At 37.5% G+C, this 250,615-nt stretch overlaps 1 protein-coding gene across 4 annotated transcripts; it reads left to right on the forward strand.

Moving 5' to 3' along the window:
- Positions 1 to 29,108: 29,108 nt before the first annotated feature.
- On the forward strand, positions 29,109 to 243,425 carry DLC1 (DLC1 Rho GTPase activating protein). Of its 4 annotated transcripts, XM_058804396.1 has the most exons (18): positions 29,109 to 29,278; positions 44,621 to 45,770; positions 81,799 to 81,948; positions 84,365 to 84,505; positions 115,742 to 115,775; positions 218,099 to 218,170; positions 221,207 to 221,288; positions 228,162 to 228,225; positions 230,967 to 232,393; positions 233,465 to 233,641; positions 235,547 to 235,706; positions 235,948 to 236,146; positions 238,050 to 238,263; positions 238,665 to 238,779; positions 239,684 to 239,905; positions 240,341 to 240,558; positions 240,763 to 240,936; positions 241,459 to 243,425. In XM_058804396.1, the coding sequence occupies exons 2-18, from the start codon at positions 44,733 to 44,735 to the stop codon at positions 241,577 to 241,579; spliced, it is 4,608 nt and encodes a 1,535-aa protein (XP_058660379.1). In that variant the 5' UTR covers positions 29,109 to 29,278; positions 44,621 to 44,732; the 3' UTR covers positions 241,580 to 243,425. The 4 variants fall into 4 exon arrangements, with proteins under 4 accessions (XP_058660379.1, XP_058660381.1, XP_058660382.1 ...); XM_058804398.1 differs by lacking the exons at positions 29,109 to 29,278; positions 44,621 to 45,770 and adding an exon at positions 79,092 to 79,134; XM_058804399.1 differs by lacking the exons at positions 29,109 to 29,278; positions 44,621 to 45,770; positions 81,799 to 81,948; positions 84,365 to 84,505; positions 115,742 to 115,775 and adding an exon at positions 144,978 to 145,189.
- Positions 243,426 to 250,615: the final 7,190 nt, after the last annotated feature.

The following is a 250,615-nucleotide window of genomic DNA, read 5'->3' on the forward strand; positions in this document are numbered from 1 at the left end:
TCTTCTCACATTAGAATGTCATCCATATTTAATATGTGAAAATTTTCTACACTGCTTGCTTTATTTGGTTTTTTGGGTGTTGTTTTTTTTTTTTTTTTTTGTTCCTCACTTTCTCTCTCTGAAACAAAACTTAAAACATCCAGGTGCATGATTTGGACCTGGGATGGGCTTTCAGAACAAGGAATAGAAAGAGAAAGAAAATGGAGGAGGAGAACAAATTGTCTAAAACTTGTATCCACAAAGAGTTATTACATATAATTCATGGTTTTGTAGTTAGAAAAATACAAAGAAAAGTAACTAACTCTGAAAAAAGTGCAATCTTATTGTGTGGTGAGAATATAAATTCCACATCTTAGAAATTTAGAAGAGATAAAAAACACAAACATATTGTGTGGGGAGAGAGGGAAGGACAAATCCTTCATTGCCTGGCAAAGAAAGAACCTGCATTACTGCTTTTCTTCACTACAGAATGAGCTGCTATCCTGTCCCTACTACACAAGTCTTACAGTAGGATAAAGTAACTTGGCCAAAAGGTACATCACTATGAAATTGCCTTCTGCAATCTCTTTTCTTGCACTTTTAATGCTGTGTAATAACAATTAAAAACTTGAGAGCACTGTGAAGTGCAGTTTGGAAAGGAGAGAAGAGAGGGATTTTTGGGACAGCGTTTTTTTGTTTTGGTTTGGGGTTTTGTTTGGGTTTTTGCTTTGTAATGTGTAAGACTTTTTGCTTCTTGGCTTTTTGTTTTTTGTTTAAAACCACAGTCCAGGAAAAAGCTGCTTCAGTCATGTTGTTAGAAGGTAAGAGGAAAATTAATAGCAGAAACTTTAACGCACTGCTGCTAATATGTTCCTAAGCACCTCAACCACTTTTTCATTAGAGAAGCAGGTTTGAGCTCTTAAAATTCCTTCTTTCTGGGTTTCTGAAATAAGTCCTTGCTGACTGTGATAACATTGCCACAGAGGCAAGGCTTGGAGCATGATGGGGTGATAATTTTTTTTCTCCACTTCTTTCTCTATTGGGAGCTGGTGAAAAGAGGGAAACATATACAGGAATAGAGATTTTACTGATAATGTTGTGCAGACCCTTGAGGATAAACAGTAATCATAGAATAAATTGATAACATCTTCTAAATAACTCCCCTATATCTGCTCATACTGACCTGGCTATTAGCTGGTAGCTAATAAAGCTGCTAATTTGCTGGATCTGATAAATGCACCTCCGAATGACAGGGGGAGTTCTCATGCTAATAATTGGCTTTATAAATGCTTATTGCAGACCACTGGAAAAAAAAATCTCTTTGTTTTGCTGACTATTCTGATTTCAGTATATATTTACAAAATTACAGTATCATTCTTTCCCTTTGCCTTTTACTTTCCTAGGAATGAATCATACAAAAATTAAGATACCTAGTACAAAGAAACCTCTTTGGAACATCTCTTTGCTCCATCTTGTTTTTCCCATATTATTTCTCTTCTTCTCTTGATTTACCTTTAGGGAGAAAATAATGCAATGGCAAATGCCAAAGACAAAATCCCTTGTTAATGTAGCAATCGGTCTGGAAATATGTAGCAATTCAGTAGCGTGTGGCAAGTGGATGTGCACAAGCTACACCTAGTGTGATTTGACTAGTCTGGGTGGTTTTTCCCATGCCTAGTTGCCTCCTAAGCATTTGAAAGAGTCAATCTTTGAAAGGCAATGGCTGTTCCCACACTGGAAACCACCCTATAACCCCAAAAGGCTAGTTGCTGTGTAGAAGAGCATGGAAGAATAGCATATAGCTAAAGAATACTTTGAGGAATCCTCTTTTGGATTAGAAATTTGCAATAAAATGGAAGCGAGATGTTCATGTGGTTGAACACTGCACATAGAGCTATTACAAGGAAGAAGGCAGCAGGAGAAAGACAACAATTGGCACTTGACCAAGATTCCTCCTTCAGTAACTACTGTCTATACAGTGGGGACCTCTCCCCCCTCTATTAATCTTTGTTCTGACATAAGGTAACTTCATAGTGATTATTTAGAACTCACCACAATGAAGTATTTATATTTTAAGTAAATTTCTTTTATGATATAGCCATTGATGTAATAAAAATACAGAACTATGAATTAAGAGTTTGTATGTGCTACTTGAGGTCTTGTAATTACAACCAAAAAAAAGTTGTTCTTGGCTTCATATGGAAATGTTTTGTTTTCTATTGTGTATGGATTTATATCACCAAAAAATGAAATGAATGGGCAAGCTTACAAGATTTCAATCTTGTTTTCTTAACAAAAATCTTTAAGGTAGTGCAGTACTTGCAACCAAAATTTTTCATATGATTGTATATTATATAGATGTACAATGCAGGTGTCAAATGTAGGAAAAAATGTGTGCTACTTAAAACATATATAAAGATTTCTACTTTGTTTTTACAATATAAACATGAGCATAGAAAATCATAAAGCTTTAAATTCAGATATGGATACATTTATGCAGTGTGTATGTATAAATATAAGGATAGATACATAAACCTCCATGGAAATTTCTGGAATTAACTTCTGTTTTATATATATATATATATATATATATATATATATATATATATGTATGTATGTATATGACAATTCTGATGTGTATTTACACAAAAGTGAGACTCATTTTTGAGTCTTTTGAAATGCAAAAATATCTTTGAAATGCAGTACTGTTCATGAACCACTTAAGAAAGATGTACTTTTGAAAAGATGGCTTGAGAGTGTATAACAATATATATTGATACATAAGGAGCAACAATGTAGGTATTAATTGTCTAAGTAATAATTCTTTTAACGTATTTGTAGTTTTGCCATGGTTTTATTTACTGGACTTCACTGTAGTAAAGTCCTCTCAAAAGGTTTCTAAGTGGTTTAGCAATCAGTTTTACAACTGGTCTGGATAATTCACCTAGAGTGTTAATTCTGTTTAGATTCCTCTAATGCTACTGAAAGTTATCTAGCTTTATTTGACCTTATGTTCACTTAATTGAAAATGCTATTGACACAGCAAAAATCACACAAGTGTAATTCTGTATATCTTTCTCAAAATTGGTGTTATGTAGGGTAATATTTTTTCAGCCAGCTCTCGGATACTCAGAATTTGTGCCTTGGCTTTATATCAGTAAAGTACCAAGAGTATCCAGCCTGATCAGAAAGAACAAAATTAATTTTCTAGAGAATTTCAGAGACCATTTGGCATCTAATAGATTAATAGAAGCCTAGGTATAGGCCAGACAGGAATCTAGAATTTTATTATCCAGAGTTTTCCCATAAATTAACACACTTGCCAGCACAGATTCTTTGCTCATAAATTTAAATTGAGGTGAATTTGTGCATGAACCTCACTTTCCTATTTTAATTTGAGCTTTTAAAAGGAAAGCCTTCACAAATACCAGTAATGGAAACATGGCATACACACTCTCCATTCTCTCTGTAAGAGCTGTTTACAAGAGAAGAGCCTTGAATGTTATAGAGAATATAGCTATATATAAGATTAAAATTTGGCTGTTTTATCCTGCAATATTCTGGATTTCATGTTGGATTTCATATAGTTGCCAGCCATGTTGAGTTCTATCAAACACAGTTAATGGATTCTGTTTGATAGAGCTACAGCACAGTATGGGCTTACTCCTGGCAGTTCTTTACATTGACATGTCATTTTTCAAGTTTTCCCTCAAAGTTATTCTACTGGCTCCCCTTGGCTCTGGACTTTGATCAAGCTGAGCAGGTGAGCCTTTGGACAGGTTGCTGTCGAAATAGTGAAGTCATTTTCCACCTTTACCTAGGAAATGCTCTAAGTAGATTGTCAGCTCTTGCTGCTCCAATTTTCCCCCTCTGTCTCTCACTTGCTCAGTGGGATTTGGTCACTCTACCCAGGTTACCAGTCACAGGCCACAGACGCACAAACTGTGATATGTAGTTGTAAACTGGGCTAGTGACTAGCACTGATCTATGCCTCTGCAGTTCATGGGGCTGAGGAAAGCATATGGCTATCAATTTTTGAAAAATAAAGTCATAAAACCACAAGAATCCACAAATCATAGCTTGATTCCAGAGTTTGTGAGTAGAAGGACAACTGTATTATTTTAAACTAGGTCATCTAGACCATGTGCAAACACTGATCAAGATACTCTACTGCTAAATAGTTATTTTCTGAAATGCTATCTTATTCTAACAATCTGAGTCTTTGTCAAGAGTGGGAGAAGAATTGTGAGAAGAGTAAAAAGAATTATTTTAATTCTTGAAATAAATGAGGAAGAAAATAATATGCCATTAAGATACTGGGTGCATCTCTTCTTTTTTTATTGTTTGTTTGGTTGTTTTTTTCCTTGATGTCAAGACACAGATCTGTTATTTTGACATAAAAGAGAAGCATTTTCTTCCTTTCTTATCCAAGAGTTGTCAAATAAATCTCTGTCAGGTGAATCTAATGTTTGCAGAAAAGCAGTTCCTGTAAGAAGCATCCAATTAGCCTACTTATGTCACTTAGCACTCTGTGCTTTAGTGTTCTCTGACTATAGATTAGTTTCTGTGCTCTAATTCCTGCCATTAATATTCACCCACCATAATCTTGCTTTGCTATGCATTATTTATCAAGTTTAAAAAGTGTTATAGCAAGTTTAACTAGGTAGCAGGCAAAAACTGTTGTCCAAAAAGTGTTTTTAACCTGAACAGTTCACACACTGAAGAAGATATGAAAAATGTTATTTAAAATGAGGCAACTTTACAGATAGTGGAGACGTGTTCTTTATTCAGGTTTTTTTCCTGTCTGTACAACCATCTGTTTCTTCAAATGCTAAGAATGAGACTAAATTTCCATACAATTTATTTTTAAAAATATTTAAAATTTGGAAATTTGAAAAAAAAACCCTGTAAGTACACCAAAGGGAATCTTTCCTAACAGAGGAGGACTCAAGCTACAAACTAGAAAAGGGGCTTCTACAGATACTTCCATAGTCTGTTGGGGAGAAGTGCTCTTGCAGATGCTTCTTTAAGAACTATTGTTTGCAGGGTAGAAAACTGGCTGGATGGCCATGCCCAGAGAGGGTGGTGAAGGGTCCAGCTGGCAGCCAGTCACCAGTGGGGCTCCGGCAGGCTCGGTGTTGGGCCCAGCCCTGTTTAACAGCTTTGACAGGATTCTGGGTGAGATGGTCAAGGGCACACCCAGTCAGTTTGCAGATGACACCAAGCTGGGTGATGGAATTGATCTGCTGGAGGGCAGGAAGGCTCTGCAGAGGGATCTGGACAGGCTGGATCCATGGGCCAAGGCCAATTTTATGAGGTTCAACAAAGCCAAGTGCTGGGTCCTGCACTTTGGTCACAACAAACCCAGGCAGCGCTACAGGCTGGAAGAAGAGTGTCTGCAAAGCTGCCCAGCAATGAAGGACCTGGGGGTGCTGGTGACAGGGGCTGAACATGAGCCAGATGTGCCCAGGTGGCCAAGCAGGCCAATGGCACCCTGGCCTGTGTCAGCAATAGTGTGGCCAGCAGGAGCAGGGCAGGGATTGTCCCCCTGTGCTCAGCACTGGTGAGGCCACACCTCAAATCCTGTGTCCAGTTCTGAACCCCCTCACTTCAAGAAATACATTGAGGTGCTGCAGCATGTCCAGAGAAGCTGGGGCAGGCTTTGGAACAGAAGTCCTGTGAGGATTGGCTAGGAAGCCATTTACACTGGAGAAAAGGAGGCTCAGTAGTGATTTTATCTCTCTCTAAAATTACTTGAATGGAGGTGTGGGTCAGTCCCTTTTCCCAGTTAACAAGCAATAGGACAAGAGGAAATGACCTCATGTGGTACTACGGAAGGTTTAGATTGATTGCTGGGAAAAAAATCTTAATGGAAAAGGCTGTCAAGTACTGAAACAGGCTACCCAAGGAAGCGGTGGAGTCAGCAGCCCAGAATTTATTTAAAAACCAGGTAGACATGATTTGGTGGTGGATTTGGCAGGGTTGATGGTTTAACTCGATGACCTTAAGGAACTTTTACAAATCTATTCGTTAGTCTATGACATTTGCTAAATAGTTTTGATAAATGAAATTATTTTCATAACAAAAAGAAATCTTAGAAGTTTGATTTTCAAGAAGGATATTTGGATTGGGTAAAAGACCAGAGTATGCAAAATGCCAATGGGGATTACCAGCTTTTAAAAGGGCATTGGATTAGGGAGACACCCCCTGAAAAATATGTTGAGAGTGTTTTGTTGCACATTTAATCTGAGACCTCAAATAATGATACTCATGAAAGACAGTGAAAGAAGGACTTGCACTCCTACGAATATAATGCAACTCTCCTGTGGAAAGGGGGACAGTTGCCTTCTGAGAACAGGCTAGAAAGCTGGGCCAGTCAGTTAAGTGACAGTTTAAGATAAATACATTGCTATTTTAAGGAATGTAAAATTTTTCAGGAGTTCCTTCATGAATTTTTAAATTTTAAAAGTTACATATTTGAATATTCAACTAAAAGTAATCACGATTGCCACTGCTGCATCAGGTAACCATTACATATCAAGTGAAGAGCAAGCTCGCTTTGTAGACATGTCAAAATTATTATGTGGAAGAATAATTTGACTAAATACTTATTCATATTTAAGTGAGTGACATGGTCCTACATATAAATAAGTAGAGAAAAAATATGTAGACTGCATGTGTTATATACATATATATATATATATATAGAGAGAGAGAGAGAGAGAGAGAGAGAGAAGAACTGTATAGTTTTCTTTTTTAAAGAATAAGCGAATCATTAGAGCAGTAAAGTGGATACCTTTTCTGTTCTTTGTCTTATTTCAGGCAGAAGAATATTAAATTTTTACAGTAGTTACAGCTGTAGTACCCATCAGTACCAGTATTTTTTCATAAGTTACATGGCTGGTGATTCTATTGATCAGGGGCACTACTGAAGGTTTAACTTCATCACATATAATCTAAAAGTTCACATTTCTATCAAAAATGAAGGGATCTGAGCTAAAGGTACTGTGGGAAGCTGGACCCACAGTAGCACTCCTTTTATTGTATTTGCTTTGACTGGAGAAAAAAATTCTAGTTCAGAAAATCTGACACTCGAGGAAAAATATATGATTTGGAGAAAGTGAATAAAGTTTTCTGGTCATTAGTTAAACTTTAAACTCATATAGAAATATCTTGGAGCTGATGTAATGCCTGAGTTGAGGGAAATTCTAAATTGCTGGAGGATATTGTCATAGACTTATTCACATTTGTGGTTAGGAATACATCTAATGTTGACTTTGTAAAGCCAGTTGGTTTCTCTGAGTCACTTTTAACACACTTAGTATTCATATGACAGTGAATTTGATTTTTACCGATTCCTCTATTTTCTTCAGCAAATAAGCTATTTATTACAGATTATGTAATATATTGCCCTAAAACATCAGTTTAAAATTATAAAATTAGAAACATTGAATTTCTATATATGTGGCAGTCAAGTACTCTCCAAATGAAATAAAACATAAACTTGTTATGCAGTCACACCATTTAACCAGTCAAGGAATTAAAAGATTTGTGTTACTTCATTTATGAAGATGCAAACATGTTTTGTGGAGAAACATTCCTTATTCTTTATCCTACTTCTCCTGTGAAACATCTGCTCTAATGTCATATTTATGCTTCAGTTGATCGAATTCAAAGTTTTTAAAGATTTAGGTATCTAATAATGGAGTACAAATTAAAGCAAATCAGTGATGCCTGGACATGAAAGGCTTTATGCTTCCCCTGTGACCTGCAGTGCATCCTGTGAATCATTCATTTTCTTAGTATTAACCTAAAATTTTTTTTATAAAATATATCCTCTTAGTTCCTTTTTATCTGTTTTGAACTAAAACATCAAAAAACACACTTTGTTTTCTCTGCAACGCACCCATAACTAATGCTAATACTAGAACTAAAATGGGAGGAGATTATCTGTGCCTGGACTGAATATATTTTATTTTTGAGGTATATGTATAACTCTTACCATAAATCCCAAGTCTGTATTAGTAGGTGACTGTGATGCACATGTGGGATTATAAGGGACCAAACTTCGCTTTTTTTTGTCAGCTCCATGAGACTCATACAGCAGATGCTTCTGTCTCTGTTCATAACTGGCAGCCTTGTGACCCTGAAATTCTAAGCTTGTTTTCATAGGACATCTAGATCACCCTGCAGTCCCAGTGATGAGGATGTCTTATCTGGTTCAGCAATGAAGCGAATCCTTTGCTTCTCAAAGGATTACATTTTCTTGTGCAATGCTCAGCAATGCTCTGGATCCAGAGGGGTTAAGCAGCACAGGGAGATGGTAAGTGTTGGTTTCAATGCTGTTTCCAATTAGGTTTGATAAAGAATTGTACACAAAGGCAACAGTCAAAGGCAATAGAGAGCTGCCTTAGAAGAGAAGAACAGATGCTGACGTCAGGTTTATGTTCCAGGTGATTGGTACAATAAGCTTCAGGAAATAATGCAAGAGACAGCAGAGCATTCTAAACAATGTTCTCTGCATAATTTTTCTGTGCTTTTGATGCACGGGCTTCATCATTCTGTGGAACATCTGGCATGCTGCAGTTCTGAATGTACCAGTACCCATCCTGGGAGAGAAGCTGTGGAACTGAGACACTTATCATTAGCATTTGATGTATACTGAAATAAGGTATGCACTTCTTACCCTATTAGTGCTTTTCTATTTTGATGGAACTTGGAAATTACTTGAAAATCCAAGGAAATATTTTTAAAGATATTTTTCATCTTGTATTTTTAACTTCTCTCCTTCTAAATTCCCCAAAAAAAGCCTGAAGCAAATTAAACCAGAGTGATTTTATATGTGTTTCCCAAAACTTACTGGTTGAGGGCTTATGTCCTCCTGCCCTTGGCTTTGAGGATCTCTATTGCCTACTCCTGGTGTGCTGAAAGGTCTTCGTGCCACGTGCCTTTGCTGTGCTAAAAACCATCAAATAGGGCAGGACTGGACAGATACAACAGGACAATGGGGGTGATTTAATTAGCAATGAGCTACATGCTTTTTATTGGACAGTTATGTCTTTTTGCTGTGTTTTTTGATTGAGTCTTCATGACATGTCCTCCAAATGAAATGTTCAGCATCTTCTGAGCAATCTGGTGGGTTTTTTTGCTGTTGCAGGACTAGGTCTCTGGTATTGCTGCACTTTGGGATACATCATAAGAGAACATGACTGCAGCCTACAGCCTCTGCAGTCACTCTGAAAATTCCAAGGTTCCTCTCACCATCCCATTAGTCATTTTTTCCATGAAAGCCCTATCACCATTTCCAATGGGGTAAAGAAATAATTTGAATTTAGAGACTGCAAATACACTGCTTGAGAAGATGTATTTGACAGCATACTACACTCTGGCCTTAGCCCTCTGTACTAAAGCCCTGCTGGGGAATTTCACATCAGTTCTGTCAGTATTTTGGGCAATTTATCTACCATTGGAGAAAAGACTGATGATATAAACTATTTCCTTTGGGAACACGTTTTTTTTATGCTTTAGAGTCCTTTTTTTCTGAGCCCATGAGATAAACAGATGGGTAGTCAGCTGCTGTGCTGCATTGCTGAGGTGATCAGCAGCAAAAATTCAGGATAACAAAATGTTCTCTGGTGAAGGTCTGCACAGAGCTCACCTCAGAACTGCAAAGCAATGTGAAATCTTCCCAAGCAGTTCAGAAGCACACATCTCTCAGTGTATGAAAGATCACTCAATTTGATAGCAAAATGCCAAAACATTTGCTGCAGACTGTGCAGTAGATATGTGGTTAATTTAAAGATAGTAGCGCTGTCATACTACTTAGCAATACCTAGTCCAGTTCTAGAAACCTGGGCTACTTTTAACAGAGGAAAAAGAAGATATTAAAACTTCTGCAACATAAATAGTACTGTGAGTCCTCCTTGTTTAGTATGGCAGCAGGCAGTCTTCCAGGACAACAGACTAAAGAAAAATAAGGAATTTATTCATTACTTCCCATCAGCAAGCAGAGGTTTTGCCATTTCCTGTAAAGCAGGGCTTCAAAAAAAGTTAACAGCTACTTTGGAAGACACATACCATAACCATGTCCCCCCTTCCCCCTTCTTTTCCTGAGTTTTTGCCTTATGATGTCATATGGTATGGAATATCCCTTTGGCCAGTATGAGTCAGCTGTCTCCTCCCAGCTTCTTGCAAGCCTCAGCTCTGCTTTTTGAGGGAGACAGACTCAGGGGGGAGAAAAACCTCAGTGCTGTGTAAGCACTGTCCATCCACTGCCAAAACATTGGTGTATTGGTATGTTGTCCACATGCTTGTGGGGGGTTTTTTCCCACTTTAGGAATACAAGAAGTTGTGGCAGCATGAAGTAATGCTGTTGATACAGCTTGGTGTCATGCTCAGGCTTGCTGAAGGTGAGCTCAATTCCGTTGTCCATGTCACCAACAAAGACATTAAATGGTGCCAGCTCCAACACCTACCCTGAGGAACAACACTTGCCACTGCTCCCCCTTGGGCATCGTGCTGCCAAACTCCACTCTTAATGCAACCATCCAGACAGTCCTCTTTCCACAGCATGGTCTGTCCATCAAATCTGTAACTTTCTAGTTTAGAGACAAGGATGCCATGTTGGACAGTCTAAAATGCTTTGCACAAATAAAGGTAGATATCAATCACTCTTCCCCCATCCACTACCTCTATATCCATCATAGAAGGCCACCAAATTTTTCAGGTACAATTTGCCTTTGGAGAAGCCATGTTTGCCATCATCCATCACATCTTTATTTTCTGTGTGCCTTTACAATAGTTACCCGGAGGATCTGATCCATGATCTTGGCAGGCATAGACATGAGACTGACTTGTAGTTCTCTGCTTGTGGATATCTTGCTGCTGAAATGTTGCAATTAAAAGTATCAAAAGATAACAGCTACCAGCTGACACATCTGGGGAAGTGGGTAGGTATGTCCACTTTGAGCTCTATGGTACAACTTCAAGCATAGCAGGGAAGTCTGGGCTCTTAGTCAGTATTTCTTTTTCAGAGTCAGCAGAAGCCGTCTTCATCTTTTCTTCCTTTTCCTAAATTGGTCATATCTGCTTAAACCTCAACCTGCAGTATGTCTCACAGCAAAACCTTCCTAATGTGGGTGGATTGTGGGAATATTTTTATGTCTAGATTCTCATTCTTGTTGAAATCAATGCTTTTGATTTGACAATAAATTATATCCTGGTTATGACCCCATCCTTTTAGCAGCTCTCTCAAGTCTATTTTGGTTCTGTTTCATTTCAGGAGCTTACTGAATATGAATGTTCTTAGACTCTGTGGAAATTTATCTGCAGTAAAAGTTGAAAACTCCAGTGTCAACATAATCCAAAGCATAATATTTGCTTTTAGAGCAGGTACCCCTCATAGTCTAGTCTTGGCTATAAATTAACATGTAAAGAGGCAGGTGGCCCCCAGTTCTGACTTCCAAAGAGGAGAGATTATTTTTGTACATAGATCAATCCACTCTACAGCGATTGAATAACTATTGGATGACAGCTGGAGGCTGCACAAACATAATAACCTACCAATTTCATCTGCTGTGTTCTTCCTGCACTTTCAAACACAGAATAAGCCTGTAAATTTATAATAGTTTGTGTGATATCTGAACTGAGAGTAATCTGGGTTGCACATATCTGACGATTCATGTTCTCATGTAAATTTCAAACAAATGAAATAAATTCACACTGGTTTTCCTTTGGGATGTAGTGGCAGAGCAGCACATGGAGAATCAGTTTAAAGTTACCATGGATCTCAAGATAGCTTCAAATGCCAACTGCATCATTACAACACTCTTGAGTGGGACACATGATACAGGTGGGCAGGACCAGGTTCAGCACGATTCTTTAGTATTTGGTTCTTTTGAAGTTTTTATTATATATTTTAGGTATCTTTCTTTATATTCCTGGATTCTGTCTTTATTGAAATCCTCATCCTCCTTAATAAATTAGTGATGGCTTATTAATAATGGAATGGTTTGGGTTCAAGGGACCTTAAAGACAATCTTGTTCCAAAGTTCTTGCCATGGTCCTCCACTAGACCAGGTTGCTCAATGCCCCATCCAGCCTGGTTTTGAACTCTGTCAGGGATGGCATATCCACAACACATCTGGACAACCTGTTCCATTGCTTCAGCACCCTTAAAGGTAACACCTTCCCTCATTTTGCTGTTTGACTTTACTACATCTCTGGGTTCTTTGCAGGCAGCAGAAAAAAAAGATTCACACATGCAACAGTTTTACAAAACACTTTGCAAGAGATTGGAACCGAAGATTATTTTACCCTACAGTTTGATGGAAATAGAGATTTATTGTTTTTTCCCTAAATGCCCTTTTATTGAGGCTGCATTATAATTAAATCATTTTGCAATTGTCTCCTCATCTTATGCTTTCTTAATTTTTGTAGATAATATTTTTAGAACTCTACATTACTCATATATTTCTCAGATGGCAAAAATACATACTTATCTCAATCCTTCTCTTGACATTTCCAGTCTCCTTTTTCTCTGAATTTTCTTGAATTTGCTAACAATCTTGTGACAACAATGCACCAAAGTAGTTTCTGACTCCACTATTTTGGCTGTATGACTTTGAGGGGAAGGGTTATCAAGAATAAACTATGCAGGAACACGCTTCAAATCCAATTGGATGGGAGGCTTTGTTACTGGTTTCCACTTTTTCCATACTGACCACATGGGACTCTGACCAGTCAGACTGAAGTCTGTTTGAAGCAGTTAGAAAATGCCTGTATCTTAGTCATACTGGCTGGCCACCCACAAATCCTCAAAAAAAATTCTTTAAACTTCATCCACCGTTTTTATTGTCTTGAGTCCAACAAATGGAATGATCTGGCTATTAGTCACAGATTTCTGTGCTACTTCATACTGAGTGTGGGCATTGCCCAGATGTTGTGTGTACATGAGCTTTTTGGACTTGCACAGTTCAAAGGGGGAGGGGGAGAAGACACACCAACACACATATATATATAAAAGTTCACTTGTGAGTGAGCTCATCCTCCAGTATTTTTTGATGATGGGCTTTGGAATGATTTAGTGAGGCAGTTATATTTAGGTATATTTAACTTTTTGTGGGCATGCAGACAAATATTTGCTATAGCTCTATTTCACCTTTCACATACTATAGTATATTAAACCACAAAACCACTCTGGCATAGTTAAAGGGTGGATATTTAACATTATGCTCTTCTTGGAATAGAAGTGTTTGAGAAGGGATGGGGGGGGTGGTTTTGTGTGTGTTTTTGGTTTGTATGTTTTGGGTTATTTCCTTGCGACTGTGCATGCCTCCTAGAAACTTTGTTTCAACATTAAAATCTTATCATTGGTGATACTCAAGAGTTCACTTACACTGGACAAAATTACAAAATATCATCCTAATTTTATGGTGACTCTGAAGATGGCAATGCATCAAGACATTTTCTCATTCAGCGTAGGAACTTAATGCAGAAAATATTAAAACATGCCATTCTGTGTTTATTTGCAAAAAGGTTTGATGTAATATTGTTCATATTGAATTTTTATGAACACTTGGGAAAAAAAAATGAAATTCAATACCAGTAACCTACATTACAGCTACAACTAATTAGTTAGTACTAATTGATACCAAACTTAATATGTATCTGTTGCCTCAGAGGTTGCTTCATTGAAGAAACAACATGGAATAAAGTATTTCTTCATTAGGTTGTTATTGCCTTAAAATCTGTGTCTTTAGCTCCTGTTACTTGAGTTAAGTGTCATTGCCTAATAGGGAAATCCAAGAGAGAGAAAATGCTTACATTTAGTAAAAGAGACCTTATTAGCCTGCAATGTTTTCTGTGAAACTCTTGCATTCACCTCAGGAACAAACACTGCTAGCAACAGCTCACTTTTACTTTTGCATCATTTACAGCTTTCATTCTTGTGACAGCTTCTTATGTCATTTTTGCTGCTTCTTCTGGCACCCTCGTTCTCCTCAAATAATTTCCTTGTCAGACTCTCAAGACCCTTAAAATACAGCAGTATCTATTGATACCAACCAAGTGTCCTCTTAGAATCAGTCACAGACTCCTGCTGATCTCATCAAAACTTATTTTCTTTGCCAGGAAATTCATCAATCAATAAACTCAAATTCAGGAGGCAGAGATAGGGAAATTTATTCCATACATTATGCTTATTTGCTATATACATATTGGTTTTGTGTAATAAAAAACCTAGGCCATGAAAGCAACTTTCTACTTACCTGGACGTACCTTAAATCTGGAATTAATTTGGCAGTGCATGTACTTTTATATTTCCACTAATAACTATTCTAAAATCCTGAATGGTTCAGGAACACAGTTCCTGCTCAAATTTTCAGTTAAATCATAAAAATATATTAAACTTCTCTTAAATATCTTCAGTGTTGTAAAACTTAATGGGGAAAAGTTTCCTTTGAAATTACTTTTTTAGAACTGAATCATTGCTAATAGCATAGGAAGCGAAAGGCTTATTGTTCCTACCTCTCTAAAAGCTCCAGTAATACAACAAACTATGAAGCTAGACATGACGCTGAATATTGTGCTGTCACAGAGCTATCTCCATCTTCCAAACTGCTAATAGTACCTTACTCCCTAAACTGAATTGCATTCCTAACCTTGTATTTTGAACAATACTAAAGGCTTTGTGCAAATGTCTTGAAAGTATGTTTTAAGAGATGACATAGACAAACTGTGTTAAAGTGCATAATATGTATTACATTTCCATTATTAATTTGTATTTTTTTGACTAAACACCTTTTAAAAAATCTGTAGCTTCATTCTACCGAATGGTAACCAGTCACATCAACTGCATCATGTGACAAACTGGCATATCATTACCAGAAAAATTCATAACTTCATTGCCAATCTATGATTTATGTCACAGAATCATTCTACATCAGACATTATTTTTCCATGCACAAGAAATCTTATGAGAACAATATTTATGAATTAAGAGTATTAAAGAATGGCTTTTTCTTCCAATAATAGCAGGTAGTAGGGGCTATGTGTTAGTGCATGGTGTTTATGCCTCTATTTGGAAACCTCATATTCCTCTGTACAGTCCCTATTTCTATACTTTCTTCTGCATTAACAGTAATTTCTTCAGTTCAACAAAGCTTGCTGTGCTACACCAAAGTAGGCCTTGACTCATAGCATGAATCATAGCAGGGGAATCTAAGTGTCCTATTCAGTATGATCCAACGCAGCTCAGCATGCTCTATGGCATCTGTGGAGTTTGCTGGTTATTTACATGACCCAGTCTTCAGGATGTGAGTGATGCACACTGTGTACCCATATGCATTTTGGAGCTTAAAATAAATCCATAATTGAAAAGCATGGCTGGACTGGAGGGTGAAAATTACGGTGAGGTGAAGTATGTTTGGTATCTCTTGCTGCTGATTATGATCTGACATGTTTAGACTTTGCTTGTCCTCTCTTTCTCCCATCCAAGTTTGAAGAATAAAGTAACCGGTAGAAAACAGTGATTAGAAGAAACTATAATCTCAAATTCATCTGATAGAGGATTGACCCTGTGCCCTATGCTCTACAAAGTACTTCATAAATCTTTGGAGAGCCTACAAAAGGCAAATCTTTTCTCCCTACTGCCTCATCATTAATTAATCCTGAAAATTTGAGAAGCTTCTTTATTGTTCCCATAGTGTTCCCTTGTTCTGTTTAGTCTTTGCACTGACTCAACTTCTGGCTTTTAGTCAGGTGGCAAAAGTCAAGTCACTGATGGAGAATGAAGACCTCTGTCTGTTCTTGATTCACATGGCCTGGGTATGCATGTTGGACAGCAAGTAGGTAACCCCCTCAGGATCCTTTAACAGCCTTTCAGACAAGTAGCAGACCTTGGGGGTTTCTTTGAACTGGGTAAAAGAAGCAAGTTGTAAAGTATTTAATTAATAAACTTATTCTATGACAAAGTAGAGACTAAACCTGAATTACAAATACTGGTACCTGGAGGAAAAAAAAAGGGGGGGTGGGGGGAAAAAAAAAAAAGGGTGTTGGGGTGAAAGAAAGCTCAAGGTGGGAAAGAAGCCTTTCAGGATTGAAGATCTGCCCCCAACAATTATCACATTTCAAAGGATGGTATTGGGAGAGCATTTAGATATATACATCAGGATTAATCTCCAAATCTTCCTGAAGTTTCCTATTATGAATAGGCTATAAATGTGCTGATTGAAGTTTGAACTATGCTGAAATGGGAAAATTTTATTGCAATGTGAGCAAAATCTCACGAACTGAGAAACTGGACCTGAACACAGAGCTTGTAACTCAGTTGTTCTCAAGATTTTTCATCTTGCAGACCAGCTCATTTTTCTAGTTCTCTCAAACCCCATGCGATATATGATTGCTTCCATCTGTTTATGAGGTTAAATTTCTGAACTACAAGTGTGGAAGGAGAAATTCCAAGTTATGCATGCTGCTAGCTGGATAGATCTTCTTAAAAGAGAAAAATTTTTTGGTAAAACTTATATTTTTTGAGTTGTATTCACTGTAAATCACTTACTATATTAATTTATAACTGTGACACAAATAAATTACAATATAAAGCTATATTCCTTTTTCTATGTTTTAATAATATCTGTCATGTCCTCAGAAATGCCAATGGAATTACACCTCCTGAGCAGAGTTATCTAGGCATCACAGTCCTTTGTGACAAATCCTCTGACTCATGGAGGTTTCTGTCTTATTGAGGAATGTAACTTAAAGTCCTGAGATTCACAAGTCTTAAGATTTGTGTTACTTGGGATGCTTACTTCTCAAAAATATTGGTGTTACATGTTTGTCAATTTTCTCTGAATTACCTAATCTAAAAATATAAACCCCCCATTTTTTACTATTATAGAAGGAGTTGAGATTTTGATTATAAAATTTGAGTTAGTCACAAAAATAAATGTAAAACATTATATATATATGGTGTTTAGCTATAAGGCTGTTAATGAGGTGCTGAAATATTTCAAGTTGTACTTTGATTGTAGAGGAACTTGTTTTGCATCACCACAGTTCCTTTTCAGAAGAATCTTGTCTTCCTATGCATTCTTAAGTACTATTTCTAGTTGATCTCCATTAGGAACTCTGCTTCAGTAACAGAACTTTGTGTCAGACATAGCCATAACAATTTGCAGATCTTCCTTTTAGTCCTTTGGTATTAGGGATTTCTTTCCTTGTTTCCTGAAGTTCATCCAGGACACGTGTATGTGGGAAGTATACCCAAGAAAGTAGGACTGCTGACTAAAGTGAACAGGTATTTATCTTCACCTTTTAAGATGGATAAAATGCACAGTTTACTCAACTGTTATAAATCATAAGGACCACTATGTACCAGGAACACCTTCTCTCCAAAAGGAGTTTTGTGAGAAGGCTAGTTCTTTCTAACTGAAAAATGGGGAAAAAAATTAAATCGCTTTGATCTTTAGAAATTATACATAATGGGTTTTGTGGGTTACCCAGATATGCAGGGCAGCATATTTCAGTGTTTCCATTTGTGCTCTGCTTTGAATCCTTAGATCAGTATATTAACTTTCTGCTAGCATCTGTTTTTAGGTGTCTTCTTGGTAATTATGACAGTCAGCATGGAGTCAATACTTACTATCTCGAATTGTATGGAAGGAAAATAAATATCATGTCTCCTTAACACACAGAGGAAACCAAGTAACTGAGCATTTATCACAATATCTTCTTTAAATCTAAGCTGGCACATAATAGAAAGGGTGAGTTCACTGAAAATAGGATGCCTGTGAGCCTAGCCAAGACAATTAAAGCATTGATCTTGGTTAGACAGACAAGTGTTCATGTCTACTATAAAAATACTGTCTGTTTCTAATGAAAACTTTGATATATTAAAGACAAGAGAAATAACCAAAAAAGCATTATAGAAATTAGTGGATATGAAAGTGTTGGATATGCCTTATCTTGTTATACATTTGTATGTTTATATTACTAAACATACAAACAGAGGAAACAATTTGAAATAGAAACTCCATGGAAACTAGTTCAATACACATCATTGACATATTTATCATTTTGAACACCTAGAAGTTTTGTTTGAAAATTTTCTGTGATGTCTGGGAAGCATCCAGCCTGCCTCTCTCTCAGAAAAGCTGGTTTAAATCATTCCTTTTCCCAGTCTGTAAACTAATCTTACAAATCTAGTATGGCATAAAGGACATGGAAGTTGGACTCTTATTAAACACTGATGATTTTGTATTTTTCTTCTTTGACTTATCAGATGACAAAATAAGGTTATCCAAAATTCTTCTTTTGGTTGTGTATATCCCTTTTATCTTATTTTAGCTTTAAATATCAGTTTGTCATGGGAGGTAGAATAAAACAGTTCCTGTTTTTTACTTTGAATATGTCATCTGCTGAATCTCTTCTGGTCTGATTCCGACCAGTTTTAGGTGAGCAAAACTGCTGAAGTCCTCAGATCTTAACAGAGCATATACTCCTTTTTTAACTTCCTTTCATTTTTACCTCACTTCTTTTTGAAGATAAATAGCTGGTATCTTTTTTCCCTTATATGTTACTACTCTTTGATCTTCCCCACAAACATTTGCTGTGTATAGTTTGCCACTCTTTGTCAGGTATCTTCTCATTACTATCTTCTCTCAAGTGACTTGAAAAATATACTTTTTTCATTTTTACCCAGTTTTATAACAGGATGCAGTTTCCCTGTTCCTTGGACATTTATTAAAATTTAATTAGTAAATCAGGTAATAATTTTTTAAAAGGGGTTTTACAATCAATGCTGAGCTGCACTGTATGTTGATGTTAATTTTGGATTGTTTTATCAGCATAAACTTTTGCTCCAAAACCAAATTCCAGAGTTATCTAATTATTTCACTGGGGAGGTTCCTTGCAACTTTAAAATTTGTTCATACATAAACTCTAATTGGAGTTACTTTTATAAATGATGGAGTATTTCTTTTAAGTTTCCTTTGCTATCACTCTTATAATGAGAAAAAACTACATATAACGCTATTGTTTACTTTGGTATGTTTTGTTTCTTTTTGTCCCTTGTAATTTGAGATTGCTTCTCTCTGAGGAAAAAATTATTGTTACTCAATTATTGCACACACTCAAAGCCTACTGTTGTGCTTATCATGGTTTTGCTCAAGTTAAACATGTGGTCTTGAAAAAAGATGTGAAAACAGTCTTTATCATTGTCAGTTTTGCTACTTCTAGAAGGACTAGCAGCTGGGAAGCTTTGAACAATCATGGTAGTCAGACTAAGAAAGCAGGGAATGTGAGAGAGAGGGGAAAAAATGTCTTACTAAGCTAAATTTGGAGAAATGTTCTCTATTTTAGAATACCATGCAAGAATCAAATACTGCCAATGAAAATATCAAAAATGGAAAGAGGAAGAAAGCATAATCAAGGGATGAATAGAATATTTATTCTGCAAAAAAGGGAAGTGGAAACCCTTCAAGATGAAAGCTGCATGTGATCTTGTTTTCTACTCGGAATCAGCAATGCAGTTTTAGTGAAAAAATATCATAGTGGTAATTATAATGAATTCAATACAATCTTTAATACTAATCTTAAAAGAAATATTAGCAAACCACTCTAATGTCTAATCAAGATCTCAAAGGCTAAGCTCCCACCTGCCCGTGACAAAACCAATAAAACCAACCAAAAGTTCCCTTGAGAAGGATTGTTACATAATTCCCTTACTGAGGTTTACTGTTTTTCCAGATTCCTAATATATCTACATTAACAGGTTAGTACAAATCCAAAGCATTTTTGAGGCAGATCTCCTTATCATTCCTATTTACTATGTTTTAATAGCAGGCTCTAGGAGCATGTGGATGAAAGTAAACTGCATCACATGGAGCACATCTAATATATCCAGCCCAAGGCACCCCCACTAGTTAAAGAAACACAGCCTCTGAAATGCATATAATGTGGATCTCACTTCTTCAGCTGTTTCCCTCTACAGGTTTACTTTCACTGTACACTACTCACCAATGCAGACATTAGCCCAAGACCAGACTAAATGAACCACAAGATCATGTAGACACTAGTACAGCAAGTGTTGCATGAAAGGCTCCATGAATAACTGATAGTCTTGGCTTACAGGCAATTTTGAAAACAAAATGGAGGAAGTCCTGCCAGGATATAAAATTTTAAAGGAACAGAATCAAAGCATGTCTCTCTCTAGTTTTTTCGTGGTATTAGATGTTAAAAACAACTAATAAGGCAGCTTTAAAAAATAAAACTATTGGAGTGAAACAAATTTCCATTCTAGAAAAGTGTGGATGAAAATTATCTTTGAGTTCTTTGAGTTCTTTGAGTTCTTTTTTCCTTTTTTTTTTCCCTATTAGTCTTAATTCATTTTGGTTGCTTAGTCTTCTCTTTTTTTCAAAACCAAGTTGTTTAGGCCCAGCACTTTCTTCAAACTCCTTTCTCTTTGAGTTCAGTTTCTCAGATTAGTGAGATATATTCAGAGTTACATACATCTGTCTTGTCTTTCAATTTTGGCTGGTTGCTGCCAGTTTAGGAATTCTTGTCTTGGAGAATAGAAGGAGAGTGAAAGCTACTGAGCATTCTGTGTGAGCTCAAAGCCTTTTAGGCATTAAGAAACTAAGTGTAAGTGACAATACCATAAGAAATCTTCCTTAATTATTGCTGTTCATGGAGAGTGAAATACTGAACTAACTAAATGGTGTGCAGTAATGTTAGATTTAACTTAGTCATCAGCAGTTGCACATCAGATATTTCATTTCATCTCATGGAGATGTTACTTGCATTTTATTTTCCTTATATGTTCTGTGGTCAGATTAATGTAGAAACCACCAAATCCTCTGGTTTTAATTTAAACGTTGAAGGGTTTTAAGTTTTGTTGGGTTTTGTTGAGCTAAAAAGGAAAAAGCAAGAAATATATAGCTCAGCATAAGCGGAGATGTATAGAATGTGGTTGCACTGGTACATAACGTATGGTTGTTATCTCCCAGCCCAATTGGTGTTTGTGTTGCAGATATGTCTTTGTTCATATTTATAAAGCACATGCCCTTATCCCCTAACAAAATTAAGTTACTGCACTCGCCCAATACTATCCTAGCCCATTCCTGGATGAAAACCAGCTTTGAAAACCTTGCTGCCTCTTTGATGCTCTCCTTATTCTCATCACTGCATCCCTCTAACTACCATTGCAATTTTAACACTTGCTGGAAATAGGGAAAAGAGGAGAAGGAAGAAAAGCCAGGTGGTTTTCTCCCAGCATTTATCTAGCTCTCTGCTCTGTGGATCAGGTCTCTCCCATCATACAGGAGAAGAGATTGCAGGAAGTCTTCCCCTGGAAAGCGTAATGAATTCCCTGGGGGGGATGAACAATTTTACTTCCCCCACAGAAAGTAGCATGAGGAGTTACCTTCACTATGCATCTGCACAGAGTCAGGCCATCTCCCCTGGGAGAGAGCAACAGCCAGACTTCTCAGCACCAGCCCAGATGTTGGAGTGACCAAACACATTCATGCCACTGCAACCTCATCCACAGTTCATTATACATTGTGCGTGTTTGCCTAATGAAATAAGGAAGTTCATCTCTTCTCTGAGTTCCAGCAGACCCAAGCTTCACTGTATTCTACTTTCAGAAAGATCAATTAGGAAAGAAAACTTTGCTCATAAAAAAGTTAACTGTTCTTGATTTTTAATAAGTTAGGAAGCAGACAAAATGGACACTCCACTGAAGCGCTAACAAATGTTGTAAATTTCAGCTTTTGTTTCTGTCTCTCCAAGAGGGAAATAGAAACAGGCATAAGATTGTTAGAAATGTTGGGTTTTCTTCAATTTGGATATTCTGTACAAAGACAGTCGTAAGAAAACATGACGTAAGAGTGATGGTCAGGCCCAATATTCTCCATCTTAGAGCAGCAAAGAGCAGATTCTAGTAGTGGCGAGTCATGAAAGATTATAAGAAGAAAACAACCTCACCTGGAGGATTTCTCTGCTAATTCTTGTCTTCAGTACCACAGTTTCTTTAAAAGTTTAGATGAGAAACTCAAGCCAGTGTTTGTATCTTTGTTTAATAGCCCTTGATATGTCTATGTACAGATGGAGGAAAGGTTGTTCTCACTGTGCTGCTTTAGCTAAAATGAACCACAAGTTGGGACCTTCCCTAACTTCTCAGAATCCTAGATAAAATACTGTAAGATTAAAGACCAACATGCAAACTCATATATACTTTTTGTACAAACATTTAAGTTTAAATTAATATCTTTGCACTCTGGAGGCATTTACCATCTGTGATATTATTAAAGTATTGATAATATTTTAGGATATCAGTAAAATATACTAGTAGAATGTTAGTTACATATTAAGTACTTAGCATAATAAGTATTAAATTTTTACTAATTTTACATCTGTAACATTAGTAAAGTGTTATTTTATGGAGTCTTCTCCCACAAAGTCTCATTTATCTTTATGGTTACTATCTGCACCATTGGAATGTCTAAAGACAAACTTTCTTCTAATAATCATGCAAACTGCTTCAAGTCAGCATACCTCAGGTTAATGATACTAAATAAAATGATACCAGGAAGGAATATGTCTGAAGCAAGCCAGTAATTCTCTATTGTTTGGCAAGTCTGAATTTATTTTGAGTAACTGGTGGTTTCTTCAAGAAAACAGTAATAATTATGTTTTTCTCTCAAGTATTTTCTCAGGAAACAGACAAACAGCCTTTTTTGGTTTGTTTTAAGAGCAAACATATTACCATTATAAGTATTTTCTTATTGACTACAAAGCTGAAACAGGTTAGTCATGGAATGAAAAGTGATACAGAAAGGGTAAATTTTTAGGGTATTTTGCAAAAGAGAGAATGACGGCAGAGTTTGCACAAACTTTACAGATTCGGTAGAAATGTTAATCAGAGTGTGAATATCCAAACATAAAAAACAGAGCCCTGTGTTTCTCCAGCACTGTGTTTCACCAACTACAAATTTACATTATTACAATGAGAAATAATGATAAACTTCTGGGGGTTATCGAATGCTCTTATGCATCCAGCCGCACAAAGAAAGTTAGGAAATGGATCAGCAGCTTGTATATTCTTAAATATTCTTTATTCTTTATATTATTTTATATTCTTATATTTTACATAGGCAGACAAATATAAAATAATTTATAGTAAATATAAATACAGAGATACCACAAAACCAATATCAGTAGAAGGAGAAAGGAAACAGTCTCAAGTTCCTCCAGGGAAGGTTTAGATTAAATATTAGGGAAAATTTCTTATCTGAAAGGTCTGTCAACCATTGGAATTGGCTACTCAGGGAAGTGGTGGAGTCAACGTTCCTGGAACAGTTCAAAAGCTACGTGGGTGTGGCACTTGGGGGTATGGTTTAGTGAGGAAACACAATTGTGATGGATTAATGGTAGAAATTGATGATATTAAAGGACTTTCCCAGTCTTAGAGATTCGAAGGCTCTATGTCTGAAAATTCTCATGCAAGCGATGCTGAGCATAACACGGCCATTGAGAGACTGGCATTCCACAGGTCTGAAAGCAATTAGGAATGATGAATCCAAACAGCTCACTCAAGTCTGAAACAGCAGGACTGGATCCTCAATGACCTTAAATTGAAGTATCTCCCCTGAGTTTAGTGGAATTATTTTGATCCTATCACAAGAACATTAACAGCAATAAAATGTGACTTTTCATGTAAATGTACTTCAACATCCTTCCAAGAATATTCATATGCATGAGATTTAAGGAAAGAATTGTCTTCACTAAGAGATGAAGAATGTTGAAGAATCTGGCTGCATATTGTCTACTCATACCCAATACTTAATGGCACCATCCTTAATATTTACCATATGCAAGCATGTATTCTGCTTTATCAGTGCTTGTCAATTCTACAGAAATAAAATGTACCACCTGCATCCATGAAACCATTTTAATTCATCTTGTAACCACAATGCTTTTGTACAGGACTTGAAAACGGAGGGCAGTTTATTTATCTTCATACTTTTGCTTGAAATTTGTGCTTTTTTAAAGAAAACCTATCTTCATAGGGGCTTGATTTAAAAACTAATAATTGCTTGAAAGATATCCCCAAAATAGAAGATACAGTCTTCACAACAGGAAATGTAAAATATAGTTAAGGAATACACAGCTTTCTGAGTTTGTTGCCAAGTTGTGACAGATATACTGATTGATTACTGAGAGGTAGAAGCAATGCCAAAATCTGCATAGCATATACCAGAGAGACTAGAACTACTTATTCTTTGATGAGCTCTTGAAACTGTGCTTTATCTTCAGCTTATATCATTGTGTAACACTATCAACCAAATAGTTTTACAATGTCTTGCTGAACTTTATTTGTCTAGAAACATGAAGCTGTAGGGTGTGAGAGGTTTTATTTCCTGGGGCCTTCAGTAATTGCAATTTTTGTCATCAATTTTCCAGCATAAGAAAAGATGTGTACATCAACCAGCATGTCCACTAAAAGGTACACTTGAGACCTAGTTTGAGAAAAGTTTGAACATTTGATTGCTTCTATCTTAGGCATTTCTAAAATGTTCTTCTCTACTAAAACAGAATAGCCTGAAAGGATTTCATATGAATATTAGTGAAGAAAAGATTTTTTAAATACTGACTCAGAAATTTCTACCAATATTTGAAACTTGAAAACAAATTATATTTGTTTGTAGCAATGGCTAACAATCCATGTTAGGGAAAATGTAACCAACCCTGACAGACCCACTTCAAATAGACTACTATGCTATAAACAAAATCCTTTTTTTGATTATTCCAACCTGAATGTTAATGATCAAAAATCCCAAAACAGGAAATGGAACAAACACTTCTAAAAATAGGTAATCTGCCTGAGTGTTATCATCTACTCATTTGGGAAGTCACTGCATTCTTTTAATCCATGTTAATCTTCATTTGGCATATTACTTTGGTGCTTTGGTGCTAGGGCCTGACTCAGCAGCAGCCTCAGATTTGAGAGTTTATCTTCTGTGGAAAAGTTAGAATCTTTGAATAAAAACCAAAAGGACCTTAACTTTCTTTTTACCTTTTAATGGCTTAGTAATTATTTTCATTAATGCATCACTGAGAACAAAAATGTCTATAAATATATGCAAGACAAAGGGTTCTTTAAAAAATTATTTGACTATTTCTGTGTAAATTATTAAGTCCTTGAAAATTAGAATTCAATATTCCAAATTGCAGAAATGTAATTAGCAAATTCCAAATAAATTTTGTATTTAGAAAGGATGTTTATTTTATTTGGAATGGTTTTTATAAAAAAATCCCAACATTACTTCTCATAGTGACACACACAAATATTATTCCTTCTCCTAGTGATTTGGATAAGGATTTTTTCAAGCAGTTCCAGTTGTATCCTCTTCATAAAGTCTTAGCAGTGAAGAATTGTGCGTATAGATATAGTTTTATTTTTTCAAATTTATTTCATTTTGCTGAAATGGTCACTTGTAATTATATTTCGACTGGAAAATCGTAAAGAGCTTTTTTCGGACTTCCTCGTGCAGCACATTTATACTGCAATTCAATGCACTGGGATCTGTCAAGGATACAGGAAACCTGGTCATGTCCCTGAACAGGACTAGTACATGAAATCCATGTTTCTCCTATGCCCAATCCCAGCCATTCTGTTATACCAGTCTCTGTATGCCTGATGGATGTTTCTCTTTCCCTCCACTTGCTCCCTCTTGTGTTTTATAATGATTTCATCAAATCAAAAACATCTTCATAAAATGTCTTGGCAAGAACAAAATCATATACTTGATACCTATGAAATGTGAAAGTACGGAATGCCTCATGAAATCAGCTAATTCCACTGTGAAACAAAAGCAAACAAGGCAGTTTTGGAAATAGTTTTTAAAATAGAGCTGTTTGTCTCTGTCTTGCAGTACTTTTGGCAGTTCCAGGTGTATTTGAACAAAATAGGGGGGTTTTTTTCCCTATCCTTCAGTTTTTAGGGGAAATATATCAGGCTAAATGTGCTCTTTAAGAAAAAAGAATGATGTTAGTGAAAGCTTTCGTGTTTTTCCGTAAGGGATATGGCAACTTCTATTTCTTAAGACAAGTAAGAGTAAGACCTCAGGTGTTCTTCTTCTTTTTCTTATTTAGCACATGACTTTCTCAGCAGGATTGCTTTTTAAGTATAAAAACAGATTAGGTCTGTCCACAAACCCTGAGGATACTGTTTCACATAAGTTACTTGAATTTTGCATTCAGTAAACTATAGCTATAATACATTAATAATTTCCTATAAACCAACTGCGAGATTTGGATAAATTCTCATTGCTTTATGTAGGGATTTGACTGGGCAACAACTAAATTATGGAAAATCCTACCACCATGTGTAGTTTGAGGTCTAGAAAAGACCATCAGATCTTCAGACAAATAAAGAGCCTCTGAAAATATCCACATCTGCATTATATTAATGTCTGTGTACTGCTACAACAGAAATTGCTTGACTACCTTGAATTCTTCTTAGTTTTTTAATTGTTTTGGTAGTTCACTTTATATAGGATCATGGAAATAACATATTATTAGTTTCTCTTTCCACAATATGTCATGGAGTGTGCTCAGCTTACACTAGGATGACAAAAATGTTTAATGTTTGTGGATAAATAATATTATATATGCGTGATTTTTTTCTACATTTTTCTCATTCAGAAATAAAATTTAGTCATAATAAGAATAGATTACAACTCTTCAGCTAACATTACCTAAGTGAACATTTGATTTCTTTGAATACTTGATTTATATAGCCTAACTTTGAGACATATGGTTTTCTGAGTTACAGATGTGCTAAGAAAAAAGACCACCTTTGTGTTTGACTTAAACTTAGAAATAGCAAAGAGATAAATTCTATCAATTTAGTATAGTCAATCTGACCACAATGGAAGCGCTATTAACTGGTCTTATTAGTGACTTTCCTTGTTTCTCATTAGTACTCCATTCCTCTACTAATTTTTTCCATTCTGTTTATTGTTCAAGATCAAACAGAATTATCAAGATTTCAGACTTAAATGTTCTGATTTCACATGTTCTTTCTATTCTACCACTGTAAAGTTTCATTAAAGCAGCTTTTGAATAAGTATTCAAACTGTAGTTATTCCCCTCCTTTCTGCAGATGTGATAGCAGGAAAAGATATTTTGGAGACAGTCTGCCCTCAGTTTTCTTAGACAGGAAATGCACAGACAATGTCTATAATGGTCTTTTTCCCAGCTCTTTGTCAAGCCCTAGAATAACTGAAATAAGTTTTCTTTTTGAAACTGTTTCACATAGCATATCATGTTCTAATAATCTCATACCTTTTAAATATGTCCCCACTTATAAGTTTTTCAATGTCTTATTCCTTATGACTGGCTTCTGCAATAAAAGAGAGAACACCTTATTTAATTAAAACCAAAGGTTTATGATGGAATATTAAGTGAAGTTTAGCTAAAGAAAAATAATTCTTAAAAAAATAATTAAAATTCTGTCTTGAAATATTTGTTTACTTTTTTGGAACAGTGTGTTTCAAATTTTCATCACTTTTTTTTTTTGATATTATAAAGCCAAGCAGTTTTAGTAAATTTTAACTGCAAGGAAACTAAAGGCTTTTTGTTTTTTGTTTTATTTTTTTCCCATAAACATAAATTTTAAAATTGTGCAATTTGTGCAATTGCATAATTGCAAATAAAATGTGCCCCTTCACAGCTTGTAATTTATTCACTAAATTCCAAACTGAAATCTTGCAGGGAAATAGTATAAATCACACTTCACAGTGGAGTAAAAGTTATGGATTCAGAACTGAGAGTAGCCAAATGTAGTTAAAAATAATCCTGAAAAGTTATTTACCTCTGGGGCTGTGCTTCTGGCTGTTCTGAGTTTACCAGCACATGTGCTGTTTCCTTTTATGGGCTTCAAAGACCTCCGCCTTTGAAGATGCAGAGGTTAGGCTGGGAAGTCATTCCACTTAAGGCTGTCTACCTCCACTATCCATGTACATGAAAGCTACTGGGAAAAATTTCAAACCCACTTCCATTTGGGCCTGCATAACTTTGCAACTAAATTTTAAAGCTAATACTGTATTTTTAAGGCTGAAAACTGTATGTATAAAATTACATGTGTGACAATGAAGACCACATTCGGCAAATTTAGCAGATTTCAGCACAAAGTTCCACATGCTCAGGAACTAAAGCTTGACAAATTAGCTCCAGATATGGCCATATTAGTGGGAGCTGGAGACAGCCCTACAGGGCTGGCTTTTCTTTGACTGAAGAAATGCCCTTGAAAAGATTTAATTGAGCTAATGAAGGCATTATATAAACAGTTAAAAGCAGTTGTTGGAGGCTGGTAGGAACTCATGTATCAGCAGTTAGTAATTAAGAAGATCTTCTATCTCCTTTCAGAATAAATATCCTGCCCCAGTTGTGGCAGGCCTGCTGAATGCAGACTTTATGGTCAGTAAATGTCCAGACATTACTTTTTGTGCAAAAACATCTGCAATGTGTTACCTCTGTAGCTCCCTCTCAAAGCCAGACAAAGGCCAAAGTTCCCAATGAATAACCTGATAAATAACCATAAAATCATTTACTCAGACCTATTTTTTAATAATAAATAAAGAAAGTTTACACCAGCTGAAGGTGTCATCAGAGAGTGTGATGTATGACTGACCCACTTGGTAAGATGAACAAACTTAGCAACAGCACTACTTTCTGTCTTAAAAATGTAAAAAAATGTAAAATTGTGCATGTTGATTACTATTATGAGTCACACTGACTTAAATAAAATAAATACCAAGTAAGTTATTTCACCTAAATATGAAACCAGTGGCCAAAGGTGGGGGTTTGCATGTGTTTATTAGTAGAATTTGTTATGTGAATAGCTAATATTTATTACTAATAAATACACTAATTAAAGCCATACTAGTAATTTCCATTAGCTTACCCTCAAACTTCCACGGAGCTGTCCGTCTGGTTTTAATCAAAACCAAATGGTAATCCAAGTTCTCAGGCTGGAACAGCTAAGAGGAAGTCGTTCAGAGAAGGCAGAAGAAAGCAGAAAAGATAAACAGACGATATTCACTAAATTTGTGTACAGCTAAGGATGTAGATGCTGTGGGTTACTCTGAAGACATGATTCAGGCAGCCTGTCAAACTGGAACGAAGTAGTTACAAGTGTTTTATGTCAGCAAAATACTAATATGATCAAGATGGAGTCTGTCCTTTTGCTTTTGCAATGCTGGATTTGTGTGACTCTGGAGGATTCTCACTAGAGGTAAAGCAACATATTCCACTGCCTTCAACATGACTGTGTTTAAACTGCAGCATTTGTTTTCTAATATCCAGTTTATTCTCTTGAGTAGGAATGCAATTTTAGCATTTTTCTTTAAATGGAATCTGCCTAACTGTGGATATTTGTTCGACAGAGTAGTACTAGACCTTTTGTCACTGTGATGTGTTAAGTTTAGACCATGTTTCTCACTACCTGACGTCTAAGACCAGGTGTTTCAGAAACGTTCTCGTGTTGTTCTTGATAACTGCTACCTTTGCATGAGCATTAGAGAAGCATAAAGTATTTTTTTAAAAGAAAAATCCAGGAGGGAGAGGTTTAAATACATTTTTACATTATGCAGCTGTAGTAGAGATTTTTTTAGCAGAAATAGCCCAGCAGTGTATAAAGCTGACTGCCTTGAAACACTCGGTCTTGACGTTTTCTTTTCCCTCCATTTCTGCGCTCTCTCCCTGGCGCGGGCAGGCAGGCTCGCTGTCTCTCTCCCTCTCTCTCTCAAAGGCAGGAAATACTTTTCAGGCAATCTGGGCCTGGTTGTTGAGGCCCCCTTTCACAAAACATCAGTCTGAATTTAGTAGACAGAAGTCACTGGGAAAAGCTTGACAGGCTCGTGCTTAGCTAAGGCTCCCTCCAGCTGCAGAGGGTGTTTTTGTTAGAATCACACATTGAGCAAAACTGCTGAGAATAGAGCAATGATCTCAGTAGCGAAATCTGAACTTTTATGCTAGCAGGAGCTAGCTGGGACTGGGCTCTTTTGTTTGTTTGTTTGCTTCTTCACTTTGTTTTTTGGGCTTTTTTCTTCTAATGGCCAAAGATTTTAGGGAGGTCATGTCTGAATTCCTGATTCTCTTCATCTAGGTAAGGCTGTCTTGGAATCTTTCTGTACTTTTAACTATCAAAAAAATTTTTTTAAAAGAAAAAAAAGAAAAAAAAATAAAAGAAGGTAAGAAAAACCTCAGGAAAGAAACAAGCAGTATCCAGCACTGGAGTGTTCTGCGCTCAGGATCTCAGCACTAGAAAGAGAGGTAAAAAAATTTATAATCTTTAAAAATATACATTTAGTTGTAAACTGTGACAACTCTATTTATCAAATATGCCAGACCCATAAAAAAATTTCTGTGTGTTTTTCTTCGTCTTTTAAAAATATGCTTGAAATGCTGAACTTTATTTGCATTCTTCTATAAATAGAGCTGTATGGTATTGCTTGCATATTTTTTAATGTACATTAAATAGGAAAGTTAGGTGTGAGTGATTTGGGTTTTTTCACCTCATTTAAAAACAGGGAGGGCATTTAGGGCTATGGTTTTTTTCTCTCTCCCCACCTTCCCCTCTCTCCACTTCAGCAGTAATGATAATGAGGAGTGTTTTATGTAGATATATCAGTTATACCTCACTGGGCTAGGTCTATAGCCTTTTCTCAGTCCTAGATGAAATTTGTAATAGAAGTGGCAATACAGTCTTAAAGGTGTATACTCTAAATATGAAATTTCAAGGTTTATTTGTTGGCTTTACCTAAATTAGAGTTTTAGTAATGCATTATTAGATACAGAAGTTGCTGTATGCTGTACTAGCATTTAGAAGAGGTAAAGTACAATTCAGTAAATGTCAGCTGAGTATAATTTTTGGGAGGATGCACGGATTTACTCTTTTTATCTTCCTAGACTAGGAAACATGTAACTAATAAAAATAACAAGAATCTGCTGTTAAAGAGTTTAGGGAGAAAAACAGGATAGTATCTTCCACGGATATGTGAATGCATTTATATTTTATGTAAAGATGTGATTTAATTATTAATTTGTTCTGGATATGAGAAGCATTTTTTTATGTCAATGTATATAGTATTCTTTGTCTTCCTGAAAATTGTTGCTTTCTCTCTCTCCTTCTCTCTTTCTCTCTCTGTTTCTCGCATTAGGACTCCATGTAGTTGTTGGACAGATTGGTAACTAAAGAGAAGTCATCTGTTCATCTATTTCAATAATATTTTAACTTTGCTTTTAGTATTCTTCCAAATGATTGTTGTGAAAGGAAATGACTTTGTGGTGTGAAAAGACATAAGGATATTCCAGAATGGGGTAAAATATCTCCTCTGTTATAAACTGAGAATTGTACACTTTACTGCCATTTGGAGGAAGAAAATTGTTCAGGGTGGTCAGAATTGGCTCTGAGTTGTAAAGAGAATGCATCTTAACTGGACGGGAAACAACCAATAGGCAGTAAAGAGTTCCTGAGTATATTCTGGGGTGAATTTTAACATCACAGTCTCATATTTCCTTATGGACAAGTCTTCTCCAGTGCTCTGGTTTGGGAGAGCTGTGAGCTGAAAGTGGTGGGACTGGGAAGTTGAGAGGAATTTGACTGAGTCTTTTTGTCATCCTTGTGAAATTTCTGCTGGAACGCTGATGTCTCAAAGGATTTGGCTTTAGTGGCTTTTACTGCACTGTGTTCCCATGCTTGCTGCTGCAAGTATAAGTGCACGTATTTAGTATTAGTGAGTGCTCCAGTTAAACAGGAGAAAACTTTCCCTCTGAAGCAGTTATCTTCTGCAGCACCACTTCTGGGGTTTAAAGCATATAATGACCTCATCTGACCTCACTTGCAGATGCAAATACTTGACACCTGAGGCAGTTGAACTACAGGGTGGACAGCAGAAGAGAACCCAGAAAGTATTTTCTCCTTAAACTCTGAAGTTTCTTGTACATGATAAGAAAATCTTTCATTGATAAATGCCTCCATTTTTGATTTAGAAGGTTTAAATGAAAGTCCTGGAGACAAATCACTATTCAGCTTCTGGTTCTACTTAGTCTGATTTCTCTGTTATGCTTACCTTGTTTGGATTTTTAAGATATGTTTGTTCAAGGAGAAGGATTCACAGAAAAGTTATGGTCTAAAAAAACCTCTGAAAATTATTTTATAGATATATAGCAACAATGAACATGGAAAATGAGCATCTAGAGTTTTTTGACCTTGCTGTATTCCTTCAGGAACCCTAAAGTTCTTTATGTGAAACAAGAAAATAGCCCAAATAGTTGGATCAAATTACTCCCTTGAAGGAAGTAATGAATTTATGTCTGCTGCCTTGAGAAAAATCAATGCAAATGGTTACATCCATGTAATGGGAATTATTCAAATAGCTTTTCTTCACATAAATTTATGTGCCTGAAAACTAATTTTCTTTTTAACTTGTACCTGTTGACCTTCATGTCAAATGCCATACTCAGAACAAAATTTTTATATTTAGGCCTAATTCACAAACACCTCTGTGACACAAAGCAATCCCTCCTAAAAGAAAATTAAAAGTAAAGACAACAGCCTGTCTATGCAGTTTTTAAATAGGCAAAGCTTAGAGTAGTTCTTTTAAAGTGCTGGGCTAAAAATCAATTCAAAAATTGTTCCTTAGGTGATGGAGCAATCTAAGGATTCCCCTTTTGGCTTTTTCGTTAAGTCTCAAAAGTTACTTAATTTTATTTTTCTTGATTGTCACAAGTATTAAGCCACATTTTATATAATAGTTTTCTGTTGTTCTTAACATGAATGTTGTTGCTGGAATGTATCTTCTTTATTATAAAGCTTCCCTGAGGACAGCAGTAGCAGAAGGAGGAAGAGAATTTACAAATGTTTTCCTCTTTTCTCAAAAATAAGCTATATTTTACAGCATTCTCCTTTTTTCTTTTATTCATGTGGTTCCATTTTCCTTTTTTTTTTTTTTTTTTGTCTGGAGAAAAAAACAAAGCAGGGTGGGTTGTTGGTCTTCTGTTCTTTTTACAAAATAAAAAGCAAAAAGACAAAACCAGAGTAACATAAGGGCCAGAGGAATTGAAATAGCATATCCAGAAGTGTCAGATCTTGATTTCCTTCCTATTTGGAGAGAGCCTCTGGAGGTCTCTGATCCAACATGTTATTCAAAGTGGGCTCAACTAGAGCCGGTTGCTCAGGTTCTTGTCTACCAGGGCTTTAAATATGTCATCCAAAGGAGATGATCACTGTGAATTCTTAGTAAGGACTTTAAGACTGGCTGGATACACAGGTGTACTTTTAATATATGCGTGTTTTCCTATGTATATATACATGTATACAGATGCATACATGTATATATGCATAAATTATACCTCAAACAAAAATTATCTAGAATTTTTACATGTAAATCCTATGCATGTCATATGTGATTATTTCATTTTAATAACTACTGATATTGAATTTCACTATGTTTAATATTTCACCATTGATATTTGTTGACACTTTCAGGTATTATTTATTTAAGAACAGTTTGTTGGTAGATAATTTCAAATCCACTATTTCTATAGTTGCTTGTTTCCCTTTAATGAGAAAAATCACTTATGTTGAGATTAGTAATGCTCCGAGTTTTATCGTTGGTGTATTTTACATCAGTCACATCCCAAATACAGAGTTTGCTTAGGCTGTGTGTATCATTAAAACCAATTTCACTCATACTGTGTGCTCTTTACTTCTAGCCTTCACTTTCATCTATGCTCTTCTTTTTCTTACAGTGATATGTGATACTTCCTGGTGGTTATTCCATTGTACCCTGTGTCAAAATCTATTAGCTTTCAATGAAATGCCCCTGAACTTTGGGAAATTTTATAATCAATTTTCTTACCTCTGAATTTCCATTGGTTCTCCCACCCTCTTGCTCACTCTTTATCAGCTGTAGAGTTTCTGCTTAGATTGGTGAGAGTTTCACAATAGCATTAAACCACTAGAAATAGTCTTTAATGCTAGAACAAATAAATGTTCCAAGTTGAACATCGTGGTACTTGTGGAAAGTTCACCTAGTGATAAAAAATTTTGGGATAAAAGGGAGTCGGTGGTGAGTTTGAAATAAACATCATTAGACTAAGAAGTGAGGAAAATCTGGAGTAGAATGGAGGAGGATTGTTGCAATGTGTTTTTCTGCTAAAGGAGCTAAGAGAAGATGGAAGGAGCAAGAGGAACCCGTGACAAATATGCCAGGCCAAAACAATTGGGGTTACATTATTAAAGCTGCGCCTTATTAACGGGCTTTCATAACCTTAGTATTGTATTACTAGCATCTTTGCTAAGACTATCACAAAATATGAAGATTTTTTGACCTGCTCATGAATTTTCTCTTAAATGCCACACACATGTAAAGGGCGCGGAGAACTTACTTTGGATTCACTTTTTCAGTCTGGAGCACTTAACAATCCAATTCTTAGCAGTCCTGAGAGGCTCAACACACTAGAAGTTGTACTGTTAAATTCATTACACATTTTTTTTGTCTGCAGCTAAATTGAGATATTCCTTTTTGTTTTGCTTGAATTGGTTATCTTCAGTTAAGGCTGTTTTATCAGAGAAAGTTGGTAGCTTTCAATAATTACTACACTGAGAATTTTTTTCTGAAAGGACAGTTTCTAAGAGTTGTATCCTCCACAGCAAAATCTGGGTTTTGAGGATTCCATATACAGAAACAATTTTACACTCTAGTACCATCAAATACCTATGTGCAGATGTCACTGACAACTTCCACACATTGAGTCACTGTCAGCTTAATTGGGTATACCTTACGGGATATACAGGTTTTTTAAAAGCTTTTGCATGTTTTGAGAGAATTGGTAGGCGGTAAAGGAAATAGATCTGAATTAGTTTTAAAATCAAGGGAAAATCTCCATGTGAGCTCACAAGTCATCTGCTTTATTTTTCCTGTAGTTATGTACTCAGAAACAGCAATTTCCAGGGCTGAGCATATCTTTCCAGGCAGGCTACAGATGCTAAGTAGAAGAATATCATTATAAAATCAGGAGACCAGCTGATGAGTTTGGAATTGAGGCACTCTGGAAAATACTGTGGAGAATGTCTTTCGACTGCAGCAGATGTATTCACACTATGCCTATGAAAGTCAGAGAGAAAGAGGATATAGAGGTGAGAAACACATACTCTGTAAAAGTCCTTTGACAGACAGGTTTCCTGAATTCAAAAATAGGAATAATATAATGAAATATAATCGATTTCAGGGTTAGATTTGGATGCTGACTTTTTCCTCCCAGTTTCACCAACCTGGAGGATAAATTAAATTTTTACTTTCCCTTCCTTGGATTTAATTAGGCCCTCAAGTGCATTTACAAAGCACTCTGTATACATTATATGTTATTTCTCTCTCTAATTTCAAATAAATAGTGGTACAGCTGCCATTTGGAATAATTTTTGCTTTTCACATCTTCAGCTACATTCCATACATACTTGCTCAATTTGCTCTCAGTACTTTTTCACAGGTGCAAAAAAATGGGATTCTGAATGATTCTGCTAAGGGTTCATTCCCACCAAAAAGCACAGTCTCTTCAGTAGTCATTCTCTCTAGACTCTCCGTGATAAAATATTTGTCTTTCTCAATGGGAGAAAATAATTTTCAGCTCTTTAAGTACAAATACAGGCAAAATAATGCCAAAAATGTTTTTAGTGTTTACACAAGGAATGAAAACAGGACCCCTACGATTCAGTAAGGAGGCTGGTTGCCAAAAGTCATTGTCCGTAGTGCCTCATGCTATAGAGGTTTCATAGCTCATGGCTGTAATGAACACCAGCAACTTTTTTTTAAATGAACACAGCATATCAGAACCTTAAATCTAAAAGGCAACAGGAATACAATCTGATTAACTTATATTGTTTTCAAAAAGACCTCCAGTAGCTAAATTATTCGTTTTTCACTTGAGCAGGCAAGAAAATGAAATTTCTTCAGTTTGGGGAAGGGGGAACATATTTGTGGAAAAACATTTCCTTAACTCAGGACCAAAAATAATAGCCACAGTTTTCTGGGTTGCCATGTCCCATGGGATGACCTTTTCTCATTTAATGGCTTTTCAGGATGCTTCCAATTCAACCAGGGAGTGAGAGGACGTGTAAGAAATCTATAAATTATGTTATCTTTTCTATTTTCTGGGCATAGAGAGCAAAAATTATTTGGGGGGAGGATTAGCAGAGAGATGAATTTTCCACATAAACCTCCTATGGAAAAAGAAGACTTTAAACCTTTACACCTTAGATTACTTTTATTACAAAGAAACAAGAAATTTAAATTATGGAATCAGGATAGTATCTATAATAACCTTCACACTACTAAATTTTGAAGACCAGTAGACTCACAGATCCAAATGGCTAGATGGGTCTAATTTTCTTCTTAAAAAGTCTATGCTAAAAACAATTTTTTGCTTAAGACCTTTTTACTTTTGAGTGTAAATTTGATGGCTGTTTTCACTTTGCAATGATACTGTGGTAAAGGGGATGTTCATAACTGCTAAAAAGACTTTAATGCTGATTATTAGTAACCTGCAACTAACAAAAATACAGTAAAATGGTACCACTGTGCTATAAATACTTGAGAAAATAATATTTCACTGTTGGCTATTCAAAATAGGACAGAAACATAAAGCTGGATATTTTAAATGTAGTGTTTAATTGGTTTTGATTTGATAATTAAATTGGGTGCAAACTACATAGATTTTTAGTAAGCCTGGATAACTGTGGATCAGTTTGGATCCAGTCATTTCCCCTTTCTCATCCTTGAGGAAGAGCTTTGGCTAATCTGAGGCTCAGCACTGGAAATGAACCAAATACAAACGCAACCAAGCTAAAACCCACTGTAATCACATGTTGGCTACAAGTAAAAGCTCTTCATTGTATGATGATGAGCACTGGTAATGCAGCTGCTTTTTGAGGAAGAGAAAATAAAAGGACTCCATGATGTTTTATGTTTTAAAGCCATACATTAAGGCCTATTGACAAAGTTTGGGCTCATATCTTAGGAGCCAATAATATTTTCACAAAACAAGCAAGACTTTTGAAGTCTCTGAATGAATAACTTGCCAACTTGACCTTACATTTTGTGGTGTCTAATGTATTGAGGTCTTATAATGCCACTGGACAATATCAGTTTTTATAACATGTTAAATATCTTCCAAAGGAAGGATGTTTATAAACTTAAGTGTGTTAGACATTTTCCAGTGACAGTAAACTGTAATAAGCATATATGGCATATGTCAGAATCTGTGAAGAAGAAAAGAAAATAGTTTGTTAAAGGTATAATGAAATTAATACCTGAAGGAATGGTGAAATCCTTATCAAGTCAGAAAAACAATTTCAGGTACGGGGCTTGATTAATTTCCTGTGTCGTATTTCTTATATCAGAAATAACAAACAAAAAACAAACAGAAAAAAAATTAAATGTTTTGCAGTTTGATGGATATTTATTATATATTATATCTTCTATTTACTTACATGGACAAGCAAAGAAAATATTCTTTTGTGTATTTTAATGTTTCTGCTTCCTATTTCTACTTTGCACTTCTGCAAATTCCTGCTGTATGAGGCACAATGAATAAATGTTCTGCTTCTTCATGATACCGTTGATTTTTATATGGTTCTAAATTCTCTCTTTCCCAGATAGGAAACCCTCATGTATTTCATGGCCCTTCAGACAGAAGCTATATCATACTTTTTTATCCTTTCTGTTGTTTTTGCTGTCTGTGTTCCTATTCTGTTTCTGGTTTTGAGATGGAATTCCACCATTATATGCAGTTTTCCGTTCATTGCATAACAAGAATTTAGAAAATATTTTTTATGATGCCACTGTATGCCCAGCCTCTCCTTTGCCTATTGTGCTACATATCCTTTAATTATCACTGAGCTTGAAATTCAATAGCAGATTAATGGCCGTAGTGACTCACTTTTGGGTTTGTTTTCTGGATTGGTAGATGATATAACAGAGACTTTTAATATTAATTTATAATTGGAAGTATTTTTTAATCACTGGATGCCATTTAATATAGTACAGAGAGTTTCATATGCAATTTAATCTCCTAGTTCTCCATTTCAATTTGGTGACAGAAAATGTTATCATTTTACTTCTTTTCTTGTTCTGAATAATCTAAAAAACAAAGTTTTTAATACCTGCCTTCACAAAACTATTAATAATCTCTCTCTTTATATTAAAATAATCAGTCACATATTATCACTTCTGGTTTCATATTTAGTTTCTGGTTTTTGTTAATTTATATTTTTGTTATTAATTAGATTTTTTAGCCAATTAACTGCATATGGAAGTCAGGTTTGCATGTATGTAGTTCACAACCAAGTTGTCTTTTTTTTATTTGACTTTAAACCAGCTTTTGTTTTATCCAGTCATTGCTCACAGCAACCCAAGGCTGTGTGTGCAGAGAGCTTCGCCATCTCTGCCACCTTCTCACTCGGTGGAGACACTGCTCATGAGACCTGGTAGGGAGATGGGGGTTTGAGGGCAAGAAATCCCTCTGCTTTGTCTTCCTTTTAATGATCAAAGAGAGGGAGATTGGAAAAACTCTCTTATCCTAGAGAGGCAGTACTTCCCCTGTACCCCTGCTCCAGTCCCTGCTCAGGATCCCTTTTGGCTCTGTGGCTCTCTCAAGTAAAGCTCATCTCTGACCCCAAAGGCATTTGCCATTAGCTTGGAAGAATGTCCCTTTTGCAGTTCCCCAGATTTGCCCTCTCTACATGTGAAACCCCTTTCGTTCCTTAGAGAAAAGAGGGTTACTTGGACACCTTTTAGAGTTACAGGTTCAGTAATATTTCATTTGAGTATTGTTATGCAATTCTAATATTTGGTTCCCAATCAATTCATGTTCTTGGAATCTCTCCTAACAGATGCTTCAATGGGAGTCAGTTCCTCAGACTTATCAGGGAGGTGCTAGCAGTTGTGTGCTCTTTGATCTATAGCTGGGCAGCAATTTTAAAATCCTGTATGGTAGGGTGTGCTGGAAGGAATGTTTGTATGTTGGACTTAGTACTGCTTGTGTCTATTTCTGTCCACTGATTCATGGCTGGAAACCAACAGTAAGATCTCATCAAAGAAAAGGACAAGTATCCTGTGAAAGGACAATATTGGGATGTATTTGTGTTTATCTGTACAAAAATCAGCAACACCTATATTTAATAGTCTGTGTTCACATTTATAAGTACAAAAAAATGCATATACATGCAAACCTGACCATTAAAGTTATATAAAACATTTAAATTGTTTTATTATTTCATTTTGAAGAAGTACTTGTCGTATGAGTACTATGCTATTTCTAATTTTTAGCATAAAGTTGTAAATATTTTTAGATAATTATAAATTCAAACTGGTTTTAGCATTTGCTTTTAAATATTAAAGAAATCAAAAAACCTGCATCTGGTATTGACTAGATTAATATCCCACAAAAAACAATCCTTGTATTTCTACTCTATGACAGCAGGGCTTAGCATGGTCTAAAACCCTTCACTGCAAATGTTGCTTACATAGAAACCGCAGACAAGGTAAGCCTCCACTTCAGTGAAATCCAACGGTGGTCTATGTCAAGGAAAAAAGAAATGAATGATTGCATTTTAAAAGCAGGAGATCTTTTAAAATAAATAGCTGAGTGAAGACCTAGAGGCTTATGTTTTATCTCAAATTATTTGTAAACAACATTCTGTGTCAGAGATTGGTATGGAGTTACGGAAAGAGCTGTATGCAAGCCAGACCAGGAGATGTGAGATGAGTTTATAGGAAACAGACCCTGTTCACTTAGACTTCCTTAAACAAAGTTTGCTGACTGGGGTCACAGACCAATGAAGATAAAATAATGATAGCAAAATAAATATTTCTGCTTGATCTCCATTGCTCACATACTCCTGCTATGTAAAAAATGTAATGAAACAGTCTTTCATCTTTGTTTTTGTTCATAAGTTAATGCTTTGCCTTTTACTTTTTTTTTTAAAGAAAAATTTGCATCCCATGTAAAACATTAGCAAAAATTAAATTCCACTGGCATGATGGTGGGACTGTACTGCCTGGGTTGCCCTCTCAAAAACTTTCCTGCCACAGACTTTGTGAGCTGTCCTGTGTTCTCTGCAACTTCCTTCCTTCCAAAGCTTTTCCATTTATTGCAAGGTGGCAGTCGAATATGGTGCAATGAATGGTCAGAATGGAGGAATTGGTGCAGGCAGCAGAGATGTCACACCTGGGTCAGTGGCAGTGCTTGCTTTGGCCATACAGAGATGCCACCAAGTGTCCTGTACAGCAGTGCCTTACTTAGGCCTGCTTTTGCCATAGTCCTTTGCTCCTAATGGCTTGGGGTTCACTGCCTGGGCTTGTGTGGTGGCTGCTATTGCTGCGTGGCCCTGTGTTTCTCTCCTTATCTCTTTCTTCCACTCTGGGTAAAACAGGGATCCACTCCCATGTCCTGGAAGTCTGAGGGGCAAGATGTAGGACCAGAGAGCCCCGGTAGTGTGCTTCTGCGCTTGTATTCTTGTATCTGGGATGTTTATATGGTCTGTCCTAAGCCCCAGAAGGGAAGCTGCCCTGACAGGTCTGCACAGCCACAGTTCCACATCCAAGTGTCCTTCCTTCCCTTTCCATTCTCCCCCTAGCTCCAAGGCTCATTTCTTCCCGATGCAGCTTTCACAGGTGTCAGTCCTAGTATTGGGTTCGTGCAAGGATAGTTCTTGTAAAGGGTCATTTTTCCTTGAGGAGGGAAGCAAGAGAAGGTAAAACATATCTTGAAAAATCTGTAGCACAGCCAAATCTGAGTGGACTTTCATGAGAAAAAAGAAATTCTCTCTCTGTGTTTTGAAAGCCTGCTGCATGCAGTTTAATATGAGTTTGTCTGAAAAAAAATCACAGGAATTCTGATTGAATGAAAATTTTAGACAGTCTAATTGTAAGACAGCCTACCAGCTCGTCATCATTTTCTACTTTATCAGTGGTAAAGTCACCAAGTTCTATGAGACTAGACACAAAGTTTCCAAAAATAAACTAACCTAAATGTTTGCCCTACTTTTCATTTATATATTTTACAGTGAGATAGGCAGTAAATTATTACAAAATTCATCTAAATTAACATCTAGTTTTGTAAACAATGTGAAGCATCATAGAAGGTTCTTGAATTGGCTTCTGCTGCAGTTTGATGACCCACTGCTCAGTTTCAGTTTCTATAGGTCAAGAATTACCTATTGGCTCAATGTTGGCAATATTCCTTAATTCAAACCTAGGATCAAGAAATTTTTCCCAGAAGTTTTATTCTTTGTATTTTTGTTTCAAACTTTTGTTCTTCAGAAAGTTAATAGTACTAAGCAACACCAAACAGCACTGTTGAAAAGTAAAGCAAAATATAAGTCTGAAATATAGCAACAGCTGAGTGGACTGTATCATATTGATAGATGTTTTGATCAGAAGAAAAGGTGTTTTCACTCTGCAAAACATTTCAACAGACTGGTAATGGTTCATCTGACAGTCTTAAATTCTGCAGAAATCACATGTAATGGTTTCTAGTTGTGGCATGGCAAGAATAGAAAGTAAGAAAGGGGGATGCTTCCTCCCTTGGGCAAAAGTATAAATGGATTTGAGAGGGGCATTTCTCAGATGGTGAAAGATGCTGCATGTCAAGAAAAATGAAAATGAGTAGCAACAGCAGAAAAGCAGTGATTGAGACAGGAATGCTTTCTTCTGCACAGTGGCAGTGCACTTGGTTCTCTGTCAGAGAATCTCTTCCAGAGGTCCAGAGGAGCAGTGAACCCTCCAAGGCACAGCTTATGTGCTTGCATGTGAGTGAAGGGAAATAAGTTGTCCTGAACAAATAGGTAGAAATAAAAGAAATTTTCTTGTCAGCCCTTAAGTGTCAAGCAATTAGAGCAGGAAAATAACTTCTGAATTGTTTAACATGGTCTTTGAGGAGTGGAGAGGGAGCAGAAGAAAAGTAAGCTGTCACCAAGCTCTGAGCTCCTTCATGCACCATGGGAATGAGGCGATTTCAGGAGCTGCTGGTGAAGCTGCCTGGGGAGGTGACATATGTACCATAGATTTTCATATTAAGTGCTAACACACACTCATTTGTTAGAGAACAATAATTATTTGTCTTGCATTTCAAGCAAAGTATTTTATATTTCTCTGTTTAATAATTTTTCTGCAGTCTATGAGGCAGCCAAAAATAGTGATCATGCAAGTAAAACAGAAAGATTCCCAAAGTAAAATTTGGTTTTCATCCCCCATGAAATATAACTCACAGCATCCAAAAAATGAAAAAAACAGCAACAGACTTCTGTAAGTCCATACAGCAGCAGCAAGATTAACACACTCCCATTAAGTCTCTGAGAGCCTGCTTTCTGTGCATTAATTAGGTAGGTGGATGCATGTATGTCATTAGGAAGTTGCATTTTTTAGTTTTTTTTAGTACCCTGAACTTCTACTGTCTTTATCAATTGTTGTCAGAAATGTCCCTATATGGCTGCAGCAACCATGTTTAATTTTCTCTAAAGTAGATGAGGGTAGTGTTCTAGTAGGGGAGGAAAGGGAATCTGCAAATGAGTTGTATCCATGTGCAACTCCAAACATTGCTCATTGAGTAGAAATCATTGAGCCCTTTCTAGTAAACATGCATCTTTTCAAAGATCAAAACAAAACACTGTGGTGACTGTAAAATTGTTTTAATTGAAGAGCTTTAGTGTCCATCAGGAAAAGGTGCAGCAGAAGCTGAAAGTATTTTCACTATTGATTTATCATTCCGGTAAGTTTGAACCACACTCACTTAGAAATAAAGATGAAATCGGAATAAGAATGTGCAGCAAATTGATACAATAATTCCATTTTATATTTTAGTATTTAGGGTTAATTTCATATTTGATCAGGAAAGAAGAGAGAATTATAAAATTTTATTAACTTTTTACTACTAAAATTTGCCTCTGAAAGCAGATAGATTTTTTGGCCTGGTTCTGTGTGTTATTTTCCATTTTGCTCAGCCTCCCACACACTAATGACTTGTGCATGGAATTTCATATACTCTATGAATATATGTTCTTTTAAGCAGAGTCTCCACAGAGGTGGAAAATGTGAATGTGAAATGAAGCTTGCCATTCCTAAAAGAAGGTTAAAGATCTAGGACTGTGTACAAGCCTATCCTGAAAGTCAGTTGTCAAGGCATAATTTATGGAGGTTCAGTTGCCCAGGCATAATTCTGCATTTCTTTCAAGATAAATACTTTTATACTTTCAGGCATGTGATTTGTCAAGGCAGCTTTGTGGCCTGGTGGGCAATCAGAATTTGCCTTAGTAGACTGAAATGACCCAGAACAAACTCACTACTTAATCTTCTTTATTGCTGAAATCAATAACCAGATCCATGCTAAGTGCTGACAGTTCTTGTGTAGGGAGTGAAAAGGAGAAGTGTCTGCTCCTTGAACTTCTAACATCTTACGAGACAGAAGTTTTGTTTTCTTCTTTGACAGTAAACTTCTTAATTTTATTTTATGATTCATAAATTAATATATTTTCTTTGTGCTAACATACACATGCAATGACACAAGATTAATGTACTATCTCAAATGCCATCACACAGAATGCCTAATGCAGCAGTCAGTGAAAATTCCCACATAGAAAGCCAAGCAGGGACAGTGGCCTCTGGCAGAGCCAGGCAGTCCAGGTGAGTAGCAAAGCTACAGCCAACCACGCTGGCTCACAGTCCTCCCTTCTGGAGAGCCCTGTTCCAAATAACAGCTTTCTCCATGCCTTATGCTAGAAGATCATAAATAAATTCAGCAAGGGGGGGTGTACAGGGTTCAGGTTTTATAGTGCTTTTGAATGAGAAAATACACCAAAAACTAAAAGTGGTTTTCCAAGTGTTGTATAGGACTACATGACCTTTAAAGGCCCCTTCAAACCCAAGCTTATCTATAATTCAATGATTTATTTTTTTATTACTACACAAGAACTGATTTACTCAATTTCATGTAACACTTGTAATTACAACTTGGCCTGAAGAGAATGAATAGTAACAATAAAAATAAGAGCTACTGAATGGGCCAAAGATATTCAGAAGATAAATAGTTTATACATTTGGTAAATTTGGAAAAACCCTCAGCTGTTCTCTACCTCTTTGGTAAACTGCCAGAATTCTGCACTCCACAGGTATCCATGGATGAGGAAGAAATAAAGTTACAAAGCAACTATAAGCTACAATGTCATTTATACCCATTGAAATTATTATCTTATGAGAGACACAGTTAAGAGGAGCTTGTTGTAAAAATTTTGGCTCTGGAGCTACTTTCTTGTCCATGTGCCTGTTTATACCATTTTTGTTTACTTGATATTGGAAAGCAATCAGAAAAAAATGTTAAACTGAATTATGAGTGCCGGCAAGTTTTGTATGAAAAGTATTAAAACTTTAAACAAAACAGTCTTTTAAATTCCTGTCCTTCTGGTCCCACAGTCTTATCTTGTTTTACACTTTTGTTTAAACTGTTCCTTCCCTTTCTTTTTTTTTTTTTTTTTATTTGGAGTTGATTCAATAACACTGTCTTTTTTTATTTCTTGCAGATGTTAAAATGATGAAACCTTCTCTCCCTCAGGAGCAGTGCACAGCAGCCATGACATCTCCTCTGGTCCTCTGTGGAAGGTACATTGCAGTCTGCTTCTGAACTGTTATGACATGTCTCTAGCAATCAGAAAGAAAAGCTGGGAAGAGCATGTGACCCAGTGGATGGGATTGGCTTTGGAGCCTGTGGAGTATAATACAGCATGTCGTCACGGACTTGTAGCTGATAACTTGCAGACAAGTATGGAAAAAGATGAGGTTTTGAGCATGGACCGGAAAGAAAAATGTGCTTCGTTTCCAGAGTGCTGCTATAGTGGAGAGGTGACTGGCTTCCCTGAAAAGCAGCTGGGAAATGTTTCAAAGGAGGTGGATGAAAATGACAACCATGAGGACAAGGAACATTTTCTGGAGGCAAGCACAGAAACTCTAGTCCATGTGTCTGATGACAATGATGACTATTCTGCACTCAGCCTGGATAGTGTTAATTACCACATCACTGCTGTAGGAAGTGAACCCAAAGATGAAGGGCACAGCTTAAATGGAGCGGGCTCCTTAACACAGATGCTACCAATAACAGAGGGTAACAAGGCAGCTGACTCATCTGGAATCAGTGGAGATATAAGTGAGGAACCTAAAGAGGAGAGGAAAGAAGATGATGTTTGTGGCAGTATTGGCCAAAGCCTGGAGCTTTGTAATTATGAAGTCTTAAATGATGTAGTAGATGTAGAGAAGGAAAATTGTATCAATTCTTCAAATGTGAAAGAAGTTATTATGTCTGGGAAGCAGCTGCTTCATACTGCTGTAATTGCACAACAGCGCCGGAAATCTGATGCTTTCAAAGACGGGCCTGGAAAGTCTGAGTGCAATGTGGTGGAGAGTGGGATTTCTTCTGAATCATACACCAGTAGTGACGGACAGCTCTGCTCAGCAGTGCAGCCCAGCAACGGCCTTATGCAATCTCCTCCTTGCTCTTGCATCCCAGCAGTGGAAAATGGTCTGGATAAAAGTGGTTTCACAGAACCTCAAGTGGCCCCTGAAAACAAATGCCTTTCAAATGTCAGTTCAGCAGAAGACCTTCAGTGTTTACATGTAAGGAATCACTTGACCACACATGAGCATTCAGACAATCAAGTGAAACTGCGCAAAAGAAAGGTAGGATGCTTCTAGACTGCAGAGTGTTTCTCAAATATCTTCCCCCAGTTTATGATGATGGTGATACTGCGCCTAATTAACTGGACATAAAAAGTAATTGTTTAATTAATTTATCAGGTTCAAAGAGTTTCAGGACAAATATATCTATACAACAACTAAATTTTAGGAGCTTTTTTTAAGGTCTGAAAATGGCTGACCTATGAATTTTGATGGTACTTTATATTGACTTTATATATATTATTTTATATATTTAATATATGCTGTTCAAGGATAAATGAGTATATGTCTTCTTTTCTTTTTTCTGCTTCTATCATTATTTGATTCATCTTAGGAAAACTTATTGTGTCCAGGGGTTTAGAAGCCTTATTGAAAAAGACGGTACAAGGGAAAAGTGCAACAAGATTTTAAAAGAGAAAAAAAAGGAGTGGAAATATTTTACAGTAGTTCTTTGGTCTTTAGCTCAGACCCATGAGCATGTGTTCTTGCAAAAACAAGTATTGCTGACTCTGAAACAATATTTTGTAATTTTAAAGCAACCAGAGGATTTCACTGTCTTCACCGAGTAAGGAAGGGTATCATTACAAAATTTTAATGGAGAGATTCCTTGGCAATAAAACTCCCATTGCTTTAAATGGAAGGAGATGTGGTGATTGTAGCACTATGGAATTTATCTTAAAGTCTGGCTTTCCCAGTTATGCTGCTTATTCAAGCTAATAACCAATTTGTAATTGTTTACTTCTCTCTGCCTTTTTTATTTGACATCATCCAGCTTCTTTTGTCTGGGTTTTTTTTCTACATCTGGTTTCTTTTAATTGTGTGGGTTTCATCTGTCAGCTGCAGTGCCTCAGTAGCTGTTTCACTGAAGCACAAATTCACATATCTGAAGTACTCTGTGCCCACACATCATCCTGAGCTGCTGGCTGTTGCTTCCTTATCTAGATCCTTTGGTACAGCAATATTAGGTTAACATGGTGAGAAGATGTAAACAAGTTTTGCCAAAGGTTTCAGAAGCCCTCCAAGCCACTCTTCTTTCGGTATGCAATCACAGTTAATGCAGTAACTGTTCAAATATCTCACAGTAAGAATATCGCAAAGTTACAAACAAGAAACAAAAATATGACTACCAGTACCAGAAATGCTAGTGAAAATGGTTCAAGTTTAAAAAAAAGAAAATTAACCAAATTGACATTGTAGTTGAGAACTAATTGACTGTGATAATAATTTCTCAGCTGCTTTACTTTGGCATCAAATTTTCTTTTAAAGTATATCTGTTGATATTGATGTGTACATTTCATATCATCAGGAAGATGAAGCATGATATAGTTTTTAATAGCTCTGATTTGATGCTAGTTTCCATGGATCTTGTTTTGAGGTCACATACTCATCTTCTAAATGTACAGTCATGAGAATAATATTTAAGAATGTGTGTATGATTTGTGTTTGTGCCATTAAATAGTTTAAAGGACAAATTATAAAAATTCCACAGAGACAATAGTGAGAAAAACTAAGGAAGGAGATGAGCATAAAAAGGAGCAAAACAAAGAGTTTCTTCAAGGAAGTTTGAGCTGCAACAACTGCAAAATTGTGTGTAATGTAAAAGGGGATGGAGTCTGTAAATCTCAAGGAGTCCTCATTCTATTTTGGTTAAAGAAATCTTTGCCAACCACAGTAACATGAATGGCAAAAGCAAAGAGATATTATCTGCTATTGTTTGTGGTATTATTTATCTCTAAGTTCACAGAACACTTCTTCAAGCAACATTCCTTCATAAGGGATTTTCTCACTTATATCTAAGCATGTACTATTTTACAAAAGCCTGTCTGTGTTGGTAATAGTGTGCAATAAAGAATGTGCCTATGTTTACAAACTTCCCCTGAAAGCCGCTTTTGTAATTTTAAGAAAACATTAGAAAAACTGCAGACTTGAAACTGAATCCATCCATAAAAGCCAAGTATTTGCTTTGCAGTGACAGGAAGACCTAAAGGATTGGGAATGGCATATAAAACCTTTTCTCTCAAGGTCAGCAGTTCAAGCAGTGCAGTTAAGGCCTAAAACACACCACTGTCTGATTAATGCTCAGTGTCAATTACAGTTGCGCACAATCATAAAGGTCAGAATACGAGAAAAGGCACATGGAAATTAATTGCTAAAGATATTTGGGCACCCAAATCTTCAGGTAGGACCTTGGGTGATTATAGAAAGGTGCTGATCTTTAAACATTTTCATGACAGTTAAAACTTAGGACCTTGCTGGTACTAAATTCTTTTTCAAATCTGTTCCTCGTTAACATATTTTAAACTGTTTTTAATTGTGGCAATAGAGCATGACCTTCCCTCTTATCTTTAGATCAGCTGTCTTCAAACTAGAGCTGAGGTGAGAGACAGTGTGGATCTGATATGCTTGCTCTGCAGACGGATGCAGGTTTGAGGGCTTAAGGGCTTAAAGTTTAGCATCTTTGACCAGCACTAACTCCATTGCAGTAAATTGCTTTAGTCATGATGGATGTACTGACACTGAAGATGCTTTTTGCAAACACATCCAGCTGTTGCAGCATTCTTTGCTCCCTCAAGTCAACAGGGTTCAAATGTTCAAAGCACAGCACCCTCTTTGCCTTCGCTTTCTCAGGAAGGCTTCCTAAGGCTCGGAAATAGGAAAGACCTGAATTTAATTGTGAGAAGTTAATGATATTAGGTCTAATTGAAAGAAACAAAATAATCAAGCTTTCCTGTTGTTCCTGATTTGATAATCAATTCAGTTCCTCCACAACATGAAATTTATCGTTATTAATGGTTCCAAGTAGCGGAAACATAAACAGATTATCTGCATGTGGATAAACCAGCTGGACCGTTCTGTATGCTTTCCTAGGTTAAATAAATTTAGATTTTAAAATAGTTACTTTACAGAATTGTACATGAAATAACATTTGGAACTAAAGAGCAAACCATAGTGCTTTGGGTAACAAAACAGTTCACATGTATTTTCATATGTAAAAAGCAACAGAGGTTTTAGCAAACAGTTTGATATAAAACTAGAAGAGCACCAACTATTAAGAGAATTCCCACAAAAGGAGACTATTTAAATATTATGCACTGATTTGTAAATGTAAGAAAATGGCCATTATCTCATACAGAATCTGTCAAATTTTTGTGTGTGCTCCATTTTATCTTTTCTCCAAGCTGCTCATCTCATCAAACTTAGACAAAGACAGGAAAATCCCTGCTGGGGCATATTGAGAAGATTCACAAATGTAGCAGAACTCTAAAAAATTAGTTTAAGTTCTTTTTTAACACAAAAAAAGAACTACTTTATTCAGCACCAGCATAAAAAGGTATGTTGAGGCATATAGTCGCCCATTAAGTTCTCCCAAGTCGCTTCCCAAGCACACTTACAGCTGTGCTGTTGCAGCCAGTGATAATCAGGATTTTGTAAATTCAATTTTTAAAATAAGGCTCAGACAGCTCTTTTAAATGATGGATCAGTAAAGGAGTAGAAAATCAACATTGTAAAGTCTGGTTCTAAGTAGTTTGAATAAAAATCCATGAAGTTTAAAAAATGTGAAATGTTAACAAACTCCACTTACAAAACAAATCTTGGCTTGTTCTGTATATTTTATTGTTCTTCCACCATCCCCTCCTCTAAAATTTTATTCCTAAAGTTCATTTGACATAAATAGGAAGAAAACAGCTACATAAACAACTGTGCCTGTTCATTTCTCTCCTGTAGGACAATGTAGTTCCTCACAGTGGTCTGCTTAGAAGGTTTGCAGTTTCAAATAGAAAATGTAATCTCAAAGTAATTTTTGCAAGGCCAGAGAATATAAGAGTCAGGGCTATTCCTAATGCTCAATATAATTGCTGCTACTTTAATCCAGTTTTCTAGATCAAATACTGTGTGATTTGCAAGGTGTGCTTAAGGACATAACCAATGTCAGCATAATGACAGCTGCCAGTGTCAATAAGAGCAAAATTAATTAAAGAGTAAGATTAACAGGAGACTGGCAGAAATGTCAGAAGAGACCTGGGTAGAAGGTTACCTGAAATGATGCATGTCTTTGGAACAGTGCCTTTTCCCCATAGGAAAGCTGTGAGCTTTTAAAACATGGTTTTACATTTCCTGTTCTGTTGCAATAAATTTCATTTCTTTATTTCAAAAATTATACTAATGTGAGAAAGCAGAGAAAATTACTTACTTGGATTCAGACTTTTCCATCCATATTTGCCTCTTGATTATTATGTATATCCATGAGATGTGAAGGCTGACTCTTCCATTAGGATCAGAATTACATTTTGTTTCACAATGCTAGGACTGTGATTTTTGGAGCAAGTTAGGAAGTTAGGCTCTTCCAGGAGCTTCTACTTGTATCACCATAAACTAATTTCACTGGAAACTTAGGGAGCTTTGCTTGCTGGCTCATACTAAGGTACATGGGAGAGGCAGTAGGAGAACTTCACCAAAAAACCGTAAGAGGTACTTGTTTTACTAAAATTGTTTCTTTGCAACTCCTTCTGTGCCATCTGTTCTCATTGCATGATCCTTCTCATCTGAGCAATTAAAAGTAATATGATCTTCTTGTAAGCAATAATATCAAACATTGTAGGTATTTTTCTTATTTTATTGCTGTTTGTATACCAGAGTTTCCAGCCCTATCACCAGTATGTCTCTCCAAAGTCTTAATCTCCCCTTACCTCAATTCTGTCTCTTCTGAATTGTGATAATTTCATGATTTTTTTTTTCATTTTTTAAATTTACTTTTAAAGATTCTTACACTGGTTTTGTTATTTCTATTTTATAGGAGGTGGTTTCATAGGGATCCAGCCTGTACTATTGCTACATAAGTAGTAGGATGCAGGCTTGTTAGGGTTGCACAGCAACTCAGACAGATCAACATAGAAAAAAAAAGCATAGAAGATAAAAGTAAGAAAAAACAATAGAAATGTGCAGGTAATTTTAATTAAAAATGGAAATATGCATTTTATTGTATTCTGATTTTGCAACTGGGAATTAAATTTACCTTTTTCTGAGATGCAGTCTGCAAATGTGTCAGTCAGAGTAAGATGACAGTTTTAAATTTGATGATTTTCTGAGTCAATTATCTTTAATTATTCCCTTGCAAAATATGATAAATAAATACAGCCACTTCTCACAGTTTGTTCTCCCATTGAGTATTTTTAAAGATAGTCGTCTTGCAAATATTCTAGTGGAGGAATCCAATAACCAGGGAAGAAAACTGTCCTCTAAAACCATAATGATCATTAGAAATTTTGAAAGTGTGGACAGTCATGAATGTTATTTGGATGGTTGTTAGAAGATCAAAGTTTCTGTGCTTCATTATGGTCATGGAAGACCAACCCCCAGCTGCTTAGATGTGGACATTGAAGAAGAATTATGAATTCCACTGAATGGATGTCAGTGGAACTACTCTGTTCTTAGAGTGTGCTTAAGCACCTTGCTGACCTTGGGTGTTATAATGCTTTGTAACTTTAGAGACAACAGAAGCTAGTTACTATAGAGGTAATATCATAATAAAATTCTCCTCAAATCATATGGTTCTCTAACAATATTTCCTGTACAATTCAGACCATCAGTTATGCCAGAGTAGCTTCATTTTCATATACAGAGATAGATAATATAATCTTGGCATCTAGGACATTATTTTTCTTAGTTTTGTAAAGGACAATGGCAAGTGCAAATATTGGAAATGTGATTATCTCTTTTACAAGATGATCTTTCAAACAGTGGAGATCTATTTTATCCAGTGTGGAATGTGGATTTGGTTTTGTTCCATTTCTGCATCTCTTATAATTTTCAAACTTTATATAGGTTTTTTTAAAGATTCTCAAACTTTCTAAAGGTTTTAGAGAAGAGCATGGGTCTGTTTATCCAAATTGATAATGTGAATGTGAGCACCATCAAAAATTGGTGAGTGATCTTAAGCCACAACAGTTTTTTGAAAGGTTAACTCCTACCCGCAACTCAGAGCCACAGTCGGTAGTATTAGTACAGTGGGCAATTATTACTGAAATCCACAGTTGCTTCACCACAAGGAATTTGCTGCATTTGCACATTGCTATTAAATGGTCATGGTTTTGAAGGCATTGGGAAGAATCTGGCAAGAGATGCAAGTGAAGCAAAACAAATAGTAGAATTTCTTTGAAAAAAAATTAAACCTTCTTGGCTGTCATGAATATTTGTTTATCTTTTCTGCAGTGAAAACTTTCTTTCTAAATTTACTATTTAATAATGAAAATGTGGTTCAAAAATATAGACGACTGAGACAGTTGGACTTACATTTTTAAAATTATATGTATTTTCTATGATAATTAGTAGAAAGTGGTCATAAAGCACTCCTATTATTGTGGTAACATGACCACAAATTTTCTCTATTACTTTCACAAAAATATGTATCATAAATATTATCTCCATCTGGGAAGCTAAAGAATGCTTTCTGACAGACTTCCTTTATGTTTGGACTGAAGTATGATGTATTTCAAACAATGTGAAAAGTATTTAAAACAAGCTCAGAACAGGATGGGATGATTGCCAGGCCAATACAGTATAACCTTTATGCAAATTTTACTTTGGCACATTTTTGTGACAGTGTTCAGCAATAAATTTTCAAGGCAGTGTTGTCTAGACTGCAAACCAAGAGACTGCTGCACATCAAATTATGCTTGGAGCTGAGCTACCTAAAATGGTCATGAAAGTATTTGTATTTATAAGCAGTTTGTAGTCACACGCTACTGCTTCACCAAAATCATCTACATGCTTCTAAGGACCAGTCTAGGGAGCTTTAGTTTCATGCAGTGTGTACTCAGAGATTTCTATTTATGACAAGTTCTGCAGTACTGATTGGAAGAAAACTTATAAAATATTTTTGCTTTATTTTTAAAATTAATCTCTAAAAACTCCTTACTGGCCAATTATTTACCATGCACTCTATAAACAGTCAGTGGTAGATCATGGTAAATGGGCCAATGATCACTTGTTAAAATGAAACCAGATTTTTAATTAACATCAAACTTTTTAGGGAACCAAATGAATAGTACATAAAGACTTTAACAAATAAGAAGTGGAGTTAAGACACTTGGACAAAACACCCTGGATTACATGACATCGCGGTCCACAACACACTTTTCTGTTGGTTAAATAAAAAAAAATTTAGAGCAGGAATTTGCTTCCTAGAGCTGTTCCTCTCACACTTTCACAAAAATAATGCTCACTTTGAATTAGCCTTCAAGTGAAAACAGAGAGATCTAAGAGGCACACTGAGATACAGCTTCCATCCAAAACCAGTACTTATAGCAGAAATCAGAAAAGACAGTACTAGAGCACTGCTGCCTATATTAAAGAGCCTTTGATGCCATAGCAGTGGCAGAACAGCTTTTTTAAGCACAGCTGTTTACTATAGACATGACCTGTGCTAAAAGTAAAAGGTTTTTTGTGTTGCTGTGTCAAAGAAGGAGATAGAGAAGAACATCCTACCCTGGCCAGCTCTGGGAGCTGAGACTTTACAGCAACGTAGTCTTTGCCACTGCTAGTGGAGTACTTGACCATGGAAATTTGGTGGTGGGTTGGTCCACAGGCATCCAACCAATTCCTGAGAACCTCTCTTGTGAGCTGAACTGCAGCAAGATTGAAGCCATTTGCAAAGCTTATCGGGGATTTTTTTCTTGGTGTTTTATTTTGGTTGGGTTTTTTTGTTGTTTTTTTTTGGTTGGTGTTTTTTTTTTTTTGCTTCCCACCATAATGGTACCTACAATTAAAACACCTAAAATGTGTGGCTCATTCTTATTCCCTTTTACTGCTCTCTCTCAAAGGTGACATAAGAGGCTTGTAAAGGCAAGGAGGTTTGTGCCACAGAAAATACGCATGGTGTATTGAATATAGCCATACAAAATGAAACAATACTGCTTCTGCTGCCAAAAGCTATTCCAAGCTCCAGTGGATATGGCCAAAAATGGTTATGAATTCAAATTTAGAGGGATATTCTTCCTCCTTTGAAAAAAATCTAGGCAGCAATACATATGTGAGCATCTGTGTATGCTTAGGTAAATGTATGGCAAATATAGACCAGATCCTCGCTGCTTTTCATAACTGTCACAGCTGATGTATAAAGCTTTTACAACAATGGGCATAAGAACTTGGTTTATGCACACAATGCTAATGAGAAATTGACTCACTGCAACATGAAGATGTCCTTCAATACTCCAGCAAAAACTGTCACATCTGAAGTTTCACACTGTCTTTGAGAGGCTTTTCTGCACTCTCACCTTATGTAAGGCTTAGAAGAGCAAACACAATATGTATTTATGTTAAATAGAAGTTTTCTGTAAGTTGCCTCCTTCTTATTTTTTTTCACACAGCACGTCCAATTAAACAAAGGCTTCTATTTAAATATCCTGAACATTTTGAAAATGTATTATCTCATCTACCCAACAGAAAAGATCCTTAAGGAGCTGATTATATTCTTGCACTGTGTTTTAATCTCTTGGATATTATCCTCAACCTTCTTAAAAAAGATGGTTTGCATGCACTAATAATCAGTGATATGTGATTCATGGCTGTTTGATACGAAGGCATAAAAAAAATCAACAGTGCTAAAGCTCATGGCTTGTGTTGCATGTAATTTTAGCTTCAAAATATTTTAACAACTGACACATTTATTGCACTGAAAATGAAAAAGCACAGCCAGAAGCCAAACTTTGGTAATCTAAATCAAACTACTTTCCTACACCCAGATTGCCTGAAAAACATTTTTCTTCTGATAGATGCCAAATTTTATTTATCTCACATAGATTTACTAGTGATTCTATGTGCATATTACACCTCAATACATCTACTGAATTTGTTCCAGCATCTTAAACTGACCTCTTTACAAATGCTCTACTGCTTGGTAGATGATGACAAGGTGATCAAGTGGTAAATGAACACTATACTCTTTTGGCTTTTTTAGGAAGCAAAATAGCCAGAGAGTAAATAAGAAAAGAGATAGTCTAAAAAGACAGGTCTTGAGAGATTATCTTAGAGGTGGGATAAGACTAGAAAATAAAGATGTGAAAAACAATTGATTTTCTATGTAAAGTGAGAGTTCAACTCTTAATTACACGAAGATTTCTCAGCTCATGAAAACAACTCCCAGTGGACCACTCTGTTCCCAGGTCTTTTTCAATATTACTAGCATTGAAGATAATTTGGGAAGTTCTTCTATATTAATACCTTGTAGTACCTTGATTAATATTCTTGTGAATGTCTTATTCAGGACCAGTGATTTATCACATTTCACAAACATTTTATTAAGCTTTTAGAAATGTTGTGTTTTAAATTTTACTTCAGCTTCTTTTGCAAGATAAGTTTTAAATTGATGGATTGCGCTTTTGCAGACGGAAACCCAGTTATGACAATAGAGAAACCAGCTTTAATCAGATTCAGAAGAAATATCTATATTTGTGAATTTTGCTCTCCTGAGAATAGTAAAAGTAACCTTAGATTACAATGTCCATAATTTTTTTTCTCTAGTTCATCCATGCTCTCTAGCAGACACACAAAAAATCCTTTTTCATCCAGAGTCTTCTAATCAGGGTGTTAAGAACATTAATTCTTCCCTCTATTCTTGCCTTTTCACAAATGCGTTGCTGTTTGGGGTTTTTTTTCCCTACTTTATGTACAAACCTGAGTGAAATATTGAGAATTTTAGCCATTTGGAGCTTATGTGCATGTAAGGGAAAGATTACTTGGTGACATGGAAGCAATGTGTATTTTATTCCTTGCAAGTGTCATCATTTCACAGGGTTTGATTTCAAGGCAGCAGCCAAGCAGAGCTCAGTAGTCACATGCAGAGATTAGGAAGGGAGTATGAAGCTGTTGGTGAAACGGGTGAGTGGCTTCCATGACTCTGCTCCACTTTGGTATGAGGGGAAAGTGGTCCCAAGCATTCAAATGCTAGTTCTGTAGTAATAGGAGTGGTTCCTAGACCTCTTGTCTAGCATTCATTCAGTTGCCAAACATTTGTGCTCCTAAATATTATGTGTTTTTTCACTGCTTCTTTAGTGGGTGGAGTCAGCAGTGACTTTGTCCCTGTTTCTGGTCTCTCTCTCAGTCCTTTCCGTTACGCCTAGCTCACGGAGGACAAACTCTCCTGTGTCAACAGCATTGCCTCATGAAGCATAATAATGACAGCCTAAATGTCAGCACTGTTAGTCACCGATGATTGTCTTAGGGTTTAAATGCAAATTTCTTACTTTTTAGCCACTCTGTTCAGAGGGAATATTTACCAGCAGCAGCATATAATTGTGGAGCTTTGATCTTTGCTTTGAAATGTCTTTTTGAGTGTAAAGAAAATTAATCTACGCTGAGAACAACATTAGAAGCTATTTCTGGACTTAGACCAGGATTCTGAAGGTGAAAGGACACTTCTCCAGCTCTCTCAACAAGTCCTTGGGAAAGTTAAAAATAAGTCTTGCTGAAAAAAAATTGGCACTTGTTATTTGAGAAAATTTCTTTATTCCAGGAACTGCCTCATGTAGCAGAAATTTATTTACCATCTGTGTAGACTTGAAAAATTTTCCATCTACCAGATACACAACTGAAATAGCAACAGATTTTCCGTCCCAATGGTTTCCACCAGCCTCCATTTTAAGGGAGTGTTGTAAAAACTTATGAAAATTTTGTGCTCTTGGAAGAGGGGTAGCTCTAGCTCACTTAATAGACCATCTGTGAAACACTGAGCTCTGATTGTGACCTCTAATAATGTCACTTTGCTGTTACTAAAGCATGCCACTTGGGGAACATGACCTCATAGACCTTATGGCTGAACATTTATTAGGTTTTTAAATTATAGTTCCATTATTAATTAATATTACAGTACTGGCTTTTAAAAAAATAGTCACTTGAGAAATTTATTTACTTTGAGTACAGATGTACTTCCTTAATTTCATAGCTCTGCAACTGCAGCAGGAGAAAAAAGTTAGAAAAGATTAAAAGGTGCCACCACCAAAAATATCCCCACTCATTCTTGAAGTAATTCTAGTCCTTTAAAATAGGAAGCAACCTGTCTGTAAATCTGAATATTGCTTCTGAGTGTTCATATCAATACACAGGCTGGAAACCAATGCAAACAATTAGTGGGAGACAGAAAAAGAGAAAAGAGTTCAAGAACCGATACCAGAGTACACAAGCTTAACTTCTGTTGGTTGCTTCTGCATTGGTTTCTTTCTTTCTTTCTTTCATGTATTTGGTGGATACATTTTGCTTTTGTTTTTAATGCACATCAAGAATCTTCAAGAACTATGGGGGCTGATTCTTAGTTGATGCTTAGATGGATTTTTTTATCCCATCTACCAAAATAATATTTATGTGATTAGAAAGCTTGGTGTTCAAGGCAGTTGTCAAAAGTTCCCTCTCAATTCAGAGGCCTGATTTGGTGAAAAAATCAAAAATCCCTATCTATCATTCTTATTATAATTGAGGGGCTTTTCTGCCTTATCTATTTTTACCTTTTTTACCTGCCACTCTGTTCAGGGTGTTTGACTGAAGGTGCTTAATCCTAAACAGGCCTATCAAAGATGCTTTTGCTTTCATTATTCTGAGTCTCTGAACTAGCTAGATGTTATGATATGCGATTTATTTTTTTAACTAACATTTGTACCAAATCCTTTAATCTGGTAATTCAAATCTGTATTTTAAATTTATTCTGTCTAATTCTATCTATTTGGGATATCTGTATAACTTTTCTATTTGACTGCTTGTGGTGAGCGACGATACTGTTATTCCAGCAAAATCATATAATTGTGAAAATGAACGGGTCTAAGTTTTAAGTCATTCTATATTCCTTTCTGCATCTTCTAAACCACCTACAATCCCAAAAAGAGGAAATTACAACTTATATTATCAGCATTCAACTGAATGTTATTCAACAACCTGAACTTTAAAATGTGAGCTGCAGTTCTCAGGGAAACAGGTTTTAGTTAGGTTTGTGCTAGTGGGTTAAGGTACATATACACTGTCGTGCTTTAGTTTGGGCCAGGAGCATTCTTTTGAGGGGACTTTGCTGAGTGACATGATATAAATCATGAGAGATGAGTGATATCAGATGGTGAGATTAGTGCACGCTCTCTGATTTGATAGCTGCAGGGCAGATTTTATAGTTCTAATGCATTGACTCACAAAGAAAAAATGTATTTTGGAATTATCAATAGTCAGTGAAAATTTTTCAGATATTAGGAAAAAAATGTACTCTGGAGTATAGCAGATTCATATTTGCAGAATGCAAGTACAAAATAAAAGACACAGTCATAGCATTTTACATTCCCATCACTTAAAATGTGAAAATGTCTAACTCTGTCCTCTACACCAAACAAACTGGTTGCAAGATACACAATTGTTATGATTTTGAGAACAATGACTACAGAAAAAATCTTCTGAAGACAGATTTTTAAAATAGATCAGTACATCACAGTTTCCTTTTAGATGAATTTGATAAATATTCCTTGCTAGAAGAATATAGATTTCTAGCTATAAAGATTTAGCCTCTAAATAAACTAGGCAGTCTCCTGAGGTTTTTATAGGTTTTGCTTTATCCATCTGAAATATAGCAGATGCAAAGTAAAACTAGTAAAAAATATTTTCCTCCTGTACTTGTGCTTTCTAGTTCTCTCACTAATTCCCAGTAGTCTTGTGGTAATGTGTTCATTCTGTTGGCCAGCTGTTCAGCTCTCCATGAATGCATCCTCCTGATGTGCATTTCCCAGCATTTTACAAGTCAATGTCCTTTTCCACTTCAGTACAAAACTTTTTTGAAAGCAAAACTGTGTACAATTGGGAATGTAGACAGGGAATCTAATGTAAACATAAACTCAGTGAGGAGTGAAGAAATATATATTACACAGTTTAAGCACAGCTTTTAATGTGTGTTTGAAATAGGAGTAGCAAGAAGACTGTCTTTTGTACTAGGGTTTATGTTGTTTGGCTTTTGTTGGGTTTTTTTAGGTGGGGTTTTTTGTTGTGTTTTTGGTGGGGTTTTTTTGTCTCTGACAAACTTACCTTTATTTTGTTCTTATCGCCTGTAGTAGAAATGAACTCTTTGGTTCCTTTCTCTAGGCCCTTGGTAGTAGGACCCAACAGTAAAGCAAATAATATCCCCCACCAATGCATATTAACTTTAGCCTTTAGTAAGGACACAGTTATGAGCATCAAAGGTAAAGTTTGTCTCTACAGGGGGAATAGAAAGTGTACAAGCAGACTAAAACAGAATGAACGTATTTCTTCCCTATTGTAACATGTTCTTCACCAAAAAGGGTTTGTGGGATTATTAGAGACCAAGTTTTAAGACAGCTGAAAATAGGGATGCTTTTCTCCCTGGTACTGTCGCTAATGCTTCAAGACAAAAGAGAAATTTAGCAGCTAGAAATCTCTGTACTCTCTGATCAGCCCAAGGCAGTTGAGGGTGGGTTGTGTGGGGCTGTGCTAATCAAAAATGCAAAGGAAATGTTTGTGCACAATGTATTTGATGAATATTTATTTGTTTACTGTGGGGAAGCCTAACATTTCATTCATTGGTATACAGCTCTTGGATTCAATTTGAAATTTAATTCAGTACAGAAAGGGAAAAACTGTTGTGTGTAGGACTCTGTAATAGTACAGTGTAGTTTTTAGTGGGTATTTTGAATTTGGGCCATTTGTCTAATTTGAATTGCTCCTTCTCATTTGACATCAATTGGGATTTACAACCAGGCCACAGTTTCAGCAGGCAGAGAAAGTGTGGAGTGTGACTTAACTCAGTAATGCATGAGGAGATGCTGTGTCAAGAGGAATCTATGGCATCTACTTCATAACATTGTTGTTCATTCTCTGCTTGAGTGATTCCCATTACTCCATGACAAATAGTAAGATTTGTCTTTCCTACCATGACCAAAGCATAATACTTTGCCTTTCTCTGTGAGTCCCCATGTTGTACGCACACATATTATGTGGTAGTGGTTTTTTGATCATTTTTGGCATTATGTGCAACAGTTGTTGCACACATGCAACAGTTGTGATTTTATCGCTTCACGTGTTCTGTAGGGAACTAAGATAAGTAGTCATTTGTTCTATTTTTTTCTGTTCTGTATAAATGATATCCATCTGGATATTATTTGTGTTTTAAAAGGCAGCATAAGAATTGCAAGAAATATTCTTTTTAGAAGCATTTTGTTAAAAACACAGTATGATATTTTTCACATAATCTTCACATAAACACCCTGAATTTTTTGATTTGTTGCTTAGGGAATATAAGGAAAATTTAGCAGTCTAGGAGAAGAGTTCCTGATAACAATATCAGTACAAGCATGAATAAATAGAACCAGAGAAATTACATATTCTCAGTCAAAAGCAGAGCTGGTATTAGGAACTGACAGTTCCTCGAATTCCAATATTCAATAGCTTTAAGAACATAACATTCAGGCAAAATAATTATTTTATTGTCATGCGTATTTTAGATAGTCAGTAGAATAATATTAAATATGTAACTTATAAAAGGAGTATGTCAGTTGAAATAATACAATGTACATATACTATGACAAAGACAGTAGAAAGATAGTTTGGACATGTTCTGGAGATTTTTTTTCCAAGTTTCAGCCTATTGACTGGCCTTTTGTAGCCAGAAACTCAGGTCCTGAACCTGGGTCAGGGTAATCACAAGCTCAAATTTAGAGGATGGATCTAGCCCAGCCCTGAGGAGGACTTAGGAGCACTGGTGGGTAAGAAGCTCAACATGAGCCAGCAATGAGCACTTGCAGGCTAGAAATCAAACTGTGACCTGGGCTGCATCAAAAGAAGTGTGATCAGCAGGTCAAGGGAGGAGATTGTCCCCCTCTACTTCACTCCCATGAGATATCCACCTGGAGTACTACATCCAGTTCCGGACGCAACATAAATACTCCCAAAATAAGAAGGACATGGACCCACTGGAGCATGTCCAGAGGAAGAAAATTCTCAGAGGTGTGAAACACCTGCTATGAAGACAGGCTGAGGGCTGGGACTGTTCAGCCTGGAGAAGAGAAGGCACCGTGGAGACCCTGTAGCACCCTTCCAGTTCTAGAAGGGGATGTGCAGGGAAGATGGAGGCAGATATTTAAGAAGAACATGTAGCAATAGTACAAGAGGAGTGGATTTAAATTTAAAGAGTGTAGGTTTAGATTGGGCATTAGAAAGAAATTCTTTAATATAAGGTTGATGAGGTACTGGAAGAGGTTGCCTAGAGAGGCTGTGGACACCTCCTCATCCCTGGAGGTGTTCAAGGTTGGGTTGGAAGTGGCTTTGAGCATCCTGTTCTAGTGGAAGGTGTCTCTGCCCATGGCAAGGGAGTTGGAATTAGATGATCCTTAAGGTCCCTTCCAGCCCAAACCATTTGATGATTCTATGATATGATCTTTTAGGAGTGCTTTGATTACCTCTGCCAGACATTTTAAGAGAGTTGTCTTGGCAGTTGCTGGAGCCTTCCACATTTCCTTTAAGAGAGAGTCAGAAAATATGCCTTCTAGGCAGTGATGGAGATATTTTAGATGGGTTGTATATCTAATGTCAAATAAACCACCTCACCTGGACAGAATATGGCTACTTGCCACAGCAGCACAAAAACTGTGTGTATTGGTGAGGAGGATATGGAGAAAAAATTAAAAATCTGAAATGGTGCCCAATTATTGTCTACTACCATGCCTTGACCATTCCCATCAACATAAGTCATACAGAAGAATCCTATTCCTTGTCACTTGCTGGATTCATTGGATATGACAATTGGTCTACAATCTGTTTATGAACAGTGAAAGGGTTTTGTGACTATGACAACAATATACTGATGGAAGGACAGAGAAAAATTTATTAAGAAGGGATGGATCTCCAGTTTCAACAAGTAAAAGTTTCATGGTTATGACAATGTATATTGATAAAAGGACATAGAATAAATTATTGAGACTGATCTTAGCATTTTACTTAAATAAGCTGTCTCATGTAAACCAGAGGTCCTACAATTAGGCAGTCTTTGCTAAAGTACACTGCAATGGAATTTACTAACCAGAAAGATAACGCTTGTTCCTTAAAAGAAAAACTCAAAAGATTTGATAATTAGCTCTCAGAGGACTCTACTGGTTATTTTACAGCTGTGGAAAAAACAGTAGAGACCTATTTATTGACCTAGCTATCTGATAAATGAGAAAGAGATCAGTGTCATGGAATCTTTTTGAACAGGCCACCTCCTGACACTGGGAAAGATGCAGATGAGGTCAAAACCCTCAGCTTCCTGTCTCAGAGAGGAAAAGGAGAAAAAAAATCTGATAAACATAGAGCTAAACAGAGTTGCTTTGGAAATCTCTAGAGATAAAGGGAGCAGGGGGAAACATGAAAAAAACAAACTTCTCTTGTTAAATGTAGCAAGACAATACATGTATTCAATAAATACAAAAAAGACCCTTCTGATTTTTATTTTTTTCCAATTCGATTGCACTGTCAGAACTGAGCCTGACACATAAAAAGCAGTAATGAAACATCCCCAGCAGTCAAAATCATAGTGGACACAGTCAATACCTCAATGACCAGAGCATTAAATATGCTTTCAAATATTACAACTCATGGGTGATCAGAGAAACAGGGTTCAAAACAGAGGGTACTCAGCACTGTTACTTAGGTCAAGTTTTTCTTTAGCCTTGGGAAAATACTTCTCTTGCCTGTCATTTTCACATCTTTAAAATGGAGTTAATAATTTCCCTTGACATGTGTAATGGGAGTTTAGCTGTATTAAAGATGAAAAGAAATGTTGTAATAAGAACTTTGCAATTATCTGAGATACATATCTGAAAGTTCCCCAGCAGCCTTACCATATTTTAGAGCTGCAATATAACTCCTGCTTGTTGCACTTCCTTCTATTCTGTATTAAACCTCATGGTTTGTTCCCTTTGAGGACATGTCTCCTGTTTTTACAGTGCCTATGCTTTAAAATCAGATTAAATTTAGCAGTTCCATGTAAAATATCTTACAAGTGTGCCCTTACTTATTTGCATGTGCTTTCTGTCTCTCTGAGGTCTTCATACAGTAGCTTGAGGAAACTGCATTTTCCAATGCCTTTTTCTGTCATTCCCTGCATGAGCAGTTCCTTTCAGCTCTCTATATGCCTTTCTTCTTTTCAGGAATAATACATAAATACTCAGCCTCTTTTGAGGTTGTATCAATATAAAAATTCAACTGAATTGCACATTTAGAGATATTTATTTTCTTAGGCATAAACATCTGCAGAGCAACTGTGCCCTAGACATGTGAAAAATAAAATTGTAGAATGAGAAGACTTCTCCTGTTTGCCCTGGGTAATAAACATAGCAGAAGGATGCAAATCAGATTGGTAACATCCTAATTTTATTGCTAGCAAAATGTGGGTTATTTCACAGGGCTATTTCATAATCTATTTCTAAAAAATAGATTTTTTCAATAGTCCTCAAGTTGCCTAAGCCTGATAATAAAATCTATTATCTCATATTTTAAATAAAGAAGAGCCAAATGGTATTTTGCTCCTGTTAAAAAACTCACTGACTTAGTGAAACCCCAATATTGTCATTTATGTCTCATATTGTCATTTATGTCTCATATTGTCATGAGTCAGAGGAAGCAGGATTGAACTAAAACAGTGATGGAACTGCAGTTCCAATTTTACTGTAAATTCTGTAACAATTACACTTTTTCCTTTCTCCCTATGCAGAAGGATGTGTTGGATAGTAGTGACATTCATTTCAACATTAGCTTTCTGCACAGGAAGAAATAATTTTAGATTACAAATGTCCTACTCTTCAAATTGAGCAATCACTAGTCCAGCACCACTCACCATCAGATGCTTTGAATGCACTTGAAGTCCAGAGTGCTCTCAGTGCAGCTCTTCCCTGGGGAGGCCAGCTGGTGGTGGCCTAGAAATTCACTACAGCTGGTCTCAGGGCTGGCTGTGGCCTGTCAGGTCCTTTCTCCAGACATGTGTTTCTGCTGTGTGTTTCTGAGACTCTAGTTTCACTCTTCTGGCCCCACTAGTGAATCAGTAGCCAGAGTTTTCATGTGTTTCCTTCTTCCCCTGAGCTGATTTTGTCATGGTGTGTTAAGTCAGTAAAAGTTGGCTTATACCAAGATAAATATCAAGCCAAATAACCTGATATTAAATATATATATATATATATATATATAATAGTGTAGGGTTGGTAATTCTTTAATTCCTCTGGGATAATGCAGTCATACCTCATGAGATAATGCTTGATTAAATTCAGAGAAAAAAAAATACTGGAGAGTACTTAAACACTCTCAAGCTGGTTATCTCAAGTTCTCTAATAGAAACATTTTGATTGTATGAGGACATATGCTAATCTGTGCCAGCTGTTCTGCAGTTAACTATTCCAAAAGTCTCATTCTCCCTTCTCAAGCATTTTTTTTTCTCTGCAGACATATTTCATGCAAAAGCTATGCTGACCTTTAAAGATATTTTATGGTTTTGTCACAAAATATGGTGACAGTACTTATTTCTTTTAATCTTAAGAAACCTCACATCTACAATGGTTCTTTAAAAGTGTAGCAAATGTTTAGTTATATCTAGCTTTGTGAAGGGTAAATAACCATAACAGCTCTGTGGTTATTTTATATAGGGGAATATAAGGGAAATATTAAGATAGTAGTGTTCCATCAAATATAAAAGAAGTATTATTTTTAAAGTTAGTAAAGCTTCAGTCAAGAATGTATCCATTTCTTTAATTCCTCACCACATTTACTGGAGATGATGGCTATTTTTTACCTTATGGATATATGTAGAAATAATAGGTATAGAAAAAGTATTGCTCTGCTGACTTAGGAAATTTTCAAAGATCTGACCAGTAGATATTCTTTTCACAAAAATGTACAGTGTTACTTTTGCACTTTTAAGTACAGAGTATGAGATATGTGTACATATATGTTTGAAAAAAAAAATCTGTCCAAGAAATATCTTATTACCAATTGTCACTATGTTGCACTGGGAGTCTTCAAATATTAATTTCTCTGAGGTATATATCATAGTAAGATCAGTCAGTTTTTAACCCAAAAAAGTAAGGTATTGATTCTAAAATTAAGAGGGGCATTTCAGCTTATTATCAACAAAACATTATTTGATGGTAAAGGAAAAAAAAAAAAGGCTAAAAACATATATAACTGCTTCCATTTAGGGCATATTTTTAAACAAAAGTGTGTACTCCATTCTATGGTGGCTTTATACCTTTTGGTGACACATGCTATTGTTACTGCATCCTGTCTTCTTTTCTGCACATGGAATCAGACAGTGATATACCCTAGGCTGTCTATTACGTAGCTTCAAAAGGCTATGAGTCACCTGGAAAAATCCAGCTGAAATAAAAGTGTGCAAACGTCATCTTTGTCTTGCTTTAAAAAAAGCTTAATAATTAAAATGGCATGTGCTTGTGAATGTTAAGATACTGAAAAACAGAATGATCAAACATTTCCATGCAAATATAATTATAAATGCAAAATGTTATCCATACTTTGACATTTAAGGATATGTGAACATAAAATTTTGCTTAAAATCTTTAATATTTTAAGTGCATTTTACTTTACTGCAATCTACCTAAGCTGGCATATGCAGATGGGAAACTCTAATGTATACAGGCTGCTTCCTACTCCATGGTAATTCTTCATTATTCTTTGGTAATTCAGTTTACCAACACTCACTGAATTAGTTCTACAAAAAGCTGTTGTGTGTCTAATCATGATAATATCTCCATTGTCAGTACCTAGATTCCACAAACCTGAATTTAATTCACCAGATCATATTCAGTGACTAGTCTCACTAATTTCAGTAGCACTAATGGGGGGGAAATGGCAAGCAAATTATTTTTCTCTTGACTTGAAGGCTGAACTACTGAAAATGTAATTCAAAAAAAAGCTGAGGATTTGTGAAAATCAGACCAGGTTAACTGCTTGACTTTTAAATCTCACTTCACAGTTAAAGAAAAAAAAATCCTTCTTATCATCTTACATTTAATATTATAAGATAATTAGGGTATCATACTCTTGACTTAAATAGTTAAGGGCCAGTTCTTAATATTACTGCTAAGCCCAGAATTACAATAGTGTCACCACTTTTACATAGCACCGGTCTCTAAATGCATTAAATTTCTATAGTGCCATAATTTTTATTTAATGGTAACCCCATATAAGCCCATTAAAGATCCGAAACTATAATATTATGAATCCTTGGAAGCTATGTATTTGCGTTTCAAAGACCTAGTAAGGGCCTTCCCATTATGCTCATAAACCGTAGAGAAAATATTTTTACATACTTTACTTCCATCAGTTCTAAGATCTCCTACAATCTGTCCTATCCTTTTGTAGTTACAGCAACTTTCTGCAGTGTTTGTAACATAAGTAATTCTGCAGAAGCCTAAATGTTTCATTAAATACCCTGGTCACTGATCACATGCCTTTCTACTGCTTTACTCACTGATTTTCCACTCAGTTTTTAATCAGCTGAGGTTTAAATCAGACACTAATTTCAGAACACATCTTGCATGTTGGACCTGGGAAGAGTTTTCCAGCTGTGGCCACAGTGCCCATTTTTATACCCAACCCAGCATTGTCAATCTGTGGACAATGCTGACCAACCTGTCCTTCTCAGTCTCCATGTTTCCCTGAGTCCTGTAAATGCCTTTGAAAACTGGCAGCTCTTCTCAGAACACAATTTTTCTGCTTAAATCTTTCTGCAATTAAATAATGAAATTACTAATAAACCACAAATGACAGTAATACTCTCAATGACACAATACAGACTTTTCCTAGCACATATAACTCAAAGATACAAGGAAGCAAAGTAAACATAGGAAAAAGATTTTCCTTCAGCATGTTGAAAACCATGCTCTTGAAATTTTGAGATTTTGATAGTGATCTGCTTCATGAGAAGCATTTATTTTGCAGAAACTCTTTTATATTTCAAACTGAGGAACTGAAAGGGAAGTTCATTGTGCAATTCTCCTTACATTTGGGATCTCTTCCTTCAAAAGAAGAACATTGTTGTGGAATTCACTTGAGGGTAGGAAGGTTGAATTAGAAAGCCACAATTTGTGATTCACTGCCTATTAGTCTTGGAGCTTTTGCAATCAATGTTACTCCTAGCCCAACTGGCCCTTCAGCCGGACCATGTGGATCATTAATGATTTTCTTACTCAGGTGGGCTCATTTCAGTAGGAGCAGTTACAGATTTTTTTCTACTGGCCTGAAGCATGGGTGAATTACACTTTGAGCCATCTGGAATTTCTGAAAATGCTTGAAAAAATATGCATTTTTATTTATTTATTTCTCTTGAGTTGAACTGCTGATATGGCTTTCATACCATCAAGATATGGCAATCACACCATACTGAGTTTTATAAACAGATACAACTAAATCCAGAAGAATAAACTTCCCCTGCAACATATTCAAGCTAACGGTCTTATTGGATACCTACTCAAACCAGAAATGTTCACTATTTTTAAAATATTCCTCACTCTTTGATGTTCATATCTGAACATTTTAACACTTCATTGATCACAGAAAATGTCAGGCAACTTGTGAAGAATAACAGAAAACCCAAAATTATGTATTTGATATTGTTTTTTATCTTCCTGTCTTGAATGTTACTTTCTATTAGGCCTCACAAAATTGTGTTTATCCCAATAACTGTTTTGGAGAAGAGTTTGGAATTGAATCCAAGTTTGTTGAACATTACTTAAAATATGTGATTTAATCCTGGCCCAGATACGTTTATCTTTTTTATTCTATCGCCTCTTTGTGATAACTCTTGAACTCAAACCCCCTATTTGACTTGGTAAAGTCACACTCGGAAATAACATTGACATCTGAATCTATTTTCCCATCTCTTATATGCCAGTATAAGGTATGTGTGTGTGTGTGTGTGTGTGTGTGTGTGTGTGTGTGTGTGTGATTATCTCCTGCAGTGCTGTGGGCATATTTACAATATAAATATGTTGGGTGTTAGTCACAACTAGAGCTTGTAACCAACCTCACCTCCCATTCAAATTGCTCAGCTCCTAATCACCATCTGCTGCTTCCTCTGTGGACAGACACACCGACACTGATCGACTGAACCCAGTTTGAGCAGCATGGCCTTCCTGAGCTGCAGGCACTTCTGCTGCTCTATTCCTGGGAGACAGCAGCTGTGAAAGGAAGCTGTCAGTCATCAGCTCACCAAAACAACAGAGAGAAGTGCAGGCATGTAGAGGTGCTGTAGGCTGAGCTGGGAGGCAAGAACTCATCTCCCAGCTGGGTCCAGAGCAGGGCACAAAGCTTTTCCTTCCTCCAGGCTGTCAGAGCTCAGCACTAATGCCATTACCTGCTGCAGCCTGGATAAAAATGTCAGAGACAAGAAGAAAAAGGAAAAGGCTGTGGCCACAGCCAGGTCTCAGCTGGACTCAAGCCCAGGTAGGGCATCTCTAGTTAACCCCTGGGGGTAGGGGCTCAGGTTTCAGCTCAGGCTGTCGTTTACTGCAGTTACTCCTCATTACTCCCTTGATTGACAGTGTTAACACAGCCTATGCTTTTCAGATAAAGGTTAAGAGCTTAGGTATGATACACAATAATTTGTCACATCAATATTACTTACATGGTTATTTTCCTTTAATATCTTTTCCTCAACTCAATACATCCATGTGAGATATTTTCAGATTTTATAGTAAGAAAATGTGAGTTTTCCTTCTAATACTGGTGCATACAATTTGGAGTCATATGTTTTGGTTACTGGTGATAGAGAAAGTGAAAATCATCAAACAGTCCTAGTATATGTCACATAATAATGATTATATCTGACCTATGTTGGGAAAGAAAATAATAAGGTGATAACCCCAAGGTGCTGAATTTTCACTTTAGTTGCAATAAATTATGGGTGCTTTTAAAAAAACTATACCATTCTATTTGGTTTTGAAGGTATTTTTCTTATCTTCCAAATAAGATTATTTGTCATATAATGTAGTATAATTCATTTGCTGGAAGGAATGGCTCCAGGGTATGACTGGCAAGTATACCCTGTGCATAAAGGCCATAAGCAAAAGCAGCAATACCTATCGAACAGCAGTATAAACACTAAGTGTAATACACTAAAGAGGTAAATCACTGAGCAAAATGCTTAGCTGCATTCAGTTACAATACTTTCTACCCAACTTGATTTCACCAGTAATTTCTGTAGATAATAATTAATTTCCATCCACCAATGAAAAAATTCAAGACAACCCTAGTATCTGGTTGGAAGGGTCCTCAGGAGGAGTCTACTGAAGCAGGAATAAATTTGAGATCAGACCAGGTTTCTCTGAACTTTATCCAGTTGGATCTTGAAAGCCTCCATGGATGCAGCCTGTAGAACTTCTCTCCAAAGAAAGTTTGGCTATCCCAGAGTAATTCCTGGCAATCAATCATTCATCTCACCTGCTTGTTGCTACATGCATGTCTCAGTCAGCTGCCAGCAGTTTTGACCTCACTAATGCTGTGAGGTGAAATGGCTTCAACTGACATTTATTTGCTGTCACAAGAGAAGAATGCCCTGACAATAGTGTGCTTTTCTATTCCTAGAGATGTGCTTTTTACATCAGCTTCACCTGCAATGAAGGCAGAGGGTTTTGCAAGTTGCTCTTCAGGAGGAGAGTCCAAGAGGGACTAAAGAATTGATGTGAGAATAGCCAGAGATGGAAGAATGCCCCTGCACTTGCATTGTGGAGGGAAAGGAATGCACCTGAATATGGGAATGGAGGGAACACAATATCATTTCCAAGGAGAATAATTTTTTTAGGTTCTGCATTTCCATGCAGAACAAAAATTGATCAAAATAGGAATTAATAAGTTCAAGCTAGAGAAAGATTTGTGATTCCATGTTAGAATTAAGCTTTTAGTACCAAGGAAGGTAACCCTGGAATAAGACCTTTTTTCTTGGTGCAGTTTTGGTGGTTTGTAAGTAGAGCTGGAGAGCTATACATCAATTATGATAGCCTTGTCATTGAGAGAAAAATGACATGACAATTCAAGATCACTTCCAGTTGTATATTTTATGATTCTGTGACTTTCTGTTGTTAGCTCATGAACAGGGTATGTGTAATGTGTAATATTTATTATTGTGTAATATTTCAAGCCGTTAGTGTTGATGATTTCAGATTAAAATAGTCTCTAGTCTTGAGAAGCTGAATTTACTGCTGAAAAAAACAGTGAATGTTAAAAATTATAGTACAAAATGTAGTCATTTAAAGATCTATGGAAAAAATTGCTGAAGTAGCAATTATGTGGTGCAACTTTGGGCCTCCTGAGGATTTAGGATAGAAATGAAAAAGGAAAATGAGTACTTAAAGTGAATGACAGAAACATATAAGCCTCACACTTTTAGGGGAGAACAAATTCAAGGATTCAAAAAGGTGGTGGCAGAAGAATGAGGCTCTCAGACTAGCTTTGTCTTTTGGTTCTGCGTTACATGGGTTCTCTCCTTTGATGTGAATGGAGAGTGAACCCTAAAGGCTCCTCAAGGCTGTAGTATATACAGGCCAGTGTGTCTGTCTGAGCAAGCTCTCAATGCTGGGCACTGTGCACAGATCGGTCTCCTTAAGTAACATTTAATAGCTAGAATAATTCCAGTGTGCATAAACATCTTTCAAAGGCATACATGAAATAGCTGAATATATTATAAAGAAAAGCGGAATTCCTTGTCTGAACCACAGACTTCTCCAAAATTCCAGTCAACCACTTACCACATGGTCAGACACTTAGCTTTGATGAATTTCAGACAACAATATACAGAAGACAGATGCTATTAAGGGGTCTCTGAGGTAAACAAGGGAGTTTTGGTAGTTTTTAACTAAATTTGGGCCATTATCTGCTCTTCAGAATCATCTCTGCAGACATGATGCAGTAATTGTTGCAGAATTTTAAAAAAGCTTGCGTGACCACAGCATCTTGTTTATTTATTTCAGGAAACATCTTAATTGTAAGATATGGTGTGTGACTTACAAAGAGTGATTCAGCTTCCTTTGATTCTGTATTTTTCTCAAAACCTCTAATTACCATTCATTACTGTTTGCTAAGAATTCAAAGTGTGAGAGCAAACGTGCTTTTCAATGATTTTTTTTTTTTTGAGCTATCTAGATTCTTTCTAAATGTGGCTGAAAAGCAATAACAATTTCCTTGATCAACATTTCCACTCCCAACATGTTTGATCCCAATCCCAGTTTTGGGGGGCTTTGTTTGTGACTAACCTTTCATGTAGTTAAATTAAGTCTGATATGAACATCTAATTTTTTAATCCTTTTGTTGAAACCCTTTTATTGAGGCAAGTTCTGAGCATTCAAGTTTATTGGGCATTAACCCAAACCTGGACGTCTTATTCACAAACTAAAATGTTATCCCCATTCAAGATCAAGAGTTTTGCTACCACTTCCTCAGTAGCCAATTACAGCTCTCATAAATATCAGTGAGCAGTGAATTGTGATACAAAAGTAACCTTAGTTTAAATCTCACTGGGCAGAAGTAATTTAGTAAGAAGGTAATTGTCACTGAGACAATCCAATTTTCACATGGGAAAACCCGAGCTCTTTCCCAAGAAAACAAAGCACTGAAACTTCTTCCTCTGAATATACAAGATTAGCAAGGGTTTTTCTCATGCTATCATGTTCTCTTACAAACTACTGACATAAAAAAATATTTCTGGAATTTCTTCAGCTTCATAGGCAGGCAAAGCTAAAGAATAAATGGGTGAATTAAGAGACAGAGAACAGCAGTTTGCTGCTGCTTTTTGACAATACACCCCTCTTTCAGACCCTCAGCAGGTCGCTAATGTACACACTCCCCAAGTTCTTTGTTTTGGTATACTGAAGAAAAGTATTTGAGAAGATGTCAAGACCCAAAATATCTGTAAAATCAGCTTAACCGCACCAGCAAAAAACAAGGTTACAGTTAAGTGATCACTTTGCACTTCACCATTTAATTACAAGCTTTTTGCAAGAAAAAATAAAATTCAATACAGCTTTTTGTCCTGCCTTTTTTAGTCTTCCTTGTCCAGTACTGACATTTTGGGGTTGCACAGAAGACCCTGATAGGCACTACACCTTTCCCAGGGACTGTGTTCAGCTGTACCCCCAGTCGCTTTCTGGAACTTTCTGGAAACCACTACTGACACAAGGAAAGCTGAGTGATAGATTGGGCAAATAGATGAGAGAACAGGAGTTTTTTAGAGCCAGGAATTTGGGGAAAATTAAAGTAACCATGTAACCATGACTTGTATCAGATAATGATTTAGATATCTATTTTTTTAAAACTGAGTTTGGAGTACAGCTATAAACAGAACAAAGTACAAAGTTGCTAAGGATTTTTTTTCTGATCACCTCTCATTTTTGAAATATTAAATTGTTATTAATATCATGTAAGGGGAAAGTATATTTTTAGTCTTTGTCTACTATAAGATTTTATAGAGGATTTACTATACAGTAGCAAACATCCACTAGAGTTTGTCTGGCAATAAGAGAGGGGATTGATTTTCAATGCCTCATAGCAATAATTTACAGCTCTGCAATCTCATACACCCAGGGTACTTATAACCTAAGAGTATGAAACTCTGAATATTCTGATAAAATTGCAGAATAATATCTTGCTTGTGTGAATGTTGCCTTTGCCTGATATTTGGTATCTCAGAGAATCAGCTGAGCCGCCTGAAGTAGCTTAGGGGATCCAAGAGACCTCACTCACTCCTCTATGTTTGGGATTCATTTTTCCTGTTGTTTTCTCATCCCTGTTAGTTCTAGTGACACATGTACTTTATGGATAAAGAATGTATTTTTCTCAGATTCTTGTCTTTCCCTTCAATATGCTGTATGCTTACTCAGGTGTTTGCGTCACCATCCCTGGAGATATATAAAGGATGTGTAGATGTGGCGCTTAGGGACATGGTTTAGTGGTGGACTTGAAGAGGTTGGGTTGATAGCTGGACTTAATGATCTTATTAGTCTTTTCCAACCAAAATTATTCTCTGATTCTAACTAAACCAATTGTGTCATTCTGAGAATCTGTTACGGTGGTTTGGTGGCAGAAAACATTCTGCCTCTGAAAGAAACAGTGATATTTTGAAGTTCACTGTTTCTAAACAAATTCAGTTATTAGAGAAAAGTTTAAATTCTCAGCTACTCTGTTATGAAATGTCTGCACAAGGAAAACACAACTGTGCTATAACTTCTGCAAGTTTGCAACAACCTTTATCGTAAATTGCTACATTTGCCACAGTAAGAAATTCTTTAAACAATTCTCCTAAGTCTCCTGCATGAATTTATAAAAATCTTCAGTTAGTGCATTGTTTTTGGATTAAATTAACCAGATGTAGCACCAAAATATATAGAAAGATTTCCAAACAGCTCTGCATGGAAACAACTGTCTGTCTACGCAGGAGTGCGGGGAAGTTTTGCAGCACAACAAAGAACTAAACAAAACAACAACCCCAAATTATGTCTTACATTTTTCCCACCTTGACAACAGGATCATAATCTCATATTGCCACATATAGAACACCCCCCTATTTCATCACATAGACTCACCTTTTTAGGCTCCATTTTTAATTTAACTCTTAATTTAATACATTTAGGCCTTTTAACTATCTAAGACAATAATTTCTGCTTCTCATCTGGAAGAAGAGAGAGTGCTGAGTGTTATGGGTTTTGATTTTATGTCACGCTTTGATACTTTTCCCACTGAACAAAGTAGGTCCATTCTGCAGTAGAGCAGATTAACTGGTGGCACATTTAAAGTAGGCCTTATGCACCTGGTTTGATACTTTTTCTTCCTTGATCTTGTATGTCCTTTCAGACACACGATTGCTTCCGCTCCATGAGATTCAATATGGCTGGTATATACCTGTCTATATCTTCTAGATTTCCATACAAGAACTTGTCCCCTCCTTATTATTTTTTACCACCAACTGTGCAGTTCCATTTTTTTTTTTTTTTTGCCTCTTTACATAGGTGTTCATAATCTAGTCATGCTTCAGGGTACAGGGAGGAAAAGATTCCTTGTTGAATGCACCATATCTCAGCTTTCCTTGATTCCTTTTTTCTTCTCATGGCCTCCTCCAGATATGAGATGTATTGGAAAATGCTTGTGTCTGGCACAGAAACCTAGTGAATCTCTCATGTAAAATGCTAACCTGAGCAAGATTACTAAAACCAGAAGGATAAATGCAGACTTTTCTGTTTCTACTTAGATAGCTAATTAACTTACATAAGCACTGGCCTGATTTCAATATTTTGCAGGCTATGACAAAATCTTCCTGCATTTTGTCATTCAAGGTATAAAAATTCTCAGTCAGCTCCTAATAACGAGCCAGCCGATCTCTCTGGTTAAGTAACCAGTTAAACCTCTTCCTCATGTATGAAGAATCTTTTGTGAAATTTTTATAGGACAAAGAAAAGTGAATAAAGGAAATTTTCTGTAATGTGTTAACTAGACTTGAAACACTCAGTGGTGAATCTTCCCCTTTGCCTCACCCCCACACACTCCCACACATGAATAACATTGGACCCTATTGTTAAGGTATGAGTATTTTTAATAATCAGATTGTTAAGGTATGGTTAGCAGGGCATTGTGTTATGTATTTTAATGGGTTGCTTTTTCATTTATTGATGTCACAATCATACGAATGAAAAGATATCCTATCTAAAAAGACAGAGTTGACAGTGCAACCTGTATTCTCAAAACTCTTCATTTACTAGGGTAGCATGAAAACCATTTAGGACAAGAACTACTATTTCTCACCTATTTCGAATGTGCAGAGATTTGTTTTAATTCTCATGTCTGTATTAGGCCTGATTCAAAGTCATTGCAATTGTGGAAAGAGCTGGAATTGTTTTAAGAGGCTGCTCAGTACTAGTCTTGCTCTGTCTGCAGGTATTTCAGGGTAGAGTATCAGTAATAGAGTTTACATAGATACCAAGCCTTTCCTAGATTCTATGTTTTCACTGGTAAACTGGAGGACAAACTAGGCTTTGTATTTGTTCTTCTTCCTCTGCTCCTTTTGTGCTGTGTTCAGTGCAGTGCAAAACAGAAACTATTTGGTTTGCTGTCCATTTGAAAACAATTCCTCACTTTCATGTTTGAAATGCACTAAATTATAAAGACACATAAACTGTAAGTACCATTCACTTATTGGTGTATGTGTAACACATGCCAACTAACATATCAAAGCTAAGTTTCATGTCACTGATGCTGATTTAATTGCTGATTAATAGAATGGTCTCTATTTTTCCTTGTTTCAGTCTTTGATTTATAGTATAATAGAAAAGAAACAAGATCACTGAAGTATTTTCTTGCTGATTTTTTTGCAAAATTTCTAGATCTGAGGTACTTTTTCAATAATAAAAAAATGTACCGTACCATCAGTTATCTATCACTCACATTCACATCACATTTCTATTTAATTACAGTATTTCTCCAGTCGAATAATTAGTGTTCAGATTACTTTTAAAATATTCTCCACAAAGGAGTCTTTCCACTCCCAGCAAACAGAAATAGGGTTCAATAAAGGTAAAGATATGATTTTTTGCTTAGTTTGTAAGTCATAATCATTAAATTATAGTCATAAAAGGTGATTTTAGAATAATTACAATGCTAATTTAGAAAATATCAAGATGAACAAAACTCAAAAGTAACTGATTTTGTTTATGCTGGAAAGAGCATGATTAATTACATTATGTTTACTGATACTTCTTTCCACTCAGTGAACAGAAATTACATTCATATTGTGCTCTGTGTCTCTATGGAGTTTGATTTTTGCAAATTTTTGTAGTCATAGTCCTGGTATGATGCTAAGTCAGGGTTGCCTGCTGGGAGCTGGATGTCATCAGACTGGCTACTGTAATCAAGTGTAACTCCAAAGACAGCAGGATTTCATACATCATTTATACTTTATGAAATTATAGTGAAAGTATAAGATAATTGTCTTCTACATTGGACAAGATTTACCATTTTGAGCTGGTTAATTTTGCATTTGTTTTTGCTTCTCTTAGTTCCTGGAACTAGTGCCACCACTTATTTACATTAATATTACAGGGAAATTGGTATAATTCCAGTGCAGGAATGGCAGTCTGAGAAGTGCATGTTTCCCATTAATAGCTACCTGTGCTAGCAGAGCATTAGCTGGAAAGTGATCCTGATGGGCTTAGTTTAATACAGAGCTGCTCTGTTTCAAGGACAGCCGCTTCAGGAGTGACTGCTGCGCCATCCCTGCTGAGTTAACACAGCTGTGCAACAATGATTCCTCAGACTGTTTTGCACCAAGGTTTGTGAGTGATTTTCCGTTTCATCAATAGCAAGTTGCTAAATTTCATTATTAAAACAACATCTCTGCTAGACAGTTTACTCAGCTGACATGAAACATGGAAAACTAAGATGCTAAAAACCCTCTAAAATTAAATAGTAAATAGTAAATAGTCTATGGGTAAATAGTAAATAGTCTATGGGTTGAGTATGTGTCTAGCAAAAAAACCAGCTGTAGGAAGGAAATTACTACAAAGAAAAGCTTTTGTTTGGACTAAATTGGCTTTGTATGTGAAAGATGTCAAGTTTTTGCAATGCAAATCAGGTTAAGCTCCGGAGACGGTATCTGTGAAGAGCACAGGAGTTTGAAAGACCTTAGAAAAAGACAAACTGAGATGCTGCACTTCACTTCTAGTGCTGAAATTTCCTTGTTCCTATAACTTACCAGTTGAGTATATTTGGATTTTTTGATCTCTGTCATTTTTCAACACATTTTATTCTCTTTCCAAGAGTGCAGCACTACCCCTGCAAGCACTGTGCTCTACAGAAGGAGACATATTTTTTACCTAGAAGTAGAAAAGGCATTGGTTTTGTTGAGACAACATATTATTCAGAGATTGGTTTTCTAATGTGGTTGTGTTTTTTACTTTTTTCTGAGGATACAGTAGTGAAAATAAAAATTAGGACCTTACATAGAAATCAAGTTCCTCTAAAGACTTCACTTTTACAAACACTTATTTTTGTGTTTAGCAGAAGTGAAAAAGCACATGTATACTAGTGCTGTTGAACACTTTATATTTGGAAAAACTGACCAGTGATCTAAAGTTCCTGTAAGGAAAATGAGAATATAAGCTTTTAAAGAAGAAAAGCTATTCTCTCAATAGCAAGTGTGAATGTGTAGATGAAGAGCTGCAGGAATATGTGAGCATGTCTCCTCACCTGTGGTGTGTACACAGGTGCAGGCCTATGCTGTTAGTTCCATTTTCAGCCTGTTCTAAAATATTATTTATAATAGTAATCTTACTGTGGTTTTTCTGGTGTCTAGGCTTGTATCTCATGTTAAAAAGGAACAGAATGCTTTACCGTGGGTTTTAATGTTCTCTGCCTGCAATCCCTCTGTAATGAATAGGCTCTAATCACAGAATCATAGAGTGGCTTGTGTTGGAAGGGATCTTTAAGATCCTCTAGTTCCAAATCCCCTGTCATGGGCAGATATATGATACAGTACAGCATAAAATTTAGAGAAAGATAAAATTCTTCGGTATTGTTCAACGTTTGTGAACTCTACAGTTCACAATGTAGAAGGATGAAAATGACAACTTATTTGCATATCTGCTAGTAAAAAATCAGACTAAATTCAAAACTGCTAATTTTGCATTCTTCAATTGTTTCTTCCCATGAAAACCTTTATATTAAATTAATGATATATCATAAAATTCTCTTTTTTCAAAAAGGATTTTTCTAGCAAGAAAAGACAAGAATGAGTAATTTAATGCCATCTGAAATATATAGCATTAATATGAGATTTTAACTCAGTCCAGCTGGCTGCAGATCAAGAATACCAGGCAAAACTCAGGCAGTTCTTTCCATAAATGATCTCTTTCTATTGTGGGTACTCTAGATCGCCTTGTCAATTGTGTAAAAATCTTTCCTCTAAAATCCAAGTTTTCCTTTTCAAAGCAATTATGAACATCTTGACACAAGAGTGTCAGGAAGGAGGTGGTGCCCTGATGGCCCTAGAAGGGGAATGTTTAGAGTGGGATATTCTCTCCCCTCCTTAACCACAGAGGACTGTGCTGGCACGGGGAGGGTCCTCCCAGTCTGGAAATCAGCAGATGCTTTCAAAGGGAGAACCTCCAGGGAAGGAGGGAGTGACTCAATCCCCCTGAAGGTGATATGAGAGAACACAAACTTAGTTTTTGAGTACCAATTTTTTTCTGTACATAATTTTTGCTATGAAAATTAAAATAGGTTTTGCACCTATTTTAACAGTCTACACCCTTTTCAAAAGGTGTCCTTTGCTTCAGCTCTAGTCAACCAAAAGAGGTATGTGGGAAAAGGGACTGCAGTGGGGACTGTGTGTGTGTATGATGTAAAACAGTGGCCAGAGGGGAAAGGCAACACACTTGGAGAAATACAGGGTTTAAGACAGCAAGGAAGTGAAATACATCCAACTCCATTTTCCCATGCCTGGATAAAACAGAATGGGTATATTAAATCCAAATTTAGGGTCATACCCTTTAATTGGTTTCTTCTGTTTGAGTTGGTTAAAGTAATTGTAATGTATTGCTAGTATGGGTATGAAATTCTTGAAACCATAAATAAAAAGGAGGGGGTAACTTCTTTCCAGAAATACTCTGATTAATGCTGGCTTCATACAGGGGTTTTTATTCATCAAGTGTTCAAAATAACAATTATAACATGTGTAGAGAATAAATTCCCAGGTCTTCTCACACGTTGCAACTTGGTAGTAAAAGGACACACAAGCACTTGAAGACATAGGAGTACATAGTGGGAAAATGTAGTGTTATTCTTGTCAATAATGATATGAGATCCAAACTCACAAAAGCTAAAAAAAACTGGCTAAATCTCATTTGCAGGCATGTTCTCAAAAATATTTTCGTTCTATCAACATTGTTTACTGATGATAGCAACAGGACTTGTAGACTGTTTTCTTCCTTGTAAAAATATTTGGGGTTTATAATTCAGGCAATAATTCAAATAATTCAAGCATCCTTAATTCTAGGAAGAGTTACAATGTTTTCTGTTCTAAACATATGGATATATTCAAATTTAATTAGCTTCTTTATCACACCAGTGAGGATACAGATTGAAAGAAATATTGTTTTTTCCAGTTCATGACCTAAACCATTTCCTTCTTGTGTGGAGGCATGTTAAAAATAAAATCTCCAAACAAATAACATATCGAGTTTGACCTACTGTTTATATTTTTCCTGCATGCCTGAATTGCCCTATGCAAATGTCTTAAGGCAGAAATTAAGGTTGTAAGGGCTTTCTTTGATCAGACATCTTCTAATGGCCAAGTTTTGAGTTCATAATGGTTAAGGTAGGATTTTTGTATAATTCTATAAATGTAATTTATATTTTTTGCATTCTAATTTGGAAGATACATAGCTACCAGTGGGAAATAATGTGAAAAAACTGGAAGCAAAGGAAATACTGTGTTTTCAAAAGAAAACAAATTAATTGCTAATACCTTGCTGGCAATTGATCATATCATACATCAGTAATAAAATCCCAGAATATGCACAAAAGGGAGATACAAAAAAGATAGGAAGGTTATAAAGCTCTTGGAAATTCATTGGAGACTACCAAGGCTAAAACTGTCTAAACATAAATTAATCTTATAATAATATTTGTTCTATGTGTTGTGATGAATTTCTAACTCAGGATTAGCCTTTTTTATTTCATGTGTTAATTGTTTTGTGTGATGCTTAGATTTGCATATAAACAAATTGATAGTGCCCCAGCAAAAGAGGTGTTTAGTAAGTTGTAAAACAGAAAATATAGTAAAAATGTTAAATTTCTTATGTTGATGTGAACATCAGCCAGAACCACGAAGTTAGGACTTCTAAACAGAATAGCTAAATTCCACAATGATAATATTATTGTTTTCTGAAAGCAGTGTTTCCCTGCAAGGCCAGTACGTTATGTGAAGCCTGGGTATCAGGCTTTGAGCAATATTTTGCCACCGCTTCATTTCAGCAGATTCTTCTCCAGCACTCTCAATTTGCTGCAGGCAAAGGAGTTTATACTCTTTTGGTAGGATGAATCAAACAATTTGCTAGGGGGAAATGCCAGATTTTTTTTTTTTTTTTCTTTGAGTGAAATACCTCATATCTCTCTAGCCTGAGAAAAAAACAAAACCAAAACCAACCACAAAACCAACAAACTTAAAACCCCCACCCAGCCACCGCCACTTCCTTTGTTGTGGCGTGGCAGTGAATTTCTGTTTTTTAAGTCCAGTGTCAATATGAGGTTGATTAGCCTTTACAGTGGTGTATTTCTCAGCAAAACCAATAGAAATAAAGACACAGTGAGGGGACTGTGCAGGAGGCTAGTTTAGTAACAGCACTGGCATCCTCTGCATGCGTGAACTGGCGACAGTCATGCTCACCATGGAGAACATGGCCCCTGTCACAAAGGAGATCATGTCTACTCTGTTAGCAGACACTCAACTGCTCCACTGGGCTTTCTGTACGCGTGCAGATTAGATGAAATAGCTGTTCTGACATTTGTAGACCTCAGGTATCAATTTAACATCAGTTGAAATGAAGATCCATGCAGTAGGAATGAATGATTTGGGACATTGCATTTTAAGTTTGGAAGAAAGTGAAAGTTAGCCCATTTTGGTGATTTCTGAGGTATTTTGACGTGATATTCTCTCACCATCACTCTAAACTCAGTTCAAATTTATCAGGGGATCCTGTAAACTCAGCAGCTTTTTTAGAAACCCTTTGCATTGTACATTGTTTATAACTCTGCTATCAACTGACAGATTTGTATTTCTACTTCTCTGACATTGGGTTAAGTAACCATCACATCTATCTCCACCTAAAGACCGAGTAGACTGTGGTTTATATGACTATTTTATATATACATATCCTTTAATTCTAGCAGGAGTCATCTAATTCATTTTTTGCAATGCCTTTGAAGCAATCTATGAAAATCCTGCTAATGGAATTCTGCAAAGAGAGGTCTCTGTATAGCCTGAAAAAGAGTTTAGTGACTATAAAATAAAAGGCTAATTTGGACACATATTGCCTACTTCTTGGGCACAGTGGTACAATTGTAACATCTTTGCATCCATTTCTTGAGAAGGATTTAAAAATATTATCTCAAGTTAATGAAACTTCGTATTTTCTAAACTCAAATTATGAAAATCCATACTAGAAGAAACTAGTAAGGGTTTTAACATTCCTGAATTCTGAGGCAGGCCAGTTATCTAACTTTTGTGTTAAGTCTTTATATAAAAGGGAAAGGGAGGAACTCCTCCAGAGCATTATTTAGTCCGTCTAGTTGAAGATCTTGCTTTGAGTTTCACTTTTGAGGATCTGCTCTGCCTCTTTTTCTACAGAGTATAGGGAAGTTAGCTACATAAACTAGGTGTTTATGTCATCCAGTTCTCTTTCGAGTCAGACGATGTCTGATGCTGTGTTCACTATTACCCTGATGTGCCTCGTGTGTATCAAGAATTTCCAACCAAGACAGAAATCTCTACAACAAATCAAAAGAACATAGTTACACCAGTGAGTGCCACACAGAAAAGAAGTTGGGGTTATCCTCAGCTGGAAAATGGCCTCTTGGAACTTGTCCCCTGTTTCCATCACAGATGAATCATCATTTGTGCTTGTACAATCAAGTTAATTAATTTGGGGTAAGTATTTTAAGAAGTGTTTAGAATCCATAGCTGTTTTGAAAGTATGTGTATCCAGGTAATGATGCATTTATTCCAAACAATTGTGCTGTTAAAAAATTTAATTGCTATAATGGATGTATATTAAATACTAATGAAAAATATTTTTTCAGCAGTACATTCCATCAATACCCAGTAAGATGGTTACAAAAAGCAGTATTTAAAAAAAAAAAATTCTGCTCATTATTTAGTGTGCTTTCCTGGTAAATAAAGAAACAGAGCTTTCATAACTTAAGGTTGTTCTTTCCAACTAGTACCATTTCAGATTTAACAGTTGCATTTTCTGTTCCACAGGAAATAACAGAAGATCGGGATCGTTCACGACTGGATTCAATGGTGCTGTTAATTATGAAACTGGACCAGCTTGACCAGGATATTGAAAATGCTCTCAGTGCAGGCTCTTCACCATCCAGCACCCCGACATACAAACGGAGGCATATACCTGTAATCAAGTTTTTTTACTATTATTCTAAAATAGAATCTTTTTTTGCTTCACCTTTTTCTTTCAGTCCACATTTTTCAGCTCCTTCATTTAGAACTAAAGCTCTTTTTGTGAAGAATTTGACTTTGTTTTTTTGTGTGTGTGTATGTACATGTTTTGAAGGCAATAATATTGCCATCCATTATTTCCTTTTGGCATCCTCTCATAAATTAGAGGTTCAGAACTCCCAGATAAAACAAAAGGAGATCAACAAGAGTCAGAAAATGTCTGGCTCTCTAATTATCACCTACTGTAAATGGAGAGTCAGCACAGGCTCAGGGTCACACCAGTCTTGGAACATGAGTATTTCTGTTGGGGAAGGAAAAAAGCCCTTAGTCATTCAAAGTAATATTCTGGGCAGAACTTGAATTATTTCCTGTAGGGGATTTTTTATTCACTTAAAAGGATCATTCTTTGCTGAGAATAATTCAAGAGGGGATGGGACAGCTCACAAACATGACTGATGCACTCTCTTTTTTTCTGTAAAATGTTTACGCATGTAACTCTGAAGAACATGAAATGACTGATCCAAGGTACTCTTGTGCAGGCTTCTTGTTAATTTCACCCACATGTGCTGCAGCTGTTTTTCAGTTCAAGAAACCTGAGAAATACTGCCCCAAGATCTCTAGACTAGCATTTGTATCATTTTTTTTTGGTTAGTGATATTTTCTTTTAAATAGCAAGTTTTACCTTGGAAAGCAAGGCTTCATTATTGCTAAGTGGTCTGTAGGTGAGAAAACCCAGTATATCACCGGGTTGGATCAGCTGAAAATTATATAATGTGTCATTTTTAGAAGAAATAACATAATTTCACTTTCCATGGTTAAACATTTTCCCACTGAATATCAATGTTCTCACAGTATCTCCTTAAACACACTGATGACACAGGAAACCTGAAATACAGTGTTGGCATCTGTTCTCTATATCTCACCAATCCATGCCAGCACTTTTAACTAATTTCTTACAGCAATCAAGGGAGCAGAGGCAATGTGTATGAGTAACCCTGCCTGATAATCAGAAGGTGGTGCCTGTTCCCATGCTGCAAAGCAACTCTGCAGAAAGACAGCTTGCATCAAACATGGAATATATGCTATCTATGGACAGTGATTTCCTAGGAATTTTTGAACCTTTGATTGTTGTGGACCAGAAGATCAAAAGATCTGTTTTTCAAGATATATTGGTATTGAGCTCAGGCTCATATTTATTTTATAGTAAGAAATCATTTGAATATGACGTAAAAAACTGGGTGATGCAGCAGAGATCACGGTTGTGCACTGTGGCAGCATAGCTCTGCTAACTAGAAACTTTTGAGAGCAGCTGTAGCCAAACTGACTCCTCCAGAGGCTGCTCCATGGCTCTGCTGGATTTCCCAGTGCTTCACATTGCATGACTCACTGACAGGAAATATCTGACTCAAATACACGGTCCTACCAAGAGTCCAGCTTTGTCCCTAATTTCTAATGCTTTTCGGAACACCATACACTCATGTACATGGCATATAGGCATCTGTCTAAATGGCAGCTTTGGCTTGGCAGACCAGAGACTTATCTGGAACTAACAAATCAAAGGATGCTGTATCTTTTCAGATGAGGAGCAGAACTCCTGAGATGACTGCCCCATATTTCACCTATTCTAGGAACCTGGCATAAGGAAACTGAGGCTTTGTCTGCAAGGAGTTTTCTGGGATTAAGGGTTCAGGAGATTTTTTTGCATCCTGTGTAGCAGTATTCATACAGGCTGCACCTCATCTAATAATCCTGACAGTATATGGCTGGTTCTACATGAAGCCAGTGCCACAATTTATCTGCAAACAGTATAATCCCTTGCCCTCAACCTATGCAGTAAATCAAGCATGTGCTAAATTTTTACTTCCTCAACAATAAAATATACTGTATATCTTCTTTTTATTCTCAGAAAGAGGAATGTAATCAGTGTCATTAAAAGTAAGGGCATTTTAACCAGAAATGGTATTTGGCTGATAAGTGTCTGGTGATTCAGGAAAACTGAGGAGCTGTACCTCTGAATTGTATAAACTGCTGGAGGGTGAAGTCATTTCATCTGCCTAATGGCTTACAGATGTTCACTAGCCTGCAGTGCTGCAGAGACAGAAGGTGGGAGCACACAGGAAATACTAAATATCAGAGAAAAATGCCAAACTTCCGCATCCCTTAACTGATTTTTCTTACCTTGCATTCTACCATTTAGCTTTGATGTTAGTAGTGATTTATAATTTCAGAGCAGCAACTAATGCAAATCACCACATTGAAAAATACAGCAAGCATATGTATTTAAGGGAGCTTGCCTAAATATTTTCATTATTTAGCAGAAATATGATTTTATTTCACATTTACTAAAGAGACTTGCAAAATTTTTTTACAGGACGTTGAATCTGGTTCTGAAAGTGGAGCGGATGTTGCTTCAGTAAATCAGTCACAGACTAACTTGTCTTCTAATATCCATGCTCCTGACCTAGCATCTTTCTCTTCAGTAGCCGGCTCTGGAGCTAAACCAAAGGCTGGGGTGAGTACAAAGGTTATATTTTTTTTTTAAACTTCTCTCATTATTCCAGATTGGAAGTGAAGTTAAAAAATATTATATTGTTCATTACTTGGATTGTACAACAGAATGTGTGTGACACTTAGGAAAAAAATGAAAGTGGTCTCAAAGGGACATTTTAGTGGCAAACAATACTAGAAGTTTCACATTTAAAAATACACTATTAACAGCTGATGATTACAATAAGCCGTGTTTTTACATGAGAAAATAATTTAAGGCCGCAATGCTGTTTAGGAAGGTAAGCTTTTCTTGAAGTGGTATCACTCAGAACATTTCCTAAATCTCGTGAAAGGTTCTGCCAGAGAAAAATTGTGGCTGATTTAGTTGTCCAAGCCCAGTCATCCTGGTCCTCTGGAAGGTATCTACTACCCTACTGATCTGAGAGTGCCATTCTAAGGCAAAATTTGGTGAGTGGTTCCGGGTGCTTCCTTAGGACAAAGGGGAACCTCTGAACCAGCAGACGCTTTTCTGCTAGTCCCAGTGCATTCTAGGTGGTGAGGAAAGGCTGGCCTGAGAGTTCAGATATGGCAAGGAACCTCCTTCTATATTCCTTCATAGATACACAAAACTATTAGAAGCATGGTTCTTTCTTTTGCTGTTTTCTATCTTTTGAAGAATTCTTCTTCATAATGTTTCAGCCATCAACGTGTGCAGAAATGCTCGGATGTCCTAGGAACTCCTGGTACACTGTCTGTTCCCTCTTGAACTTGCTGTTTCCATGCCTCAAGAAGCACAGAAATCTAGACTTCTAAGTTTTGCGTATGCTGGAAAGTCTTAGCATAACTCCCACTCCATCTGTTCACTTATTGAAATGTTTCCAGTTACCAGACCAGCAGAAAATCTAGGATAAAATATTAAAATGAAAATGTAGCTAGCATAAATATATGTTTAGAGCAAGTCTATAAAAAGTAAAATAGAAGCCACCTGCCACTTGTGCTACAATAATAGCAAGTTAACTAATGTTTTAGATTGTGGCTAACAGAAGTTCTAATAAACATTTACATTTGGGATTGTTCACTTGTACAAAAATAAATTCACTTGTAATTTATCATCAGTGCATAATTATAGCAAATAGAGAGCTCTGCACTCTGTCACTGAATACATAGCAGCAAATTCTCAAATAAGTACATATGTTATTCTGGAAGGTGATATTCCATTTTACCAGACCCTGAGAAGCACCCAGAAACTTTTTAACTTTTTAAGGTATTAAACGTCCCTTTTGAATTTCTGTGTTTCTGCTAGTATTTGGAGAACTCTTGACACCTGGCCTTACAGAAGTGTGGATCACTTCCTGAGAGTTAGATATTATGTGTTAATTCAGCTTCAGCAAGTATTTTTGTGACTTTTTCTCTGATTAATATATCATGCTGAGCATATATGCTATTGTTATTTTATTATATAATTTTATAAATTTTTATGAGTGAAGTTAATTTTTTTCCAAACACATCTGTCTTCTAAAGTTTTGCAGTCTGCAACTCCTCCTACCTTGTAGTAATCCATGTAGTGATCTCCTCTGAAAACCCACAATGTGGTGTTCTGTCTATAAAGGGAACTTTTGGGGTTTGGGGAATTTTTTGTTTTGATTTTGTTTTTCTAGTTTTGATTTGGATTTTATTTGGGGATTATTTTGTCAGACTAGCTATAGGAATAAAATTATTCTGCACTTGAAACTCAGTGAGCTACTTTTTAATAGGAATGGGCTGTTTCAAAGACTTTGCTCGCTTTTTGGAGTTTGTAACTGCCGATCTCCGAGGGTCCCAGATGCTTAGACTCCAAGGACAACTTCTTTTGTGGTGTTTATTAATAGTATGTAAACAAGAGTGCAAGGGTGATCAGTTATATTATGGAATGATTTGTGGTATTTTTAAACAAACTATAACAAACAGTTGACTGCATCAAAGTCAGACTGTAAAGTTAAACACCACATCATATGCAGACCTGAGTAGTGGGAATACCAAGGCAGGGCAGGGGGACATGAATCTGGATCTAGTTCCTGATAAAGAACTTGTAAAAGATATTAACTACATAGGATACAGTAATTTTGTGTACAGACAAACCATGTCCATTCATGTTCGTTCAGCTTTATATGGATTTAAACCAAACTATTTCAAACAGTGTGAAAATGTGTTGGGATATCCATAAGCATAATTTGGTTTGATAGTCCGAGTGGAAATTATTCACTTCTTGGTTTATGGAAAGCAGAATATTTTAAATTTTCACGAGAAGATTTTATAAAATGTTAAACAAGAATTGCATTTAAAATACAGTGTCAATTAGAATATTCTATGCCAATTAGTAATAAATATTATTTTAAATAAAACTGAGGTTATGTGTATATATTTTCATGCACAAGTTGTTTAACATTTTGTGAAGGTTCACTTGGGATAGTCAAACCCATTCTTGTCAGTGTAAATGCCTGTGTACAGTACATATCCATATGTGTAAGCACCCACTGCATGCTCACACACACAGATAAATCCTTACTGAGCACAGGCAACACAAGGAAAAACAGGATTCTCCACAGAGCATTGTGGAAAGGCTTCTCTAGGAGTCTGCAGGGTGCAGCATGAAGGCCTTTGATATGCAGATGTACTTGGTATTTTGGGCTCATGAGAAGCACACAGCTGAATAACCTCCATCCTAAATTTAGGATGCCACTGTTATATCTCATGGTCAGGGTGAAATAGCAGCAAGTGACCAACAGGGCCTTTTAACCACAAATTGTACATGTTTGGAAAGGTGCTTATATGGACAATCCTTGCAAAAATAAGGATTCATGTGACTGAATAGATACAGTTCCTACATAATTTACGATGGGAAACTAAGAAATGGTTTTGGCATCTTTATTTTACTTACATTTACAGAGTGAAAAAAATTCATGCTGCTATAATTAGCACATTTTTATGTTCTGGGGGTTTATTAATCAGTCTCCAAAATGAACAAAGATTTTTGTATATTAACATTGAGGATATACACTTGGCTAGCACTAATCACATGAGAGTTGAAATCAGGCTAAAAAAATCAACAGTCTTTTGCCCCAGTGGCCATGAGAAACACTGGAAAAGGAGTGTCCTTAGAAAGAAAGGAATGTAAATATTCTACATGCCATTGCCTTCCACAAACCGATGCTATACATTAGGACAATAAAATATTCTTAACAATAAAGACCAGAAATTATTTATTTTTAAATGTGGTTTTATTATTATAGAAACAACATGGGACTACAGTACTTAGAATGTGTTTTAATGACTAATAGCAAGTTACCATATCCTTCTCCAATGCCCAGTTAAAAGCTAATCAGTTAAAGAAAACTTGAATCAATAATCATTGTCCTTTTTTTTTACTTCCTCTGTACAAAAAATTGGCTAAAGGGCAGCAGCAACTAAGGCCTAAAAGTTGTGGCCAAAATCTTGTCCTTGAACATCTGCTCTGCAAAGCATGTTTATTTTCTGTTCAGGTGGAAAAAAACCCAGCCATGATTATTTTCTACTCCTTGTCTTGGCAGTTTTATCCCTCCTGCTTCAACAGTGTCCAAGTTAACCTTAATCACACTGTACAAAGGTAATCAGGCATCTATTATCACCAGAATAGCGGGTACCTAGGAACAGATTGTTCTTCAGATTAGCTATAATGACTCATTTAAGATGCATTCAATTCTCAAAGTGATTTAAGACATCAGTTATGCCTGCAAGTATAAAATTACCTAGTCTGGCTGAGCACTGGAATGGGCTGCAGGCATAGCTGCTGGTATCCCTGAAGCCTTGGCTGAGCTCAGGAGTCCACTTTCACAAATCTTGTTACTGGACTGGGACAAAACATGTATTATCTAGATGACAGATTTGCAAATTTTTAATTTTATATACATTAAAATAATTTACCATAATCATGTTTTTTAAAATTTGAGCCTTTTAAAGAAAGCAAACTCATTTTGTGAAAAATAATTTTGAGATTTGTAGATTAAGAAAAAGTCCGAGTTTCTTGCTACTTAACTACACTTATTTTTAATTATGAAAGAAGATAAAATTTATTGTAAGTACAAGGAAACCTTGATTTAAAATTAAATATTAATGACAGAGAATTATCAAATTATTCCAAGGATTTGAAATGTTTACATTTCCTACTGCATTAGGCTGTATTGTAAATTCAGTGAACTATGAGGTATGCAAACATACAGAATATGTCAGTGCATTTGTGCTGACAAACCTTTAGCAATGGGTTATGCAATTTGAAAAGTGGTAGATTTTGGTCTCTGAATGATACTTTTATGCTATATTTGCTTATTTATCAAAGTCCTCTTATAACTTTTCTAAATTTTCTGCCATTATAGCATTCCTTGCATTCTTATTTTACTCATTCGGGCAAATGGAATTAACTGAAAGTTAATCTGGTAAGCATCAGGGAGAAAGATCCTTACTGTGCAACATTAATTCAAATACTCTTTCTTTAAAACTTGAATATTTTATGAATACAAGATGAGAAAATTCTTCTCAATGCCTGATCAAATTGATTAATTTAGTATTGTCTTTCATATCTATGTTTAAAAGAAAGTGTTTTAGACAACCAAGGTAAGGGAATTATGGAATTAAGTTTTCACACAATCACAATTTCATTTGAATGCTAACAACTTGTTATTTTAGCATACAAAAGGTAAAAATCCATGAAGTTACATTTGCCAATCACATATAAGAAAACAGCAGGATTATACTGTATTTGTTGTATGAAACTCAAAAATTGTCTTTGACTTGGTATTGTTCCCCAAAGGAATCTCTATTCTAAGTATCTCTTCCTATGATAATCCTAAGTGTACTTATTTTATCTCAAATGAGATGACAGAGTTTTTTGTTCTGTGGAGTCTTTTAAGCACTATAAATCTTAAAGGTGAGCTTATTTTGGGGGGGGGGGGGGGGTTGGTTGGGGGTTATCCTACAATTTGAAGCAACATCACTGAATCCAGTTATGACATCTTTGACAGGTGTCACCTTTGCTTTGTTCAGGGACAGTCTCTCTCTCTCTCTCTCTCTCTCTCTCTCCCCCTTTTTCTCTCACTGATCACTCAGGATTCAACACTGAGGTTTCTCTCAACCTCAGTATTGAATCCTGAGTGATCAGTGTAAATTCACAATGCAATGAAAGGTTTGCAATTTTATACAGGTACAGCATAGCCCAGGAAATACACATATTAGGCTATCTGCTCTCGGTTACAAGTTCAACCCCAACAAAATATTGGTAATCTAAATAAACACCCAGCTTCTGAAGTGCTAAGCACGAGGACTTCTGAGACTTGCCAAGATGTCAAGTTGTACATTAACATTTCTGTCTCGTCTTGCAACTTGTTTATAGCAGCTATGCTTATATACTGGGGGTTTTTTTTCATGTTTTCTGGCTTTTGTAGGGTTGCTGACACTGTCTTCAACACTGTCTCCATCTGGTTGGTTTTGATAATAATTTTTTATAAACTGAAGAAAAAGTTTATGACTTCTTCAGCTGTAACATCACTAATTGTGCTGCTAGAAATGTAAAGTACATTTTTTTCACTGTCTGCTGCCACCTGGTGTTTTGCTCTTTTAGATGAGGGGCATTGCACAGGGGACATCAAGCACTTGGGCATAGGCAGATATGTTTTTGCAGAATTAGGGCATTATGCCGCAGTTAAAAGATTTAATGATCAAAATTAATTACCATAGTCTATTTTTAGTTTATATTTAGAAATTACATATTGCAACTTTGATAACAAAATGCTTTCACTGAAGAAAAAACTGTAAGTGAAAATTTCTAAGTCACTTATTGACTTAGAAGTTGTTCACAATGCAATGTTTATATTGGAAAACTAAAGAAATATGCAGACATCAGTTGCCAAGTGGGTAAAAAGGGTTTTTTTAATCTACTACACATGGATAAAATAACCTGTTTAGTTATTTGCACCTCTTTCCAGCCAATAGATGCTTCTCATGATGACACATAGATAAGTCTCCTGGCAGTCTTGTCTCCTTCCAGTGGTTTGTGGATATGTCTAAACTGTCTCATTTAATGGAACATTACAGATGAAAATTATGAGCAAATTACTTCTTCCAAAAGCTATTTAGAACCATTAGGGTTAACTTAATGTTACGGTGATGGTAACAGTGGGTGGACGTTGATGTTCCCTTGGTTTAAGACAAAGAGCCTGAAGAACTTTCAAAGCACAGTGAATAGCAAATTTTAGATGGTCCTGCCTTAACATTATGTTGAGTACTGTTTTATCACACACATTCTGATTTTGCAGACCACCATTGTTGAGGACAGGGATTTAGCCTCCTACATAAGACATACACCTGAGAAGAATGAAAACAAAACATTTGCACTTGAAAATTCATCATAAACCTTCTCCTCTTGTGCAAGACAGAATGTCAGGATATCAGCATTTTTTTGTGTTAAACAACTCTCATATGAAGCTGGTCAAGCCTAAATTTTTTCAGTTTGCTGGGCTTTACTTTCCATGACTATACATTCTGAATGCCACTGCATGAAATGTTCCCATTTGTTGTCCAATTTTAATGCCTGATAAGTTTAGTTCAAGTCTGTCTTCTGTACTCCTCCATATGGATTGAGTTGAATCCCTACCAAGTTTCCCTTTTTTCCCTGAAGTTGCTTAAATGTTTTTAACTGCATGTCAGTATGAAATTTTAACTCTTTTTCAGCACCTGCCAAGAAAAGCATACATGACATTTATATCATTATTTAAAAAAAAAAAACTTTGTAAAATTTCCCTGTCAGTATGTAATCTATATAGTGCATTTCTGCATTGAAGACTTTCAATTCTGAGATGGAGTATGGCATTCTTGTTGCATGCATGGGGAAAGATGGGCAAAATTCTTAAATCATTTTCAATTAGAAGGCTGTGAGTGCAAAATTGCTGCAACTTATATAAATTGCTTCTTAATGTCAGTGGCATTCAGAATTTATTTGTCTGAGAAAAACCAAAATCCACTAAGCACAGAAGAGTTTTATTAATAATTTGTTGTTGTTGTTTAAATTGCTACAATGCAGAGGTGTATACACCTGTATGGAATTGCATTATTTTTAGTATCAGCCAACACTAATAAAAATGATCACCTCAGGAAATGGTGATTGGAAAGGTGAGGTACACAGCAAGTAATCACTATTTCTTAAAAACAAGGGACAATCTTCAAGGATTAATTCTGTGAACATCACTGATATTTTGGAATTTAAAAGTAAACTGATCTCAAAACGTGCTTGGGAATTTTTCTGGGAAAAAGTTTATAACTCATCAAAACAACTGATGGTGCATATTATCATCAGTTATCAGTTTGTCATTGGGATTTCCATGGTTTTTTTCACATCCTCTAGTCTACTGGAGGTCTAATGAGTGGAAAGTAGCCTACATGGATCCAACACAGCCACAGACATGCTCTGAACCACACTGACAGCTGTACCTGGAAGCTCTTACTGGGCTATTTCTTTTACATGGAAGCTGTTCTCTTGCACTGAGTTTTATCTCAACATAAGTTCTCCTAGTGACACATGCCTTCTCTCTTTCATGCCTGATAGAGCCTTTCACAGCAAGTAATAAATGCCAAACATTTCTAGGAAACTGTTGAAAAGAAGGAATCTGAAATTTCCTGTTAAAATTGTACTGAGATATATTGCATCAGTTATTACATCTCTACATCTCGCTTTTTTTAGAATTCTACCTCTTTGAAAGGAAACAATTGGAGGATGTGATGGGGGATTAAGCATACCACATGCAGACTAGCATAAGGATTTTAATGATGTAATTCCTTGAAACACCATTGAAGATCCATGCTGAAATGAGAAAAAAAAAAACTGTTCTGTGTGAAAGCCTTTCATAAACACCATAGAAAAGGAAGTATGTATACATTTGTGACTATTTCCATCCTATTCAGTGATAACTCAAGATACCTTCAAAATCACCTGGAGTAGGCTTTCAGAAAGGGTCAGTAGGTCCCCTTGCTGGACAGTATGAAGGGATGGAAAGCAAGAGAACTTGGAGACTTGTTGTGGAAGCTAGGTTACAAATTTAGTGACAACTGGGGAAAAAGGGCTTTAAAGCCATGGAAAAAACGTGAATCTTTTGCCAACAGACCAATAGGTGACGGCTGCAACTTTATGCAGCCCAAGAATGTTGGACAGGACTTTCAGCTGAGACAAACTGTTGTTGGATGCTGAATTGTTTGTTACCTCATAATTTGCCAAGGACGCCTTTAGTTTTAATTTTGGGTTGCTCTATGAAGAAATCCATTGTATCTCTATCAGACTCTGAGAGTACTTATCCCACCTCCAAGGACTTAGATCACTGGGAGAGAAAGCAGTCAAACTAAACAGCATGGATTTAAGACTGTCTTGTGACTGAGAGCCTTTACCTTATCACTCAGCAATTCAGAACAGAAAAAACATGTTTTGAAGATGGGAAAAAATAGTGTCATTTCAGGAGCTGATTTGTAAGATAATGCTTAGGTTCAGTGGTGCAGTTGTTTCTGTTTCCTCCTTTATGTGATTCGAGGAAGGAGTTCAAACCAGCCAACTGTCCCATGCAAGTACTGCTATGTAAAGCAGGTGAGATACACAATGACAACAGGCAATCATATCTGAGCTGCCAAAAAATTACTGAGAAACCTACTGCTTTGCGTATCTGGTGTGTTAACTATAGTCACTAATAGTTAACTCCAAAGTGTTAGCTATTAGTGACCATTTAAACTAATATTAAAAAAGTTGTCATGATAAGATAGGAATTGTTCTATTTATTATAAAGTAGTGTTACTGTAAAAATCTTTTTAAGTAATCCTCTATTATTCATATCCAAAAGTTTGGTGCTTGCTGGGATTTTGGCCTATATTGAGATATTATGAAATTTAAATCCCTTTTGTCATAGTAGTATATATAAAAACAGGAAAGATCAGAATTATTTTAAAATTATTATTTACTTTAACTTAACTATGCTCCTGAATCATTAAAGTGTATTTTTTCCTGTTTCTTCCTTTTGTTTTTTTTTTTTTTTTCCTTTTTCCTCTTTTGGTTTCTTCTTTCTTTCTTTCTTTCTTCTTCCTTCATCATTTATCCTCTTTCTTCTTTTTTTTTTTTTCATTTTCTCCAGTATTCCTTTTATTTTCTTTGCATTTTCCACCTTTCTGACTTTTACTCTGGCTCTGCATCTTGCCTAAAGTCAGTAGAGTTACTTTCACCAAATTGTACCAGCCCTGCTCCAAAGTACAGTTTGCCTCCTGCATATTCCATGGCTGTCTTTCACCAGATCACTTCCAATAAGATCACTGGAATGGTTGTGGAATGAGCAGCCACAATCTTGCTTATTTCTATAAGCATCTGAATTTCTTCTCCTCTAATATACAGCTGGACAACCAGTCTACCTGTGAATTGAACCGGGTAGAATATTGGCACTTAGTGCAAAGATGGGTATTTGATGTTTTCCCAGCCATGGACTGAGGACCAGTGCCCCTGGGGGACAAGGACACCACCAATAATTGTTTACACTGTCAGTCTTGCTGGTATTGAATTCAGATTCCATAAATTCACGTCTCTGCTTGCAGTTGTGGTTATTTTAAGTGTGATTTGGGGGGGAGGAGAGGGGGAGGGGAATAATGTGTATTTAGTTGAAGAGAGAATATGCAAAACCTCAAGAAAGGAAAGCTGTATTAAAGGGGAAAGAAACAATGTAATATGTAAATATGTCTTTTGTGAGAATTTCCTGTGTTTTATCTAAGAAAGAATTTCAGGCTTGAGTCCAAGACAAATAAAGGAGCACAGAACAAGGGAATGAAGACAGAATTTGAGTAAGAAAAACAGTGACAACTGTTTAATCTTTCTGCCAGTAGATGGAGAGCACAGGAAAGTAGAAGCACTCACATAAAGAAAGAAGGAAAAAACCTTGCATCAGCTTCTTTAAGGGAGTGATAGATGAGAGAAGAAAAAAGCAAGAAGCAGGGTGGGGGGAGGGAATAGACTGTAAATCAGGAGGAAACTGGGGGTAAAAAAAAGGTTTCTGAAAAGTAAAGAGGAAATGACAATTCCTAAAGTGTCAGCTTAGCTTGGTCAAATCAGTTTGTTGGTGAATAAATAATTATCTTCTTTTATGCCTTGTACCCTGTATTCTTTACTTCTGGAACATGGTTTGAAAACGTGGCATGAATAGTTTGCATTACTGAAATGGAATAAATCCATGTCTGCCTTTTCAAGTACTTTTCCAGACACAGACATGCTGTGAGTGACATCATGGAAAACCTTTTATTTTTGCCCTTTACATATACCTCTCTTATAAGGAATTTTCTTCCTCCTGAGCTCTCCTTCTTCCTGTCTCTCTCTCACTCTCTCTTCCATGTCTCACTTCTTGCTTGCTTGCTTTCCCTTTTCCTTTTCTTGTCTTTCCTTTTTTCTTTTTTTTTTTTTTTTTTTTTTGGACTTCAAAGCAGGGGTGGAAGCAAGGAATTTGGTTAGCTCTCTGTTTAATAGTTGAAAGAGTGTGGTTTGGGGTTTTTTAATGCACAAAATTCCTCTCAGTGAGACATGCCACACATTCTGATCTCTCCCCTTCAGGCAGTTACACACTATTAAATATAGGGTTGGAAATGACACGCGTCTGGAAATACAGAAATGAAACAACCTTCCACTTTCTGCAGTGCACTGTACAATGAAGGTGTTGTAAATTGTTAATTGAATGGCATGGGCTTCTAGTTAGTGGGGCTTTCTATAAATAGAAACTGTACATTCCAGTGTGTTGCCACTTTTTTATTTTCTTCAGACTAACTGAAGAACCTTTCTATGTTACACAGAGATTAGCAAAGGTGGGTTTTTTTTGTAAAATACATAGTTTGTGCTCTGAAAGTTTGTTCTGTTTACCTTCTCTAACCAAACTGTCTTTATGACATTTTTGTACTATTCCTGTTTTAAAACAGAAGTAAAATCCAGGCAACCTGTAATGGTACCTGATACTCCCTCTATCCTACCACCCAATAAATGGTGAAATATGATTACTGTATTTTAAATAATACTCCACATATTACATAGAAAATAATAGCAAAGTATTGCCATGAAGAATACAGAAAGGCAAGCAAGGTACTGCTTGAGATGGAAAGATATGAGATCCTTTGACCTCCCAAAGTTGTGAAGGTTTTGGATTCCCACTCTGAGAAGACAATGTTGCCTGTATGTGAATGGCACTGGACTGGGAAGCTTATTCTTCCACAGTAGTTTGATAGGTGACAAAAAACTGCACATGGGAGACATCTAGTAAGGAATTATAGGCCATTGAGTCTGAAGACTGCAATGAAGTAGGGTTTAATTTCATTGAAGGGAGTGGAGTAGATGATTGCATTAATCACTCAGTAGTGTGTGATCCTGCAGAATGCACTTTCTTTACAAAGCCATCACTCTTAGTCCAGCATATTCTAACTGCAGTGCTACAGCCCCAGAGTGTGAACACACCTTACTAGTATCAATGTGTAAATGCAAGATTATGTGGGATTAAATATACTGTACCCTTGAAATGTGATGAGTTTCAAAACACCTCAAAAGATTGACTGAGATAGGTGTCCTTGGAAGACTGATTGAACTTTCATATAGCAAAATTTTAAATTTAAAATATTTATTATTTAAAATTCTGAATTTTCCACTATTAAATTCAACAATTCAGTATCTGATTGGAGAATCCACGGGGTGATAGTTTTAAGACAGATAGAAAAAAACATGACAGAAAGTGATAGAGCCAATTTCATATCAAGCTTTCAAACCATTAAAACAGAACTGTGTTGGCTCATTGTAGAGATTTGTTACACAGTCACATGTAATTTGTCTAATTCTTCTTTTGCTGCTTTGCCAATACAAAAGCAATTCAAGAAAGATCTAGTTTTTCTGTTGCCAGCATTGAGTGATATTTCAACATACTTAGGGTTTTCAGGGTTTTTTAAAACCTCTATTCTTAGGAAAGGAAAAAAACTCCTTAGCAGATTTCTCATGTAGTTTAACACACCCTGTAGATAATGTCTTGGAATACAGAAATTACTGAGAAAAAAATCGGAGCATTTGGATTCTATATGAGGAAAACGTAGACTTTTTTTTCCCCCTAATTCAAAGAATGTATCTACCTAGAAGCCATTCTGCACTTCAGGAATTCATGTGATTGCCAAATTGTGAAAATATTGCCAAGAAATAAAGGAATTTGGGGATTTATATGTTCTCTTCCTTGCACGTCTAATAAGGAAGAATTTATAATTTCTTCCAAGAGCCTAAGTTCTGCCTTGAAAGCAAACCAAAATTTTCAGATGTCTAGTTAACTTCATGCTAAAAATTTCTTTTCTGTAAGCAAATGTTTAGGAGTCAAACTTCCAAAAAGTATGTTGCTCTTTGCTCTTTTTCTTTTCATGTCCCAAAGGCATTTGCACTTTTCTGGGGTATTTGTTCCCTTCATCCATCTGAACATAACACACAGTACTGAATTCAAAACATAGTTTTTTAGTCATGGGCTGAATTTTGTGCCTACATAGAATGCAGGTAGTTTCTCCAAAGTGCTACCACAGAGAATCTCTGATAATTTTTTCCCAGTCCCACATTGTATTTATACCTCATTTTTATATAGTTATGCAGAATTTTCTTTTTCTTTTTTTATTTTTTTCCTTTTTTTTTTTTCCTGATGGGTCCTTTGACACACCTATTGGAAAATGTTTAGCTGATAGATGAGATTATTTGCCTAAGGAATTTTGAAGACCAAGAACTTTTGCAGAGCAGGACCTTGAGTCACTGAGACAGAACGGATATATCTTGTAACCTCATTCAGAATTTCACAATCCTTGCTAAACTGCAAGATAAGGGCCAAAGGCAACAAGCCAGCAGGAGCCAACCCAGAATGTGCCAAAGTTCATAGAACAGTTGCTTCAGGCTAAAGTTTGCTGACCCTTAATCACCGGGGGTCATCAGTGGCGCTGCTGCAGGGCCCTGCAGGACGTGAGCCCGCTCAGATCTCCCGCTGCTCCTGCACTGCGAAAGCTGGCATGGGAGATGGGATGCACGAATTCCTCGGCAGCCTTCAGCCCTGCCTGCCTGCCTGCCTGCCTGCCTGCAAAAATGCTTTTTTGGGTTACCATCCTTCCGTAACACACGTGTCTTCCAATTCTAAACTTCCTTAATCTCTTGCGAATGGTGTGGGTGGGGTTAATCGCAACACAGGCAAAAGATTCCTTCCAGTTAACATACCTTGTGTGCTTTAGGTACTGTATTTTGTCATTGATTGATATTAATGTAAGCACATACGAACACAGTTTGAGTTTTAAATCATTTTTTGTTAAGTCACAGTGATAACACTGTTGAGAAAGGCCCTTTTCCTGTTAAGTCTCCTTTGACTGTTAGTATTACCTTCAATAACTGCACTACAATGAGTATGTTACATTGCTGCATAATCCTGTGAAAGACTGTACAGAAACAACTGGCATTTCACACTTATATTGCGACAAATTCAGCATGCAAGCATTCACTGACAAAAAACATGATTTGGTCTTGTGGTCTGTAACAAGATACCCAGCAGTAGCTACTAATGAGTAAATGTAGCATTGATGCCATTCGTGATATAGTAAAATCTTTAATGCATATTTTTATTAGCTGTACTATATATTTGGACAGTTCACAATTTTTCTACAAATGTAATCTTTATGACAGTGATAGAACTTTAGAAAATATCTCATTCCTGCAAGATAAAGGCATTTCAGTATAGTCCATGAAGAACATAAATTGCATTAAAAAGTTCTTCAAAAGCTCTGGAATTTTCAGTGATTCTCATCATTATTTTATATACCAAAGCAGAAATAGAGAAAGGACATATGTACCCCTGGAGCAGCAGTGAGTTGAAGGGGCTGAATATTTTGGAAATTATGATCCTCTTTAGAAGGAAAGTGGAAATGGGGAAATGAGAAGGATGACAGCAGTTCATGTTTCACTAAAAATTAAAAGACTAAACAGTTAATGAAGAAAAAACATAAAAATATTTTAGATTAAAAAATTTAATTAAAAAAAGCTGTATTTTGTAGTGTTCAGGATTATGAGAGCCTAGATGCTTCAGAAAAATACTCATAGGGTAAGAGTCACAACTGTGAGAAAAGTCACAACACAGGAGGCTGGAATCCTTCACACTGTTCTTCATGAGGGTCATGCCCACATACATCAGCAAAGCTTTCTCATTGACTGTTCCAAGTGCTTTCAGGACTGTACTCTTTTGCTGGGTTATCTGAAAATGGTTGAAATCAGTCAAGATCCCAGTGTTCTCAGAATAATTAGAATGTTATTTATGTGACACAAATGATCGTTTTCCTTGTACTCCCACATCAGTGTGAATGAGGACTGTTGCTTTATGCTGGTTACATTCCTTCTGGTGTATGGGTAATTATTCTGCCCTGTTTGTACAGGATCTTGCACAATGAGGTTGTGGTCCCAGTCTGTGGCTTTTGAGAGCTTCAGTGATACAAATAATGTTGTCACTACTTAAAATACATTTCTTAAGTGTAATCATGTCTGATCTCAATGAGAACTAAAGCAAAAATACAGCAGGCTACCAATATCACCATTATTCTTTTTTTTTCAATTGCTGCAATATGGTGTTTGATTTCAGTAACAGTCCTATTTCAAGAAGGTTTCAGTCTAAAGACCAAGGTAAGGCAGCTCACACTAAGAGAGAGACAAAAAAAAATCACAGAATTAGTAAAGAGTAAAACATTTTAAAAAATAATCTCTCACTGTCTTGTCTTCAAACAACAGTGGGCTAGAGGCAGCATTTGACACGGGAAGGGACACATAAGTCTTTGGGGAAATAATTGATGGACGTAATGACTGACTGTATTTGACAAAATAAGCCAGTGAACAATGCATCTATGGGCATGTTTTTGATCCAGGAAAGAAGGCATTCTGTGAGAAAGAAACAAATAAACATGGTCACAGGCTTTGACAGAGTTCAGATCACAAGCAGGGAATAGAACAATAGCAATGAAGGTATGGATTTGCACTGTGTCAGGTGAACTATGAAGGTGATGATTGATAATTTTCATCTTAAATTGGTGGGCGTTGACTATCTCTACAAATGAAAATCAAAACCGTTTTAGACAGCAAATACAATGAATAATTTATATTTAATATTATGGAAATGGTATAAACATATATGAAAAGCAGCATTTGAGAAACACGTGATATGTGGCTATGATGGGAAAGTGTATATGAAGAATTAGGTAAAAAGTTTTAATGCAAGACTTTTTATGGATACATGATGAATTGAGGAATTTATATTAAAAAATGGTCTGCACATAATTTTTCCTAGTTTGAAGGGATTTTTTAGGTTCCCTCTCCAGCAATAAAGAGTAGATTTTTTCATTAATCTATGTGAATAAATTATATCTTTATCTTCTTCCACACATCATTGTCATCTTCTAGCAGATTGTCTTTAAGATTTACTTGGAAAAATAACACAAAATTATATTTTTTTGCTGTCTGGTGATCTATTAGCAAATTATATCCCAAAACCACTATCAATATAACCTTTCAAAATGAGAAATTGACTCAGTTCTTCCCACTGGTAAGTCACCTTCCTGTGTGAATCCACATGGAATATACAACTTCCATAAAATGCATGGGAAATTCTTTCTTAATTCCTGCTGAGGTCTGTGTGGTTATCTGAAGTTCCCACAGAAGCTGTATGAGCTATTAAATCTCTCCTTACTGTTTTCACTGAATTCTAATAGCTAGAATCAAAGTGGTCGTCACACTGTTACTGTGCTTTTGTCCCACGGATTGTGCATGTGCATGTATGAAGCTCCCACTCTTGCAAGCATTGGTGCAGGTCAGCTGTAACATCCAGCACTGGGAGCTCTGGTGTTTACCCAGCCCTTCATTTCCACCTCTTCAACAAACACATCTGCTCTGTCAGTTTCTCGATACTCTGGAACTGACTGTCTCTCAGCTAAATAAGATTTTCCCAAATAGTGCAGCTGTCCTTCCACTAAAAGGCAGTACCTGAGGAAAATTTTACCTGTTCTGCCTGTCACTCTCCCAAGTCTTGGCCCCATCAGCTGCTCATTAAAACCATACTGATCCCACTGTGCTAGAGAGCTGTGTTCCTCACCTGCAGGAGGAATTCATCCAAATGAGAGAGACATTTAATTGTGGGATTTCTGCTCTACTGCCTATTTTATTTTGGACCAAAGTTATTTTAAAAGATGTTGGTAATTTCATTTATAGATAATGGATAAGTTGTTAACACCAAACACATATACAACACATGTGTTGTATAACACATAGAAAATAATTCCATGTAATGAGACCTTAAATTACTCTGAAAAAATTACTTTCAAGTAGAATAATAGAATCATTGAGGCTGATCATCTAAGATTCAACCAGGAATCTAACATTGCAAGTTCCCCCACTAAACCATGTCCCCAAACACTAAATCTACTACATGTTTTTTGAACGCCTACAGGAGTGGCAGCTCCACCACTTCTCTGAGCATCCTGTTCAAATGCCTGACCACACTTTCAGTGTGGAATTTTTTTTCTTTTTCTTCAATCTAAACCTCCCTTGGTGCAAATTGAGACTATTTCATTGCTTGTTATTTGGGAGAAGAGGCAGATCCTCACCTTGCTACAGCCCCCTTTCAGGTAGTTATGGTATCAGAAGCTGTATAATGCTACTAGGCATTTTAAAAATAGGTTCAAGACTTTTTTTAACCAGGTTCCTCTAACTAAGAACTACAAAGGCTAATTAATTGTTTTATGATTCCCTTCTATAACTGGCAGTAGGAAATGTACTTTGTCTTGTTGGATTTTTGACTTGGGTGATAGAAGTCTTTCTGAGCATGAGGTGGCTCAACAGTTTACTTCCTTCTCACATAAGGTACAACATGACACAGGCATATCATGACCCTTCTTTGATGGGGTACATTCAGTTGGTTCCCAGGCACCAAAATTGGTTCTCAAACTTTATTTCAGTAGCAGGTTGTAAAACTGACAGGGCAAATAAAGCAGCTGATGAAAATGAGATTGAATGGACCAAGGAAACATCTACATCTTTAGCATTTGAAGTCAGAAAAGATATGGGAAGGTAGTCTTCAGTGATCTAGGAAAGGATTCAGTGCTTGCCAAAGTCAAGGAAGGTTTCCCACTGATTTCTCTTAAGTTTAATTAACAAAATTATGGTGGTAGATCAGGGTTTTACATGGGATCGTGGTCAGTGATAATTCCTGCAATAGTTCATTTATCCACTAGTAATTCAAATTAAATAAATACTCACAGATGGAATTGAGGTCAATTTTGTAATTTCAGAAGTAAATGCTTTTATAGTATATCTTATCTTTCATTCCTGGTAAGCACTTGGGAATCAGCCCAAAGTATAGCAAGTGGTTTGATAACTGTGTGTAGGAATGTGGAAAGGATATCTCAGAGTGACTGGCTTTTAAGTCTTGCCAGCAAAGGCGTAAGAAGATTGAGTCATTTGCTGCGGAATGCAATTGAAAGTTCAACCTTGTATTTAATTAATGGCAAAAGAACAGTTAATTGTGACACCATATACAAGGGAAAGTTGCAGATTGGAATCATCTCAAGTCTTTAAAACAAATTAGGTTACTTCCTAGAGAACAAGATTGGATCCATCTTTCCATGTCTTTGGAAAGATGCGTCATGATTTCAGAAGTCTCTCTTGTTCCAGCAGTTCCCATCCACTGTAATTTCTTTCTTAGGTTGTGAAAAGATTGAGGTTTGTTCATGAGTCAGTATGTGGGCAACTTCCTTGCTTTAGTTTTTCAGGAAAATAAGAACTAAAATAAAAGCTCACACTTTATTTCATCGCCTCTAGGCATTGGAACAGAATGATTATCCCTGGCTAGTCAAGGGTTTCCAAAGGATAAAATACAGGTTATACTTTTGTCTGGAGCCTTCATCACAAATAGAAATAAGGTACAGACCAGAGAAGCCCAGGGACAGTATGAAGACTCTCTTCTGTTTAGCATGCAACATTATTAAACAAACCTACAAGAGACTCACTGGATACAACCAGCTGAAATACTGATTTATTTTTCTTTCCCTTCATCATAATGTCCCACACAAAATTTTCTTTCTTTTTTTCTATCTGGCTTATTTAAAGTAATTTAATAAATTAATTTACTGCCAAATACTTTTGACCTGCGAGAGGAGAGGAGAGGAGGGGAGGGGAGAGGAGAGGAGAGGAGAGGAGAGGAGAGGAGAGGAGAGGAGAGGAGAGAAGAGAAGAGAAGAGAAGAGAAGAGAAGAGAAGAGAAGAGAAGAGAAGAGAAGAGAAGAGAAGAGAAGAGAAGAGAAGAGAAGAGAAGAGAAGAGAAGAGAAGAGAAGAGAAGAGAAGAGAAGAGAAGAGAAGAGAAGAGAAGAGAAGAGAAGAGAAGAGAAGAGATGTGGAAGAGAAGAAGAGAAGAGAAGAGAAGAGAAGAGAAGAGAAGAGAAGAGAAGAGAAGAGAAGAGAAGAGAAGAGAAGAGAAGAGAAGAGAAGAGAAGAGAAGAGAAGAGAAGAGAAGAGAAGAGAAGAGAAGAGAAGAGAAGAGAAGAGATGTGAAAGAGAAGAGAAGAGAAGAGAAGAGAAGAGAAGAGAAGAGAAGAGAAGAGAAGAGAAGAGAAGAGAAGAGGAGAGCTGACTACATTGTTGAAATCCTTTAAATTTTACAACACATGAGTATGTTAACTTGAAAAAGAAATAGGAATAACAGGAAGTAATAATTTTCAGCACTTTCAGTACTTACTTCTTAATCAGTGATGGTCTGAACAGTATCTAACTTCTTTCTGAACATTTTTATTTTTAATACAAGCCAGAAATCTGTAGCTGCAGCAGCTTTTCTAAAGCTTTATATGAGAGAACAGAATAGTTGTAGAGATTATTCTGAAGAGCCCCTCTAGTAATAAAATAATAAACCAATCTTTTGTGACATATTTTCCTTAGTCTCAACTTCCTAATAACATAACTATGGAATTTTCTGTACAGGACAAAAAGAATATCAGGAAACTTGCTGCAATATATTTGTTTGTATGCTAGGGTTGTTTCTATGTGTATAGGAACAACTTATGGTTTCTCCAGAACTAGATGCTTCTAGTGCCAGGATTTCAGGACTGCTCTGTTAGGAATATTTAGGTTTCATAGCACTCATACCAATCAGGAGAGCAAGCGTTAAAATATATGGTATTTTGTGTGTGTTTACTAAGCTGAAAGTTTGGATTGTTTAGTCCTGTTCAAATGTAGCTTTGAAGCTATGTACACTTGTAAATACTGTCACATTCTCAGAAACATAAATTGATCAGATCACTTGGAAACCCACGGAAATTTCTTATTACTGCTTTATTGCAACATCATCTCCTGCTGCTACCATCATCTGTTTTCTTGATATCTGTGGAAAATACTTCAAGACAATCTGTCACATCTGCAGCAACTGTAAGGTTATATTTTGAGCCACCCTCTTTTTCCTGCCTGGATTTCAGGCTTGAATTTGTGCATTTCTTTGAAGTCTTCACAAGAAATTCTTGCACTTTGTAGGACTCAGTGCACATAGCAGGAGATTTATCAGCTTCCAAAGGTTCCCAATCCTTTGCATCTTAGGGAACTCCCTGAAATATCACTGATTCCAGTTTTCATAGAATTTTATCTTTTCCTCGGGCTGAGTGCAGAACTGCTCTTCTGTGTTCAGTGATGCTTGGCATTATCTTCTCAGCCATTTTGTCCTGCATCTAAAAGGAGCATCCAGATTCCATTAAGAACTAAGAACAAATTTGTTCTGCCACATTCTAAAAACTCCAAGAGACAAGCTGGTTTTGAACTAGATACCTTAGCTAAAGATGTCAGTTTTAATGGCTTGGCAATTTTGAATTATGTTAGTCCAAACTGGTTTCAACCCATTCCACAGTCTGTTCTTCCAGCTCATACTTCTAGCTTTCAAATGAGGCTGCTTTGGGAGACACTGTAGAAAATTTTATGAAAGTTAAGGTATATTATCTGCTCTCTTCTTGTCCATGTAGCCTGTGATTTCATCTTGAAAGATGAATCAGGTTGGTCAAGGATGATTTGTTCTCAGTAAATTATTGTTTGCTCCCAATTGCCTTCCTGCAATTCATGTCTTTGTTAATGGATTCCAAGGTCTGCTCTGTGGTCTTACTCTGGTCTAAAATGGGCTTACAAGCTTAGAGTCATTGCTTCCTTTGAATAGAGGTGTAAGTCTTTACCAGGAACACCCCAGAGCTGTCATGGTTTTCCACTGATGTAGGTTTCCTTGCGATCCTGTCAGCCATCTCCTTCAGCATGCCTGGGTAGATTTCCTTTAGTCTCACAGGTTAGAATACGTTTAGTTTCTCTAAATAGTCCCTAGCCTGTTGAGTCCTCACATCTGGATGTTCCTTTCTTTTCTAAAACACGTTGAGATTGTGAGGTTAGGGAGTAAGACTGGACTATGAAAAGTGATCAGAGTGGTGCAAATTTTGACTAGACTAGAAGTACAAAATATTGGAGAAATAGGCATTAAAAAGGCATACTGAAAAATCTTGATCTAATTTGTCTGTGGGTTAGCTTATCACAGCTATGACCAAATTACTTTGAAAACAGGCAAATATAAATAAACTTTCATTTTATACTACTGTTTTGAGAGACACAGCAAGTTTTGCAAGCTGCTGCACACACAGCCCATTCCTTCCTGGACTGAGTTCAGGTCTCAAACACTTAGTTTGGAGGTCTAAAGTACATGGGTGGCCAAGGATATTGCATTCTCCCGCTCTTTCCAATGAAAAACAGGCACTCATACAAGAATTGGTACAGTGTTGTTGTTTTGTTTGTAGTTTGGACGGTTTATTTTCACTAAGCCACGTTTCTGCTTACTTTGCTGCCAAGACACAAAAAAGAAATTGGGTTTTTAAAAAGAGATATCTACACTTCCTGCAGCCAGCCTGTAACTTAAATTTACATGCAAAAATAAGGATTAAGATGGGTAGATACAAAATTTTATATTTATTTTACTCATATAAATCTTCCAACAAAATCTTCCCCATAAAAATTACAACTATTTTGTCATAAATCTACTCCAGCAGTCAGCAGACTATCTGCTTTTTTAAAAACACCTTTTTGTGTGATGAAATGGGATTTGCAGACTTTTGGAGTTTTTTGGACTATTGTAATGGTCAGGATTTTTAAATGCTTGTGAAAAATTGGTTCTAGAAGAGTTGAGTGTGAACATAAGATTCAGTCAAGAGTGTTTTGGAAGAAAATGCTTCATACTTGTAATAGTCCCTCTTAACTAAAATACAGAATAATTCAAACTCTCCTCAGGGAACTGGTATTGGTATGAAAGGCAAAAGTATACTTGGACTCATGTGTGCTGTTTCCCTCTGGAAAGTTTTGAAAGCTTAGAAACTGTGAACTATATTTTTGTAATAAGCCACACAAAGTTTGGGAAAGTTGGAAAAATTCAGGAGGAAACTGTACTAGCAAGGCATGATCCTGGGGAAACACAGGAAATGCTCAGCACTTCACAGAATTGGACCCTCTTAGTACTCTCAGGATCTGCAGTGCATCTGTCTGCACGCCTGAGTGAGATTTTCATGGGAATAGCGTGGGAACACAGACATTGATGAGATACTTCTTTGCTCAGAAACCAAAAATAAAATTCAGAACAAAATAAATAAAGCAATCCTGAAAGAAGAACAATTTTAGAACTTCTGAAAAAGAAAGGAGTTTAAAAGGGCTCTCTTCATAGTAAATGTAGAAATTAGTAAAAGTTTTGATAGCAATCCTGCCTTTTAAGAGTAGATTTTTATTACTTTTTATGTCTATCCATACATGCCTACACAGAACTGTGTCTTTAAAAAGGAAACAGACACAATACAGACAGGAAGATTATGAGCCAGGTTGCCCCATCTTGAGGCTTCACTTACTACAGTTCTGTATTGCGCTCTGTGTCAGTAACAATTTCTTTTTCCCGTGAATTAGAAATGTATCATGTATAGAAAACAAAAATGTTTGGAATTTAAGTTAGATAAATGAATGGCAGTATTGAATCATCTCCAACTTTTGAGTACCTCATAAAAGAGTTTATAAAATAAGGATTTTTCAGATAAATCATATCCTTCACCACCTCTACCTGGCCATTCTTTAAATACAATATTATTATACCTGTTAAATAATATAAAATTGCAATATCATTTTTATGCATCACAGTGATATATGGAGCTGTGTCTACTCTAACTCTCACCGATTCTAAAAATCAAAGTCTTATAAACAGCTGAACTAAAATATGGAACTTCCTGCTGGAAAACATTTTGATATCAGAATACAAGTTACAGAAATACAAAGCATGCTAGATCATTTAGAAGAGAAAAGCTTAGTTATTGTAAGAAAAAGATGTATAAGTTCAAAAATAAGATTAATTAACTTTCTTATTTGTAAATCTTGTAAAATACTACACTTTTATGCATGAGACATAGAAAAGTCTATCATGACAATCAGAATATTTGCAGAATTGTTTTTAGGCACTCACAGACTTTTAATGTTAAAGTATTCTTGTTCACATTTTAAAGATGAGAAAAACTAGATGTTTGTAAGATTTTTAAGTGGCAAAAAAGATTGTCAGACTATTGATGTATTAGGGGCAGATGATGACTGTCGCCAGTATTCTTGCTCTAAAAAAGGAATAACTACTCTGCCATCTTACCCATGCATTAAGCTCATCCTAACTTTAACCTGCAGCTCATATAGCTGATTATTAAGGTGTTGAATGGAACCCAGAATCTCCTGCAGTCAGGTGCAAAGCTCCTCCTTCCTCCCAGCTTTTTACAGTATGTCAGCAGCATGAGCAAAACTTCCCAGATGTATTTCTCTTGTTTTTTGCGGTTTTATGGCAGCAGAGATCCCAGTTTGGCAGATGGTACCTGAGAATAAAATGGAATTACTGCAGAGATGGGAGACATGTAGGGTGTGTTTTGTCTGTGCTGGTGTCTTTCCGTGTAGGTATGTACCAGGAGAGGTTAGTTCAGGCCTTACTCAGGTAAAGAAGGTGTTAGAAGTCCCTGAAGATGTAGTAGGATTGGTCACATCACAGATCTGGAGTAGTCATCTCACAGTAGTACTTCCAACTGAGGAAATTATATGACAGATGAAACATATATTTCTCTGATTTATTAACTGTATCAGAAGAACCAAGTATTGGGGGCTTTGAGCAGAGGAAATTTGATATTCAGTTTGACCAGAATTTAGATATTAAAATAGAAATAATTGGATTTTTTTTCCCAAAGAAAGGAAAAGGGATTAGGTTTTTAGCATACAACAGCTGTGCTGATGAATCTTTTGTTTTCCAAAGAGGATTTTCAAGGGCTTGGGGTATTTTTTAGAAGTTTCATTTTTATATATGGATTTTAAAAAGCTACTTTGCATCCTTTCCACAGGCTCTCTTTGGAGTCAAAGCTCCTATTTCTTTTTAGAAAAATATAGTTTTCATGTTTACTTGTTACATGATTTTGTTTCTTTTTTTTTTCTGTCATTGGGCTGTTTTCATAGATTTCTATTTTTCACCCAAAAACTGTGGATTTGATTTACTGACTTTGTTCCCCAAAACCTTGACAAATATTTAAATATTAACAGACAAATGGTATGCAAAGGGCTAAAGAACTCATTTCATTTCATCTCTTTTTCTCTTGAATGACCTAGAAATATACTGACTTAGTAAGGTCACAGTATTGGTGTTTGGTTATTTTTTAAGCTCATGCTTGTTACATGTGCATGTTGAAGCATGAACAAGCTGAGATTCCAAGAATATGGACAAATAAGTAAATAAGGTCCTGGTAACATGTTTTAATTTTTATTCCCCTCCTTTTTACCTCCACCTCCTGCCTGAGATAAAACCATTTCCATCTTGTGTGTTTCTAGTCCTTGTCATTTTTCTTCTCATTGTGGAAGAAAATAGGGTGGTTTATGTTAATCTACATTTCTCTATCTTTTAGTAAACCAAAAAGAAATATGATTATTACCACATTTATCAGGATTAGTGATAACCTACTCTCTTATGCTCAGCCCTGCTACCTTGCAAAGTTAGATGTACTTTTTTCCTCAATCAAACACTCTCTTGATGCTCCCAAACCCATCACTGTTTCTGTCAGGTATGCTCCTCCTCTCCTGTCTCTATCATCCCATGATTAGCATCACATTTTTGTGACTGTGCAGCTTTCTGAGCAAAGAACTGTGAGACTCTGCAGAAAGTAAAGGTTTCATCATCATAGAGGAAATGTAACTTTAGTAGTAATTTATTCTTTTAGGCCTGAAATAAAGCTCAAGATCAAGAGCCTCCTGAAGGATCTGCTTTAGATCCTTTCCCAGCTGGTCTAACAAAAGTAATATCACAGTGACTGAATACCCATGAGACTGTAAGCATCAAGATTCATTCCAAAACATACATACCATGTTTTAAAAACCACCTTCTTGGGATTTGCTTTTTCTATTTATTTAGTTAGAGAACTCCAAACAGTTGTAATAGACTGCTGTAGCTAAAAATGGGAAGAGGCTCTGCAGCTGGGATTATCTGCAGAGATTCAAGAGCTCAAACTCACACAGGACAAATCTCAGTAAATCTCAATAGATGCTGCTCTCACAGTAGGTGTCAGCTGCTGCAATGCTCTACAACTGATTTTCTTTTGCAGAACTTAAAGCTAAACACAGTGAGGTCTCTTAAATACCAATCCTTCATACATAATGTTCCAGAAACTATTGCTGAGTTATGGCCACTAACCTCAGTAATATCTGAATCCAGGAGAAAAACATTAGTGGAATACAAAAATGTAGATAGCAATCAACCACTGAATTTGGGCTGAGTGTCAGAAAGATTATTAGAATCAGATTGCGCACTTACATAGCTGGTGATTTCTACAGCTAAGCTTTTTTCAATTAGCTCGTGAAGATGCAGCATTGGTGTTATAGATTCTGGAACTTGCAGCCACGAGGTGAGCTTCCTCATTTTCATATCTGCACCCTTCAAATTTAGTAAGAGTGACTTGCTTTATCAGGATGAAAGGCAAAAGACTCCTTTGTTTTCTCTGAGGAGGCTAAGGAAAGACAGGAATTGCACGATTTTAAATTCCATTTATTCTGCAAGTAGGTGCCCACAGTTGATTTGTGACTTGGACTCATCATGTAACAGATTTTAGCTTCTATCATCACATGATACTATGATTTTTTTATTTATATGAAACATGTTCTAAGGTTGTAAGTATTATACATAAGGGGATGAGTAAAAACTGAAATCACGTGGGATTTCTGTCAGCCACAGAGAAGCATTCCACAGACTCCAGGGCTTTAAGACAAAATCACATTTGTAGACATTACATGATGTTGAAGCTAATGTGAGACATGAGACTCTAAATATCTTTTACTGTTGTCTCATAGAGCTGCATGCCTTCTGGTTCAGTTTTGCCAGTGTTGCAGGGTTTATTGATATGTTTGTTATTGTAAAAGGTTTTATAAGATAAATATTAGACAAGAAGTTACTTGTGAGCCTGGGAAAAAGCTCTCTGTGTAAATGAATCTTAATAGAACAGCTGGTGATTGATGAAAAGCATGAGCACTCTTGGGGCTGCTCCAGTTCTAGACATAGTGTGTCACATCTCAGCTTTGGTGTTAACATTCAAGTTATGGGTTTTTTTAGGGAAGAGATACCTATATTTGAGGGAATGGAAGGAAGCACGGATTTTTGTTATTACCAAAAGCTATATAAACGTTCCTTAACATTGAGTTGAAATTTAACTGACTCCATTTTCAGGTGTTGTCTGTCCATCCCAGAAAGTAGAGGGCAGTTTAAGTGGAAATCAAATTCCTTATTTCATTAACTCCTGTGAAGTTTAACCTTTGTTTTTATTTCAAGTTGAGTCCTTACATATAAAGAAGTTGAGGTGTAGCAATTGCTAATTTGAAAAAAAAAATTGTTTCTCACAAAATGTGACAGTAACTCGGGCTATTCAGGAATCCCCAGATGTTGCTGAGAAGTCTTTAGTATCCCTATCAAGAAAGAAATTAATTCTTTATTCTGGCCAAACTCTACTTAATGGTCTGGACAAGCTGCAGACAAGCTTTTGTCTTATCTGTCTTATGAACCAGCTTCATGTGGCCCTGGCAGATTTCAGAGCATTGGGAGCTCACCCTGACCCACGGGAAGTCCATGATAACACCAGACAGAGCACAAGGCAGTTATCCTGCATCTTTGTTCTGTGCTTCCAATCCAGCAAGTCACACTCTGCCAGCTGAATGACAAAGACAGAGGAAATTATCAGACCACCCCAAATGAAGGCTCTTGGCAATTGCCTCATGGAAGGAGAGCTGCCAACCAACCAGCACTAATTAGAAGAGGTCTCTGTGCATGACCTGAGTGGCATAAAGAGGCTCAAGAAAAAAGAAATATCTAGTCAGAAGATGAAGTATAGGGAGACTGGAGGACAACACATGCAGGCAAGCATACAGCTTTGCACTTCCACTAGAATTGAACTCATAGTGTTGTCATAACCTTAGCTAGACACATCTGAATGTGACATTAATTTCTTTTTAAAAACGAGATAATTGATTCAGCTTTGTCGCTGAGTGGACTTTAATTGCCTTCCGCTCTACTCTTCAGTAAAATTAAAGACCACAAAGAAAGAACTTGCTAAATTCCTCTTCTAAAGCTATTCTATCCTGAAAGTTGATGGTTTTATTTTTTCTTTCCTCATCCAGATGGAAAAAAAAATAAAACTTAGTTTTAAAAACTGACAGTTTATTAAATGTTTTGTAAATAAGTCTGAATGATAAACTAATCATTACTGGGTTTTTTTCTATAGTATTGCTACTATTGTTGTTCAATGCAAATACTAAAATTTTATGGTACTTTAATTAGAATTTTTGAAAGGATTTTCTACATGCTTACTCTCTTAATCTGATTCATTAGCATGAAAGGCTTTAGTTCCAAAATATCAGAATTTACCAGTAGAGATACTTATTCAGTGTTTTGGTGTAATGGGGATATATTACTGAGAAAAATTCTGCTTATGGACTGCAGTATTTCCCAATTCCAAACCATCTGATGATCATGGAATTTTTTCTTTTGTAAAACAGCCCAGTTAATTTTTAATTGCTACTTATCCAAATTTTAAAAATTGGCACATACCTTCTGAATAAAATAAAATTAAAATTCTCTTAATCCAGAACATACTCTGTTTAATGATAAACTGAATGATGCTTAATTTTTTTTTTCTGTCTAAACATTTTTGACATCAGTTTTCAGCTACAAACTACATCTTGCTCACTGAAATAGAATTCTCTGTCTGGGGAATGGACGTATCAAGAGCAGTCTTCCAAGAAGGGCTTGAGGGTGCTGTGAGAGGCTGGACATGACCCAGCCATGAGCACTCACAGCCCAGAGAGCCAAAGGTGTCCTGGCTGCATCCAGAGCCCCGAGGGCAGCAGGGCAGGGAGGGGATTCTGCCCCTCTGCTCTGGTGAGGTGCATCTGGAGCACTGTGTCCAGCCCTGTGGTCCCCAGCACAGGAAGCACATGGACCTGCTGGAGCCCAGACCAGGCCATGATGATGGTGAGAGGGCTGGAGCACCTCTCCTGTGAGGAAAGAATGAGGAAAGGTTGAGATTGGTCAGCATGGAGAAAGGAAGTCCTCCTTGTGGCCTCAAGTACCTAAAGGGGGCTTATAAGAAAGATTAGGAAAGATAAGGAAAAAAAGATAAGGTTTATAGGGAAGAGGGCACAATTTTTGGTGGGCAACGGTATTGAAAAGAGGGTAGATTTAAATTAGATATGAGGAAGAATATTTTTAGAATTAGGATGGTGAAAGGCTGGAGCAGGTTGCCCAGAGAGGTGGTAGATGCCCTATCCCTAGAAACATTAAAGGTCAGGTTGGACTGTGCTCTGAGCAACCTGAGCTAGTTCAAGATGTCCCTGCTCATTGTAGAGGGGTAACCTCTAAATGTCCCTGCTAGCCCAAACAATTTGATAATTCTATAATTCCATAGTTCTATAGTTCTATAGCATTTTACATACACTTTACATTCACATTTACACACACAGTACATTTTCAGTGACACAGTTGCAATACAGCAAGGATGCACACAGAAATTTCACATAACATTTCAAGTAAGATTTTCATAACTTAAAAATCCCATCCTCTAATTTGGAAGAAAAATCTGAATATATTTCAGCTAGTTTTTTTCTCTCCTTTTTTGTTTGCTTTTCTTTCTCGGTGCTGCTAAGAATGCCTACTATTAGAAACATAGAAAGGAGCCTGAGATTGGGAGATGTTCATTTAAATCTTTGAAGGGTATGTGTCTGTTTTTTTCCAAAACACATGTGATCTGATCATACAGAAATTGTTAGTCCAGTTCTTCATTTCTGTGAGGAGAGTGAGAAATAATGTGAAGTTACAGTGAACCCATCTGGTCAAGCAGGAAAATCCTGTTTAATTGCTCTATTGCCAGAAATGTTAAATCACTTCCTGGGAATGCAATTCATTTGGAACATATGGAACTCATTGGAAGGTCTCCAGTGAATTCAAAACTGTACTGAAGATGAGAGCATTTCTCATAAGTAACAATCATGTTTTCCCACTGGGCAGCATGTAAGCAGCATGTGTAGCTGTATTAACAAAAAACTAAACAATAGGAGGACTGTCTGAGATCTTGTTCAACAAGATTTACTCATGGTTTACTTTAAATTTTCAAGAGATGCTATGTCCATTTAGGCTTCTTTCTTTCAGCATTTGAGCAGCAAAAGACTGTCCTGATGAAACTTTTAGCTCATTTTACATCTTAATTGAGAAGTACTGCACTCTAGAAAACAGGTATTTGAAAGCAATCTACCTCACTCTGCCTTTCAATTTTCTGGAACTTAAAGTGCTTCTTCATCCTACTAAACAGAAGTAGAAATTTTGTGACTTCCACATCTGTCCTGAGGCTTGATGATTTTATGTATTTCCTGCAATTAAACCCTAGCAACATTTAAGAATGCCATTTAACAAATTCACTAAAATGTATATTTCATTGTACATTAACAGGTTTTAATGATCATCAATTATAAATACTGTATATTTCCAGGAAATAAATTGATGTGACCAACGACATTATTAACAATATCTAAATCTGATATGCCAATATGAAAAATCTACACGTTGATGTGAATGACAATGACAGCATTTTAGCAACAGTTCATTCAGGCTAAGGGCACTGCCAGGGACTCACAGTGCAGTTATGAACATGACCAAAGACCATTCAAGTTTATCATAAAGCCAGCAGAAAATTATCTTCTCTCTTTGTCATTATCATATCCCCATGGAGTCCTGAAACTGCTTCCCCTCAGCTGTTCCTCTTGGCTTTGCATTTAGAGATTCCAGAGGCTGTCCCCATCAAATTGTTATCTCTTTTCCATGACACAGCTTATGATTTCAGTGCAGACACTCCTGGTTGCCACATCTTGAGCCACCTCAGTGTTCTCTAAGCTTTTCTTAGAGGAAGCCATCATACCTTTTGTAGCTAACAAAACTCAACCGTGAAGCATGATGTTAACCTGTTCCCATCTTTCCTCCTTTTGTCCTGACCCTCCCATTTGATTCACACTAATGTTCTCTCTTTTTTTCTTGTGCCACTGAGGTTTTTTTTTCCTGTTTGCTTGCTTGTTTCTCACCTTCTCTTTACAAAATTCTGTCTTTACAAATTTCCTTCTTGTACTAATGTGAACAGTGAATCTCAGATTTTCTTACTTATCTTAGCCAGTGAAACCACTTAAGTGTGGAAAAGAGAAGAAAAGAAATACTCATTTTCAAAGTTATATGAACATTTTATAAAAATTCATATATTATACACTTTTTCTTTCTTGAAACTAAGACCTTGACTCACTTTGTGATTTTATTGTTTCTTTGGCATGTTAATTTTCCTCAGTCTGTGTTTGCTCAGATTTTGTTGCATTACTCATTCTTTTTCTGAACAAATATGTTTGTAAAATGCAAGGAAAATGCTTTTCCAGGAAGAGGCTATATTTGGTTTGAATAATATTAGTCTGGTTGTGTAATATTTTTAAATGTCAAAATCAACCAATGCACATTTAGCTAGAGAGAATACAGGTGAAACAGAAAAAATCACAAGAGCCATATATTAATGTATAGTACCTAAGACGTGTTCTAGTAGAAATTTTGTTGAAATTTGATCCAGAAAGTTCTATGAAGCACTATTGTATATAACAAGACAAATCAAATTAAATTAAAATTTCAAAGTCTGTTTTGAGAAATTCTATAGCAAATCTGAAGCTGGTTGCTTTATTTCTGTCCATATCTACCCTTTTTCTTTTTCTTTGAATCTGCAAGCAGGAAAATCTGCTGAATAAAGGCTAGGATAACATAAGTGGAAAGGAGGTAAAATTGATACCTTAACTCAGTAACTCAGTATGCAGATCTGCATACATTGTATACCCAATACAATTTCTCATCCAACCTTTATAACCTCTATCCTATATGCACATTTTAAAATTCTTTCTTTTGACATATAATTTTCACTTTACTGTTCATTCAATCTATAATCTCTTTTTTTTAGGGCAAATACACTCAGAAAGTTCTTCTATATTAGACTGAAAGAAAATTATAATATGAAACAAAATTTGCATCCATTGCAAAAAAAGAAGTCTCATGCAACTTCCCAAGTCCAGAAACAATTACAGCCAATATGAAAACAATTCTATTACTTGTCTCTGAAAATTTACACAAAAAGTAAGAAATTGCTATATTATAGAGCAGCACATATTTGAGCCTACAAAAGAGAAATTTGGCATTTCTGTATAATCCCCAGCCACACAGATTTTGTCTTCCTCTCTCAAAATTATGAAGTAATTTCCCAGTGGAACTTTGTGATTGTGTGTTCTTAGGATGATTATTTCAAAATGTAATCATAATATCTTATTAACGCCATCTCCTCCCTTCTCTACTAGTCCTTTCTACTGGTAATTACTTTTACAATAGATTGTAAGACACTCAAATGGGAGCGGTATGTTTCTCTCCAGAGTGCTTAACGGTGAGACTGCAGTTTTTTCCAGATCTTCTAGACACTCACAACATTTACCTCAAGATTTCATAGTGTTTCCCTAATTTGGTATCCCCTAAATAGTCCCTAATATTTTTTAATAGTGGTATTTTTTTTTTCTTTCAGGCTATGCCAGTTATTTCAGAGAAGGAGAAGGCTGGTGAGTAAATATTTGCTCATTTTCTCATTTCCTTGTTGTATTTGTTTTTGGAATACCCTGATGCTTAACTAAGTGATAAAAGACAGGCTTCAACTGGGGGCTTTCAAACATATAGGATTGCAGATTTGACCAGTGTCTATGTAAAGGCTATCTGTTGTTTCCTGACTAGGGTAATTTCTCTTTCTAAAATGCAGTCCAGTTTTCTGTGTCATATTTATGAAGATGTTTGAAACTCTCCTACAAAGCTGAATTGCAGCTCCTCCTTACACATCAGTATTCCTGTAGTTAGTAACTTGTTATTTGGTGTTAACATGTATTACAATTTATTAGATGTCTCAATTAACCAACACGGATGCAAATGGATTTTCTCAAGTCAGTTGAATTTGACTTTTGATTTGGTGTAAGCTTTACTGTCTATCTTTATATATGGCAAGAAATTTCAGTTACCTGGAGTATTTCACTGGAGATAATAACATTTGTTTTGGCTAAGTACTTCTAGAATATTGAAAAATTGTTTTTCTTTTCTTTTCTGTTATATGTGCCCTCTGAACACTATGTGCTTTGGTGCTGCTGTGTGAAATCTATTACTGATTGCGTGCTAGACACTCTCAAATTCTTGTGATAAACACTGGGGAACTCAGCACTATTGCTCTTGAGAATCACTGTTGGTTGCTTGTCTTTTAATTTAATTGATAATTTGTTACTGTACTTTGAATATAGCTTGAAAAATACCTCAGAATATCCAAATGCCACATGGCATTCAGATTTATGTCTGATTTTTATTGTTGATGTTTTCTTGCATTACCCTGGTTCAGATTGTTTCTTCTCTTTTGCTTATTAGGGTAGAAGAATAGGTTAAAAAATGTTTCAGAGAAAGTCCACAATAACAGTCAGTACTATAAAAGCTGTGGAGCTGTCTGCTCAGAATGTTGTTACTTTAGCTCAGAATGTTGAATGATGTTCAGAAATAATTCCCAAACTCTGACCCATGTTTAATAAGATTTTTATTTATAGATTTCATAGGCAGCATTATTTGGTGTTTCTTTTTCTGAGGTTGTAAATTATGTCAAAACATACAAACTGATTATAGTTATATATAACTGGCCATACCATTTGTAGCTATTTTCAAATAAAACTCAAAGATCTATGCTTCATCTTTTGGTGTCAAAACTACCTATGATGTAAGTGTTGGTAATAATATAAAATGAATGTATTTATTACATAGACTTTATAACCTGTACATATGCATATAAGGCTCTCTCTCCTTTCCTTCTTTCTGGTCAGACTCCTGTGCTATGTTTTTCTGTGTACAGTATTATATTTAATCTTACAAACATTAAGTGGAAGTTCATGCCATATGATGTCAGTTTGCTGACATTTCCATGCATATGAGCACAAGCTAAACTGAGAATGACTATATGGTTGCCTTTTAATCAGTTTTGGCTTTAATTTAACTCTACAGCTCAGAAGATCCTGAGATTATGATGGGTTATTTTGCAATAGTGAGAATTCATGAGGGAGATGATTATTAAGATCAGGCCTAATCACTTGGTTCTAGGGGCAGGAAGTGTTATTTTAATTAAGTGCAATTTGATCTTGATTCAGGCAGTCAGGTCCCATGTTTTGCAAGGTAATTTGCCAGTGTTTGATCATTGCTGCTTTCAATACACCAGAATAACATTACCTATAGTCATGAATGACAAAGACATACCTAAGGTGTGAAAGCCTTCAAAATAATAGAATGTATTTTCTTGTCTGCTGTAAGAGAACAAAAGAAATGCTAATTTTGATATTTATTTGGAAATACCAACAATCAAAAGTTTTCTAGTTTATATTATCACAAGCAAACCAAAACGTATCACAAAATATTACAGAACAAAAAGAAGTTTTTTATTGTATTGCTGGCAGAGCTTATAACTTTGCAGGTAAAGAGACTGGATGGCATTGTATTACAATTGGATAGAAATGCATTCAAAATTTCTAGTGAAACATCTTTTCTCATTTTGAGAATTTGAACTAATATTCTCTTGTAAGTCCCTCTTTTCTACTTACTAATATTTGATTCCATCTGGGACTGGAATAAGAAATACAAGAAAGTACAAAGGTTGTTATTACAATGTTTCTGGTTTAGAAATGTTATATATACAGAAATAAACCCCTGTTTTAACAAGACTTTTTATTCTGTAGACTCCAGACATCTTGATATTTCAAATGTTTTTCCTATAGGCAACCAAACATTTAGACCCTTAAATGGACTAAGCTGCTTAAGCAGCTTAGAAGTTCACACATTACTGATCATGTTTATAGCATCTTTTAATCCTTGAAATGAAATATTTTTTCAATCTTATATATTTTCCAACAAGCAGTAAATTTTGACATCAAACGCAAACTCCATAAGATGGAGTACTTATCAAAAAAACCAAAACACTCACATACCATTTTTAGATTTGGAGCAAAGCCAAACATCTGACAACATTGTTGCTTATGTCAATTAATAGCTCAAGAGTTGCATAACAATTTTTTTTTTAATAGTGGAAAGCGCCGTAAAACATGCAATTGCAAAGTGCCTTTGGCAAAAATCTATAAATGATCAGTATATTGAGCAGAACATTGGTCATGCCTAAACACCAGCCAAATTGCTGCCACTTGTGTGAATTGGGGCATTGCAAATGATGTACTGTGGCATCAGCTAGTTCTGAGTAATGCATTTTTAAGAAGTCTCAATATTGTTGACATTTCTGGCAATGTTGAAAAAATAAATCTTTCAAAATAATATTCTGAGGTAGAAGTTAAGATCAAGCAGTATGCACAGTCAGAGAAAATGGTGGTTCAAGCCAAGAGATGACTCAGGACAAGTAATGTTGGCGCCTACATTAAGAATGCAAGCCAGAAACCAAATTCAAAACACTATTTTTTCAGATTAATCTGTTTTCCTTTTGAGTAAATTACATATTTGCATGCCTTTGCTCACCTTGCTGACTGTTGTGATTTATGTTCTCCAATTCTGTACAAAAACTGTGAAGATATTTGAAGGATGGAGAGTTTAGCACACCTGTCAATAATGTGTCAGAGTTTGTAGTGTTGACTCCATTTATAGTCTAAAAATAATCAGCATCTGAACCTTTGGTTCACATGGCTGTATATCAGCATCTGTTTTACTGATGTGATTCACATATGAGACTTCATGAATGGTATCAGTTAACTCTCCTCTAACTGCAGGCTCGAGACGGCTCTGACACACATACCAATATTCAGTACAATGAATCCACTGTGAGCTTCCCAACCCAGGGCTAACTTCTGTTTCTGGAGTGGTGCTCCCAAAACAAAGGTGGAATGACTTTAAGCCAATATTAGAATATTGCCTAAGTCTCTTTGTGTACCTGCTTCATGCTTTCCCAATTTATCCTCAAATATTTGTAGGGAATAGTGAACTCTGTGGCTTAGAAACATTGCTACAACAGAGCCAGTGGGAGAAGCAGAGCAAATATCCACATCTGGACACAGGCTAGCACAGATTATTTCTCTTGAGGTGAAGAAACTATGTGCTATCAATAGACAGGGTGTTAACTCCTTTGGTGTTAATTTTCCTGGTTGTCTTTTGATTCAGAAGGAAGATAATACAGAGGTGATTAAAGAGGCCTTAATGAGAGGGTTTTTCCTCTCCCAGGCTCTTATTGTCAGTGTCAGGCAGCAGAGGACACTTGGTGCACAGCCCCATGGTGAGATGAGCTGCAGAGCAGGAGGTGATGGAGTGATGACAAGGTGGGTCGGCTGTCTGTGAGGACTCACAGCAGGAGGACCTGGAAAATCCAGTACGACGGGTTCACTATCATGCAACCAGGCACATAAAAGACCAAATGCCTGGCTCATTAGGTAGAGGGCTTTTCATTCCATTTCATTTAACTGCAGCTCTAATCAAAAGGGAAAAAAAAAGAAATCTTCACTAGATTTTACAAACTTATTCTAGATCCAGAGAAAGCAATTCTTTCTCTGAGCAGTATTCACTAGATGCTCCATTTTCATAAAGTCATTAAGAGCTCATGCATATAATAAACTGTTTTGAACCTAGAGCAAACATTACGAAATTCAACTTGGCTACAAGATATTAATTTCCAGATAAACTGGAGAGAAATACAAGGTAATTGGCACAGTTACTAGTTTTCTGGCTGCCTTACAATAACTCTAGCCAGTATTGTAAAATAAACTAGGCAAAATGAATTATTAATTGTTCCATTTAGCAATTGTTTTATCTGGTTTTAGAAGAACAGTCTTACTAGGGTTTTTGTGAGACCTTAGTATGAAGTACTAGCTTCTAGTTAGGTAATCCTTTTTTATTGTCAATGTTGCAACAGTTATAAAATTTGATGTTTGTTTTCTAAATAACAATGTCAGGGGAGCACTCATACTTCAATTTGTCATACTGAAAAACAGTTCTAGAAGCTCTGCTAGAAAATGCATGGATAGCTGCAAAACACTAATAGATGTTAATAGATACAGTTTTATTCCATTGCTATTCATTTTATTACTAGAAAAAAAATGATGATGCCAAGAGATCCTGAAAGCTGACCTTTTGTGTTAAGATTGCTAATAATTTTTGGTTCTTTGGTTTTCTTTATTTTTTTCTAAATGCAGTAAAATAGCTAATGTCAGGATTTTTGGTATTTTATTTTTAGTGGTTTATTAACCACACACTAGTGTAGTTGTTCTTCTGAATAAATTACTTCACTTTTAAAAGTCATACCATATTCACTGGCATGTGGACATAAACATACAAACTTTAAAATCCACATAGCACTGTGTGAAGCCAAAGGTGCTGTTGCAATTTTCTTTATGTTTTGGAGGAACCAGGAGGTCCTAGGTCTGCAGCTTTCATATAAAAGTCCCCTTTAAACCATGCTAAATGCACTAGAAGCAGGATGATGCCTAAAACTATTTCCATTAAAAAATTTTATAGTGATTAAATACATCTGCAGTATCTGGGAACTAGCAGAACCTGTTTTGCATGAAATTCCTTAGTAAGCTTCTATTTTCTTTTCCCACCTGCTTTGTGGAAAAAGTATGGGCCATTAGTATGGACCTGCTTTTACATTTTTTGGAAGAGCTTCTTGAGTCAAAATATGCTGTTGTTATCTTCAAAGGAGATTAGTTTTTTCATATCTTTAATATAATCTCATTTACTTACATGTTTAAATGTTTAGAAAAAGAAGCTTAACTGAATTATTTCAGGCTAGTAACAAGGCTAGGCCACTATTTTTACATTGTATTATACATACATATATTTTATAATATTCTTAAGGTTTTTTTAAATTATAATAGCTTTCTAGGCTCTTTGATGATTTCATTAATTATGGAAATAACTTTAAATATTTATTTGATAAATATTCATATGTCCTTTTTCATTTTAGAGGAGACAGGCTGTGCTCAAGTGTCTTATATTCCTGTGGTGAGCAATCAAATCTTGATTTCTCTGCCAGTTTAATGTATTTTCTTAAGTAACAAAATTACCTTATTCAAATCAAGATAGTTCCCTGATAGGAATAAAACTTTATATAATACCAGCTGAATGATTACTGCTCCCAGCCATCACGCTAAACCTTTCAATCCAGTGTGTTTCTAAGGCAACATGCACTTCCCTATTTAATACAAGTTGTTTTTATCACAGAAATTATGTGACTATAAAAAATCCGAGAATTAGCATTATTTTAAAGATATTTGATATTAATAATATTTAATCACAGATTGATATACTGTAAGATCAGACTACATCACCTATTAGTGAAGCACATTTAAACAAATAACTCTCTTCAAGGAGTTATTCAAAGAATAACTCTCTTTGGAAGTTCTTTCTCCAACTGTGTGTTCAAGCAGGCCAGCCCTGAGTTCAGACTTGATTGCTCAAGTCTTAGTCCAGTCCAGTTTTGAACACTTCCATGAAGAGAGCCTGTGCAACCTCTGTAGGCTACGTGCTCCTCTGCTGTCTTGTCTTTACTGAGGAGTCATTCTTCTAATGTCCAGCCTGCTCCTTCCTGGTTTCAGCTCATGCCTCGCGCTGCTCTGTTGTCATCCTCACATGCACAATATGAAGAGCCAAGCTCCATCTGCTTGATGCCTACTGTCAAGTCCTGGGGAGCTGCAGGTAGGACCCCAGAAGCCATCTCTGCAGGCTGAACAAGTCCTGCAGGCTCAGCTCACAGGCCGAGTGATCCAGACCCTGCCCCGCTTGGTGGCTGTCCCCTGCACGTCCCTTTTATCAATGTCCTTCTTGCGTTGGGAGGATCCTGAAACTGGACTCACTGTTACAGGTGTGGTCTCACAAGCACTGCATAGAGAGGGATAATCCCTTCCCTCCACCTACAGACCATGCTTTTATTGATCCATCCATCCCCAGCTCGTTTTACTGCCAGGGCACACTGCTGGCTCATGCAAAGCTCACTGTCTGCCAGCACCCCAGGGCCTTTTCCATAGAGCTGCTCTCCAGCCAGTTTGTATCATTTATTTATCCACCCTTACAAACTGTAAAATCCCAATTTACAAAAGAAAAATATAGTGGAAATTGTGTTCTTTGTTGTCAAAACAGAAAATAGAGCAGGAGACCCACAAATTTGTTACTTGCAGCAAATTCAATTTTGTGTTACATAATAAGTAATCATATGTTCAGATTTTAGAACACCATCAAACAGATTGTAAACTAATACTCAGTATATTCCGGCTAGTGTCATATAATTAATTTTAATCAAGTGGCTTCTCAGTACAAAGTTATGTATCAGGTACAGTGACTTGGTAGCATTTATATTACCCAGGCCACATTGTAGTCTCTTTTTGACTTGGACATCAGAAACATTCTAAAAGAGGTAGTCCCTGACCAAAAATAGCTTTTAAATCAAACATGATCAAGTTGTTCTTTCTTCCCTTTTTTGGCTATAAAAAGTGTAACAGAGAATGCTGATAACAAATTAATCAAGTTATTTCTAGGCTAATTTTCTTCAGACTGAGTTCATGGCAAAGACATGTATTGATTCAAATGAACTATAAACTAGTTCACTTGGTCCTAATTAACACCGACATGCAGTCATTAGGTTGTGGTTTCTAAAGTAATTATGTGACTGTTGATTTGGAAATCAGGTGATGGTCTTTCTTTTTCAGTGTCCAGAAATAGAGGCAGTTTCTGAAAAGCTGAGATGCCAACAGCCAAATTTTTAAATTAACTTTTGACTAAATTTTAATAGTTATTTAGGTACCTGAATATGAAAAACAAGCTGCTAATTTTGCATCAATTTCTTGTCAAGGTTACTTCTGGGCAGTGGCACGAAATAATGATACCTAGTCATTTCTGAAAAAATGTAAGATGCTCTTCTTTGCTTCTTTGGATTCCTAGACAACATTCAAAACATCTGGAATATATTATGCTCCTGTGTTCATATTTGAAAGTAGGACTTGAACTGCTGAACTGTTTCAGAGTTGTTGAAGATGAACAAAAAAATAAAAGTTGAACTATTTTAAACCATGTTTAATATGAAGAGCTTAGAATACTTTAAATTAATTGTTACAAGATAACCTCTTTTTTGTCTGATAAAAAATAAGGGTAAGAAATGGTTTCAGTTCCAAACCACTGGAACATGAGCTTGTTTTTTGTTCCTTATACACTTGAGGTGCTTACATTTACTAGAATAAAAAATCACTATTCAAAAATTCTTAGGGAAAAGAGAGAGGCCTTTGATGTCTGATGAGAAGGCATGATTATTTCTCTATGATCCTGTGACATGATTATTTACATTTCTCTAAGGAGGTGCTGAAAACTCCGGTGACAGACACCCAAAAGCACACTTCGGACAAGGCACACCTGGAGGCAAAGTGACTTCCTGATGCAGAACCATCCTTGGCAGGACAATGATAGGTCTGGATGTAACTGCAATGTCACAGGTGCCTCAGACTGGGGTTTCTTTTTTCCTTGATGGAAATGTCAACCTGTGCTCTGGATGTCTTCTGCTATAGCAAGTCATGTTTGAGAGAATTGTGGCTTCTGCCCATAGGGTGCTCAGCCTGAGCAGCTAGACCTCTAGACCTTTTATTATCTATAAACTGAAAGATACCAACTACACCGACAAAAATTGTTTTTCATCATCCTGAAGATTTTAAATAGCTTGTGATAGCTAGTCATCAAGTTTAACAATTTTCTCAAATCTTCTCTCCAAACACTCTTGTAAAATTAGATTGCTTTTGCACTTATCAGGTAATGGCAATTGAATCAAATGCTGGTCCTCCAATATGTGATAGATGCCCATGGTCTTTAAAATTCACCAGTGTACAATTCTTATATGCAAAGTCTTGCCTCATGCTTTATTACCTCTGTCAGTCTACCTCTGTGTTAATTTTGACTGTTAGTGAATTTCCTTCATGACTTTTTAGGAAATAATCAGATAACTACTTGAAATGGTTGCTTAACTTATAAGTATTACAAATCAAGAATTATTAAAAAAAAAAGTTTATTGATAGAGAAAATTGCCAAATGGTTTCTAAACTATAAATCTACAAGGAGTTATTCCTGCAGATGATCATTCTAGTCACATGACTTTGGACTAACCTTGGAAGTCAAAATTTGCTAAATCCCAGTCTAAAATTATTTCTCTGAAAGTTTCTCTATGTGAATATTCTCTTTAAATCAATTGTTAGGTCATTCCTTTAAATCCCAGCCAATTCTGGTTTGAGTTGCAGCTGCTGCTGTATATTGGCCTAAAAGAAAGGAAATATTTGGTAACCAGTTTCAGAGTGTTAGCCAGGTATATCATATCTTAGTAGCTGCCTATGAGCAGAATTGAAAGGCAAAGAAGAAAGTAACCATGGATTTTAATATATATCAAAATACAGGCTTGAAATTAAAGAGCAGTTGAAATATCTGTTAAAAGGCAAGGAAAAGAATTAAATGAGGCATAACATCTTCTAGGCAGGTGTCTAATTTACAGTTTTCCTGGATCGTGTTTTCATATTGCACGAAGGAAAAGAAAAACTGAGATTTTAGTCAAGAATTCATCTATCAATTGGTTAACTGTTTATAGAACAATCCATCAATACACCAGAAATATTTTTCTCATGTAGTTACCATAGCAGGCTCTGAAAACAGGGATGGAACTACGGAATGCTCAGAAAATGCCAAGGCTTTGTTTTGGTGGTATATCTCATACTAAGTCTGTGAGTGGGATAACATTTTTTGTGTCAGTGCTTTCAGCAAATGTCTGCTCCACATTTGTAACCCATGTACCTGGTCTGGTACAACTTTAGCATGTGTATCAGGCTAATCAATTTTATCAGCTATAAATTCATCATTGTCAGTGAATTTGTGACAGGAAAATTAAAGCTATATAGTTTTCTTAAAATTTCTTTCTTTTCCCCTTTTAGAAGATCTCAGACTAGTCCTTTTTGTACAGAATGCCCTTGGGACTTCAGTCTGGCCCTGTGTTTTGAACCATGGATCCACCCTAGCATTTGTAGGAAAATGTCTTTCAGCAGCCATTCAATGAGCTTTTGCAGGATCAGACAATAACTATGGATGATGTAGAAGACACTGTTCCTGGCAAGCTAGTTAGAGTAGGATTTTCTTCTCCGAGCTTGAAGCAGGACTGGCTTTTTTCAGTCACAGATTTAATACCTGCTGTTCCTTTCAACAGTTAATTTTTGCACCTTATCTTTTTTTTGTCTACCAGTACAATAGATGTCCATGTTTTATCACTCTGTGTCAATAAACATTTGAATTTATGTGCAATTGCTTGTCTCTTCCTGTAAAAGAATGAGACGACATCAAACAGAGGTGGCAGATTCAAAACAAACAGGGGGAGGCAATCTAGAACTGAGCTGTGGAGCTCCTCACCTCAGTAGATTGCAGATGCTAAAGCTGTACACAGCTTTAAAAAAAGACTAAACAAACTAATAACAGAGAAATTAATTCATATAACCCTTTCTTCAATAAAATTAATAAAAGTTCTTGCCAATGACTTTTGCAGGATGTAGCCAAATCATAGCCCTCTATATACCAAACCAAAACTCGCCTAGAATAACAAATTAGTAATGCAATACATTCTCTAAGTATTGAGTTTGATTTTAATGAGTCAAAACTGGTATATTGTAGTAAAAGTATACTGAATATTCAGTCCTAATATGTACATTGAGTACACTTTTATTGCATGGATGTTTCTTTGTTTTGTAAGTGGCATGGTTTTCCCCCAGGAAACAGTATTGATTATCCATCATCAAATTAAGAATACTATATAAATTATAGTTATATATAACTATAAGTTATATATAACTTATAACTATTTTGCAGCAACAGCAAAAGTCATCTACATGTTAGGACACTTTCTATCAAAAGCTAGACGGATCTTAAAATTTGCAGAAAACCAACCAATGATCAGAATAAAGTAAGTCAATGCAATTCTTCAGCTTAGTAAATAGCAAAGAGAAAAATATGAGTGCATGTCGTGAGAATATAAAAACACAAACATAACCAAAGAGCATACTAAAAACTGTAAAGACATATATATTACAGTTGTCACCAAAACTTGGCATCATTTTGTCTTTAATGAGGAAATGGACTTTGGAAAACTAACCAATAAAGTATCCAATCTAAGAAGCTGCTATATATATTAACTTTTGCAACACATTTCAAAGGCATTTCCAGAGAGGCAATGTACACCACATTAGACAAACTAAGATGAATAAGAAACAGACGTCTTTTCATAAAGCAAATCTAGATAAAAATCTTCAGCAAAGTAAATTGCATTTATTTCTATTAAAAGACTGAGAGATAAGAAATGAGCCATGTTTTGGTTCTTTTTTCTCAAAATAATCATTATAGCTTAAGTAAGTTAAGCTAACTCTACTGATCCATAGAAAAAATTCCACATCTGGAAAATCTTTGCTTCATCTGTGTTGGGGTTTCATGCTTTTTGGTGCTTTGTTCACCAGTTCCCATGACTCTAACTTAAACCTCTCTCTTAGGAGCATTCCAATTCCAATGGAAGAGCATTCCAATTCCCTTAAAGATATAGTGACCATTTCATTTCCTGAGATGTGTTATTTAAGCTTCCTTACCTGTTTCCCTAAACAAAGCAAAATCAATCCTCAAAACTAAAGCAACTGAAAAAAAAAAAAAAAAAGACAACATATCTTTGTAGCATGCTGCAGTATGGACAGTTATTTTAATAGATTGAAGTGAGATCAAAAATTGTAATTGTCAAAGATAACAGAGAGGTATGTTTTTTTAATTGTAAACTTCTAGCTGGTTTGAACAAATAGAAGTAAGTTTAGACACACTCCAGCACCAAAATCCTCTACTTGCATTAACCAATCACAAGCAGCGCTGCTGAAAATCTGAATTAAGTACCAGCCAAATGCACACAGAGCAGGCAACCAGAAAATAACTGCCTCCTGTATTCCCTTCTGGCTTTTTCCTGTATAGTGCTACACAATTGCTTGTGAGTACTCTTTGCCTCTCTACTTAGAAATCCAGGAGATAGATTTAGAAATATGACAGAAACCAAGCAGCATAACCAAAGTACTTCCAAAATTGGGATTTTTTCTCTCTTAAAGGAGCTGTGGGCTGAGTCACAAAGTTTTTTTTTTCATTGTCGGAAGAAGTTATGGGCTAAATATCAAAATAATTTGAAGTGCACACATCCAGTCACTAAGGTTTAATGGGCACCTGTTTCAAGAACACAGTCACACAGCAGCATCTGAAAAAACAAATTAAACAAGAGAAGGACTCAAGTACCAACACAGAGTTGTCCCAGTTCTTTAATTATTCTTCCTGCTTGAGTTTTGGCCCATGACATCCAGTAGTTTTCTAGAGAAGATCCATGAATGCTTGGAAGATAAGAAGATCCAGGGCGTGTTTGAAACCAGTAGTGGTAGGAGATCCACACTAACTGTCATTGAGTGATCTTGATCAAAAAGCTCAAAGAGATTAATTCATTCTGACATCCTTTGTCTACCCCAGACTTCCCCAGGTTTAGTCCTTTCTAAGAGGATTCAAATAAAAATTTAGGAGCAAATCCTCCTCTCAGTGGAAATATCTTTAGCCTGTTGTAATTCATGGAAAATACACCTCAGTGACATTCTAGCATAAGAACTTGAACCACTGCTTTCACCTACCTCTGCTCTCCGCTTTCCCTCCTTCTGAAAAACTGCCTTCAAGATTTTACATTTGAACTTCTGCTGCAAAGCAGATTTGATAAATTAATTTTTTTTGTTTGTTATAGATAACTGGATCTGATAACTGCACTTTTGCCTTTTAATTGTTTACCTGTCATGCAACAGTTACTAGTTCAGGAGGGAAAAAAAAAGAAAAACCAGTGAAAACTAGCTAATCTACTGCTCTGTTACAAGTACCTGGAAAGTGGGGCACAAATGATTTTCAGCTGCTTGCCTAAATGGCAGGGCAAAGTAATCCCTGGCATAACTGTAAAGAAAGGTGTGGCTGACAGTGAGCTGGTAGGCACTACCAGCTGTCACAGATTATGCTCCCTGTAGAGCAGCTTTTTGTACCCGAGCTTGCTCCCCCAACACTCCTGTGCACAAACCCGTGCAATGGACAGAGTCATGCTGAGCTGTGCTTGGCCCTGGGTACTCATCTGTCACTCCCAAACCATGCTGAGTTATTGGAAGGGGTAAGTGGAAGTCACTGTAGCCATAATTATACCTTGCATGCAAATTGTTATCTGCATGAATGCTCACTCTATCAGCAACCTAACAACAAATTGATGAAACTTGAGAAAGCCTTTCATGTGTGTGATGGAGAATAAAGAAGCTCAGGTACAGGGCTCCACATTAATTCAGTAGCAAACCACCCTACTTTTAACATCCTGACCCTATCAACACTGAGGAAGCATTGCCTTACCAATGGCCTCACACAGCAGGAGTCAGGATGGAATTTGCTTTTATTTCTAATGGACCCTTGATAGGCAGATCTCACTGATAAGAAGCAGAAGATTTCACTGATTCAGTCAAATGACTGTCAAGTGAATTCAAAAGCATATTACTTTCCTGAGCTTGCAGCAATTAGACACTCATCCATTCATAGAACAGTCCTTAAAGAAACAAGGAAAGTGTGCTGTGTTCTCTAGTTTATGCTCTAAAGAGTAAAAATTTTGGAGCAAGTTACCTTGATCAAGAAAAAGTTAATTCATATTCCCAGACATTAGAAATATCCCTGTGTTAACACAGAAACCATCAGCTGACCCTCTATAACTGTCACTGAGGGATAAAATAACTTCAGAGGAGCACTTAAGACCAAAGTGACATTTAAAAGCTGCCAAAATTTATATTAAGGTTTATTTCTCAAGAGCATCCAAGTAGATTATGGTAAGAAAATCTAAGAGGCATATTTCTGCTCTTCAGTTACATTTGAAAAAGGGTATACCATTATGATTAAACTAGCATCATTTCTGTAATATCCAATTATCTTTACCTGATTTTGAAAATGCAATACAGTATTTCTTCTTTCCTAGTAGCGTGAGTCCTTTCAGGGTTAGATGTGAAGGGATAGACATTACTCTGTGGCTTAGGCTGCAGTGCTTCATTTTGAGAGCAGTATTAATTCATGAAGGAATGTGCTAAACCTTGTAGGTCACTGATTCATTTTTATTGAGATTTGATTACATTTCCTATGCACCCTTCTAATTTATTCTGGACATTTTGGGACTTTTTAGATTTAACACCCAAGTGCATTTCATAAAAAATAGGGGCTTTGTTCCCAATTCCCACAATCCGGATTGAGCTGGACTCCTGTTCACAGGCCCTTCACCCCTATGCTCCTCTCCAAGCCATTCTGCCTTCACTGTCTTGCCCCAAACATCTCCTGATGGATTTTCCCAAGGAAAGTCTGTGCTGTTTCCAGCCTCCAGTTCCAAAGCTGACCCCAACAAGCTTGCCAGACCTCTGACTGTGAGCTCACATCTTCATTCTAAGGGACAGTTAATTCTTCTAGGCTAGCTAAAGTTTTTACCTGAACCAACCAGTTTTTCATAGCATGTCCAGTATTTTTAAATAATATTCTTTTTTGCTATCAGAAACAAAAATAACAAACCCAGCATTCTTTTTCTTGAATCACTTTCCTTACTTTTGTGATATATACTTCTGGCTTAACTCCAGTCATCTTGAATAGCTTAGGATCTTACTGTAGGTCATGTTGTGTCACTTGAATAGGGGAGTTTTGCCAGCTCATTTTTCAGAGCATTTTCATATTCACTAGCACAATCATCAGAAAGCAATTACTCAGTCTATGATAAACTGTCAAACTAAGTTTGTCTCTACCATCTACTGCTAAAGTTTTCTTGACACCTATTCAGCAATTCATTTCATTCATAGTTTCTCTTTGATAAGTTTCCATTCCTTCAAGCCTTTTCTTCAGAGCTAGGAAAGAAATCTAGTTCCCCTGGGGGTATTTGTCATAAACTCTCCACCCAGCAAGGGCTGACCAGAAAGCATACTTAGAGACTGAACCAGAGCCTGGAATGAAACTTCCTCATTCAGTAGCACCTACAAAGGCTCACAAGCACATTCCTCTGTTAGCATATATAGCAGCCAATAGTCTACTGATTCTCATAAAGTGGATGTCCTGTGTCCCTCGTCTACCTTTCCTGTATGCATTTTTTCATGGTTCTTTTGGAGTGTTCATTCAACATGCAACCAGGTGAGCACACTTAATTATCTCATATTTCATATGGAATAGCTCACCAGTTGGAGAACATGCAGCTCTTCAAGGGGAGTTGAATACTTTTCTCCACATTCTTGCGGTGTCTATACTTCATTTTTCATCTCTTGGTGTTACAGCAATCAGCTGTAGTATGTTCAGTCACCACTAGGAAGTCTATCTACCTGAAATGTTGAGATAGGCATACCTAAAAGTTGTCCTAATTGTTTAGCTAATATCTCAATGTGGATTTGTGTTCAACTGCATGCTGTCAGTTTCTAAATGGAATTTATAGTCTGGCTTACAGTTCAAGCAATAATTCCTGGGTTTCATTATGCATGAATCTGCTATGTTTGCAAAATATATATATCCCTCTTCATGTATTCAGTGGGCCAGACTGTGATTCACCTTAGCACGAACAGATTGAAAGTTGTAACTGCCTGAAAGAGAGCTTTGTTTTGAAGGTGAGTCACAGTGTTGCATCCCCAACTTGATTTCACTGCCTTCGAAGTTCAGGAATTCAACCATTTGCTGTAAACTGGATCATTGAAATGATTCATATTAGGTCTATTTTTTACCCTATGTTGTTTTAATGAGCTGACTTTCAGCAAGCTGTGCAAACATTTGCCCCAGAACCATATAAGAGGACAGTTTGGTGCAATAAGAGACACAGGCAAAAAGACTTTGAAGAATTAAATATTTCTTGTAGCAGCCTTCTGCTGCTAGTGTCGTGGGAAATGAGTGCCCTAAAGAGGCTGCACAAGACTTAGAGAATTAGGTGTAGAAAATGTACTTAAATCCTAAAATATCCAATTCTAACTGACCAAGAATTAGGACTATGTGTCTACACAGCCATTCAGATGATACTACAGCAGCCTCTGTTACTTAACAGAAACTTTGGAGTTCCTTCAGAAATTTGAGACTGTTACAGACTGTCTTTTGCAGACTAAACATCTCCCCTTCTAGCCTCGTATTTGCTGTGCTGGCCTCTATGAGCTGCACAGACATCCTCATCTGGACTCCTGGTGCATGTGACTTGCCTCTGTTCCACTGCCTTCTGTGACTCTTCAGCCTGTAATGTGCCCATGGCATTGGTCGCCTAATCTGCTCCAGCTGAACTGATTTTTCTGTCTATCCTTTAGTACTTACAAAATTATATCACACGTTCACAATCACACTATGTCTTTACATAGACTGTTGATATATTACCATGCTCTTGTCCTTCCTCTTTTTGCTAAGGGCTACCATTCCTCAGAGAATCCCCACCATTAACATCTTTTATTACATTTCAGGCACATAAAGCTCATGTAACCTTGCTGCAGAGAGTGCTCTGCTGGGAACTGTAAAAGCAGTGTGTGTTTACAGTAACTCTAGACACTGAATTTCAGAGTAAGTCAGCATTTTTTGCCCAACAGGAATCCAGCACATTGGTTCTCAGGCAAGGAGGAGCAGAGTGGACCTAAGGTCAGCATGTGCTTGCTGTTAATGCACAGTTCAGTTCTTCGTTTCAAGCTTCAGCCCCACACTTACCTGGCCTTTTTTGAGTTTCCTTGCTTGGTAGATGTTAGGAGTTAAGACCTGGTCTCCTCTTATTTTTTTCAGAGCTCTTTCATGGGGCTGTCATTGATAAAATAAATATAGTAATTGCAAAGGTTTTCATGACCTTTTTTGAGTTCCACAGATTCATTCATGTCTTTAAAAACCATGCACAACAATGTGATGTAGTCCATTTTTCCATAAAAGGTTACAGAAACATCTAACTTTCAACAGACGATGAAGTTTTGCAACTAGCATGAAGTTAGATCTGACAAGTGAGCAAGGCATTTATAGAAGAAATTACAATGTTTTAAAAAATTGATACAATGTAAACTTCCTTGGTCAAATAGAGAAGACTTCTTTTGGATATATTTACATTAACTATGTATTGCCTCTTAGAGAGAAAAACCATGTCTTCTGAGGATGAAAATATGCAGTGGATTTTGATGAGCTATATATGTTTAATACATCATAGGTAACTATGACATCTTGTTTTAGTTGATGATCAGTACTACTTTACTGAAAACATTGTACAAAATGCATGAGCCCAGATGGACAATGTACATATGAAGGTATTTAGTTGCAATTAGAGTGAAAACACTTTTTTTGAAGTGTTCTTATTCCAATGATAAGCTTTAAAAATGGCATCATTCCTCTAGATGAAGACTAATAAAAGGTGTTCAAACTTTGAAGGCCAAAATCTAAAATCTAATTTATCTTTGATCTAAAATAAATTTCAATATCTGTCAAGGATGTATTTAAAAACTTTCTTGAAATGATACAATATTAATCCTAGGTGTTAGAGTTTATTTTTCAGTAATTTGGCTGCCCAGATGCTGAAATTTTGCAGTTTTTACATAGAGGAGAAGGTTTTCAGCATCAAATAACCAGGTTAATTAGGTTGAAATTAGGTTAATTAGTAACTGAATCTAGTCCTATTAATTGACATTCAGAGCTATCATGACTTGATAGGGACAGAGCTTTTAAAAGTTTAGTATTGAAGGACTTATATTAAAACCTGGGTTTTATTTGTCCCTTTGGTTTTCCGTATGCATTTTGATACACAGTTTAGATTTAAGCCTTGACCTTTTGAAGTATATTTGTTTTATTCCTGACTTTCACAGGCAGTTATCCAAGCTCAAAATTTTTATCAGTACACTGACAGCTGCTTACTTCAAATTTCAAACAGTCTATAATCAGTCATTTAAGAAAAGTACATCAAGAGTAGAAGGGTATACTTGCTTGTTGTACAAGAGCATATTTTCTTCTGTAACTTGTTGTGGAAGTTTTCATTGAATGTAAAGAAATATTTAATGCCTCCATAAGCAATTTTTTAGTACTTGATAAAGAGTACTAAGTTCGGATTGAAAAAATTTAGCAACATCTAAGTTTTTACATCTAAACATACCATCATTTTGTTGTATCTTCTGAGAAATTTTAATGTTTCTCCTTATTTTGGTTCTTATGCATAAAGTGCTACAGAACACCAATGGCATTCAAAAAAATCTCCTGGATATCTTTCAAATATCTCCTAAAGACACACTTATTCTTTATGCCTTCAGAAAGTTGCCGTATCAACAAACAGGGCTGAGCTGATTCAAACAAAAAAAAAATCCAATGATGCTGTAATTAAACTTGAATAAAGTTTTGATCTGACAAATTTTATGTAAAAATACCACGTCCTTTTTCACAGGGTAGGGGTAGCAGGTTATCAGGGAACTACAAAACTTTCTGAGCAAAGCAAACCTGCTTTCAGAAGATGTTCTTTCTAAAGAAGGTATGTTCTGTGGTACTGATATATACTTCCCCTAACATTATATTCTGCTCATGTGTCATATTTAATCATATTTTTTCAATGTTTATCTTTTTGACTCCTATGTTGAAATATATACTACATTGAAGACTTGCACCACAGCTGATAGACGTGTCATTCTGTTTTACATTTCCACAGGATTTTTTCCTTTGTCCATACATGTGATTTTTTTGGTTTTTTGGGGTTTTTTTGGTTTTTGTCTGTACATAAGCTCCACAAATTAATTAGCCTTAGTTTGGAGGAAAAACATACACAAACACAATACTCTCCCCAGTACCAAGTCAGTGTTTTGAAACCTTGTACCACTTTAAAACACATCCACACTTTCCTTGATGCTCTCATGCTTTAAATACTTATTGGCTCTTATCATTGCTCTTCCCTAGCATTATTAGCTGAGCAGAAGAGGTTTTCATCTTTTCTTGTAAATGAAATTCTCTAGCTCCTTAATAATTTTTGTTGCTGTTATCTGAATTCCTTCAAAACTTGTTTATGACTTTGTGGTACTTGAGAAATTAAAACTACATGCTGCATTTGAGAAGCAATTCATTTGTGCCAAACAGAGTATGTCTGGTTGTTCTTTATGGAAATACTGAGAAAGTAAATAATAGTTATTTTTTATAGTATAGATACATAAAAAATTTATGACGAAAACTTCAGAAATAATAAAGAAGAAATTACATATATTTACCACACTTCTCAGTCAAATATTTGACGTCATCCCTTCCCCATTACAGCAATACCTTACTTTTAATAAATATGCCTTTAAAATATTAGTTTAACCTATCAATCTCAGGTGTAAACCTCGTTTTCTTGTCTGTTTTCTTCCTCAACTTCTTTGGGTATGTTTTATTCCCTTCTTCTAAATACCACATTTTTCCAAGGAATTTCTACATCATCTACTCATAAATATGAAGTAACTTCTCCTATATTTCACCCGGTCTTTCATTGCTTCCCTCCCCCCTTCTGCTATGAAGCACTTAAAGAAACACTTGTACTTACTTGATTCTAGTGCACATCAAGATCTGTAAGTAGTTTTTCCATGTATGTGATGCAGCTATTTTAAATACATTTTTTCAAGGCCTAATTTGGATTCTTTCAGAGCCATTAATATCTTTCATCGAACCTGAGTACAAGACTCATATTTCTTATTTTATTTAAGAACTGCATAAACTCACTATTGTAATGACATCTCTAAAAACTTTAAGTTTACAGAAGGTAAATAGAATTTTGGGCTCTCCTATGTAACCTACTTCATCAACTGGGTATCTTTTTAACAAGAAATGACAAAAGTATGTTCACACTGAAGAAGAGCAGAGCAGATAATTTTCATCATATGGGGATGCCACCATATACGTATATTTTCAAAATTACTTGACAATGGAAAAATATTAGGTCAGATACAGCAAAATACAAATTGGGCTGCCAGCCCTACAAACACAAGGTTCACATTTTCACCTTGCTTTTGAGACTGTGAAGTCTACAGTTTGCTAAACATATACCAATAAAATTACTTACTAAAAGAATTCAAGGTGCTAGCCAGTAACTAGTCTCAGGACATAAAAGACAGACTAAATACTGCTGTATTCTGTCAACCTCCTTTTCCCCAGCTATCTAGTCCAAGCTCACTATTTTTCCACAGCCAGCCTTCAAATACAAGTGTCATAACCTGAACTCTAAGTGAAGATTTTCCATGTGCTGCAGTGGGACTCCAGAGGGCAGATATGTCATGGCTGAAAAGAGATGACAGCAAGAACAACAAATTTCATGCAGAAGCAATTTTTGATGATTAGCTGTGAAATTAATTAAGTAGAGATATGGAGAAATCCTGTTCCCAGAATAGCAAACCAGAGTGTCTTATTAAAACCTCATTTAATAGTGTTGCTAACTTTGTGGAGTAAATATGAAACATTAGCATCCAATTACAATTTTAGTTAGAGTTTTAGATTTCCTTTGTAAGTTTTTATGGTATGTTGTGTACATTCAGTATTCACAAGACTTATGGAAAACAGAATGTATGTTTCAGTTGAGATGATGATTACTTTAATCTTCCAGATAATTATATTTGACATAGTCCCCATAAAGCTTCAACTTGCATCTGTGATATATTAAACTTAGAAAAGGTAAAGCAAAATATTAGATTCTTTATCTTTTAAAGGCTAGGCATTAGAACTTGTCGTCAGCAAGATTTCAGTTCAAATAAGAAACCCCAGAAGAAAGACATCCTACAAAATTGCATTAAACACTTGGAAAAATAATGGATTTGTTTTTTGAATTTTTATTTTTTAGAAAAAGTAATCTAATTGCAGCTAATGTTCTGGAAAAAAAATGTTCAGTGCAGAGAAGGAAATTGATTGAAACTGTGTTTATCTAATTCCATCCGAGCAGAACTCAAAGATAAGTTCTCACTAGCTATGTAGTGGCTGAATTTTAACTCCCAAATGTAAGCATACAATTAAAACTGCAGTAGATGACAGACACTCTCTTCCCCTTGTCTCTTTTCTGTGTTCTTGTCTCTCCACCAAGTAATGTGTACCCATCTCCCTCTTGACCCTAGCAACACTTTCTCATTCTGTATTAACATTTCATGAGGGACCAACCCTTTTCCAGCCTTCTGTGAAGTGAAGGTGGAGAAAGTAAAAGCGTGGGAGATACAGGTTCTCTCATTCATTTTGCAGGGCTGGCAGCAGCCTGCAGCTGTGTTTGCAAATACTTCCCAGCTGAGGAGAAAAAATATCTTCTGGAGAGAAAATATCTTCTGAGCTGTTGGTCACTAACATCCAAGGTTGCAGAATCGCTGTGAAATATTATTTCTCAGAGGCTTGCCAATGGCTACAACAAATGAACTTCCAGAAAGGTGAAAATTGAATTTGTCTACAAAAAAGCAAATTGCCGTACCAAATTACTATCAAGTATTTAGAATTTCTCAATGTCAGGAAAATAACATATCGTCTCATTCATTTCCCAAAAACATTGGCTTTAATATGAATACACAAGATAAAGCACCTCAAAGAAGGCATGCCACAAACAACTCCAGGACAGAGTTAAAGCATGGTGGATACCTCAAACAGAAACACCCAGAGTCAAAGGAAGTTAAGCACCTTTAAAAATAGATCCCCAATTTAACTACATAAATGACACAAGGAGAAGTTACCATTAACAAACTGTACAGCAGTGCCTTAACTAGTGAAATCTTGAAATTTATTTAACGTTTTGTCCAATACCTATTTGAAAGTTTAGATTCAGATCCTACTTTCTATGTCATTGCTCCCTATGAAAATTCTGGTCTTTCTACTGTTTTCTCTACCACTGAGGTCACAAACCAGCAATGCAGGGATGGCTATTATATCCTGCTTGTCTTCACAGTAACAAACCTTCTGTAGAGATTGTGCTTCACAGTACTGCAGTGGCAGCAGCTGGGATGAGAAGGCAGGAAGACAGCTCTGCCTCTTTGCATCACTTAATAAAACACACATTACACAGGGCAGAGATAATTGAAGATGACTTACATGAGACCCCTAAATCTCACTAAATCTTCTCAGGAATAAGCATTTTCCATCTTTCCCTGCAAGCACTGAGACTTTCTCTTTGATTTAAAATTTCTTGCCGCTCTTTGATCTCTCTGTTCAGAATGATCTCTGTACTCTGAATTATCTCCCTGCTCACCCTCTGACTTCCATGAGTCCAGCTCACATAACACTCCTCACTCTCCCCTTCTGCTCCCTGCTCTGTGCTCAGGCACCAGTCTGCCACCCTTAGATGATATAGAACTCATTGAACCAAATCTGCTCTGTTCACAGTCACTGTTCGTGCTGGTCACTGCAGACAAGCTCAAAGGCTTTATTTCTTTGATATCTTATTGTGCCATTTTGTACGAGAGATGTCTGAAGAGGAGGATTTGTAATTGAAGTAACTTACCATCTCAGTATGACCAAGTAAACACCATCTTAGTATGACCAGGAGGAGCAGAGAGAGTGGAAAAGAGAAAAAACAGAAGAGAGGGAAGGAAAATTTCCAATCATGAAAGAAGATGGCAGAGAAGATTTTAAATAGGGAGTAACAATAGTGAGTTGGGGGGGGGGTTTGGAAGTTTTGGGCTGTTTGTTTTGCTTTGGGGTTTGGGGATATTTTTTTTGTGGAATCTGTACTTTTCTACTACTGCAATTTCACATACAGCCTAATTTGCATTTCCATTGGAAAGAAAGAAGTACCTTCTGCCATGCCTTTTATTCTATGAAATTGCATTCATCCTGCTCTAATTCCAGTGATGGTACCAGTGAAGCTGTAATGTATTACTCAGCTAACAACAAGCTATGTATGGGCATTTTGCCTGTCAGGTCACTGAAGGAAGGAGAAACAATGCTGTTTAATAATCTTCTGCTGTGGTGAAGCCTAACACATGGCTAATGCTAAAAACTAATCTCAGTTCACTGCTCATTGCCATCAACTATTTTATAACCAAGACAGTTCTGTTGCTCAAGTTTAGATATTTGGAAGTGTTTGGACACTCCCATAGATTAATACTCCCATAAACTTCTCTAAGCAGGTGCCTCACATATGGCTAAACAGAATGAAGCTTTAGCACTTCCTTTCTCATTTGAATTTTAAACTATGGCACAAGCACTAATGTCTCTTTTTTTTTTTTTTTTCTTCAATATGCAGTCCTTCAGAAAAGATTTTGCTGCAGGGGCAGAACTTGTGGGTTGGTTTTTTTTTTTTAATAACATAAGAATAGTTTATAATCAGTTACATTAAAAACAGGTTAAAATGGAATGATGTGAAAATGAAACTGGAAGCGCATCTTTCTTTCATGTTATTCAGTTAATTATTATTTTGTATTTATGGCTGTGATTAGGAATGCTTTCTGCGTTCCTGTGTTGGTTTATTTATTATTCTTGGAGCACACAGTGATAGTGAGACAGCAGCTCAGAAACAGCCAGATAAGCTTGCACTTTGAAGTGCACAGAGCTCTAATTAAGCAGTGGGGCTGTTTACAAAGCAGGGCCATAATCACACCATGGAGATTGTTAATATTTATTTGAGATCACATTTAATTTGAGACTCATGGATGTATATTAGAAGGCTACACTACTCAGTTTTTATAAACCCATTAGTATGTATTTGACTCACAACAAAAGCTAATTAAGGTAGATATTTTTACATGAGCTTCTCAGTGTTCCACCAGAAGAAAGCCTCAAGGTTAAGACATCAAAAAGTTCATGAAAACAACAACACCTGTAGTTTCCATCACGTATTGCTGCTGGGGTGAGTGGATTTGGAGCATTTTCTTTCTTAAAATTATACACCCTTGTTGTTCAAAAATGCAGATCTGGACCATGGCATGAAGTTAAAAAGCATGTACATCTTGCAAAAGCAGTGCGCACAGAGGCAATTGCAGTCACCTGGAGAGAAAGTGATTGTCCCTGGGGCCTCTCCATCCCTCTCCTACCACAGGGAAGGGGAATGCAGAGATGCCCTGAGAGTGCCCCTTGACATCATGGACGGCAGTCAGGAGACTTTCTCTGTTGGCCTACTCTCTCATGGTCTACTATCTCTTCTCCAGACTGCACCCATTTAGCCCCTAGGCTGTTCAAAGGGTAACACCAGGGCATTGACAGGCGTCAAAGGGGCACTTTTCTGAATGCAAAATATGGTGGGACACACAGGGTTCAGTCCATGGACTGATAAATTGCCCAGATATTTACACAAAAGGACACCTATGTGCTAAATGAAACTTCTGGATATTTTTAATTTACCTAACTGGAAAACAGATATTAAAAAAAAAAAAAACAAATCCAAGTGAATCAAAATGTGGCTTTGTCATATGAAGAACTTTGTTGAGATTTGTCAAGCTTCTACTGAAATGTTTATGTTCTAACATAATACATTTTATTTCCATGTCTTTCCATAGGAATTTCTCTAAATCTTTCCAGTTCACTCTGATTGGTGGCTGCTTCTCAACCTGCTACATATCAGATTTCTCAGATACTGCAAATATTGCAGAACCAGATTTTCTTTTGGAAAGCAGCACAAGTAAAATTCAAAATTCAAAGTGCTTCTTTCCCAGCCTGGTCTCCTAGACAGCATTAAGAGACATCTGAGACATGAAAAAATGACACATGTCATGTGCCCAACAGCCTTTTTTAATTAGATCAAAAATTCTGATTCTGAATAATTCTTTTGTTTTCTGATACTTTTGGAGAATTATGGAATTCTTTGTTTCTCTAACAAGGGGAAAGATGTTTTCATGCATCAGATCAGGCATGAACCTGCAAACCACTCAGCAAAGGAGCTCTGGATCTGCCACACTATTTGTTTCAGTCTGTAGACAAGCCACAGCAAAGCTCAAACTGGCATCATGTTTAAAAAATATGTATCTCTGACTGGTTGTGCCTATTTTGGATCCATACATCCTTCCAGACTCAAGGGGCCAGAATCATGCAGAAGAGCCAGAGATATACACCAGAATTTTCACATTGATGAAGAGTCAGAGGGGAAGTCATTGCATTTTAGAGCAAGCTTGAAGAGCATGAGGCTTGTGCAATTGTTAGCTTATTTCTGGACTCAGTTGCCAGAACTAAAAACAATATCACCATTCCTGTCCATCCTAGTACCCAATGCATTTTGTCTGGTCTTTGGTACTATGTTTGCAGACCAGAGAATGGATGGAACCAGTAAAGGACAAAGGACAGATAGGTTCGGCAAGCGTAGGTCCTTCAGCTGGAAGTGCTGAGCAAGGGTAAGGTTAGAGGGAATTAGCCTCTGCCTCCTGCCCTTGGCTGGTTTGGGAATTATGTGTTCAAGAACGACAAGCAGCACTTTACAAGTAGATTCAGCCTTGAAAGGAAGACTGGAGAGGCACAGCTTTGCTTATGCTGACAAGAGGTTTCTAAAAATATTTCCAAAACAAGAAGTGTGAGAAGTCAGCGGTTGCAGTGGCAAGGCAGGCCAGGCCTGGGGGACAGGAAGGACACTGCCCTGGGAGGGTCAGGGGTGGAGCTGGTCTGAGCTGCTGGGAGGGCTGGCAGGGCAGGGAGGGTAGGGTCTGGTCCCTGTAAATATTTGCTTCTGGAATTACACAAAGACTCTTCCTGGGCATGCATGCTGCTCCTCATGCATGAAGTGGGCAGATGTCTCTCTCCTGAGGGTGTACTATCACCTCACTCCCTAACACCACCTGCTGCAACCCCCTCGTGTCAGCAACAGAGCCCTCTCCTTCAGATTCCCCTCATATTATTTTTGATTCAGCACACATCTTTGTTGACCCATCCCTTTTTTAAGAATTTACTCTTTTGTGTATTTTTTTCATCTCAGCCATTAAACAGAAAACACTGAACAAAATGAAAATATTCTGGAAGGTAGCTGGAGTATTGACTGCACTATGACTGTGGTCAACACCAAAATTATTCAAATACAAAATTATTCAAATACAAAAACCTGTGTCTGATTGTGGTCATTCTTAAGTTTCCAGACACAGTGAAGCCAAAAGATAGAGCTGCATTATAAATTTTATCTAGACTCTGGTTGGTGGTTTAGGACTTTGCTTATTTTTGCATGCATTTTGCTGTAACATCTGTATCCAGCTAATTGAATTGTAGATGTAAGACATGGAAGGGTGCATTTTCCCAGTTACAGAAAGGGTATTTGTTTTCAGGAGATTTTCCAGTACACTGTCAAATAGAGCAGCAAAACATTTTCCATTTTCTTTAAAAATACATTCCTTGCCAACCCGTAAATCTCAACATTAAAACCTTTTGCCCTTAATGTCATTCGCAGTGCTCCAGTTTAGCTGTTTGGTTTAAGAACAAATTAATCTAGTACACTCATGTTGATCAACATCAATTATTCTCCTGGTGAGGTCTGTACTATCTGTACTTGGTACCAATGCCCCCCTCTCCCAGTTCAGACTGTAAGCACGAGTTTACCAGAGAAATTGAAGTTCTTCCACACAAACAATCTGCAAGTAACTGCAGGCCTGTGATTCAGGTAGATGTCTCTGTGAAAACAGCTACACCCTCAAGGGGAGCAGGAACAAGCCTGAGTTGAAATGGAAAATATCTCCACATAAGCAGACATTGTTTGGGCAGTAGCAACTGGGAACGTGGGGGGAGCTTGCCTGAGATTCAGAGTAGGGCTCTCAACAAGAGTATTGAATAATGGCACAGTGGTTGTGGCAGCTCAGCAGCTTTTCCCTGAACACATGGGTGTTTTACAGCACAGAACTCCTTGTCACTGTCAAGGAGTGGTCCTGCTGCCATCAGCTGCCTGGCTCATGGATGCTTTCTCAGCATCATGTGGGTATTGAGAGGTGCAGAGCAAAACTGAGTGTATTGTTCTTCAAGGGGCATTTTTTAAATGATGCAAGAATGGAGATTGCAGCACAGCTCTGCCCTGATACCATCTTTTAACATGATTTTAAAAATCCTTAAAAGTCATGTGCTTTCATATTGCATAGCAAATTCTTTCCTCATTTTGTGACTGTATTGGATATCATGAATCTCAGATTTCCTTTGCTGATCATATGTATTTGCTTTTAACTGTATTCTCCATTTATATGTCTGTCTACTCTTTTCTAAAATTAATGTCCTTAATTTTCTATCCATATTTCTAGCCTATCTATATCTAATTATTTACTTGCACATGACCCATTAAAAATTTTCTGACATTTAATTCTTTACACAATTTTACTTAAATTACCTATTTATTTGTGTTGTAGCATCACACAAACAAACACTTTTAGCAGTATTTCTCTGCTTCATTACAGTTTATTCCTCCTTTGCCCTTTGCCAATTTCCAGACCATTTTCTTGAGCAGATTGTAAGAACTGTTTTAAATATTTTAAATATATTTATGTCAACATGTGTAATATAACTCACAGTAACTCTCAAAGAATCAAACCCTAATTAGAAATATAAGTATGTTGCTGATTTTATTTTTAAATTCTTTAAAGTTGTTTTAGCTTCTAAAATGAATAATGGTCTGCATATTTTTATTGACATTGGAGCCTAGACTAGGCACATGATTTTCAAAAGGCTCCCCCAAGACCACTCTTTGGTTCATATCTCCAAGCAGTCTTGGAGCAAATGAATTGCATGAGTTTCAAATGAAACCAAGACAAAAGATGCACCCTGGTAGTGTGCCAGTGATCTCCAACCCACTCATGAAACACCGAGGAATCATTCAGGTCACAAGATGCAGGTAGACATAGTTCAAAGCAACTCTACCTTGAGATGTGTCAAAACTTTGGCACCATTTATTTTTCTGTATAAATCCATTCTTTCTGGGCTATGTTACTGGCAATGTAGACATGGCCAGTGGTAGTTAAAACCATGTTGAGACTGTCTTCACCCTTGTTGCCTTCTAAAATAGAGAAATTCAGCTCCTGATTAAGTTAACGCTTACTGCATCTTCATTTAAAAATGAATAATGTTCTTCTGAGCTGTTCATTAATAGCAACAACAGCAAATCTCATCTGAACAGAGTGTACATGTTTCAAAACAGATACTTTGTGCTCTGGTCATCATGTCACCATTTGCCTAGGTAAGCCTCTGTCAGGATTTGCCTGTGCAAGCATTACACTTGCTCTACCAGGAATTTTTGTAAGAATAATAATTAAGAAAAAAAACAAAACACACAAAAAAAAAAAAAAAAAAAAAAAAAGGAAAAAAACAAACAAAAAACCCACAAACATGCAAGAGTGTGTTATCATATTGAATTTCTCTGGAGAGTTGGCTGCTTCTTTCTCCATCCGGTCTCAGAAAGAAGGAGGGGGATAATGAGGAAAGCAACAGCAAACTATAGAGATCACTCACTGCTGTTTTGTTCAAAGACACACACAGGACATTAGTGTTTGCAGATGCTCTATAAAGATAAAAGACTAAGGCCTAGATGGGAAGAAATTATGATCTGCATTAAATAGATGATGAGCCAGTTATTCCCTCAGTTACACTATCGCAAATCTCATAAATTTCATTTCATTGTCAGAGTGAGATAATTATTTCTCTTAAAGGAAATGATGACTAGTGAAAATGAAGGGAACTGAGAAGACAACAGAAAAAAATAACAACAAATAAGAAAGTGTGAAATAAATTTTTTAATGTTATGAAAAGAAAAACTTTTGTTTTAGGAAGAAATTCAAAGGGAATGAAAATCCCTTTGTTAAGGGTTAAAACTCTCAGTTCTGTAATTTGGTCTCTATGCCAACCTTGCAACAAGTTAATCAATCAATTCTAATGTAATACTTCTAAAGAAAATAATGGTATCTAATATTAATTACTGTAGTTGCTGTAAAAAAAAGTTAAGGACTACCTGCAGAATGAAGGTGTAGACAACTTTATTTGACAGGTTTTGTTTTCCCATGTAATGGAGGGTATTAGGTTTTTAAACTGGTATCTCTCATCTCTTCACACATTACCACATAGTATTAAAAAGGAAAGAGAGTCTCAGGCACTCCTTTTTTCCTCCCTTTCTCCCTCAGGGAAGCCACAGGACACAGTAATCAATTAAAAAGGTCAAAATAAGCAAGGTCAAATGGCTTCATTTACTGTGACTATTAATCTCAGTTACATTGGTAAATATTTTTCATATGGGAACTTATCTTTCCACTCAGCAAAGTGTGGGGGCTTAGTTCCCTCTCCTTTTTTATTATCTCCCCTCTTCCTCTCATTTTTTTATTTCCTTTCATTGGTGTGTGTCATGAAGTACTAAATATAGGGAACTCAGAATCAGGCTCTATTCTCTGCCTTAAGTAGAGTAAAATGCAAAAAAATATGGTGACAAAATAAAATACCCGATCTCTAGATATTTAAAATTACTTTATCTCTCTTCTATTTCTTACCTTTTTCATGTCCAAACATGAAAGATTACCTGAAATATCAGCTAAGCAGGGAAATATTATCCTAATAAATGAGCATGCAAGTATGTGCCTGGTAAGTTATTTGATCAAACAGGAAGCTAGAATCCTATAGATATCCACAAATAAAGCCCCAAATCTAAATGACTGTATCATTAGCTCATTTGTAAACTGTTCCAGATGTAAGATTTTGGCAGCTTTCCAGTAGGCTGGCTGCAGTCTGAGCTTTCCTGCATCCGCAGTGAGAACTGCAATGCCTGACTCTTCAAGGGAAAGCTCCACAAGGCTGATGACAAATTATATAAAGTAACAACCTGCCTGCCTGGCAAAGAGGAATCCAAACAGATCCTCGGCAGAGAATGCCCTTTTTCCTGGGGCTAAGCTACAGCCGTTTGACCTGGATGTGTGATCGATCTGCATTATGCATCACCCGGTGAAAGCCCCTCTGAGGAGATCATTCAGTGATCATATCAGGGACTCCACTGCTAGAGCCTTGGATGTTATCTGGAAAAACACGAGAGACAGACGACTGGCAGGTGAGAAGGACATTACATAAAGATATTTTAAAATTCATAAGGGATCAAAATCTATGACAGTAATAAGAGGTATCATTTGCATTTGTGTCGCTGTAGCCTCTGAGTATTTCTCCAGCCTTTTGTTTGTGTGTCATGTTACATCTGTGCTGTGCCTAGGGTGGAACTGTGTGTGCTCCTCTAACTAGATGAGACAAACTTTGGTTAAAAGAAGAACAGCAGTGAATTTTGGTTCAGTACTATGGCACAAATTCCTCAGACTAAAGTGTGCTGAAGCATTTTATTTTGCTGTTAGGTCAGACCTTGTGCTTCACTGCTGTGATGTGCTTCAGTGAGTTGCGTTACGGAGCGTTTTGTAGCCAAGGAGTGTGTGAGTTGGAATATCTGGGCTGTGCACTGAGCAATTACTGGTATTTCCTCTGGCAAGGATTTCAGTGCTGTGAGCTCCAAGTGAGTATCAGGTATGCCAGAGCTAGGCTTCTGAGATATAAATTACCAGCCATCTATAGAGTTTCAGTCCACATTTTTATTTTGACTTGCAAATATTCAAAAACTGGGGGCAGAACATAATAGAGGGCTGGAGAAGAAGATAATTTAACTCACTTTATTTTTCTCTTCTCTTATTGTCTATTAGATGAATGCTTCTCATTCACCCTGCTGAGGTTGCTACTTTTATTTTGCAGCATTTAGAGGTTTCAAAAAAGGCAGCAGAAATGCACAATGGGTGTGACTGCCAGAGGGATTGTTTTGGTTTGTTTGTATACTTACAGTGGGGGTGGTTTATTCCAGGGGGAAGGAAGGAGAGAGGAGAAATGTGAATAATGATAAGATCGGATGAGATGACCAAGAGGCAGACTTTATGGCTTACTAATGTAAACTGAACTTTTACATCACTCTCCTGAGTTTACGTTTTGCAGAAATAAGAGTAGCTAAGTGCATAACAGACATTCAGTTGAGTACTGATTCCAAAACTGATTACATTGGGTAATCAGGCAGTGAGTGGTCATTGCCTATAAAGAAACACGTGGGCAAAATCTGCTCTGAATTAGATCTACTCATAAAAACCTTGCTTTGCCCACGTGTATAAGTGACTGGATTAATTCTGTGCCTATTCCCATAGATGGCAAAGGAGAGTGAGTTTCCTAGGCAGAGGAATTCAGCTTTACACTGTTATACAGTAAAAGCTCATGGTCACAGGAGATGGGGCATCATATTTACTTTAGTGCTTTGTAGGTGGTCATAAATATGGCAGTGTCATAAAAGCATTGGACATTAACCTCTCTTCACAGCAAACAGAACTGGGCAGACAGTCCACTTCATATCTCAAAAGTGTGTTATAAAACTGGGATTCTTTGGTAGCCTTAACCATTGCAAGACATGTTGCAGCAGTCACAACACAGGTCCTGATGTTCAGGGCAGTGCTGAAACTCCACTGGAAGAAGCACTGAGAGGAAAGAAATTCTGAGAGAAAGGGCATGCATATTACACAAATCTATAAAAGGGAAGCCAGTGGGGCCAAGTCAGCCTTTGTTTAATCTACATGCTGCCTGGTCAGCTGGACACTTGTTTATCCTGAGATTCTTTGCCATTCTACCTGCTGGAGATGTTTATGTGAATGCTTTGAAGTGAGCTTTTTAATTTATCATTACGTTCAGGATGGCATTTGCATCAACAGAGTCCAAGTACCTCTGGCCTGTGTCCACATACAACAACTGCTACCAACTGTCTTCTATAAAATTGTTTCCCTCTCATCAGCTGACATAGGAAAGCATTTAATGATATGTAATTTATACCTTTAGAATGTGACCTACATATGAAAGTATGCAGATTTTATCAGGATACAAAGAGAACTTGATAAATGTATATATTTAACCTTGCATATGATTATCAAATATTTGTAGGCTAAACAACTGCTAATTATATTTCTGGAGACTCTGTCACATTCCTAGAAACGGGGAGTGAACGTGAACCCTTTAGCCCCTTTAGCTGCACTGATAAGGGTTGGCATGTTTTTATTCTACTTGGCAGCTGGTTATGAGCCATCACAGTTTTTATCAATACAAGGCTTAGATGTTAGAGGACCCTTAAAAACTGTGACAGTTTCATTTTCCAGGCTGTGCTGGTGATACAGACTTGTCAGTCCACTAGTATATTTGGGCTGCTGTCTGTCAGAAAACCTAAAAATCAGGCTAAACTCCCAATAAGAAGTAGGTAGTTAGAGTAGATATCAGGGTGTATTCCAGAAAATACTTCATGATTAACAGAGATTCAGGGAGAGAAACAAAACAGCAAGTTGTGTTGCTGTTCTGTTTGTTCTCTGGGATATCAGCAGTTTAAACTGCTGACTACCTGAAAATGGTCAAGAAGGGTCATGACACTGAAAGAAGAAATGCTCTTAGATCAGCAATTTGTGTTATCAGGACACGCCTTTAAAAAAACACATTCTTTGCAAAAGAAAGAAGAAAATCTGAAATATGCATTCTTCATGAAATATTCAAGACAAAGCAAATGTTTTGCCTTCAAAAAATCCTTCTAGCCTGCACACAGAAATAGCACTTCATGAAATGTAATTTGATATAATCATCAAACAGGGAGTACTATCTACTTCCTAAGTAGAAAATATATCATAGAAAGCGTTTTTTCCATTAGATAAGAATGGCTGGAGAAGAGAAGACTTTGGGAAGACCTTGTAGCAGCCTTCCGGTATTTAAAAGGGGCTTACAAGAAAGCTGGACAGGAACTTTTCACAAGGGCATGCAGGGAAAGGACAAGGGGTAATGGACTTAAACTGAAAGACAGTAGGTTTACACTAGATGTTAGGAAGAAATTCTGTGCTATAAGGGTAATGAGGCACTGGCACAGGTTGCTCCCTGTCCCTGGAGGTGTTTGAGACAGGGCTGGATGCGGTTTTGACCACCCTGGTCTAATGGAAGGTGTCCCTGCCCATGGCAGGGAGCTGGAACTAGATGATCTTTGAGATCCCTTCTAACCTAAACCACTCTATCATTCTAAGATTCTATCATCATATAGTCTTACTGACACAAAAGAAAGTCAGCAATAGTCCTGTACAGAAGGTATCCGAAATGTTTGAGATGCTGCATGGAATGTTAAAACTGCATGGAATTAATTGACTGTAGCTGAAAACACTTTGATTTTGAGTGGGTGTAGCAAAGGAATGCAAATGAATGCAGACTGCCTTCTCAGGTCACCTCTGTGTGCTCTCCCATACTGGGCACTGTGGAGCAGCATCCTGATGCTGCTTTCAAACCCCAGCACCAGGCCTGAGTTACTGCCTGTGCTGTCTCATCACATGGCAGAGCTGCCTGGGATTCAGCCTGCTGGGGTGGAGCACACTCATATAAATATGGTATATTATTGTTCCATATTATGGTACATTGTTACTCTTGTATAAATTTGGTATAGCATATGAATATGGTATATATTTATAAATAAAATACCTATCCTGAGGAGCAGTGAGCTGCAGCTCATCACAGTCACATCATAGCAGCACAGATCATGGTTTTCTACTCTGTATTTTTTCCTCCTTCTTGATTTACAGAGAAAAAGAACATCTAGACACATGTATATAGTCATATCTGGAGATCTTAAAATGTAGAAAATTATTCACTAGGTAAATCATTAAATATTTTCAATTTCTGGGACATCTAAAATGCCCACCAGAATTGAGAAAAAATTTGGGGTAACAGATAATAGAGTGACCAGCAAAAAATAAGGACTAAGGAGAGAAGAAGACTTAAGTTGACAGAGCCTCTAAATAGGCAATATAAAAGTGGTAACTTTTCCTATTACTGCATTCACAAGAAATAGAATTGGAGTTCCCAGTTAATTCCCCTTACTAATGTCAGACCACATCCTCAGCTGGGAAGAAAAGAACATTCTGGCTTCTTCAGTGGACAGACCTCCCAAAGAGACCAGGATTTCATGCACAAGGGCAGCAGCACAGAGTGAGCTTTCACAGAACAGGAAGCATCATTCTCAGCTCTCAGAGGCACACACCCTCAAAACATTTTAGACAGATTTCTCCTAGTGCCTTCACTGTTCTCTGAATTTACATCACCCAATGTAGCATTTATCTGCATTGTACTAAGAGCCATTATGTACACCATACAACATCACTAAAGATCCTGGCTTTTACATTTTCACCGGCATATTTTGGAATGATGCATGAATACAACTGACTACTAATGTGCCTGTCTTAAATTAAGGGACTTTTTTTATGGTGCAAAAGTTACATTGTCTTCTGAAATTCTGGTATTATAGACAAAAAAAAGAATGTGTAGGTAGTCTGAGGTTGATGAATTACTGATAGTTCTGCTGCAGAAGCTTAGCCATTGAAAGCCTGGGGTAAAAATTTTGTTATTTGGTATTTTAAAAATAAACTTTCAGCTATTCTAGTTGAAATTATATTGTTTATTTCCTACTTACCAAGTCTCATGTTCAATTGTCTTTTTTTTTTCTAATTTAAAGTTCACTAAAATTTCTCAATATTGTATTTACTCCAGGAATGTATTTAATTTGTACCTTCTAGCCTACTTAAGAGGGCTTTTGCTGCCATTGTTTTTATTGGTTTTGTTTTCTGTTCATTGCCAAAGAAATCAAAATTACTCAATTTCCAAGATCTGTTACAGACCAATTCTCATTATGCCTACTTTGCTAGTACTTGAGTCATCCAGAATGATTCTGTATGTCCTTGTAAGCTATTGCTAAAGATATAGCCAAAGAGGGAACTCAGGGGTTGGTGTAAAAGTAATCCCATCAAACAATTCATTTCCATTTAGATTACTTTTAGAAGATTATCAGTCAACTTCCATCTAGTTTTCATGGTTTTAGTACCGGCTGGGTTATTTTTGAGTCTCTTAATGAAAAATTTTCTGCAAGGCCCTTTGGGTAGACCTTTTATTCTTTAATTTATCATGATTAGCTAAAATTATACCACTATTTAATTTTTCGTTCTACTGGCCATTATCAATTTGTTGGACTTGGCAAGGAACATTGTGTGCATCTGCCGCATTCTCTCTCTTCTTGTTGATGCCTAATTTGTTCTCCATTATCAACATCCCTGTATTTCCAGTGGATTTATAATTGCTGTTTTCTCTTACACTTTCCTCTTACCTCTGATGCCTTAAAACATACTCATGTACAGATTGTGAAGTCTGTGAGTATAAATATCTAATAATTCTTAAACATTTCTCAGATATTGCTTATACTTCAAAGCATGTCTGTAGCTGTTTATAGCAAGTAAAGGAAGGAAAGAAAGGAATTTTTATCCTTTCAAATTTTTTTAAGCCCCATGTTAAGTGAAGAATTTTGCACTGCATTTCAACTGTCCTCAGAATTTATGCTCACGCAGAAGAGAAATTACTTCTTGAGGTGTTTGCTTTGTTCTGAGACTGGAGAAAGATTTATAGTGTGTGTAGGTGAAATAAGGTCTTAGAAAACGGATACTTTGCAGAGCCCAAGAGCACTTGAAATATAGCTTCAGATATATCACTGTTTGTCTCTATCAGCATTTTTAGGAAATTACTGACCCCCAATCTGGAGAAAATCTCCTACAGTTTTGGTACTTTACTCAGGCTATTATATAAATACTCAACCTAGCCACCTACCATGATGTAGAGCATAATCAACTATTGATTTTATCGGTATTTGTAAATAGAGCATAATTTATGGAAAATAAATAGGAAAACAGTAAATAACAATTGTCTGATAACTGAAGGAGCTATGTCTACAATAAAGCAAGGGTAGCACACCCAGTGCAAAAATAATAAAAAAACTATTAATAATTTATTTTGGTTGAATGGTTAAATATCATTACCATACACAGTTTCCTCCCTTTGAGAGTACTCATAAGCTTTGCTGCTATCAATATAATTACTAAAAAAGCTTACATTGTAAGCATGTTTTTTGAGAAAACATCAGTTTCATTTCTTGTAGCTTATTATTCTTCACATCTTTCAAATTCAGATATCAAATGCAACCAGAAGTAATACATTTCATAAATAGCACACACTTGTCTAATTTTTTGAAAATATTGCCGCACTAAATTCCAATAAGCTATCTAGAGTATTGTATTGTATGCCTTTTTTAGCATTGGTGTTTTTATCATGGAATGACTGTAATTCATTAAAGGCAATGTCCTTCAGTCAAAATACTCACTCAAAATAGCCCTGGGAATTAAATGCATCATTGGATTTTATTCCATATTCTGTTTCTCAATTTCTTATTCTCTACATGAAAATGTAGAGAAGTGCCAAAAAATGTTGAAGGTGCCTGTGTGAAGCTTCACCAGTGTGAAGCTGGTGTTTATTTTCAGCTACTGGAATGTCTTGTTTCCAAGCCTCTTATTCTTCTAATTTGAAGTCTAATGCCAAAAGAGGTTCAAGCTCTCAAAGAGAGGAGAATGTGTGCATACTCTGTCGCCTTGTATATTTGTAATAGATATTTTCATACAACTGAGCTAAATTGCACTGTTGGGAGACCGAACAATTGGACAGCTTTTTATATGACTTTCCCATTTTCCTCCATTAATGAAATTTTAAACATTTATCTCATGGAGCTCCACCATCATTTCTCTAATCAGGCAACAACAGTGGCACTGTTTAGTCAAAGTTTACAATAAGAAGAACACAGTATACTAAGCATATTGTAAAAGTGGTTGCTACAAAATCCTCATGCATTCAAAATACAACAGCTGGAGAAGATTATGTAAATACACCCTTTTTCAGTGTTCTGGTTTTTTCTGTCATTTTTCTGTTTTTTTCTGCAGTCATTGTAGCCAATTCTAGGACTGCAGCAATCAGACAGCAAGCCAGTGTCCTGTCCTGCCTCAGATTTTAGGGATGTGCAGAAAATCCAGTCCCCAGACACTTCAGCAATTAGGAATTTTTAGAAATAACTTCACTGTTTTTGTGGGGACCCCAAACTGATTCTTTGTTAGCATGGGTCAAGGAGGAAGGGAGCACACCCAGAGCCGTCCACAAATCGTGTCCAAGAGGAACTGAGCAATTGTGTAACTCTGCACGTGGAGAATGAGCACCCAAATGTGAAAAATGTCACTGCTCCATCAGGCAGCTCTGACAGGAGTGGAAGGAAAGATGCAATACACCTGGCAACCACCTGTTAGGAAACCAGCCTCATAATTTATATTTTTCAGCATGCAGGCTTATATGTGGTACACGTGGTCAAATGGGGATTAAAAATGAGTGAGAAAGATGAAAATTATGGCCTGCTCTCTCCAGGCCCAGTTTTGTAATTCATCATGGTGGAAATTGTTAAACTCTCATCTTAAACACTGGATAGCACGAGATAAGCAGCATTGTGTCTCTGCTAGAAGTCTGTGCTAATGACAGACAACCAGGAGGCCTCATCTTCTCCTGCCCTTTGAACATTCATGTGCACTTACCAAAGGCAGAGGCTCACAATCCCCAGACCCAGCTCCTGAGGCCGTGAGTTCTTTCAGCACTGAGCAGGCCTTTTGCACATCTAAAAGACCACTATATATTTGAAACATTCCTAAAAACTGCTGAAAGTGCTGAACTGCTTTGTATCTGATTGTTTGGAAGGAGTCTTGCTCACAAAATATTTCAACTGCTACAGTTCTGCTAACATCTGGACATCTTCCTTACGTCAGAGGTGGATGATGAGATCCAGATGCTATGACTTACTGATGTTTTCATTAACTTCTTAGCAGTTTTTGTCTTTGTTTTGTTTACCAACTGCAACTTCTTAACTCCAACTCACATATGTGAGTGTTACTGGGGAGATGGGGAGAAGAGCTGGAAAGGAGGGGGGCAGCCAGAGAAATTAAATTACTTTTTGGCCCAGATTCAAAAGAACTGATTTCTCTTATTACAATACTCTGTTCCAGGATATGCAGTCTGTGGGAAGGTCAGCCCCAAATGATAAGAAGCATTTCACCAAGCTGCTATTTTCAGTAAAAATGAGCTATATGATTTGCTAATTATGTTCTATTTTAAAAGTAAACATGTTAAGCTATGAAGACAACAGGAAATGAGGATGTAAGATAATATTAATGGCAACCTTGTGAACTTTGCATTTACAATCATGCCTAAACCTAATTGCCATATAGAGAATATTTATTACTCTGAGGGAATGCCACTATTGGAGCAGACACAGGAGGGAGCCTACTTATGTTGTAGGCTACACTTTAGGAACTCACTGAATAATTCTTTGGCTAAAAACAGTGTAAAAAAGGAAAAAAACCAAACAAAAAACCAGAAAAAAAACCAACATATCCAAGAAGCTGTATAGTATCTCTGTGCAAACAAATGCCTTATATTTTTTAATTATAAAAATTATTATCCTCTACATATTATAGAATTGCTTTTATAAGAATTTAAACCATTTCCAAAGACTAGTTCCTTCAGCTTTTTATCACTGAAAATAGAGCTAGTGCTAGCAAAACAGCTTTCTGTTCAGTGGGCATCCTATTAAGAGGTTGAAGTGAATTTTCAAAAACTGACTAAACTTGCATTTGCATTTTATGTAGCCATGCACTTAATTTTTTTGAGGGGAATGAAACAGAGAGAAACATCACAGCACATTGATTGCCTGACTGATCAATATCCTTAATAATAAATGTTGCAGCACTGTGAAAGAAATTGAGATCAATTTGAAGATATTATAATCTGTTAAACAACCACTGTCAGTGCTCAGCAGGAGAGAGTAACATCAGAATCCATAGAAGTATGTATTATGTACCCCCAAAAAAAAGCAGCAGCCACTCATACCAGAACAGGCAGAGAGACCTTACCAATCCACTGAGCTTCCTCCTGCACTGCCCTGTTCACCAACTTGCAGGAATATGGGAAAACAAAAAATGGGCCAAATTATTCCAGTGCAGGAAGTATCTCCATGTATGGAGTTTGCTCAGTGGTATCAGTATTTCCAAACTCTTTGAAGGTCAATTAGCAGTATAGTTTATTTTTTGAGTTATGGATGTGTTTGTCTAAGGGTGCACGTATCTGTGTTAATCTTATACAGAGGCAGCTAATAAAAATAATAGGAGAGAAATGTTTAGGCAGATTCTACTTCCAAATAGTAGATTAAACATACAAAAAAAAAGAACAAAATAAATTTATAACAGCTAGCTAGTCAGTCAGTTAGTTGGGCAGCAGAAAAAAAATACAATAGCAAAAGTAGGTAATAAGATCTGAGAAGCTATTTTCAAAGCAATATATTATAAAGTTGTGACCAGATGTGCAAAGATGTAAGATTTTTTTTTACTTCATCCTACTTCACACCCATGTCTCTTGTGATTTGACTTCAAATGCATCTTTAATTTCTCATGCTCTCTTATGTGAAAATAGAATGGAGCCTATCCATTGCTGTAGCTTTTGGATTATACTGTATTAGAAATTAGAGTGGTTTATGTTTTGCAGTTTCTCACAAATAGGGATGAGAGTTTGACACATATTTCTGAGGGACCTGAACTAATAGAAACTGCTGGAAAGGCATAAGGAAAAAGAAGTCTGCATTCTGCTTTTCTCTTCTTTCACATTTTGAGGTCTCTCTTGTGTACCAATACAATTTCATTTGGCAGGGAGAGATAAGACAGAACCAATACAAGGCTGTTCAGCTTTAGATGATATTTTTGTTGATGCTCCAAAAGGCTCTTAGTCTCTATCAGTATTCAGTTCAAATTTCACAGCATTCTTTCAGAGTTTCTGAAAGAGCTCCTTGATGATGAAGTTCTGTTTTGGCAGCCATCCTGCAGTAGCAAAGAATCTGCCATGTGAGCTGAAGGAAGAACTGGCCTGCCCTGATGAGCCATGGGCAAGAAGAGCTTGGTGGGTAACTGCCTGTCACCACCAGTCACCTCAGAAAATGTCAAGGCTTTAAGCTGATGCTGGTCCATAGCACTGAGAAAAACAGAAATTTGTGTTGTCTCATGTATAGTTCATATATTATTGAATGTACAATGTCTTTTTTGCTTTTACTTTGCTCATTAATCTGATAGTCTTCCAGGTCGCTATCTGTGAAATACCTAAAAGCAACTATGATTTCAAAAGGCCAAGAAAGCAGTTCACTTCCACCCAAGACTTTTATATGACATCTCATGCTTTGAAATATCATTTGTCCATCTTTGCAGTCAGTATTCAGAGCTCAGGCACAGAGACATGACTGTGAAATGTTCCCAGAAGCTGGTGCAAAAGAAGCCTGACCTCAATCCTCTATTTTCTCTCCATATCTGCTACTTGTCAACACATCTTGATTTTTGCCTCAGTGAGGTACACAGCTGCTTTGTGTGCTGTGCTTACCTTGATACACTAGCTCTTTCCATGCCTACTTCCCCTCATCCCAAACACATTAATTTGAGGATGGTAAGTTAAACCTTCAAGTATGTGATATTCATCTGCCATGATGCTACCTCTGATCAGTAGTTAATCAAATATTCCTGGTTTTTTGAACCCCACACAGAGACAAAAAACATAACGTTTTTCAATGCAGATGAAAACAACTTTACTGAGCAACCTGATTGAGAGAGGGTTTACTTTATCATCAATTAGTTTGCTAAGAGTGCTTGATAGCTTGGGGGAGATATAAATGTGAGTGATCTTGCTATAAGGTAGTTCAGATTAAACTGAAAGTTTGGTAGGATTCAAAAAGCATAGAAACCTTAGATAATAATTTTGAGGACAGTTGCTGAAGTTAAGCAGAACACTGATTTTGTTCCCTTCTGCTTTTAATTGATGGCATAGTGAACTAATTTCATGTAATGGACCTGAAGAAGAAAAACTCTTGTCTTTTTCCTAACACGAGAAGGTGCTGCCTAAAAATGTCTTGTTGTGCAGAACCAAGACAAACAGGATTGCAATCAGACATTTATGTTGATGAATTTGTTTGTTTTTCTGCTGCAAGAATTTGCTGAATGAACATATCCACAACTCCAACTTCAAATACAGAAGTGCTGACCATATTCCTCTGTGCACCACACATTTTAGTCTGAGAACTTAATGAGGATTACAGTACTGATAAAATCCGACATTCAATCTTTCAGCCAGAATTAGAGTGGTTTTGTTCACAGTTGCATCAACAAAGAAAAGGAAGATCATGTTTCCATATGATTTTTCAATTTGATATTTTTACATACAGTGCATGCATACATACACACACACACACACGTATACATATATATATATATATATACGTTTCTTGCTATGTAGATTAATCTTCTGGATTTCTACAATAAGTGAATAAGATAGGAAGAATGCTTAAGCAAAAATAATCTCATAGTCAGAATGTCTCTAAATTTTTCTAATAAAGTTCTCTAATAAGACTGTTCCTTGGCTTTAAATCTAATGTTGGGGTTAATCCAGAATTCCCGGAGAGCTGTTTACTAGTTGACTGCCAATTCATCATTTTTGTGTCTCAGATCATATGGGAAAGCCACAGTTCCTTTTCTGAGCCAAAAAGAATACTATGACCTGCAGTTCTAACCTTCTACCTTATAAATCTCATAAAATCTCACACAGTAATTTGCACATTTGATAATTCTATATGGTTCATTTTAATTTTTGAGTTCAGATATCATTTTCTCAATTTTCTTACTCTAGTAGTAACCTCTATAATTTGATTTTGAATCTTTTGTTCACTGGAAGATGAAATTATCTGTAGTCTGTTAAGACCCTCAAACAAGCGCTCAGATACTTCAAGCAGGAAAGAAAATTACTGCACAAATATTTATCACTGGCATCAGCACAAGTATTGTAGAAACACAGATTCCTTGGCTCATTTCCCAGCCATGGAAGCTTTTTAATATAACTTGAAGCCACTTTTCAGTTTGAGTCTGTCCTTTGAAAGTACTTGATAAAATCTGTTCCATTTCTTATGGGCATGTGTTGTCATCTTTAGGCTTTAAGGGTCTGGCCTGCAACCTGACATAGTAAGATATTACATATGTTCACTTTGTATAATTTCAAAAGAAACCTCCTTCTGTACCCCTCTAGAAATGTGGTAGTGCAGTGAGGTATATGCACAGTTATGTTCCATGGTATGCTAACCTTACTAAGGCTGGCTGGTGTATATCTGTGTTATAATCCTCTGGAGATTTTGTTCTTCAACTGAATATGCAGTTAAAACAATGGAAAAATGAGATATTAGGTTAGAGATGAAACCTCTCAATTTGTTGATCGAATATTAGATATATATGTAGATATTGCTGATGAATTTAATTTGGGAAATTTCTTAAGTATCTTGTAATAGGTTATGTGAAGCAGGTATGTGAAGCAGTAAAATTAGATGATCTCAAATTGGAATACTTTCTCATTACAGAAAATTTAAGTAGTTTTTTACTTATGAGGAGTAAGCAATTTTGCTGATGTGAAAGCAACAATAACTTCACTGAGGAAAGAATGTAGTCCAACAGAATATCCGTGTATTGAAGATAGGTATTTTGCTGAGATTTCAAAGACCAATAAAAAGATAGTCCACGTTTCTCAATCTTTCCAACTACCATGAGAAGTAGAAATGATTTAGCAAACCTAAGTAGAAATGCTTGTAACATGTACTCTAACACTTTACTGCCATTGCAACATTTATGGATGACTATAAAACCTGATTCCTTTCCCACTATCCCACTATCTGAATTCCTACATTGTTCTGTCATCCATCAGGTCTTTGGATTTAAGAACAGAAATAATGACAATCTCCTTTCTTTATTTTTTTTCCTCAAACTGCAGAAAGCAAAAATGATTGCTAAGAAACTTCTCTTACTCCTTTCATGAGTTCATCTTCTTCTTCCATGTTTTAATTAGTACTATTTATAAAAGTTCTTTTGCTCATAAGACATCTTATATTGTAATGTCATTGGGGTTAGCATCCTCACACAGCCTGTTTGAAAGCTGAAACCAGTAGTTTCTGATCCCTGAGAGCCCACCACTGCTTTTAATAAGATCTACTGAAGCTGTTAGGAATTAAAGGTCATTACAGCTTTGTGTATATTTGGGCTATTTGGCAAAATTAGCTTGCCATGGTGGCCTGATGGGTAATGATGAGCACATCTGGTTCCATTTCTTCAGAGCTACCACAGCAAGATGTAATTTCAAACATGAGGTTTCAGTATTTACCACCTGGGGAAATCCTCACAGGGATTTAACTCTTCTCTGCCCACTTTGAGATCATTTACTCTGGTTCTTCCTTTGTCTTCAGAGCATCAAGCCATTTAATTCCCACCATTTCAGTTTTCTGCCAGGGGCCAGTTCACAATATGAAGCAAAAGATTGTTTGTGACAAGGATAGACACCACCATATGTTCATGCAATGCCTGGAACAGGTGTTGGGCACACTCTAACTTATACATCTCTCCATAGAGTGACAGTGCTGAAGATGAAATTTTGCTTTAGGACAGAGGGTTCACAGCAATGAGCAAACCTGACTTTTTTTCTAAATGGCAGAGAGCTTACATTCTGTCTAATGTGTTGCAAGAAAGAGATCAGAATTAGACCACCATGAAAATTTATCTTTAATAAGTAAGAGTATTTAAAGAAAATATTTCATTAAAAACATTAGAAACTATGATTTTTCTTATGTTTCAAAGACAGTTCAGTTAAAATTTTAAGTACAGTACCACAAAAGGCATAGCAAAAAAAAACCCCACAGATGATTATAGTACAGTTTCTTAGTACTAGAAATACATGCAATTATCTTTATTACAAAAATTTTATCATATTTAAAATATTACTAAAATATACTGTTCTGTACATCTTATATTTCTTCCCTTTTTTTTGTTATTTATTTTGCTGGTCATAACTCATTAAGTTCAAAGGACATGAGTGGAAATGAGGAGCAGCTAAACAGATATTTAGTTACACACAGGAGTACACCAGAGCTTCCCTTGTTATTTTCCTGTATTCTCAAAGTAGATAAGGTTAGATTACACACCTCTCTGTTTTACCATTAATGCTTTCTAGAAAACATGAGAAATAATAATAATATATTATTCAGAGGTATAAGAGGAGTTTATAAAACCCAGGAATAGTTCCATGGGACCAAAATTAATTTATACTTATAATTTATATTCATTTATAGTTGTTAATTTTCATTAATTTATAGTTGTTCTTGAAAAGCAGACTGCATCTTTATATCCAGCAAGTGTGGGCTTTTTATCTTTTGTCTCAATTATTTGCATCTTTCTAAATCATCATGAGAGCTGAAGAGTGGAAACTCCTCCTGTACATTTAGCAACATAACTAAAGTCTCTGCATGGATTTGTTCTCTTTTTTTTCCTATTTGTATGAAAGCTGGCATATAATGAAATTAAAGGCAAGACCAAAACAGGCACTTGGTCTTGAAGCAAAAAGCAAGTAAGGTCATCACCACTTTTAGGGGTAAGCCCATAAAACTGGATTTGACTTCAGGTTCTTAATTGCCATCAGACGTCTGACTGCTCCTGGAATGTGGCAAAAACATGGTGCTTCTCGCCGAAAGGTGCCCCAGCATAGCTTTTTGAAGAAAGCTAGAACAGAAGATTGGTAACTCATTAAAAAAAAAAAGGAAATGGAAATAAAATCCCTGTACTGAGACTGAATCTTATCTGCCTGACTGAGGCTTGCTCTCTCATTTGCCTAATACTTTTCAAAAAAATTCTCGTGAAACATCTGCAACCTGTCCAAAAAACTAGCCTCCGAGGAATTTGTGTCATCATCCTAAAAACACTTCTTGTACTTATGACTAACACAAATAAATCAGTATACCAGAACTAATTTATAATGAGGAAAAAAATCACACTTTCCCCCTCCCCTGATGTTTAATTTGTTTACTAGGTGAAATCATTCTACTAAAAACCAATACATTACGTAAAAGTACTTATTTTATGGGTACAGAATAATTATTACTTGGAACTGGTGAACTGGGATAAGCAGGAAATAAACTTTGCCTTTTCATTAGCAAGACACCAATTTCAATCATATTTGAATTTTCTTCACCGTTAAGGGATTTTTAATACAATTCACAGCTTAACTGAAGTTGGTAACATCATATGATCCAATATGTTTTGTTGAATATTGCAGGGAAGTCCTACTCCAAAATATTTTTCCTTTTCCCACAGACTCAATCTGAAGCATGCTATGCATCATAATGTCACTGAACTGGTTTTCTTTTGAAAGAGAGCATTGTTAATTTAAATGGAGTTACCACAAATACTCAATAGCAACGTGATACTAACACCAGAAGAAACCCAAAACACATGAGCAAGTCTTCCTTTTCTCTTGTCCAGAACCAATACAGAAAGTCCGTTCATGCTGGGAGCCCCATGTGTAGTTCTGCTGCCATTCCAGTACTCCACATCTGTACACAGAAATAACACTTCCAACTCTGAAATGCAATTGTCCAAGGAAACGTAAAGAGAAAAACCTGCATATTCAGCAGTTTTGACATTTTAAAGTTAATGTAAGCCCACCCTTTCCAGAAGAGTGTTCATTGCAAATTCCATGCTGTTCAGCAGGACCTGCTTTCTTAATGCTTTCCCTGCACCATGCATGTGTAGTGACATCACCCCGTAAAAATTCCCCGTGCTCAGCCTGCTCCCGGTGTAGGTGTGCAGGATATGAGTACAGCCACAGCTCCAGAGAGCTCATCTTCTCACATGAGGGCAGAGGAAATTTTGTAATGCTCATCTATTGCTCTGTCCTTTGGTTACTGTCTGTTACATAAATTAATTCAGAGCCATTTTTGTGTGCTTAGTGGTAAAAGGATTCAAACTTTATTCTCACTCACACTTGAGCCCTTGTAGCAGTGCTTAATACCCTGCTTCTTTGAAGTCCCTTTAAACTCAACAGGCTGATAGAAGTAGCAGTGAAACTCCATGCAGCTTTAGAAACCATTCCTCTCTGCTCAAGGTGAGTATAAGCAGTGTAGCAGTGGCTGAACTGCAGCTTTTTAGGCAGAGTAATTCCTTTTAAGAAGAAAATAAAACTGCTGAATCTCTACAGCCAGTCACAGACATGCTCAGCTGGTAGAGACTATGCCTCAGTCTTGCCCTATTCTTCCCCCTCTGGGGACAGACTAATGAAATTCTGGTCTCTTGGTCTACAAGCAGGCACGCATGAAGGTGGGTTTTCTGCTTTTTTCCCCACAAACTCAGGGTGAGCTGATGGGTTTACCACTGAATTTCTTGCATGCAAATGAATGCATCCACACTTCACTGGGTATGAGAACCTTAAGACAGAAATAGCTTTGCATTAAAAAAAAAAGACAGTGGAGTTCAAAATCAAATTTTATAGTCAAAATATAATTCCACTTTGTAGCAAAAATATAGATTTCCAGGAGAATCAGTTTGCCACTTGTACCTTAATTTTACTTAAAGCACATTTTAAATATTACTGTAGTGTTCAATAATTTGTAGTAAATTGGAATGTCACTATAGGTAAAAAATAAAAACAAAGAAACTCTGCTGAGACATACCTATTAGGCAGTTCTGTTAATTAAGAGTGAAAGGAGAAATTCAAGAGCAAAGCTCAAAATGACATGCATAACACAAGACACAAATGGAAATCATCCAGCATTGACATTCATTGGAGGAAAATGAAAGGAGCTCACTATTTAACTTCCTACTTTCTGTAAAACCTTGTGAAACAGCAATAAAACCAAGAATCTAAATAACCGATCTATTTCAGCAACAGCTAGTAAACTAAACAAATAGCAACAGAGATGAATCTTATTTTATCTGTCCTTGGCATGACTCTTCAGTTTCTTAGCAGCTGCTACATGAAAGAGCACTCCTGAGAGAATGGCCTTTGAGGCTCTGCAAGTGTCTTTAAAATTCTGAAATTTAAAATTGGCAGACTCTCTTCAAAAAATATTTTGTATTCATGTCAGGACTGTCATGAGTTTGAGACACTGTGTGTGGTCTTATAAGTCTCATTAAATCCTGTGACTAAGTGAGCTAACTACATGCAATATACTCTACTGATAAGTGTAATTAATGGGAGTAAATGGGACTCCCTTGACTTATGCAAATAAGGCATCATTAGTTTATTCAGCCATCTGTTCTGATTTGAGCAGGCATTTCCCAGTATGCTAGAAATCACATTCACTTTAGTTTTCCTCATAAATGATTATTAGTAATTCTGACTCATTCTGAAGAAAGATTTCTTTCTTCTCTCACCTGAACTCATTCCTTACAGATAAGTAAAGATCAGCTCATCTGACAGGGAATTACCTCTGTCCTCACCATTCTCACCCTTAAAATATCATCAAGAAATCATAACAGCTGTTTCCAAAGGTATCACACTTAAGGCAGTAAGTGACACCAGTGCTTTATGGCTCTGTATTTACAAGATATCAAAGTGGTTTCTTAGAGAGTAGTGCAATTTCCCTTCTGCTCTGGGTGCATAAAATCAGTGAACCCAATAAACCAGAAAAGCCTCATTAATGGAATCAACTGTCCTTTGTAAGTGAGCAGCAGAAGCCAGCAGATCAAAGGTGCCCCACTTCCTTCAGTAGTGCTTGCACATCTGTTTTTGTTAGATCAAATATGTGGTTAAGCTTTCTGGTTGACAACAACAAAGCTTTTTGCTATTACTGTTTTTCTAATATATGCTGACTTCAGTTTTCAGCCCATCTTTTTCTATAAATACTTAAGTGTTTTAACATGAAGTTAAGGGTCTGATTGATATAAGCTGTGTCTAAGTTTAGCTGCAGAGTTAGAAGAGATGTGATGCCCCTCATCTGGCTCATGTAAATAAAAAGATTAGACATCACTTTGCTGGAGTCAAGTTTCCTTCAAAATAACACCAAATGCTGATACTTTTTGCATCTATATCCAGCTACAAACAAGCCCAGGACTGGATCTGCTATTCTATTGGTAGGTGTGCTCTTGCTTTTGAAAAAGAGATAAAAATCATTAAGAATAACTTCTGTATAGTTTAAGAAAAAACAAAATAAAATTATCAATTTTTAAGAACATATTTAACTGGGACCAAATTTGAAGAGCTGAGTATTAGTAGATAAAAATGAAATTGGTTTCCTTTTTTTTTTTAATAGGAGAGAACTTCTTGAAATACTAAATATTAAATATCAAATTCTATTTTTTTAACAGCAATCTCTAAGAAATGTTTTCTTTTCGACTTTTTATCAAATAGAAAAACCTTAACACAATCAAATTAAAACACTGCCTACCCAACACCATCCTTACTCTCTTTTGTGTATTTTTCTACAAAACATTTTGCAGTAGGTCATGCTTATTGAATAGCATCTATGTCCCATAGGCCTAGACTACCCCATTGTATTAGACCAGTAACTGGAAACTACTAGAAACTACTTTGTGAACAAATGCTTCAGTTCTGAAAGTGGTCATGTATATATATGTGGCTAGCAGCCCACTGAAATTGTAAAACCCTAATCTGATTGTGATGAACTGTAATTATAATGAACAGGGACCAAAAAAAGTGAGGAAAAGGCTAATCTAGTAATATCCTTGACAAAATTTTCTCTGAGAGGACAGTAATGGGAGTCCTTGAAATTGCTCCCTCCCCTTCCATCTGGCATGCAGAGCTGAGGAAGTTGATCAAAGAAAACAAAAAATGCCACATATTTTTGCGTGGTACCACAAATGTCTGATTAAAGGCAGTGCTTAGTGCCTGATGCTGGTGTGACCCAGTGCCCATTGGAATGCAGTAGACTCTTTCCTCCTGCTTTGGCAGATAGAAGAAACAGTATTTATAAGATAAAGAATATTGCAAACCCCTGTGTTAGTCCAGCCTCCAGTCTAGGAGGACTCAGTCATGATCAGGGTGATTGCATTACCCACAAAAAAAAAAAAAAAAAAAAGAAATAGAAAAAACAAATCCTCCTGTTTATCTATTAGAACGCAGGAATGATCTGAACAACTTGGAAAAAAATGAAAACATCAAATCTCATGTAAAATATGTCAAGAAACCCTTCTCTCTACCCAGGAAGGAAAACAGATAATTTTAATTCTAGAGTTTCTATTTGTAACCTAACATATTTCTTCAGCAAAAGGAGACAAGCAGTGACTTTAAATAGGTCTGCTCATTTCCTCTTGTTCATATCACTCCTCAAAGTGCTCTCCACCCTATCCTTTTTTGAGTGATATCCTTATTCATTCTTATTTATGAAGGTTAGGTTCTCCAAGTCACTTATGAAGTCAACAAGGCAAGTTAATCAGGGCTTTAGATCAATAGCAAATGTTACATTTAATATACCCTGGGTGAGAATAGTAATAGCATAAAGATAGATTTATAGGTTTATAAAAGAAAATAGATTATAAAAGGGTTCAAGGAAAATGGATGTATGAAGAACGCTTTTTGTATGCTTGTTTATTTTCTTTTCTTTATTTATTTCCTTTTTATTTGTTTACTTTATTTATTTCCTTTGTTCACAGATCACTTGGTATTTGTTTAAAACTATACAGTGGTTTGATTCTTACCAACTTTAGATAGCAGAGCAAATGTATTTATATAAAGCTGAATTATCCTCCCCGAAGATGGAAATTACAGCCAAAGATTATCCTGATGGAAAACTGAGCTTTTACAAGATTTATTCTTTACACTAAGAACCAAGTATGAAAGATAACAAGCATGAAATCCTAAATTTTCTAACTGCACATCATTTAGCATGCTTGTCTGATAGTGAGTCCAGCAGGGTCTGGGCTGTGTGAATCTGGATTTAGAATTTAGAGCAGAATCATAGAATATGTTGAGTTGGAAGGGACTTATCAGGATCATTGAGTCCAGCTCCTGGCCCTGCACAGGATGTTCCAGGAATCACACCGTGTGCCTGAAAGTGTTTTCCAAACACTTCTTGAACTCTGCTAGTCTTGGTGTTGTGACCACTTCTCTGGGGAGCTTCTTCTAGTGCCAAACACCCTCTGGTTGAAGAACTATTTCTTGGTATCTACCCTAAATCTCCCAGAACTGTTTAATGCTGTTTCCTTGAGTCCTGTCATGTGTGATCAGTACCTGCCCCTCCATTTTTCCTCAAGAGGAAGTTTAAGACTTCAATGAAGTCTCCCCTCAGTCTCCTCTTCTCCAGGCCGAACAGACCAAGTTCCCTCAGCTGCTCCTCATGCAGCTTCCTCTCAAGGACTATCACCTTCCTTATGCCCCCCCTTTTACACTGTCTGAGAGCTTAATGCCTTTTTTATGTTGTGGCACCCAAAACTGCCCCAGCACTCGAGGTGAGGCTGCCCCAGAGCAGAGCAGAGCAGGACAATCCCCTCCCTTGCCCAGCTGGGGATGCTGCGCCTGATGCACCCCAGGACAGGTTCACCCTCCTGGCTGCCAGGGCACTGCTGGTTCATATTTAATTTGCCATTGACCAGGACTGCCAGGTCCCTTTCTGCAGCTCTGCTCTCCAGCATCTCATCCTTCAGTCTATATTTGGTCCAGGTATGCCCCGGCTGCAGAATCCAGTACCTGCCCCTGTTAACTTCATATGGTTGGTGATTGCCCATCTCTCTGATTTGTCAAGATCTCTCTGCAGGGCCTCTCTGCCCTCGAGGAAGTCAACAGCTGTTCCCAGTTTAGTGTCATCAGCACAATTACATAATATTCTTAGTATTCCTTCAAGTTTTGTGTCCAAGTCATTTATGAAGATGTGGAAGAGCACAGAGCTGAGGATGGAGTTCTGCTGAACCCCACTAGTGACCAGATGCCAGCCTGATTATCACACCATTCACTAAAACTCTTTGTGCCTGACAACCTTGAGCCAGTTTCTCACCCATCACATGATGTGTTTATTCTGCTAAGAGCCAGATATTTTGTCCAGAAGAGAGAGACAGTATCAAAAGCCTGAGACAGTATCAGTCCAAAAAGGTTACATCTTTCTTTTCTACATCATCTAAGTGGGCTAACTTGTTGTAGACGGTTCAATAAGCAGGACTTTCACCTCATGGAGCTGTATGGGCTGTGACCAATGACTGTGTTGTACTCCAGGGGTTTTTCAATACTTCCCAGAATAATTTTTCCCATGACTTTGCCAGGCACTGAGGTGAGACTGAGAGGTCTGTCGTTTTCAGAGTCCTTCTTCATGCTCTTCTTTAAAATTGGGATGATGTTTGCCAGTTTCCAGTCCACTAGGACCTCTTTGGTCTCCCAAGACTACTCAAAAATCATGAAGAGAGGTTCTGGAGCAACATCAGTTAACTCATTGAGGATTCTCAGATGAATCCCGTAAGACTCCACAGATTTCTGGGGATCCAGCTGGATCCAAGCAAATCCTACCCAAGTCCAGGGTCTGGGATTTGATCATTCTTGCAGCAATGGTCTTCCAGCTCATGGCACTGAGACCCCCTTGGTCCACCATGGAAAGATGTTTGTTGAAGACAGAGGCAAAAAATGCATTAAATACCTCTGCCTTTCCTTGTCCCTGTTTATGAGGTGGCCATCCTCATCCTGTAACAAACCAATGTTATTTCTACCTGACTTTTGCCATTAATATATTTGAAAAAAACTGTTTTTATTGTCATCCACACTTCTGACTAGCTTCAACTCCACCTGAGCTTTGGCCACATGAATTTTCTCCCTACAGTAGCAAGCAGCATCTCTTATTCTTCCCATGTCAGCTGACCCTGTTTTTGCTGAGTGTACACCTTTCTTTTTCTTATTTCCAAGAGAACATCCTTATTGAGCCAAGCTGGCTTTCTGCCTTGTCTGACTTGAGAAATTAGGGAATTGCCTGCTCCTGTACCTTAGGAGGTGTTTAAAAAGTGAAAAGCACTGAAGGTAGTGTCTTACAAGCACAAAGCTTACCCTACAAAAAATTTGAGCATGGTCTACATGTATCAAACTGCTCACAAACAGCAATTTTAAGTCATCAACAAAATTAGACCAGAACCTAAAAGTCACTAAACTAATTATTGATGTGCTGAAAGTACATATTTAACAATCTGAATTATCTAGTAAAGAGCATTTATTTTTAGCTATATAATAAGTGTTATTTCAAATCCATAAAATTTCTGTAATCCACTTTTTCGTTTCAGAACTGACCATTCTGATTTATACCTAAGTGATGGTGCTAATGGATAGTTATCCTTATAGCAGACTAACAAATAGCAAGACATTGTTTTCATGAGGATTTTTATGTAATTGTTTCTTACCCAATTTAGGCTAATCCCCGTGACAGATTAGCAATCTGTCTTGGATAGCAATGTAGTAACACGTGAGAAAGAAAACATGAAGATTTTTGGTGTAACATTAGGGTATTTCTAGAAAGTAGCTAGTGTTCCAGTAGTGGCACTCAGGACACAACTCTCTGTTCTCTCTTAGAGATTTTCTTTTTTCTTGGGATCTTAAGAGAACAGACTCCCAGTCTTTAGTCTTTTCCAAAAAATATTATTCCAAAGTAGTCTAGTTCATGATTTTTGTATCTATCAGTGTGGTTTAGCTGAAACCCATTCTCAGCAAGGGAATCTCCATATGTCATCTACTTCCACAAATGTGCCAGTCTAGATATTGCCTGGCAGCACTGATTTTAGATGCCAAAAATTACCAGTCTTTCTGTAATGAAACATTTAATTTTAAACCCTGTTGCATTGAAGGAAGTGAGAGTTTTGCCAGGATTTCATCCTATCTGCTTTCTGAAAATGTGCTACATCACGGGACATTCCTAGCACAGCATTGGGTAGGCTGTATCCTGCAGAACGACATCTTTTGTAAACAAGATTTAGAAATCTTGGAGGGAATTTCCTGCTGCTGGTCAGATTGTTTTGAACACCATTGACTTTGCTGCAGATTTCTATTCTAAGAGCAGTTATTCATCTGTGTCCCATCCAATTGCTTTGATGACAGTAACTGCTGGGGAGGTGGATAAGGAAATCTAGAGACACTAGTTCCAGTTGTGAGGCCTGCTGATAACCCAGCCAGGCTGTGCTCTGGCTGCTCTATACCAATTTAAACAGCTTGGAAGGAAATAACTTCACTGAGGAAGGAAGCAAGGGAATGCGGAAAGCAACCAAAAAATTCCAAGTACAGTGCTAACCTAGACCACATCATTTGCCATCGTACTACCAACATTCCCCATCAAAACACAGGGCCACCATGCCTCAGACTGCACCAAAAGTATATTTCTAAAATGCACTGGCACTCAAGGCATTCTCAGACGCTCTTCAGACTGCTAAGCAGATAAATCTGCACCATTTGTTCCTCCTTTGCAAAAAATGTTACTCTCCTTAACAAGAAAAAATATTTCATGCACTTCGAATTGTAATGACCCATTCATGGATTTTTCTCTGAACACAAGACAAAGGCACAAAAGCAAAACCACATGGAGCAAAACTGATTTACTTAGCTCCATATCTTCTGAGTCAAAAAGTCTTCTATCTTCTTTATCTCTCCTCTATAAAAATGTATTTGAGTAAGAATTATCTTTTAGTGGACTTAATTTCTGGATAGTATTCTTTTCTTTGGTCTCTTTTGATGGTATGACTTCACAATCATAAATTAGTTTTCATGTCTCAAATAATTCAGAGATGTCACCAACTGAGGCCTCTCCAAAAGCAGTAGCTAATCAGATCATAGAAATTTAAACTAAAAAAGAGACAATAAAAAATTGCATTGATCACACCGCATAAAGAATATCTACTTAGCAGGAATGGTTTCTCTATATGGTCTCAACATTTAATAGGAAATCTTTCCATTTTCTGTTTTACTATATAATAAAGAGCAGGTGTAGTCTGAAATAGCCTGAAATTATTAGAAACATTAAACAATTTCCATAGCCTACATAACGAGGATCAAAGATTTAGTAAATATTCAATATCATCATTTGATATTGAAACCATCAAGTGTATTACATAATTTTCAGTACTTTAGATTTTTATGGGAAGAATGAAATTATTTCTATATGGTGACTAACTAATAGGTCTGGCAGAACAGAATGGAGACTCAAGGTATCAGTCTATGTAGGTATCTAGAACTGGAGTTCTGATTCATATAGACTAAACTTCAATTTAGTATGTTTTCTTTTATGTTTAGTACATTCCTGAATGTAAATGATTCATTAGCTCTTCAGGTTCTTGATTTCAACATAATTGTATGTCTTCAAACAGTTGCAATTTTTACTGGTAAAACTTGCAATGTCTTCAGAAACCCTCCACCAAGAGTTATGTAATGACATCCCAGCTTTAATATCATATGTAAGATATGGCTCAAAGACTCACTGAAATAACTGATCATATTTCCACTGACCTACAATTTAAGAGAGGGGCAAAATTATGTTCTAAGTTTGCACATCTATGCAACTTCGGCTGAAACAGAACAAGTTTTACAGAACTATTTATGACCTCAAATGATGTTCATCTCTGAAATTAAAAGTCAATAATACAAACAAAACAGCTTAGATATAGCTTGAAACTTATAGGATACAGCATGAAAAAGGTAGGTAAAGAGAAATTATATTTGATATTTATCCTGAAATTAAGTACAGAAAGGTAAGGATAAAATATTACTCATAAGATGAAGGAGAATATTCCTTTACTCAAAAGCAGGTATGCAGAATTTATAATCTGGACGACTTCTCTCACATATAAGAATATTAGAGAAATACAAACCAAATTCAAGATACAAACAAGAACATTATTCAGAGCAAGGGTGATGGAGTGAGAAAGGACAGCACAAAAGCAAACAGCCTATTCCATTGCCATCTTAATATTTCAGCAAAGAGTCAAATGTTGAGGCTGTATAATGTTTTCCAGTTTTGATTAGGAGAATAAGAACCAAGTTCAAGCCTGTACCACAATTGTCCCAGTTGTTAAACAACAGGTCTGAAGAGTTCCTTGTGGATGCAATACAGATTTTCCTCTTAGGTCTGCAGAATAACCAGTTTCTGGTGTGACTGAGATTTCTGTGACTATGGACCACATGCTTTAAGAAGAGTGCTCTATACAAGTTAGTGGAGCCTGGGCCTTAGGGCATGATTTTGGTCTGCATTTTCTAGAAGGTTTAGCTACACAGTCAGGGGAACTGATTTAAGATCCCTGACTAATAACTGGGTTTTGGCTTTCTTTCTCACAGACAACTGCACTGTCCTATGGCAGATACAAGGGACTATTAGTGTATGTTTTTTCTGAAATTAGTGTTACAAAAATTTGATTTTCTATCAGTTTTCATGCATTTTATGGAATGGAAGCTGAGCCTGATCTTGTCCTGGTTGTGTGTTTAGCTGTCTTTGTATTGGAGTTTGTGTCTTAGGCTGAGATTATTTTAATCTAATATTAGAAGAAATAACTGACAGTGCACTCCTTGGATGTAACTGCATCAAGCAGGTCCCCACCACACTTTTGAGCACATCTAATCCTCCCTGTATCACCATGGCATTTACAAGATATGATTTTTTTCCCCCCACAAACCCTTATACTAAGAACAAATGGTTTTCTAGACATCTTTGTTCCAAGGAACCTTTTTTATGTCCCCCACAGTAAGACTACTGAAAGTTTAACCTGTTTTGAAATATCTTCTGCTGTTAGAATACTGCACAAGCAGGACAGAAGAAACCCCAAAAGACACTTTCTACACTTTCGTCTGTGATGTTTTGACCCCAATCTAAAGCTCTCTGTTAGGCTTACATAACAATCAGCTGTCACCTTGCCTTGTTTCTGTGTTTCATCACTCAGTGTCCCTCTGGTCTTGCTGACACTCCTGACACACCTTCCTTGCAGTCACTTGCATGTCAGTCAGCAGCTGCCCTCTCACACATCCCAGCCCTGATGATGTGCTTGTGAAGTACTAGCAGATATGCTGTGGATGAAATTCAGTAATACCATCAATCAAAGGTTGATCAAACATTGCAGTGCTGTAAATGTTAGTGTTGTCAGGTGCTGAGCTGATGTAGGAAACAGAGTTTGCTCAAAATAAGGGTTATTGGACTGGGGGTTGATTTTTCTTTTTTTGTTTGCTGTCAGATTAGTGTTAGTTTTTAGCCATGGTAATTCCTGATCCAAGTCTTTTTGTGGTTTCGTGATCTTTTGTGGTAGAACAAAGGCTGAAATAGGAGTGCATAGGTGGGGATGGAAAGCAAAGGGAGGAGGCAACATTTTAATTCTAGCTCTCTTTTATATCAGCTTTAAATTACTTTGAAACCACAAACACCTTTACAGAAGCAAAAAAATGTCCAGGACACGAGCACCACTGATGAAATGTTACAACATTTGTCAGAAGTGCAAGCTAAATAATCCTTCCCATCCCTGGCCTCACCACTACCCAAAGATTAGTATTGACATTTGTTACCAGGAGTCAGGATCTCCTGTATCCTATGTCATCCTCTTCATTCTTCATGTTATCTATATATATGCATTACTTAAAACAACCATTACACAAAATAAAATCTATGCTACAAGAAGATCCACAGTTACCCTGCCTTTCAGCTACATTATTTAAAGTAGATGTTGTAGTCCTGTTGCAAATATCTTTGAAATGATGTGATGTAATGCAATGCATGTGACCTGTCATGAGCCCCTGCTGCATGAGCCTAGGGTTGGGAGGTTTATTGTATGACTTTTTTTATAATGTTCTAAATCAAATAAAGAACCCAAATCATTCCTTTTCTTTTGAGATTATTCATAAGCCATTTTTAAGATAATTTGCCAGGCAAAAAGGGTAATGTAAGTGGATAGAAAATAAGATATTCGTCATTTCAATCCCCACTCCAAAAAGTGGTCATTAATCAGTTCTGTGCTACACAAGCACATTTCCTTGCATTAGAGAAAATGTTACCAAAGTTCCTCCGGTGTGCACCAAACAGTACAAGGCTCTTCCATTTTAATAAACATGCACAAACACACTCGATATGCCAAGACAGGAGGCCTGGAGTATTTGAGACAAGGCAGCAGCACCACGCAACAATAGTGCAGTTTGTATTGCTGGCAGCACTGGCATGCCACTGGCCAGCACTTCAAAAGTGTCCAAAAGACCAAAGAAACTGCTGCAAACAGAGAGCAACTTTAAATGCCGATGGAGTGCTTTGAAGTGATTATTAACAATGCATCCCATAGCCCAAGGCATGCACAATGTCTGTACACCAGGCTGCTGAATGGAACAGGATTTGTTTATCAGCCCCTCCACCGAGACCACAGAGGCTCCCTCTGAAACCATTTATTCTCCCCATCTCCTGCAGCTGAATGTGCTCACAGGCATTTTCTCTGGGACAGATTCAGCTCATAAATGATTGGGTCAGTGCAAATGGTAGTAAGTCCTGTCTGAGAAAGCTGTAAGCCATACCCCACACCAGAGAAAAAAAGGTCCAAAGACAATATTGTGTGCTTGTGTTTGTGTTCCTGGCAACACTGATTTGACTTTTTGTGGCCAAATGCAATTTCTGTGCAACTGCTGGCTCCCTGGACGCGTTAGGTGGGCACAGAGGTACCAGGAGAAATCATCTGACCTGTCACAAAGGGAGCAGCAAGAGACTTCCACTAATTACTGTTAAGACTGGTGCAAACCATTTTCCTTCTGTAGGCTTCTGTTTTTCTGCTAAACTTTGGCTGTTCTACTGCTGTCATGCAAGCTGAAATTGTGCCTCCACCATTTGTCTGTATGGGTTGTCTGTCTCTTCCTGGAACAAAAGGCTTTCTGGGCATGAATGGCTGCTTTGTTTCCCTGCTCTGAAGAGATCTTAGGCAAATGTAGTCAGCTCCAAGTTTGGTAAAAAAAAAAATTTCTGGCCAGGTTGGTAGCCTTCAAACCCATGGTTGAATACTTTGAAGTTAGGATAGAATTTTTCCTCATGTCTTCTCCTCTCTGTGAAGAAATTACTTTGTAGCCATACTTCACTGTGTGGCTAGGAAATAATAGTCAGGCATGAAATAAGAAAATTACTGTAAAAAGGATGACTTAGGACCTCATTCAAAGTGAATATATCCTTTAAAGCTCAGTGAAGCAAATAATGAAACTAAGAATTAGGATTTATTGCAGAAGCTGAAGTATAAAAGACTCATTAATGACAATGTCTGGTTTTGTATGTCTGTCAAATATGCATTCATAACCCTGTTGCCCTATGGATAGGTACTGTAACAACATATTTTTGGCTAGAAGATACAACCAAACCACAGAGCTGCACTGCATATTTCAGGAAAAGAAGAATTGGTTGAGTTTAGCTTGCAGTATCTCTTTATTCTTTAAGACTCTTTTAGCTGCCCAAAAACAGAATCAAGTTTTTTTATTAGAAGAATAACTTCAGTTTTTGTCCATTTAGTTCAACATATTTCCAAGAGAAGTCAATAGTCAAGGTTTAAACTCCTTTTTATTTTCCTTTAATAGAAGAAGTTTAGTTAAACAAATATTCTGTTTTAATATGTACTGCTGCACTGAGGTCTGAGCACCTGAAAAGATTAGCTAAAATAAAATGTCAGCATTTGATTTTGTTCACTGGTTACTAGCTAACAATCAGGAGTATAAATTGATTTCAGCTGCATACTCTGGCTAGAAATGAAGCTCTGACTAAGAGGAGTAGAAAAGATATTACAATACAAATTTCTCAACTAAATTCCTTCCAAGTAGGGGAATGACAACAAGGGGGAATTCATCCTGTATCTGTTGAAGTATTTTGTTCTAACCCCAAATAACTGCTAACTCTTTCTAAACAGTGGCATAGGCCATTGTGCAGCCTTACTCCCCATACCACCCTTCTCATGCCTTGCCTAAAATCATCCCCCACCATGTTTTTCACCTTTTCCCACAATCTTGCAGACTAGTATGGTTTTTAACCATCAAAGAAAAGCAGCAGGAGGATGGATTTTGAATAAAACAAAATAACAGTTTGGGGAGAAATGCCTTGTTTATGCTAAAACAGAAGTACTTCCTTCACTTTGAATCAGAAAATGATTTGTGTGTACCATAGGCATTTCTAACCATGCTTGTAAAAACTTCATATGAGGCATCACAAGAACGAAACAGAAAAGAAGGCAATGGTGACATTAATCCCAAGCGCTTTTTATCAGCAGCCCAGCAGTTATGGTATTTATCTAAGATAATTAGGACGCATGTACGACTTGTTGCACTGCACTGTGTGGTTATAGCAACTCAGGGCACACAGCTCACACCTCTGCACCACTTCCCACCTGCTTCCCAACCTCACTGAACTCCTCACCTTCCAAGGAGGGCACAGATGGGTGTCAAGTTTCCAGAGCCAACAAGCTGCAATTTTCCTCCTCACATGAGCCATGCAGTCCCCGGTGGGATCACCCAGCTGGCTGGTGTGGTCTGAAAGCTGTGGGTCCCAGTCCGGTCAGGTGACAGAGCGAGCAAACTGGCACAGCCACATCACATTCTCTTTAATGCACAGGGGTGCAGGTGAGCACTGCTCAGCTACTATGCACCTCCATAAAAAATTGATCAAATATCTCTCTTGAGATGTGGAGGACTGAAACACAGCTAGATATTCTTTTGCTTAAATCAGTAACATCAGAGGGCCTATGACTTATGACTTGGGTTTACAGGGAATTTGCTGTGTAAGGAGTATGTCCTTCCTCTGGCCCCCACTGCCCACAACAGTGTGCTGTAGTATGGATGAAATCAATACCTGGCATGATAATATTAATACCATTCACTAACCAATGAAATTCCATGTGGGACTGACTGGACTTTCCTACTTTATGTTAAGGCTGACAATTTTTCCTTTGAAAATGGGTATCAGGCAAGTGGCAAGTAACAAATTCTAGGTTCAATTTGCAGCTTGAAAACAGCCAAATGTAATATCTAGTTCTGAGCTAAGCCTGATCATCTACTCACCCTTTTCAAAATGTGTTTAAAGAAAGCCTCGTCCCAAATTTAGCTCCTAACAAAGCCCCTGTTGCTTTGAGTGGCATACTTTTATTCACGGTTCAAGTGTGGCTCTAATTCTGCTAAATGATTAACCATCACAGGGTTTAACCATATGAACATAAGTGTGTGGAGCCCTTCAAAGGCCTTCCAAGTTGTCTTCATCCTCTGGATAAACCCTCAAGGGCCAAGTCACCAAAAGATGTTTTTGTCTTTCCTTCCCCACCCTTTGCCTTTTTTTCCAGTTCTTAAGCAACCATAAAATATGTGCTACACACTTCTGTGATGCAGGGAGAATAATAAGTTGCCCTGGGCCAAGTCACATACAGAAGCAATAGAAGAGTATTTTAACTGAGCAGGAAGCTATTTAAAATTACTTATGTTTAAGCACACTTTAAAAAATCTTCTTCTCTTGACCAAATCAAAACAAACCTCCAAACACAGATGTTCACTAAGTATCCAAACATGAATAAAAAATATTCAGAGAAAATTGTGGGAAAGAACTCAGAACCTAAATCTGAAAGTCCTTACACAGATTTTATTCAGTCAGAACTTGCTCTTAATTAATTGAAGCTAAGCAATGAATAAAGCTTTCAGAATTTAACCATCTCCTTACATAATTGCATCTTTTTAATTAGGCTTCTGATACTTTTATACAGCATTACACACAAACTCACAAACGATAAACTGTCTCCTAAAAGCCATGAAATTGAAACGAAGAGCTTTTGACTAACTGGAAATTTGCTATTGCAAGGGATAAACATGCCAGATCCTAGTATGTGGGTCACTTGTTTTGCCAGACCATTCAGTGTATGAACAGATTTGTACTTCTTATCCTGAAGAGGGCAGAGAATAAGTGTTTTCACCATTTTACAACTTTTTGTGTTTTACAAGTAAATGCGCGGTAATAAAAAACTGGAATATGGAATTAATTATATTTAGATCATAACGGTGAATTTTGTCTTTCTTAACATCCATGCTGTCATTACCCATCCTAACACTTCAGTATGCACATTGCAACATCCACCTACTGCTAGAACTGGCACTAGTTGGCTGAAGAGTATGGATCAGTAAATTGAATTACTGCCAAAGCACATCAAAACAGGATAAAAGACTATTTGCAGGGCATTTTGAACAAACTTGCACGGCATTTTGAGCAAATTTGTACAGCCACTGCCTCTGTTTTTCCTCTCCTGCCAGCAAATGCAGAAATTCAAATACCAAAGCTCTCAGTAAATTTCACAACTGATAAAAAAAAATCTCATAACTGTGGTTTTAACTCTCTGTGCATCACAATAACACATAGTCTTATCTTTGCAAAAGGAAATTTTCTTAGGATCATGAACCAACAGTATCATTTCTTACTCATGTAATATGACAGCATATCACATAAATACATGGTCTGGAAAGTATGAATCTGAATCAAATAACGACTAGGCTAAAATTCTCCATAGCCCAATTAGAATAGCTAATTTTGGTTTTTATTTCCCATTTTCCTTAACAATTCATTCTGTTGAGCATTAAGATTGCACTATAGAAAAAGCTCTCTACAGTCAGACCTTAAGAAAGCAAGATAGGAAAAGTTATGGAAGAATCTGGTTGATGTAATGAAAGAACTGATGAAATTTGAGATTGTTAAGCATACTTTTGTAGAAGCTTGGTTTGTTTTGTTTTTTTGGTTGGGGCTTGGTTGGGGTTTTTTTTTTGTGCTTTGTTTGAGTGAATTAGTCCTTTATTGCCTATCATGCACAGGGCAGCTGTTCAGATTAATAGTGTTGAGGCTGGGTTATTCAGATATGCAGGGGTTTTGTTTTCAAGTGCAGCATTTCTGTGCTTTAGTTTTTGAATGTGTAACATGTGATTTTTGTTAAAACCCTGCTGTGGAATGCTGACACACACAGAGGATTATTTTCCTTGCCAGGGGTTCATATAGATTTATATGAAACCTGAAAAAAATGCAGACTCAACTTTTATTTTCCATTCAGAAAGAAACACAGCTGTCATGTTGGTGACAAATAGCTTTTAATTTTAAACTTTTGGATGAAAGGAACAGGCATCTTTCCTGACCACACTATGGCAGGATAAAACTCACTACATCCTATGAGTTACAAACCACGTACTCTATCTGTAGGAAACTGAATATAACATTTTGCCAAAAACTTCAGACAAGAGTTATTCTTAAGGTCAGCTTTCCTAAAACCAGGCCATGGACACTGCTTCCTCCTATAGTGGGGATCCACTGCTCCTCCAAACCTATCTGTCATTTCCATCTATGAGTACAAAGCGAAAAGGAATAAAAATGAAGATTTACACAAATATTGGGAGTAAGGCACGGCTGTCTTAGTCAGAAGCGAGTAAAAGCAAATGTTCTCTTCGCAAGAAAACTCCAGGCTAAGATACTGTCAGTGGGAACATTTTACAGGATAAATACTCAAGGGGAGGAATTGCTTTCTCAAGCCTTGTATTGCTTTCAGGGCCAGTCAACAAGACTTGCAGAAAATGGTCTCAGTGGCAGGGTATGCCCTGTCTGAACTAACTGACACGATTTCTGTAGTAATCCCCTAAAATCTTGCCCTTGCTGGAGGGTTTGCACCTGTAGAGTGCCAGATTTCCTTCTTTGTTTCTTCTTTTAAACCCCCACCCATTCAATTTGCTGAGACAATGCAGTGGCAAGACAGCCACAATAGAGCACTGGGGTAGGGAGGAGAAAGCCATGTGTGAGCCATCTGTAGGGCACTGGGCTCCCCAGCATCTGCTACCCACATTCCAAGGTTGTATGGCCAGATCATCTCCTGAGGTCCATGAATGGGATGTTGCACAAGGAAGGGAGTGCTGCTGCTGCTGCTGCTGCCTCTGCTGCTGCTGCTGCTGCTGCTGGGCTTCCTCTAGCTGGGAGGCTGGATGAAATAACTCTACCCTTCTCACCACAGGGAAACAGGGTTTCTGCAGCTTTTGTTGTTTTCTGTTTTGTGGTGTAAACCCTACTTTGATGTGGTTTTGGGGTAACCACACAGGCTGTGTCCCTGTCTGGGTGTCTCTGGGGGCCCACAGCAAGAGGAGGCATCTGGGCATCAGCCCTGTGACACTGCACTGAAGAATCCCTTGCTGGGGTTCTCTTATCCCCAGCAAATCTCTCAGTACTGCTATAAGGAATATTTTTCTATCTGCCTGTCTGTCTACCCTCACCTGTACTTAAAAGTCTCTTGTCACTGAAGGAAATCAAAGAGATTTCCTGGCTCGGAAAGTCATTATAAAAAAATGTGTTTTCTTTTATGATGCTGGCACTTTGCCACTTCACAGCAGCTAAGATCTGTGCCTACTATTCAAGACAGATAGAAATGTTTACACAGTTTATTCCCAAGCTAAAATTTGAAAACATAAATAAATATAAGTAAAATATAAAATTATTCCAAATATATTAATATATTATTGAGCCTGAGCCTGAGCCTGAGAAAGGAATTGCAGGGTATTTGTCTTGTGTTGGCTGGAGAGATTTCTCTGTAGCACTTGTAAATACTATTTTTGCTATGTGGAGTTAGGGAATTTTCCTGCACAATAGATAACTTTAATTAATGGAAATGAAATTTAATTCCATTGCCACCACACTCACATCAGGCGGTCCACCCAAGCACAAGACACAGTGAAGTGCAAACAGTTTCATTGGTCTTTTTAGAAGTGAATTTGCCCCCATCCAATCCAATTTCATGTTCAAAATAAAAAAAATATTAATTATCATTAATTTCTACAATATAATGCAAATTAATTAATTTATATAAATTAAACTAATCATAGTAGTTTCTCTACCTCAGAAAAAATTACAGTGGGAATATTGTCTATCAAAAACTATTCCAATATTTTGTGGGACTAATAAATAAGTTAATAATATGAAAGACTGAATGTGGTAATCAAAGCATATCTAATAGCCCTTTAAAAGTTTTCCAATTGTCTAAAATTCCATCTGCCTGAAATTTTATTTTACTCATAAAGCATTCTATCTGTAATGTAGTAGGAACTTCAAATCATTATACTTTTTGAGTAATCCTTTTTTATTAGTTTTAGGGACTGAGCAGAGTATCTTTAATGAGAGGAAAATATTGCTCTGAACTTACTCCATCTCTGGCTGTATATTTCTGGGTAAAAAGTCAAAGGAAAGGAGTTTGAGCTTTAACCTATCTAAACTTATCTTCAAAATATACTCAGATGTAGTTTGAAAGACAGAGACAAATAGTGTGTTTAACCTTAGGAGGTGCTTGGGTTTTCCCTAATCTCGGCCTGCCACATAGCTGAAAGTGGAAGCCTTTGAAATGTTTTTACAAAAATATTTACTTTTTTTAAAAAAATTAGGGATGGAGAAGATTAACAAGGCTTTTCCTCTCCCTTTCTTTTTCACCTTGCAAACAGTTTAGTCATGAACCTCTGCAGGCTAGAATGTTCTGTTGTGTTTATCTGATAGTGACAAAACAAACTTCAAATATCTCAAGGGCTCAGTTTAATCCGTTGAGTACAGAACAGCCTTTTATCTAAAGAAGTCTAATTAATAGACCACTCATTCAGCAATGAGCCCTGCATCATGTTAGTTTCTCTAGGAACTTCTTCATTACAACGATACATTTAAAAAAGAGTTTATATACTAGTATAGTATGCTGCTTATATGCAGTACTCATTATACTACAGAATGAGTCAAAACTGCAGAATTTGACATCCTGATGTCATGTACTGCTTAAAGTCTGAATGCTAAATACGCTGTGCATGTGCTTCCCTTGCTGATATATTGACTAACCCCATGAGCTGTTGATGTTGAGTATTTGGGTCCATGTCCTGGGAGAAGGAGCCAGCATCCCAACCCAGCAGTCTGAACCACACAAAACTCTCCTTGATCCCAGAGTTGCTTTTCAAGATCCTCAGCCTAGATTTGCTGCCAAGTCAAGTAAGGACAGGAAGAATGAAATTCTCAGGACTGAAAAGGGCAGTTACCTTGGTAAAGAATAAACAGGAGGGAGTATGCAGGAATTGTACAACTGGGTGAAAGAGTAAGAGTCCCAGCACTGGGGCACAACCTAGTAAGGACTGCAGGACTGCTGCTTTACACAAAAAATATCTACAGCTTACTGATTCTTTGTTGTGAGCATTTTTCTAGCAAAAGGTCAGTTCCTCTTTAGTATGTTCAATTGTTAGTAAAATCTTAAAGTGCCAGAACAAAAAAAAAAAGAAAATGCAGGCTGAGAAAAGGAGGGAAATGTCTTTTTTCTTTGAAAGAAGAAAAATCTATTGACAGCAAAATAAAACAGAAATTTGACACCACACCCAGTGCATCTTCATAGGCAATAACCACACCACAAATTAATGACACATTGAATATTTTTGGTTATTTCAGTTCTTTTTCATAGTCCCATTGACACTTCCGTAAGCCTCTTGGCAGCAGAGTCCATTTTTCTGCATTCCAGTTTGCCCCATTTTAAGAGTGCATTTTCCTGTTTCTAATCATCCATAATCTGCCATAACCCTCACTCATTACATCAATCTCACAGCCATCACGAGGAGCTGATGACAGTGCACAATGCCTGACATCTCCATGCTATTCCTAGATGCAAAAATCATCTTGAATCCCAGCCAAAACAACAAGTACTAAAATGACTGATTGAGAAACAATTAAGTACAGGATTTGATACCCAAGTAGATGGTAGAGCTTCAAAAGTGTGGAGGAAAGCTTTAAATTTCTAAACAACCTCAGTTTATTTTATTTAACATCATTTTCTTTCTGTTTTAACTCCTATTGAACCATGATGATACAGTTCTTTGTGAACCAAAAAAAGTGCTGTATTTGAGGCTTTCTTTCTCACAGAAAAACTTAATTTTCTGTTCAGTGATGAACACACAGGTGGCTTGTGGAATGATTTGCTTGGAAGCACCATTAAGTCGACCCACATTTCTCATAGAACCCTTGACCTGAGGACTCCCTGCTCCAGCAGCTTGAGAGGAATGCATTTTCTAGTGCTGTTTCCTAGCATTCATTTTGTTGATGTGGCTCTTGAGCTATGTGGAGGACAACTTGAACTGCAAGTCAGCCATGGATACACTTGTCTTAAACATGTTAACTCATTCCCACAGTCATGACAAAAGCCCAAGCCAGCTGCTAATACATCTTAAATAAAGACAGGTGGTTGCGTTTTATGTTCAATTTATTTACTAGTTTATTATGTGGCTTAAAAATCTGAGAAGAAATTTTTAAAGGATTTGTCTCAATTACATAGATTTAAATACCAAATAACACTCCTTTCCATCAATAATATCAATCATTAAATATTTTCAAGCTTTTTCTACATTCTAATTTTACAAAATATACTTAAATGTAACTAGTTAGTCTGGACAGATACAGAAATAAGCATGAATTATCTAATAGGTGATAGTAACAATAGCAGTAAGCTTTAATCAACATTATTTGGGCAGAAGGCTTTGCTTGCCAATGGAGGTTTTAAGGGTATACTTTTTCCACACAATTTTCTGAGGAAATGTGGCTTATGGGAGAACACTGGTCCTTCGTCCATCTATCCATTTGTACCCATTTCTCCAACTGGATATTAATCTCAGAGCTTACATGCAATTTGTATAGCCATTATTTTCTGTATTTAGGAGTACAATATTTGAGTCATACTCTCAGACACAGTTCCTCTCTTTACATAAGCCTCCTACTCCTTGTTGCATCCCCCAGTGGAAATGATAGCCCATCTTGGTGGGTTATTTACAAACATTAAGAAATTAGTCTTGTTCCAAACAGGACTCAATATTTCTCTTAGTAGATCGACCTCAAGTCTTCCTCACTAGGAGAGTGGTCACAGGTTGCCCAGAGAAGAGTTTAGGGCCACACTGGATTGGGCTTTGAGCAGCCTGGTTTAGTGAAAGGTATCCCTGCCCATGGCAGAGGATTTGAAACTAGATGATCTTTAAGGTCCCTTCCAACCCACACAATTCCATTATTCTAGCTGATAATATATTTCAGGTCTTTCACAGGGTGAAGTTTCTACATTTTGTACACTAACATGTCAGATGGGTAGTAATCTTAGAGAATTAGATATCAACCACTTTGGTTGAAATATTTCTTACGAAGTAACATGGCCAATATTGCATCTAAGGAAACTCTGAAGAAGCTGTTGTTTGTTTTTCTAGAAAAATATAAACTAAAGCTGCATTTTTATTTGCAAAGCAGTAGCATTGAATTATTTTGAATAAGTAGGGGACTCTTCTCTGTACTTGTGTTATTAACTGCTCTGCTTTTTAATTAATTCCATTTTGCAACATTAGATAATAGGTAACATACATGAAGAGCTCAAGATCTTCCACTGGCTTTGAAACATGGAGAGCATAGAGATCATATGGCTCTCATCCCCATTGTGACCAATTAAATGGGAGGATACAGCAGTGGGAAGATATAGAGCTTACTTGAGAGGTTTCCTCCATACCTTGGGCGGAGCTCATTTGGCAGTACCTCCTCCTGAACCAGGACAAAGTGCAAAACTTTATTGTCAACCACATGCCAGTAAACAAAATTTTAGTGGCTGCTTCTATTCATGGCTGGCTGTGGAGGAACAGGTAGCTCAGCATTTTCAAACCACCCTGAAAATGAAGCTATCTTCTGGTTATAGCTAGATCTGAGCTGTGGAATGGGCTATGCTTATTTGCACCACAAACATGATGCTACCCATGCTTCACAGCCTAACAACAGGGTTTTCAGTGGGATTTATATTTCCTCCATGCTAACTTGTGTTATTGTACCACAATTTGCACCATTTCCATTCTGTAGAAACTGACAGATAATATTTTAAGGTCAGAGAACCAAAGTTATTTGATTCTTCTTTGTGGTGGAGTTAAAATATACTCCTCGATTAAAATTCTCTTTCTGCTATATGTATATTCAAGAAATATCCAAAAACATGGGTCGAGCCCTGCAAGCCATTATTCACATGACTTAATTCCCTAACTTTATGGAATTACTCATAGGAATGCTTCTTTTGCAGAACGTAGTCCTACTATCACTGAGAAAACACAGCCAATTAAAAAAAGATTAAAGGACTGTTTTTTGCCAAAAACACGGAGTTTATTTGTATTTGTAAAAGTAACATTTATCATAGTTTTCACAAGAAAAATTAAAATTTTAGCTTAAGAAAGCAGCGGTTTTACTTTCTTATTTAATATCTTTTGGGAAAAAAATCTTGAGGTCCTGAAAAATTTCAATAGTATCTTGTATTAAAAGCATTAAAACCTGAATTAAAGAACATAATTCAGATGGAGTTCTGGTGACTGTGCCAAAGATTACATCGTTGGCTGCTGACTGCATCCAGATTTTTAGAGCAGGTGTGTTGACTCATTCTCTGAGAAGCTGAGAAGAAATGCTGGCTTCACTCCAACCCCTTAAAACAGGGCTAACGCAGCTCCATCGCTGCTTTGGGACAAACCATTGCTGTCAGACAGCGCAATCTTCATGGAAATGCAAAATATGGCTTTAACATGATATTCCAGAGAGATTAGCAATTCTCTGTATGAAAGCTGGAGAATGATTTACATCCCAAGTTTAGTCACTCCACTGCTAACAGCTCTTGTGTATTGGGAGGTTTATTGTTATTGCAAAAGCAGCAGCCCCTCAGATGGCCATTCTTCCTGAGAAAGCTGATGAATGCTTGGCCTGTGACTCTTAGCTAGTTTTGAAAAACACATGCCTTTTCCAACACATTTTGAACATTGTTGCCATTTCTATTGGAGGTTGTCCATGCTCACTTTGGCATTTAACATGGCCTCTGTTACCCAGTGAATTGTCAACATCACCACATTTTTCATCCTGCTGGCAGTTCCCTGCTTACCTTTTCTTACCCAAATAATGTGTGATACAGGACACAGAGATAGTAAGAATTTTATTTTACAAGTTATTTTTGTTTAATAAAAAGATGCCTTTTTAGCAATTTGAGGAGCATATTCGTATGCTGAAAAAAAAGAGTTCAGAGGTAATATCTGCCTCCTGTCCCCTTCCCTCCTTCCTTGCAATGTTTGGAAGAACCCATAGGCCTTATAGAAGTACCTCAAAGCAAACAGGAATCAAGAAAAAGATGCCTTTACAGAAAGCTTTCCCTACAGCTAGCTCCCACGTGATTAAATACAACTGCTATTACTGTCACAGCCTTAATAATTTCTAAAAGCAGCAGTTGTACCTACCCAAAGTGCTAATATTTGGGATATCCAGTGTCATCACAATTAAAGCCTCAAGAGTTCAACAAATACATCCAGTTGCACAGAGAAGTATGGTGGAAACCAGAGAGCCATTCTCTGGACTAGCTCAAGTTCATGGTGTTTCTTTCTACCTATTTGGAAAAAAAACCAGATAATGTAGTAACAAAACCCTATATTACAATGTTGTTCACATTTGTGCATAGGCAACAAAAGCATGCACTTGCAGAGTCTGTTGGTACGTGGCAGGATAAAACTGGGCAAATAATCAACAGCTCTCTCACCTTCACTGACAACCATAGCTGACAACATCCTCGGTCTGCTCTCTAGTTTGATTAAAAATATGGAGCACTTCAATGAAAGTCAGGAGAATGATGGCAGTCAGAAAACTAAATTTACTTCAAACAGGAGAATTTGTTCTAGCAGCCTCATCATAGCAACAGAGTAGGACTAGGTTTTCTGGGCAGATTTACACAGCCTTCACAGATCTTCAGGTGAAGAAACAAGATTTTATGCAGAATTTGCAAGCATTCACCTTTCACCCTTAATCTGATTATAAAAAATAAAAGTGCCTGGAAATACATCGCTGTTGTCCCCAGTTATTCATTTTGAGATTTTTGAATTGCATAGTGGAAACTGCCCTTTGAAATATATTTTTAACTGCTGAATATACATGATTATTTTATTCAAGCTATTCTACTTGCTCAAGCAGTGCTTTCCAACAATGTTTTATATTTTTTGTGAAGACTAGTTAATTAAAACAACAAACAAAAAATGTTTAGTAGGCTGATTCTACATTAGGCTCACCTTCTATGCTTGCTCTGAGTCTCCTCTCCTTTGCTTTCTTTTGCTTACACAATTCATTTTCCAAACTCAACAGGGATATTTGAAATGGGAAATCAAGACATGAGAGAAGATGCCTGGTGTGGTCACTGCATGGCAACCCACATTCCAGCTCACAGCTAATTACAGGCAATGCTGACATCTGAGAGCTGGGGAAAACTGGGATGTTAAATCTGCTTATTTGTACAGCAAAATCTTTTCCACAAAGTATTATTTTACTCCATGGAGCCAAGGGCAGTCTGCAACATCAATGCTAGCAGAAAGTTAACGTTGTGTTAAAAGGGGATGGTAAAAGACAACGTAGCTTTAATAACTTAGCATAGAGATAGACCATGGACCAAAACATTAATCATAAGCATTCCTCTATTGACCTCCTGAAGGGCCAGACTCCTCTAGCTGGGCTTATTAATCCCCATGAGAATAATAATATCCCATTTCAACAGTGAGAACAGAACATTTGTCTTGGTTTTAGTTGACGGATGGCTTAACTATTTTTACTTTTTTTTTTTTTTTTTTAAAGACAAATAACATCCCTCTCCTTTTTTGAGATCAGACAGCATGGTTACAGGCAGAGCCTGAGAATATCTGGTGGATGGGATCATTGCTGATGTACTGAGTACTCCCTCTCATTGATACCAAGTTTTTTTATTTTGCTGGGCAGTTTATTTTCTTGATGCTATTTCCAACATATGGAAAGCTCATTGTCTAGTACAGCAGGGCCAATACTTCTCCCTCTTTATGTTGTTTCCAAAAGTGATCTAAACATGGTGAAATAATAACCTCACATTTAATAATGTTGTAAGGCTATCAGCCAGCTGCAGCAGATTTTCCAGAGGGTATATTGACATCTTGCATATGTGGTTGCAAATATAACATTTTCAGCTTCTCTAAATTATATGCATTCATGACTAAAGCTTGTCAGAGAATATACTCATAACCTACTTATTTTTGCCAGTGTTTAAAAGGAGTGAGTTCCTGGGTTTTCTGGAAATGTGGGAGAATCAGATTCTGCTTCCTCTAAAGCACTTAACTGATATATCAGCAAGGAATGGACTGGCACAACTCTTCAATAAGTCATTTTCTGTTCACTTTTTCCAGCTGTCTCTTTCATAAGATAAGAGAAAAAAGCAAAGGAAAAAGGATACATGCTGAAGCCTTTATCATCTGACATTTATATTTAAACAGTCTCCTTGTTGCTTTTCCAGGATCATTATTCCAGAGAAATCAATTTTTTGTTATTTCATCTGTTCTTGTTAAACATTTCTGTTTAACAAAAACACCAAAACTGAGCACAAGCCGCAGAATAATGTTAAGATCAAGCTTTCCTATTAGCAAGTGTATTGAGTTCATTGTTTATGAGATGTGACAAACAATGTAAGTTAGATCGTCTCCCACGCCAGTGGGACATAATAAGGGGTTTGAATTATTCCTTACTTCTGGACCTTTTTAGGATTATTACAGTTATTAGTAAGTCCATGTGCACTTTACTGTAGCCCTCAGAAGCTCACATCCCTGTGATTCAGGAACAAAAAAAGAGATCTCTTCTCTTTCCCTAACCTATTACCATTCATTTTCTAACCTGTGGCCATCTCTTGGCCTGTTTAATCTTTTACATCTGTTGGCAAGGGTTTAATGAAGTGTCCTTTACCTAAAAATCTCACTTTTAATCTAAATTGTTTTGGATATGCAATAGACAATTCAGAGGTTGAACCCAGCATGTTGCCCTGAATAGCAGAATAATACCTGCATGTATTTTATTTTTCCTACTCTTTTATGCATATGTCCTATCCTGTTACATCCAGTTGGAGAACAGACATATTTGCATCAATTTTCATGCATCCCAGCCCTAACAGAGACTCTTAATATTCTTCTCTCCCCATGCAGAAGGCAGTATTTTAAAAAACATTTAGCTAGGTGCCATGAGATGACTTCATGGAAATCGCATGGCTTTGCTATAACCCTGAGCACATACACAGAAGGGAGAAAGGCATTCCTCTTGCTATCCAAGTCTTGGGAGGGTGGAGACTGAAGGCTGGAGGTACAAATCCAAGGTCCAGGATCAGTAAATCAGTCTGCTGTGCAACATCCCTCCCTCCTTTCTACGCAAGCCTTCTGGCTGAAGTGGCGCCCAGAGCTCTCGGCCAGTTCTGTGCTGAGAGGACCCTGGGCAGAATTTCAGGCTCCCGCAAGGGCTCTGGGGGAATTGCAGGCTGTCAACAAAGTTTCCTTGGAAAACAGAGCAGACTATAAATAATTCTGACAGCAGAGAGATCCAGAAACAGAGAAGATTTTTCTAGCAATTAGGCTGCGAGAAGACTCTATGCAAGCATGACTGCAAACATGGCTGGGAAGCAGTGCCTGGAGGGGGGCACTTGAGTCTGGAGCAAATCAAAAGCCAGGTTCTTAAGTCCATGGTAGATCATGAGAGCAAAAGATGCAGAACTTGTGTTTCCCTGCACAATTCAAAGTAATTATTCATTCCTATGTCTACTGAGTGCATGTGTCCATCCCCAGAAGATGTTGTGCATGCCATGCGTGCGCCTGCTGCCGTGGATGACCCTCACACAGAGTCTCTATAGGCCATGAATTGTGAAATGAATTGTGAAAGCCTTTTCCTCTGTTTGTCCTACAGGAAATGCTTTCAGTGTGCTTCCTCATGTCCTCTAAGCTGTCATCTAAAATTCTTTCTGCTGTTTCCATCATTTTGTTACCCCTTCTTGCACCCCACAGAGTTTCTGCAGTATTATTTTTATTCTGTTTTGGTACTGCATCAAACAGATAATTTCATCTGTTACCACAGGGTGCTTGATGCTTTTTTTGTACAAGATCAGCCCTGAGAAAAAACAATTATTTGCACTTTCACAAAAATTTTTGCAATACCTTTTGCAAGTCTTCATTCACTTATTCACATAAGAATAGCCCAACCAAATACGGTAGCATTAAATGAAGTAAAAGTAGAAATCTTGGAAATCTTACGCAAAAATCAATACTCTGACTCCTTGAAAAAAATATCAGCTGCAAAAAGGGAATGACACAGACTTTAAATATTATCATTGCAAAACCATGAAGAAATTGTAATTTAATTATGTTCAATTATCTTTCATTAGAAGAAAAAAAAATGTGCTGCACAGCATTTCAAATGTAACTGCCTCAGTAAGTCTTTTTTTTTTTTTTTTTTTTGTGGAATTGTCAAGATGTCAATTACACATTCATAGGTCTTTGATGAAGAACTGATTTATCTATGCTTAATCATTCAAGATAATTTACTATACTGTGTGTGCAAAAGGGATAAAATCAGTGAAAATGTACAAAAATGTTTTGCTGTCCTACTCTTGCAAAATGGAGCAATCCATGTTTTCCAAATACTTGATATCACTGAAGTTGTTACTAAAAAATCTACTTCTGCAGCCTGTGCTCTTCCCAGTTGACATGGGAGAGTAGTGTATAACAGGAAGATTTCCAACACTTTAAAGTCTTCTGCAGCCATGCCTCAAATGAAGTTCTTTCTGTTCAGTTGTCCTCTGAGAAATATTATAATCAACATAAATTGGAACACTTCAGACAATCCTTATTTTATTTCAAAAACAGTCCTTGGCACCATAGTCTGCATATAGGTATTTAAAAGAGATGCAGCTCAATATATAAGCAGTCTGGTTTTGAGTTTGAGAAAACTTAGCTCTAGGAATCTAAGTTATGGATATCAAGTTTAAACTAAACGGACATACAAACCTTGTGGAGATTTAGACATTGCTGAATGCCAGAAAATATGAAAGTGATCTATCTTAGAGTACTTTGTGTTCCCAACAGGGAGTTCTGGGGACTCACTGTCTTATTGCATAATATTGAACACTAGTGACCAAACATCTGTTAGCAGAGAATGGAAGCTGCAGATAACTGTGGTTTTAAAATGACCAAGAAATAGATATCCCTGGATACTTAAAATTACTTTGGTAAACTGGTACAGAATAGCTACACTGGCAAGATTCTGCCTTGCATCAAGAATTGCAAATATCACAGCATAAACACTAAGGTTATCCCTAGATAAGAAACTACAAATGTTATTGATAAGGTAAGAGAAAACCAGGTGAGATGCATACTTGAATACATACCTTGCACCAAATACTAGTCCATACATCAAAATCATTCTGTATTTTCTCCTTCTATAAAACAACACAGAACTTGAATTTTTCATGGCATACTGTATAAAACCATTATATTTAATGGTACCCTCATGACACTGTCTTGCATTAGAAACAATGTGCAGTGGAAGTGTCAGAAGCAGACTGAGCACAAAAACTTCAAGCAATTTTGAGTCTAGTACTGGAACCAGTAGCACTTTCTTTCTTGCTACAAAGCTGCAAAAGTGAGGCACAAGCCAGTCCTGGATTGTATGGGATGCTGTGAGTGGTACCTGAGGATAAACTGCAGAAAAGGGCAAAAGAAAAGGCTTTGTGCACAATTTTCTCAGCCAGTTCAGAACGTAGCTGTGGAAAATGCCCATATCTTCTTGTGTGCTTCAGTCTCTCTAACTGTTGTGTGAGAACTCCTGCATTAAAATTACTATGACATTAAAACATTGTCTGCAGCATGCTTTGCAAACCTCTGTTGAAACTTGCACAGTAGTGCAAATGTGTGCTTTTTTCATTTAGTTCTGTAGGTACCATCATGCAGGAATAGCACAGACAGAGAAGCATGTTTTCATCATCTTGTGCCTTTAAGTTCCTAATATACAATCAAACACAGAACAACTCCCTTTCCTGAACTGAAATTTTAACTGTAAACAAAAAAAAAAAAAAAAAATTTTTTTTTTTAATTTTCTTTGCACTAGGGAAGCTGTAAAATACTTAGGTAGGCAATAGCATTTAGGCTGCTAATGATCTCTAAGAAATTACTGTCAGTAATTATGAATTAATGTCTTTCTGAAACATATAATCAGCAATCAGAAACTGCTAGGAAAAACAGTGGTGATGTGAAATCAGTCACCATAATGTGTTTTGACAAGTCTCCTAATTAAGAAAATAATTACCCAAACCACTAAATATGTAGGGGAAAATATATCTTGCAAGTCTGGCAAAAGATGAGCATGTTCCTTCTAATTTTCATAATTTTTTTTCTATGAAATGCAGAATCTTCTGCAATATCTGTAACTGGAACTAAACCTCCAAAGGGAGGTTATCCAAGATTGTTATTTCTAGTGCCAAAAGAAAACAGATAGTTGGCAGACAAAGCACACCCGCCTATAAAGTACATTTTGGTCAAAAGTAGGCAATTCCATTTTGACTCCAAGGCTCTCATCCCATCCTTAGCTCATCACAGATTGGCGCCTCATCAGTCACAGCTGGCTGAAACACCCAGATACCTCAGGCCCAATGGGAGTGAGGAGATTGCATTGTTTTTTGGTCAGCATGAGCTTGATTTTCCTTGATATGTCTTTTCTACCTTCATATAACACTAACCTGATTTCTAGCATTGTTCGGGATTTTCCCATTTTAAGTCTCAAGTGGGAAATAATCCCTAATTCTCACTATGGAGTCAATCACTAGGCAAGGGAGTCCATTTAGTTTAGGATTTTTGTCATTCTTTTACTTCTTCCTCTTCCCATGTGATTTTCTACATATGTAGAGGTCATTCCTCACATTCTTCACATCTTGGCACAAAAAACAAAAATCGCAGTTGTATCTGACTTGGTTAATCCTGTCCTTGGATTTTCTGAGGGCTCAGGAATGAGTAGAATAGACATCAGTGTCACCTAACAAAATAGAATTAACTTGGAGCTGTACCCCTTCCAGCTGCAGATGCTATCAGTCATCCATATCTACCCTTAGCATGTTTCTGAAGATCTTTCACACGCACATATGTGATGCTTCAGCAGGTCTGGCTCTCCTTGTTTCCTCCTGGCAGCACTCAGCCATAAATGCACACAGCAGCCCTCTCAGGTGAAGAGTCTCTCTGATATCCCATTCTGGGTATCTTTAAATACTAGTAAGGAAAAAACACAGCCACAAAAACCAAATAGAAGACAGTAACAAAGTGGGGGGCAATAAAAACTAGTAACATCAAACAAACAAAAAAGAAATCAACCTGGGATCAAACCTTAATCAGGAAAAAAAAGCCAGCTGTGGCAAGATTCTCCCTAAGAGCACAAAAAGATTCCCATCCACCAGCTTGCCATTAAGCAGAAGTCAATCCTGGAAGAGTTTAGAAATGGAAAATTATTGGGCAAAAAAAAGCTGTTTCTAAGAAGATGAGATTTTCATGCCCAAATGTTAAGAAAAAACTTTCCACCTAAGGCAAGGATTGATGGTGGGTTGAACACATGCAAGACTCAGGAAATGGGATGCACGTTCCTCTGATATGGATGGCCTCTGGCAGTACTGTGGATATCCTGCTTGTTTTTGTTGAGGGGGTTATAGCAGTACACACATATTTTTTACACATTTTCCTGCTGGTTTTGTAGAGGGCAAAAAGACAGTTTTAATCACAGTTTGTCATTTGGCTTACTTACATTTTAGATTTTTCATATTGGCTGTATGTAAAGGTGTTGACAGGTTACAAATTTGCACAATTTAAAGATTGAGAGAGTCTACTACATTGTCATTTCCATTCCACCTGAAATGCAGGACCATCTCTCTTGCTCATTTCCCAGCAACTTATCTGGTATCTTGTTCAAAAAACTGTTCATTCCCCTTTCTTTGGGAGTTCAATCCATAGCTGAGTGGCTAACATTGTCAGGAAGTTAAAGTGAACACAAACTGGACCTAACAAAACCTCTTCTTGAGGCTTAAAATAGTTCTTTTGTTTTTCTTCAATATTCATGCATCTCTGACTTGCTGATTATCTCCCAAAAACAGAAGTTCCAAATTTATTTCTAGGACTTTTTCTGACCCACCAAAAGCAGAAGATACAGGAAATTGTATAAGAAATGTCCATGTATCTGTCACCATGTTTTCCAGGCTGGGAAATGAGAAGAAATTTTGAGAAAATTGAATGGCTTCTCTGAAGAGTTTTTTCTCAGTCTCATGCATGAAAATGATACTCTAAATAGCTTTGTATATGAGTTTTGCAGTTAATGTTGCAAAGGAGTACTTTGGCATTTTTATGGTCTGTTTTAATTAAATGAAGCAAAATCTGCTCCTCTGAGTGATTCATTTATCCTATCAACCTTTCTATTTTTGTAAGATTAAATCAGGAAGTTCGCATTAAGCTTCCTTTCCTGGAATTCCAGTTGAACATTATTACCCTTTGTTTAGACTGTATCACTTACTCAGTTGATAAGAGTAGACTATTCCTTTGGAGAGACAGAGATTCAGCAATTTATATCCCTTAAAGAGCATTCTGTATTTTACAGTAAATGACTATATTACATGCTTCAGGAAGCTACTGAAAATTATAGCATTTTTTACATCTGCAGACATGAAACTGTATACTAATGCAATGATGTGTCTCAGCAAAGCACACATAATATTTTTTGCTCTTGACATTAGGAGGGATGTTACAGCTTTGCATCATTTAGTTCTCATTGCAATCCCACAGCTTTATTATGATCTCCAGGACAATACAAAAGAACACTGGTGAAAAACTAGATTCTAAGGGGATAAAAATTTGTATTAAGACACACATTATAAATTCTGAATTAATTTGTCATGTTTTAAACCTTGAAGTTGTCATTTGAAATCTTAAAATCAAGGGGCACTCCTAAGGGAGTTTAAAATGTTTAAACTTGAAGCAGGAAACCTAAGCAAGACTTGTGATTCAGGTTGTTATAATGATTGTTAAAATCTATGATCAGTGACGTAAAAATATATACACACTTTAATTCTGGACTGTTGTCTGAAATTATGATGCCTACATTCTTGGACTATTATGTTTGTTTTACTCTGTAGTATCCTGAATTCTGCTATTTATTGAAAACTGCCTAGATTTACAAAGTATTTAAGTATTCCTATTAATTTTTTTTAGTTTTCTATGGAGATGGCTTTTGGTTTGATGGGTTTGGAGTACATTGGTTTTGTTTGTTAATTTGTGTTGCTTTGGGTTTGAATTGTTGGGAGGGGCTTTGCCTAGAACAAAGTCCAGCTTTGCAAACAAAGAAAACCACATTTTTTTCTTAAACTAACTCCTGAATTTCTTGTTATGTTTGCACCACAAGCAGATAACAACTCAATTATGCTTCTAACTTAGTCTAGCTGAATTCTAAATTCTTATTTCCCAGTATTTCCTTTGATGCCTGGATCAAATTTGCCTTTCAGCATGAATTAGAGTAAAAGGCTGCATCTCTCCACAGCCTGACATATTTACTGATATTTATAAATGAGAGCACTAATCTATACCCTTAATGCAAAGTGCAGATTTTCCAAAACATCTAAACTAGAGGGAAACACAGTGTGATGAACATTCCTAAATTCTTAGAAATTATATCTGTATATAACTATATATGTATTTATACAATAGAGACAGACAGACAGAAAACAGATCTTTATATCTTTTTATGTATTTTATGTTCTCACAATTATAAAATATGATGTAAAATTAAATCTGAAGAAAAAAATACTTTTCATCTTCCCCAAATCTATCACTATCTAGTTCCCTTGCATATTAGGCAAAATCTCCATAAATTAAAGCAAATAATAAAAAGTTATTAAATGGGGTTGTTTGCTTAGGTCAAATAGCTCATATTCATATTAACGAAGAGGGAGCTAAACCTGAAATGGTTCATAAAATAACTTAGTGTCTAACCCTAATTATTGCAAACAAAGATCAAAAGAAAAGCTTATCAGAAGTGGAGACAGTTTATTTCCATCTTGGAACAAAGGACAAAAGACACAGTGTCTTGTCCTTCCTTTGAGGTTTCTCTGTCAGCTCCTTTCCACTCCCTTTCCTGATAGGTTGAAATATCTTGATGGCTGTTCTGTTGATTAAAACACAATAATCAATTCTGGGGAACATGTCAGCTACTTATTTTTATAACAGGAACAATGGAAATAGCATCACATTGTTAATAGAGGTAAAAGTGATTAAAAATACCCTTTTGAGTTTTCCTTTCTAGTTCCCATTGTCACAATGTACTGGAATTGATCCAGAACAAACTTTGACTGTAGATACACATTTTTTTACAGGAATCAGAGAACTTTGATTCATCTTTAGTCCATGAAGGAATGCTTGTTTTTTAAAGCTGCTGCTGTATGAACCAAGAATAACTACTTTGCTTTTTAAATGTATATATTTATTTTTTCAGATTATTATTTCAAATCTATAGCAAAGAAGAGGCATTTGTCTCTAAATTAGTCTTAAAGAGCATATTTATTTCTTTACAGTAGATGCATACACAGTTGTAGCAGGTTGACCACTGGACCTTTTCCTCATCACCAAAAATTCAATTAAAGCAAACCCAGGACAACAGTCTATTGTAAACTGCTACAAAGAAAACTAAGAGCCTTTATTTGCCAACACTGCAAATTGCAGAGCTGCATTCTGTGGCATCACATGAAGTTTGCATAGTACCATGTACTCAAAATGATACTTAGTAATTAAGTACAGAATGGAAAGGACATCATGGTCATCGATAGTATCTTCAAAAGATATATTAAACTCATGCATAAACTTCATAATATTTGCCTGGCTTAAAAAGTTAGCATGAATTTATCCAAAATTTTAAACAGGCACAGAAAACTTTGTTCCCTGTGCAACAGAGAAATGTTATTGAGCACACCGATGTAAATATCCCTACTGTGTTTTTATTTCCTTATTAAAAAAATAAATCCATGTGTTGAAATTGAGGATATCATATCCTGAATAAGCTTCTTGATATAAAGATGGCTAAGAAAAAGATCATTCAAATAGGGGAACTCTATTTCAGAGTTACAAAGATCAGATAAGCAGTGCTTGATGCACTCCGTTGAGACAAACCACTCATTCAGTGCCAAGTATTATTAAAAATTCATTTTCTTAGCTGACACATGGACTTTTCATGCAGAGAGACCATTATGAAAAGCCTTGCTGTTCTGATAATCTGTACTTCGATTTCTGGCATTATCAGTCAGATCAGAAATAGTGGGTACAAGTGGCCAGAGGATAAAGCATCAGCTTTTCATTCTTGAGGAGATATGCTTAATGGAATGAGTTTAAGAGTTTCAGATGAAGTGTGGCTGAGAACATAGAAATAGAGTGTTAAAGATCCTGGAAATCCATCACCAAAAAACTAAGCACATGATCATGCAAGCATTTATGCACTTCAATTTCAATATACCCTTCAAACTAAATCAAATTACATACACGAATTTGTAAAAATGACATTTAAATTCCTTTCCATACTGAAATAAACAAAGTCCTTTCTAACCAAGGAAGGAGATCTTGTAAGCAGACAAATACTATTATATGTCAAACAGAGCAACCCATCACAATTGTCTGGGCTTTCAGTAATGCTCTGCAATACATTCTAGAGTAGCTATAAGGTGTTAGGTAGCTCTCATATTGGTTTAGGTTATACTCAGGGTACTCTGATTATGATTGTCCTAACATAACTAATTGCTATATAAAACAATTCTAGCAGAAATTCATCAGGATACTTGAAGGCTATTCTCCTTCCTCCTTCATTTAGTACATTTGTTCATATCCAAGGGTTCTGAGCACTGGATATTAACTGGCTCCATGGAAGCATTAAATTAATTGCTAGATTTGTGTTACTACAATTGCAGATACACTTTACTTGGTCACAATTCACTCTGTGTGGCAGTGATCTTGTCTCTCCGTCTTCCAATATTTACATTTTGAAACCAAGATTCTCACTTCCTCCTAGGGAATCTAGAAACTCATTTGTCAATTCCTCCTTTTGGTCTGTATGCTTTTCCCTCATTGGGGATAACTACCCAACAGCTCTGGACCTAATGTTCTGCCTGCTCATTACCTGGGTTGGCCAAAAGAATAGAAGATAAGGAAAAGATCTAAGGGAGGCACTTCTGCCCCTTGCAACTGCTGTTAGTAGAAGCTATCTATAAAAGGGAAAAGAAGACACAGACAGAAATGGAAAGGAAATGGGAAAAAGGAAATGGAAAGGAATTTCCAAAAGGAAATGGGAAAAAAGAGGTGGAGAAGCTGGCATTAGGTGAACTAATATCCAGCATAGGTGCTATAGACATGAAGATGAGAAATTCTTGTTCAAGGTACAAAGGTTTTTATATGGCTTAGTGGGGGAAAGGGTGCTATCATAAGGCAATGCAGGAAGTTACTTTGCCCTTTAGAAACAGATGGAGCACCCAAGAATCCCAGGTTAGCTAAAAGGTTACTTTGGTGGGCAGTAACTCACCACCTCAGAAGCAAATCTAAGGATGAACTGCGCCTGTTCTCATTCTGTATGCTAGCCAGGAAGTTTCCCTCATGGCTCAAATCTCATAATTAAGTCAGCTAACTTTGTGAAGTGCAACAGAAATAGCAAAGGAGATAAGCTACTGAGCCTTTCAGATACCTGTCTAACATAAAGGTGAACACCAGTTTGGGGATTGGGCTCGTTTCTTACATATTTACAATCATATAATCTTCTCATCTTTGATATAAAACCACATGCAAAACAGTATATGATTTTGGGATATCAGGCTAATATTAGGCTCATAGTTTTTTGTCAAGTGGGATTCTTGCACCCTAGGCCAGTCACATGTGGCTTTTATTTCCACATATTTCCCAAATACTTCAGTTCACTTGATCAGCTCAGAAATTCCATATTCTAACCTCTTAGCAACTAAATTTTCAGGATTTTTTTAAACGGTTTTTCTTAGTGGTAACACTGGTTTACATTAAGGAGCAAAGAGGCAATCTTAGTTTCTTAGATCTTAAGTTATTAAGGTCAACATGACATGCACGACAGATTATAAAAATATACTGGGTAAATCAGATGGAAAGTTCTGCCTATACACCTTTTGAGTCATTGTTTATACTTCCTGACTAAAAATCAAAGGCCAGGAGCAGGGTTGATCTTGAGATCTGTGGTTGGAAAAATAAAGATTCCTCAGCAAAGAAAATTGAGAATATTTCTGTACTCCAGTGCTGCTCATGAGAAATACAATTCTACTGAGTGATGTAAAGGCTCTTGTTTCAAAGGAGAGAAAGTTCTGGTTTGAGCATGAAAGGTTCAGGCTGTCCTATTACTGTTAATCACTTGCACCATTGATCCTAGCACAGGTATGTCCCTGGCTGCCTTGAACTCTCTGAAGCTGTGATCAAACAAAAAGCAGATTAGCTCAATGAATTTTTTCCCCCATATTACTTTTCTCAAAATGGATCCTAATCATTTTGAAGTGCTAGACCAGAAATGATCCAAACCCTTGTTACCACATCCTTTAAATAATGTTGTTCATAGTTTTAACGTAATTTTCCATGAAGAAATAATCAGGTTCTATATCTACTTCAGGCTTATTGTTTTCTACCACCCATCATGTGCATTAATGAATCTTCACTAAAATCAATGGAAACTAAAGAAAATCCAATGCCAAAAACATTTTTAAAACATCAGAGTATTTGTTCCACATATGTAACTTTTCAGATGCCCACAGAGGCAATCATATCACTGGTGCAGCTGGCCACTTGGTGGTCATGGAAAATGAAAGGGGCACTTCAGAACACATTTGCTATACTAAAGGTGTCATACAGAAATGTGAAACATTTGATATAGAATGGAATAAGAAAACCTTTGCCTGTTATCAATTTCTCGTGTCTAACAGTAATTCCAGTAGATGCATAGCTCTTGCAAATTACTGAGCAACCACAGGCTTTAAAAAAGACCAGCTACCACAGGAAAGAATCTGTTTCATAGCATGTTTGCTTTAAAATAATAGAAATCAAGTATAGGGATTACTTTGTTGATCTAGTGACAGAACTGTTGTAAAATTTAATATAACAGTATGGTAATCTCAGTTTATCAGGTGTACTGGGCAAAGAGATATAAGTTAAAGCATTCTCCAATCACTGCTATCTGTATTTACATTTTGAAGTTGAATAAAAAAAAAAAAAAGACATTTCAGAATATGACAGGATCCTCTTTTTTTTTTTTTTACTTTAACAAAAATAATGGGTTTTCATATATTCCCAGTCATAAGAAATAGGAGCTTGGGTTTGTTTAATTCAGAAAGTAGGTATTCAAAAACTGCTCTGGGCTAAGATTAGATAGAAGAGATTTACCTCTCTCAAGAATTAACTAATTTACCATATGTCTTTGTAAATTGATATGAAGACAAAAGTAAAACCTCAAAAAAAGGAGAGTAAAAAAGGTAGCTCTTCATAATGTGACAGTGTTGAAATATGAAAGCATACTAACCATTTTCCATGTTTCTTTTTCTTGTGGTCATGTAACAGAATATGAGACTGTTTTTAAAACACGAAAGCTCCTATTAACGTGTCAGTCACTTCTATGCATTGTATCATGTTCACAAATAACATCACGCAATACTTTCACTCTCAAACCTACTGGCCTAAAGAGAAATGTAGCAAGAAGGAGGAGGAAGCATTTTTCAGCTAAACTGACCATCCATTTAGAATTCATAACCCTAAATGTTAAGGTGATGAATGAGCACCCCAACAATTCTGCTACTCCTCCTAATCCTCCTCAGGTCTTGAATCTGTTGACGAAGTCCAAACAGCCACTTCTTTCTGCCTGATCCCCTCCCCTTGCTATTGCTGGCTCTCATTCAAGTCAGGATCACATTTATCTGAGCAATATACACCTAATAAATCTTCTCCAACTCAGTTTGTTCTTGCTGGCACGACAGCTAGCTTCCCCCTCCACTTCTCTTGTCTTTCCTCAGACATCATTATGGGTGTTGACACTAGCAAGTTACTTAAGGTGCTCTTAAATAACTGTCTGCATGTACACATCTCCCAGTAAAAGGCAAGGTAATTGCTGCTATAAGCCAGGTTTCAGTTACAATAAGCAAGAGCATAGACATGAACAACAAAAGAAGCCAAATTAGCAATCTGCAAGAGGACTTTTATTAGACATAAATAAAATAAATTCACACAGTACTTTTCACAGTACTTCTCAAACACTTTGCAAAAAAGGCATGTACCATTCTCCCTAATTTATCTAAGGCAAAATGAAATATGGGAATGGGCGTAGATAGACCAAGGCTGTCTGATAATTTAAAACAAGACTGCAGATAGGTATTTTGGGTCTCAGTCTACTGTGCTGTCAAGAAGAGGACCAAGGATTATGAATCTATTATGACTTACACCAGACCTCACTTTGACCACTGGGTTTACTAACATGTGTTTTCCTTCTTCCCTGTCTCTGTAGCTTCACATGATGTTAACAATAGCTACTCTCCATGCTGTAGTACCAAGCTAGTACCTCCCCTGATGAATGCTGATGTGAAATTACCCATCACAATGTATGTGTTCCAGTTGCCATAGTTATCATGCTTTACAAAGTCATGGGTTTAAAATTATTTCCTGAGTCCTGGAGATTTCCCCAAGGCTAAAACAGCAACAGTCTCTCACATAATGGGTCAACTGGTTCAGGTGGGTGCATGTGCTTATTTCCTCCAGAGGAAATAAATTTAATGAATATAGACCTCATTTAGGTAAAAAGCCTTGGATCTCACAAGATGGAAGATGGAAGTAAGAAAAAATTTACTTTTGAAAAGAAAATTTTCATTGTTCATAATTTTATATTCAATATAATTAAAAATACCCCCAATTAGCCAAAAAAAAAAAACAAAAAAAAAAAAAAAAAAAAACAAAAAAAAACCAAAAAAAACCCCAAAAAACACACCCCAAAACCTTTATTTCCTTTCCCTTTACTCCTTTTAACTCCAGCTGGGTGCTGCATGGCTGACACAGTCCCAGGTCTTATGCTGAAAAGTCTAGCATATGTGTAACATAACAACACAGCTGCTTCATAAACCAATTTTTGATCACTATTTTGACATGTTCAAGGCATCAGTCTTTCAGTTTTCATCTACTTTAATGGGCAACTTACATCTTACATCTTGTTTAATGAAAGGTTACTGTTGTCTCTGTAAAAGCTGACCTTTTTTCTTCATCAGACTGGAGGTCATGAGTGAATAGAGAATGAGGTTTACAGAAATGCATCTTAACATTGGAATGCCTTGGAAACTGAGGATTTTAAAGGTGGAAGGTAAAATCTACTTGCTTTAAAAATGAAGAGTGAAGCGCAGGTTGATTCAATAATGCTATAGCTGTTATCACAAGAACACAAAGTGAAAACAAGAGCATTGTTCTGAAAAAAAAAATAGTAATTTGTCAAGCAACACAAAGTTGAGCTTTATTTCCTGCCACCATTTTACACCATCATCAAGTTGCTCATCTTTTTGTAGTATATATTTAGAGTAAAAGCATCCTTTGTGCCATCTTCCTCTAACACTTGATTGCACACTGTGATTTGCAAACACAGTGGAAGAGAATTGGGGTGAGACTTGGGCACTGATGTCTCCTTTTAAATGACCCACAAAGAAAGGAGAGGGTTTGGAGATGACTCCTGGTGCTACTCTGCTGCCACACAGCCACCAAGGCAATTACCACCTAGGGATGGTGCCTTGGCCAAGAAAAAGCTTCATTACAGCTTTCTCTAATGCAGTGTAACAGACAGTCACCCTTCAACTTGCACATTCATTAGGTCTCACTTGAACAACCATTTTGACCACATAATGCAGAGGTTTTAATCCTGATAATTTAAGGTTAAGATACCTTTTTGTGAAGAAGTGATCAATTATGGATGCTCTCTTTATCAGCAATAGTACAGTTATTCTGAATTTTTCTAAATATAAGGAAGAAGGACTTCTATGTGTCACAAGGGATACACTTACTCTGGATCATCTCTGTGCTCTCATCACAGGCTGGAAATTCTAACTATGCTTCTCTAAGCACTTCTTCTGGATAAGATTTAGTTTATCTACTTTCCCTACTCTCTTGAACATTAAATTCAGTTGGTTATTTTTGCAAAGGTGAATCAACTTTCTAAGGTAAAAATATAGCTTTTAATTGAAGGGAAGGCTGACCCATTAACCGCAGAAAATTCTGCAGTCTTCAAAAATACACCTTCACCTGTGACAGCATCTTAACCACAATATGGGAGAGATACCCTACATCTCCATCAATTTCTATAGACCAGCGGTATTCCATGTAAGCTAAAGAGCTTATCATCTCTGCTTAAAATGGAAATACCGATTTTCTCTCCTATTTTATTTTTCCATATTTATATTTTATCCTATTGTATCTTCGTCAATTGATTATATTTTTGTTTCTTATTGTCTTTTGCCTTTAGAAATAGAGTTTAACCAATACAGTGTGAACTTGGTTATTTCATTTCCAGCCTGAACTGTTGAACTCACAGTGTTTGACGGCATTCAAAAGTAGGCAAAAGCACAGAGCTCTTAGCTCTTGTTTTAAAATAGCTGCTTATATGGACCATAAAGAATAAGCCAAGGTTAATTATCTTTATTGGTTTTTGTTGTTTAAAAAAGGGGGAAACACCCAACTGAATGTTGCCTGGGATCAGCAACAAGAGTCTAATATACATGACAAGCTGATAACATTTCTAATAGTGTACAGGAAGATTTCTAGAGCAGAGAGACCATAAATTACAAGCTGTAGAGCAGTACCTCTGTGCAATATAGTGAATTTACTATGTATTTTGTGAAAAAGCATTTTGGGTAAATGCTTTCTTTCATTTTGTGACTCTCAAGGAGGTGAAACCATGTCTTTCCTTCTCTGGAAGCAAGGCACTGTTAGTGTCACTTATCTCTGCAAAGTGATAGTGCAAACACTCTTTGTCAAGAGGCCTGAACAATTACAGACTTCTTAAAGTAATTACTTTCAGCAAAGTCAAGTGCTAGAAAATTCAGACATAATTATTTCACCGACAATGGTTGGAACATGGAAGTGCTTTGGGCTGTGGAAATGCTACATACAGATATACCGCAGTCGAGAAGCCCAGAACCAGAGGCCTGGAAACTCAGTTTGAAAGTGCTCCATAATCTATCATGCTGTTGCTAAGAGGATATTAATACTAGCATTTAGAATTGCAGTCATGTGTCTGACAATCCTGTGTTTGTACCAGCAGGTCAGTTGACTAATTGTGAATTGGAACTTCTCTGTGTACTGCACTATTTAGAAGAAAAAGGATGACAGGGGTACAGTTAACCATTAAGGCATTTGGGCCTGGGAGGGAAAGCAGAGGACAATCAAGTCCTTATTATTAGATGCCTTCCTGCAAATCACTCCCTTATGCAGTTACAACAGAAGGAGAATTCACCTTTTAAACTGAGTAATTGTGCCTGTCGGGCAACCCTTTACAATTACTTTACCATCCAGCAAGAGCTCATTGATTGCATTAAGGATAACAGTACTCCACAGAAACAATCCTCTTAGGCAGGCTACTTCCAAAACTCTGGGTCTCTGTCAGGCAGTTGCCTGCTCTTTGAATAGCCAGAGAGATAAAGAAATAAAAATATTAAAGGCCAAAGCTCTTCTGATTTCACAACACTCTTTAAAGCCGGATGAGTGATTAGGGTGTTTGTAGCCTGTTAAACACCCATGCCTCAGGTGGAATGTTCCTCTGAGCACGTTTTACAGCAAATGAGACTGGTGCCTCGCTTCAGCTCCAAAAATACTCCTGCTTAAGCAGCCCTATAGAATTCCAAGTTAAAATGCAAGCCTCAGTGACTGTGTGTCTTCAGCAGTTGATAACAAACTACAATCAAAGCCTTTCTCTTTTAGATCACCAGCAAGAATCTAATCCAGGTCAGTGATAATCCTCCAGCATCTATTTAGCAATGATCCCAACAGACAGACTGCTCCATCACAAAAGTCACTGTTTCTGACATGGCTGCAGAGACTGAATGAGGATGGAGATTCCTCTTTTACTGTGGAAGCTAATTAGATTTGCAAGTAGAACAGGAGTGCTGAACAAAAGCACAAGCATAGTGTTTCATTGTCAGCATCATCATTAAATAGCATTCATTTGCTATTTAACAGAGTGGTAGATAACCTTTGATTTAATTACTGAGAGTTTCCCATCTTCTGTGTCTGGGACACATTTGTCAAGTATTCACTGATCTTATCACTCACCCCTCTCAAAATCCTCAAATGAATCTCTGACTTCAAATTCTTGATTTGCTGCTATCACACAATCCTCTCAATTTGGATTTTACTTCACTATTGTACGTCTCATCTCATTTTTAGATTTTTTTGAGTTCCCTTTCACAATGCTGAGTTGCCTCAACCTTTCCCATTTTTTCTGTGAAGTCCATTCTCTCCTCCTTCAAAAGCTTCCTGTGGGTCCTATACAAAAGCTTCCTATACAAAAATGAAGGCTTGGTCCAGGAAGCAGCCTAGGCAGTCTGTGTTTACAGGAACAAACCCTGATTTTACAGAGGGTATTAACTTGACACTTGGTGGTCTCCTGGTTCCAGCATTATTATTGTGACAGAAATGCCTTTGGGCCAGCATGTTTACCTACACGTTCTTGATAATTTTTTTTTTTTTTCATTTTCCCACCCCCACCCCCTTCTTTTTGAGGATATTTATTGGAGAAATTTCTTCTTTTTTTTTTTTTCCCCTGGAATTCAGACTGGAAATCACACACAATATGCAACCAATATATTTCATCTCGTCAGGACTACTCTGACACTTACTACTCTACCAACTGCATAAAATGAAAGACAATACATACAGAAAGCCAATTAGATTGGGATTACTTTGGCTGTTCAACAGCTGGGGCATAGCATATGTCTGTTTTCCCCATGCTAGAGTTAGGAATTAACATTTTACATGCCTGACCTATCTAATAAACATATATCCTGACCTTACAAGAAACATTCAAAAATGAAGGTAAATGTGGCTATGCCAAAATGTGCATAAACCAGGTTAGATATGAAGGGGTAATTGATTAAGCAGGTTACAGATGTAAAGTTAATCTTGAAGATATAGTGCATTTCCATCCTCTTCGGGGCTATTAAAGTAAATTAATGATCTAGAGCTGTGCAGGGGTTTCCAGAAACAACACTATAATGGCCAGTTGGCCACAGTTTGCAGCCTCCTCCTCCTAGAAGGGGGAGATGTTTATTCTTCAGGAAACTGCCAGCTCAAGCATCTCACTATGTATACTTTACATCTGTATCCATCGTGCAGAAATGACAACTGAACATTAGAATAACACCAGTGAATACAAAATATGATGTTGTCTTGGAAGAAAATGAACCAATCATAGTCTTTGACAGGGTCCAGATATTTTCAAATTTTCACAATACTTTTTTCCATGCTCATAGTTTGGCAGCTGCTCAAAAGTACCTGGTTTGTGCTGTTTTACAGTCCTGAATGTGTCAACCAAGCAACAAGAATTAAAAAAAAAACTTTGCAAAATACAAAGGGGAATAAGTAGTGTAGGCAGCAACTACCAGACACAGAACTATGAAGCCAGGCTTACTTCACTATCTCCAAGACTCGCCCATCACTGTTCCATGGTCCCCATAGGAAAAATATTTGTTTTCCATCCAGGTTCAGACTGAGACTTTGATGGTGCTCAAGAATTCTAAAATTTCACAGCACTCTTCAGCATGCTGTCTGTAGAGGGAGGGACTGGCATGCCCTGGTCCTCCTGCATGGCTTGCTTCTGGCTGAAGGCTCAGCATCCCCCATGCCTTGGGCTGCTCAGGCCATTCCAAACCTCTCCAGTCTGTAACACTAATGAGCCGTGATGCCTTTTCAGTCAACTCTCCTGTCTGTGCTTCCTGGGAAAAGTATTGAGAGCTTTGCTGACTGCTTTTTAGAAACCTGGCCACCGCAAGAGCTGACAGCCATTAGAAACCAAAGGAACAAAAGGCACAGGAGCCTTTATGCCGGTTTTGAGCGCGTTACCTCTGGTTTGTGTCATTCCCCTGGACTCCCCAGACGTGCATTGGAGGGACAGGGGAGAGGGGTGCATATGTGTGTGTGCACGTTGGTGTGCGTGTGCATGTGCGTGTGCGTGAGCGTGTGGAGGGGTGCGTGTGCCGGGGTGCGTGTGCATATGTGTGTGTGTGAGCGTGTGCAGGGGTGTGTGCCGGGGTGCGTGTGCATATGTGTGTGTGTGAGCGTGTGCAGGGGTGCGTGTGTATGTGTGTGTGCACGTTGGTGTGCGTGTGCGTGAGCGTGTGCAGGGGTGCATGTGTGTGTGTGCACGGGTGCGTATGCGGGGATGCGTGTGCGGCGTATCTGCTCTGCTGCCGCGTGCCCGCGCTCGGGGGGTCTCTGCGGGCGCAGAGCGGGGCCGGGGCCGGGGCCGGGGGCGGGCCGGGGGCGGTGCGGGGGCCGGGCTGGCGCTCGCTGCTCCGGGCCGGTGTCACTTGCGAGCCGCCGCCGCCGCGCAGGCAGGCGGGCAGGGACGCAGCCAGCCGGCCCCGCAGGCAGCCCCGCGGAGCCACCGCGGCCGGCGGAGACCATGATCCTCACACGTAAGCTCGGGGATCCCCTCCCGGCTCGCTTTGGGGGTGGCGGCTCTGCGCCGGGGGCGCAGCTCCGCGCATCGCGGGCGGCGTTGGCGGAAAGTGCCGCGGGGCAGCGCATGGGGCTGGGGGGCAGAGAGGGACGGGATCCGCTGGTGTTGTCCCGCAGCCCCGGGGCGGCGGCGCTGGCAGGGGGCGGCTGCCCCGTCCCGCGGGGCGTTTGGCCCCGTGTGCGCGGGTGAGAAGCGCCGTCGGCGCGGCGGCGGCCCCCGGTGGGACGGGAACGCTGCCGGAGCCCGGGGTTGCTGCTGTGTCCGGGGAGCGCCCGCGGGGCCGTGCTCGGGAGCGCGGCCGAAAGGGTTAACAGCGCAGGGGCGGGGGTACCGCGGGCGCGGAGCGCCGCTCGGGATGCGGCTGCTCCCTTGAAGATCACCGTGGCGCATCTTTCTTTTTCAGTGGTTTGGTTTTGGTTGGTTTTTTGGATTTTTTTCCGTTTCCTTTTTCCACCACCTAATTTTAGTCTTTCTCTGTTTTGGTTGACTTTTCTTTTTTTTGGGAGTCCTTGCGAGACGGGAACCGTCGAGTTCCTTTTGAAGTTTTCCGTAATTAGCCCGATGGCCTCCAGGAGCCCGGTGGCTCCCCCCGTGCGGCGGTGGCCAGCCCTGATGTCACCCCCGGCGGCTTTGATCCCGGTGGAGGAGCAGCAGCTCCTGCCGGACGGGCTCACCCCTACCCCCCTCTTCCTTTTTCCCTTCTCGAGGAAAACAGAAAGCCGATGCCGTTTTCCAGTCGGTCAGTTTTACGTTCCGTGTCACCCTCCCTTTCTTCGCAAACCACAGCAATGACTTCGTTCCACCGAAACCGTGAAGTTGTTGAGCGATGTGTTGCCATTAACCTAATGAGCTCTGTTGCCAGTCAAGGCACTTACTATTGGTACAGCAGGTTTCTTTTCAGTTTTTTGTCCCCTCGTATTCTCTTTGGGAAAATTTGAAGACATAACTACATTTAAGCAATGTATTTAGCTAAGTCAGAATGTTCTGTCTGATGTGTCATAGTACTTAACACACGTGATTTGAAAGCCTGAGGAATGCTTTTATCTTAGCCATCAATTATTTTAATTTTTTTACAGGAGTAAGTGTGATCTGTTTGAATTGCCCTGCCCTGATAAAGAAATTCCTGACAGCAGTTCAATAACAATTCTCTGAGTCAAGTTATGTTTTGAGGCTATTTGTAGTGAAGGAAGATAATGGGCAGATTTCTTATGAGCCTCTGAGTATGAATCTGTCAACAGTTCAGTGCCAGACTGATTCAACATCTGTCTGGCAAGCAGGCCATTGCTGTCTGACAGCACATGGAGTTGGTATTAGGTGTGTCTGTTGATGCCACAGCTGTAGCCTACTATAGTGTATCTGTCAGGTATTATTACTGCATCCTGCTCTGCATCTCCAGTAGAAGCAACAAAAACAAAAAGAAAAAGGCTGAGATGGCCAGGGAGTGGGATGAATGTCCCTCAGATTAATGGGTTTGGGTTACTACTTCAGTTTGCTGATGGGATCATCATGAGGACTGAGATTCTTTGATTATGGAATACAGTATATGTAAGAGAAGACGTAGATATTGTTTTCACAAGATTCTTTTCATCTACAAGCTCATAGAAATCAGGGCATTTCGAGCTATGTGACCTCTAGGAATTCTTGATACCATCTTCTTTTAAAATAACTTGGGTTGTTAATTGATACAAAAGGAAATGCTAATACATTGTTTTAAACACCATAAGGCTTTAACTTCCTACATGTCACAAAATATTATTTCTAAGTGGTAGTGAACAGCAAGAACATACCTGGTGGTTTTATTTGGTTTTATTTTTCACTAGTGTAGATTCAGTCTAGGATTTTTAATTCTTGAGTCAGGGTCTTCCCAGCCACTTCTGCAGCTGCCCTTGGTGGGCCAGAGAGGAATACTGATGCTACTCATGGAAACTTACAAATGCCCAGTGTATTTTGCCTCTGGTGGGGTGTTGGAAAAAGGTACTGTAGTTGTACTCATTCACTGATGTTGAATGTTTATATTAAGATTCCTAGAAAAAGGAGATGAGGTGGCTTGGTTTTACTTTTCTGGTTCTTCTGATTCATTACATTCTAGGCAGCGGTTTGTTTGAGGCATGTGAATTTATGAGTTCCGCAAATATTTAGAGATGCAGTTTGCACTATAAATTTTCTTTTTCTAGGCAGAATACCACAGTGTGTTATGTTTGGGCTTCTTGAGAGATTCAGGCTTCTCTTCCAATTCTCCTCTGATGGGGGTTTTGCTGCTGGCTTGAGCATAAACACAATGCACCCTCGGCTGGTTAAAAGGAGACAGAGGAAGAGAGCTCATGTGCTTAACAGGATGGTCCTGTGCAGTAAACAAGCACTTTTCATGCTTAACTATCCTTCCTAGCGACAGGAAGAAGGAAATGAGGCTATGCAAAAGGACCCTGACACATTTCGGACAATGCCAGACCCACCCTAGCATTCATACAGTATAGCCACAAGACCTGGGGAAATAAAAATAACTTCAGATGTTTCCCCTTCCTTCCTGTGCATGTTATAGAAATACAGCAATCAAATGATATGCAGTTCACAGAAAATTTGCTGGTTTGATCTCCACTAAATAAGGAGATGATGCCATGTGTAATTTATATTCTTTGTGTACCATATTGTTCTGATTACAGTTTGAATTGTGGTGTTTCAGGATGAATTAATTACAAAATTCTGTATTCTCTACAGTAATATAGGAAGTGTAGATATACAGTAATTTTGGTAATTTCAGCAATTCCAGGCATATTTCTTGCTTGTATCTAAGGAATCAGTAATTCTTCATGGTGCAGGGTATCAGGGTCTTGCATGTTTTTTGATTTCCCAAGTTTTTTACAAAGGTTTTTGTTGTTGTTGTTGTTTTTATTTATTTTCTCATCTACTTTTCCTGCCCCTGTTCAAAGGAAAAAAACAAATTCTATCTTCAATGATGAGCAATTCTCATGAAAGGGAATTGCACAGGACTGGGCTGTGACTGGAACTTTCTGGTTCTTTTTACTTGACACTTGCTTGGCCATTCTTGCTGCAGTGCTACCCTATCCCACTCAGCACATCTCTGGAATCAGTAGATCTGCTAGTAAAATATACCATTGGCAAAACTGGCAGAACCAAAAGAGAGTTGAGAATGACATAGCCAGCTAGCTGTAATTCACTGAATTTCATTATCTGAAAGTTACAAGTAATAAATACTATGAACCATTCTGAACTATTTGAGTATGACAAGCATTTTTATTTCTTAGGATGAATATTCTTTCAAATATTGTCTAGTGTTTCCCTTGGGAAGGACTGTGGTAGGTGAGACAGGATCAGGAAAAAATGTTATCTGGTCTCTCCTTATAAAGACATGATAGGATGGCTCACTTCTTTATTGTGGGGCATTTTTTTAAAGTCTAAAGGGTGCAGAGTTCCATAGATCTGGGTTTAAATATATTTATTTTATAGTTGTCTAAATCTTTCTATTAAATGCAGTTGTCTGTACTAAGAAAAATTCCTGAGGAGATGTTTGAAAGACATTGCTGAAACCAGTGCTGGACACAGTTTGACCTTCCCAGACCTGTTCTTTTAATTTACTGAAGTTTCAGCAAATTATCAGATTATTCAGTAAATTATTTAGATTACCAACAATACATGCCCCTCTGCCCTCGTCCCCCATCGCATTTTTGCATTTTGGGAATGATCTCTCTATGACCCTGCGGACCCATAGAATTGAATGTTCTGCTGGCCACCCTTCCATCTGTTCTCCATGAGTTGTAAGAATAGATTTCCTGTGCACATAAGACACAAGAAACTTTCCAGTGTAAAGCTTCATGATCTGTTTAAACTTTACTTCTTCTTCCATCCATACAAAATGTGACCATTAGATCTGAGAGAAACATTTTCAAGTATGCAGTATCACAGACAATACTACAACTGTCTCTAATATCTAAAAACAGAACATTCATAGTAATATTTGCTTTGGAAAAATCCATGTTTACATCTTTAATTCTGCATCAGGAAAGAAGGCATTTGTCTGTGATGCAATTAGCTTTATGCTGGGCTGTTCACTGTCGCTGGTATTTTGTATCTAGTGTTGTGTCATCCCCACAGGATGATACAATATAGTTTGGGACTGGATCATCAATGAGGTTAACTGTAAATAGTTATGATGTAAAGGCAGTCATTCTTCCATACAGTTCTTCCTACATGCATAGATAATTTTGAGGTTACAAGCTCAAAGAAGTAACTGTCTAGAAAATCTACTTTTGTAGGAGCCATTGAGCCAATTCAGATCAGTTCTTACAGCATTGTTATTTCCTAGATCTGAACAGTAGCCCACACTTTGTGCCTTTTTTAGATGAAGTACCCTCATGCTGGGCCTGCTCACCCTTGCCTCCCTCTGGAGCTGAATGAGCCTTTGAGCTGAGCTTTGCACACCACAAGCTTGCAGACGGGGCAATTTCAGTGCTGGGCTTGGGACTAGCAACAGTCAATGTTTGCCCTTCAGTATGTTCTCAAAGGTCATGCTGACCAAGTAATTTCTGAGAGAAGAGAAGGTTAAAGTCATCTTCTATTTCCCACTCTTTGGAGGAGGATTTGGTTCTCACTCTGGAATCTGTCAACATGACCTCCATCAGAGGATTTGACTAACTGCTTTCTCTGCCCCAAATAATCCTCCTCCAAGACCACCCTGTGTTAAGCAGGCCAGATAAATAACCCATGTGCCCAATTATTTCTTGAGAGTTTTTTAAGTCATTTCACATCTTGTTCCTCTTCATCTGTGAACCTTCTTAAAAACAAGATGAGAGAAGACCATCTTTAACCTATAAATAAAGTTGTTATTTATCGGTAATAGACAGGAAAACTGCCACATCAAGCTATAGTTTTCTGATTAAACAAAGTTAGTGTTTTATCTTCAGATCACATTGGGTTTTAAATTTATTTCCAAATTCTCCTGCATATGCTCAAAATGTAAAAAAACCAAACCAACAAAAAACCAAAACATCAACAAAATAAAACAAAACTCTATTTAGGAATAAATTATTAACTTACAGTGTAAACCAGGAGTTGTGATGATTCTTTTGTGTCCTAGAACATGCTTTCCCAAAGTCTTCCACAAGTTAGGAAGTAATGCAGCTAACCTTAGGCTGCTAGAAGCATATTTAGTGGTGTGAAAATGAGCAGTAATTGCAATCTGTTACAGAGTGTATAGGGAAGGGGCTTGACAGACACATGGGGAATATCCTTTATTTCCGTGGCCCTTTATTAGGTCCCAAAATGATGTTGATTTGGTGCTTTTCAGAGCTAATCAGTTGTGCTTGGTCCTCTTGACAGAGGAAAGGGCCTCTTGCCAGCCAGGGCATGCTCTAGAGGTGGTTTTTGTTCCTCTCTGACCTGCTGAAATAGGGCACTGTCCTTTCTTTGATGAAAACCTGGGTTTCTCCCCATGCTAAAAATAGTGAAACTGACCCCATTTATTCCTGGAAAAGTTGGGTTTTAGAGACCCACAGATCCACACTGGGAAAGTCCTAGTTAAGTCCTCTGAAATTGATGGAGGCTTCCATTGTTTTTAACAAGTGTGGTCTCGATCTCTAAACATTTGAAATATTTTCAACAAATGTTCTCTTTTTATGTTGTGAGCTGAAAAATTTCTGAAGTAATTTTGATATATTGAAGACTATGAAGAGGTTCAAGTTTAATAATTAAATTTTGGTCCACAAAAGCAGTATTGTGCTTGCAAGAGTATTGGTGAGCAATTAAAAGTACTATATTCTGTAATTTGGTATAGTTGGGAAGGAGGGAAGGTACATACAGCCAACATACACCTCTGTAGATATTTTGGAAACCAGTCACATTCTTTTTTTAAAAATTTTTATTTTTATTTAGCTTTCATCAATAAGGAAATAAACAAACTGAAATCCTATCAGTGGAAGTAGGCCATTTGCTTTTTTCAAAAGTTCTGCTGACCAAAAAAAAGGGGGTGTTTTCAGCTTCCTGCTTTTTTTTTCAGAGAAAACATCAATATATGATCTTAAACATCTGTTTCCTTACTTCTTCATCTGTTCCCACACAAATTCCAAACATACTCTGTTTCTTCTCCCAGTGTCCTGTGGTTTATACATAACATCAACTGCATAGTTACTGTCTTGCTTCAAGGCTCTGTAGCTTGAAAAATACTGTCAGTCCCATGTTTAACCCAAAGCCAGCAGGAGACAACACAAAGAGAGTATTTTTTTAGTCGTCATCATATAGTTGTGGAATATCTGAGTAACATTCATCACTGTTTCTAGGGGTTTTATGACTAGGAAGCAGTATTTATATTTGGTGTCATACATGGTTTGCCTTCAGAATTTGTGAGTCCCCCTCTCCCCATCCCTCTGAAAGTTTTTAATAAGAGATAGTTTCTTAAAATTGCACATGCATCCATACTGGCTCAACTTGATTGCTGAGGCAGGCAGCAGTAAGTGGAGGTCACAGCATGTATCATTTGACTGTAGAAGGTAAATTGAAGCACAGTGAAATAGAGGAGCGCATCAAAAAAGGCAGCTGCAAATGCAAAATGTAACTTGCACTTTAAAGGTGAAAGGAGAAAAGTTACTCTCTTGGGAAGGTGGTTAGCTTTCTCTTCAAAACCAGCAAGCTCATAACGAGTTCAAAATCTGTGCTTTATGTTCTCTTGATCTCACTGGTTCTTCTAGAAATGCATCCTTCATGGACTGAATGTGTCAGACTGGTATTCTAGAACAGTTGTATATTATTAGATGGTTCTCCTAGAAGTAGAAGAAATTCCAAGTGTGTTAGAAATTTGGCAAGAGCTTTTAATGGGATTTTTAGAATGCTGTCATTTTTACTGGTTGAACATTTATTGACAAACTTCCCAAGTTTGTGTTTGAGTGCATTATCCTTATAAAATGCCATTCTTCACTAATTATATTTTTGCTTTCTTTAGTCCTTGCTATGTGCTGCTTTCTTGAAAGGTGTGGAGTGCTAAGTTAATGATACTGCCTAAGGAATATTAAACGATATAAGTTTGAGAAAAAACAGGCATATGAGAAGGAATTTAATTATTTTCAAGCAACAGTCGCATATCTTCAAAGTGAAAGCCATCTGTGGCCCTGGACACATAACAGGCTTACTCTTAGGAAGTCAGTCATACTGTCCCAACTTTAAAGGACTGCAGGCATATGACATTACACAGAGATGATTTATCATTTTCAATGCCTGCACTGCTCATTTGTAGACAGCTGCCACAGTGCAGTTATTTCCCCGGTTTGTCTCAGATTTCACATCTGTGTTCATGTATCTATAGACTGAGTGGTTGGGTAGTCTGATCAGGTCTAATGTTGGGACCACAATTCACATGTCAGGGATGCAATTCAAGCACTAGGAAAAATGATTGCTTGTACTTGAGCAGTGGAATTCTATCCAGAGAAGAGTATTTCTCACATATACCACAGCTGGTCTTAAAAAATGATCCTGAATGATCTCAAGTTTCTTAGTAGCTTAGGACAGTGCTTTTGAGTTGAACAGAAATTTTGCAAAGAACCAGAAGTTTCAGAGGGACGTGACAGGGAGAGGTAATTTCTGATATAGACAGAAAAAGAGCGTGCCAGCCATTTGCAGCCATTAAACTGGACCATCAGTCCTGGATGGGGAAGAATCCTTTGTGCTTTCTGTGCTCCATGTGCTCCTCTGTGCCTCAGCAAATATGCAGATAGATTATGGAGTTTTAGACATTGAAGTAAGGAGATAGTGTGCTCATCTCCAGCTTTCATGAAAGTCTGGAATCATTCTCTGCACTGTATGTGAGAGCCTCTCCAGCAAGCTAATTCAGGAAGATAATTTTATATTCAATTTCTACAAGTTTTTTTTCTCTTCTGAAAAAAAAATCAAATAGTGAATTTCAACTAGAATAACTTACTTTAAAATTAAGACCAAGATGCAATTAAGAAGCTCAAAAAAACCCAGTTGTTACATAGGACATTGAAGTGAACCTTCAGAAGGGAAGCCCATTTTTTTCTTAAATTTGATTTTGACAGTGCTGATTTTACCAGTCTCACTACAGATTTTTACGAGCTGCTCTCTTAACAGAGCCAAAAGGTGAGATGGGTAGAACTGATGTGTGGAGGTGCTAATATGATTGTAAAGGTGGCTGAGTTGAGGCAAGAGGAAACCATCTGCTTGGAAAAACTGTTCATAAGATGTTTAGCACTTAGGTGAAAATTGAGTCAATGCATGACTGTACAAAGATACATCTGCTTTGCACCTTGTCCTGAAGACCCTGAAAGAGATAGTGTTTAAATTGCATGTTATTTCATGGAAGTGAAAAAGAAGAATGAAAGTAAATGTTGTTGCTGTCTTAACTGGACTGCTATGGTGATTTTTTTTCTGAAATAATGTTATTGCAGTATCACTGTGTGGATTTTCTTTTCTATGGGAGAGAAGGTATCATTAAACAAAAGACTATAGACATCTTACAGTTCTCCCTTCTGCAACAGCAGTTTCAAACAAGGTGTTAATTGAGATATTTTTACTCTGAAGGTCTAAACTTGCAAACTTACCAGGCCAGGAACCAAGATTACCCAAAGTTTAACAAAAAGGGAAGTTAGACTTTTCCATTTTCATTTACTACTCTGGGGAAGAATTGAGTTCTCCTAATCCCTCTGGAAGTGGGTAAATAAGGACTAATGGCTCCCAACCATACACAAAAGGAACTGCTACCCTTGATTTGAGCATGGAGGACTGCTTTGTAAAACAGACTAACAAATAAAGCTGGTTCCAATAAAAATTTCCTGTTTCCTCTTTAACACATTTGCGTGTTGTTTGCTTACAGGACACCAAGAATAAAGACTTCATTGTAGTTTTTGGGGTTTTGGGGGATTTGGGTGGAGTTTTTTAAATTTGTTTTGTTTTACTTTCTAAGAGGTTTTTTTTTGGATTTTTTTGTATCAGGACATTTAGAAATAATAGCACAATTTCTTCCTTGCCAGCTGTTTTTCATACAAGAACCTCCTGCTGCTGGGGGAGGGCACAGGATGCGCGTCTGAAAAGCTGCACATACATTTCTTGCTTGGAATGTATGCTGAGTGGTAGTTTATTGTAAAGGTTTTAACTGGCAAGGATGTTTGATTCAGAAAGGAAGTGGCACTGCAGGGATGGAGTGGGAAGGAGGCAGTGGGACCAGTCCTTTGCCTGCAGCAGCTTATCAGTTCAGCTGCCAGGTCTTCATCAGAAATTGCTTTGCAAATTGTGGCTGAAGTAGGACTTTCCTAAAATAGGTTGGAAAGCAGTGTAGAGTTCCTCTGCAAGTTTCCTCTCCTCCCTGTGGCTATTAGCTGGCCCCAGCCAAGCAAATGCAGTGAGTTCCTAGCTCAGATAATTATCTGTAACCTGTGTCCCCTAGGATACTGAACAAAGGCTATTCAATGCTCTGTCCCTTCTAAATGTTTTTAGAAGTAGTTGGAAAGTCTGATTTTGGAAGACCTGTTCTTCTTTCTTTTGTCTCTTATTATCTTGATTGCCATTGATCAGTATGACAAGGACTTGCACATAAATATTCTCATGTCCACTTGGAAATGAAGCTGGCAGCTAGCAAACCAAATGTCCCAGGGCTAATGCTGCTGAGTTGGAAGCTGGAATTTTGAAACTGTGGGAATGAGCTTCTTCCTCTAGGGTAGTTTAAATGATTTGGCCAGAACCTCAGGTTTAACCAGTGTGTTTTATTCTCAAACACAGATTCCAGTTAAGCTGCAGTATTGAACTTTTTATCTAGAGAAGCTCACAGCTGTTTAAATTTGTATCTCTTATTGTGAGGAAGCTTGTTCAGTGTACTCTGCTTTCTGTGCAGCTTATTCAGTGTACCTTGGGCTGGATTCTCCTTCTGACTATGTTTTGGTCTGCCTGAACCTCACACACATACACAGTTTTGTTCATACGCTGGCTCATCAGTAGCCAACAAGGTTGAAATAGGAAAGCTGGGTTAAAAAGTTACCTTTCCCTTTGTCTGGTCACACCACATAGGAGTGCAGTCTAGGAGGAATCCTGAGTTTGGCCAACCTGAGTTGAACAAAAGGAGCCACTCTTTTAGGTCCCACCTCCACTCTGTCACCAGTACCCATCATGTCCTTCTCTTGACCAAGCTGTGTGTGGGTGGAGATGAGATGGAGAGAGCCCTGGCCTCAGGGCACTCCCTGGCCCCTTGTTCAGGAGAGTACTCCCAACCCTTCACCCTTTCAAGGGCTTGCAACAGGACTTGCAACCTTTTGCCCTTCCAGGACTTGCAACAGGACTTGCAACTTGCCTTATGAAAATGGGGCAAATATGGCTTTTAAACACTTAGCACTGTCTTGTACCCAACCCTAGGCATTTACACAGCCTAATCGATGGACAGGTGCACTTGTGGTTTATTGTTCTCTGCAATTCTTGTGGACAGATAGGAAAAAAATCAGGTGTTTCATTGCCTAAACTTCTTGGGGGATTCTCAAAGGTATTTTGAAAGCAAATACGCTGTGAAAATCCCAAAGGCATGTGACAGCTGGGTGCCCATAAAATGTAACTTCAACATCCCTGGCACATTTGCAGAAAAGATACACAAAGCCTTTGTAGAGAATGGTGAAAAAAAGTCCAGTGAATGCATATTCATAATTTTCTAGCTCTAGAAATAATTTGCAGGCCATACACCTGGGGTGCTCAGTAGAGGACCTGTGAAAAAATATTTAAACACATTGAAGAGTGCCTGTAGTAGTAAGGAATCTCACACTTTTTTCAATTGCACTGCAAGCATCTCCCTGCATTTTTTGCCAAATGCTTGTTATCTAGGATAATTTTTTTCCTGGTTTTAAGTCAAGCAAAATTCTCATTCAATCCAAGCACTTTTGCAGAATGCAACCTATAAGATATTGTGTTTTATTTTAAGTAGTCTTAAAAATTTGTTGCAGATTTTTTGCTTTGCTACTTTAATTGCTTGTGAAGTATTAATCTATCATCTTGTTTGTTCTTGCTTTAGCCATACAAGTTTCAAATATTTTTTTCTTTATTGAATTTTCCACATATTTCCTTAGCATACAGAAATTGAAATACTATTTAAGCAAAACTTTGTAATTTTTTGCAATTGGAATTGAAAAATGCCTTTTCTTAATCAGTAGCTAAGTCAATATGTCCGTACGTGCTTGTTCTCATGTGGTGCCATAACCCAAAGGTGAAGCAAACAACACAAGTTGCACAAATGCCTGCTTGTCCTGACTTCAACAGGAGTGGATTTTTAGATGTTTATTTATCTGGAATGTTGTGTTTTGGCTCACCTTAACCCCTTGGTTTGGATATGTGTCTTAGCAAAGTAGTCTGGCAAAGCACAAATATTTTAACACAATTGTAGCAATTTGGAAAATGAGAGGGGGGTTGCCGTCGTTTTGGAGATGCTAAAATGTGCCTGCCATTTCATCCAATTTATGCACCTATATCTCACTGGGAATATTTCTTAGCGTGACAAAATTTTGTAATATTTTACTTACACTGTGTTTGGCTTTTCAATGCCCTGTATTCAGTAACCTGTATTTGGAGCAATTCTGAGCAGGCCCCTTTGTGCATGGTTTCTGCAGCAGGTAGCCATAGTATCCTCTCCAAGTAGGTGGCAAAATTGTGTACTGACTTGTGCATAATGAAGCTTTTGTTTCCTGGTCCATCAGGAACAGTGAGTATAATGAAAGCCAGACAAACTGTAATACTTTCTGATTTCTCATTGTTCATTTGATCAGTTCTAAGCAGGAAACTAAATTCCCAGTAGCACTTTATTGAATTTTTTGAAGAACATAATTAGCCCAGTCCATTTCTTTAACACTTGGAGAATACCCTAGGTACCTTTTATATTTTCCTAGTTTGAGCTAATAGGATAACGTATTCTTTATCTCTACATGTATTAAGTAGCATATGAATTTGTATGTGATTTATTCACAAACTAATACTCCTTTCTTTCTGTGTAACATATATGTGTGTGAATAATTTCATTCTGTGGCATGCTCTTTCGGGCAGTGTGAGGGAAACCTTCCTGTAATACACCAAATAAGTCTTAAATACCTTACAGACTTCCAATGAAACTAGGTTCTTGTTGGGTAGTAAATATGTGCTTGAATAAGCTGCAGTACAGTGTGTCAGTTGTTCTTGGACTTGAGTCTGTCAGAACTATCTACAAGGTGTTAAAGTGCACAGTAATGCGAGCTCTGCAAGGAATTTCTGTCAAGACAAAGGAGTTGTGCCAAGAGGACCAAAAGATTTGCCGAACAAGCACTGCTCATGTTGATTGCAGATTGTTTTTTCTAGTGTTAACAAATACTGTAAATACTGTACAGGATAATCCATAACTGCTGCAGTTTTCATTAGTGCCTGTTTCTCTTACCACTAAAATGATGAGCTGTTGATAAATAGCAGCTGAGCGTTAGTGGCTTTCTAGAATCTAAGATATGTTCGATAGAAGAAAAGCAAACTGGGATAAGCAAATGTGGGTCTCAGTTCAAAGTTTCTGGAAACCTTTGTGCTTATTTTGCAGTGGGGATAGTAGAAGTGGTGGAGAGGAGGTTTTTTCTCTGCTGATCACTAACCAGAGGGGGATTTGTTTCTGTCCTCTTTCAGAAATCGAGGCCAAGGAAGCTTGTGACTGGCTGCGGGCTGCTGGGTTCCCACAGTATGCGCAGCTTTATGAAGGTAGGCACCTGAACTCAATCCTCCCCCAGCAACTTTTGGACAATAAGATGGAATATTCACCAATGAATGAGATTCAGGGGCACCACTGAAGTTCCAGTACATGAGATGACTTTTAGGGACTGGGCTGCTCTCTGCCACCCACAACACACATAGATGTACCAAACCCAATGAGACTCTGAAGAATGCAGGAGTTTGAATTTGTTTCACGTTTCTGTTTTAGTCTGAATCTTCCAACCATCATCATAGAACAAATGTAAACGTTACCACAGTGGTATGTTCCCTCTGGTTAAGACAGAGAGGAACAGTCAGCCACTGCTACAAGCCCAGTCTTGGAGAAATACAAAAGCTGTGTGCAGCTCCACTGGCCAGCTCTCCTAATGGAACAGTAGCAGGAAATTCTGCATATGCATGGATATGTCTGTATCCTCATGATTCCCAAGTCCTGTGTGTTTAGTCAGAATGGTTTGAGTTGAAGTTAGGCATAGGCTTACTATGAAGGGAAAAAGAACATACAAGCTGTGGTTGTGCAGATGCTCCTCAGAGGAGTGGCTGCCTCCTGCAGTCACTTGTCCTTCTCTGGGATACATTCATTTTGTATCTCTGCTTTTACAAGGTTTTGCTCAATGAGAACTGTTTTCTTCAGTGCCTCTCCAGCCTACTAGAAACCTGCAGGTTTGGCATACAGTTCTTATGCTCTGATGCAGAGTAGCATATAGAAGTTTGTTTTAAAAGTATGACATGCTTTTTATATATCTATATTATTGTTCAGAATTTTCCCCCACACTACTTTAAATTACTTTCACTACAGTGAAATTATTATGCACTCTTTACTGCCTCTTGATTTCTATGAAGCAAACTCCAGCTGCTGCTTGTAAGAACGAGCATAGAAAGTTCATTATTACAGTGAATAACTGCTGAAAATTACAGAAATGCTGAGCTGACCTTCTTGAAAAATGATCTTGTTTAGCTTTGATTTGCAGCTGCATTTGCAATATGAGATGATAATAGCACTTTCAAAAGCTGCACTTGGCAAAACTTTTCTTTGCCTGTTCAGAAATTAAATTTCCTTTTATTTTTTCTTTTTTCTTTCCTTCTTTTTTTTTCTATGCTTATGGAGATGCCAAGATTTTCTTGGTATATGGAGCTGGAACTGTACTTCCAGTTTTTGTTACAACTGAGACAAAACAGCTGAATAGGTGGGCTTGTGGGTATCTTATAATGCTGAGACATAAATCCCCTAATAAATTACTTGCATTCGGAAAACATGTCCTACCTGTGTAGGACCATTGCCCTACCTAGAGATTCTAAACCTACATGAAGTTTCTGTTGTGACAGCATGTCCTGCCTAACATCAAAAGGACCACAGAGGTGAGAGAGAAGGAGTGAGAGCAGGGCCAGTCATACCCATTGAAAGGACAGCTGTCCTTACTGAAAAACAATATACCATTGTCCTTTGCAAGCCCCCCTGGCAGCAGCAACAACAAAGCCAGCAATTGCATAGATTAAGCATTAAAAAAAGGGTCTTATGCAGACTATCAGCTTCTTTCAAGTCACCTCTCTCACTGAAGTTCTCACACGTTCTCTTGTGGACATTTTAAGATACGACTTTGCCAGTGGAAAAACTTACATCAGCACTGCTGAAAAACACAGGATGAATGTGCTCACTCTCTTTACTTGCATTTTCTACTTAAAACAGTGAAGGGGAGGCCTGTGAAGGAGGCTTTGTACTATACCAATTGGGTACAGAACAAGAGTTCTGAGAAGTTTCCTATATGGAAGTTACCATTTCCTTTGCTAAAACTGCAGTTTTCTGCAGAAAATACAGAATTTCTAGCATTTTGCATAATATGTTTTAATTTGTATTTCTGAGACAGTTGTGGAAGCTGTGGATAGCCTGTCCCTGAAAGTGTTCAAAGCAAGGTTGGGTGGGTCTTAGAGAAACCTGGTCTAGTGGAAGGTATCCCTCTCCATAGCAGGGGGCTTGGAACTAGTAGACTTTAAGGTTGTTCCAACACAAAACATTGTATGATGCTATGAAAATAAGGACATAAAATTCATTTCTGTTGCTATAGAAAATGAATTAATTTCATAAAATTCATAGAGTTCATTTTCTGTTAGAAAATACCTTTCTAGAAATTAATATCTGTTATTTTCCTCATTTCAGTTCATTCTTCCTATTCTATAGAAATTTAAAAATTCATAGACAATTACTTGGATCAGGGAAATTGTGTGCAACTGCAGCAGTCTGCTCATAGATTGACCTTGTATTTCTGTGCACACCCTGAAGAGCCAGCAGCTTTGGGTGGGAGTTTTAGCTGTGCAAGGAATGCCAGATCAGGACCTGTATGACAGTAAGGAATCTGTGGAGTACAGTAAATGATATATATGTGTTTGCTGCTTCAGAGCTGTAGTAAATTTTCAGCTCTCTGCCAACATTGTTTCCTCCCCCTCACTCTCCCAGTTGTTTACCTAAATAATCTCCTAAGGAAAGGAGGCAGTATGGTGTCCAGGCAGCTTGGCTTGCTTTCATTTTGAGCCATATCTCATTAATGAAACAGTGTCAAACTTAAATAGCTTGATTAACAGCTAAGGAGATTCAAGGCTTTTTTTTTTTTTTTTTTCATTCTTTCACAGAGTTTTGGCATTTACTGGCCTTTTTTCTTCATGTGAGATATTAGTATTTTGATGGAGATTGCATATTTATTTTAAATAAATCTAGCCTGAATTAGTTTATACTTCTGATATCTGATAGGAAAGCTTGCATTTGCCTTTTTCCATCTCCCATTGTTTCATCTCTGCTTTAATAATTTTTCCTCCATTCTGTGTATAAACTCTCAGTTATCAAGGCTGCGTGACAAAAATTTGTAGATTAAAAGGAAGCACCTCTGGCATTAGAGGTGATAGCATGTGTTTACCTAAGCACCAATCACTGGCTTATTGATGAGCTCAGCTGCAGGCAGCTGAGCAGTTGTTTGAAAAAACAGGTCACTGGGAGTAAGCCTCACTTTGGTTTTTGATCTGTTTCTCTTCCTGCAGATCTCCTTTTTCCAATTGACATTGCTCTAGTCAAGAGAGAGCATGACTTTCTGGACAGAGATGCTATTGAGGCGTTATGCAGGTAGGTGAATAAAAATCACACTGCATTCTGAAACAAGCCCTTCCTGTGTAATAGAAAGCACCTGGGAAAAGCACAACCAAAAAAAGCACACAAAAGTATGTGGTTTTCATTAAAATACCTTATTGGTTTAGGTAATGTTTGGGGATCTTATTTAAAAGAAAGTTGGGAGGAGGGTGGCAGGAATCTTTGTGAAAGGGATTTCACAGGCATATTTTTTTATTACTCCCCTTTCTTTGCTCTTTCCTAATTCCCAAGTTGAGCATGTGAAAGCAGAGCTGTGCTGGCTATAGCCATCAGCACGTACAACTGCAGCACCAATTCCCACACAGGAACTGGGTTTGGGAAGCAGTATCAGCAAAGCAATGCTTTGCACTCCATCACTCTCCTTTCGTACCTTGGTGGACAGCTGTGCATACAAACAAAATGCTGTGTGTATAAACAAAGAGCTCTATATACAAACCCTCATGCTGGCCTCAGTGCATTGCCCTGTAACCTGGTCATGGCTGAAAGGGATAATGTAAGGGAATCTGTTACTTTATCACTACTCCAAAGACAGCTCTGCCCTCGGCCACATGCTCACATTAACTCATCTTTGTTCTTCATGGGCTCCTTCCACAAACCAGTTCAACTGGCTCACCCCACAGAAAGGGTCTTGATAGTCCTTTTCTGGGTTAGTAAATAAAATCAATAAAAAAACATAATGAAGTTCACAGTAGGTGTGAAAAATGGGGCAGGACCCCACAGCCAGCAGGAGAAGGAGAAGGCATAGGTAGAGAAAAAGAGGGAGCAAGACTTGCTGGTGTGTGGCAGGGTGTTTTTTACATAACTACAGCCTCAGCATTACCAGTTTGGTCTTAAGAGCAATCACAGTGGCCCCATCTGACATCATCTAACATTAATCCATCCATCAGTTACCTCCTCTAGTGCGAGTCCACAATCTTAAATGGCAAACGAGAAAAAGCTTTATCTTCTCATAACTTTCTCATAACTCCTCTTGCCTAGAAATAAGTGCAGGTTTATGGCTCTGTCCTTCAGTATGGCAGCTTTCCAAACTGCCTGCAAAATGAATGCTTTTGGATACTGCATGCATGGTGTGTGCAACTCTAAATGTCAGTAATTCTAATGAATTACAAAACCCTTTTAAGAACAGCTTTAAGTTTATAGTGTTCTCATGCCATCACTGCCATACTTGGAAGGGAAAGAGAGGGATTGGAATTTAAAGTTCTTCAGAAATATTTACAGGATTTTCAAACTAGGAAAACAGATTTGTTGTCCAGTCATTAGGAGGGGGAAAATCTCATTAATGTTAAATTCATACAAGATGTGCCTTCCTCAAATGTGGCACACCTATTCCATCGATATTTAAATATGATGTGTTGGTCTACTTGTTTGTGTGCTCTGGAACTTGTGAAGTCATTGAACAGAAAGCATAGCAATGCAAATAAATGCTGATTCCCAGAAGGATGGTCTTACCTCACCAGGAAAACAAAACACAGTCAGGCCAGAATATTTTGCTTTTGGTGCTCTCCTCCAAGAATACTTTTTAGCCTGGGATTAATTAATTATACAAGGGAAAAAATGTAGTGGATTGTTTCTCAGTGATGAAAATAGCAACACGCACTCCGTATCTCTATGAGACAAAGATTTTAAAGGTTGAACTGTATAATTCTGAAGCCTGTGGCTTGTATGTCAGAATTAGCTTTTACAAAATAACTTTTAAACTGACACTGAAGTATATCCAGAATCATTCAGATCCCACCTCAAAATAAAATTGAAGTAATTTAATTACCCATCTCGGATGTCTGAATTTGGCCTTTTACCGTGTGTGTTAGCCAAAAGCAGTTCATTATCACAACATTTCCACCTTTGAATTTTTTTTCCACACCTCCGTGTTTAATTTTGCAAAGCTTATTAAAAACTGTGGAGAAGCACATAGTTTGGAATGCTGCCTTTCTGCCTGCAGTCTGGGTTTATTTTGACTCATGCCACAGTCAGTGTATAAACAGTAAAGGGGTTTACTCAGTAAAGGCTTTGAGCAGTTTCACAACTGTAAGTCTATCGCTGTTTCTTGACTGAAAATCAGAATACTTTGGGAGTTATTTGCACTTTCAGCACAGAGCTAAGTGAACATTGTACACAGTGGATGGTAACAAAATAGTAAGAGGTCTGTGTTGAGACTCTGCTTTTCTGTGTAATAGCCATGGTCTCCCAGAAGTTCTAATTACTTTGTTCTGATAACTTATGTGAAACAATTGTTTTAAAAACACTGTAGAAATCACAGTGACAGGGATTTCTTCTTTAGATTTGAAGCACTTTAAATGATAGCTTACAACTGAACAGTATTGTTAATTATTATTTAATAATCTTATTAATGTAAGCAGGAAAATTAAGTTAACATTAACCCACCCCATTATGTTTTTTAAGGAATATTTTCAAGTGAAAAGTGGGTTGAGTCTTGAACTACAGAGATAGTATATGGCACTCAGTAAGAGATGGTTAAGAGATGTCATTTAGTGATCTTACCATTAAATGTATGGTTAATAATGTAAGAGTGATGACTGTGTTTTAATTTTCTTGGATGCTTTCTTTAGTGACCATGCAAACCAGTGCTGGCCTTTGTTTCATAAAACATTATGTAGATTAATGACTGGGAATTCATCTCCAGTGGATAACTGGATGCATCATGTGCTGATGAAACTAAGTACTGAAACATGCTTATCCTAGAGGTTGTTGCTAAATTCAAAATACATAGCAAGCCATGATGGAAATCCTTTTAAATCTGGTTATGCATGGCTAGGAATCTGTTTCACTATATATGCAAGAGGTTTCTTAAATCTTTTATCATCAGGACTTCTCATCCACAAAATTGGTTATAATGCATTCAGTGTTTGTATCATTTGGTCTGTGGAGAGCTGACCTCCTTTGCAGAAGAACATGAGACAAGGCCCAGGAGCCAAAGTAGAGGCCGTCCACTGAGACAAGAAGGCCATTGTAACTGTTTGTTACATGTATAATGGAGCTGGACTTTATCAGTGGAATTATGAATTTAAGTCCATCAAGAAAATATTTTAAACTTTAAAGGTAGAAGACACAGTTCCTCAAATTCAAAATGCATAAATCCAGTATTGTGCATTGCTACTATTTTATTTGGGTGCATGGGGTGAGAGCTTCTGTTGATGAGAATATAATTAATTATCTGGTGTTATACCAAACATAGAACTGACTAGTACCTAGTTTAAAAAAGACTTCATGTCATAAACCCACATTTTAATTTAGAAGTTAGCTGTTCACACTGCAGTTTTTCATAGTAAGTGTCTTGTTCAGGCTGCTTCTCTTTAGAGAAGTTAAGGCTAAACTAGTGTGGCATTTCTGAGAAGACTAATAAAAATGCATCATTTGCTCATTTCTGAGAGAAGCTCCAGTGCCCCATGTTTTGGGTGTAGCAGGTTCAGGCTGTGTAATGGCCACTGAGGGCTGATATGGACTGACTTGGGGTCTAGGACAGAGAGGCAGGTCCTGCTGCCTTGGTCACCCTCAGGAGGAAGGGGTTTGCGCAGCTGGGGTGAAAGAGAATAAGAACTGAGGTAGGAGTCCATGGAGAGTGAAGAGGAGTGATATCTTGGAGATAGAATGCTCCATGGGAGTAAGATGACATCTGGATGTGAAGATGTGTAGATAGGGCTGACTCAAAGACATTTCTCTAAATGATGGGAAAGAATATTATCTTGTCATCCAGACGGTCATCTAGAGAGTGACCAGGGTAGGAGGCATAGCTGGAATGGAGACTGAGCCAGCCAGGCAGTGAAGTGGCTGTGACTGCTGTCTGCAGCAATCCTGCCCCATCCCTCCATCTCCCATCTGCTCTTCAGGAAGGTGTCACTGGGACAGGTTTGGGCAGAGTAAGATGGACCTAAAGAATGAGGCAGGTCTGCTGACTGTCAAGAAGGAAATGATAAGTGAACTTGTACCTGGGAGTGGAGTTTACAAAGGAGAAGGTGCAGACCCAGAAGAGGAAACTGTGGTTTATTAACTAGCATCAATTTGTTGAGAAGATCTGTAGAAAATGGACATATGCTTATAGGCTTAAAAGGTATTGCAAATGTATGTGAAGGTTAATGACAGTTGTATAGGTAAATCTCATCCTCACAAACCAAGCTGTAAGCTTAGATTTTAAGACACACTAATGTGTTTGGAAGGCAATTTTGCATATTGTAGAGTATTTTCAGTGGTGTGTAGTTCAAGGACCTTGGCATTCCTGAATTTGAGCAGAAGTTGAAGCAGGATGCGTGATGTATGGAATGGAAGTTGCAGGCCTGATGCAATTGCTGCAGAACATTTAAAGTTTAAAAAGGAAACTGGTTTTGAGATGCATCCATGTCAAATATGTAACAGAGACTTTATTTGCCTCACTGCTATTGAATTTAACCTCACTCATTGGAGGTTACTTTATCTTGCCTTTGTACTAATTTTTGTGAGGTATGTGCCAGGAATTTTTTTTTTAAATACCCTCTGTGAAAATAAAGGTCTTTGCTCTACCCTTTCCCACCTATTTCAGGGGTTTTAGTTGAGTAGGAGAGAAGTCTGGGGATGTAATCTTTGTGAAATCAGAGATTGTCTTTATTAGTGGTCAGACAGGCTGGAGCTAGATAAAGCCTGATCCAGGGATTCAGTGGTAACTTCTCTCTGCATAAGTCAAAGGTTGCAACACTGTGAAATTTGTAAATTATTACACAACATAGAACTGAAACCAGTGTAATATTTCCTGGTCTTGAGGTCCAAGACTTTGAGAGGAGAATGTGTTTATAGCGGAGAGGGAGGCAGCTTTCTGATTCTTGTGTGGCCTCTTGAAAAAAACCAAACAGTTTTGTGTCTAGCATGTAGATGGGACATTCACCCCTCACCCGCACCATAAATACAATTCCTCTGAAATCACTGGGCTTGGGCATGTACCCACCAGCTGCAGCCTGCAGGACTGAGCTTTTTGCCTTCCAAATTCAGAGCATAGATGAAATCTGGATAAAAAAGAGAGATCTGGATAACTTTTCTAACCTGCCACTGCCCTGCTATTTGACCCATGGCAATTCTTCCTGTTTCTCTTCTTCTCTGCTGTGTTGTGGCTGGGTCTAATTATAGATCAAACTGCCTTTGCTTTTTTGCTTCATGACCTGCAGCGAAAGCATCAGTAGCAGCTTTCCCATTTTCTTTGATGGCTTCAGGATCAAGCCCTGTGTAAATACCATCTGCAGCCAATCCTGTGCATAAAAGGCAAGGGAAAAGAGAAGAAACTAGTAATTCTCCCTGTGCACACATTTTCTACATTCAAGTACAAGTTTCATGAATCTAAGAAAATGAATTTGAAGCACTAGGGTATGTCAGCATTTCTTTTCTTCTTTAGTTTTTCAAAACTGCAGATACAGGCTCTTCTTTGCACTTCGCTCAAATGAATTTGTATGTGAAAATTACACAACTTCCTTTGGAATGAATTAGGCTTTTTAAAGCTCAGCTTTGCTTCTGTTGAATTTGGGCTGTGGTCCAGTTTAATGAAAGGGGCAGCCCTACTCCTGTGCCTCCTCCCTGCACACACTGCTCTTCATGCAGCTCAGGGTACTGACCCAGGGGAAATTCAACTCCAAGAAATATTGAAAGATTGGTTTTCAGCTCAGTTAGTGTCCTCGTCCAACCCACAGTATGGCCTCATGAGCAGAAGTATTGACACAGGGCTAAACTATCACTCCCATGAAGCTGCTGCTTCAGCTTTTCTGCCTTCTGCATTGTGCCCAGCCTGTTTCTTCCTTTTGCCTTGCCATAGCACTGGCAGTTCTCTAACCACACTTTACCAGCACAGATTTTAGTTGGACCATGTCCTTGGAACAGTTCTTGGGAAGGTGGAGAAGGGCAGGAGACCATGGCAGACTGCACTTAGCTGAGCCTAACCTGCCTTGGAGCTGTGTCACAAACAGCACCAGCTTTTGCTGTGCTTGAATTGCTTGTGCTCAGTCCTGCGCTCTGAGTGACTGGGGAAGAGAGGAGAAGAAAGATAATTTTTTTGTTGTTTTAGGGATACCTACCAGATGACCAGATTAGCTCACTGAGGAATAGAGGAATGCTCATATGTATTCATACAGTACTTCAAGATATCTATCAGACTGCTGTCACATTTTACAGAGAGGCTGGTTAGCTATTGCTGCTACAGCAACTTTTTTTTTTTTAATTTTATTTTTGTTTAAATTTTAGTCCTTCCAGAAAATATTTTTATATATGATAGAAACTTTCAGTGTAGGAAGCAGAAATTGGGTCTGTGTTCTGGTTGAGTTTTTTTTTTTTAAGCTGACAAGTGGTCCCAGGACTGTATTGAAAATAACCATTGTTCAAAAGCAAAATAGACATCTAGTAAGTGCAAAATAAGTTTTCATCTGGGAAGTTTCAGCTTATAAAGTACAATTTTAAAGCAGCATGCTTTTTTAATGTGGTCTCATGTTTACAGTGTCAAACTGGAAGACTTTTCTGTTATTTTTAGTCTGTCAAGGTTGAATGTTTCAGGGTTCAGATGTCTGCTATTTAGAACAAATGTAATGATTACAGTTTGTAGGATGTGATGTTCTTCTCAATTTAGTCCAAGTTTCCATTAACTTCTCTTTACTTGGGTTCAGGTAATTGTGACAAATAGTCATCCTTCTCTCCCTCTGAAGTTAGAGTACAGCCAAATGTAATGGGTTAATAGTTAAGTAAATTAGGGCTCTAATTGAAACTCTGCTTGTGGCTATTTGTATGCAGAGCAGTTTGGGGACAGCCTTCACAAAAGCTTTGAACTGGAATAGCCTATGTCAAAACACTGGAGTATTCTCTTAATATGGTTTCCTTTGCTCTTTGCAGGCGCTTGAATACTTTAAACAAATGTGCAGTGATGAAGCTAGAAATCAGTCCCCACAGGAAAAGGGTAAGTTCATTTAATTCTTCTATTACAGCATTATGTGTTAATAAAACTAAAAAAAAAAAAAAATCTAGCAGATTGTTTAGATTTGGTTTAGGATTACACCTGGCAAGGACACAGCAAAAAGTAAAAATTCTGCTTACATCTTTTTTTGTGCTCTCACTGAGTGAAAAGTGCAAAGCTTGGCAGTGGGTAAAGGTTGTCTAGCAAACTTTGCCCTGAGATGCTGCTTCCAGTGTGAAAGGCACTGGACTTCTCTGCCAGTGAGGTTGTTGGTGTTGATACCTACTGCATGCACTCAGGCAGGATTTTATAGAGTAGGCTTGATGGCCACAGTGAGCTGACCTTAATGTTACTCCACCATCTTGGACATCATCTTCAGTTTTGGTTCTCTGCCATCACTTTGGAGTTGTATTATCTTATTGTGATGTAGACAGGATCAGTTGGACTGTGTTTGGCCTGCAAAAGAAAGGATTAGGCACATTGGTTCCTTTCCAGTATATTTTCAGAACACAACAGCTACCTTTTCAGAAAGTTTACATGTTTCCAGGGAGCTCAGCAGGAATTAAGTGTTTCCTGAATCTTCAGGATTCCTGTGGAGCAGAGTGAGAAGTAAGAGAGAGTCCACTGTAATTTCAGTAAAGTAGTACCAACTTGCTAATAAGGTACCACTCAATAGCTGTCTTAAAACTATGTGTGTGTCCTCAGAGGGATCAGTAATTGATACCGTCCCCTGGGATATTACAACTGCAGATAAAGATGGCTGAGTTAAGGCAATACAATGCTGCCCTACCCCTAACAAGAATGCATACAAATGCTCTGAGGTTGTTTACCAGGAATTAATCCCCTCTTTCCCTATCTGTTTGAGGTATGTTGGAAAGAGCATCCAAGCTCCAGAAGATAACACTCTGAGGCAGCATATGTAGGAACTCCTTAAAAGTAGGGGTATTCAGCTGGATTGCCATTTATGACCACCAGAAGATTTCTCATCCTTTTTCCTGGACCTTGTTAACAGTGGAATGATCAGTGTTGATATTAGAGGTCAGACCAGACCTGACTTCAGGTCCAAACCTCAGATCTTCCAGAGTCTGGATTTTAGCTTTTGTTTCAGTCCTTCCTGAATTTCATTCACCACCCATGTTCTGGCAGATAGACTTGGGGCCTATTCCCTTTCGTTATTGATGTCAATAAAATCAATTCTTAGCTTGTAAAGCTTTTTAACACTAGGGGAGAATTCTGCTGACAGAAACATGTTGCTTTGTTTCCACTGACTTCTTTGCAAATTAAAATTACTTCTTTTTTTCTTCCAATCAATCTCATTCACCCCCAAACCATCATTATTATCCACTGGCAGTTTCAGATTACTTTTTTCCTGGTGAAAACTTTAATAAGGAAGCCAGAATTCTTGGGTTTTCATGTGAGTCGTGGACAAAAGTAGTTTGCAGTAGTTGGGAGGCAAAGACATTGATGCTTGCTCTGTGTCTCGTGTATTTGGTCTTAAAAATAAATACAGTATTTCACATATTTTCCTGAGCCGATGAAATGTCCTATAAAAAGAAAAAAGTAAAAGTAGGAGATAATCAGGATCTGAAGTATGCATACATAAACTACTTGAAATATGAATAATTTACTTGTTTTTCAAAGAATGAATGTTTGTAGTCCTGGCGCACAAATAGTTACATTTTGGGGCATGCATATGTGTTTGTTTTTAAATAAAAGCAAGTTAAATAAATGAAGTGAAATTCATAGAGCTGGGTTGCAATTAGTGTTTCTTACTCTAAACACCAAAGATTATTTTGTGGTTTCATGGTGTCATATTAAAATATCTTCATTGGTTTTATTCCTCCAACGTGAAACTTTCCATATATTTGGAAGACCAAATGGGTCAGGATCATTCCCTTTCAGTATTTAGATGAAAAGATTGTAGGCGTAATTGATGTATGTGTAATTGTACTCTAAGCATTACTCATACATCAAACATGTTATTTACAATTTACTGACGTGCTACACTGTCAGTGAGCTCTTGCTGCTCACTATCTACGAGTGTTAAAGTTTGCCTGAAGCTAGACTGAAGTAGAGAATTCACAGAACATTCTTAAAATGTTAGCTGCTAGCCTGTGGGAGGAAGAGTGGACCAGGTAAGAGCCTGGAGCCATCACACTCTAGCAGTGCAGGAGCTTCTTTTGCTGTCTCATTAGTCACAGTGAGGAGGCTGTTCAGAGTTCCCAAATGGGTAAGGAATTAAGCCACTAAAATTCAGAATGTATGAGAAACATCTCGTAATTGCAAAGAGGAGTATAAACATATAGCCACTATCAACAAAGTGTAGCTTTGGAGAGAGTCCAGAGGGACCCCAACTCCTGACTGACTCCAGTTTAAAATGTTATGCATGCCAGGAATTTTCATTGATGTGAGGGCTATCTGCTGTGACCAATTAATTAAGTCTATGGATACTAGGGTTTTTTAAAATAGAACAATTTAAAGTAGATTGTTTGTTTCTTTTTATGAACAGTATATCTTTTGCATTTAAAAACAGTTAAAATATATTGCCTGTACCATGTTATCTTTTCTCGTGACAGGCTTTATGGCCTAATCTTCCTCTCCCTGAAGTAAAAGACTGTTTTCACTTTAAATTCAGTGAGAACAAGGTCATGCTTAAAGCAGTTTAGTGGACATTGTATTTAAATTCAACCGCCTTTGCTGTTTGAGTAGTTTGCAAACAATACTTTCATGGTTCTTCTTTGCAGAGTGAAGATTCAGATGAAGATGAACCTTGTGCAATAAGTGGCAAGTGGACTTTTCAGAGGGACAGCAAGAGGTGGTCGAGGCTTGAAGAGTTTGATGTCTTCCCTCCAAAGCCAGACTTGGATATCCCGTCCCCAGAAGCCCCTCACCTGACGAACGCGGCAAGCCGGGAGAGCGTGCTCACAGACCTCAGCGAACGCCAGGAGGTGGCTTCTATTCTGAGCATCAGCAGCACCAGCAGCCACCAGCCAACCCTGCAGAGCGAGGCGTCTACCACCAGGACAAACTCGGTGGTGAGCGTCTGTTCATCCAGCAATTTTGTAGCCAACGATGACTCATTCAGCAGCCTGCCCTCGCCCAGGGAACTGAATAGCTTCAGCTTCAACACAAAAGCCAACGAGAAGAATGCCAAGTCCAAAACAAAGAGCCTGCTGAAGAGAATGGAGAGTCTTAAAATCAAGAGTTCTCACCATGGCAAGAGCAAAGCTCCTTCAAAGCTTGGCCTGATTATTAGCGGGCCAATCCTGCAGGAGGGCATGGATGAAGATAAACTGAAACAACTTAACTGCGTGGAGATTTCCACCCTCAACGGCAATCACATCAACTTCCCTATGGTACGAAAGAGGAGCGTCTCCAATTCCACACAGACCAGCAGCAGCAGTAGTCAGTCTGAGACGAGCAGCGCTGTCAGCACGCCCAGTCCTGTCACACGAACACGCAGCCTCAGTGCCTACAATAAAAGGGTGGGCATGTACCTGGAAGGCTTTGACCCCTTCAACCAGTCAACGTTCAGTGATGTGATGGAGCAGAACTTCAAGAACCGGGGCAGTTTTGCAGAAGACACTGTGTTTTTTATCCCTGAGGATCATAAGCCTGGCACTTTTCCCAAAGCGCTCTCCAATGGCAACTTCTCCCCTACAGAAAACAACACCTCTGTGAACTGGAGGACAGGGAGTTTCCATGGACACGGCCACCTCACCCTCCAGAGGGAGAACAGTGGTGACAGCTCCAAAGAGCTGGGCATGGGAAAAAGGCGCAACTCCTCCAGCTCAATGAGCAGCCGCCTGAGTATTTATGACAATGTGCCAGGTTCAATCCTGTATTCCAGCACAAGCGACCTGGCCGACCTCGAAAATGAAGATATATTCCCAGAACTAGACGACATCCTATACCATGTCAAAGGGATGCAGAGAATAGTGAACCAGTGGTCAGAGAAGTTCTCAGATGAAGGGGATTCTGACTCGGCACTCGACTCCATCTCCCCATGTCCTTCGTCTCCAAAGCAGATTCACCTTGATGTAGATAATGATCGAAGAACACCAAGTGACCTTGACAGTACAGGGAATTCACTGAATGAAACGGAAGAGCCCACAGGGATCCAGGACAGGAGAGACTCTGGGGTTGGTGCATCGCTGACACGTTCCAGCAGGTGAGATCACAAGCGTTAGGACTTGGGGTGGCCTGGGGATGTCCCCTCCAGCCCAAGCACCACACTTACTTAAGGTGCAGTAGAAGCTGTGGCTGTTCAAGCACACATGTGCTGTTTCATTGTTTCCCAAAACCCTTATGGGCAAGAGAAATGTTTGGGCAAGACTTTGTGGTTCCTACAACTCACAGCTGTATGTTTGTGGGTTCAGCCTGAGTTGTCATTGAAAAAACAATGTTAGCACAGTTTTGGGGCACAATAATTCTTCAAACTGAAATGGTGCATGGGAGGGGAGGGCCATCAAGTAGGATTAAACACTGTTTTTAGGAGAACCAAGAGTAAGTATGTTCTGGTTTGTGTCAGTGTGTAGTAAAAGCCTTTACTTTTAGACTGTTTCAAAAAATTGCATTTTTCAATAGCAGGCTGTTTCTAATAGCATGCTAGGGTACTAAATCTGTGGGGAAAAAGAGGCTTGATTACTTTCTCTTGATCACTGTAGCACAGTGGGAGACTGGGGGAGTTCCAGTGGCCTCCAGATTCTGCTGGGAGTTTTTACCATGACTGTATTTTGTATTGTGAGTAGAGCAAGGATTTTAATTCTTTCTAGCTTTGTTTCCAGTTTCCTTTAAAAAGTAATGCAAATCATTTAGTCATGTACAGCTGTTTGTATAAACTTAAAGGGGCTTATAGAAGCGCAGAGTTCCTATTTGATATGTCTTAAAAATTTATGTAGTCTTTTCTTAATGGAGGTTTTTGATTCCCGCTGCCCCAATACTGAAAGGACTTTGGGAGAAGGGTGTTGGAGCCCTTGGAGGATATCTGCTAGAGCAAGGTTGTGTAGCCAGCACTGAGCTGTGGGTCAGCTGAGAGTGCACATTCCCATGTGAATCACCTGCCCGTGCTGCCTCACGCCAGGTGAGGCAGAGACGCCGCTGGCTGACGCCTGTGAAATCTCAGAAGAATGCAGCCGCCAAGGGCAGGGATCTCGGCAGTGCATTTGCATTAATTCCTGCATGTGTCTTGCAGAGGCATTTCAGTAACATGCCCTTTCCCTGTCTCCCATCTTCTCCACAGGCACAAGCTAAGGTGGCACAGCTTCCAGAGTTCCCACCGGCCCAGCCTCAGCTCGGCATCGCTGCAGATCAGCTGCCAGTCCGTGGCACAGATGAACCTGCTGCAGAAGTACTCTCTCCTGAAGCTGACGGCTCTCCTGGAGAAGTACACACCTTCCAACAAGCATGGTTTCAGCTGGTAAGGACACAGTGCTGTGTATAGAGAGCCCGACTGTGCCAGCATGACAGTTGTGCCTGTCCCAGGCAACGTTTGGAAAGATGTAATGCGTCCGTCCAATCACTCTTTTTCCATATTTGCCCTTCTTCCTCCAGCCTGTGCTGACGGTGATTTATGGTTTCCTAAGATGGGGCTAAAATCACTAACCCTCTACGTAAGTGTAATTGTATTAGGCTTCAGAGATGTGTTTATGGGGACATGGGAGAGAACCAAAGCAATGGAATACAGACCAGCTTTCAGAAGAGGAAGATGTTCAGTATCTATAGCAAAAGAAGGACCACTTGTTTATTGAGGCAGTTAGCAAGCAGTGGCACAAATTGCAACCAATCTTAATAGACTCACATTTCTTCAGTTATTCTTAAATATTTGCATTATTTCCTTTACATAATTATGTAATTAAATAACGTAAATTTCTCTTAATTCTAGTATCTAGTGGTAATAGCCAAAATTTTGTTTTCCCTTTTTAAGGCACTATAAATTAATTAGCAAAGGAGATGGAGAGAAGAAGAAAGGTTAGGAGAACCATGGAGTTTTTTGTAGGCAGCAATTTCTGGTGTGGCCAGGTGTTTGTAACCCAGTTGAATATTTTTTTGTCAGAAGAATGAAATAGAAAGCTCTTTTATTATTATATCTACAGCCTGTGTAACCTTCAGGGTGCAAGGGACGCAAATAAAATTTTTCTTGTCCCTACCACAGGCCAGCCTCCTCCCTTCCCCAGGAGTCATAGAGAGTATTTAGCTTCAGCATCAAAGTACCTCCTGTTCAAAGGCTGTTATTATGTCAGTCTTTCTAAATACAGAAGTTGTTTGTTCTGAAAGACAGAAATAAGTATTGACCAGTTATCCCTGCATGCTTCAGATTCTCAGTGGAGATCGCAATGTGTTTTTTCACATTCCATTGGCATGTTTTTTGACAAAGCATACATTATTCATACATGTATCAATAATGCCCTAAACTTAACTATATGGCAATACAAATTGGGCTGTTTTACTGCGTAACAGATTAGTCAGCTGTAAATCCAATGCACTGTTTTTATAGCTGTACTGTAGGTTGAAATATTAAATGTCTCCCTATTTTCAGCGCTACTGTGTCCTATTGGTTGTTACAGTGGACATTAGCTTTCCTCCCTTTAGGTTTAGGAAAATGACCTCAATATTTTCACATTTTTGTGCCTTTTTTTTCCCCTTTATAAAACCAATACTCTGGGGGACACTGGGGTAAATCATTCCTTTGTGTTTAGTAACTTTTTCCTTGGAGTCATAAGCAGATGGAAAGGCCTCTCAATGAAACTGGAGTGGGAGAGGGGGTAACAAAAGTCACTGGCTGACAAGGAGGGGGGTCCCTCAAAGGGGTTGTTTATAGAGCTGAAGTTTTTAGCTGACAAACTCAAATGTATTACATCAGTTTCCTGCTGTTCTGCACACTGGTGGGTGGTGGACCCAGTTTGAGGACTTTGCAGAACAAGTAGTTGACATACAAAAGCTCATTGTTCAAATGCCCATCTTTCTTGAAACCTAAAGAAGCAGTGTTATAAGGGGTCATTGACCGCAAGATTTATTTTGACTCTTGCAATTCAATCTGGCCCCTGCAGTTTTACCCTGTAGCTTTCGTCTTCCTGATATTGATGGAGTAGCACCACATTAATATTTAGAGGCAGCATTCTGCCCCAAATGTCAAGCCTTTCTCTTAGAGAAACTCTTGTTTTCTTTCCCCTCACCCTTTCCAGCCCTGAGTGGATTTACTAATTTATACTGTTACTAAAAGTGTTTCACTTGTTTTCGCTTCCCTTCCAAACTACTGGAAAATACAGAAGATAAATAATCAACAGAGGTTTAATTTAACGTGTCATTCCCTTTGCTTAAATAGGGCAGTACCAAAGTTTATGAAGAGAATAAAGGTGCCAGATTATAAAGACCGAAATGTGTTTGGAGTACCCTTGCAAGTGAACGTGCAGCGCACGGGGCAGCCTCTGCCCCAGAGCATCCAGCAAGCCATGCGGTACCTCCGCAACCACTGCCTGGATCAGGTGGGTTTGTTATTCTCTTGTTCCACGTGCATGCCCCACCCAAAGCCCAGCTTTCCCTTCATTTTTATTGTTCATGCGTCAGACTGAAAAAAGTGGACTCAAAACAGGACAAAATAGATAATTAATGCATGGAAAGATTTCCATAAAATTAGAGCCCATGTGTAAGAAGCTAAAGAGCATGCTTACATTCCAGCTTTTCTAGATTCCTTATAAATGTATTTCCTTTTGTATGTGTGTTTAGGTTGGACTGTTTAGGAAATCTGGAGTGAAGTCAAGAATTCAGGCTTTGCGTCAGATGAATGAGAGTTCCGCAGACAGTGTCAACTACGAAGGCCAGTCTGCCTATGATGTCGCAGACATGTTAAAGCAATTCTTCCGTGATCTCCCTGAGCCTCTCATGACCAACAAACTCTCCGAGACCTTCTTACAGATATACCAGTGTAAGTAATGAGATTCTGCAGCAGACCACAAGTGGTCATTTGTGTAGCAAGGGTGGAACTTTGTAACTCTGCTATCCTGGGCACTACGCGTGTTTCTTATGTCCGTCTTTGCCCTTCTCCAGGAACTGTTACAGTTCAGGCTGCCTCTACGAAATGGATTTTTTGTATTGTAGTTTTATAAAAATTTATACTATAAGTTCTTTTAATTTCACCTTTCTCTCTAGCTCAGGAACAAATATAAATCCTTCATCACCTGCTCTAAATTTTCTTCTCTTCTTTGAGCATGCTTGATATTATGGTTTGAAAATAAGCCACATCTAATGTGGCTGAGTAAATGTGCAGAACAAACACTATATGAGCAGAGTTTGGGGCTTTTGAGGCAAAGCTACTAAAAATTTTTACTTTCTTATAGTTAATTTTCTGCTATCCTTCCCCTCAGCTGTTTAAAAACAACCTCTAAGTGGTAAGCTTTTCTGTTATTGACTTGTAGCTACTTTGCAGATAAGTATCATAAAGTTTTCAGAGTAAATCACATAACAAATGGAGTTTATCAATGCTTGTGAAAAGAAATAAATACCAAAAGGTTACAGGAATTTCTGTCAGAGCTCCGTAGGTGGAGATGATGTTTTAAAATATCATACAGACCATTTTTTCAGTGCAAGCATTTTTGTGTGTGTGTTTGGATTCCCAAACATGTTTATGGAGAAAATTAATCAGACTCTCCTCTTCCATGCATATTAAACAGCAGCTCTGTGGGTTTAGAGCCAAAAAAAGTTTGACAGAGCATTGCAGAGTTTCTATTCCTTTCCTTTTGCAGGTGGTAGGTCTGAGGAATTCCCAGAGGTGGTCGGGAAGTATTATCTCTGTGTAAAGCAATGAGCCTTAAAACAGCTTTAAATTTTGCTTCCCTGCAAAGGGAAAATTTTCCCTTTGCTTTGGTGCTGTGCACCCGGCTGCACACTGGAATGCACGTGGCTTAAATGCACTTTGAGCTGATTGAGAGGACAGCATGGAAAACAGTGGATTTTTGCTTAAAACTGCTTTCTAAACTCACTGCTAGCCTTAACAAGTTGCTGAAGCCCAAAGCAAATACCAATTAAGTATCTGGGTAGGCACCATGTGTATTATGAGAGGTGCAGTGAGGGTGGTAGGCTGCTAATGATGATATAAATGCTCCAGGACTCAGACTCTGATGTTGTCTTCAGAGGTGGCTTATTGGAAATCCCTTTATAAGAAGCAGATCTGGTCTGGGTTATTTCATTTTCCCTTTCAAGTTTGGAGGAGAAAGCTTTATATAAAGCGACATCAAATCTTTCCAATGGCTGTTTGTTGTTGGTAACCAAGGAGCTGTTTAATGGTATGGGGCTTCACAGCGTGGACTTGCTTTTTCCACCGCATGACTTTGAATGATCTGCTCAATAAAGTAACCCTCTCTGTTCAGTAAAGCACTTTCTGGATGTTTTATGACATCACTGTTGAAAAGGTTTGCTAGCTAATTTATTTAATTTACCTATTCTAAAATGCATTCATGTTTTAAATTTCTTTGCAAGCAAAAGAACTAAATTGGCTGGACTATGCTTGCTCGTTCCCTGCCTGAATCCAGGCTTCTGTCCTTTTAGTGCATCTGCGGGAGCATGTAGCTGCTGAAGCTAAATCTAAAATTAACTCTGGCCTAGGCACAGCTTCTTGCTTGCATTTCTTGTGAGGCAGGAAATAGCTGAGGGTAGTTAAACCAGTGGGTTAAAAAACATTCCTTCATGTTTCCTACAAATGGTATGCATCCTGAAGGAAATCACTTCAAACTCGAGTCAAATATTTGAAGCTGGAGTTTGCTTTGGGATGTATTCATGCTGTGTGTGTGGAAAATCAATGGGCTGATGAGAGAATTGCTAATATTATGCAGATGTGCCAAAGGATCAGCGTCTCCAGGCTATCAAGGCTGCCATTATGCTTTTACCTGACGAGAACAGGGAGGTCCTCCAGATTCTTCTCTATTTCCTGAGTGATGTCACGGCTGCAGTGAAGGAAAACCAGATGACACCAACAAACCTGGCTGTCTGCTTAGCACCTTCCCTCTTCCACTTGAACACTCTCAAAAGAGAGAATTCTTCCCCAAGGTACGTTTTTGGGAGCAGTCAGACTGCTGCTGGTCTCGCAGCGCAGCTGGCAGCGATGTGCAACAGGCACAGTCTGGGATTGATCATGCCAGCTGTGAGCACCGCAGAGGGCACCGGCTGTAGAACAGTTATGGGAGCTTACCTTTTGTTGGAGATTCGTTAAATTATAAACAAGCTCATAAGAAGGGAAAAAATGTGGGTGGGGGAGGGGTTTCCAAAGAAAAGGCTTAGAAAGAGTAGCAAGAGAAGTTGGCAATGCCATGCCAATGTTTGGTACCAGGCAGCACTGCTCTAAATCACCAGCAGATGTGGGAATCATACTGTTTTCTTCCCAAACACATCTCTTGCTCTGCAACAAATAACTGGATTTGTGTATGTGTGTGCTCTTTTCCCCTGTGAAGGGTGATGCAAAGGAAACCAAGCCTGGGCAAACCCGATCAAAAGGACCTAAATGAAAATCTGGCTGCAACCCAAGGGCTAGCTCATATGATTGCTGAATGCAAGAAACTCTTTCAGGTAAAACACCTGTTTACAAAATTGATGGCTAGAATATTGATTAAGATGTCTTAGAACTGCTGTATAATGAAAAGCTAGGAATGTCTCTTTATTTTAATGATGTTTAACACATGATAAATAGCTTTTTAAAAACCTTTGCTTCCTGATCTCTGTGCATACATGAATTACAAGTGGTGCCAGAAGGGAAGAGAGTTGTTCTGTTGGCACTGGTGCTCTTGAGTCAGGAGGCAGTTGTGGGGTTTGGCATATTTTTGCTGCATCCAAGCTGCATTTGGAATACATTTTCAAATTTTTACTGTGCAGCCATGAGGGTCTGTGGACCTCAGCTCTAATTACAAAGCAAGAAGCTATTTCCAGGAATTTCAGTGCTCATTTTGTACTTAAATTCCCGAGAGTTAGCAAGACAGGCCACAAAAGCATCCTGGAATGTAACACTGTCAAACCATAGGTTGAAGGATCTGTAGAAACTAAAGCACGCTCTCTCTAGGGCCTGTGATGGAGAACCAGACAAGTGGAGTCCTGGTTTTCCTCACTGTCATCAAATCTTTTCAGAGCCCTCAGCTGAAGACGTGCCTGTCTCTTTTCTTGCAGCTGTCAGTGTTCCCTTCTTCCTTCAGTTTGCAGATTAAACTGTGCTTGGGAATTAATCTAGTTGTGCAGTAAAGGGGATACTCCACAGAATAAAATAAGACACCCCATAAAAGAGAGACTAATTTGAGTTACATCAAAGTCACAAACTTAATTTTGGCATTTCATCGTATTGAGTGCTTAACCTGACACAAACACATCCCATCACTTACAAAACTAACATACACACATCCCTGTGGCTATTGAGCTGCTAGACTAACACAGTGATCTGGGGAGAGAGCTGCAAGAGGATGATTTCACCCTTGTCACCCCTCAGATACCGGAGGAAATGAGCAGGGGTCGGAACTCGTACACGGAGCAGGACCTGCGTCCCCTCACCCTGGAGGAGCTCCGGGGCAGCAGCAGCAACACGGAGCCCTCTGACTACCACTGCTACCTCCAGGACTGCGTGGATGACTTGCTCAAGGAGATGAAGGAGAAGTTTAAAGGCTGGGTCAGCTGCTCCACATCAGAGCAAGCAGAGCTGGCGTACAAGAAGGTATGCACCCTGCCACTCACACCACAGCTCTGGTTTTAGCTCACTTGTGACACAGGATATTACAGAAGGTTCAGTACACACCTTTACTTTGTAGACAGATACTAGGAAAAAGGTCTGGATCTTGTAATGCAGTTGCACACCATATAGAAGCACCATGTCTTTCAGCAGTAGTTTGCCAACATACACTGATTTGTGTTCTTCTGTTTATCCACCCCAGGAATGTTCACTATTGAATTTACACACCTTCACTCACACATGCAAAGCCTTAACAAGCTGAGTCACTATGCAGACAGTAAGAAAGAAAATTCTCATCTCTGATCTTGTACAGCTCAGAACTACCAGATGGAGAAGTGTTTCAATAAGATTCTTAAAAATAAACTTGAAAAATAAAGTGTAAGGAAGAGTAAAATTAAGGACTCTGCTACTTTTCCCCAGGTGTGTGAAGGTCCCCCACTCCGATTATGGAAAACTACCATTGAAATCTCAGCTACACCAGAGGATGTTTTAAATCGTTTACTCAAAGAGCAGCATCTTTGGGATGAAGATCTTATAGAGTCCAAAGTAATCGAGCCTTTGGATAGCCAGACTGATATATACCAGTATGTCCAGAACAGCATGGCACCTCAGCCAGCCAGGGACTTCGTAGTCTTAAGGTGAGACATTCCTATGTTTATATCCTACACACATGGCAGCCTTGCTTATTTCTTTATCATATCAGCTATATTGGTGAACATCTATTTGTGCCTAATTTGAATTCTTATTAGATGCTTGAGTTACTGTCTGTATAACAGTATAATAAAATAAATAGATTATATATTATATAATAAAAGATTTTTGGCTTTCTTTTTTTTTCTTAGGACATGGAGGACAAACTTCCCCAAAGGATCCTGTGTGCTTCTAGCAACCTCAGTGGACCACGACCGGGCTCCTGTGGCCGGTGTTAGAGTCAATGTGCTCCTGTCGAGGTATCTGATTGAGCCCTGCGGGTCAGGAAAATCCAAACTTACCTACATGTGCAGAATTGATTTAAGGTAGGAAATTCCATTTTGTCCTTTGGAGGTGGTAAATTCTCTTGCATAGTTCCAGTGTGGTCAGTGGAAAACTTGGGCAGTTCAACAGACATTAGCTTGGCCAGTAGTGCACCCTTCCCAAAGGCAAGCACACAGGTCTCTGACGTGTCAGAAAGCTGACTTCAGTGCCCAGCTGGCAGCAGTAGTTTGTTGCGTTAGAAGCCTCCAGTATGTGTTCCACTACCACTATTGGTAGGCAACCCCACCCTTTCCTCTAACAGTCATATTGGATGCAAGGACATGTTAATTTTAATACTAAGCTAGTAAAGAGAACCAGGTTGTCACAAAACTTTCCATAGCTTTTCCTTACTGTGGCAAACTTGTTTGTGAGCAAATCTATATACTACCAGGGTTGCGCTGTGCACTAAGGAGATTTCCTAGTCAGGCATTTAACCAGGTAGATACAGATTTGATTGTGACTAAGAAAATGCGTACAAAGTCACTGGTACCTTCCTCATCATTCGTTTTTCCTCCACCCAACAGGGGCCACATGCCAGACTGGTACACCAAGTCTTTCGGACACTTGTGTGCATCAGAAGTTGTTAAGATACGAGACTCTTTCAGTCAGCAGAGTCCTGAGAGCAAGGAAGTAAAATCCAGGTGACTACTGAAGAGGAACAGCCATGCGCCCCCCACCTCAGCAACATAGACATTACCCAAAACTGAGACTTGCATGCCGCACACCAGACCTGTGTTCCACCTGCAAGCCGTGTCGTGGAGGGATGGCAGCGTGAGAGCTTGACTGTGAGCATTACTATAGGACTGTGGCCATACCATACACTTTAAAGCTGCTTCCTGTCTGTGTAAGGTCTATAGTGTAGGCCTCGACTGGAATACATAGGAGAACTGTGCAAAAAATAAAAATCTAAAAAAAAAAAGTATATAATTCCTATTAGATGGTTTGAGTTGCTTCTGAGAAGCAAATTTCTTTAAATGCAAAATATATTATGAAATATGGTGAAGGCTCATCATTCCCATGTGAAATACTTAGCTTTATGTACATACTCATGTCATTTTATTTGTAGTGCATTGAGGGACTGGTGTATCCACTGGAATAGTTGGTACTCTTCAATGTGTTCTCACTGAGATAAGCAGAGAAAGGTTTGCACAGAGATTAAAGTGTGAATGAGTGTGTTGATGGTTGAAAGGATAGAAGAAGTTGAATTTGAAATGTGTCTGGTACACTGATAGGCAACCAGAATGGATTTTAGTATGCTGGATACAGTTCAACCTAGAATGGGACTCCCCTGTGGACCAGGAGTAGCCATCCTTCGAATGTGCTAGTTCTGCCTTTTGCTCAGCTCTGAACTTGTTGAAAACCCTAAGCAGATGTTACAATAGGCTTGCTTCAGCTACTGTCCACTCCTTATCCAGACGATCTTTTAGGAGTGATGAGCAATTCTATAGCAAATTTACGTAAATACACTTTTGAGCAACGTAGCAGCTTAGAAATGAAATGTCTGCAATGGTGAGGAGAGCCAATAACATCAGTTGTTAAAAAACAAAAATGTCCATTACTTTTACTTCTACCTGCGTTATCTATAGGTGTTTTAATGAGCTTTTATATATTTTATTGTATTCTAATGGCTCAAGAGGAAAAAAGTCAACACTGGAGTTGTGGTGCCAGGAGGTGGCAGGACTCCTGCAGTAGCAGCTGGGGTGACTTGGCTAGAGAGAGTCACACAAACTCTTTCTCTTACTCGCCCCCCCTTTGCCTGTTTTCCTAAAAGCTGCATGTTAACATGAACAGAACTTGCATGTGAGCAGTTTGGAGGGTTATATTTGGAGGCAGAAAGGAGGGTGCAGTTTTGTCTTCAGTTTTGTTGTGTTTTAAATCCTTTGGGATGTTCTCCCCTTCTTGAGAATCAACTTACATGAGCTGTAGGAAGTCCTGAGGTCCTCTGGAAAGATGTCTTTCTGTAGGTTTTACTGTAAAGGTAAAGATTTGCTTTCAAGGTGCAGTATTAAGTGATAAATGTATTTTGTGGCTAGGGTATGAATGAGTTGCAAGATGGAATCTTGACTGAGACTTTTTTACCATTGTCAGTATTATTTTAAGCTTTTTTGAAGAAGATTTTTTTTTTATAAATGGCAAATAATGTAGTACTTCCTGTAACGATGTTCCTCATGAGTAGGAAAACCTTGTATATTATTCTACATCAAACACTTTTGAATTTGTAAAATTGTATGTTGTACATACCATTTTATTGTAAACATGTATACTTGCCCACAGTGTACTGTCAAACATAGATTAAGCATGATAAAGATTATTTAAAATATACCTGTATTTATACCTCAGATATTCTTTTTGGGTTTTTGTACCTCAAGTATGTTTTCTATTGTAAATGTGCTTTACATGAGTATGATCTACACGAGAGAAAGGAAAATGTTTAACTTGCTATTGATGTCTGTACAGAATATACTCAATAAGTGCACTATTAAATGTTTAAAATTGGATATTCATAATGAGTTTTATTTTATTTTGCATTGTTCTTTCCACTCTCATACCAAGAGGAGGAGGTGTTTTTCTTAATTCTGGTTCTTTACCTACTACAGCCAACAGCTGAGCCACCCCTGCCCTCTCCCAGGCTGATATTTACAGTATTGTTAAAAGCAGGTACCAAAGTTTTCTCTCTTTCTTCGAAGTTTCTGGAGGAGAGGACATCACAATGACAGATAGCTGGACAGAAACATTCCCTAGTCAATTGCTTCATACTTTTTTAATAGTGAGAAGAAACCTCTGGTTTGCTGTGGTCTTGTAGAAAGGTGTGCTTGAATTGCAGTAGTATGCAATGCTGGAAAATAATTCATTGCTTTCCTATTCTCTAAAGAGAGGATGAGGGCATGATGAGTTGTGGAGTCATAGGTTTGCTTCAAAAAATGCAAGTGTAAAAGTAATTGGAGAAAGTTAAAGCACGCACAGCAATAAAATGAAGCCAGAGAGGAGGCCAGGAAGATACACAAACAACCGACTAAGGTGAAAAACCCAGCCAAAGACAGCTGTTAATTCAAGCAACTTTTAAAAGTTTTTAAAGTCTTAGCCAAGAGAAATATAATGTGGGCATCTGAAGGAGGGTTTTGATTTGTGAGGCTTGCCTGATAGAGCAGCTGTGAGAAGGCCTGCTGCCTTTCAGTTACAAACGTCATCCTATTCTTTCTCTGCTTAAGCATCCCAAAGTCATGATCACTGTCACTTCCCACTTCATTCCCCTGGGAGCACTGAGGAATGCTGCTTCAGAGTCTGCCAAAAGCAAACCTCTTGGTGCCATGGTATTAGTTCTCACACACCAAAGAGTTTTAGAGAACCTTTCCGATAAAGGACTGTCATTAGTTTGGCTGTTACAGAACCATGTTTTCCCCAAGTCAAAACTTAAATAACTGAACATTTAAAATAAATACCAAACAGATTTGTTCACAGTTTTGGGCCCTTGGAACAAGCAGAGTTAGAGCTATTTTTTTTTCTGTAATGATGGGTTTTTTTGGATCTTTAAGCACACTAATTCATGACACTCCTCTAGCAAGTTAAGGTTTTACACTACACTGCATTTGTGTAAAATGCATTAGTTTAAAATGCATTAGTTTAAAATGCATTTAGTTTACTTCCAAATTATCATTTTCCTAAATATTTCTACGATATGAGTTAATTTTGAATCTTCTAAGTGGTCTCAGCCTCCTGAATGTGTTCTTGGCACCTTCATTTGCAGATGTCCATGTTGCTGCAGAACAACAGAATTCAATCTTCCATGTCTGTGGTTTTTTTTGTCAGCTGTCACTCAGGGCTGCCCTGGCTCCTCTTGGGATGTTCTCCTGCTTTAAGCAGGAGTTGCCACAGAGGAAGGGCCAGCTGGACCCCTGTTCCATTCTGTCCAGGTGCTGCTATGAATAACTGTGTACATCACATCCCTGGTGTAACACAGGCCCAGTCTATCCTGGGCTTCAGTCATGCTGACTTTCAGTACCTCTTTCTGACAAATTCAAACAGAAAAAGTCATATCTCACTGTCATTCCTCAAGTAATGCACTCCACAATTAGATATTTATGGTGCTGTAAATAATCAGTAGCCTTCACCTTAAAGGCCAGAGGTGTCACTAACACACATGGACAGTCTGGGAAACAGAGACTGAAATGATGCAAAGCAGTACCTCTGCAGTCTGGTACAAGACCTTGAAAAGAGCAGGACCTGGTATCCACAGTAGGCTGTGCCAGGAGAAAATTAGTACGAAAACTGTATCCATGGCTTGAGCTACATTATAAAAAGTGGATATTTTCCCTTAAGGTATATGAAAATCAACTGTTATACACAAATTTGCTAAGTGCTGGAGACAGTGCCCTACAATCATAAGGAATGAAAACATGATACTATTTTAACAATGCACTAAGAAATACCAATTCCTTCATCTCTGTTATACCGTAACTTCTCAATACTACCCTTCACTGCATCTCTGAAAAGTTACTTTTATATATTTCTCATCTGTCAACCCAGATTATTTTATATTTCTTGCAAGGAAAGATATCAAATTCTAAACCAATTACTTTATGGCACCAGAGATTAGGGTGAAGATCTGATGCTAATATGCAATGCTTGCACCCATTACCTTTCCTAAGCTCTTGAGACTTGCTAAATTTCTCCTCTCCTCTGCACCATCCTACTGTATTTTCCTGTATATTCTGGGGTGTCCAGGTTACTTGCAAGAAATGAATTTGCAAGCTGAATCCAGAGACAGTAAAATGGAGTGAAGTATAGGAAAGAATTCAAAGAAGAAAAAAATTCCATCAAAAGAGATTATGGCACTGAAGGGGCACATTTATAAAGAGAGATTCAAGATGCAGTCTGGCCACTAGACAAGAGGGATGTAGTAAATGTCTATTAGCACTAGAAGGTCATAAAAACCCAGAAGAAGAGTTCAAACTAGCTGAGTGGGTGTACAAGATGGGATAAAAATTTGTTAATGGAAAATGTGAGGCAGAAGGAAGGAAAAGGCATTTTCCACACAGCAAGAAGTCTTTGATACTGTGGGACAATCTCTCTCTGAGAAGCAGCAAGAGTAAAAATAATTTAAAACTTTGCATGCTCAAACCCTGGAATCAGTGCTTCCTAGGTTCCATAAAGCATCACAAAGACATAACAAAGGTGCTGTCTTCATTATTTGCCCTGATTACAGGACTTACAGGCTATCAGTTTTGTCAGTTTTGACTTTTTAGCACTGTCAGATAGCACTGCCTTGCTGAGCAAGAAAAAATCTGATGTCAAAAATAAAATATCTCAATTATTTTGGAAGTTACTAGTAATGAAAAAGAACTAATAATAGTTCCTTCTCTAAGAATTACATTTGATGTTTAGGACTGCAATTTGCTTAGATTTTATAGAAGCAGACTTTCACTTTATTTAGAAGATGCTGTGCCTTCCCACCATGGGCCAAGAGCATGAAGATCAGCATGAGGAGGTTACCACACAACTAGGAGACCTCTTTGATTTCCTAAGTTTTACTCAAAGTCCAGAAAGATCCACAACTGATTAGCATGATTTCCTCAACATAGAGAAAATCAAATCCCTTCTTCTACATGGGCTGGGGGGATTTTCCTTACTACAGTAAGAAAAAGACCTACAGCAAGTGTGTTGGCCATGTTTTTCCAGGTACCAGTGTTCTGCTAGTCACTTCATTAGCTCAAGTAATAAAAGAGTGATGTGGTGGGTCTGAATATCACAGTTGCTCCTAACCCACACAGACATTTCTTAAGGCTTTATAACACTAAAAATGAAAAAGCCCCTTAGGAACAGGATTCTCAGTGAATGAAAGAATACTACTATTCAGAAATAAAATATTCAAAAGGTAGAGTGTTAAAAGGACTGGTACAGTTATGTATGCTTTCCAGAGAAGGAAATTAAACAGCTTTTTCCATGATATGATGACATAAGCATGTTTTAAGCTGGTAGACAGGGTGATAATAGCCAAGATGGCTCTGCTTTGAGGGAGCTGATACCTTCATTTGTTAGAGATGTAGGAAGATGGTTAGCAAATGAAAATGAAAAGGGAATTTCAAGAAAGGGTGGCATCAATTAGAACACTGGAGTGTTGCTTCAGAGAACTGTCATTTTTTAAAATAAGCCAACTAGCAGCAGCAGAAGATTATATTCATAAAGCAGCCCAGACTAAGATGGTGTGCAAGGTGTGCGTAAGAGAGCAATGGTTCTTCTAAGGTTTTGGCTTAACACTTCCAACAAGCTTAGTGACAGCAGCCTGACAGGTCTATTCAAAACAAACAGGTCATCTGGTAAGTATTTGCCTTTTCTTTCAAAAACAACTAAAAGAAAATAAATTTTAGTCAAGGCACTGTTATGATCTGGTTCAACATGTCATCTTCAGCTAGGCTATAATTCAAGTTCATAGAAACACTGACAGTATGGTTAGTGAAGTTTTTAATAGGCTACCTTTTCACCCAAATCTCTGGGGAAAGTTGTACATAAAATGTTTTCTAAGTAGTCCATTTAAACTTATGAAAAGGAATGCAAAGATACTAAAATATTTGTTTTAACTCAATCATCTAATCTCTAGCAGTCTGTACTCTTTTAATTTCTCTCTTTCAACAGAATGTCTGAACACACGGGCTTTTTTGCTTCTTCTTGAAGCCTTTGTCACCTACATCATTTATAAATGAGAGCTTCCAAATCATAAAACAAGTAATAAATCATACAATAATACAAGCAATAATCCAAACTGAATTTGAATATCACACCTCACTGATACCTCACCTCACCTATAGCCTACAAAGCTAGAACAACATTAAAGTTGGTAGTTAAGTAAAAGGAAGAAAATGGCAAAACTTTTCTGCCTACAAACAATTTCATTCAGCAGCTAACAATGAAAACTGATTTAAGATACAGAGAAAAGCAGTTTTGAAAGCCTTCTAGACCTTCTTAGAAAGAGAGGGAGGTTAATTAAGGTAATGTGTCTGCCCTCCCTCTACTTAGGTGCTTTTACTCCATTATTTAAGCCTGGGAGAAGTACATACAAATTATTGAAACTGAAAATCTCTGGTGGTGCCTCCTGTCACCCTCAGCAACAGTGAAGCACCCACCTCCCAGTGAGGGGAAAAGCAGATGAGGATGATTCATGTCTTCCACGGGGAGAACTGATGGCAATTCTCTTCCCCTAAGGGCATCTGTGTGCTTCTCATCAATTCAAAGTATGCATAGAACCACAGAATCTATTTGGGTGGAAAAGACCTGTAAGATGGTTGAGTCCAACCATTAATTCAGCACTGCCAAGCCCTCCATTAAACAGTGTGCCCCAAGTGCCCCATCTACACAGCTTTTAAGTAACTCTGGGGATGGTGACTCCACCACTTTCCTGGCCAGCCAGGGAGGCCAATGCTTGACAACCCTTTCCACAAAAAGATTTTTCCTAATATCCAATCCAACCCTCCCCTGGTGCAACTTGAGGGCATTTGTTCTTGTCCTGTCACTTTTTCCCTAGGAGAAAAGACTGACCCTTACCTCACTATAGCCTCCTTTCAGGCAGTTGCAGAGAGCAATAAGGTCCCTTCTGAGCCTCCTTTTGCCCGGGTTCAGCACCACAGCTCCCTCCCCACTCCACAGAAGGCCTGTGCTCCAGACTCTTCACCAGCTCTCTTGCCCTTCTCTGGACACACTCCAGCAGCTCAATGATTTTCTTGCAGTAACAAGCCCAAAACTGTCTGAAAACAGGATTTGAGGTGCAGCTTCACCAGTGCCAAGTACAGGGGTGTGTAGCATAGAAACACATACTCCTCATAATGCAGGGCAAGTATTCAGTAAAGTAGAAACATTTGGAAGGGGTCACAAGTGCTCATGAATTCCAGAACTGTAATGGTACCCACAGCAGCACTAACGCTGCACTGTGCTTGGTCTGCAATCTCCCTTATTTGGCTTTGGAGACCTCTGAAAACAAACTAATTTGCATTTAAGGACTTTTAAGAATGATCTTGAGCAAGTAGAAGAGCCAAGATTTTCTAGCTAACCCCTGAACCACAGTCCAAAAGAAATCACATTCACATTCACTGTCTCCACTCTTTCAACCTAAGATAAGAATAAATGATTGTGTATAAAATTATCACATAACTTTCTAGGTAGAGCACTGGCCTTGCCATGTTAGTTGTAAACAAGATCAGGCAGAGCAGCTACTGAACTAGGTTCAATTCAGCAGACATATGGGACATATGGGGAAGGAGGAGAAGCTATGTCCCAAGCATCCTACTGGCAAAATTGTTGAGGGAATGAACGATACGTCAAGAGCAGTGATAGAGTTCAGAGGCCCTGCTGCTGAGGAACACAGAGGTTTTAGCAGGCAGTCATGGCTAACACACTAACAGATTTAAGGCATGGATTTGATAAAAACCTGAGCAATTAGTAGACCTTGGGAAGTTTTAAGTATCTAAAGTTTTAGGCTTGCATAGAATCATATCCCCAGTTTACTGCTAGAAAAGACGCTAGAGATACTGATTCAAAATCTCACCAAGTGGTCAGAGGAAAGAAGGCAAAACAAGCTGTTTTCTGGCACTATCCACTCTATTATAAAAGTAATAATTTACATAATTTGGAATTTCATAATTTCAAAATCTACATTTGTAATTCACTATTAGTTTTTTGCAGCTTTCAGAAAAATATAAGTATGGAATTTCCTGTTATTTTTAATTTCTGCACTAGGCACTTGGACTTATTTCTGAACGTATTTTTCTCAAGAGCCTGCAGGAGGTTTCTTGTGCTGGTGTGTAAACAGCCTTGCAATGTATCAAAGAGAGGATTTGTTTAAATTGATCAGCAGCACAATCTGGAACATAACATGATATTTACTATGCTCTTTTTTTATAATGCACCATGTAAAAAGTCAAGCTTCTCATACTGTTTGATTTTAATACCTTGAAAACCACCACAGACTTTTTAAACATTCCGTCTTACTGATGTGGAGATTTTCTCTGAGGCTTTATAAAATTTTTCTTTTTTTAAAGCTTCTTTCCTTTGCCTCCTCTTCCTATCCTGTTAAATAGCTAAAACAGTTTCCAGAGCCAGCCGCTCCATGCAGTGCTTGTTTGCTGGTTTGCAATGACAGAGCTGCTGCCAAATTTTATAAAGAATGTTCCCTGGGGCACAGAGGGGAGGGAGGTATTCTTCATGGCCTCTGTTTTCTTCCCATATTGTTTAACAAACAAGCAAAGTCGCTCTGACCCCTATTTAGACATATCCCTTTCAGGCAGCCACACAAATGAGCTAGGAAGGAAGTGCCGTCACAGCCCTTAGAAAAGATAGAGAGAAATAAAGGCAAACATTGTGTGTCTAAACAAACAAGCTCACTCTGCTGCCCTTCTCTTCTGCCTAATTCTTACAGAAACTAGTCCCTCAAGTAGTATTTGGGGCATGAGCATTTTCCATATTGTGTAGGACTTTGGTTTACCCACCCACCACGTTCCACTGCCCTGCCAGGTTTTGTCCCAGCCTCAGAGACAAATAAATAATCCAAGAACCTTTGGTATAAATAGGAACTCAGCCCAGGCTCTTTGAATGACTTAAGCCTGTCCCTCAGTCAGCTTTCCTACACGAACTTCATGCCCTCTGTGCCTTGCCTTCCCTGGTTAGATTTCCCCAGAACATCAAGCGGGAAAAAAA

This window comes from Ammospiza caudacuta, chromosome 4 (genome assembly GCF_027887145.1).
Source record: "Ammospiza caudacuta isolate bAmmCau1 chromosome 4, bAmmCau1.pri, whole genome shotgun sequence".
Taxonomy (NCBI): Eukaryota; Metazoa; Chordata; class Aves; order Passeriformes; family Passerellidae; genus Ammospiza; species Ammospiza caudacuta.

Coding starts and splice junctions, on each gene's coding strand:
- DLC1 (XM_058804396.1), top strand. CDS start 44,733: ATGTCTCTAGCAATCAGAAAGAAAAGCTGGGAAGAGCATGTGACCCAG. Junction 221,289..228,161: donor GCTATTGAGGCGTTATGCAG/GTAGGTGAATAA, acceptor TGCTCTTTGCAG/GCGCTTGAATACTTTAAACA. Junction 238,780..239,683: donor AATGCAAGAAACTCTTTCAG/GTAAAACACCTG, acceptor GTCACCCCTCAG/ATACCGGAGGAAATGAGCAG.